Source organism: Myxocyprinus asiaticus, chromosome 2 (genome assembly GCF_019703515.2).
Source record: "Myxocyprinus asiaticus isolate MX2 ecotype Aquarium Trade chromosome 2, UBuf_Myxa_2, whole genome shotgun sequence".
NCBI classification, from domain to species: Eukaryota; Metazoa; Chordata; class Actinopteri; order Cypriniformes; family Catostomidae; genus Myxocyprinus; species Myxocyprinus asiaticus.
Genome location: NC_059345.1, coordinates 52,160,628 through 52,448,985, shown reverse-complemented (window position 1 = coordinate 52,448,985; position 288,358 = coordinate 52,160,628). Strand labels below are relative to the sequence as shown.

At 39.9% G+C, this 288,358-nt stretch overlaps 7 protein-coding genes, 1 long non-coding RNA gene and 1 pseudogene across 23 annotated transcripts in view; 2 read left to right on the top strand and 7 right to left on the bottom strand.

The window, feature by feature from the left end:
- The window catches only part of LOC127451354 (insulin receptor substrate 2-B-like), a 47,070-nt gene extending 30,975 nt beyond the window's left edge, over positions 1 to 16,095 (bottom strand). Inside the window, exons 1-3 of one of the 5 annotated variants that reach the window (XM_051716007.1) lie at positions 12,259 to 16,094; positions 423 to 469; positions 1 to 128 (exon numbers count right to left, since the gene is read on the bottom strand). The exon at positions 1 to 128 is cut by the window's left edge and continues 1,837 nt beyond it. In XM_051716007.1, the coding sequence (XP_051571967.1) occupies positions 126 to 128; positions 423 to 469; positions 12,259 to 15,757 (3,549 nt within the window). In that variant the 5' untranslated portion in view covers positions 15,758 to 16,094 and the 3' untranslated portion in view covers positions 1 to 125. Of the gene's footprint in view, positions 129 to 181; positions 470 to 6,503; positions 6,595 to 12,258 lie in introns of those variants that run through there. The other 4 variants (XR_007899097.1, XM_051716014.1, XM_051715998.1 and 1 more) reach the window with 4 other exon arrangements.
- A 3,666-nt stretch (positions 16,096 to 19,761) lies between these two features.
- LOC127451375 (retinal guanylyl cyclase 2-like) lies at positions 19,762 to 38,951 on the bottom strand. 5 transcript variants are annotated; one of them, XM_051716043.1, is made up of 20 exons: positions 38,714 to 38,951; positions 35,326 to 36,185; positions 34,585 to 34,889; positions 34,073 to 34,427; positions 33,771 to 33,855; positions 32,829 to 32,925; positions 32,622 to 32,747; positions 29,327 to 29,407; positions 29,012 to 29,188; positions 28,382 to 28,538; positions 28,125 to 28,274; positions 27,739 to 27,887; positions 27,339 to 27,502; positions 25,466 to 25,658; positions 25,058 to 25,232; positions 24,873 to 24,971; positions 24,429 to 24,523; positions 22,982 to 23,067; positions 22,804 to 22,892; positions 20,864 to 21,008 (listed from the first exon to the last, which is right to left on the bottom strand). In XM_051716043.1, exons 2-19 carry the CDS (start codon positions 36,083 to 36,085, stop codon positions 22,805 to 22,807), a joined length of 3,342 nt encoding a protein of 1,113 aa, XP_051572003.1. In that variant the 5' UTR covers positions 36,086 to 36,185; positions 38,714 to 38,951; the 3' UTR covers positions 20,864 to 21,008; position 22,804. The 5 variants fall into 5 exon arrangements, with proteins under 5 accessions (XP_051571994.1, XP_051572013.1, XP_051572021.1 ...); XM_051716034.1 differs by lacking the exon at positions 22,804 to 22,892 and having other exon boundaries at positions 19,762 to 21,008; XM_051716053.1 differs by lacking the exon at positions 22,804 to 22,892 and having other exon boundaries at positions 19,762 to 21,008; positions 35,389 to 36,185.
- Positions 38,952 to 55,376: 16,425 nt separating this feature from the next.
- Positions 55,377 to 63,271, top strand: LOC127449872 (zona pellucida sperm-binding protein 4-like; annotated as a pseudogene).
- Positions 63,272 to 72,175: 8,904 nt separating this feature from the next.
- Positions 72,176 to 77,572, bottom strand: LOC127451414 (ras-like protein family member 11A-like). The gene is made up of 4 exons (XM_051716131.1): positions 77,105 to 77,572; positions 76,457 to 76,513; positions 76,289 to 76,371; positions 72,176 to 73,698 (listed from the first exon to the last, which is right to left on the bottom strand). Exons 1-4 carry the CDS (start codon positions 77,253 to 77,255, stop codon positions 73,228 to 73,230), a joined length of 762 nt encoding a protein of 253 aa, XP_051572091.1. The 5' UTR covers positions 77,256 to 77,572; the 3' UTR covers positions 72,176 to 73,227.
- A 601-nt stretch (positions 77,573 to 78,173) lies between these two features.
- On the bottom strand, positions 78,174 to 79,907 carry LOC127451423 (uncharacterized). The gene is made up of 3 exons (XR_007899100.1): positions 79,692 to 79,907; positions 79,422 to 79,554; positions 78,174 to 79,121 (listed from the first exon to the last, which is right to left on the bottom strand). It is a non-coding gene; the product is annotated as an uncharacterized LOC127451423 (long non-coding RNA).
- Positions 79,908 to 84,526: 4,619 nt separating this feature from the next.
- On the top strand, positions 84,527 to 101,925 carry LOC127451410 (ubiquitin carboxyl-terminal hydrolase 12-like). The gene is made up of 9 exons (XM_051716117.1): positions 84,527 to 84,709; positions 86,037 to 86,117; positions 86,431 to 86,644; positions 88,536 to 88,807; positions 89,362 to 89,438; positions 89,525 to 89,608; positions 89,929 to 90,126; positions 91,474 to 91,552; positions 98,443 to 101,925. Exons 1-9 carry the CDS (start codon positions 84,662 to 84,664, stop codon positions 98,542 to 98,544), a joined length of 1,155 nt encoding a protein of 384 aa, XP_051572077.1. The 5' UTR covers positions 84,527 to 84,661; the 3' UTR covers positions 98,545 to 101,925.
- A 1,388-nt stretch (positions 101,926 to 103,313) lies between these two features.
- LOC127451395 (rho GTPase-activating protein 6-like) lies at positions 103,314 to 157,171 on the bottom strand. Of its 3 annotated transcripts, none has more exons than XM_051716084.1 (12): positions 156,893 to 157,171; positions 130,928 to 131,084; positions 124,263 to 124,331; positions 121,074 to 121,354; positions 117,106 to 117,307; positions 115,825 to 115,880; positions 114,771 to 114,921; positions 114,484 to 114,632; positions 111,224 to 111,400; positions 106,091 to 106,179; positions 104,542 to 104,717; positions 103,314 to 104,313 (listed from the first exon to the last, which is right to left on the bottom strand). In XM_051716084.1, exons 1-12 carry the CDS (start codon positions 156,983 to 156,985, stop codon positions 103,976 to 103,978), a joined length of 1,938 nt encoding a protein of 645 aa, XP_051572044.1. In that variant the 5' UTR covers positions 156,986 to 157,171; the 3' UTR covers positions 103,314 to 103,975. The 3 variants fall into 3 exon arrangements, with proteins under 3 accessions (XP_051572044.1, XP_051572054.1, XP_051572063.1); XM_051716094.1 differs by having other exon boundaries at positions 104,542 to 104,714; XM_051716103.1 differs by lacking the exon at positions 156,893 to 157,171 and adding an exon at positions 136,952 to 137,119.
- Positions 157,172 to 158,274: 1,103 nt separating this feature from the next.
- On the bottom strand, positions 158,275 to 285,238 carry LOC127451336 (NHS-like protein 2). 6 transcript variants are annotated; one of them, XM_051715935.1, is made up of 8 exons: positions 284,613 to 285,238; positions 177,000 to 177,152; positions 168,168 to 168,310; positions 167,425 to 167,614; positions 165,058 to 165,195; positions 162,283 to 164,784; positions 161,981 to 162,128; positions 158,275 to 161,736 (listed from the first exon to the last, which is right to left on the bottom strand). In XM_051715935.1, exons 1-8 carry the CDS (start codon positions 284,887 to 284,889, stop codon positions 161,415 to 161,417), a joined length of 3,873 nt encoding a protein of 1,290 aa, XP_051571895.1. In that variant the 5' UTR covers positions 284,890 to 285,238; the 3' UTR covers positions 158,275 to 161,414. The 6 variants fall into 6 exon arrangements, with proteins under 6 accessions (XP_051571895.1, XP_051571914.1, XP_051571924.1 ...); XM_051715954.1 differs by lacking the exon at positions 284,613 to 285,238 and adding an exon at positions 269,157 to 269,387; XM_051715964.1 differs by lacking the exon at positions 284,613 to 285,238 and adding an exon at positions 221,621 to 221,851.
- A 2,954-nt stretch (positions 285,239 to 288,192) lies between these two features.
- LOC127449866 (40S ribosomal protein S4-like) overlaps positions 288,193 to 288,358 on the bottom strand; it is a gene marked incomplete at its 5' end in the record, with an annotated part of 8,843 nt that continues 8,677 nt past the window's right edge. Inside the window, one exon of the mRNA XM_051713475.1 lies at positions 288,193 to 288,347. Within this exon, the coding sequence (XP_051569435.1) occupies positions 288,246 to 288,347 (102 nt within the window). The remainder of the gene's footprint in view (positions 288,348 to 288,358) is intronic.

Here is a 288,358-nt window from a genome sequence, read left to right as displayed (position 1 = left end):
GTAATGAATAAAAAAAAACAATGTGGTATTTTGCTGTTATTATGAAGTTCGAGTCAGAGGTAGTATACTGTGGCATCAGTGCATGCTGCTGTTGTCTGGTAATCTTCAGCACTAGTAGAGTGGTCTCACTTCATGAAAGAAATGGAGAGATGGAGAGTAATTTAGAGAGGTGCACAGGAGGTAAAGTGAGACTAGTGGTGGTACCATTGTACAGAAAAATAGTATCAGATGGTACTACGATGGTGTTACCATGTAGGGCTGCAACTAACTATTATTTTGATAATTGTCTAATCCAGGGGTCAGCAACCTATGGCATGTGTGCCAGCATTGGTAACCTGAGGGATAATCACTGGCACGCCAGCAACGGCGTGAGAGCTAGACTATTTTATTTATATAAATTCCGCATCTGCATTCCAATCTACCTCTTGATGTAATCCTTCCTCAAGATCACGTGGCATGTTTTCCTGAGCTGAATGGGAGGATAAACAAAAAGTTAAAATGTGACAAGACTGCAGTATACCAAACAGACTCGTGCAGCGCATGCAAGCCATTCACGCATCACAAGCCGGCAGCGCTTCACTTTCGGTTAATCGCGCGAGTAAACACACCCACTTTGCTTTGGTCAGGCTGCGCGGATGACAGCCTACATTCCGTATTTAATTTGTTTCTTTTTGCTTTCAGAACAACACGTGATGTAATAAAGAAAACACAACTATTAATCCTTGAGATTTCCAACCCAGAATACAGGTATACCCTCCTTAAACCATAGTCACACTCAAAATTACATTAAACGATTAAAAGAGAAAACATAAACCCACATCGTGGGGTTAAAAAGAGTCTATTCAAAATATAAATTAAACTAAAAAAAGTATTTATAAAGTTTTAGGATGTTGCAGGTGCAATTCACCAAAAAGGGCTAAATAGTTGATCTTGTGATGTGCGAATGGCTTGCACGCGCAGCGCGGGTCTCGTCACACTTTAATAGTGTATAGTCTCCCATTCAGCTTATGAAAACACGCTGCATGATCATGAAGAAGGATTACATCATGATGTAGATTGGAATGCAGGTGCGAAAAACTTAATAGCTTGCTCCTCTCTGATTACCCCTCTGTGTGATTTTGAAAAATGTTTGACAATTGTGATCAGTAATCAAACAAGCAAATTTGTGACTGTGTTAACTCATTTTGTAAAAAGGGCACGTTTTCTTTCATTAAAGCACTTTCACAAGATGCTCTGTGAAAATTCACATGCAGGATCATGATTATATCATAATCATCGGGTTTTGCAAAAAATTCACTCAAACTATATACTGATAATATTTGTAATTAAAAAGAAACTATTAAATTAGAATAAAAATAAACGATTTAATTAGAAAAATGCAAAATAAAAACATTTTCACGAGTGGACTCAAATTTTTCTTTTTTTCTGACACAGCCATTGACCAGGAAAATAAAAAAAATGGCACTCCATGTCAAAAAGGTTGCCAACCCCTGGTCTAATCTAACGTTTAGTAGAACAATTAATCAATTAGTCGGGCAATTATTGCAGTGATTAATCATTAGCTCTTAACCAGCAATTCAGCTTCTGCCTCGAGTTAATAGGTTGTATTAAACATGTCCTTTCTAAAAAATAAAGAAGAGGATAAAAGTATCTTTTAAAAATACCTCTAAATGACCCTCACTGATTACAGGAGAAAATACTTGAGAATTTGTATTCAGTTTAATTCAGTAAAAAAAACAAATCACTGCAAAAAATCCTATGTGTGTTTGTGTCTTGTTTTCCATTAAAAATATCTAAAAATCCTTAAAACAAATACATTTACCTGAGAGACATACAGTATAAGATATTAAGACTTGTTTTTAGAGAATATATCTTGAATACAAGATATTTTGTACATAAGTGTATTTTTTCATAGTAAGACAAAATACACTTATATTTATGGTTATATTCAACATTGATTATAACTCTGAAAATGTACCTTGGTTTAAAGGAGTTTTAGATTTATATTGGAAAAGCCAAAAAAGAAAAACTAATTTTGTTGCAGTGTATAATGGGTGAAGACTACCCTCTCTCACCTTTTTGTTCACTTGATTTCGATCCATCTTTAACTCACGAAAAACAAACTCCGTCTTCTTAATAAAGCTGCGTATCGCAGAATAATTTACGATAAGATACACAATGCACCACATAGATTACGATTCAATACATCACGATTCGCGAGCCATCTTGATATCTTCTGAAGCTGTGGCAAACACGCATCAGAGACGAGGGTCTCTGTATGAGAGAGTGTCATCAGTATCATCAGCCGGGATCATTTAGAAAGTCTCTCGTGCTGTTTGCATCACTTCATAGAAGCGGCTCTGACCACACAGAGAAATGTCAGTATGAGAGTTTGTGCTTAATTACATGACCCGCTTCCTTATTATTTAAACTGTAATAAAGGATGCATTAAATATAAAATGCTTTTTTAGACACCCATGCAAGTTTTGCTCCAGCGGAATGCCAGCTCCGCTTTATTTCACGGCAACATTGATTCTGTATTTACTTATTTTGTATTATTGTATATTTCTCTTATACTTTGCAATCTACATCACCTTGAGCTGTTTGGAACATTTGAGTGTGTCTGGACTGTAAGCTGTGCTTTTTTCCTTTCTGCCTGCAGCTGAATATTATTGCCCCTTCAGTGCTCTCGCACATCATTATTTGAGTTTCATATGATCTCATGTTACGTCCAATGAGATCAAACGACTATTCAACAAAGAAAATATTTTTTGACCAAATAAATAAATACTTAAATATCTGAAATTTTACGACAATCTCATGGGGGGCTACTTTTCTCAATTCATGATTTATTGAGATGGAATGATTTTTAAAGTATCAAGTATTTGGCCTTCAGTCACTTGTTTCCCAGCAAGACATGATGCAACCATGTCTTGACTTATGTTGTTATGTTGTTGTTCTTGGCAGATACTTTTAACAAATACTTTAACAAAAGGGCAGTTCACAAAAAAAGGAAATTTCTGTCATCATTACTCACCCTCAAGCCCATATTAATTTCTCTCTTCCGAGGAACAGGAGATTTTAGGCAGAAGGTCAGTCACCATTCACTAACACTGCATCTTTTTTTTCTATTCAATGAAAGTGAATGGTGACTGAAACTACCATTGTCCCTAACATCTCTTTTTGAGTTCCACGGAAGAAAGAATGTCCAACAGATTTGCAACAACATGAGGGTAATGATGGCAGAATTGTATTTTTAGGTTCACTATTCCTTTAAGAGTTTAAGTCAGTTCCCACCAGTTACATTAAAAATGGTCGTTTAGTGTTGTCAAAATGCACTGAAAATGTAAACAGAGGAAATCCTGAGAGAGAACCTTGCTGCTCAGTTATGATGTATATATGATGTAAACAGATAATATGAATAAAGATATATATATATATATATATATATATATATACACACACACACACACTATATTGCCAAAAGTATTCGCTCACCCATCCAAATAATTGAATTCAGGTGTTCAAATCACTTCCATGGCCACAGGTGTATAAAATGAAGCACCTAGGCATGCAGACTGCTTCTACAAACATTTGTGAAAGAATGGGCCGCTCTCAGGAGCTCAGTGAATTCCAGCGTGGTACTGTGATAGGATGCCACCTGTGCAACAAGTCCAGTCGTGAAATTTCCTCGCTACTAAATATTCCACAGTCAACTGTCAGTGGTATTATAACAAAGTGGAAGCGAATGGGAATGACAGCAACTCAGCCACGAAGTGGTAGGCCACGTAAAATGACAGAGTGGGGTCAGCGGATGCTGAGGCGCATAGTGCGCAGAGGTCGCCAACTTTCTGCAGAGTCAGTCGCTACGGACCTCCAAAGTTCATGTGGCCTTCAGATTAGCTCAAGAACAGTGCGTAGAGAGCTTCATGGAATGGGTTTCCATGGCCGAGCAGCTGCATCCAAGCCATACATCACCAAGTGCAATGCAAAGCGTCGGATGCAGTGGTGTAAAGCACGCCGCCACTGGACTCTAGAGCAGTGGAGACGTGTTCTCTGGAGTGACGAATCACGCTTCTCCATCTGACAATCTGATGGACGAGTCTGGGTTTGGCGGTTGCCAGGAGAACGGTACTTGTCTGACTGCATTGTGCCAACTGTGAAGTTTGGTGGAGGGGGGATTATGGTGTGGGGTTGTTTTTCAGGAGCTAGGCTTGGCCCCTTAGTTCCAGTGAAAGGAAATCTGAATGCTTCAGCATACCAAGAGATTTTGGACAATTCCATGCTCCCAACTTTGTGGGAACAGTTTGGGGATGGCCCCTTCCTGTTCCAACATGACTGCGCACCAGTGCACAAAGCAAGGTCCATAAAGACATGGATGAGCGAGTTTGGTGTGGAAGAACTTGACTGGCCTGCACAGAGTCCTGACCTCAACCCGACAGAGCACCTTTGGGATGAATTAGAGCGAAGACTGCGAGCCAGGCCTTCTCGTCCAACATCAGTGTCTGACCTCACAAATGCGCTTCTGGAAGAATGGTCAAAAACTCCCATAAACACACTCCTAAACCTTGTGGAAAGCATTCCCAGAAGAGTTGAAGCTGTTATAGCTGCAAAGGGTGGGCCGACGTCATATTAAACCCTATAGATTAAGAATGGGATGTCACTTAATTTCATATGCATCTAAAGGCAGATGAGCGAATACTTTTGGCAATATAATGTGTATATATATATATATATATATATATATATATATATATATATATATATATATATATATATATATATATATATATATAGTGTGTGTATATATATATATATATATATATATATATATATATATATATATATATATATATATATATATATACATACATACATACATACACACACATACACACACACCAAAAACATATTTTGATAATAAAATAAATAATAATATTATAACATTAATGCTGTATTATTATTATTGATCTATATTATTACATATTATAAAACAGGAGCAATAGTTATCACATCGCTTGCTTACAGATGCTGTAAAACTCCACTTGCATGTCGAATTAACAGGTTTATGAAGGGTTATACATCTGTAAAATCTTTAATTCAGTAAGAATGTGCTTTCTCACTGCGAACGCTCACACTGAACTCAACAAGCATTCAATGAACTGCTGACAGCTGCACAAGAGATAGAGCGATAGAGAGAATTACTGTAAAATTAGAGGGAGAGAGAAAGAAAGAGTTTAAGAAAAAGGCATCCGGGTCCACTGAGTCATAGTTGCTCCAGGTGGATGAACACAGCAGGCTTAAGACAAAACATTTTCAGCTCTGATGCACTTCCTGCTGCACGTGTCCTGTGCTGCAAAATGCTGTCTATTAGCTCACATCAAAAGAAATCAGTGAATGAGCCAACAAAACATGCACAAGCATGAAACACACGCACAACATGCTCGGTCCCAACAAACAAATAGAGAGAACAGGAGAGAAAGAGAGGAGGAGAAACGATGGCATGAGATTGAGAAGAGAATGTCAGAGTAACCCAGATGCACTTGAAATATCTTTGACAAGGGACAGTTTGTGTCTGCCCCTGTTTTGAACACTTAAACGAATAGTTCACCTAAAAATGAAAATTCTGTCATCATTTACTCACCCTCATGTTGTTCTAAACACATACTGTTTGCCATATATTCTTCCGTGAAAAAAAAAGGAGAAGTTAGGCAGTATGTTAGCCTCAGTCCCCTTTCACATGCATTGCATCTTTTTCCATTCAATAGAAAGTGAATGGTGATTGAAGTTAACATTCTGCCTAACATCTCCTTTTGTGTTCCACAGAAGAAAGTCATATGGGTTAGGAGTAACATGAAGGTGAGGTAATGATGATAGAATTTTCATTTTTGGTTGAACTATCCCTTTTAGTTGTCAAATACAAATACATCTGACAACCACCACATTATAGGGCTGAACGAATAATTAAAATAAAATCGAAATTGCGATATGACGTAGTGCAATTATCAAACAGCAAAGGCTAAAATAGGCTGAGCTTAATGTTTGTGCGCAGCTCTGTTCTCTGTAGTTTTACACATACTCAAAGCATGCGTGAGGCTAATGAGCTGAGTGCGCTATATTTACAGCGCTCTAGATTTAATAACTGCATTTGTGTAATTCCAAATATGATTGGCCGCTAAAAGTTACTATCCAAATCTAAAGTAACCAGGTTTTTGTGAACAGAAGAGTGGTTGAGTGCATTTCTCCATTTCTTCCTTCAGTGTACCACCAAAATAAAAGCTTCAGCCCAAATAAAGGCCCACATAGCTATGCGGCATTCAGGTTAGGAAAATATTACATAATTATGGTACTGTTTAATAATAGCAATAATAGTTGTTGTTGTTGTTAATATTATACAAACATATTTCCATAATAATTTCTTAAAGCTGAAATATGTCATTTCTGCGACACAAGCGCCACTGAACGGAACTGCAAAAATAAACAATGTTTTCAAAACAGCTTACCGAATTCTCTCACTCATCTGTCAGATATTTCCACCCCAAACTCACGCCATTGGTTGAGTAATGTTGTTGGGGCGGGTATAAGCGGGTCACTCTAAAAACAAACAGAGGAATTTTGGTAGCCGCACAGAGTAACAGTGTTTAACATTTTCAAGGAAATTAACCTAGAAATGTCTTATAGCTGTCTCTGCATATTAAGCTGGAATAGAAAAGAAGTATTTTAACACTGAAAAAGTTACAAGTTACATACTTCAGCTTTAACTTAATAATAGCTTATTATTGGATTCCAAAAAACAATGATGAAAAGTGGGCTAAGACCCTATCACAAAGTGGACAAAAATAGGTACAGGTATCCTTTATGTTTCACTATATTTTTTATTTATTTAGTGTGGTTCTTTTTAACACCCTTTCTTTAATAGTATTTCTATTAGCAGTAGAGCATGTTTGCCCATGACCTAATTTTGGTCAAAAGGAAACACTTACTAGTCTTTTCTTTTTCTTTTATTAACGCAATATTTTGCAAAATAATTTGAATGAGATTTTTTTGTCTAAATCTTTCAGCCCTACCATAATAGCAAGTATGTTACTGTTATTATATAAAAGCTCAGTAAAGACAAGGCTAAAAGGTGTCGTGTGCTATGATAGAGTTAATGCTAGTGGTCTTGTGAAAACCTGTGCTAGCAGGCAGGAACAGACACGCAGAAGTGACAATCCATACACAAGACTGAGACTGACTTTTGAAATTATATTCTAACAACTTTTGGAGTGTCACACAAAAAAAGCCAAATTTAATGATGCAGTGTGCATTTTTTTTTTTTTTAATGTTAAAATTATAATGCTTGGCTGACTACCACCCCTGGAGTCGCGAGTTCAAATCCCAGGGTGTGCTGAGTGACTCCAGCCAGGTCTCCTAAGCAACCAAATTGGCCCAGTTGCTAGGGAGGGTGGAGTCACATGGGGTAACCTCCTCGTGGTTGTGATTAGTGGTTCTCGCTCTCAATGGGGCGAGTGGTGAGTTGCGCATTGATGCCTCCACGCACGCTACATCTCCGTGGTAACGCGCTCAACAAGCCACGTGATAAGATGCGCGGATTGACGGTCTCAGACACGAAGGCAACTGAGATTCGTCCTCCGCCACCCGGATTGAGGCGGGTCACTACGGCACCACGAGGACTTAGAGCGCATTGGGAATTGGGCATTCCAAATTGGGAGAAAAAGATATAAAAAATATAAATATATATTATAATGCTTTCTCCAATCCCAGCTTTATTTACTGAGACAACTATAAGTAAGCTATTTGTGGGTTGAATTTCCCCCAAAAAACTGGTGCACACTGAGATGTCAGGCAGAACAACAGCCTAAAGCCCAAAGTAAACTTTGATTTTGACACGAACGCTCAGCGTCTGCGTACAGTCGAACGTGAGCCTGTCAAAGTATACTCAATTTGATGGTGCGCGCATACACAGGCGTTTGGTGCATGCATGCTACGACTGCTATGAGATGGCGGACAATTTCTTGTCAGGAGTTTAGACCCATAAAGATATCTTAATATTCTTTCTGACTCGAGTTACACAAATGCAGCTCCTGACCTCCTCACACACGCTCTTGACGTGCATATCTACTGTTGTTGTTTTTACCTTCGTCTCCTGTTATTTACCGGCGATCATGTCTTCTAGCGTTTCTTCATGACAGTAACGGCTCAATGTAAGAATTGCCACCTTGTGGATCCACTAATTTGTGCAAATAATTCCAGGCGCATGCGCAGTCTGCACATTCAAGCACACGTTCAGTGCTCGAGCACTCTGCTGATGACGAGATTTGCATCACGCGTCCTGTAGTCATTCACTTTCATTGTATGGTGAAAAGATGCAATGAAAGTGAACGGTGACGAAGTCTAACAAACTGCATATATATCCTCTTTTGTGTTTCACAAAAGAACATTATTCGTTCAGGTTTGTAACAATATAAGTGCGAGTAAAGGATCCCAGAATTTTCATTTTTTAACTATCCTTCTAATAAATTAGCAATGATGACTACTGGTATAGTAGCCTACCTGCAGTGACTCAAAAAATTATGCCAGTGTGTGATGAAGCCTTGATCCTAGGGTTGGGCGATACGACGATGTACAGTATATCGTGGCGATGATATAAAATGTCAATCGATATGAATTTTGCTATATAGCAGTGTTGCCCCTATATGCAGTCAGAAGTGGCGCCGCGCCGCTGATTATGAGCATCGCTATTAACTACCGACATTTCACATGGTTCATTAATATTCATGACGCAACGTAACACTTGCCAGCAACAGTCAGTTGCTCTTTCTACTGTTCACTTAAATGGGACACCTGAATGAAACGAAAGGGTCCCCACCATACACACAAACGTGTTCACAGTGACGTCATAGTATAGCAGCCCATCAAAGGCTGTTCGTGAGTGGGTAAAAATACACAACAGAGAAGCAGGAGACCCGGCATGATAGACCTACCTACCTCTTCTACCGTGTCAAATGTTTTGAAACACTTGACTGAAATGTTTCTCATGATCTTAAAAATCTTTTGATCTGAAGGTGTATGCTTAAATGTTTGAAATTAGTTTTGTAGACAAAAATATAATTGTGTCCCCATATTAATTTCATTTTAAAACTACAATTTAATAAAAAAAAAAAAAAGTTTTTGAAATTGATGACTTGGACCAAATAATAAAGAAAAGCAGCCACTAAGTGCCCAAAATAGGTGGGAACATCTTCAATACTGTTTAAAAAGCATCCCAGGGTGATACCTCAAGAAGTTGGTTGAGAAAATGTCAAGAGTACATGTCTGCAAATTCTAGGCAAAGGGTGACTACTTTGAAGATGCTAAAATATAACACAGTTTTGATTTATTTTGGATTTTGTTTAGTAATAACATAATTCTCATAGTTCCATTTATGTTATTCCATAGTTTTGATGACTTTACTATTATTCTAAAATGTGAAAAAAATTATAATAAAGAATGAGTAAGTGTTTCAAAACTTTTGACCGGTAGTGTATATTTTTTTACTGATGCTACCAAATCAGGTGCTAGTGCCACCATCTGTAGAACTTTATGTTAGTCTGGAGCCCAGTGACATGTATGTTCTTTTAAATAGGTTTATATTTTCTATTGGTGTTTGTTTAATAAAAATACTACTGAAAGTAATTTTTTGCGTTGAGGCATTTCATTATTTGACTATACATTCTTAGCTCCCAGTAAATAATAAACACACACTACAAGGCGAACATGAATAACCCATCTATAATGATTCTAAGGTCATTTTAAGCTATTACTCCACAGACATGCGTAAATGGGAATCCGGCATTGCAGGCTCGTGGATACGTGCACAGCAGCACTGCTGATGAAAAAAATCCTAGGGTATGTATATATCCGTGTGCGCAGCATGAGCACATCTATCAGTGGGCAGGGCTTCATGTGAGACTGAGAGAATTGAAGAAAAATGAAAAAAAAAAAAAAAAATTCCACCATTGAAAATTTCAATGAAATTCAGCAAGTTCAATGACATTCATTATGCGTTTGAATACGCTTTTCATCTGACACACACATCTATGCTTCACATAAGTGTCGCGCGCACTATCTCTGGAGCACACAAGTGCATGAGTCCAGCAAGCTTGCCGATATTTGTGCTCCAGAGATAGGAGAGCACAGAGCTGGATCACTTGCGCTACTCAAAATCGTGGCGAAGATCCAGGGCCGCATTAATGCATAGGCTTACCGAGAGCCTGTAAGTGTTTATTTTTGTTGGAATTTTTTTTTTCTTATGTATTATTTTCTTTGTTGCATTGCTTTGAGAAGATGTTGAGTTTCTTAAATGTATAACAGTAATAACATTGGTAAACAAAATTGTGATGTGAAATTTAGCATTAAGGTAATGTTAATGAAAAACCATGTTTAGTGTTTTTCTTTTTTACTTTGACTATGTTTGTCAAGTTCAAAATAAAGGGAAAATTATAAAACTAGTTTTCATTTATAAAGTATCCACTGTATTCACTGACTGGATTTTCCATAAATACAATATGGTTATTTAATATACTAACCAATTTTTATTGCTTTCCTGAAACATTTTACTATAGCATGATATCATCATTGTGACAAAATTATTCATATCGTGATATAAGATATTGGTCAAATGGCCCGCCCCTACTTGAGCCAATGACATATGCAAAATATCTATATCTGTAGCAATGTTGTCTTAAAAAAAATAAATAAAAAAAAAAATAAAAAAAAAAAATCCTGTATATCGTCGCCTGAGTCATGAATCTACAACAGTGCCGTCTGCCAGTGGGGGAAGAAGGGGATTTTTAAAAAGAAAGGAAGAGAGAGAGATGCTAGAAGGTCATCAGATGCTTAAGCCAACTTTTTTCAAACCCACCTCCATCTCTGCTTTAACTATGATAAACAAATGAGCCATCCAAGGCTTGCTGAGAACACTGACTCACGCTTCATTCTCCTACAGCAACACAAACACACCACACACACCCTCAGCCAAGTACATAGCAGCCTCTAAACAAAGTAGTTATAAAGAAGATAAACTTTCAGAGCAAAGGGGTTGTTAGAGAATGCAACAGGAATGTGCAACTGTTTGAATGATGATCCATTTGTACAATCTTAACTACTGAACACGTCTGTAATATTATTCAGAACATAAAAATGCTCTACACTCTGAGGAAAAGTCTTTTTTCACAGTGTAGTGTGAAAAAAAAAATAAAAAAAATACACTGCAAAAAAGTATATTCTTAGTGAGTATATTGGTCTTGTTTTCCAGTAAACACCTTAAAGGGATAGTTCACCCAAAAGTGATACTTTACTTACCCTCATGTTTTGCCAAACCAGTATCAAAGACTTTATTCTCTTGAACAAAAAGGATATGTTAGGTTGAATGTAAGCATCCTTTCATTGTAAGAAAAAAGATGCAATGAAAGCGACTGGCGCTAACACTGTCAAATTTGGGCTTCTACAGATGAAAGAAAGTCATACAGGTTTGGAACAACATAAGGGTGGATACATGATGTCAGAATTGTCATTTTTAGGTGAACTATCCTTTTAAAAGAAGAAAAATAATTTACCTGCAAAAAATTCAAAACTATAAATAAGGCTTGATTTCAGAGAACGTATCTTGAAAATACATGCATTTTGTCTTATTGCACTGGCATTTTCTCGCTTGTTTATAACAAATAGGTGAAAAACAAGTGAAAAAATTTACTTATATTGAAATGCATTATCTGAAAACCATTTTATCATTTGCAATTTAGCTTATTGGGTGAATTTATCTTGTTTTAAAGATGTTTACATATTTTACTTGCAAACAAGACAAAGAAACCAATTGAAAATGACATTTTTGTCTTCATTTCCTCACCCTCTGTGACTTTCATTCTTGCATCCAACACAAAAGAAGATGTTCATCAGAATGACAGCCTCAGTCACCATTCACTGTCATTGCATGGAAAAAAGATACAATGAAAGTGAATGGTGACCAACATCTACTTTTCTGTTCCACGAAGAAAAAAAGCCTGTTTGGTTTGGAATGACAGAATTTAAATTTTCAGGTGAACTATCACTTTAAGAATATGATTAGCCATGTCGGTATGTCGAAGTCTGTTCAGTAAGCAGGGAGCCATGACTTTTATTCTTACAGTAACTTTAAAAGAATAAAATTAGAGACATTGAATGAACTTATATTTAACATGTATGGACTCATACAGTGTGTGCTTCAGAAGGAAAGCTTACCTTTAGATGCTGCTGTAAGCACCTCAGATTTGATTAAATCTATACTGGCATAGGCACCATTCTCTGGAGGTGGAGCACTGGACGATGCCAAGGAAATCGCATCATGAGTGTTTCCAGGCCGGAGGTCATCTCTCAGGTCTAGGGCAATGTAGTTTAGGCCATTCTGGTGTTCTGCAGGTAAAGTCCTTCCAGGCCTCACAGAGGAGGTTCCTGGTGTCACCTCACTGCTAGGTGTCACACTGTCTGTCCAAACGCTGTCATAAGACACAGAGTTCTGACACATATTGCGCCCCACCTGTTGACTGCTGCTAGGCACTGTGCCATTGGCATCCAGCCCGCTTCCACCTGATGCTGCTGCTGATGTCACAAAGGTCTCTGAGCTGTGTCTCCGCCTGCCTTGAGGATCAGCACGGACAACCCTGGGCTCCATTGGGGGAGTGAAAGGGAAAAACTGTCGTTCCAGGATACACAGGCGCTCAAGCATATCTGTAGGGCTCTTAGTCTCCTCCCCAGCTGCAAAGGACATTTCTGTGTAGTCGTCAGGTTTTCCCACAGTCAAACTGCAGTGAGAGGATGAGGTGGGCCGGACATATGAAGGAGGATTCCAGGGGGCCACCAGTGAGGTCCTTGGGGACCGACTCTTTGGTGGAAGACCACCTACCTCGACAGTCATGTAGTCCTGTGGCAGGGGGGACTTACGTTGTTCCCTGCAGATATTGAGGGTTGAGGTGGGGCCTTCACCAGACAATGGACATGCAGGATATGTGGGCCGATCCCCAAATTCAATATTGATGTACTCTCCAGGGCTGGAAGGGCGCACTGGTGTTTCACCTGTTCCCAGAATGCCGTGCAAGCTCCGCCTTACCAGGGGTAGGCGGTTCGGCCGAACTGCTCGGCGGTCTGTGCAGCCATTATGATGCAGAGCTTCAGAAGGTGGGCACATGCTACTACGATCTGGGGTGCAGACCGATTTAGATGGTGAACTCATGGGAACATACTCGTCGTGCTCAGGCTGGTCTCTGGATGGAGCTTTATATGAGCGAGGGAGGGAGAAATATGGACTGTAGGACTTGGGGATCACAGGAGTGGTCAAGGCATAGTAATTCTCATTAGAAACCCTTTGAGCATTAGCTGTGGGGGTGTTCTGAGACATATCCATGTATTCGCCATTCTCAGGACGATTTGAGGCTCTACGTCCATCTTCTCGTCTGCTAGAGTCAAGGCTGGAAGGTGCGGGGGAGTCAGTAGCCCCACTCCTACCGGGGAGCATCATCATATAGCCTTGAGAGTCCATGTGCTGGGGAACAGGTAAAGCAGCACTTTGGACTTGTGGAGAGCCAGAGAGGAGGATTTTTGGTTGCATAAGCATGTAGTCTGCATCACTGGTGGAGGGCAGCACACCTGCCATCATGGGCATGTAGCCATCATCTTTAGGGGCATCTGCAGGCCGTAACATAGGGGGGCGGTCTTGGCTGTGTTCCGAACTAGAGCTGTAGTCAGAGCAGAGGGAGGAGGAGTTAGAGATGGTCTGGGCACTGGCACTCCAAGAGCTATCCTCAACCACAGCCTCGTCCAGCGAGAAGGTGGTCTGGGTCATCTTCTGATAAACAGCCACTCCAGCAGCACTAGCGCCCCCAACCTGCCTGGAGAAGGAGGGTGTCCGCCTCCTTAACGACCCCGGTCGTGAATCTTCGTCGGTACTCTCATCACGGGCCACCTCACCTGTGCCCGTTCCGAACACATCACGGTTAAATCCCATTGCCATGTAGTCACTGAGGCAGTGCTCCTCACGGATGGGTGGCGTGTTTCCCAGAGACTCGGGGGTGTTGCTGCGCACTCTGAAGTAGCGGAGGTCTCCAGGGCTGGAGCCATACTCATCAGAGGAGTTGAAACCTCCATCACTCGGGGATCCACAAATGGATGCGCTGGAGGGGCGAGTAATGGTGTCGGTCACAGAGCCATGCCCACTGCTGCTGGACATGCTGACTGGGCTGGTGGTCGAGGGGAAATGCGAGACTGGCAGCGAGGCCGAACGTGCATGATGGGTGGAGCCTGGCAGAGCACGAATGTAGCGAGCTCCAGCCCCACTGCTACTTTCCTGGCGGCTCAGGTTAGCACGGGCTGTGTTGAGATGAATAAGGCTACCTGTCACAGAGCGAAACGGGCGGTTCATGGTGCTTTCTCCCTCACTGGAGGTGCGGAATCTGTACCCGCTCGCTCCATTGCTCTTCCTGCTGGGTGGAGTGCCCACCACAGACTCGGTCCGAGACCGCCGCTGGAGCCCCGTCTGACTGGGCGGCAGGTTGCCCAGGTGTCGCCGTGTGGTGATAAAACCCATTGGGTTGGAGCCAGACGACTGGCTTTTGCTTCTCGGCCTGAACTCGGCAAATGCCTTGAGGGCCTTCATGGTCTCCAGAATGGTTTCATGCATGTTTTGAGCCACCACAGAATCGTCCACTTGCATCCAAACCTCCCCAGGTCCTATAGAAGAGGAGCGGCCGACCTCTATGAAAAAGAAGCTCTCTGAATGGCCACAGCGCCGTATGTTCATAAGCTGCAAGTTCACACAAGGCGTCTCAGAGTTCAGCTTCATCAGATGTATGCTCTCAGCAGACAGACAGAGCCTATACACACCGGTTAGATTTTTAGTCTGGCCCAAGCCCTTTGGTTTAACATTCACCTGCCACACTTCTTTGAAATCAGTGCCAGGAGTTACAGTACCATAGCCGTCATCAATCTCCTCAGCGTCCAGGTGGCATCTCTTGCCCTCACTCATGAGCTCGCTGAGCGCCTGGTGCCACTCCTCTTGCTCCTGTTCATTCTCGGCGACAATCGCGAAGTATTCATCCTTGGTATACAGAGCAATGAGATGTTTATGCTTAGAATCCGCCCTTTTATTGACAGTAAAGCACTGGTAGAGATATATCACCCTTTTCGGAGGAGAGGCGCTCACCGCAGCCCCGCCAGATGAAGCTGAGGATCCGGCGGCGGTCGAGCAAAGGGTGTTACGAAATTTCTTCTCGCTATCGTAGTATTCCAGTCTGCTCGGCCCTAAATGACTCGACGCCCGCAAGACAAAAAACCTCTTATGGCCGTGTTTCTGCTTTCTTAAGTAGCCGCACTTTCTGATGTCGTCCGCAACAGCGGGACTGGCGTTCACAGCAGAGGTAGCGTGTGTGTTGCTCGAACTACCGGCCGAGTCCTCATGTGCCCGGTTTAAAGAGTACGTGGACCCCTTCCTCGCCGGTGATTCCAGGTTGTTTTCATGGGCAGCGTGTTGCCGGTAGCGACACTGTTGTTGATGTGCTTCACCCGGCTGATGATCGGAGGGCGGTGAGCGTTGTTGATGAAAACCAGCGCCGCTGACATCCAGTACGGAAGGGGGTTCCCCGCCGTTCGCCGTCGCAGCTGCTGCACGGTTAGTTCCCAGAGCCCTCTGTTGCGTTTCCAGCATCAACATAGCGGCTTTGCCTACTTGGGAATTTGCTAAATTTGCCATTAGATAAGAGAGACTTCACCTTAGGCTCACAGACCGAGACCCCATTTTTGTTTGGGGGGGTTTAAGTCTTTTCAGTGTTGCGCTTCTCCCGGCCGCCACATGAAAAGCAGGTATTCCAGCCAATGCTCCACGAACTCAATGCCAGCGACTGCAGCATGACCACATTTACCCGTTCTATTATCGGTAGATCCTCCTAGCGAGCTACCAATCTGCTCTTCGCACCCTGTGTACACTACTGAGCACAGCACAAACAACACATGACTCGTGCGTCATTCGCCTGTGGGTGGGAGGACGCAACGACGAGGCGTCCGATTGGGCGAGACGAGTGATTGAAAGCTTTTGATCTGAAACGGAACCATTCACGGTAGGCCTTTTGGATTCACGTCAATGCGACTGACCAATAGTTTCACTTGGAGTTTCACTGAACTGGCAAGGTAAAAATATCGAAACGTAGGCATATATCATTAATCTTAATTTCACCTACATAGGTGTACATTTACCAACCAGAAGTTGGATGTCAGGCAGTTGTTCTTAAAGAAACTGGAAAGTATATAGGTACTATTATGGTCAGTACTAGTGTGCATTGCTTTGAGAAAAATTTTTTTTTTTGTCATAATAATGCATTATGTTTGTTGTATTTTGTATATTTATTTATTTATTTATTTATTTATTTTTTACCCCTGCCTACTTTTTGTTGTTATGTACTGAGCATAGTAATAAAAAAACTGGAAATGTGACGTAGGATGACTGATAGCGTTTTGTCCAATCAGATCATAGAAAGCAGTTTGCGTCATACAATGTAGCGCGTTCATTGGCTGTAGCGTTTGATCGAAGGGTCATCCGTCCAATCACGAGCTTCTGCACTGTACGCTGTCTGCTTAACAGTGAATTTCTACTTACTGCAGCTACCTTACATTTTTGCCAAGCACCAACAAACAAATCCTTTTATCCGATTTTTTTTATTTATTTATTTATTTTTTTTGTTTGCGGGTGATTGGTATTTTAGAGCATAAGTAGTCTGGCTTTGCAATACATGGGAGAACTGACAAGTGACTGCAAGTTATTTAATTGCAATAAAGTGGATATAATAAAACAGTTCATTTTTGAGCCACTCGTTTTACACACAAAGGCAACTACTGGCAGCTAAATGTGTTTTGAATGTGTGTACAGATGGCATTCTTGTAAATGTGTGTTGCTTATAATGAGCGTGGGAAAGCAGAGTCACATATCTGGAGTGGCAAATCAAAAATCATGCAAAAGCATGATGCTGTAAAGGAAAAAACAGACACAAATTAGAACCTAATTTCCATAAATGAATGAATTCCCAATCATCAAGACTGTGTAGTATAAATGGTGTCACTTGTGTTATAGTTACACTAAATACTATAATTATACAATTTGTTTAAATAATACTGCTGCTATAAACAAAACCATTGACAACATATATTACTTTGTTGTATGTACACATGTATGCATAAAAACCAATTTCCAATGCTATGTTCAGTGCTTAATTAAGTCTCTTCACACTGATGATTTTTAGACATGGACTGTATGTGATATTCATAGTAGTGCATCCGGAAAGTATTCACAGCGCTTCACTTTTTCCACATTTTGTTATGTTACAGCCTTATTCCAAAATGGATTAAATTCATTATTTTCCTCAAAATTCGACAAACAATACCCCATAATGACAACGTGAAAGGAGTTTGTTTGAAATCTTTGCAAATTTATAAAAAAAAAATAAATAAAAAAATAAAAAAAAACATGTACATAAGTATTCACAGCCTTTGCTCAATACTTTGTTGAAGCACCTTTGGCACCAATTACAGCCTCAAGTCTTTGAGTATGATGCTGCAAGCATGGCACACCTATTTTTGGGCAGTTTCTCCCATTCTTCTTTGCAGGACCTCTCAAGCTCCATCAGGTTGGATGGGGAGCGGCGGTGCACAGCCATTTTCAGATCTCTCCAGAGATGTTCAATCGGGTTCAAGTCTGGGCTCTGGCTGGGCCACTCAAGGACATTCACAGAGTTGTCCCGGAGCCACTCCTTTGTTATCTTGGCTGTGTGCTTAGGGTCGTTGTCCTATTGGAAGATGAACCTTCGCCCTAGTCTGAGGTCCAGAACGCTCTGGAGCAGGTTTTCATCTAGGATGTCTCTGTACATTGCTACATTCATCTTTCCCTCGATCCTGACTAGTCTCCCAGTTCCTGCTGCTGAAAAACATCCCCACAGCACCTACTGCCACCACCATTCTTCACTGTAGGGATGGTATTGGCCAGGTGATGAGCGTTGCCTGGTTTCCTCCAGACATGACGCTTGCCATTCAGGCCAAAGAGTTCAATCTTTGTTTATCATGGTCTGACAGTCCTTCAGGTGCCTTTTGGCAAACTCCAGGCAGGCTGTCATGTGCCTTTTACTGAGGAGTGGCTTCCGTCTGGCCACTTTACCATACAGGCCTGATTGGTGGAGTGCTGCAGAGATGGTTGTTCTTCTGGAAGGTTCTCCTCTCTCCACAGAGAAATGCTGGAGCTCTGTCAGAGTGACCATCGGGTTCTTGGTCACCTTCCTGACTAAGGCCCTTCACCCCCGATCGCTCAGTTTGGCCAGGCGGCCAGCTCTAGGAAGAGTCCTGGTGGTTCCAAACTTCTTCCATTTACAGATGATGGAGGCCACTGTGCTCATTGGGACCTTCAATGCTGCAGACATTTTTCTGTACCCTTCCCCAGATCTGTGCCTCGATACAATCCTGTCTCGGAGGTCTACAGACAATTACTTGGACTTCATGGCTTGGTTTATGCTCTGACATGCACTGTTAACAGTGGGACCGTATATAGACAGGTGTGTGCCTTTCCAAATCATGTCCAATCAACTGAATTTACCACAGGTGGACTCCAATCAAGTTGTAGAAACATCTCAAGGATGATGTGGAAACAGGATGCACCTGAGCTCAATTTTGAGTGTCATGGCAAAGGCTGTGAATACTTATGTACATGTGATTTTTTTCGTTTTTTATTTTTAATAAATTTGCAAAGATTTCAAACAAACTTCTTTCATGTTGTCATTATGGGGTATTGTTTGTAGAATTTTGAGGAAAATAATGAATTTAATCCATTTTGGAATAAGGCTGTAACATAACAAAATGTGGAAAAAAGTGAAGTGCTGTGAATACTTTCCGGATGCACTGTAAGCTACTCTGTTGAAGATGGAACATTTCGCTCCAAAGTTCAATATCCTATCTGACCTGCTAAGTAATTATTGTGAAACAATTACTGTGTTCATTCATTCATTCATGTGGAACTAAGGTCAACAACACATTGAAATGTATTTGGTGAAATTGATGCGAGGAACAGTTTTGTGTCTGTTTCCATAACTGATGGTCAGTCTTAGTCAAGGTAGTTAGAGTCTCTAAATAAAATGTGATAGTTTAATTTTCAATACAATAGAAGGTGTTTCACAAGTGTTTTGTTCATGCCATTGATTTCCTCTAAATTACAGAGACATTGATGGATCCCTCATATCGTGACCATTCTGAACTAACAAAATTGATATTATAAATATAATGTATTCCTCATTTTATTGCTGTTCACTATGACACAGTGTGTTGTAAGATCAGCTTGGTTTTGTCTCAATGGTGCCCCAAATTGGATTATTGTATAGCCTACATTGTATTGTGTGTAAACATTGAAGTGTATAATGAACAGTGTTGAGTAAGTTACAAAAAAAATTACTTTACTGTTAAGTTACTTTCTAAAACAGTTGTCACAAAATAATGTCTATTGTCTGCTTGTTCATTGTCACACACCCTTCAGCTGTCACAGAAACACAAATAGACTTACATATGAATTTACGTTTTAATTGAATTACATATTTTTTTTTAAATATTTGTAATGTACTTAAAAGGAATTAATTTCATTGAAAGTCAGTAAATGTAATCTGAATACAAGAATTTAAAATGTAATGCACTATACTACTTTTTGTGCCGAGTAATTTACACACTAATTATATTACAGTAACTAATTACTTTGTAATCCAATTACACCCAACACTGATGGTGAATAATATAATATAAATGAGTTAATATTCTGTATTTCTTAATAAATGCTGAGTAATGACATAAAAAACAATATGACCATAAAACACCAAGGAACATGGAAATTGCAATGAGAAGGTGAAGATATAGAACTCATAACTATTATAATTGACTAACGCATTGGAGAGTAACCTTGCTGTGAGTTTATGAACAGGATTCTAGAGAAGGTAATCTGGTTAGGGGTGACCTCGTGGCTCTGCAGTCTTCTTATGTAGAGTCATTACTGGATAATCTACATAGGGTATGACAATGTAGGTCGCCATCTGCTGCGATTACTGATACAATAACAAGAGGGCACTGTTATACAGCATTTCAAGACGCCACAAAGTATAGTTTGGCACGTTCTGCTCTAATACTAGTTTCATTAGCTCAGTTGCTCTTATTTATTTTATTTATTTATATATATATATTTTTTAATAATATCTGTCTAAACAATTAATATTTTTATTTGAATTATTGTAAGAATTTATTTCAGTAAATTCTTCTTCTTGACATGAGTTTTTGTACACTGATAAAGAGAAATATTCTGAGACCAAAAAAGTTCATTAGATTTATTAGTCTAAATTATTTGATGCACCATCAGTCTACTTTCCTCTCAAGTAGTAAGAAGTATCTCAATCTGCTACCATCACAATAAAATAGGGATTCTTGCATTGTAATACATATTTTGATATTTTTATCCTGTTATGGATTATGATCATTTTTGGTCTTCTATGTGGCAAAACTATAAATAAATGAATACAAATAAATTAAAAAGGCTAAAAGTACTGTATATGCACTGGTGATGACATCCAGGGGAGTTTGTACTAAACATTGAAAGCTTCTTCGTAAGGAATGCCTCATCAAATGATCTGAATTTCTGCCATAAGAAACAAAAGAGATGTCCCTGTGCAGTTACTGTGACAGTTCACTCAAGCTTGACTCATTAAGTGCTGAGAAGCAAGAATGAGGTCTTGGTGCTTTCAAAGTTTGTCCTCCATTTCTCTGCATTCCATTTCATTCTGCCTGAAGGTGTGGGGTCAAAAGAGGTGAAAGGTCATCAGTGATGGTGGATCATGACATTGCCCTCATCAGAAAGGGTGAGATGAGCCACCTGACGCACAGTGGAGATCTTCCTCACGGCCTTCTGAAGCATCACTTTAAAATCTTTAGATTCATGTCTGTAAGACACAAAAACAGAGAAGGAACACCAGCTTTAGTTTACCGAAAACATCATCACCAAATGACATCAAAATTTTTCACTTTATCAACTGTCAAATCCAAAAACAAGAGAAACAAGAAGATGGATTTTAGAATGCATTTATTATTAACTTTAGAAAAAGTTAATAATAAACTTTCTGGTAACTCTTTACAATAAGGTTCTATTTGGTAGCATTAGTTAACAACATTAGTTAACATGAACTAAAAATGTACAATACTTTTACATCATTTGTTAATCTTGGTTAATGTTAATTTCAACCTATAGTAATACATTTGTAAAAATGTGTTATATAAAAAGTTGTATATGTTAACATTAGTTATTGCACTATGAACTAACATGAACTAACAATGAACAACTGTATTTATATGTAATTATATTACCAAGATGAATAAATGCTGTAAAAATATATTGTTCATTGTTAGTTCATGATATCTAATTCATTAACTAATGTTAACGAATGGAACCTCATTGTAAAGTGTTACCACTTTTCTCAATGTATATGTTTAACGTTCTGTATTGGTTTAAAAATATTTACAGTTGGGACAGCAAAACTCTGAATATATATAATTTGTTTAGCTCTAAGTTAAGACATGATACATGAAACACTGAGAACAGACAAGACATTCAGAGCATGACAGAACACACAAACAGAAACATAACAGCACGCCAAACATAGCCGACGATCCATTTTGAAAAGCCAGCTATCCATATCTGAGGAGTGCCATCCAATCTGAAAGGAGAGAACTTTTATAACGACTATCTTTGGCAAGTCACAAATTTACAAGACCAAAAATATCTGAGGGTGAACAAAATTGCCAGAAATGATGACATCACCAAATGACACATAAATTATTTAATTTTGTGTTAAAGGAATAGTTCACCCAACAATGAAAATTCTGTCAGCCTGTGCTCCCCCTCATGTTGTTCCAAACTTGTATGACTTTCTTTTTTCTGTTACAAAGGGAGATACTAGGCAGAATATTAGGGACTGACAGCCTCAGTCACCATTCACTTTCACTGTAAAAAGATGCTGTGACGAGGAGGAGGGCATGGCCGGCCCGTGAGGATGCACGCCCAGCGCTGAGTTGCCCAATCAGTGGGAGAGAGATAAAGGAGGAGCCGGGGATACCAGAGAGAGAGAGAGAAAGAGAGAGAGAGAGAGAGAGACGCATGCGGCCACTCTGTGTATGTGTGTGTGTGTGTGTGTGTTGTTAAGTTTCAGTTCAGCATTTTATGTTGTAATTAAAGTCTTGTTGATTGTTAATCTGGTTCCTGCTTCCTCCTTTCCCTACCGAACAAGAGGCCTGTCTGCCACAGATGCAACTTATGTAAATGGTGACTGAGGCTGTCAGTCCCTAACATTCTGCCTTATATCTCCTTTTAAGTTCACGGAAGAAAGTCATACTGGCTTGGTGAGTAAATGATGACAGAATGATCATTTTTGGGTTAACTTTTCCCTTTCCCTTTAAGGGTTTCTATGGCAAAAAGTCTATAATATTCATTTTAAAAATGTGTTTAAGCGCGTGCTTGAACTGACAGTTGCAGAAATACACAAAATAAAACAGTAGGATAATACAATATTACTTAAGAAACTTTACTTGAAAGTAGAAGAACTGAGTCATTTATCGTTGGAGAATGGACACCCAACCAAAGTGGAAAAAATGACAATAGACCCCCCCATCCTGACACCCCCTCCCCCTTCCGACTCTGTGCCACACTGAGTAATGTTATACATTCTCCATGCATAACATTACCTCAGTTTTTCTTCTTTGCAAGCTGTGCTTCTGCTTTCCGCTTCTTGTATGCGGCTATTTCCTCCATCTGCAAGCCATGAGCCATTTGCCTGAAAAATACATTGGAGAAGATAAACAGAAGACACACACGCACACACACACCCTGAGGGACACAGGCCAGGGCAAGGCCTCCCCTTACCCTGACTTCAGTACAGGTGGCACGGGGAGTGGTTTAGTGAAGTTTTCCCTCCCAGTCAGCCAGTAGGTTTCTTCTATACCTTTGCCCTGTGGAGAAGAGAGGGTGAGAGATGGAGGCAAATACACTATGGTCCCTAAACCCATTTAGTCTAAGCTCATCCGTTGGCCATTCCCAGCCATTTTACTTACTTTACTTCTATAATGTGACTTATTTCAGACTGAAACAGCATATTCAATTAGAATAATATGTATTACAGTGCTTGGTTTTATCCATCGGGAACTGATTATACATTGAAAAGTGGGCGTAAAGGCCCAACATACTTGATATGAAATCGAAGATTTAGAACAAAATCTGGCCAAAAAGGTGTTTATGAGTTCATTTCGGTGGTTCGTAACAGCTCGCCTTTTAGGAAAATGGCTTACCGGCTGATAAGCACCTTCTTAGTGCCATTGGTCCAAGTCATTGGTAGGTGTGACCTAGTGCTCCACCTACCTTGAGACCGACAGCTAATTCAGTCAGTTAAAGTCAGTCAACATGAACACACTGGCATGCAGAGTTATCAGCAAGCTGGTGCAAATTAACCTACATCTGTACGATCGTTCACCTAGAGACATTTTCCAAGAACATGTCATGCATTTTTTGTTTAATTAGGTGCATATTATGGCCGAGTATAGCGTGTTAGCGCATTAGCGTCATGAATTCAGAATGTAAACAAGAATGTAAGCATTTTCTACTGCATATATATTACTTTAAATCATCATCAAGTGGTTAAAAAAGCATCTTTTACTGATCCAGTGTGAATTCTACTCATAAAATGAGGCATAAAGTCATTGATAACATATATTAATGTCACATTTTAAGGTTTTACATGTAGCATCCTCATATTTAAATGCTCCTCTAAATGCCTCCCACAGTTGTGTTGCGGGTGTCTGAATGTTCGCAAACAGTATACTGTTGTTCGGCTGTTTTGAACTTCTTTTTACCCCGAACGAAGAATGCAGAAGAACTTTTTACAGAAGTATGTTGGGGTCTTTACGCACCATTTATGACATCAGCCAAATAGAAAGTTGTTTCAGAGGCAGAGCAAGTTATTAACTTGATAAAATATTAGAAAGACAAACTTTTTTTTTATTTTATTTTTTTACCAGGAATGTGCAGTAAGAGTACATTTTGATTTCATGTTGACTTTAACTTGGAAAACAGGTGGTTCATGTTATGCTAAATACATGCAAAAAGGATTTAAGTGAAGTTATTTGAGAAATTTTTCTGTGTGTGTCTTCACTAACAGTGCAATCTAGACCAGGGCTAAACTTGATCTATACCCAAGAAATCTTGATATGGGGCACATACTTTTCTATGTATTATAAGTGATGTTAGAGAAATTGTGCACAAAAATGTATATATAAAACTTTTTGATTTGTCTTACACAGATGAATACAGAGCTCACCTTGAGTTCTGTCCTAGCTCTCAACTCTACTTTGTAACCCAATTTCATCTCCAACAGGATCTTCACTGTACTGGAATGGACATGGATTCTATATGCTGCAAACACGCGCGCGCACACACACACACACACACACACACACACACACACACACACACACACACACACACACACACACACACACTTTTTAAGGGCCTTATCTTTTTATATTATTACTGTAAAAACTATTTCTTTGCCAGGCAAAAACAACATTACACCTAATGAAAGTCTTTTCAGTCATTGACTCAAAGTATGAATTCTAATTTTAGAACTAACTATTATAGCTAATAATTTTACATTTACTAACAATTTTAGCAATTTCAGTCTTAAGGCTCTGATCAATACATAAAGAACTCTGAAATACAGTTGTTTATGTTTTAGTAGTGAAATTAATTTTCGTAGGCTTACGCATTCCTGTGGACTCCATTCTAGAAGCAGTATTAACAGTGTCCCCGAACAGACAATACCGTGGCATGGTCAAACCCACTACACCAGCTACACAAGGTCCTAATAAGAACACATAGATAGCATCTGAAAAATATTGAACATTTTCTTAATTTAACTGTAAACCAAATTTCTTGGATCAGTCTCACCTGTATGAAGTCCTATTCGGATGCGGACAGGTACATCAGGCATATGTCTCATTTTAAAGGTGCCTACAGCACTTAGGATGTCCAGGGCCATGTTTGCAATCTCTGCTGCATGTCGGTTCCCATTGGGCATGGGCACGCCTGATGCCACCATATAAGCATCACCTATAGTTTCCACCTGCAGACAACAGAGAGACATTCATTAGTATACTGAAAGTAATTAAGATACTAAGGATAACAATTTTACATGATAACAACAAAATAAAGGACATTTCTTTGGAAGCCAAAGCGATTATGTCTGCATGTCTGCAAAGGCTGAGCAACACCCAAACACACATTTGCTCAAACAATGATTACATACAACAAAACAAAGCTATTTAATATATATTAATGTTCTATTTCTGCTGTTACCTTATAGACGTCATGATTGCCGATGATAGCATCAAACAGAGTATAAAGGTCATTGAGAAGGTCAACCACCTCAATGGGCTCGCTATTGGCTGAGATTGTGGTGAAGCCTACAATATCACTGAAGTAGAGACTGACACTGTCAAAATACTCTGGTTCGACTGTAGTGCCAAGCTTCAAAGCCTCTGCCACTGACCTAGAGATGATTGGGCAACAAAAATAAAGTTTTAAAAATGTCATTTAAAAGTTTTCAACTTCTAGTAGCTACTTGAAAACTGAAATTAATCCTCACGTTCTGTTGAGATTGAATTGAATGTTTATATGTTTGGGGTCCCAGAGACTCCAATGATGTGTGTGTAAAAATGGTAATAGTTTAATAGAATTTTTGTTGTTGTTGTTGTTGAAAAATTTGAAACAAACATCTTTTCATCCCCTTAAAAGTCTTTTAATGGGTTCCTCTGACCTGATAAAATCCCTGTTGACAGATTATTGAAGATTTTGTATCAGAAAGTGGTCTTTTCAGAATTTTGATTGATATCCCATAGAATAACACTGCAGTAAAAACGCTTAACAATATAATTGAAAAATACAATAAAATAAATGTTTCTCTGAGACCGCATTATACCTAATGTAACGATTTTCATGGAGGACATCAGATGAACAGTATGAGGCTGAAATTTTGTTTATAATCAGTTCTCATGAGATAAGGAAAAGTTATGAAGTATCAACCCAATACTTCAATGTTAAATATGTTTTTTGGGAGATTAAAGGGCCTTAGGGAAGGCTGAAGCACCCCTTCATTGACACAAACCAAAGATGTGTCCCAAAGACCATACAGTATTATTTAGCATTATCATTAATATTGATTATTAATGAAAATAATCAATTATATTTCAGGTATATTTTAGTCATAATGTCCATTTTGCTTACACATGAAGAAAAAAAAATCTCTAAGCTAATGTTGTTATTATGCAGGGGAACTTGTAACCTGGTACATTACGAAATACTAATTTTACAAATTTAATTTTATCATTCATTTTTCATAATTTTGGTCACATTTTATCTTTTTAAAAAATGTACAAATTCCATGTATTTCATCAATAAATATGATTGTATATATTATATGGCCTACATATTTTGTTTATTAAATGTTTATTGTTTACATGCATAATTTGTACTGTTTACAAGTATTAACATTATTATGTAGAACAAGAGTTAATATAGCACTGTCTCTTTAAGAATAGTGGCAGTTCAGCCAGTGAACACATACAAGAGAAAGCGAGCATGGTTTCTTTAGTGAATCCATGCTATTGTTGATTAGAATTAGTTATTTTTATGTATTTTTAATTTTAATTTTTTTATCAACAAACTGAACAGAAAGGGTATTAAAAGAAACATTATTCAATGACAAATGGAATGTGTGGATCTCATCTTTGGACACACATCACACGGGACGAGTCTAAACAAACTTTTACTGTTAACATGCAGTGAAAAGATCTTGGTGCCAGACTTCGCATAGAGTAAACGATCGATAGCGGGATTGTTCAAATGAAGATTGCGATTAACTGGAAAATTGATATTTTAACCCATACCTAATTTTATTTCATTTTTTAAGCCATACATGTGATTTTGACAGCATAGCAAAATCTAATTCTTTTCATGTAACCCCCTGGAACCTGCCATGTACCCCCTGGAGTATGCGTTCCTCTAGTTGGGAATCACTTCACTAGGGTGTCTCAGACCCCAAACAGAACATGAGGTTTAATTTGTATGTGTGAATGATTTTTAACTGTTAACTTGTCTAAACTTATCATATCTGTGCTTATAGTGTGATGGTATAAGTTCATTGCTGCAAGTGTGTGTTTCTGTCTCTTACGGAGGCAACATCTGTGTGAGGAGTTTCTCAGTCTTTTGTTTCTTTATTTCCAGCTCCTCTGTCCTTTCCCTGATCAGCTCCTCCAGATTGGAGGAGTACTGTTCCAACATTCGCAACATTGAGTCTATGATGTTGGTCTTCTTCCCTTTATTAACGTTTTTGAACTGTAGAGAGAATGATGAGACATGAGGGAGAGAGGCAGAGAATGGGAAAATTATACTGTTCACTTGTGTGATCTTAATAGTTTTCCAATTAATTTAGCTATATTTCTCCAGTATTTGGTTATTCACGTTTTTAAATTTGGCAAGTAAATAGAATTCACTTCTTAGAACGTCTATGACTGTTCATTTACTGTAGAGTGACTGTGTGACTATGGTTTCGCAGTGTTGATGATGTTCACCTGGTTAAAGATTTCATCAAATGTGGGTCTTCTCTCCGGCTGCTCATTCCAGCATTGCTTCATAAGCTGAATACACTCCATTGGAGCATGATCTGGGGACACAATGGGCCGGCACATTGGAGGAGGCTTCCGGACCCTCTGGATAATTTCTAAATGATCCAGAAGTATTCAAGGCTTAGACACTGAACATATATCATAAAGAATAGTAAAAGGCAGATTTTGTGGCCTGGACGATATATAGGTCTGTGACTATTGTTTACAATACTGTACCTTTACATTCAAGTTTTGAAATCTAACAACAGCCATGCTAACATATTAAATATTTAACAAACATTCTAATAAAAACATTTTCAATATTGTATAGCTAGCAGGATCATTTGACTTACCCTCAACAGACTGCTCCAGCATGCAATATGGAGGCCCTCGCATTACCACCTCTTGCATGATGATAGAGAAACTGTACACATCACCAGGTTGACTGCCGTACAAACCAGGGTGGGACCCTCTCAATATCTCAGGGGCAGTCCACAAAAGGTCTGCAGGTTACAAATATACATTAACATTCTATGCATGTAGGAGAAAAATAATGTGGAGCATAACAGTAATGAGACACACATATAGAAACTGTCAAAGAAATTCATACCCTCAGCTGGCGGTTCAATATAAGGGAATTTCTGAGCTTCCAACACCTCGTTGTAGCCATAGTCTGTGATTTTGAGCACAAAACGCCCATCAACCACACAGTTCCTGGATTTAAGCCTTCCATGACTGATGTTCCTATGGTGAAGATATTTCATACCCTGCATGCCACACACACACATACACACAAACACACACACACACACACACATACACACACACACACACACACACACACACAGGCTTAAATGTGATCTTCATGTAACTGCAAATCAATGCCAGATCAAATTACCATGGGATTGTGGGGCAAAAATGTCACAAGGTTGCAATACTGTATCACATAAAAAGTCTTAATTTTGTTATTTGTAGGCAAATGTGTAAGTTTAGTGACCCCTGTGCCCTTGAAAGGCTTAGATTGGACCATCAATTACAAATAAATAAAACATCTTTACTTTTATGGTCAAAAATTAAGATGATAATTCATTGTCCTTTTTATGACAAAACAGCTTTATTCTAAAGACATTATAAATGTTTTCTTAAGTGCTCCATACATTTTCTAAAGCAAATGTATGTTTATAACAAACTTCAACCTGAAATTCAATCAATCACATCCCTGGTCTTCTAGTAACAGCACCTTAATGAGGTCCAGAATGAGAGAGGACTTAAACATCCAGTCCAGTTTGACATCTTCTTTAAACAACAAATCTTCCAAGCTGCCACGAGAGCAGTACTCTGTTACTATGGCAAAGACTCCGCAGTCGTGGAAGAAACCGAGGAAGAGGTTAACATTCTCATGCCTCATATCTTTCATCTGGAGTATGAAGATAAGCAATTGATCAACAATTGTATGATTAACTGCATTACGAAATAAAGATAATAATCAATAACAGTTAAAATGAGCACTAAAACTTTATATTTGCTATAGACAATAATAATATAGACAACCAACCAGCTCAAATACATCACTGGTTTTAGGGGTAATGCTTCGGAAGTTTCCATATGGAAGTCTTTTCAGCCATGCCCAATCACCCTGCCAAATGATCAACAACATGAATTTTCAAAGCAGTACACATTACAGGAGCCTTTAAATGTATTAAACATTTTACTATTCACATAGTAAGTCCACGTACTATGTTAGGTTTCTTGCACCAAAAACAGTCATAATCTAGTTTTAGATGACAATTGTCCACCATCTCTCTGACTTTGAGGAAAACAGACTGTCTTTGTTGCTGTATGAGTAAGATTATTATAAATAATTGACCTACACTGGTGGGGAAAGTTTGGAATAATGTACCGATTTAGCTGTTTCGGAAGGAAATTGGTACTTTAATTCACCAAAGTGGCATTCAACGGATCACGAAGTATAGTCATGTGTAACGGTGGCCAGCTGGTAGACTAACGTTAGAGGCTGTAGCCTTTAGCCTTCTTGTTAGCGCACCCGCCTCCCATGACAGTTCAAGTCCCATATGAAGTGGGTAGAAAAAAAAGTCATCTTTGATCAAATCTAGACAGGCCCCATTTCCAGCAGTCATCACTCCAACACCTTATCCTTGAGTAATCATGCTAAATTGTTAATTTGGTACTAGAAAATCACTTGCCATAATATCAAACACAATTGAAAGCTATTTGGGTCGTTAAATGAAGCTTAACGTTGTCTTTGTGCTTGTTTTTGAGATGCCACAGTATGCAATGTCTCAAGGTCAATATTAGGTCAAAAATGGCTAAAAAGAAAAAGATTTCTCTAGAAACTCGTTAGTCAATCATTGTTTTGGGGAATGAAGGTTATACAATGCTTGAAATTGCCAAAAAACTGAAGATTTCATACAAAGGTATACACTACAGTTTACACAATAAAGCAAGACACCTTGATTTCAAACTTTGAACTTAATTTTTTATTTATTTAAAAAACAAATTTGAATGAAACTGGAAAAAAATTAAGTAGAATTAAAATGTGTGTTGTTCAACATTTTGAAAGATGGCTTTACAACAGTTGTGAAGGGCAACGTCTCTCTGGCAAAGAACCTAATTCATCTGAGCATCCTCTGCCGGTCAGGTATTTCGTTGTCCGGGAAAATATATCATGTGTGTGAATAAATTTGTTTTGTTCCCTCCATCACGTATATATATATATATATATATATATATATATATATATATATATATATATATATATATAGGATATATCACATCACGATATCCAATTACATCGGCAACCCCTGGGCTGAGGGATCGGTGAATATTTTTGCTTTAGTGATTTTGCATTGAAAATTAATTTATTTAAAAAACGAAAAACTGAAATAAAATACATTTCTAAATTCAAATTGCACTCCAAATGAAACAAAAAAGCAAATAAAATAACGAAGTGATCAAAAAAACATATATATACTGTATGTTACACACACACACACACACACACACATATATATATATATATTACCGTCAGGCAAGTATCCGTCTAAACATGCAGGTGGAAAATTTCTTACTCAAATGAAGACATAAATTAAATTATAAATGCAAAAGTAATAATTATAATGATGATAATAATCACTGAAATATAAATCATGGTTCAAGGTGAACATGTTTTTGTATTATTTTATGTTTTAATCACAGATGTATACATTGTGGTCACAACTGCTCTGTGGAAATAAAGCGAACTGAACTCAAAGCACCTCCTGAGCTGAGATGTCTGAGGTCATTTGCAGCACTCATAGATGATACTGTTCTTGCATAAACAAATTCAGAGGACAGAAACAAAGAAAGTGTGAGAATCTTTTACATGCACGTGTTCCACGACACGTTTCCATGACAAGTACCACCGTACAAACAGTATGTCATACATGTGCATAGACGGCTTTCCTATCATCTGTTCCTAATAACATAATAAAGTGTGTTTCTTCAAGCGTGTGTCTGTGTGCCACGAGGCAAATTATTTGTAATATTAATTTGATAATAATAATAGCCTAATGATAATAATAATATAATACATTAATGGGAAAACGAGTCAAATATCATCTTGACATTGTCAAAGGCATCAGCTATTGGCCATCACTTTGACCATCGTCGATCCCCGAGGTCATTGTCTATCGGCACAATCCTACTACAGTCTTCAAAGACAAAGGACAACTGGCTCTAACAAGGACAGAAAGAGATGTGGAAGGCCCAGATGTACAACTAAACAAGAGGATAAGTACATCAGAGACTCTAGTTTGAGAAATAGATGCCTCACATGTCCTCAGCTGACAGCTTCATTGAATTCTACCCGCTCAACACCAGTTTCATGTACAACAGTAAAGAGAAGACTCAGGGGTGCAGGCCTTATGGGAAGAATTGCAAAGAAAAAGCCACTTTTGCAACAGATATCAAAAAGAAAAGATTAGAGTGGGCAAAGAAACACAGACATTGGACAACAGATAATTGGAAAAGAGTGTTATGGATCTTAACCCCATTGAGCTTTTGTGGGATCAGCTAGACTGTAAGGTGCGTGAGAAGTGCCCGACAAGACTACAGGAAGCGTGGGGTGAAATGTCACCTGAGTATTTGGACAATCTGACAGCTAGAATGCCAAGGATCTGCAAAACTGTCATTGCTGCACGTGGAGGATTTTGTTATGAGAAATCTTTGAAGTAGTTTAAGAAGTTCTGATTTGATTTTTTTCTAATTGTAATAGTAATTTTTCACGTTATAAATGACTATATATTGTGATCAATTGAATGTTACTTGGTAAATAAAAGTACCAAATTCTTTCCATAAGAGCAAAATCTGTACATTATTCCAAACTTTTGGCCGCCAGTGTATGTCCTCAAAAACAAGAGTAAAAGCTGTATACAGACACACTGTGACGCTCCATGTTTGTTTATGTTTGAGGTAGCCACGTGAAACTACCACATAGACAGTAACCCTTACATCACCGTTTGGCTCTCAGGTCAGTGGAAAAGTGCAGCTGGTTTATGATAGGCTCCAGATTGCCTTGGCCTTGAACCAGTGGAGCACAGGCTCGGTGTGCACAGTATGGGGGCTACAGGAGCGCAAGCCCATGCCCCTTTCATTCACAAATCTAAAGGTGCCCTTTACAAATGTAAAGGTGCCTTTTAAGCGGAGGTGCTTTTAAGAGCCTTTAAGAACCCCCCCATACCTAATGTTTAATTAATATCTTAATATTTTTTATTTATTTATTTATTTATTTTTTTTTGAGTGTATGTGCACTTTGTGGATTGTGGATAGCCTGTTGAACATTTTTCTTTTACCTCATAAATGGCAACATTTGAATTCTCGTAGGTGGCTGGCGATTGACTGGACAATGGAGACTTGAGGCTTCGCTCTGAAATGCTCAGTCTTGTCTCACTGGCTTTGCTGTCATCCAAGCTCAACTTCTGTTTCTCAGACAAAATCACTTATTAGAGTGTGTTGATGTGATGCCTGTTTGTATGTATGCTTGCATGTGTTTGTGTTACCTTATTGCTTAGAGATGGGTTGATGAATGTGATATCATTTAAAGTCAGTAGAATCTTGTTAGGACCCCGCACCAATCGGATTTGATTAATTCTACGCCTATACAAAACATAAAAAAATATTTAGAGATTTCAGGGATTTTAAACTGAGTTTTTTTTTTTAATACCTTCACCAAAGAGATTTGTTCAGATTCGTTTACTGATGTGTTCAGTGTGTAATGAGTAATTAATTTAATCATTGATCCAACTGATTCTTTAAAAAACAAACAGATTTGTGCACGAATGAAGCACTACTAGTGTTTTTGGTAATACTGAAGTGAAGCAAAAAAGATCAGAAAAACAGTATGGAAGCATGACCAACAGTACATAAAAAGTGGATTGATGTGCATCATACTATATAACGAACCATGTTTTGTACCAAACGCTGAATGTTAAAACCGTGTTAAAACCAAACATCCAAGGTTCAATGATAACCCGGGATACATTTTTCCGAAAGAGTTAGGGTTGACAAATGAAGATAAGTTGTGTTTTCCATGCTTTCATCAAAAAGCAAGTACTCCATTGTCAAGTTTATTGACAATGGAGGATGATTTAGAACTAGTTGTGTCGTGTTTTAAAGGACAGATTGGCATGATGTGCTCTAAGAAAAGGCGACTCAACCATATTACTGAATACGGTAAGAGATGGTCTATAATATTTTATGTATTGGTATGCGTATTTCGTGCTTTACTTCAGTAATATGAATATTTAACATTGTGTCAAATAGTACAGTATGTAAGGGTGTTCTACACGCATTTCTCTCGATGGGTTTGGATTGAGGTGGGGGCAGGAGCTAGACAAATGAAGGGGCCGCATGTCCTGAAATGTTGAAATGAAACCCTTCTCTGTGCACATGCTGATCAAACTTAGTGACAAATTTAAGTGTAATGTGTTGTTGATGAATACCTGATAAAGTAAGAACAGCCAATCAAGAAGAAGATGAACAAAAAACCAGAGAGGAAGATTAAAACCAAGTGGAATAGATTCACACCTGTGAAAAAGAGGGAACTTTTGAATCATTTAAAACTGAATGACATAAAATGTAATTATCACAAATCAAATGTGCAGGTTTTATTGTGCATCTATTTGTATGCTGATGTGCACAAACAAGAACATGGGATGTGACTGAATCCCACAATATGTTGGCTTCTACACTAATTATGAGTGTGTAGGTTTATCATATAGATCTAGTCCTTAGTCCTACTGACCTCCACTGCAGATAATCCCATGTGTAAACCAACAGCTGGAATCAGTTTTTGGCGGTCCTCCTTTAGGGAAATGAATCGGCCGACCCAGAAAGCGCACCATATCTGTCTGCATGTCTATACGGTATGTAGGTTGCAACTCCCAAGAAAAGCCATCAGTGTCCAGCACCACATAGTCCAGAATGCCAAAGCCAGAAGAATTTGCTTGTATGGAATGGCTGAAGCCTTTGAATACCAGGTTTCGGGCATTCTGGGCAATATTGCCCCCAGACATCCACTGACCTGAGGCCCTGACGCTTTGCACAGCATGGGCCATGAACATGATGGAAGAGTAGATGGTGCCAAACAATGGGGACACCTATTGGATGGGGAGGTTTATTAGCTTGATGTTGCTGTTGTTCGAAATACAGTATCTGCAATATGTTATTTTTTGCACGTTCGTTGATAGCCTATTTTAGTTATTTTTATTTTTTTTTTTACTGTATTATTCCCATTTTATGTAACCTTGCTTGTACCTGCTGTGGTTTAAGTTGCATGGGCAGCTCCCCTTGCTCCTGGGCCTTTTCAAAAGCTTGGTAGAATGAATGTTCCTCCTGAGACTCAATAGTGATAGTTAGCATAGCATCATAGGCTCGTAACAGCTTGCTGTTGTGGCGTAGGGCTGGTTGGACCATGTGATGGTAGGGAAGACTGTAAAAGAGGGTATCATATGGTACAAACACCAACGAGCCGTCTGTCATCCGCATATCATGAGCTGTTTCTAATAGCAACTTCTGCGCTCCTCCACCAATCAGCACTGAATGCATGCAGAGAATGACCACTGCAAACAGAGGTAAAAAGTGAGGACAGGTAGAAATAGTAATAAAGGCTTATGGTGACCAAAACAAAGTAGAATCTGTGGACTTTTCTGCATTTTCTGCAATGATATGCATGGGGTGGGAAATCTGAAAAACTTATAAAAAGATATACAGGCAGATTCCATGTAGGCCTTCAGTATCTTTTTTTTTTTTGTTTTGTTTTGTTTTGTTTTTTGTTTTTTTTGCAGTATCTTATTTTAAATATATGCTGAAAAAGTATCAGTATCAAAGGACTTGAAATACAAGTAATGGAATAATATGTAACATAGATGGAGGAAAAACAATAGTATATGTCACAGCTTTACATGAGAGCACACAAATGATAATTACATCATAATGTCATTGTTAAAAGTTACAATGGACTTGAATGAACCAATATTAACATTGTTTAAAACTCACAGCGGAGACCCTCCACCTTCTTGACTTTTGCCAGGGTCTTCCGCACACTGGTGTGGTCATTACCAATGGATGTAACTATGCCAATTGGCATTCCATGACTCTGCAGGGCATTGGCCAGCTTGATACCTGTCTCCATCCAGACATCCTCAGCTGATGAAATGATGCCCACATGTGCCCAGTGAAAGTGTCGCATGAAGCTCAGCAGCACAAGTGTAGGGAGGGGCATGGTGCGGGCAAAAGTAGGGTGACTACGGGAGTCATCCAGCTCATAACCAATACAGGACCAGGAAAACACTGCTTTATTCCAACTCTTTCCAAGCAGAGAGGCAGCTTCACAGTAGCCTGGGTTAATTGGGCCAATAAACCCAGACGCCCTTGTATAGTAACCAAGAAAACGGGCCAAAGAATGTGATGTATCACAGTCTTCCTCAAGGATGACATAATCAAATCTGATGCCCTGTGAGAGGGAGTGATCCTTGTTGATGCGCTCCACAGCTAACCGTGCAGCCATGCTGGGCTCAGCTTTAGTAAAAAGAGGGTCACATGACCAAGGCCCCACGACCCCAACCCTTAAGGTGGCAGCAGTGGAGGCAGGTGGCAGGCAGAGGCACAGAAGGCTTACAGTGGACCACAGTGGCCAGAGACACAAATAGGTATTTTTACGATGAATCGATAAATTAGGTCTTTGGTCGAGGGTCTGGAGCCCTCTGGTGGCCCATGTTAGAAGTAAGTTGTAAAAGGCACTGGATCGAAGTTGCATTGCAAGGTAACAGCTTAGCCACACACTGGCACACACAGGAGCTCCCTCACCGTCACATGAGAGATGCTTTTATGTCAACCATTCAATCAGACAGAGAAAACTGAGAAAAAAGAAAGACCATATATGTTAAAGGTATAGTTGTATGGAAAAAAGATGCAGTGAAAATGAATGGTGACTCACTGAGTCTGTCATTCTGTCTAACATCTCCTTTTGTGTTCCACGACATAGAAGTGATACGGGTTTTGAATAAAATGAGGGTGAGTGAATGATGAGAGAATTTTCATTTTTGGGTGAACTGTACCTTTAACTGGGTAATTATTGTAACAAGGCTGATTAAAGGGATAGTTCATCCAAACTCAGTGTCGATTTCTCAGGGCCAGCAAAGCCTTCTCTGCTGGCGTAACATGCCTAATAAATAAATATTTTTTCATCCTTACATTCTCATTGACCTTTTTGCCTATATATTTTCAATCGCTTTCCACTCCTAATTAATCTACAAACGAATAGCAAAAAACAAAAAAAATTATCAAATCAGAAATTCATCGATGCTTACAAGCAAAGTGTGACAACTGTTTCACAATTCGCATGCCCGAAGCCGAAGCAGCGCGTGAGTCTGAGCTCCACCTCGTCAGGCTTTCAAAATTTCTACAGAATCCCTCAACACTGCAGTGAATAGGCATCTAAAGTCAGATTGTCAGATTCATCAGCCAGTCAGATTGATTTATTTGTTCTTGTGGGTGTGGTCTTTAGGATATGTCCCAGTCCAGGCCTTCTAGCTGGCCTTGAGTGACGCAATCACGCTTTAAGTGATGTACATAATTTGAAAGCGAAGAGCACAAGATCTTGCTGACGAGTCGGCTGTCATCACTGCTGGTATTGCCGTTGAGAAAGAGATCCTTATGGATTTAAAAACTTAAGATGTTCTGCATGATAGTGCAATTGATTAATTAAACAGGAAATTAGGGCTGATTTTCACTTCAAGCAAATTGGTAAGTGCTTTTTGCATTGTTATAGCAACATCAGGAGTTTTCTAAGTGTAAATCAGGCTGCTTGAGCATTCAGTGTCGGATCAGGTTTTGAGAAGTAACCGTTTACCCTGACAAAACCAAATTTATTGCAAGCAAAATTTAAATTGCAAATATTATTAGAGCTTTTTCTTGGTATTAGACCTCCTTGGTTCTGGCTTTCATGCGTGGATGTGTTTTTAAAATGTCAACTGGTATTATTAGTTGACTGCCACGTAATGTATGATGTATACGGCATCTTATTCATTGTGAAACTGAAATTGTGAAACATTGTGACTTAAAATGCACAGGCCACGGCTGCCCAAACTTGAACATTCTCTCATCATTTGCTCACCCTCATGCCATCCCAACCCTCTTCTGCTGAACACAAACATAGATTTTTAGAAGAATATCTCAGCTCTGTATGTCCTTTCAATGCAAGTGAATGGTGACCAGAACTCCAAAAGCTCCAAAAAGCAGATAAAGTCAGTATAAAAGTAATCCATGTGACTCCAGTGTTTTAATCAATGTCTTCTGAAGCGATCCAGTTGGTTTTGGGTGAGAACAAACCAATTAATTGCAGTGTCTCGGCATGATCATGATTTCAAGCTTAAGCAAGGCTCATGCCTAGAGACAGACATGGCAAGGTTTACAGTGAAAAAGGAGTTATATTTTGGTCCGTTCATGCCCAAAATCTATTGAATCACTTCAGAAGACATGGATTCAAACCAGGAGTTGTATGGATCACTTTTATGCTGCCTTCATATGCTTTTTGGTGCTTCAAAGTTCTGGTCACCATTCAATTACATTGAATGGACACACAGAGCTGAAATATTCTTCTAAAAATATTTGTTTGTGTTCAGCAGAAGCAAGAAAGTCAAACACATCTGGGATGGCATGAGGGTAATGAGAGTAAATGATGAGAGAATTTTCATTTTTGGGTAAACTATCCCTTTAATTGACTAACAAACCTGATTGCCTAAAATGTGTTAGCTGATATGTAGAATGGTATCTAGCTCAGGAAAGATTTGTGATGCTGATCATTACTGATGTAGGATTGAGAGTGAGAGGATTCCTTAAATCCTGTTAAGTGTACACCAAAATGAAATAATGCTTGAAATGGCCCCCTCAGCATTATAAAAACAAAACTTCCTGTAGTAATGTTAAACCTAACAACAGACTGCATTTATAATTATGGTAGATCATTTTACAGAATGACCTGTGGACCTCTACCATATTTGGCATAATGAATCACTTGGCTTTGATATTATCAGTATTTGATCATTTTAAACTAGCACTATGGTATTTGCATGAATTACAGTCTCCCGACAAATGCTTTTACTTGTGCATATGGATCAATGAAGTATATCTGTGCTGCTGCTGGAGTTTATTGTAATCCTCACAGCCACAAAATAGTAAACTAATTCCACTTAGTTTGAAAGCGAAACAGCTGACAATACAGTATATTTAATACAATATTTATCCTTTAGAATTACATCATTTTACTTGGTTGATTTCAGTGTTTTCCAAACTGCAGTTTAACATTGGTTTTGTGCATTTTTTAAATACTACACTAGACACCAATTACTTAACTGATGATAACAAACAACTGGATTTGGCTTACCGACTCTAATTGGCAAAGTACTGTCTGGTTGCTTATTGTCATAACTTGTTGTCTTCATCTATGACAGTAAGAACAGTGGCCCATGTGTCCTCTCCATGTAAACACTGTACCGTTGTGCAAAAATCAGTGTCCAAGAGCAATTATTTCTTGTAACGTGCAAAAATATTATGAAATAAATCCAAATATGAGCAGCTAGTACAATCACGGCCAATCCAGAGGCGTTTGTTTCTTATTCACCCTTATAGTGCTCCAGCCAGCACTGAGTTAAATTTATAATCCTCTTCTGCTGTGTATGATGCCACTGCTGACCTCAGTGAATGACCTGAAGATTATATAAATCCAATTTTCAGCCTGTGTGATAGACACTTTACAGTGTTATGCATGCTCTTATTAAAACTGGTCATGAAAATATATAGAAAGTATTATATTGTTGGAATATACAAATATATAATTATGCATGAGTTTATTTATATAATGCATAAGATGAATGTGGGAAAAGGGGTAAACAGATTTGGCTTACTGCGTGTGATGGTGGGACTCAAACTTAAGACATGAGTATACAAAGTATAATGCTCACTGTATCACATCAGACCACTGTGAACTGATCTACTTTGTATTATGTAAGGTGTTTGTGTGGGTTTGGGGAAGAAATAGAGCAATGCATTTATTTTAAATAGCCACCTGAAAAAATAGACAACCATCATAAATATAGATGAAACATGACCTTTATGTATGCCAGTGTGTTTACCTAACAGCTATTAAATTACATATTTTTTATGTAGGCCTAATATTATGAAAAAATGTAAATGTTATATTATTAAATAGTTGCTACATTTTGTTCTTGCCCATCCAAAATTGCAATACCAGCAGGGCAGTAGAATCCAGTAGGTTCAGTATGACTTCCCTGTCAGTTCTCAGCTGCGTATGAAGCTTCGCAAGATGTGCCTGTACTGTGACACAAAAGGGGCTGTCCTCTCCAATGGCATTTTCTCAGGCACCATATTTTTATAAAGTTGGCTAAGTTTTAGGAACAAACATCAGCATTGTGAAAGAGGGATGTAATGCTTGGCTGTCCCCTCCACCCTTTCTCTCTCCTCCTCCTCCCTGCAATCCTGAACAAATACTTTTCTTTGCCTGTTTTGCAAAGACACAATTTAAGTTAAACATTCAAGTCTTACAACTTTCACGTCAAACACACATCAACATATTTTATGAATGCACAAAGAAAAGAATGCATGTTCAAAGTTCTGCATAAACCAGCTTATACATCAGGGTTTGGCCTTGTATTTAAAGACAACATTATTTCTGGGTGATAATTTTCGTGGACGGTTCAGTGTCCTAATTTCCTCCAAAGTAATCATCTGGAATGTTGTCAATGGGCACAAGAGAGCCTTCCACAATCACTCCCGAATCGAGCCCACTGTCAAACACACAAAGACACAAAGGTATATTAATGGTACTTTGCCCTTTTAAATTGGAAATGAAATCTAGAAATCATATCATGTTAACACATTACACTGTTTTTTTTTTAGAAGTTAGTCCTTTTTGAAAACACCAGATGAATTGCCCTAAGGTTATTTTTTCCCTCAAGATGATGTTGCTCCATCTAACATTGATATACATACTGAAATATTTACCTTTGAGAAACCAAAGGAGTCATATAATTTTCCATACCATTCACATAATATTTAAACCATGAGAAAGCACTTTCCCTCTTTTAAGAAAATACACACAAAAGCCTTTCTGGTGTTATTTGAAAGCAATTTGAAGGTAATGAAATGGCAAGACTCTAAATATTATTATACTGTCAACATTTTTGAGTTTTGTTTTATGTTTTTTAAAGCTAATAAATCAAATGGCTAAGCTCTCAATAGTATAATACTTTCAAGCAAAGAAGCAACTTCATAATAAAACAAGAGTTCCTGTTGTTACATATGAGGGCCATATTAAATATTTAAATTAATGATTAAATACATAATACATTTAAAAAAAATATTTAAAAAATATTAAATTAATCATTAAATCACCAAATAAATCAACAAATGTCCCTTGTATTTCATTTTAGCATTATCTGTGAGTGGATCTTTCATTTAAGCACACACTTCGTGTCTTTTCCTTTTAAGGGTTATGGCTATCAGTACGTCACTCAACAACAGTGGGCATCACCTTTTAAAGTAGGACGTCCTCTTCCATAATGCCCTTCTCTTACAGAAACACCTAAAGCCAATGTTACAGTCATTAATAGAATTTATTTAGTCCAATATTTACCTTACATTTTCTATATGGGCTAAAATTAAGTGATTGTCAATGTTTTGGTTGGCAACTTCATCTGTAAATATTGTACCAAGCTCAGCCATAGCTCAGCCATAGTGCAGTGTGAAAAAAGTCCAAAGAAATAGATTTTGAAAAGTGACGCCCACTTACATTGAGTGACATGCCGATAGCCGTAACCCTGCAAATGAAGATCAAAAGACATGAAGCTCTTGCTTAATGAAAAGTCAACCAAAAGATAAAGCTAAAATGAAAATGGATGCAAACTAGTGCTACAATGAAATACAAGGTACATTTAATTTATTTAGCAATTTAATGATCAATTTCATGATTTTAGAGTTTTTATCTATTTCATTGTTTTTAATGATTTAAATTGGGGTAATTTGGACCTCCATATTTTATAGGCATATATTAGTCTCTTAAAGCAATGTTTACAATTTATATCATTGTTAGAGTGTTATAATATATATTATATATAATTATATATAATCTGGTTACAATATTCAAAATTCAATCCATCCATTCCTACTTATATCCATATTTCATTTATATTCTTTAACATATCCTACCTCTTCTTCAATACATTACATCACCTGCACATAAATGTATATCTGTATATAAAATATTCTAACAACATTATTGCACTATTGTATATTTCTCTTTTTTTTATCTGTTATACTGTATATTATTTTTATGTCACTATATGTATATATGTTTAAATGTATATGTTTGTGTGTATGTATATACGTTGCACTCTCTTACACTGGTAGCTTCTGTCACCATGACGAATTCCTTGTGTCGTATACTTGGCAATAAAGCTCATTCTGATTCTGATTCTGATCATTTGGGTATCTTATTCACAAATAACTTTATGCTCTATTTCATTAAAAATGAAAAAATTACATTTCCAAATTCAAACTCAAGAAATGCTTGCAAGAAATGCTAAAACATAAGCTGTGAAGAGTGAACCAGGGACGGTTCTAGGATTGATTTTATTGACCAATTGCCCACAGTCAGTTCTCTAAACATTTGATCTTATAGCACACAAAACTGTGCTATCTCATCAACTCTGCATTGCTAGAATGAGCACTTTTGGGGACTAAATAATCACAGATAATTGCCAGGTTAGTGACATCAAAACTTTTAAAGATGTCCAGTTTAATTTGAGGCACATAGCAGAAAGTAAAGTGGATATCCACAAGCAGAGCTGCATTTTCTGCTTTGTTTACTTAGATATGTCTGTGAAAATCTCTATAATGAGGTTCTATTTCCTTTTGTTCCAGACCGCCAAAGGCAGTACTGAAAACACTAGTGGAAAACTCTTGCACTTGATCTTTGACCGAGAATCGAATTAGAAAGTTGTCACCCCATGACGCATGACGTGTCTTTAGCTATAAAAAACCCTGAACACGTCAGCTTGATCTCTTCTTCATTCTTGCTTGACAGAAACGATTGTGATGATATTTTGTGCAGTTCGTTTTTGAAGAGTGCTTCAGCTGACATCCGTGAACTGTTTCGTCACCATGTTTACGAATTGGATTTTGAGCGGTTTTCTCCGTGAAGCACCGCTAGCGACCGGGAAGTGCGGTTTATGAGCGGTTTTCTCCGGGTTTTGCTGTTCGCAATCGGAAAGTGCTGTTTATGAGTGTTTTCTCCGGGAAGCACTCTGAAGCCCTGGTTGCCTAGGTTTAATGAGTGCAGGATCATCGTTTGTTTCTCGCTGGACGTGAAACTTACATGAGTGTTGTTAACGAGCACTGGATTTCAACTCATTGGATTGCTTTTAGGTGAGTATTGAATTCAGTATGGATACATCTAGATGTTCTACATGCCCTAATGTGATGGGTATCATGGATGGACATAATCAGTGCCCTGCTTGTCTTGGTGTGGACCATCTTAAAGAGGCAATGTCTGAGTGCTCCATAATGCCTCTTGCTGTGCATCGAGTGCAACTGGCGGGTCTGGAATCCTCTGCAGAGGATTTGCTGTTTTCTTCGAGCATCCCTGTCTGATTGTAAACATAAGCAAACACTTCATCATGACAAAAGGAAGAAAAAAACTAAATCCTCTGATTTAGCACACAAAGTGGAACAGCTGTCTTCTGCTGTAAAACTTTTACTGCCACTCCTGGTTAAAGCTCAGACTACAACAGAGACACAGGACAAAGTGGAGCCTGAATCATGCACGCCATCGTCACCAGCTATGCATGCAGAACAGGAGTTAGATGCGATGTCAGTGGCTGCCACTGACTCGCTTTTTGGTGCAAATCTTTTTGCAGCTTCAGTGATAGGTGAAATTCTACCTGTGGCCCAGTCACACCACTCTGACAATGATAATGTGTCTGACAAATTGGGTGGGTCATCTTCAGTCATCTTCAGTCCTTGTAGGGAACGTTGAAAGCGATGTTCGCCCGTATTAATCTGGACCCCCCACAACCAGCAGTGGGCTCTGAGAATGGTTTTCTGCATTGTGCACAAAGACCCTCCTTTATTATGCTTCAGTGCCATGATTTTACACCCGTATTGGTGTCTGCATTACAGAGATCATCAAAGGCCACACGTCCTGATCAACTGGCCCTCACACTGGCAGTGATGCAGGACCCAGAGGCAGTCGGTCTTGGTCCTCACTGAGTGCAACATCATCTGATCCTTTAGTGAGGGATCTAACTGAACTTGTATTGCAGGTGATGTGTGTCATTGCCAACCACTGCGGCACAGCTTTAGGCACTCTAGTGCAAGCATGATGCCAGGTTTGGTTGGCCCAATCCCCTTTGCCAGAGGTCTGTCGGAACAACCTGAGAAGGTCGCCGCTAGTATCTGTTTGAATCTTCGGACCGGCAGCACAGTAAGCTCTGGATCGGTGTGTTTCGGTCTCAGCGACTCGTTCCCATCATGTAGGGACAGCTTCAGGCCCCAGGGCACTTACAGCGACCCCTGTTGCTCGCTATCAGAATGTTGGTGCAAAATCTACATTTAAGCCTCCTCATTAGTTTCGTCGTCTGAGCCTCCACCTCCTGCTACCAGACGTGGCACCTTACTATGGGGGCATCAGTCTCACATGTGACAGCCTATAATGGACTCTGATGTTAAATGGCTGTCTTTGAAATCTGAATTCCTCTTGGCCATTACAACAGCAAAGCATGTGAGTGAGCTCCATGCATTATCAGTGAGAGCTCCCTGTATGCGCTAAGGGTCTGATTTGAATAATGTTTCATTGTGGCCCAATCCAGCATTTTTACCCAAGACATAGTCTCCACAATTTATGAATCAGCCCATTGTGTTGGCAGCTCTGCCACCAGATCAGGCTGACATGTGGGTTGAGAACTTGTCCAGTTAGGTCTTTGAAGGTTTACACTGACAGGACAGCAGCCTGGCACAAGACCGACCAATTGTTTGTTTGCTTTAGTGATACATGCAAAGGGACAGCACACTGGGTGACGCAGGTCATTTATCATGCATACGAGTTTTCAGGGGATCCTGTCCCCTCATCTATTCACTGTCACTCTATGCATACTCTCACAACATCTTGGGCAGCGCTCAGACGTGTATTGATCTCTGAAATTTGTGCAGCAGCAACATGGGCTTCAGCCTGCACTTTTTCTAATTTCTACAGACTGAATGTGACTCCCCTGCCAGCAGTGTGTGCTGCAGTGCTCTCAGCCTGCACTGATGCATTGCAAGGTGATTCCTCGTGACTGCGTAGGTATTCGTCTTCCACTAGTGCTTTCAGTACTGCCTCTGGCGGTCTGGAATGTAAGGAAATAGAACACTGGTTATGTATGTAACTGTCTCTGAGTCTCTGGTCACTCTGAATTTGCAAGAAAGATTTAGAGATCAAGCTGACGTATTCAGGGGTTTTTATAGACACGATTCTCGGGTCAAAGCGCATGCGTTTTCCACTATTGCTTTCAGTACTGCCCCTGGCAGTCTTCAACTCAGTCACAGAATCACAGTTACATACATAACAAGCGTTTTCTGTGCTGTACTTAAGACTCTACACATTTTCCCCTAATTTCCTGAGTGTTTTCTGTGCACACACGCCATTATATAAATTATTTTTCTCCCCATGTCTGTCTTTTGTTATGGTATGATACCTCTCCGATAACCCTGCCCCGAAACACCCCGTAATGACAAAACCGACTGTGATTGGTCACTTTACATGACAGGCAGATGTCTTGTCCTGTCTAAATGGGCAGTTCTTGGCCAACTGAAGCTGCCATAAACCCCAGACCTATGCCATGGTCATAGGCCTGGTTACGCAAGACCAAGCCCTCAATGACACCATATTATTCAAGCTAGCAAGCTGATATTCATTCAAAATAGTCATTTTCTATAATAAACTGATGTTTAAAATGGTGTTATAAAAATAACTAAAACCGCTTGAATATAGACAAAATATATAATCGTAACTGTCTATTGAGGGCAACATGCTTCATCTGTCCTAATTATTCCTTTGTTCTCTATTTAACAAATTATAGAGCATGAATCAACAATTTCAAAACTTTGATAGTTCATGGTTATATAAAATGCCACAAAAAACATATTACTACAATAAATATAATTTTAGTAGAGTTAATTAACAAGTCTCTGTAATTAACTTGTGACTCAAGTCTTTTAAATCAGTTCACCAAAACAATTTGTTCACAGATTCGTTCAGTGACCATTGTAAAAAGTCATGGTTACTGGTGTAACCTCCGTTCCCTGATGGAGGGAACGAGACGTTGGTGTCGATGTAGTGACACTAGGGGTCACTCTTGGGAGCCTGAGACACCTCTGGTCTTTGATAAAAGGCCAATGAAAATTGGCGAGTGGTATTTGCATGCCACTCCCCCGAACATACGGGTATAAAAGGAGCTGGTATGCAACCACTCATTCAGGTTTTACGCTGAGGAGCCGATATAAGGTCCGGCCATTTCAGCGGGTAGTTCAGCGTTGTGGCAGGAGGGACCAAAGTCTCGTTCCCTCCATCAGGGAACGGAGGTTACACCAGTAACCATGACGTTCCCTATCTGTCACTCACTCGACGTTGGTGTCGATGTAGTGACACTAGGGGTCCCTATACAAAACGCCACAAGGCTGAACTGTGTTACATGAACTGGTGGTGTGTGGTGGGCAGACTTGCTGTGTGCCTCATAGCCAGCAAACCAGGTCGACACGTAACCTCCCCCAACACAGTTATGAGTGTCGAACGGCCCTTTTTGGGGACAAGTCGACTACCCAAAGATAGAGACAGGCTTAACCCAGTCGTGGCCTCTTTTCCCCTTCACTTTTTCCACTCCCTAAAAAAGAAGGGGGATTATCCGACTGGGCCGCCAGGTCTAGTCGGGGGGTGTCCCTCCCAAGGGGAGGACACCACAGAGACCACACCTCGCCCCAAGAGAGGGGGGGATATTTAAGTGGAAGAATACGTCACATGGTCTTTCCAACCATGTGGAGAGCCTTCAAGGTAGATCCTGCCCAATGGGGGAGGAGTTACTACAACATGGAGACTGGGGCAGAGGGGCTTTGCCCAAGGAAGACACAGTTTGCCAGCAGGGAAACGAATTAGCGGAAGATATAGATCGCATGGGGTTAGCCTTACAGGGAACCGCCACATGCGGAGCACCTACCCCAGAACCGGGCTATTAGTTAGCGCGTGTACTGGGCCGGCAGTGAGTCTCTCCGAAAACTCGACTGCCACAGGGCTCGGAGGAAGTCAACCAGGGAACAAATTTTGTGAACACTACCTGGGACGAAACTGGTTCCACCCGGAGGTTGTAGAACCTCAAAGGTGTTGGGTGTTGCCCAGCCCGCTGCTCTGCAAATGTCTGTTAGAGAGGCATCCCTGGCCAAGGCCCAAGAAGCCGCTACACCACGGGTAGAATGGGCTCGTAGCCCTACCGGGGCGGCATGTTTTGGGCGAGATATGCCATAGTTATGGCGTCAATGAGCCAGTGGGCGATCCTCTGCTTGGAGACAGCGCTTCCTTTCCGCTGTGCACCAAAAGCAGACAAAGAGCTGCCCAGAGATTCTAAATCTCTGCGTGCGATCCAAATAGATGCGTAAAGCACGCACCGGACACAGCAACGACAGGGCTGGGTCTGCCTCCTCCTGGGGTAGCACTTGCAGGTTCACCAGCTAGTCCCTATTTGAGTGGTGGGAACCTTGGGCACATAGCCTGGTCAGGGTCTCAGGATCACGTGAGAGTAACCTGGACCGAGTCTTCAAGGAGAGTGCCTTAAGCTCGGCTGACTGCAAAGCTCAAAGGGGGCTCTCTGTAGACCCTGAAGAACTACAGACGTCCGATGAGGGAACGAGGCACGGCCTGGAGGGATTCAGCCTCCTGGCACCTCTTAGGAACCTGATGATCAGATCATGCGTCGTGGTGTGCTGCTATGGCAGCAATGTACACCTTCAAGGTGGAAGGGGACAGCCTCCCTTCCAACCTCTCTTCAAGGAAGGAAAGCACTGATCTGACTGTGCATCTCTGGGGGTCTTCCCGACGGGAAGAACACCACTTAGCGAACAGATGCCACTTAAAGGCATACAGGCGCCTCGTAGAGGGAGCCCTATCCTGAGTGAACGTGTCTACCGTCGCAGGTGGGAGACAGCTTAGGTCTTCCACGTCCCGTCCAGGGGTCAGACATGGAGATTCCAGAGGTCTGGGCATGGGTGCCAGATGGTGCCCCTTACCTGAGAAAGAAGGTCCTTACTCAGGGGAATTTGCCCGGGGGGAGCTGTTGCGAGGAGCGTGAGGTCCGAGCACCATGTCTGGGCGGGCCAGTAGGGTGCCTACCAGGACGACCTTCTCCTCGTCCTCCCTGACCTTGCACAGGGTCTGTGCAAGCAGGCTCACTGGGGGAAAACGCATATTTGCGAATGCCGTGGGACCAGCTGTGTGCCAGCGCGTCTATGTCGAGGAAGGCCTTGGTCAGGGCGTACCAGAGTGGGCAGTGGGGAGGATTCTTGGGAGGGGAACAGGTGCACCTGTGCCTGTCGAATCTACTCCAAATCACCTGGACCACCTGAAGGTGGAGTCTCCACTCTCCCTTGAGGGTAACCTGTTGTGACGGCACATCCGCTGTAGTGTTGAGGTTGCCCAGGATGTGAGTGGCTTGCAGCGACTTGAGGTGCTGCTGACTCCAGAGGAGGAGAAGGCTGGTGAGGTGTGACATACAACGAGAGCGCAACCCACCTTGGTGGTTGACATATGCTACCGTTGTCGTGTTGTCTGTCTGAACTAACATGTGCTTGCCCTGGATCAACGGCCAAAACCTCCACAGGGTGAGCAGAATTGCCAGTAACTCGAGGCAGTTGATGTGCCAATGCAGTCGCGGACCCGTCCAGAGGCCGGCGGCTGCGTGCCCGTTGCAAACAGCGCCCCAGCCCGTTTGAGGCGTCTGTCGTGACCACGACGCGCCTGGGGACCAGTTCTAGGGGAACACCTGCTCGTAGAAACGAGAGGTCAGTCCAAGGGCTGAAAAGACGGTGACAGAACGACGTAATGGCCATGCGGTGTGTCCCGTGGCGCCATGCCCATCTTGGGACTCGAGTCTGGAGCCAGTGCTGAAGCGGCCTCATATGCATCAACCCGAGTGGGGTGGCCACCGCCGAGGATGCCATATGCCCCAGGAGCCTCTGAAAAAGTTTCAGTGGAACTGCTGTTTTCTGTTTGAACGCCTTCAAACAGGCCAGCACTGACTGGGCGCGCTCGTTCGTAAGGCGTGCCGTCAAGGAGACTGAGTCCAACTCCAAACTGTGAAAAGAGATGCTCTGAACCAGGAGGAGCTTGCTCTTTTCCCAGTTGACCCGAAGCCATAGTCGGCTGAGGTGTGAGAGCACCAGGTCCCTGTGTGTGCATAACATGTCTCAAGAGTGAGCTAGGATTAGCCAGTCGTCGAGATAGTTGAGAATGCAAATGCCCACCTCCCTTAACAGGGCAAGGGCAGCCTCTGCGATCTTCGTAAAGACGCGAGGAGACAGGGACAGGCCGAAAGGGAGGACTTTGTACTGATACGCCTGACCCTCGAACGCGAACCGCAGGAAGGGTCTGTGTCGAAAAGGATCGAGACGTGAAAAGTACGCATCCTTCAGGTCTACCGCTGTGAACCAATCTTGATGCCGGACGCTCGCTAGAATGCATCTTTGCATCAGCATCTTGAGCAGGAGTCTGTGTAAAGCCCGGTTCAGTACTCGCAGGTCCAAGATTGGCCGCAACCCACCGCCTTTTTTCGGTACGATGAAGTAGGGGCTGTAAAACCCTTTCTTCATCTCGGCTGGAGGGACAGGTTCTATCGCATCCTTCCATAGGAGAGTAGCAATCTCCGCGAAAGGTAGCAGTGTTTTCGTCTTTCACCAAGGTGAAGTGGACACCGCTGAACCTGGGCAGATGCCCGGCGAAGTGAATCACGGAGCCAAGTCGGACGGTCCGGACCAGCCCTCGTGACGGATTGGAAGGCGCAAGCCATGCATCCAAGTTCTGCGCAAGGGGGACCAAAGGAACAACGTCATCGGATGTACCGGCAGGTGAGGCCTCGCGGCGGGGCGGAGCTCGAGGTGCCACACCACGTCGTGGCCATACTGAGTCTAAGGACATCGAAGCATTTACCTGGCTCCTTGTGACCACCCCCGGAACAGCCTGGGACGGGGGAGGAAGAGGCCTGTCCTCGTGACCCGTGGAGACTGTCACATCGGGGGTGGATTTGTGCCACAACTGGGCGCTCAGGGCCGCTGGAGCGCCAACCTGCCAAATGGAGTGGTGGACGGTGGTCGTAATGCCAGCCGTACACACCGGATACGTGACCCAGGGAACAAGGAAACCACTCTTGCTGAGCTCTTGAGTACTGCAGCCACTTGGGCATGCAGCGCAATTAAATGCAAAAGGTAACAAAAAGATGAAGATCTGCTTACCAGCTCCAGAGCAGCGGGTTTCATTGTCCCTGGGTCGCCCGTCTCAAGGGTGCTTTGAAGCCTTTCACGGGTTCTGGGCGGCCGTGAGACGGGTGGCGTCTGCTTCCTGCGGTGGGCTCCATGCCGGGGCCGGGCCGAAGGGGCGGGCTGCGGCGGAGCCAGTGCAGTCACTGCAGGGGGACGCCCTTGGCGATGAGTAGACGGGGTGCGGGATCTTGAGCCATGCCGGGGCAGGATATGCTGGCTAGCATCCATCTACTGCTCTACCATCGAGAACTGCTGGGCAAAGTCCTCGACGGTGTCGCCGAATAGGCCCGCCTGGGAAATGGGGGCAGCAAGGAATTGTGTCTTGTCGGCCTCACCCATCTCGACCAGGTTGAGCCAAAGGTGGCGCTCCTGGACCACTTGGAGAGCGAGGTCGGTCGCCGAGCGCAGTTCCTGCATCAATCCCGGGGCGGAACTAACCTCGTGCAGTTCCTTTAGCGCCTTGTCGGACTTGCAGGAGAGCCATGGCGTGCAGGGCGGAGGCGGTTGTCCAGCGGCACCGTAGGCCTTGGCCGTCAGAGACGACGTAAACCTACAGGCCTTGGACAGGGGATTTGGGCACCCACGCCAGGTGGTGGTGCTCTGCGGGCATAGGTGCACTGCGAGCGCCTTTATCCACCGGGGGATTGCCGAATAACCCTTGGCCGCCCCACCATCGAGGGTAGTGAGGGCGGGGAAGCTGAAAAGATCGGGACCGGGCAGTAAAAAGTGCCTCCTGCGACCTTGTCAGCTCTTCATGCACTTCCGGGAAGAAAGGAACGGGGGCGGGGTGTGGCTTTGAGCGGCGCCGCGAGCCCAGGAACCAATCACCGAGCCGCGAGGGTTCAGGGAAGAGCGGTGAATCCACTCTAACCGACGCTCGCAGCTGCCCGGGAAAGCATGTCGTCATCTCCGCTTCAGCCTGTGACTGGGCGATTGACCCCGAAGGGAGGAGCCCAGCTGAGGCTTCCGACTGGACGAGCCAGCTCTCCGATGCTGCACTCGAGAGCTCATCACTTTCGTGGGCTCCGAATAAGAGGTCGAACTCGCCGTGAGACGAGCCGGCGGACTCACCCGGAAGCCCGATCGGGGCAGACGAGCGTGCTGGGGAATGGGAGGTCCGCGGGGGGATACCCGGCGGAGGCGGTCCCATTGGGGTCCCCAAATCGCCCCCAGTGCTAGCCGCGCTGGCCTCAAACCCGTGGGTAAAAGGACTGAGGCGGGAGCCTCTGGGGTGGCTCGCTTTCTTACGAAGGCGAGCCGCGACCGCAACGTTGCCATGGACATATTCTCGCAATGAGAACATGACCACCCACGAACACTGTCTCCGCGTGAGCAGTGCCCAGACACGAAAGACAGTGATCGTGACCGTTAGAAGGCGAGAGATAAAGAGCACAACCAGGAATAACACACAATCGGAAAAGCATCTTTAAAAAGACGCGTCTTTAAAAAGACATTCCGTGTGTGCGCTCTTTTAGAGAAATATATATTCTTTTAGAGGGGAAAAATGCTCTTTCAGAAAATATACTCTCTAGTTTTTCTGCTAAAGCGCCCAGGGGCGTTCTCTGCAGTGCACCAGTGCAGAGGAGGGAGAAATCTGCTGAAATGCGCCGTCAGATCCAGCAGAGGTGAATGAACAGTAGTATTCAGCTCACTGAGCGTGACCGTTCGGCTCCGAAGAGAAAATTTGAATGAGTGGCTGCATACCAGCTCCTTTTATGCCCGTATGTTCGGGGGAGTGGCATGCAAATACCACTCGCCAATTTTCATTGGCCTTTTATCAAAGACCAGAGGTGTCTCGGGCTCCCAAGAGTGACCCCTAGTGTCACTACATCGACACCAACGTCGAGTGAGTGATAGATAGGGAACCACACCTTTACACCAGGTGACAGCAAACAAACAAATGTGTTTGGAGTGAGCAAGTCATTAAACACTGATAAAGTACGTAGTTTTTCACAACCGAAACAAGTCTAATTTTACTTCATTAATTTGTGTCCTCAAACAGAGATGTCAGCAGCATGTTTAAGTATCATAAAGCATTTCCTTTAATTTTATAAGCTGCTGTGCATGACTAATCAATTAGCCTAAACATGTTTCAATTACATCCTGATTTTATTGTAATTTTAGTCACTTTTATTCATCCAGGCCCTTTTCTCTCCCTGTTTGCTAAACAAGATGGACATTCCTCCTCCACTCACTTAACTGATTTAGTGAAGGGTCTTTAGTATGTCGAACCAATGAGATGCTCCTTCACAGGCCGCACTTGAATGCTATTGGCTCACGTTATAGTCTTCACAGGCAATAAAAGCCTTTTGTATAGCACTTCAGCAATACACATTGTTTCAAAGCAGCCACCAATGCAGTCTCGCACTTCAAACGAGTGCAGTGCTGTTGCCTTGAGCTACAATCAGTATCTAAGGGGGACTTGTGGGCAATCACGGACTTGCGTGCCGATTGCTGAAGCCCCATTAAAGAGGGTCTAGCAATGCCAGTGACCACCACCCACATGCTGATAATCAATGCCAGCATGTTCATCTTAAAAATCAATAGCCTAAATGGCTCTCATTTCACAGTTGTACATCGAGTCACACCAGACTGTAATGTTCATCTTGATCTCATGCAGTTTATTATAAAAGCCATTGTGATATTATTGATAGTTCGGACAAAGGAAAGGAGGAGTCGGGAAGCAATGCAGCAGTTCAGGCAAGTTTTAATTTTCTGGCCTAATGTGCAATTCACACACTTGTCTTTGGAGCTTTCACTCAGTAGCGTCAATTTTCAAAAACATACTCGTACTTACATAAACTCTTACTAACATAAACCCTTAATAAATTCTCCGTAATCATGCCAACACCGCATTCTCATGTCGCTCTCCCCCTTCTCTGGTGTGTTTGGCTGCTTTTTAAGGTCTCCCTCCGCTATCACTGTAACAAAAAACAGCTGTTAGAAATTACGCCAACCAGTTTGACGAGCCACACCACTCCCTCTCTCCCGCAAACAGACACACGACCATGCCCCCATCCCCACATACACCCACTGCCCGACTCAGGCCGGGGCAACATCCGGCCCGCCAACTTTGTTTCCCCGAGAGAGAGTTTTTGACTAATGTACAGCACGGCCACTCTCACTCCCCACCCCAACCTTCTGCAACAGCACTGCCCCAGCCCTCTGTCAGATGCATCTGTCTGTCTGTGAAGGCCTCTCATACCAAGTCTCCTGTATGACATTAAGCAGGTCACGTGGCCTACGCCCATACAGGAGCTCAAAGGGGGAAAACCCTGTGGAGGCTTGCGGGACCTCCCAGACCACAAATAATAGGGGTTCCAACCACTTATCCCAATCCCTCGCACCCTCGTGTACAGACTTACGAATCATGTTTTTCATGGTTTTATTAAACAGTTCGACCAAGCCGTCCGTTTTTAGGTGATACACGCTTGTCCGAATCGATTTAATGCCCAAAAATTCATACATCTCACATAGTGTACGTGACATAAAAGTAGTGCCTTGATTGGTGAGGATTTCTTTCGGAATCCCCACCCGGGAGATGACTTTGAAGAGTGCCTCCGCAACACTATGTGCTGAGATGTTGCGCAGGGGCACCGCTTCTGAATATTGTGTTGCATAATCCACCAGGACTAATATAAAGCGATATCCGCGTGCTGATCACTCTAATGGCCCAACGAGATCCATGCCAATTCTTTCTAAGGGTACCTCAATTAGCGGTAGATGGTGCAATGGCACTTTTGGGGTGGCCGTTGGATTCACCAACTGACATTCACGGCACGCCGCACACCACCTGCGGACATCTCCGTAAATGCCTGGACAAAAAAAATGGTTATTCGGTTCAGTGTTTTTCCTGTCCTAAATGGCCAGCCATTGGATTATTGTGAGCCACTTGGAAGAGAGTTTCCCGATGGCTCTTAGGCACTAATAGCTGGGTTGTATTCTCTTTTGTTTGAGTGTCCCGCATCACTCGATACAACCGATCTTTAATAATTTAAAATATGGGTATGCGAGCACGATGTTAGGCTGGAGCTTTTGACCATCGATCACTCTCACTTGGTCAAATGTGTGTTTGAGGGACTCGTCATGTGACTGCTCTAGAGGGAAATCACCTTCAGGGAACTCTCTCAGGGCGGGGACTCCCTCCCTTGCATCATTTTTACACACAGCAGATGTAGACGGTCCTGGCACCACCTCTCCCACCATAGCATCGCACGTCACACACCGAGTCATTATTTCACAGGACCCATCCACACATATGTCCCTTAATAAATTCTTAAAATCCAGCCAATTTGTCCCCAAAATCAGTGGATGTGGGAATTAACCGCAGCCTCTACTCTATGCTTTCTCCCCCTGAAAAGAATCTCAGTGGTAACCACTGGATATGTGTGAATATCCTCGTGCACACACCGCACTTTCACCTGACTATCTGTGCTCAATGCCCCGTCTTGTACCAAGAGTTGGTGTATAGAGGTTTGGGAATAGCCAGAATCCACCAAAGCTTGACATGTATCCCCCTGGTTACTCACCGGTATGCGATACACCCCAGCTCAATCGGGGGTGGCCTGTGGAACGTCAGGGATCCAGACCAGGGTGCCCACCTCCATCACTGGACACTGGTCCAGGAAATGTCCTGGCTCCCCACAGCTCCAACAGACTGGCCCAGTCTTCGCTACCACACCCGTGGGACAGGGCTCGCCAACATGGGAGGGATAGCGGGGATAGACAGGGTTAATAGGGGACACAGGCACCGGGAAAGAGGTTTGGGCATGGGGCAGGGACGGGACGGAAACAGGACGGGTGGGGGTGGGGTTTGGGGGTAGAAGAGAGAGAGAGACACTCCGGTTCACTGCTTCCTGGGAATGCCATCATGTAATCCTCGTCCAGCTGGACAGCTTCCTCCAGTGACGCCGGATGGTGGCGATGAATCCACTCGGCCATACCACGGGGCAGCTGGGAGATAAATTGTTCCAGTACCACCTGATCTATGATGTCTTGAATGCCGCGGGGTCCCTCAGCCATCAACCACTTCCAGCAGGCGTCACGGAGCTGCTGTGCAAATGCAAAAGGGCAGCTGTAACTTCCCAGCCTCATGGAGCAGAAGTGGTGAGGGCTCTGAATACACTAGACCTGCACCATTGCTCCACCTCCAGTTGGAGGATGTGGAAATGTGCTCTCGCAGACATAATATTTACATCATGGGGATCAAAGAGAAGATAGAAGGTGGTAAGCCCTCAGAATTTGTTAGGAAGCTGCTCTCAGAACTACTAGGGCATGATCGCTTCTAGAAGTCCATCTGAATTGACATTGCCCACAGGAGTGTGAAACCGGCTGTCAGCAACAGACCCAGGCCTATCATTGTCAGATTACATCATCACCCTGTGAAATAACTCGTGTTACGACTGGCAAGGCAAAAGGCTCCACTTCACTTTGATGGAGACGTTGTACAGATATTTCCAGATCTGACATCCAGAACGATGAAGAGGAGGCAGGACTTTAACGGCATCAGAAGTAAATGCGAGGCAAGAAATATAAGGTGCGGCTTCAAGTTTCCTGCGAAATTCATCTTGACAGTTGGGGAAGAGACTATGACATCTGAAAAGTCTACCGAAGTGGATAAGTACCTGGCAGCCAAAATTCCGGGCTGGAAGTCTACGGCAGAAGATCGCAGTAGAGACTTAATTGTGTCTTGGATAATACATTAGATAGACAGCCAAGTCAATCACTATGATAAGACATTATATGCAGTCTTTAAACATTGTAGACATATGGAGAGTTTTTAACCCTTCTGGGAAAGATGTTTCGTTTTTCTCTCCGGTACATAACTCTTATTCACGGATTGAATTTTTCTGTTGGACTCAAAGTTGTTATCATGTGTCAGTGAATCAAAATATCACAATATAATAATATCGGACCATGCACCTCACTCATTAGATCTTAGACAAGACAATTCAAAAAGAGAATTTTGGTGGCGATTAGATAATGCGCTTTTAAAGGACGAGGTTTTCTGTTATGTTATTTATTTATTTATTTCTCTCATGTTTTAAGAAATATTTGACACTATTATTGAATTTGATTCTTCTTCTTTAGTCTAATTCAACTGTACTGTTATGTTCCTTTTTGGACATTATAAGTGTTGAACTGTACGCCTTAACTGAAAATCAAAATAAAGGCTTACATTTGTTTTTGTTTTTGTTTTTGTTTTTAAATGCACTTAACTTGAATGACCAAGCACGTGCTGCAAAATAGTCACTTACTAACTTCCTGCAAAGCTTCTTTTAAAATATTTATCTTTCTATATTTCTCAAGGAACGGACTGCTTTGACATAGCAATTTGTGAGTGCCTTTTCCCTTTAAGTGAATGCAATCCATTGCGAAACGTGTTCATCACGACTGCTACTGGTGGAGAAAAGTGACAATCGTATGCGAGTGTTAGTGAGTGCTTGCACAATTTAATTGAAATGTTATTCATTATGCCAATGAAATCCATATAAAGTATAATGTAATTTGCCCAAACATCCTTTATCTCGATATCATTCTAGCTAGAAAAAAAGTGTTTTAAGCTAAACGGCAAATGGAATTGCAAAATTTCAAAACAGCTTTTTGAAAACCCCCCATCTTCCGCTGATCAAACAAATCAAATCAAATCAAATCACTTTATTGTCACACAGCCATATACACAAGTGCAATGGTGTGTGAAATTCTTGGGTGCAGTTCCGATCAACATAGCAGTCGTGACAGTGATGAGACAGTACCAATTTACAATAACATCAAATTAACACAACACAATTTAAACATCTGATATACACATAATTACACTCAACAATATACAAATAATAACATACACTGTACAGTATACAATACGCACTATATAGATACACATTATTCAATAAAAAAAAAATATATATATATAAAAAAAGTATATATATATATACATAGCTCACCTCCGATGATGTGTCTGGCAGTTCGCACCACCCTTTGCAGTGCTTTGTGGTTGTGGGCGGTGCTATTGCCGTACCAGGCAGAGATGCAGCCAGTCAGGATGCTCTCTACAGTGCAGGTGTAGAACCGTGTGAGGATGTGGTGGTTCATTCCAAACTTCCTCAGCCGTCTCAGGAAGAAGAGGCGCTGATGAACAGACAGATAACTCATGCAATTAGTCGAGTCAGTGTTACTGTCTCTCTTGAGATGGGTCTCTCAGAACAAACAGAGGAATTTTCCTAGTGCCACTGATACACAGGGCTCTATTTTCGTAAGTGCACAAAGCACAGAGCTACATGCTACGACCGTGCGATATGTCTTATCCGCAAATTCCGCAAATTCTAAGGACCAGCGCAAATCGCAAGTGGCAGTGGGTGGGAGTGTTTGCACTAACTGTGGGTGTATGCGTGCAAACTGTGGGTGTATTGTATGGTAATGCAGTGGCGCAAAACGCTTTTCCTGAGAAATAGGTCATTGCTCTAAGACGTTTCAATAACATGTCTGTTTTCAGCGCAAAGTCCAAATTGAGTTTCTGCATTTGCAGTTTGGAGATTCCACCAGCAGGTGGTAATGAAGTTCATGTCCAAACTTTGAAAAGAACATCAACATGATGTTCCTGACAATAGCCTTTTAATGAAACAAATATTTATGAGATTTGTGTTAAACTATCTATAGGTCATGGTTTATTTTTCAATTATTATTATTATTATTATTATGTTTATATTTACAATTGTATTTATGATCTAATTTGTATTGGTATTTTTCCACTTGTTGTCGTAGAGTGATTTTTAAGTCACTGCAAAAGGGGCCGGTGGAAGAAGTTGGACAGAGTAAAATGCTTGGGTTTGGTATTTTTTGATTATATTTTCTTTTTGTTTGAAATGTAATTTGGATTTAGAAATATTTTTGGTTTAATTTTTTTGTGATTCAATAAATTAATAACATTTTTCAAAATCACTGTTGATAACATGGAGCTCAAAAATACCTGGAGAGAGCTATCCGTTATCTTCACCATTCATCTCTATTGCTGTGCTCAGCTAGTGCAGGGTTCCCAGGAACTTGCGAAATGGAGGATGCCATCTTTGGGCGCTCAGTTCTGGGATCGGGTGTCACATGACTGATCACTCATCAATGGGAATAGATAGGGAAAAATATAAATCCATTTCACGCTTTTAAGAGCCCTTTAAAAACAATCTATCTCTGGATGAAGATGTACTATAATGTAACTAAATAATTTGGTCAGTAAATGCAGCTAATTTTAAATGGCTGTAAATGGGGAAACATGATTTTTGCCATCAGGGGACTAGCAAGGACATGCTAACCAGCTAATTCCTGACCCCCTGGTTAATACTAGCCATGATTTGTGTGTCAGTAGATGAAAATTATTAACAATACTTACATTCTCTGTAATTTAACGGAGCCTACATCCATATCCTGAACCACATTTTCCATGTGTATAAAAGGAGGATGTCCTGTTTAACAAAGACGCAGTTAATGCCATATTTCCATATTTCTATTCTTCTAATTCATTGCATACAGTCCATTTACACTACTAACTACTTATGAATGTGCTGTCTTTGGTATAATGCTGGTACTTGAGGGAATGAACTATATAATACAACAAACACTGCAATAATTGAAGAAGAACCTCAGAATTAAATTGCATTTGACCCGTTTAGTACAATTTTGCCAAACCCACTTGAGCTTAGACTTAGCACATGCTTGCACAAAAATACCAAAACTTCATGGCCATGCCCATTGACTTTGTGCTTATGACTTATGGCATAGCGCTAGTGCTTTTAAAATCAGGCCCACAGTGTTAACACTTTTCAAGAAAATGCACCTTTGAATGGCTTACTTATAGTTGCCTCTGCATATTAAGCTGGGATAGGAGAGTGTATTTTAAAACTGAAAAAGTTACACACTTCAGCTTTAAGTGCAATTTAATGTGAAAACTTCGCTTTCACTCAAGTATGTTTTTGGCTAGATACTTGGACTTTAAATTGAGTACAATTTCACGCAGTATACACACTTTCACTTAAGTATAATTTCTGAGTACTGCACAATAGGAGGTGATATCTATATTCAACACACATTTGAAGCCAGTGATGCAACGTTATACCACATTGTGTTGTGGGCAAGAGCACCCATGGTTTGTGGAAGGTGATGCGATGGCTGATTTCCATGCATCTTGGCAAGGCGGTTTTCCCAGCCTTTTCATTTTTCCTTTTCAAATAGGACATCTCCACTTGCTGCTTATGCAGCCTGCTGCTGGACCAGCACCAGGGGCGAATCTAGGATTGAAATTTTAGTTGGGCTAAGCCCCCAATGACACTACATCATTCATGCTAGCCAGATAATATTCATTTCAGAATATTGTCATTTTCTATAATAAACAGTGTTTGAAATGTGAACAGTGTTTACAGTTATAAAAATAACCAAATCCGCTTGAAGAATATAGAGAGTCTATATTCATTAATTGCGTCTTTGTTAAATGGGACACGCTCCTTTTATACGCATGGAAAATGTGGTTCAGGATATTACAGAGAATGTTAGTAAGTGACTATTTTGCAGCGTGTGCTTGGGCATTAATGTTAAGTGCATTTCTGGGAAGCACTTGTGAAAAAAAAAAAGGAAATATCTTCGTAACTTTGTATGCAGAGCAGTGGTTCTCAACCAGGGGGGCGGGACCCACTAGGGAGCCTCAGTACATTTCCGGGGGGCCTCAAGATCTCTTACTACTTTCTAAAATAAGGTAGATTATTATAATTTTTATACCATTATTATAATTCAACTTACTGAAAATTCTAAAAATGTAATATCTCCATTCAACAGCTTGCTTTTTATGAAGAATATACAGTTCTAGACATTTCTGGAATCACAAAGATATTATGATTAATTGTTCAAATCTATTGACGCTAGTAGATTCTTTCATAAAAAAAAATTTAAAACAAGCTTTGTCATCAATACAGTAGAAGTATCAAAGGAAATATCTTATAATAGATATATCCTATAATATAAATATCAAATTGCCTACATGGGGAGCCTTCGAATATTTTCTCAGACAATGGGGGGCCTTGGAGTCGAAAAGGTTGAGAACCACTGATTTAGAGAATGCTCTTACAAGCTAAGATACATTGTTTATGTTGAATTACTGTAGGATCAGAGCGTGCACGTTTTTTTCTTATTTTGTATATCCATTATGACAAATCCAAGACATTTTCCAAATTCACCAATAAAAGACCCAATGATAACCAATACATATCACCTTGTAAGCTCCCACTTGTGCAAGTCTGGAGTACCATGATTGTTAATGAATAGGGAGGGGCCATTGTTAAAAAGCTTCAATCTATTGAGTATAAAAAGCTCAAAGGGATCCACTTGAATAGTGTGATCAGTGGTGGAGCAATGAAAGAAAGTAAGTATGGCTATATTTTATTTTCTGGCACTTTGTGGGTGGTTTTGTGCCTTCTGTCATGCTGATCCACAGTGGTGTACTCTGCGGCAGGTGCCTGAAGCATCAGTCTTCCTGCGAAGTCCACAACAAGGGAGGATTCTAGCCCAAAATCCTAAAGCTCAACAGTTTATACTAGGGATGGGCATGAGTGCACGAGTACTCGAGTACTCGGATGTGGCAGCAATGATCGATCATGAAAACGATGATGGTGATCATGCATGATGTGACTGTTCACTTAATTCGAAATTCAGTAACAACTGACAACTAAACCCAAACGTGCCAAAGAGGGAGCTTATTTTTAATTTTGAGATTGATTATGTTGTGATTTTGAGGGGTACATTGATTGTCAGAGATGTCTCATAGCAACCAAACTGATATACAGTGCTGCAATGCTATCATTACGATAATCAAAAGAGAGTGTAATTAACCGTGTTTTGAACACATGTCTCTGCACAACGTTTGCTAAATGATTTATTTTCATATAATGTAAGAACTTTGACTCATTAATGGATATTATTCAATAAAAGTGAATGTTTGCCACTGACTGTAAACCTCCCTGCCCTGGGTGATGTAACACACACCTGCATCTCGACGAAATGGGAGCTGAAGATTTCCACATGAGTTTCCAAGTTATAAGTCTGACAATGTTTCATTCCATTGCACTTTCCCCTGTTGAAAGGGGTCAGTTCATACTCTCTGAGTTGAATGGAACACTTCATGAATCATCACAGCAACAACAGTACGGAGCATCGCGGCTTTCCCCACAGGAGCAAACACTTGGGGAGACACACACACACCAGGCGTGTGGCAGTGGACTCAACGTGCTGAAGAAGTGCATATACAGCAGGCGCGTGTTTCAAACAGTTAGACAGATCGTAACTAATTGGAACAGAATGAAGCGTCTTCAAAACTGAACTTCAACTTAACACACATATTAAAAACGCGATGGTTATGGCGTCTCCTGTTAAGCCAACCACGATTTGAAAATAGACGGTTCAGACAGTCAATAAAAAAACTGGTGTGCGCTTACTAAGATTACTACGGTAACCTGAAGGAAGGACAGATGCGCGTTGTGCACATTCTTTCATTGAGTTGGGCAGTGAATCTTCACATAATGACAAAATATGATGCTTTGTTTACTAGATGAGTACTCGAGTAGACAAAATGACCAAAATGCCCATCCCTAGTTTATACCTCAACAGGCTGTGCAACAGCAACTTCAAAAACAAGGGGGTATTCCAGCTTGGAATCCTAAAGCTCGTCAAGTGATCAGCAGTTTTTGCCTCCACAGGCTCCGCAAACTCAAACCGCTTTCTCAGGCATTTCTGCCTAAGCAGCCTGTGGTGCAGGCAGAGCCTCTTGACAAGTGTACTGTAGCTGATTATGAGCAGATCCAATGTGGACAACCTGGTATCAGTGCTGTGGAGTGTGAAGCTATAAACTGCTGCTTTAACAGATAGCAGTGTTACTATGGGAATGCGGGTAAGGACGTTGAACCAATGTAAAGCTGTTCGTGTTAAGCTGATTATCTGAGGTAACTTGCTCTGTACCTTGTTACAGTGACTGTCCAGTGTATTAGAGATGGCCAGTTTGTGGTTGTGGTGGCTAGGGATGTTACGCTTCCTCAAATAAACCTGGATACGGTCTGTCTGCTGGGTGGAAATAACTCACCTTGTGCTCCATTTGGGTCCACAACTTCCTTTGCCATTTACCAATTCCCTGTCACAGCTTGTGGCACAAGCATGATGGTGGGTATTGGTGATTTTTAGACTTACTTTGATTAGAAAGCAGTGGATGCTAACCATGTTAGTCTTTGCAGGAGGACAATGGGTATGTGGTGTGAGAACAGAATGATGTCATCCTATGAAGTGGGGATTGGACCACTTGATTCCATCATAAGGGACAGTCATTTTGAGTAGGTGATCTATGCTTTAGCTTAAATGCTAGTATTTTACGTGTAATACAAGCTCACTGTTTTGTTTTTATTTTTGTCCAGGCTTCTCTTCCAATGTAGGAAATTCTGCCACTGCTGTTCAAGCTCTGGTTGTGGAGGTCAACACCGTTCCTCCTCCTTCCCCCTGTAGCTGCTCCTGGACCCCTCAGAGTGGAGCTTAAACTGGCAAATGGACAATGTGTCACTGAAGGATGCGCTGAAGGTAATGTATTGGTTATCTAGATTGATTCCTCAAAAGTGCAGCCAGGGTTAATGTTGTCATCCTGCAGAGGATGCAGCGTACACGTCTAACAACAGTGATTCAGATTACCAGTCACAATAGTCCTGTATGATCCTGTGTACGTTGAGGTGCAATATTTTGGAGAGGACTGACCCCAATATTGTCCTGATGTTGCTAGGAGACATCAACCCCCGATCCCCTCAGCCTACCTCAGTAGGACCTTCTAGTTAATGGGTGAGCATAACCCCAAGCGTTTGTTTAGTTGGTCAGTTTTGAGCTAGCCCTGGCTGTCATTGTGCCTTTCAGATGCCCTTATCAGGATGACCGTTACCTGACCACACTGGTTCCTGTGGATGGCTCCTCTGGCCTTCAGTTCCCAACTCACTTCAAGCACTTCATTGTGAAGATGTTCATATTTATGGATCCATCATCACTAGCTCCTCTACAGGAAACTGTATGACCACTACCTAACCTTTCTAAACATCCTAAATATTGCGTACTCTGTGGTTATTCCTCTTCTTGCTCAGGTCTTCATCCACTGTAGTACAGCAGTGTGCTATCCCTCTTCCACGGGCTCCTGTGAGCAGAGCTGCACTAGGCAAAGTGAGTATTTCTTTTAAATCAATGGCTTAAGGATTCTGAACTGTAACCCCTACCCCTCACACTCATTTATTGTACAGGAAGGGATGTTCATGTCAAGATGACTTCTAGTGGGGAAACTGTTGTTTCTGGTGGAGAACTTACTCTGGTCATGCCTTAAAATGGCTTTTTAAATAAACTGCATGAGACCAAGGTGAACATTACAGTCTGGTGTGACTCAGAAATGAGTCATTTAGGCTATTGATTTTTAAAAAGAACGTGCTGGCATTGATCACCAGCATGTGGGTGGATGTCATAGTCATTGCTAGACCCCCTTTAGGGTGCTTCAGCAATCGGCACGCAAGTCTGTGATTGCCTACAAATTCCCCTTAAACACTGATTGTAGCTCAAGGCGGCAGCACTGCACTTGTTTGAAGCGTGAGACTTTGGTGACTGCTTTGAAACAATGTGTATTGTTGAAGTGCTATACAAAAAAAAGCTTTTATTACCTGTGAAGAATATAGCATGAGCCAATAGCATTCAAGTGCGGCCTGTGAAGAAGCATCTCATTGGTTTGACATACTGAATGAATACGTCCCTTCACTAAACGAGTTGAGTGAGTGGAGGAGTAATGTCCATCTTGTTTAGCAAATAAGGAGGGGAAAGGGCCTGGATTAATCTGAGTAAAAGTGACTGACATTACAAAATCAGGGTTTAATTGAAAATTTGTTAGGCTAATTGATTAGTCATGCACAGCAGTTTTCAAAATGAAAGATATGCTTTGTCATCTGTGGGGGAAAACTATGCTTGTGATGCTTAAACACTCTGCTGACATTGCTTCGGTTTGTAGACACGCAAATTTTAATGAAGTAAATTTAGACATGTTTCGGTCCTATACGGCTCCATACTTTATCAGTGGTTTAATGATTGCTCACTCAAAACACAGATGTTCGTTTGCTACCACCTACTGGCATAAAGGTGTGATTTACAATGGTCAGTGAACTAATCTTTTTGGTGAACCAATTAAAAAAAGACTTGAGTCACAAATTAATAACAGAGAAAACTACAGTTATATTTATTGTAGTAATATATGTTTGTGGTGTTTGATATAACTGTAAACTATAGAAGTTGTGAAATTGTTGAATGTTTAATACTTTGAGAAATAGAGAACAAAAACAGAATGATTAGGACAGATGAAGCATGTTGCCAGTCATAGACAGTTATGATAACATATTTTGTCTATATTCAAGTGGTTTTGGTTATTTGGTGTACACTTGGTGTTAACATTTCAAACACTGTTTATTATAAAATATTCTGAATGAAGACTGGCTGGCTAGCATGAATGATGTAGTGTCATTGGGGGCTTAGCCCCACTAAAAATTAAATCCTAGATTCGCCCCTGGTGCTGGTCCAGCAGCAGGCTGCTTAAGCAGCAAGTGGAGATGTTCTGTTTAAAAAGGGAAAATGAAAAGGCTGTGAAAACCGTAAATGCCTTGCCAAGATGCATGGAAATCAGCCAGCCATCGCATCACCTTCCACAAACCAAGGGTGCTCTTGCCCACAACACAATGTGGTATGATGTTGCATCACTGGCTGACACTTCAAATGTGTGTTGAATATAAATTCCTCCCTATTGTGCAGTACTCACAAAAGAAATTATACTTAAGTGAAAGTGTGTATACTGAGTGAAATTGTACTCAATTTAAAGTCCAAGTATCTAGCCAAAAACATACTTGAGTGAAAGTGAAGTATTCACATTAAATTGCACTTAAAGCTGAAGTGCGTAACTTTTTCAGTTTTAAAATACACTCTCCTATCCCAGCTTAATATGGAGAGGTAAATATAAGTAAGCCATTCAAAGGTACATTTTCTTGAAAACTGTAAACACTGTGGGCCCGATGTTTAAAAGCACTAGTGCTATGTCATTAGTCATAAGTACAAACTCAGTGGGCATGGCCATGAAGTTTTGATATTTTCTTGCAAGCATGTGCTAAGTCTAAGCTCAAGTGGGTTTGGCGAAATTGAGCGCAAGGTGCTAAACGGGTCAAGTACAATTTAATTTGGAGGTTCTTCAGTTATTGCAGTGTCTGCATCCTATTAGTCCATTCCCTTAAGCACCAGCGATTATAAACAAAGACAGCACATTCATAAGAAGTTAGAAGTGTAAATGGACTGTATACAATGAATTAGAAGAATAGAAAAATGGACGTACATTATTTTGTGCAATAACTGCGTCTTTGTTAAATGGGACACACTCCGTTTATACTCATGGAAAATGTGGGTTAGGATATGGATGTAGGCTCTGTTAAATTACAGAGAATGTAAGTATTATCAATAATTTTCATCTACTGACACACAAATCATGGCTATGTAGACAAAATATCATAACTGTCTATTGACTGGCAACATGCTTCATCTGTCCTAATCATTTCTTTTTTGTTCTCCATTTAACAAAAATAAAAAAATATGATTCAACAATTTCACAACTTCTATAGTTTACAGTTATATCAAACACCACAAACATGTATTACTATAATAAATATAATTTTAATAAAATAATTTAAATCCTGATATTATTGTAATGACACTTTTCCTCCTCCACTCACTCAACTGGTTTAGTGAAGGGACTTATTACTTTTTGTATAGGCTACTTAAAAACACACACACACACACACACACACACATACACACGCAAGGTGGCTTCAGTGTGTAATTTATGTTGTAGAACAAAACATCCACATATCGTTAAGTAATGTTTACCACAGACCTTATTTTACTCATAAGTTAAATCTAGTAAAATCCTGAGGGAAATCCCATGGTGTATATAGCCTTCCACGTTCGCCTACAAACTGACATCATGGCTGAACAGCTCTATGAGATGCTTCTTTAAAGGCAGCACTTGAATTTTGTGTGGGAATTAGGTGTAGCTGAGAAACAGATAAATATTTAAAGGTGCACTCAGTAACTTTTGTCTTTGTGTTATGTTGGATTGACACTGACACCTAGCGGCTTGGATGAATCATAATTTAAAATCAATAGTTTTTAGTTACAGATGCCATTGTAGAAATGTAGTATTCACAGTCAGCCATGATTACTTTAATCCACGAGTAAAAGTGCCAAATAACAGGACGGTTACTGAGATTAAGCATGTAGTATTCGGCTGGTCATGTGATTCAAACATGGCCGCCCCATGTGCGTACCCTCTCCATGTAGAATAAAACCGCTTTTATAAGATTACTGATGTGACTTGAGTCTTCATTTTAATGTGAGTGCTCATGAGAACCTACATATATTGCAAAAAAATAAAAATAAAAAAAAAAATTAAATAAAAACAATCATGTCTTTAGGAGTTAAACTTTTTTAATGAGAAAAAATTACTGAGTGCACTTTAAAGTATTTTTTTACTCGAAATCTCCACTTTCACTTCTTAAAGTCACATCTGAAAGTGGGTTGGGCTTATTTGGGAAATCTGGGAAGCTGAAGGCCCCCTATGGAGTGAACTCTAAATTGGGATTGCTTTAATAAATTGCAACAGACATTGGGATGTAGTCCTTTGACAATAATTACAAATTAAGCATAGTAAATTTTGCATACAAGTATATAATGCAAATGTAAAAGTACTTTGGGCAACACATGGCCCCAACACATTCACGTAGGGCAGAGCCCTACTCCCACTTATAGCTAAATTCATGGATATTTCCCTCAGTGTCAGGACAACCTGAATAAGCAATAGAAATGTGTTTCAAATATTTAAACTTTTTGACAAACGTTGATCTCTGATCAACACACACACACTTTTTACACATATACTAAATGACTTACAAATATAAACATATAATATTATAAATGCGTGTTCATTTACATTTATATAAACACACGTATACACACATTAAAGGGTAGATATGCATCACCAGGCACTGTTTTAAAATGCTCTGCTGGTTACTACAACAGAAAATATTAACATCAATTCTTTAAACTCCATTTGCCTGCCTACATAAACCCCAGCATGACTGTTCAACAATCTAACTGACTTAGAGAGTTTTCATTCCTTATTAATTCAGTTGTTATAATAGTTATGGTGGATTTATTTGCTATTCAGGAAGGCATTTGGAATCAGAAATAGAAATAGGCATAATGATAAAAAATAAATTGAGTGTAGCTTCTTGAGTTTTTCAATCTGAATATCACATCCACACCTGCAACGTCTCCAGTCTGTCACAAGAGGTCGCTCTTTCGCCAACACAGATACTGTAATCATGACTTGTACATTAATTTGAGTGTATAAATGTCAAATGGTCACTATTTCCTGATGTACACGATGGCCCTTCCAGTACCTACCTTCCAGTGTGTGTGTGTGTGTGTGTGTGTGTGTGTGTGTGTGTGTGTGTGTGTGTGTGTGGGCAGGTTTAAGTGGTTTACGAGGACTTTTTTTTAGGTTACAAACTAGTAATTACAAGGGTATTATGCTATAAATGTGGTTTATGAGGACATTTCTAGTGTCCCCGTAATTCAAATCACTTAAAAAAACATACTAAACGATGTTTTATTGAAAATGTAAAAATGCAGAAAGTTTTTTGTGAGGGTTAGGTTTAGGGGTAGGGTTAGGGTTGGGGGATAGAATCTATAGTTTGTACAGTATAAAACTCATTATGTCTATGGAGAGTCCTCATAATGATAGCTGCACCAACATGTTTGTGTGTGTGTAAGTGTAAGTGTGTAATTCACTTCACAGGATAGCCGCTAAATAGCTTAATAGTCAAAAAATACCAAATAATAATTATTGAATAATTGAATCGACAACCTCTGTGACCCAGTCTTAACAAAATCTGTATGTCATGAGTTTAATAGGGCAACAGGGCTGCTATTTGGCAACAACTATTATCCACAATGAAGCATAACCTTGAGTAAACCAATCAAAATCCAGACCCCTGAGCAATGGAAAAAAAAAAAGATGCAGCCTATATCCAGATGGTTCAGATTTGAAGAAGGGCAAAATGTTGTGGGTTATCCATAAATGTATGGGCAGCCATCTCATGGGAGTTATTTGGTCAATATGACTGCCCTGTATGGTTGTATATACAGTAAGTGTAGGATTATGAGACCATTATACAGGACCAGGTTTGTCCTGGTTCTAACACTTTTCTCTTAGAGTGCTTCTCTATTCAATTCAGTACATACATACACACAAATACAAGAGTTATTTTGTGAACATTAGAATCAAATAGGTTGTTATTCTGTTCTTTTCATTATTCCCAGTCAGCCATGATTCATTTAATCCATAAGTGAAAGTGTCCAATAATATGGCAGTTACTAAGATTAAAGGAATAATCTGGGTTCAATACAAGTCAAGCTAAATTAACATTTGAGGCATAATGTTGATTACCACAAAAATGTATTTCGACTCGTTCCTACTTTTCTTTAAAAAAATCAAGGTTACAGTGAGGCATTTAGAATAGAAATCAATGGGGCAAATTTTTGGACAGAGGCAGAAATGTGAAGCTTATAATTTTATAAAAGCACTTACATTAAATCTTCTGTTAAAACTTGTTTATAATTTGAGCTGTAATGTTGTTAATATCATTATTTTAATGGAAATACAATGTCAACCTGTTACCTTGTAATGGCAGGTTACAAAATTGTTTTAAAATTGCCAATAACATAACTTAGTAAGCAATTTTATCACACTAAAATCATGTTAATATGCATTTTGTTTACATCTTGTGGTTGTACTTTTGAAACAGTGAGTATTTTAACGTTTACGAATTGGCCCCATTAACTTCCATTCTAAGTGCCTCACTAGCCGCTTTTCCACTATCGGCCAGTGCTATCAACTGGGTAGCTGGGGCCAATAGCCTCGGACCTTTAGCCACAAGACCAAAATCAATCTGTGTTCCCACCATCAGGCCAATAACTTCACAGCGATGCCCAAAAACCCGCCCTTGATTCTCCGCTGCGGTGGCAATGTCACACACCCTGCCCATTTTACATACAAGAGGGAAGCTCAAGCTGAGGTATCATGTTATCTAGACAGTTATCTAGAATATTGAGTTTATGTCAAACCTAAACAGCAAGATAAGTTAGTGTTGACAACTCACCGACTGTAACTGCTATGGTGTCCCAAGTGGTCTCTCCACTAACAGCCTGACGATGTCCAAGCACACCGTCTATGAAAGTTCACAGAATCATGGAAAGTCATCTCTTTGTCCATTGGCCGTTTTACTGGATTTGTATTGTGCCCGCATTTTTATTTTTTCCCAAACCTGTACCGTTGTGCACTGGATACACAACCTGGGAGGTTCGGCGAAACTCCGCCTTTTACATTGAACCCGCTTCAGTCCCCGGTTAGCCTTGTTTGGCCCAAGGCTAATCGGTGGGCCAAAGGCCATTGGCCGTTGGCCCCGAGAAAGCCCCGAGGAGGCATGATGAAGACCCGGAAGTGACAGTGGGAACACGACTGGCCCTGGCACGCTCTATCACGCCCTCATTTGGCCCGATAGTGGAAACGCAGCTACTGTAACCCAGATTTTTGCTTTTTTTTTTAAAGAGAAGGAGGGACGAGTCTAAATGATTTTTGTGGTAATCAACAACATGCCGTCGCTTGAGCTTAACTTGTATTTAACCCAGAATATTCCTTTAAGCGAGTAGTATTCGTCTGGTCATGTAATCCTAACATGGCAGCCCCCCTGAGGGGACCCTCTCCATGTAGAATAAAACCAACACACTCTCACAGCGAAATCGTAAGGATTTGTACAACTATTCTAAATTTGGCTAATTCGTATGATATCGTACAACTTTTACCACAGCCAATGACGTCGCTGGATATCGTTTCCATGTAATACGCGACAATTACTTGCTTCTGTCACAAACAACAGCTTCCTATCATGTTTACACACTCTACTGATCGGTTAGGTTTAGATAAGGGGTTTGGGTAAGGGCATAATATTAATAAGTATGTCCATAACGCCTCATGCGCGGAACTCGCGCTTACTTCCGCATTAGACATCCGAGTATTTGTACGTGACGAAATCGAACGAAATCATACGAAATAGCCAACTTGTAAAATATGTATGAATTTTTATGAGATTGGGTTGAATAAAACAGCTTTTATAAGGTTACTGATATGACTGGAGTCTTCCTCTTATGTGAGTGTTCATGATTTTAAACATATGTTTCAAAATGACCATTTATTTCTTTAAAGGTAAAACTTTTTTTTTACAGTGTATTTAATGTCCTTGTTTTTGCTTGTGTCTTGGTCAGTTGTTGTTTCCTGTTATCCCCATGGATGTGACGTTTGTTCTGTTCCCGAGTTTTAGTTTTGTTTTGTTCCTGTATTTTCAAAGTTTTCTATCTGGACTCATTTTCTTATTAAATCAAAGCTGCATTTAGATCCTGCTATCTTCTTCCTGCATTCGTTACACGTATTGTAAAGTGTTACCGATAATTAATTTATTCTGGTTTTATATCTGGGGTCTATGACAATGGAAGCATGTTATCAGGTCTTAATAATAATTTCTCATGAGATTATCAACCAGATATTTCCATGTTTTTTGAAATTTCTCCTTCTTCCTCCATTCTTCTAAGTCATTGCCTCACTTCCTTCTCTTGCTCTCCCTCTTTCTTCTGTCCTTCTTTCTCCTTGGTTCCACCCCCAGTCCTCCTTTGGGAATTGTCTTGGTCATGCTTCCTGTGGCTCAGAAGGAGAAAAATATATTTCTTATAACTGATTCACATCACAGCTGTTTCTCCTTTAATAAGATATGATGAGATAAGATGAGGGGTGACCGTGCTTTCGCGGTAGCTGCCCCTAAACTGTGGAGCAGTTTATCCATTTATATTAGATCAGCATCAACAATATATGATTTAAAAACTTAGCTGAAAACATATTTTTTCACCTTGGCTTTTAATCAGTCCTAGAAGCTGTGCTTTGTATTTCTGTATTATTTGTGTGTTCTGTGTGTATTATATTGCTACTTTTACCCTTTTGTATTGTACAGCACTTTGGTCAACATCTGTTGTTTTAATTTGTGCTTTATAAATAAATTTGAATAATAACACTCTGCTGAGAATTCAAAGGTCCTTGACCAGCATTCCCAAATAAACCATATTTTTGAAAATAAGGATAAACACCAACTCATACTGTTCATGAGAGGACGACATAAGCCCTGCTGTCTTTGTCATTTTAAAAGGCCATACCAGAGCACAGGAAGCCATTCATAATCATAATGTCATAAGGATGATTAAATCTGTGTTGTAAAAACTAGAAGGGAGAAGCCACTGATTCAGGCTTAGATCTACTCTACAAAAGCATCAGATCTCTCAGAATTTTAGAACTGTACTCAAAGGTTAAGGTCTTGCCAGATAGCATGCACGTACACAATTTCATTTTCTCTAGTTGTTCATTTTTGACAACTGTCTTAAAATGAATAATGCTGATTCAGTGTTATGTTTTTCCCCCATACATGCATGTGCGGCACTAATAATGTGTACTGTACACTTACACTATGCTGTCTAATGCTTAAATGCTTAGCTGATAAGAAAATATTTTCAGAGGATCATACTTCATTTGATATGTTCATGTTTGTATTTGCCCAGTCTCCAGTAACAGTGTACGTCAGCAGTTTTGAGTCTGTGTTGTTCTATCAAATACAGGCCAACTGTGCCCAATTCACTATTTTCCCATAATTATTTTTATTTATTTAGTGATTTTTAAGAGCTATTATTTTTAACCATTCTTGATAAAAAAAATGTAAAAAAATATCCTTTTTTTTTTTTTTTTTTTTTTTTTTTGTGCAAAGGAAGAAGTGCTATTAACGTGGAACAGTTAGACCTCAGAGATACCCACAGCTGGTTTAGATATGAACATTTAAGTGTGAACTGGGGAGTCGAAAAAAACGAATGCTTAACAACAGCTTCAAAATCTGGTAAGGGTTTTAGGAACTTCAAACACTGGCAGTAGGTCAACAAGCTCTGAGAACTGAGCCATTCTCTGGTTTAAAATATTTGAGAATTATTTGAGGAAATTTCAGTTGAAATTAAAGGGGCTCAGTTTTCAGTGGGATGCTGGCATGAGAAAGTCTTTGAATTGGTATTAAAGGTAGTGGGTTTATGTAAAAGAAAGAGAAGGCGAGCAAGAGAGAAAACAGACCAAGCCATGCTTATTGAGAAAGAAGTAAAATCAACACAGCATATTCATCTTACCACAATTCTGCCATTTACTTTGTCAAAGTATAGCAAGTATAACACCTACTCTCACTTTTTGAGAGAGTGGAGAATGTTGGTCACATTCTGATCAAATCTGCTATTCATTATTCCATTAGGTGACGGGAAGAAAAGTCATTTATTAAAGGTGAAAGGTCACTGAGTGCGTGGCCAATAGTTCAGTCCAGGACTCCAATACCTGCTGCAAAGGAATGCAATTTTATCTGTCCTGCAAGATAAACAAAAGTCCAGTAGAATGGCTGAATGGGACATCTGAAAAAGAACAAGTGAAGGAGACACTACAAAACGACACAGCGAACTTAAAGTCCTTGACACAGTGTAAGTAGGTCAAAGGTCATGGGAACCACCAGTTAACAACCTTTTCCTCCAATATTTTTATAAAACAACATAGCTGAATAATGTCTTTCACTGTAAGATGAAATGTTGTGACTATTCTGGAATAACATTTAGGAAACAAGCTACATGAGAACCTTGTAGGAATGACTGCTATTGTCTTGTGTCAAAGATGTTATGTTTGTTTTATTTTGTTTCTTTCAATGTAGTAAGCAGACTTAGTCAAAGACAAATTCTGTTTATTCTTCCTTTACATTAAACTGATATAGTGGGCTTGGACAAAATAGTAGTGCCAATCTCATTTTCAAATTCTCACCCAAACATTAGCAGTCAATATAAAATCATGTTACTAAAGGAATAATAACACTGGAGAAAAAAAATGCATGAATGATAGCAGCTGAAACAAATAAACAAAACCAGGCTTTATGGATTTTAAAACATTAGATTAAAAGGGCAATGCCAGGAGTCCCATGTCAGTTGCAAAAACATCCGGCAAGTTTCACTGTTGTTCCTTTCACAGCAACAGCTGGTTGTTATTCTGTAAACTTTCCGAATTCTCTGCAGTCACACTGGTCGTAATCTTCATCATAGAGCAGTAGCTGATTTCACTTTGGATGACAGAACTTGCCGGAACCTTCTCTTCAACTCTTGCATGTTTGGGCTCTTTGGTCTTGCAAGATGTAGCCCTCCTTTTCTCTTCTCCCCATTTCCTCCTACCAGTGCTCGGCTCACTTCCTGACATAGATGCAGAAAAGCAGCCTGGACACTCTCATGGTTCTCCCTGGCCGATGCCTCAAAGTAGGGACCTCCCAGTTCATCAGCCAGGGCCTTACCCTCATGATCTGGGACCTGCCGGGCACGCAGCAGGTCGTTTTTGTTTCCCACAATGATGACAGGGATGTTGCCACTGGGGTGGATTCGACGCACATGTTGGTAGAGTGGCTGGATGGTATGGTAGCTTTTGAGGTCAGTGATGGAGAAGACAAGAACATACCCGTCTGCCCAGTAAATTGAGCGGTTGATCTGCTCTTGACAATAAAGACCCTCTACATCATCCTGGAAAGATAAAATAGTCAGTATTAAAGATTATTTGGATGAAATTATTAGTAAACAATGTTACATGATATTGGAAAAGACAGCTGATTCTTTTTATGTAAAAAGAAAAGAGAGAACTAGTTAACATTACAAAAAAATTTATTTGAACAATAAAAGGGATAGTTCACCCAAAAAAGAAAATTCTTTCATCATTTACTCACCCTCATGCCATCCCAGATGTGTATGACTTTCTTTCTTCTGCAGAACACAAATTAAGATGTTTAGAAGAATATCTCAGCTCTGTAGGTCCATACAATGCAAGTGAATGGGTACCAAAAATTTGAATGTCCAAAAAAGCATATAAAGGGAGCATAAAAGTAATCCATACAACTAACTCCAGTGGTTAAATCCATATCTTCAGAAGCAATATGACAAGTGTAGGTGAGAAACAGATCAATATTTACGTCATTTTTAACAATCAATCCCCACTTTCCCTTTTACTTTCACATTCTTCCTCATTTGTTTTTGGGAATTTGCATGCTTCATGAATATTGCTACATACTGGGCAGGGATGAGAATTTATAGTAAAAATGGACTTAAATATTGATCTGTTTCTCACCCACACCTATCATATCACTTCTGAAGATATAGATTAAACCACTGGAGTCTTATGGATTACTTTAATGCTGCCTTTATGTGATTTTTGTAGCTTCAAAGTTCTGGCTACCATTCACTTGCATTGTCAAGGACCTACAGAGCTGAAATATCCTTCTAAAAATCTTTATTTGTGTTCTGCAGAAGAAAGAAAGTTATACACATCTGTCATGGCATGAGGGTGTCTAAATGAAATAATTTTGGGTGAACTATCCCTTTAAATTATTTATTTTAACAATTACTATATTTATAATTGTTTTAAGCAATAATGGAACCAAGAGGGCAACTCTAAAATAAAGATTATCTTCTCAATCATCATAGCAGCTATATACGGTATAAAGGGTACAACGGGGCTAAAGCCCACCTGGGATTAAAGGAACTTTTGTTTTTATTTTCTCCTAAAACACTAAATATCAAAAACTACCACAGCACTGTCAAAAACACCTGTTTGTCTTTATGCATTGCAAAATGTTCCTGATCCATGAGATCATTGTGTGCAATGTCTAAATGTTGATTTTGAGGTAATTTGATCTAACATTGAATAACATTTAAAATGTTGCAAATTTATGTATCTTATGAGGATCCTTGAAATGATCACATTTGTTTTGAGAAAAAAAATTGTTATTTGTCATTTTCAGATTTGTTCAATTCCTAGTGGCATCTAGCGCTTAAGGCAGTGGTTCATAACCTTTTTTTGATGAACGCCCCTCTACTTCATTCACTTTTAGCCTATGTTTTCAGGATTTACACATGTCTATTTCATCTAAAAAAAAAAAAATAAAACAAATAGTGTATTTTACATTTGCCCTTATGAAAATTTTTATGTATTAATATATTTATTTTTATAGTTTTAACAGTGGTATTTGTAACAAGATCATAGTAAACACATGGAAGCATGGATCTTCTTCACTACCGTGGTTAGATGTAACATGATTTCTATAAAACAAATTATGGCATTTTTGTAATTACAAACAGTAGTCCTACTCTAAACACATATAAAAACAAAAAATACAAAATATAAACATTTAAAAGTTGTAACAAAAATGTATTATATTCCCTCACTCCCCTAATGTAGCCTATGACAAATTTAATAGAGCTGAAGCAGTGATATGATAATATATATTATGAATCTATTTCTGCCTAATGTACCGTTATTGTTACTATAGTAAATTCAAGGGTGGCCATGTAGAATCCTGTGGCGAATTCAAATGGTTTCTGCGTCTCATGCCGTGCTTCTCACTGGTTCTCACAGCGCTGCAATGAACAGAGGTGTGCGTTTAAGAGCTCAAGATCTGTCTGTGAGTAAAAACGCACCTGCTTTGTGCTCGCACTGCTTTGTCCATTGAGCTGTACCCATCTACAGAGCCATACAGGTGCATTAGCGGAGATTTGTAACTCCACCTGTCTATTTGACGCTGCTAAACCAGATACTTCAGATGTGTTGTTAGACTTCAGAATCAGATGAATTGCGGTACAAATGCATACCAACCCATATAATGGAGTCTAGATAAACATTTGAATGCAAACAGGAACTTGATTTGTAACCTAACGTCCCCATCTCTACTAATTTGCTCTCAGTGCCCCCTGGCATCCTTTGAATGCCCAGTGGGGGGGGGGGACCCCCGTTGAGAACCCCTGCTTTAAGGGGTGCCTTTAGCCCCATTGTGCTTTACTAACCACCATGCATTAGACAGGATCAGATTCATTCAGCTGACAAGAGCTTTTCAACTGTTGAACCTCCTCCTGAGTACGCATGAGTCTAATGAACTGCTGAACACACCCTCTTTATCTCCTGCCCTGCATGTTATGTTTACAGGCCAGATGTTTGAACTAATATTCCCCACTGTTCAGGAATCTCACAGGCACTGACTGAGTGGTCTAAATGACTGATAAAGTACCACTGACATGCTCCTTTTGAAAGATGGAAGTTAGTGTTGGTAATGTTATTTAGAGGTACCTGCAGTGAGACACATGGAGTGTCCTGCACTTGTAAAGAAACTTGCTCCCCATCCAAATTAATCTTCCTTGAATACAAGGCTCCTATAAATGAAGTTTGAATGTTGAATAAAAGTATGCATAGTTTTCAGTAGGATATAGTATAACATTGTTTTATTAAATGGCTTACCTGTGTTGGGTTCATAGTCACCTATGAATCTCTTGGTAAGAAATCTTACAATCAGAGCTGGAAATTTAAGCCAAAGGGAAACTTTGTATCATTATATAGTATACTACAGTGTGTTTGCTATCTATCTATCTATCTATCTATCTATCTATCTATCTATCTATCTATCTGTTTGTCTGTCTGTCTGTCTGTCTTTCTGTCTTATATGGCAATATGTCACATCTCACAAGTAGTGCATCAGTGTGTGTCTATATTCTATCTATATTCTATTAATATCCCAAACACTATAATATATATATAGCTTTTTTTATATTTACTGGACTTTGTATGATGTTAATTGATAAATGAAAACTATTTATGACATTATCTTTGAAGACATCCTCACCATGCAACATTTTTCACAAGTGCCTAAAACTTTTGCACAGTACTGTATATATATATTAGAAACGTGAATGTCATTATTTTGACATTATATTAGATCAAGATCAACATGTCCTGTTACAATCGAATAAAAATGTAATAAGCATAATGGCAGAAAGTTATATATATATATATATATATATATATATATATATATATATATATATATATATATATATATATATATATATAGGCTATATATTAAAAGAAAACAGCATTTTATGCATTTACCTGTTTTTCCGACGTTGCTTGCCCCAAGAACAGCTATTTTAACGTTTTTGTTGGGCACGCAGTCTAGTACAGGGTACTCCGGTATAGGAACTAGCAGAAAGTTGCTAGAACCACTGCTCATTGTTCTTGGCTGCTCGATAAGAAGACGCATTTAGGAAGCTGTAATTCTTATAAGGCTGCCCAGGAATGCATGTCTCCTCCGCTTTCTCGAGCTACTATATGTGCCCGCTCCAAATGTTAAGTGTCCTCATAACGCAAGTCTTCTGTGATCTCCGCTTGAAACAATGCCTTCACAGATTGTTTGAATAAAATACAAGCATCCAGCACATCCAAAACACTGGCTCCACTTCTGCACGTCATGAATGTTAATTCTGCATAACGGCCTCAAATGAAGTAACTTAATTTGTGAACTGTTCATAACCCGCAGTTCCTGGTCGCCAGACAGCTTTCCACAGACCTCAACTGCGTCTTCAGCGAAAAGCAATGGGAAAAGCTCACGAGGGGCGTGAGTAAACCAGGGCACCCACTCTGAACCACATAAATTCATTTCTATGATTGTATGGGATATGCAAAACAATTATAGAATATTTTACACAATTTTATATTTCAATATTTTTCAATATATATTTAATAATATACAAATGTCAAGGTAAAAAAAAAAAAAAAAATATATATATATATATATATATATATATATATATATATATATATATATATATATATATATATATATAAATATATACACACACACACACACATTCTAAAAAAAATAACCCAAATTGGTTTGTTTTTAGCCCAGCCACTGTTTAAATATGGGACAGAACCACTGATTTATATATATAGATCAGTGGACAGAACACACATTGGGCTAAACTAACCCAGCAAGTTGGTTTGTTAATTTTAACCCAGCAAATGGGTTATTTATTCAACCCAAATGCAGGTTCATTTTTACAGAAATGCTGGGTTAATTTGATCTCATAAGTGGGTTAATATTTTCAGATTGTTTTATCCTTAAAACATATTGTAAAATAAACCACACCATAAGCATATGTGTAAACATGGTAGCTCCTTTATTATTGGATGAATATAAATACATTCAATAAGTGCAGTTAAACTATTTGACAAATGTTTTAATAAACAGCATGTAGCACAATAAAGTAACATTTATAATTAATGTTAATTACACTAAGCATTAAAAACATTAAACACCCATTGTATTATTAAAAGGATAGTTCACCCAAAAATGAAAAACCTCTCATTTACTCACATTCATCCCAGATGTGTATGCCTTTCTTCTGCTTCTAAAATTATTTGCTTTTGTTCAGAATATCTCAGCTCTGTTGGTCCATTATACACAAGTGAATAGTGGCCAGAACTTTGAAGCTCTAAAAAGTACATAAGGGCAGCATGAAAGTAATCCATTTGACTCCAGTTATTAAATTCATGTCTTCAAAAGTGATATGAAAGATGTGGGTGAGAAACAGATCAATATTTAAGTCCTTACTCTAAATCTCCAACTTCACATCTGAAAGAAAAACTAAACTGGTGCCACATTTGACTTTTAGATGGGAAAGTGAAGATTTATAGTGAAAAAAGGACTTAAATACTGATGTGTTTCCCACTTTAGTCACAGTCATTTAACCACTGGAGTCATATGGATTACTTTTATACTGCATTTATGTGCTGTTTGGAGCTTCAAATTTTTATCACCATTCACTTGCATTGTATGGACTTACAGAGCTGAGAAATTCTTCTAAAAATCTTAATTTGTGTTCTGCAGAAGAAAGAAAGTCATCCACATCTGGGATGGCATGAGAGGGAGTAAATGATTTTTGAGTGAACTATCCCTTTAAACGTCCACGTACTAGAACACTATTTATGTAAGGAATTAATAAAATCCATAAAATAATTACATTAAAAATTCAAATGTTCTATGTGCAGGCCAAGTGTAGGATTTAGGGGAATAAGGCCTTGACATCTCAGCCAGCTGAAGGTACTCCACTATATTTGTTCCAACCTATAAAAAGATAATAAGAAAGAAAAGCAAAAAGGTTAAAGAAAGATATCAACTCATTATGTTAGCATATAACAGTCATCAGAGTACTGGAAGCATGGTTAATAAATGCAAATGTTTCTGTGCAATAACAGGTTGAAGTTTGCACCAGTTTGTGATTTTTCACACAAGAGTTTGCCTCACTGGTGATGGTTTTAAAGTGCAAAGAAAAACTCAGACTTTGATTCGATATTTATTCATTAATAGTTACATTTTTCCCTGACATTTTACTACACTAAACTGAAATATGTTTTCAATGTTTACCATGCACACCAACGCTTTTCATGTGTTGGCAAAGCTCCACGTGACGCTTGCTTAGAGCGGCGTGTTGAAGCCCTGAAGCACGTGACAAGAGTGTTGTGAAACGGCCTTCGTATCAGTGACGCACCGCTCGCGTCTGGTGTAGACAGAGTGATACAGGGTATGAACTAAATGAATTATGTAGGTGACATATTTTGGTTATAAAACGGCAAATTTCGCCGAAAGGAGACATTTGCATTACTAAAAAAAAAAAATCAGAAAAAGTAAACGAACCTACTTGAGCGTCCAGTGGGCATTACAGACAAGCAAAGCTAAAGCTCACGAAACTACCGTGACATCTAATAAGAGCTGATGTCACATGAGCTGTCCAGTTCTGATTATGGAATGGTATTTTTGCATTTTCTGGTGTACAGTAATGATATTAAAGATAAAAACACTTCACCGAATAAATCCTCCAGTTTGTCCGTGCTGAGAACCGCTAACTCCTGAAGACCATCCAAAAAGCCTGCGTCAGCTGTTCTGACACCACCACCCGGTGGTCTCTGCAGAACAGTAATGGGTGTTTTCAAATCTGTGGGCGTTTCTAAATTATCCAATGAAAGTAGGGAATCTCAGTTTAGAAATCAATGGCCGTTTCCAAACCACGATGGGCGTTTCTAAACTATCCAATGAAAGCAGGGAATCTCAGTTTAGAAATCAATGGGCGTTTCCAATCCAGGATGGGCGTTTCTAAACTATCCAACGAAAGTAGGGAATCTCAGTGTAGAAATCAGTGGATGTTTCCAAACCAGGATGGGCGTTTCTAAACTATCCAACGAAAGTAGGGAATCTCAGTGTAGAAATCAGTGGATGTTTCCAAACCAGGATGGGCGTTTCTAAACAATCCAACGAAAGTAGGGAATCTCAGTGTAGAAATCAGTGGGCGTTTCCAAACCAGGATGGGCGTTTCTAAACTATCCAACGAAAGTAGGGAATCTCAGTGTAGAAATCAATGGGCGTTTCCAAACCAGGATGGGTGTTTCTAAACTATCCAACGAAAGTAGGGAATCTCAGTGTAGAAATCAATGGGCATTTCCAAACCAGGATGGGCGTTTCTAAACTATCCAACGAAAGTAGGGAATCTCAGTGTAGAAATCAATTGGCGTTTCCAAACCAGGATGGGCGTTTCTAAACTATCCAACGAAAGTAGGGAATCTCAGTGTAGAAATCAGTGGATGTTTCCAAACCAGGATGGGCGTTTCTAAACTATCCAACGAAAGTAGGGAATCTCAGTGTAGAAATCAATGGGCGTTTCCAAACCAGGATGGGCGTTTCTAAACTATCCTACGAAAGCAGGGAATCTCAGTGTAGAATTCAATGGGCATTTCCAAACCAGGATGGGCGTTTCTAAACTATCCAACGAAAGCAGGGAATCTCAGTGTAGAAATCAATGGGCGTTTCCAAACCAGGATGGGCGTTTCTAAACTATTCAACGAAAGTAGGGAATCTCAGTGTAGAAATCAATGGGCATTTCCAAACCAGGATGGGCCTTTCTAAACTATCCAATGAAAGTAGGGAATCTCAGTGTAGAAATCAATGGGCGTTTCCAAACCAGGATGGGCCTTTCTAAACTATCCAATGAAAGTAGGGAATCTCAGTGGTTTGAAAACGCCCACTGATCGGGAACAGTCCATTTTTGTTCTGGTCTGCGATCCATTTCAAATTTGTATCTCTTTCCCTCGCAAACTTCACTCCGTCTCATGGACTCGGATGTAGGTCACTGCTTACGTTGCGCGAGTGTCCACTACTGGTGGAAGTCGTGCAATGGGTTTAACTGGAACACCCTTAACCCTTGATCACTTGGAGCATGTTGAAAGCTGATGCCAGTTTGTGAATTATATAGTGATTTTTGCACCCAAGAAAACAATGTTTTCAGAGATTGATTTCAGATTCTTATGTATAAATCTCGTATGTTATTTATTTTATTTTTTTATTATTAGAATGAATTGTTAGAAAGATCAATCAAGATTTACACAAACTAAAATGTTAACATAACAATGGACACAGGCTATAACTGTGTGATAAACAGACGGTTTAAGGTAGCTAGAAGTATTATGCTGTTAAATGTCAATATAACTTTTCTAAACTGCTTAACTGACCTAAAATCACTTTCATCATACATTAGAGTTGTGTGGGGGTGGGGTTGATGAAGTGCAATCTGCTGTCAGGTCACAACTGAGTTGCATTGTGGGATATGGAGCTGCCTGAAGCATACATCAGAGTAGGCTCCCTCAGTCAAAATCGAGGGGTTGAGGGTCTGTCAACAGAAACTTCCCTTGCTCACTGATAGAAGTGGAACGGACTTCCAAAATGGCGGTGGGGATTCCCCCAAGGGGAAGTGCTTAGGGGAGTTAGCCATTGGATGTTAAAAGTCAAGTGGAACGCAGCCCTGGTCTAGTCGCATCGGGATGGGGGGGTGGAGGGGTGTATAGTTCCAACTGTCTGGGTTTTCATCCAAAATGTTTTGCATTCTTTAAGCGCATTTCTAAAAGTTAGACTTAAGAAAATGCGAATTGTTGTGCGTTCCCATCATTTACATGTATGCATTTGGCAGACGCTTTTATCCAAAGTGACTTACAGTGCCCTTATTACAGGGACAATCCCCCTGGAGCAACCTGGAGTTAAGTGCCTTGCTCAAGGACACAATGGTGGTGGCTGTGGGGATCGAACTGCTTACTTTAGTCCACTACGCCACCACCACTCCACATCCACTACGTAATGCGCATTATCATGAGGGAGCAGCTGAATGACCTCTCCCTGCTTTGGGAACAGTTTTATTTGCAAGATTGGAGCAAGTATTTCATTTATCAAATGCATACATGAGACACCGCAGAATAAGTTTAATATCTGATATAATGTGGGCTGAAATAGCTGCGATGCCCACACACTGCCAAACTCTGCATACCTGGGAGCGCCCGCTCTCTAAACTGTTCTGGCTATTCTTTATCAACCAGCTGTGGGTTAAATACTTCCGAATGACAAGCGCTTTGTTCAAAGAACTGTGTACCAAGTCGGACCTTTCGTGGGCTAGTCACATCAAGCTATCGCACAGTCATAACACATGCACGAATGGTCAAAACACGTAATTTTTTTGCGAATAAACCATTTCCATCACCTTAATTTCGCATTTTAACGAATGCAAAACTCTAGAAATTCCACCTCCACCACCTGGCTGGGTTACACAAAAACTATCCAACAGAGAGAAAATAACCCAATAAAATGACCCAACAGGCCCAACCCAGTGTTTGGGTTGAAAAAATAACCCAGCATTCTTTAGAGTGTGTGTATATATATATATATATATATATACTGTAAGCTCTGGAAACAATTAAGAGACCACTGCAAAATTATCAGTTTCTCTGGATTTACTATTTATAGTTATATGTTTGAGTAAAATGAACATTTTTGTTTTATTCTATAAAGTACTGACAACATTTCTCCCCAATAAAAATATTGTCATTTAGAGCATTTATCTGCAGAAAATGACAACTGGTAAAAAACAAACAAAAAAGATGCAGTGTTTTCAGACCTCGAATAATGCAAAGAAAACAAGTTCATATTCATTTTTAAACAACACAATACTAATGTTTTAATTTAGGAAGAGTTCAGAAATCAATATCTTGATCCGGTGGTCCTCCATCCACACCTTGATTGACCTGGCTGTGTGGCATGGAGCATTGTCCTGCTGGCAAAACCAAACCTCAGAGTTGGGAAACATTGTCAGAGCAGAAGGAAGCAAGTTTTTTTCAAGGATAACCTTGTGCGTGGCTTGATTCATGTGTCCTTCACAAAGACGAATCTGCCTGATTCCAACCTTGCTGAAGCACCCCCAGATCATCACCTATCCTCCACCGATCCTACACCTAGTCGTCTAATGGTTAGATGGAGACCTGGAGAGGCCTTTAGGACTTCTCGCACCCACTATGAAATTTGGTGGAGGATCGATACCGTAGCCTTTCTGTCAGCTCGAACCAGGCTAGCCATTCTCTGTTACCTCTCTCATCAACAAGGCATTTCCGTCCACAGAACTGACACTCACTGGATGTTTTTTGTTTTTCGCACCGTTCTGAGTAAACTCTAGAGACTGCTGTGTGAGAAAATCCCAGGAGATCAGCAGTTACAGAAATACTCAAACCAGCCCGTCTGGCACTGAAAATCATGCCACAGTTAAAATCACTGAGATCAAATATTTCCCCATTCTGATGGTTGATGTGAACATTAACTGAAGCTCATGACCAGTATCTGCATGATTTTATGCACTGCATTGCTGCCACACGATTGGCTGATTAGATAATTGCATAAATAAGTAGGCGTACAGGTGTACCTAATAAAGTACTTAGTGAGTGTATATTAACGTGTGTGAGTATACATACAGTATATACTACTGTATGTGTGTGTGTTTGTGTGTTGCAGTCTAGCTATAGTTGCTTTGTTGTGAATTGTCATTTTATTAAAGAAATTGTAAACAAAATGTATGTGTGTGTGTGTGTATATATATATATATATATATATATATATATATATATATATATATATATATATATATAGTCTTATTGTGTATTCTATATATACTTTATTTTCTATTCAATTTTTATTTATTTATTTATTTATTTTTATTCCATTTTTTATCATTTTTTTTTATTATTATCTATGTCTCGTTGCTGTTTTGTATTGTTTGTGCACTGGAAGCTCCTGTCACCAAGACAAATTCCTTGTATGTGTAAGCATACTTGGCAACAAAGCTTCTTCTCCCTTTCCTGTCTCCTTCTGACCTATTAAGCATATACATCGGTCAAAAGAAATATAGGGCGACCGAAGTGTACACACATGTCATGTCTCTCCAGTCGTCAGATGATCGGTACAGAAACCAGCGCGGGGATGAGGAAGGCAGATGAATACGAATTTTACTATGACGAAGGCTCAGTTCATGAATATTAATTAGGCTACGTGACCAGGCGCTTCCTGGACGCTCCAGTAAGATTACGTCAGCACTATCTAATTAATATGCATAAGTACAGCCTTCGCCGTAGTATGATGAGGAAAGTCGAGCCGGACCTGTGTGTACTGCGCAGCTGCTGAACTGAGCGAGGCGACACTCCCTCATTCCGCTACGAGTACGAGCTGGACTGACTCAAGTATTCACCGGAAATTCAGCCTGTGCGGCTGTCACAGTTAGGGGTTCGGTCCAACATGGCGGCAGACGGATGGAAATACTGATGACAGTCCGAAAGATCGCCTCGATTTGTACGATGGTGAGTTTGTATTCGTGTGAGCGAATGTTTTCCTGTCCACTGCGTCTCTCCTGTCTTTGGATTAGCCTGCTAACAGATAAACAACCGTGTCATGATAGGGCATCACATGCACAAAAAGTTTGCACACCTCACTGTCTGTGGTGATAGACGCAGTAGAAGTTCAGAGATGTGGTTAAATGGACTTAAAACAGTTTTTTGACAGATAATGTGTTTTTCTGCTCAAGGGGGAACTCAACTGATAAGCCTAGCATGTTAGCGAACAACACACACTACTGTCCATGTTTGATAAGCCGGGCGGTTCACTGACTGATTTTCCATCAGATAATATCAATCCTCAGGACACTTTTTAACATGCTTATTATTGTTTTATTAAGAGGAATGGATGGACATGGGGCCATACAGGCGAAGTCATACATTAGACTATAGCTCCACTGCTGCTGCTGGTGGTGTCGTTTTTATGTTTTAAACTGGAGATTTGGCATTTATTCGTACATAAAATAAAGTTTAGGGTTTGTAATGCACACTGAGAGCATTCTGTGTTCCTATATGTATTAAAAATACTACAGTACACTATGTTAGTTATTTTTTGGGTGTTTACTTAGCAGAACAGTTTCATATTTATTCATAGCAATCAATAAATGCTACAAATAGCAGATGTTGTTTATGCAGCAACTTCCTTAGTAACCTGGGGGTACTGATAACTGTGTAGCTATCCTATCATTTATATAGATAAGACATAGATTTATGTCTTCTGTCTTGTTCATTGTGCTTCCAGTATGCAGGAATGCAATTCAGACATGCAAGAACATACACAAATATATATATATATATATTTGTGTATCACATATAATCATAAAAATTAAGCGTGTGGCCCTTGAGGGTATAGGGATCCAGCTTTGCGGCCCCTGACCTTTCCGAAGTTGAGTAGCCCTGGTCTAGAGGCTGCAGATTTTAAATGCTTAAATCTTCTGAAAATGAATATATATGAATCAGATCCCTCTGGAGTTCTATCCTCCCAGAAATCACTTACAGACACAGAGCACAGTGTTATGTAGGCCTTTTAGCATTTGTGTAGTCACATACTGTAACCTCAGATGCAGATACTTCTAACATCTCCACCATTCATATTCTCCCCTGGTGAAACTTAATGAGTATGCTTGCCTGGCAAATGTGTCCTGTTAATGCCAAGTCTGGCATCACACTCCACAAACAGGATGTTGCTGTTAGTCTCAGAAAAGGTTTTGGGGGTTCCTGGGCACTCTTGCTGTTGTATTAAGGAGAGCCCATGAGCAAAGATAAATGTTATTGGTATTTCTGTTCTCTGTAGGGCGCCAATGCCTCTGCTTTGGAAAAGGAGATTGGACCGGAACAGTTCCCTGTTAATGAACACTACTTTGGGCTGGTCAATGTAAGTTTACATTATTCTCAACGGCAGTGAATATGCTATAAATAGAAGATGACTTTGGCATATCAAGCAGCTGGAATCTTTTAAATATAATGTGCTTACACCATCACTTAGCAAATAGCAAATTTGGCAAGCATGCATAAAAGGCTGCAAAAACAATAGAACCACTCTACATATTTTGCAAGGTATTGCTAACCGTATCTGAAGCATTAATGGTAGATCTGATACAATCACATGTGCTTGTATGTCATAAAGTGTCCTTCCACATCATCACTATTTGATCTGTTCTTTGTCCAACTGCAATCTGGTCTCTTAGTTTGGCAACACCTGCTACTGTAACTCAGTGCTGCAGGCACTGTACTTCTGCCGGCCCTTCCGGGAGAAAGTACTGGCCTATAAGATACATCCACGACGTAAAGAGAGCCTGCTTACCTGCCTGGCTGACCTGTTCAACAGTATTGCAACCCAGAAGAAGAAAGTGGGAGTCATTCCACCAAAGAAGTTCATCTCTCGGCTGAGGAAGGAAAATGGTGAGAGAGGCTGCTGCAATAAGGGTGCTTTCACGCTAGCACTTTTGGTGCATACCCTGGTTCGAATTACGTCAAAGTTCGGTTCGTTTGAATGATGTGAACGCTGTTTTTCGAACTCGGGTGCACACCCGTGAACCGCACCCGAGTCTGCTTGAAAAGGTGGTCTGGGGTACGGTTCATGTGAACTTTGGTAAGGTTCGCTGCTGATGTGAATGCAGTCGTACCAAATCGCAGAAGTGAACTGCTAGTGATGACGTATAATTTGCGTCTTTGCAGGCTCTCGATCGCAGTTATTATGGTATAACAGATTTCTCATACCTGCATGTGTCTAAATAAATTGCCTTCAGAGAGCAGCTCATATTCTGCACATTTCTTGATTTAATGCATCCACGGTCACTCCAGCCAGGTCTTGGTTGCTAGGGACGGTTAGAGTCACATGGGGTAACCTCCTCATGGTCGCTATAATGTGGTTCTAACTCTTGGTGGGGCGCATGGTGAGTTGTGCGTGGATGCTGTGGAGAATAGCGTGGAGCCTGCACACGCGCTATGTCTCCGCGGTGTCACGCTCAACAAGCCACTTGATAAGATGCGCGGATTGACAGTCTCAGACGCGGAGGCAACTGAGATTCGTCCTCCGCCACCTGGATTGAGACGAGTCACTACGCCACCACGAGAACTTGGAGCGCATTGGGGATTGGGCATTCTAAATTGGGGAGAAAATCCCAAAGAAAACTTTTCAAATTTTTTTTTATTTTTTATTAGACTCTCAGCCTAAGAAACTGCTTAAAAATCACAAATTTACTTTTTTCTTATTTTTCTGATTTGACATTATATGCCTCAGGGTGTAAATAAGGTGGCTCAGAAAAACTGTTTTTGTTTTGTTCCCAATTATGTTACATGTAACTGAGTAAAATTTTGTGTTGATACAACAAAGCAATCAAAAGTTATAGAATTACAAAAATAATTTATCCTAGTGTCCAAAAATGTCCCGCGGGCCCATCCGAGCTTAAAGGGTTAAATAGTCTTAAAAAGTCAGACAGATACCCTGGACAGATTGTTGATGTGGGTTGTTGGAGATGTTATGCAGGTGTTTAGAGATTCATGAACTGATATTTTTTTAAGATGTAGCTAAATACAGAAAGACTGTTTAGCCTTGCTCTATGAATAGTGACACAAATTATATACATGGCCCAGTATGTTTATAAACATTTTGAATGGAGACATAGATGCATAGATGTTGAATAAATCCAGTTTAATATAAGATCAACGCCCTTCAACTTTCAGTGTAAATACAAGAAATGTTACTGTGTTTTCTTGACAAATGAGTGAGTCGCTGTGATTCATTCAGTGAAACATTCGTTCCAATGATTCAAACTGAAAGTTTGTCAGTCTGTGTAAAAGTGTAAAAGATGGTGTAATAAAGAAGTGTTGTCCATATATTGTCTTTGAATTATTTTGCGTTAACAAATAATAATAATAATGAGAGTTATGAAATGCTGTGTATGTGGTTGAATCATCATGCATTGTTTTTCTAGCTTTATCGATATATCGCGATACTTTTTCTCATGATACTGTTTGTGTACAGTCGGCACACTGTTCCTTCCAGTCAATTTAATGAGCTCACCAAGGGACAAAAACCTGATGTTTCAAGCTACACGCTTTTCATCAGACATCAGTATGTAACTGAAAAATACCCAAATTAATTGGAACTGAAATTGGAATTGATTCGTAATCGAGTCAAATTATGATATTGTGATATATCGCAATATTTCGAATGCATATCATATCGTTAGGTGCCAGGCGATACCCAGCCCTAGTTTATACACACTGTTTATGTATAAGATGTACAGGAAAGAATCAACTGCTAATGCTATCAATGTCTTACCTACAGAGTTGTTTGACAACTACATGCAGCAGGATGCACACGAATTCCTCAATTACTTGCTCAACACCATTGCAGACCTGCTACAGGAGGAAAAGAGCCAAGAGAGACAGCAGAATGGAAAGGTGGTGCAGAACGGTGCAGGTGGAGGAGGAGGAGTAGGTGGAAGCAGTAGCAGCACAGGAGAGGGTGAAACAGGGGAAAAGACCCAGCAGACATGGGTGCATGAGATCTTTCAAGGCACACTGACCAATGAGACACGCTGCCTCAACTGTGAAGCGGTGAGTTAGAGGAGGTGGAGTGAGTCAGAGGCACTCTCAAGGGGTTCTTGCTTTTCTTAATGAGATATTGGCATAGGAAGTGAGAGTGTGGGGAAAATGGAGTTATTGTGACCATGTGATTTGCCCTGAGCATTTGACTCATCTGAGTTTGGAAGATTGTGTGGATTTGGATGGAGGACAGTTCTGAACAGTGCGTCACAGCACTTAGACATTTTTTAAATGTTTTGATTGTAGAATGTGTTAGTAACTTTCCCAGCTGATATGAAATCTGAAATCTGTGTTTTAAATTAAATGACCCCATGAAATCGCTTGATGAGAGCAATTTTCTTCCCTGTATTGGCCCATTTCCTATTGAAACGGGAAGTTCAGCCAGGACATATAGAAGGGCTCATCCCTTTTTTTATATTAGGCTTTAGTTATGTAACAGACGTGGAGTTTAACATTTCTTACAAGTTTACATTTCTTGGTGTCTTAAATGTACGTAGCAAAATTACCTGTTAGAACAGATGCATTAAGATTGTATGACTGGTGAGCTCTTCTGTTCATGTCCCTAGGTGAGCAGTAAAGATGAGGACTTCCTGGACCTCTCGGTAGATGTGGAGCAGAATACCTCCATCACACACTGTCTTAGGTAAGGCCACAGACCTCACACATAACTGCAACAACAATGTTCATTAATGTTTGTGGAAGGTTAACATATTCTCTCTGCATTGACAGGGGTTTCAGCAACACAGAGACCTTATGTAGTGAATACAAGTACTACTGTGAGCAATGCAGAAGTAAACAGGAGGCTCAGAAAAGGTAAAGAGTTGCAGTAGACAGGCCTCTTATCCCTGAGGCTTATTTGCTTTGATTTTTCACATCAACTATTGTAAGATTGATGCTATAGACCAAATCCTTACCTTTCCATGTAGTATATCCCTCCTTCTTGAATGCATATAATAGGGATTACTGTTCCTCATTGCATTAGTGTGTGGAATCTATGCACCAGTAGAAGTGTTTTTATCCTGGAGCATTTTACAATACAGTTGCTCAGGAAGTGGGTAAATAAAAAGCAGCCTGAGAATGGAGGTGGAATTTCAATTTAAAATAATCAATCATGTCGCTCTTCTTCCTTACAGGATGCGGGTGAAGAAATTACCAATGATCCTTGCCCTGCACCTAAAGCGCTTTAAGTATATGGACCAGCTTCATCGCTACACCAAGCTCTCCTACCGCGTGGTCTTCCCTCTGGAGCTGAGGCTCTTCAACACCTCTGGGGATGCCACGAACCCCGACCGATTGTACGACCTAGTGGCAGTAGTGGTGCACTGTGGGAGGTAGGGTTCTGCTTTTAAAATGGCAGACAAGGCCATCGGGTAGTTTACATTAATGTAAAAAAAACAAATGCAATCAATGCAGTATTTGTTTTTTACTTCCTGAAACATCACTAATATATTCCCCACTTCCTGTGGCTAAAATTGTCATATATACATTCCCGGGAGGTACATGCTTGACTCGACTGCACATCCTAGCACAGAAACTGATTGTGTGGAGCAGTGCACACCTATTTATTACGTGCAACGCATGTCCTGGGTATAATAAACACAGGAGCGGATTTACTGTACAGAGAATGGAGACTTCACCCGCAAGTGGTTAGCCAGTTGTGGGAGAGATACGGGCAGGCTGCCATATCTCTTCGCATTATCCGAAAACACTCTCTCACTGTCATCTGAACCAGTTTAAACGAAACCAAACCGTGCTATAGAGACTGAACTGCAGCCAGAAAAAATTATAGTTTTGAAATTTTAAACTTCAGCAAATTAAACTTCAGCATTCAATTTGTTTTAAATCTGTATGTGTAGTGTCTAATAATGCATTGGCAATGTACACTTAAAGGTGCTGTATGTGATTTTTTTTCATGGAAAGTATGCAAAAGTGTTCCTATTCCCTTAAAGATATTAATGAAATAAGTGTCCTGAGATACCTCACTGGTCTCTGTAACAGTTGTAGGCTTTGTAAACGGGAAACAAAAATGTGTCCGTGGACATTGATGCTTTTCACCAGTCAATAATTGCTCGTACTCATAGTGTTGTATTTGAAGCGGATCATTGAGGCTATGATTCATAATGTTTGTATGTTGAGGGCGCTATTGTGCCACTTTTGAATTTGACAGCCACAGAAATAAACAGTGCTGCTCTTTTGGTCGGTTTTGGTCTCAAAATTATCTTTGGAAGGCGGGGTTTTGGAATGAGGGGTCGTGGCTAATTAAATGGCTCAGACACGGGAAAGCTTCAGAACACTATAATCACTTACAGCACCTTTAAGATTATCTTGCCAATAAATCTTGATATGAATTTAATCTACTGATTTGATCTTATTATAAAAAAATGGAAAACGGCAGAAGATTTAAATTACAGAATTTCCACTGACTTTATGGCATGTAGACATGTACTTGCATCAAAGATTTACACCTGTAAAAATGTGTGTAATTATCTTCATAAAAAACCCGAACATTTTAACATGTACATATTAAAATAATTAAAATAAATGATGACTAATCAATTCCTTTGAGACAAAGTGTAAAGTAAATATAGTAATGATTATAATTTAATCACAGCCCTAATATTTCTACTGTCCTTTGTTTCAGTCCATCATATGTTGTTGTTGTTTTCTATCTTTTGTAGTGGTCCAAATCGAGGTCATTATATCACTATAGTGAAGAGTCATGGCTTCTGGCTTCTGTTTGATGATGACATTGTAGAGGTGAGTCAGAATATCCCTTGGTACCTTGGTATCCCTTGGTATGCTGAATGGTATATTTGATAAATTATAAATTTAATAACTTATTCTTTAAGGGTATTTTATAATGTTGACTTGTTCCTCAGTTTGTAAAAACAAAATAAAAACATGAACAGTGATGGTCTTACAATGTCAGTCTATGTAGTTAATGCACAGCACTGGAAAAAAAAACAAACAAAAAAAAACCTTTAAAACATGAAACTGTTATATTGTTCTGATAGTATGACCATAACACAACAAATTTATAATCCAAAATCTCAACTTATTCCTGCAAAGCCAGAAAACCTTGTAACTTCAACCTGATATCTGTGCTAGGATATCTCTTTTAAAGCACTTTTTAATCTAACAAAACTATAGGAATTACATTGGTAACGCATAGCCAGAAGTTCATCCACATAGAAGTGCAGTCCCACCTCAAAAGGATGCTCAAATTTGAATAAACATTTATTTTAAAGATAAATTAGGAGTATGAATAATGAGTGCTTTAACAAGCTTCATATTTCTGTTTTTAAACCTACTGGTACCCTATAGACTTCCATTGTAATACATCACTATACCCTGATTTTTTTTTTTTTTTTTTTAATTTTTTAAAAAAATTTTTTAATTTATACAAGCTTAGAGACAAGTCATTTTGTATTTAACTTGGAATTGTCCTTTTAATTTTCTTTGATAATAAGAGAATAAAGAAAGCAGAAGCATCTAAAAAAAAACATCCAAGGCCTTAAAGCATCAGTTTCAGTTCAGCAAAATTGATGGGTTCTTCGAGCTGGGGTTGCAAAAGTAGCATTTTCACTTGCATTTACCATTTTAACGAATATATGATTGCAGCTCGGAGTATGTGTACTCTGGATGACTAGCACTCCATACATCTATTAACCCTGCCTGTCAAGGAATTAGCTGCTAGTGTTTTCTGCCTCACAAAGTGCTTGTCTGGAATCATCCTCACATTGACCTAAATACTTTGAGTTTCTCTGAATGATGTGAACTTTTATAGAAATAGTGAGACAGTGTTAAGACCAAGATCTAAGATTCCTGCATTAATTTGGCAAGTTTTCCTTCCTGAAACATTGGCAAAATTTACTAAACCTGAAATAGAAAGTTGAGTCTCATTTTTATGTTGAGCCATTTTTGTTGAAGCATTCTAGAAAGAATGCTATACATATTGTGACCCGGCACCATCTTTCCATTACCTCCTCTTGAGGTCTAGACCCTTGATTGTTTAGTCTGAGATATGTTTTAACCTACTGGCTTAAAAGCATACCTGTGAATACTTGAGAAAGTGTTTACATTGAGGCAGAGTTTCCACCACCAACACATAGATTTGTAATATAAAGTGGTTTTGTCTTTGTACACAGATGACATGTCCACTCTTCTACATGGTTACCCAGTCAAATATTTACATGCATGTTGTGAACACAAACTTTCAGTTGCTTCTCAGAACATGAAAACTGTGGTTGTGTAAGTCGCTCTGAATAACATGGATGTCAAATGGAGGGCTGATGGAGAAGTGCCTAGCTCAGTTACATGCTAAAGTGATGTGTTTTTATCTTTATCTGATGTCTTCCCGAACTCACATCTGGAAATAGAGACATGAGAGTTCGCAGGAGTGGGAAATTTCCATAGTTAAAGTTCTCTCTGCTTGTCAGTTCGTATTTTGTCAGTTAGCACCCTAAATTGTCCTTTATGTATACTAAGGGAAATAAACCATGTTTGCTCATTAAATATAGTACTATGGACCTATAGCACTCATTCTAGCTTATTATATTTTCCACTTTGTATTGCTGTGATTTACAGCATTTTGAATTTTTTCAGATTGTTACCAGATCCTTCAAAGTCACTAAGGAGAAGTGTAATACATGATTGCAAAATAATTACTGTTTTCAAGCTAGTTTCAAACTCTCCCATTCAACTACCATTGCTCAGACAAGCAGGTTGTCCCTCCTCCAACTCATGCCATTGTTTGAGCCGATGTTATGTCCAGCCTAGTCTCGTATAGCCAGACCTTTGTCTACAGAGGCAAATGTCTGGGAACTATAGCAGCTTACATTGGCCAAGTACTGCCCACTCAGACTGGAAAAGCACTCTAACTGACATGTCAAGTCAAGTCAAATCAAACTTTATTTATAAAGCACATTTAAAAACAACAGAGGTTGATCTAATGTGCTGTACAATTTACAAATAAAACATAAAAACAACCAAACAATATATAGTAAAATTGCAACCTTTACATAAAAAATAAATAAAGTACTGATCAGCAAACAGTACATTAAATAGTATCAAAAGACAATGAATAAAAATAAGATTTAAGGGCAGTTTTGAAAATAGCTAAAGATGGTGCAGACCTTACATGAAAGGGCAGGATATTCCAAATTTTTCCCATCACCCTTTGACTTGCAGCGTGGACGGGGGACAGATAAAATAAGCTGATTACCTGATCTGAGCATACTTGGAGGAGAGTAAGAGTGCAGAAGGTCACTAATATATTTAGGTGCAAGGCCAAAAAGGGCCTTGTACACAAAGACAGCAATTTTAAAATCAATTCTGAACTTAATGCGAAGCCAGTGTAGAGAAGCTAATACAGGGGAAATGTGATCCCTCTTTTTAATCCCAGTTAAAAATCTAGCTGCCCCTTTTCGAATGATCTGCAGACAAGATATAGCAGATTGAGGCAGACCGATATATAGTGAATTGCAGTAATCCAGCCGTGATGTTATAAAAGCATGGATCACAATTTCTTGGTCTTTTTGAGAGAGAAACTGTTAGATGAAAGAGCCCTACCTTAACAACGGCACTGATTTGTTTGTCAAAAATTAAAGATGTCAAAAATAACCCCAAGATTTTTGACATGCTTTTGAATGTTGGAGGAAAGAGAACCTAACTGTGCTTTAAGGGCAGGAAAGGGCCTGGAAGAGCCTAAAATAATAACTTCAGTTTTGCCTTCATTTAACTGCAAAAATTGTTTGCCATCCAACATTTGATGTCCTCAAGACATTTGGAGAGCTCTTCAAAAGGGCAGCTACTGTCTGGCCTGACCGGTAAATAAAACTGGGAATCGTCAGCGTAGCAATGATAAGAGATATTATATTTTTGAAAAACAGAGCCCAGGGGCAGCATATAGAGGGAGAAAAGTAAAGGGCCCAAAATGGACCCCTGGGGCACACCACAAGATAAGCGGGCCGATGTAGAGGAAAAATTTCCTATGTTCACAGACAAGGACCTATCTCTCAAGAGGCCAACCACTGCAGGGCCACACCCTGAATGCCAACCACACTCTCCAAACGATTTAACAGAATATTATGATTAATAGTATCGAATGGAGCGCTAAGATCCAATAAAACCAAAACTGCATATGATCCAGTGAACGTAAAATATCATTAGTGACCTTCAACAGTGTGGATTCAGTATTATGTAAAGTTCTGAAGCCAGACTGGAAAATGTCTAAAATATTAAAAAAATTCAAATGAGAATATAGCTGGGAATACGCAACTCTCTCCAAGAGCTTTGAAATGAAAGGCAATTTGGAAATAGTTATTGAGCACAGTTGGATCGAGATGATTTACTAGTAGGTACTACTCCATTTATTAGAGAGCTATTAATGATAGCTGTCACATTTGAGTTTACAGTTTCAAAGACATCTTTGAAAAGACATGCAGGAATAACATCTGTCTTACAACTTGAACACTTCCACTTTAAAACTAAATCAATTAGCTGGGCTGAAGAGACTGGTTGAAAGCAAGTTAAATAACTGAGCGGAGGATATACCAGAGGTGGATTAAATTTTAAGGGCTTAATGGATGACTTAATATCTTTGATTTTATTATCAAAAAAATTCTCACAGGTCTCAAGATATGGATCAGGACAGGCAACCAAAGAAGGATTTAGCACCGAATCAATAGTTTTAAACAGTACTTTAGGCATGTTTGAATTTTCGGAATTTAATTTAGAGGAACTTTGATTTAGCCTCTTTCACTGATCTTTGATAACTGATAAGACATGCCTTTAATAAATCATATGAAATCTGGAGTTTATCTTTATTCCACTTATGCTCTGCCTTTCTGAACTCTTGTCTGAGAGAGCAGGTGGAGTCATTTAACCAAGGCTGAGTGACACCCTTAACTTTCCCGGGCTTAAGAGCGGAATCAAGAATAAAGGAACATGATTTGTTAAAAACCTCAACCAGCTCCTCTGCACCCATATCATTAGAGAGAGTATCTGTAAAGTGAAACTGATAATAATCTAAAAATAGACTGGCAGTAGAAGAGTGAATAGACAGAGAGTAGCGTAGAGGCTGAGGAATAGTAGGTGAAGAACATGAAAAAACAGATTCAAACACAACTGGAAAATGGTCTGAAATAGCAACAAATCTCCAGATTAGTAGCAGAAAAACCATAAGACATCAGCAGATCAAGTGTATGACCCCAATTATGAGTAGGGCCACAGACTGATTGTGTGAGATTCAGGGTTTCCACAAGGTATAACAAATATTTTACCAAATGTGAAGATGGACAACAAAGGTGGATGTTGAAATCCCTGAGAATCAACAGTCTATCACAGCGAGAAACAATGTCAGAGAGAAACTCAGAACATTTATGAATAAAGTCCTTATTGAATTTTGGAGGCCTGTACACTAATGCACATAGAACAGGACCCATGCTGTTGATCTTTATTAACTGTACCTCAAAACTCGAAAACATATCCTTAGGCAGAATTTTACACTTGAAATGTTTTTCTGAAAGGAGTGGTAATGACACCGCCATGTCCAGAAAGCCTTGGAGAGCTGAAGAAAGCACAGTCCGGGGGGGAAAGTTTGCAGAGAGAGGTGAAGTCACCAGAGTTAAGCCAGGTCCCAGTAACAAATAAAAAGTCTAATGAGTGTGACATAAAAAAGTCTTTGTTTGAAATCGACCTTGCATTCACTAAGGCCATCTTTATTGTGAGAGGCTCCGTAATCTTACCAGAGTTAGTGGTTGAATACTTCAGCACACTGAGATATTCATGATTCACTCTCTGATTCTCAACACCAGGCGAGGATGCGGCGAGATAAAGACCAAATTACCGATATGTTGTAATTGTCCGGGGAAACAACCGACACCCTCTTGCTCAAATTACGCCGAGATCCTCGATGTACATACCGTGGATGATGTGTAATTCCTAGGGCAGCACACTGATTATAAATTCCAGCAGGAAGACGATATGAGGAATTCAAGTGATGTAAATCCATGGATGAGTAAATAAAGACCATATTGTGAAAAATAAGACTGCCTGTGTCCGGTGCAAAGCAGCGCGTTATCAGCTGCGGATGGTGAAGATCACTCATAAAACTCCAACAAGCTAGAGCGAGCGGCAAAAAATAATCCATCATTACCAGCCCATCTGGACAAGATTTAGTGTCCGTGTTAGCCAGCACACCCAGAGCAGACGAGGCAGAGATCAAGCAGCCTGTTTAGGGCTCCAATCTGGCCCACAAAACAACCAGCGACGAGCGAGAAAGTGTCCAATTATTCACGGATAAACCAGAGTTTGCCGGGTAACAAGGTGGCGAAGGCAGGTTAGGCTGGTGGGGTAGCCAAATGGAGATAAATATTCAGACCAACACTGAAGGCGATCCCAAACCGATGAAAAGACAGCAGTCCATAAAGAGACAAAAATTTATTTTTAATAAATGTAGTTAAAAGTCCCATGTATAATTAACACCATTAGCTGAGAGAGAATTCTTTCATATGTAAACAAAATGGAAATTATAACTGAATATAAATTAATCTGACTCATATCGAACTCCACAATCTTCAATCTAGAATTAATTTGGGAAATCTGTGTTAATACTCTGCTTTAGTTGATACTATAGTGCCTCACTTAAAAGTTGTTTCTCACCAAACCCTGACATATGTCTTCAGAAGACTGGTAATATCGCACAGTGGATACATTTTTGGATACTTTTGGGTTCTTTTTTTAAGCTTTGAATCGAGGCACATTTTCAATTTCAGTTGAACTGTTACTTAAGTCAGTTATTAAAGCAACTGATTCTTTAAGTTTTCCTTAAAAACAAAAATTTGCTGATAATTTACTCACCCTCAGGCCATGCAAGATGTATATGACCTTCTTTCTTCATCAGAACAGGATTTAAGATTTTTAGGAAAGTATCCCTGGTTTTTAGCTTCATCCAAATGCAAGTGAATGGACACCAATGACGGTCCAAAAAGCACACTTAGTCAGCATCAAAGTAATCCACACGACTCCCTCTGATCATGTAATATCTTCTGAAGTGAATCGATACATTTGTTTGAAAAACTAATCGCTAATTAAAGCTTTATTCACTTTTAAAAAATTGCTTCCTGTAAACACTGAATGCCTCACGTCGCTGTCGTGTGACGTCATCACGTTGGCACGTTCACGTGAGAATTCAGAAGTTCCGTTCTGTTTACCACAGAGTACTTTGTGTACTTCACACGAGAGTTAGGTCAATTCAAACAGCTACAGAGAGCTGGCAGAAGCGCCGATTTAAAGTTAAAAACATTTTAATTAGCGTTTTGTTTTTCACACAAACATATCGCTTAACTTTAGAAGACATTACTTAATCGACTGGAGTCGTGTGGATTACTTTGATGCTGACTAAGTGTGCTTTTTGGACTCTCAAAAATTGGTGTCCATTCACTTGCATTGGATGGGTTAGGGTTAGGGTTAGGTTAGAAACCAAGGATACTTTCCTAAAAATCTTAAATCCTGTTCTGATGAAGAAAGAAGGTCATATACATCTTGCATGGCCTGAGGGTGAGTAAATTATCAGCAAATTTTCACATTTTTGGGTGAACTATTCCTTCAACATCCAGTAATGTATTCTTTTTTTTTCCCCACAGAAAATAGATGCCCAAGCAATTGAGGAATTCTACGGTCTGACATCGGACATCTCCAAAAACTCTGAGTCAGGGTACATACTCTTTTACCAGTCTAGAGACTGAGCCAGTGGGAGTGACTGACAGAATGGGAGGGTGTGATTTGTGAGGGACAGGATCAGGCAGAATGGGAGGCTTGGGCTTTGTTGATACTGCTCGGCCCCCTACTCCATCCCTCTCAGTCAAGTCCCTTTTCATCCAGGCTTATCAGTGAACCAGAGCATCAGTCAGGCCCCAGATAGGAGCAGTTGATGCCAGAGTGACCTGGACACAGCATTGGCAGGCAGAAGTAATCGCCGTCTGGTTAGCAGTCGTCTCACTCGCCTGCTTTGTGTTGTGCAGCACACACAAACGCACATATACACAGTTGTGAAATGAGCTACATGTACGTCTCGAAGACCTGAGAAAGGACACTGTACAAACTTTTTTTCCCACCACACAGTAACAAGATTAATTTTGATTGAGGTAGCTTGATGATAGGGTTCACTTTTCTGCATCACATTTATCGTGTATGTATCATGATCTATATTTTGCCACAATCTCTTGGTCAATCCAGAAACTCGCACAATGGTTCTTCACCCTACAACAAAAACTCTCCACGTATGTTCAACTGCAATGTCAAAAATTGCACATCACGCTATCCGTGAAACCAGGCAACCAGCTAGTTATAAATGTGTTGTATTTGCGACAGAACAAATAACTCATGTTGTTACTGTTGTAACTGAGCAATGTAGAGCTGCTCTACCTTAATAGATAAACCTGATAGGGTTTTAATAATCTTGAAGAGGATAAGCATTTGTATGTCAAGAAGTTCACAAATAATGTTACGTAGGGCTTTTGAAGACAAGACCGTGGAGTAATGGGTGCTCTGTGGGTATCAGAACAGGGAGTGTGTGTAAAGGATGTATCTTTGCTTATGAATGCTCTTTCAGTATTCATTGAATGTAAAACATTCTGCCAGTGCACTGCAAGTGAGCGTAAAGCTTGGATTTGATTGTGTCATATAGCACACACTTAATGGTGCACTAACTGTAGAGATGGAAATAGAAATTTGGGCTTTATAGTATTCTGAATATGAGTTGGAGCCCATTAATGGCTGTTATATTGAAACCAAAAGCTGCATACATTTCCAGTCATATTTCATTAACACTGTGGCACTGCTGTGAGATTGTTTAAGATTATTGCTGACTCATTCAGTTTTGCCCTTTTAACAATAGAAATGTTGGATAATTCAAACATACTTGTTTCGACTAGGGCTCTATTATACACTCCATTATGGCGACTTGTGAGTCAGTAGGTAGATTGAATTGGCTGCATCTATTCGGTGTAATGTAAATAACTCTTCCCTAGATCTCGATTGTCTTCTCCTCTGCCCTTTTAATCAATAATGTTTAAACTGAACATAGCCCTAGATGACAAGTAAAGCACAACAGTATGCTGAAATGCAGTTTAAGTCTGTTTGTATGTGTCAGGTTTCAGCTGTGACCTTCTCAAATATGCATAACTACTCGGCAGTGGTCAGATAGTTTAAAGTCTTTTAAAGTGTGTTGTTTCTCATTTGTGGGTCCAAAAGTGCTTATGTAGGATGAGACACTTCTCACAATTGGCTCGCAGCTAGTAAATATTTGCAAGCGAAATAAGCCACCCTGTGATTAGTAAAACTTTGAATGAAAAATAAACCAAGCAAGGGAATTTGTAAGACCGGGCAGAAGTTTCAGTTTTCGTAATGTTTTGACATCCACAAAAATTTTTCCAAGCCTAACTTTATTCCCACCTAATAGTTCTGACTGAAATGGATGGTTAGAGGATGAAATATCTATCTTATTTTTATATCAGAGGTTTCCTGTGTGAGCTACACTGGTTTTATTTGATTGATTGTTTGACAAGAATGCGCTTTAATCTGTGAGGGGTCATAACTGACAGTGCTGCTGATTATTATTCCATATGTCTACTTTGAATCAGTACATGCATGGGATAACAACTCTTAAAATTGTTATAAAGCATGTATAAAGGGCTTATAAACAAGGCACCAGTGACTGTAAAGAGGTTGTAAGCATTTTGCTGGTCAGTGGACCTGTCTTAAAGGAATATCCGGGGTTCAGTACAAGTTCAGCTCAATCGACAGCATTTTGTGGCATAATATTGGTTACCACAAAAATACATTTTGACTTGTCTCCCTCCCTTTCTTTAAAAAAATGCAGAAATCTGGGTTACAGTGGGGCACTTACAATGGAAGTGAATGGGGCCAATCTGTAAACGTTGAAATACTCACTGTTTTAAAAGTATAGCCACAATACATAAACAATATGTGTGTTAACATGATTTTAGTGTGATAAAATCACTTACTAGCGATTTCTGTGTAAAGTTATATCCAATTTTACAACTTCGTTGCCATGATTGTGTAATGTCAACAAATCCTAAAATGACTGTTAAAACTGACGATTTAATACCTTACAGCTTAAATAATACACGAGTTTTAACGAAGGAATTAATGTGCTTTTGTAAAATGATAAGCTTCACATTTCTGCCTTTAAACCCTCCAAACATTGGCCCCATTCACTTCCATTGTAAGTGCCTCACTGTAACCTCCATTTTTGCTTTATTTAATTGTTTTTTATATATAAAGAAAAGGAGGGACAAGTCAAAATTGTTTTTTTGTGGTAATCAACATTATGCCACAAATGCTGTCGGTTGAGCTGAACTACACATTTACACATGCTATGTAAGTAGTTGTGTCTTTACATTTGAATAAGGCTTCTCCATGCAGAGTTAACTGGATATTTTATTTTTTTAAATTGGTTTGTGATTAGTTGTTATGGGGGAAGGAACATTTATTTGGGTCTTTTTTTATATCTTTATTTATGTTTAATAATTATAAATGTTATATAAACTTTTCTTTGACATTCTCTTTTTTTTTTATTATTTTGCGAATCAGTCCTTTATTTGGACATAAGCCAGGGATTGTTGAAGCAGAAATAGAAGGGTGATGACGTTTGCTTGGAATGATCCGATTAATGCCCCCAAAAAAAAAGAAAGAAAAAAAAAAGAAACACACATTATGAAGTTGTTTATAGTTATAGAAACATTTATGCATTCATCACAGTAACAATACCCAGGTTGTTAGCTAATTTTGGCATTAGCAGACAGACAGAAAACTACATAAAGGCATGAGATGAAAACAATCAAATGCTATGTCATGCAAACATTCAGGTAGAATTTGGAGTGGCATTAGTTTTGTGTATCATCCCCATCCCTTCCCCGAACATTGTGTAACAATGTTTATTCCAAACTGGTTTTGAGAGAAAAAAAAAAGTGCACTTTTGATAAAGCAATGTACAAATTATAAACCAGGTGAATGTTCTGGTTTTGGAGTGGAGTGGACAGTGTGGATGAAAGATGGGACTGGATCAACCTGTCCCTAATAAAAACAAACATAAACACCAATCACCTCAAGGTGTCTCTGTTTCTTAATGATGAAATAAAACTGTACAGTACATGTGTCTTTAAGCAATCATAGATTGCGATGATGTAATCTCTTTCAGGTAGATAACTAAAATATGCTGGTCCTATTTAGTGATATTAACCATTTCATTGGGCTGTTTAGGCTTTTGCAAGGTAATTGTGATGTCTTTTAAAAATGAGATTCATAATATAGTAGAAGTATTGCAAAACTACACTTCAGGTTGTAGGCAAAGAAGGCCTGGCTTCAAAGTCTAAGAAAGAAATGTTCTGTTGAAGCTGAACATCAGTAAATATCACCCCCTTGTGGTTCAATGATGACATGTTTCTGAGTTCAGAGCATGTTCTCGAAATGGTCAAAAGTTATCAAAAATATCTTATTCTTCAAAAACAAAAAAATCCTCCATTCCACTTATTTTTTCTCAGACTGTGATTGGTTGTTGAAGAAGTATTGCAGTGACGGGCTTCTGACCATCGGTATCTGAAAAGCAACATGTACAACATTTAAGGCTACATATTACTATAATCCACTTCTTTAAAAAAAAAAAAAACTCAGAACTACCAAGTGTTATGCATACTTTTATTTAAAAAGAAAATGTGTTGTATTGGTTGTAAAGGTTTTGTAATGGTAAAGAAAAACTTAAGACCAAGCTTCAAGCAGCTGCCAATATATCAGAGGAAAATGTTTTGAAATGTTGCGAGGGAAAAAAATGCAATTTTTGCTACTTCAGCAACAGTGGTAGTTTGGAAATTTTATTATTTTGAATTTTTCAGGGCCTGGTGAGTGCATGTATGAAGGATGGTCTGTGTATATAAAGGTTGCTCACTATTAAGAAAAGCTTTACAAAATAGCCTATGATATATTAGTGAGAGGTCTGTATCTCAGTAAAAAAAATACAGTTTGGCAGGTTTAGAATGACCCTATTGATGGCTCTTTTAATATAATCTAGTGTGTTCTGAAAAATCATCTTTAAAGGTGCTGCAAGCAATTTTTTTTTTTTAAGTTAAATAAGTTTTGTGAGGTATCTGTCTCTGTGACAGCTCTGGACTCTGTAAACAGCAGACAAATGTGTCCACGGACTGCAGTTTCTGCCTGTCAATAATCTGTCAATAATATTCTCATTGTATTGTAGTTGAAGCAAATTATTAAGGCTTAATGCCAATTTTTGCCATGTTGCTCATAATAGTTGTCAGTTGAGGGCGCTATTTTGCCATCAGGGCCATAGATTCCAGGGAGGATGGGGGCAAGTAACCCCCTAATAATCAAAACAAGCAAGTACAAGCGAAATCTATGCCCCTTGGCTGCTGTTATTTCTGACAACTGTTTCTGCTTGATAACAGTCTCAATAAAGCTCATTTTGTATCTTTGTAGTGTGGGTTTTGAAAAAAAAAAAAAAGGGCCATGGCTAATCCAACGGCTCATCTTGTGGAAATTCTAGAACAGATAAAATCGCTTACAGCACCTTTAAGTGGAATGGGGTTATTTAAAGGGGTCATGACATGAGGAATCAAACTTCCCTTGATCTTCTGACATATAAGAGGTCATTGTATTATAAAAACACTAAGTTTCAGAACTCAAAACGTCCTCCTCACTGCAAAAAGAGCATTTGTTGAAACCAAGCTGCCAAAATGACTCTTTCTCTACTTCCTCTACATTGTGATGTCACACTGTGGTAGACAATTGCATCTGACTGCTTCCAGGACAACACATCAATGCCTACTGTGAGCAGAAAGGCAGTCTTAACAGTGGGTGTGTACTGTCAAGTCTTAAAGGTGAAGCAGCACCAAAACCAAGCATTTCTGTCAGAGGGTCAAACTGAGGGTGGAAAATTATCATGTTTTACAAATATATTGCATAAAAAAAAAAAAAAACTTTACTAATATTATAAGTGAACCTCAGGGAACATATCAAAATAATAATAAAAAGGCATGTCATGACCCCTTTAAGATTGCATTATATAAACATTATACCGTCCACAGTTGTGTGTATGGTTACATTTTACACACAACCCCCACACTACATTCATCCAACTAGGGGTCATACTATAGTCTCTGAGCCTGACACCTTGCCAGTGAAAAAGTCCCAGAAGTTGCTTGGCTGCTTGCTGTCTTCTGACATCGTGGATGAGGCATTGGAGCTCTGTCGTACCCAGATGCCCTTCTCTCTAGGGTTCTGTGGTTGAGAGCAGCTATCCTGCCGTCCCAGACTGAAATGAAGGCGCTCCTCTGACCAGGTCTGCCTTGAACCAGCTTGCCTTTGGAGGTTGGCGTCATCACTTTGGGCATTGAGGGAAGGCTGGGCAAGACTTAGAAGGTTGTGGTGGGAATGAAACTGCCTTATTTGGCCAATGGACTTGGCTGGAGCTTCAGGGGAGCCTGTTACAGACACACACAGGTGGATCATTTGAATCCATAGTCATTAAGTTCTATAAATAATATGTGATATTTTGCCTGCATTTATTCTCATATGGGAAAGTGCATCTAGTTAGGAAAATGTGAAGCAAAACTAGCCACCAGGATGTTGAATGGCTGTGGATAATAATTCTATAATTAAAAGAATAAGATTACATTGAAGGAGGATAGTCTTACTGCAACACTACTCACGCTTCCTGTTGGTGTTGAGGTGAAGAGCACTGAGGAAGACCTCACTGCTCAGGCTTCCAATTGAAGATGTCTCTGGGAAGAGAAAGTCATCGCTGGACTGACTCATAGAGTCTAGAGACTTCTGTGTGTCCCTCCGTCCACCAGGGTCGGTCTCCATCGTCAGACTACTACTACTACTGTCACAGAGCAATGGAGAGATTTGATTGACTGAGTGTTAATTCAAGAGTGAGTGCAGTCTGTTAGTGTTTGAACTGGCAATTATTGCTCTGTAATCAGGCACACACTGAAGTTAAAAATGAAGCCTTTAAAGATATTTGACCCATTTACCATGTACAAATTACAACCTTTTTCAAAGCGCCTGTGTTTAAGGAGTCATTCTGGATGTAGCAACGTTAAGAATTATGTTGTGTCTAAAAATATCCAGGTCTATTATGAATTGTATTATTTTGGTAATCCCAAAATAATTGTATATGATTCTTGCCAGGGGCTTAGGAACCATTATAACTGAGGCGGGCATGTCCCCCTTACCCCTTATAATAATTACATTTTAATGTTTATTTTGCTTAATTGTAGTGCAAGGGGGAAAATAGCAGCCGTTCGCCTAAATACGAAGACTTTAAGACCCAGGGGAAGCCTCTGCCAACTTGTTTGACGGCAGTGGGCGGAACTAACTCAAAAGCGCTAATTCCATTGGCTAGCGCTCCCACGTCACAGTCCACGTTTTGACGCAGACAACGTGATTAATATTAATAAGCCCAACAGCCTGCAAGGCAATCTACTCGAGAGTCAAGACATGAGCAAACAGAGCAGTCATCTTTGACTATTGTAAGTTCATGTTGTTAATCAGATGAAAACATTTTACATTTTGGTAACTTTCAGAGAGTTTTAAATCTCTGGCCTCTTTATTGTTAGTTTTCTTCACTGAAACACTGAATGATCAATAATGTCTCATGTACAACCACCAGCCAAGACATTTGGGATTTCTTTCATAGTGTCACGTGTGTAACAACAATAGTCTAATGTCATATTGTTGTTTGACATTTCCATGTTTTTTGTTTGGCTATTATTTTGCATTTAGATGAATGGTAATGTTGATGATCTATATGAAAAAAAGTCAGCAGTGTAGACAGAGAAGTGACACAAGCTTCTGAAATTGTTAAGGTAAGGTTATATTTGACAAGGACATTAAAGAATATTTCTTTGTTTCTGGACCAATGTTTGAAATGTTTGACACTCATTCAATTATATGCTAGTTCTTTTGTTTAATATGAACATTTTCATTCATACATAGTTTGTACAATTTAGTTCTAATTATTCAAGTTCAATCCAAAAAATGCAGATGTTTCTAAAAAGTTCAGTTGATATACTTTCAAATGATATCAAATATTCTTATAAACAAAACAGATTCTCAAAAAAATCTAAAATTCTTTAAAACTGTCATATTAAAAGGAGGCTGATGAGATTTAGAATGTGTCCCCCCAGTTTTCAGATCGTTCCTACACCCCTGATTCTTGTATTAGTCATGAGAATGATCAGTAAGTAAGCTGACCTGACTTTCCTGCGCATCAGATAGTCAATGACATCAGGGTCTGTCTGAATGAGGCTCATTAGCACCTCCTGCTGGAGCTCAGCTGATACCTGCACAAGTGGACATGAAAAGCAAATATTTATGAGTCTATTTACGGCATTATTTTTGAAGACATCCTCACTATGCAACATTTTTCACAAGTGCCTAAAACTTTTGCACAGTACTGTATACATACAGTATATACAGTGCAGTGTTGGGTGTAATCTGATAAAGTAATTAGTTATTCTAATATTATAGTATATTATATAGTTAATATAGTATTCCAATCACTTTTAAGTCAAAAGTAGTGTAACAAATTACATTTTAAATTCATGTAATCAGATTACACTTACTGACTTTCAATTAATTTATTATTTTTAAGTACATTATTTGGGTTTCACATATTTCTAAAATAATATTAGATATCTATTATACATTTACCATTTGATTTAATGTATGTTAATATGTACATCTGTTTGCGTTTCTGTTACAGCTGAAGGGCATGCGCCTCATAACAAGTCATTTTAATGGATAGACATGTGGTGCTGAGTGTACAACGTGCATGCGACAATGAACAAGGAGGAAATATAGACATTATTAAGAATTTTTTTAACTGAAAAAACAAAAACTTTTGTGAAATGATTTAGAAGTAACTTAAAATGAAATAAATGAGTAATATGTTTTCATTTTGATATAGTAATCAGCAAAGCAATCTGATTACAATTTATTGAGAAGTAATTTGTATCAGATTACTTTTTGAGTAACTTACCCAACACTGATACTGAGTACTCAGTATAGTAATTGTACAAGCTCTGCACACACAAAAGATACTTTAATGACTCAAGGCTAATTTACTAGGCGAATAGGCTTCGTTTAGTTCGCTGGTAACACTTTAGAATAAGGTTACATTCGTTAACATTAGTTAATGCATTAGGTATCAAGAACTAACAATGAACAATATATTTTACAGCATTTATTAATCTTTGTTAATTTTAGTTAATAAAGATACAATTGTTCATTGTTAGTTCATGTTAGATTATAGTGCATTAACTAATTTTAACAAATACAAATTTTTATTTAAAAAATGTATTGCTATATGTTGAAATTAACATTAACCAAGATTAATAAATGCTGTAAAAGTATTGTTCATTGTTAGTTCAGGTTAACTAATGTTGTTAACTAATGTTAACAAATGGAACCTTTATTGTAAAGAGTTATCAGTTTGCCATAAAAATATGACGAAATGTACAGATGCTTTTGTTCAGCAAAGGGGTTTATTAAATGATATTTCTCCTGTTTACGCCAGAGCTACTTGGTTCGCAAACATCCTTGAAAATCTTTACCTAGAAGAACTAGTTAAAGCGCGTTCATGATAGGTTAAAATGTGACATTCTTTCTTTATCTATTTATCATTGTGAACTAATTTTAAAATGATAAAGCATGTAGTACAAATGCAGGCTTTGTTCGCCTAAGGTGCTTTAATTCGTTCTGGAGAAATTTTTTTAAATTGTTTTGGCTTCTGCCATTCTGTATAGAAGACTTGATTGAAACATTATGTCACTATACACTGATGAGTCAAACATTATGACCACCTGCCTAATATGCTGTTGGTCCTCTGCGTGCCGCCAAAACAGCGCCGACCTGCCGAGGCATGGACTCTACAAGACCCCTGAAGGTGTCCTGTGGTATCTGGCTCCAAGACATTAGCAGAAGATCCTTCAAGTCCTGTAAGTTGCAAGGTAGAGCCGCCGTGGATCTGACTTGTTAGTTCAGCACATCCCACAGATGCTCAATCAGATTGAGATCTGGGGAATTTGGAGGCCAGGGCAAGACCTTGAACTCTTCATCATGTTCCTCAAACCATTCCCGAACAATGTGTGCAGTTTGGCAGGGTGCATTATTATGGCGTGCGAAACGGTTAAAAAATAAGACTAATGACTTGCCGAGGGAAACCACTCAGCTATTGAGAGCAGCTATTGAGTCACTCACTGATAGAACGGCGCTGACCACTGAGAAGCCGGCGGTGCATCTGGATAGGCTACTCATTCTCCTTACACAGCCGGCGACCCACACACCTAACGCAGCCGGCGACTCACTCTCCTCAGGCAGCTGTTACATATTTTCTCATATGTAGGCACATGTGCTTTCACACAATCTTTACCTGAAGTTCAACAGCAATATACCATGTAAAGGTAATGTTTGTGTAGGACAAGTCAGCATACAAATAGCACCAATCTGTTACCTTAAGATGCTTTTTTAAAAGTTCTCAAGATATACCTAGTTTGTATTGCTTACTCCTTGGCTAGCAATACTGTCCATACACTAACAGTGCCAGCTAGCTACAAGACCATACTCTGCAAAACACATTATCAAAAAGGCAACCACGTTTTGAGTGAATAGCATAAATGCAACATTTAAACATGGAATAATTAATCAAGTGCATGTGTCAGTGACAGTTAATAAATATGCAAACTTGCTTCGAATTATTTGCCATTCTTCATTCAGTTCCAGGACGGGAGAAAACACTTTTGTGCTTTGGCTATGGGCTTGAACAGAGAATATGCGATATACTTACTTCAGGGAGTTTAATATTATGCATCATCTCATAATAAATCATTCCTAAATGACAGCAAAAACCATGTTTGTGATTTCTAAATACAGTTAGCCTGCTATTACTAAAAATAGTTAGACTATCTCAACAGATTAGCCAACTTTTATTTTTAAAACAAGACGCACGTCAACATACAAAGCAAACAACTGGCAAATTTAATTTAACATAATTCTAAACTCTGACAATAGTTTATGAAATTCCACTTACTACTTTTTTTTTACTCTGAGAATACCAAATACAGAAACTGACGGGGGAAATGTGTGGCATTAGATACTCTAGTGTTTGCGAGTTGACTCCAAAAGAGTTGATTCCTTGACTAAATTGTGTTGGAGTCGACTCTAGTACATAAATTCCATTTCTGTATGTATCCGAAATCACTCACTCATTCATTCATACTTATATAGTGCATGGATGTTGAGTACATTATATCAGCAAGGAGTTAATGAAATAAAGTGCGAAATTCGGATGCTGACGTTCGCTGATGCTGAAACGTAGATTTGCGAAGAAACAAAGGTGTATCGTTTTTTGGTGGTCAATGTAACAAAATTTAAGAAAAGGGGAGGGGATATAATTAGTGGATATTAGGTTTTCTATTAGCCAATTTCTGCTTATGAATATGATATTTCCCATAAATCATAAAGATATTATGATTGTAGTATTATGGTCAGCGTTTGAACCGACAGATGAATAAGAAGTGACGTCACACAACTGGCAACTGCGCTTCCAGACAAGCTATTTTTAATGAGAAAAGATTGAGCAGCATTAATAAACAGCTTAGCATTTCAAAATGTAATATTTAATTGTAATGTAAATAAAATGCATTGTTAGGGTTATACCTTTAGTTTATAGTGCAGAAGTAAAAGTAGGCTTTTTGAAGAACGTAACATTTTTTTCAACTTTATTATAATCTACAGAATGTAATTTTAAACAGCTATTGTCTTGCCTTTAGAACCCGGGAGTGTTGCCGCAAAGCATTTGTTTGTAAAAATGAACAACATTTATTTAAGGGAGATCATAAAACAACCCAATTGCATCAGAGTGAGTCACCGGCTGCGTTAGGTGTGTGGGTCGCAAGCTGCGTTAGGAGAGTGAGTCACCGGCTGCATGAGGTGTGTGGGTTGCCAGCTGTGTGAGGAGAGTGCGTCGCTGGCTGCGTGAAGAGAGTGAGTCGCCGACTGCATTAGGCGTGTAGGTCGCCGGCTGCGTGAGGAGAGTGAGTCGCCGGCTGCATTAGGTGTGTGGGTCACCGGCTGTGTGAGGAGAGTGAGTCGCCGGCTGCGTGAGGAGAATGAGTCACCAGCTGCGTTAGGTGTGTGGGTCGCCAGCTGTGTGAGGAGAGTGAGTAGCCTATCCAGATGCACCGCCGGCTTCTCAATAGTCAGCGCCGTTCTATCAGTGAGTGACTCAATAGCTGCTCTCAATAGCTGAGTGGCTTCCCTCTGCAAGTCATTAGTCTTATTTTTGAACCGTTTCGCACACCATACATTATCCTGTTGAAAGAGGCCACTGCCATCAGGGAATACCATTGCCATGAAGGGGTGTACCTGGCTGCAACTATGTTTCGGTAGGTGGCACCTGCCAAATTGACATACATATGAATGGCCGGACCCAGGGTTTCCCAGCAAAACATTGTCCAGAGCATCACACTCCCTCCACTGGCTTGTCGTCTTCCCACAGAGCATCCTGGTGCCATCACTTCCCCAGGTAAACGGCACACACGTACATGGCCGTCCACGTAATGTAAAAGAAAATGGGACTCATCGGACCAAGCAACCTTCTTCCACTGCTCCAAGGTCCAGTTCCGAGGCTCGCGTACCCATTGTAAGCACTTTCGATGGTGGACAGGGGTCATCATGGGCACTCTGACCGGTCTGCGGCTACGCAGCCCCAAACGCAGCAGGGTTCGATGCACGCTGTGTTGTGACACATTCCTCCCATAACCATCATAAACATTTTCTGTGAATTGTGCCACAGTAGACCTTCTGTCGGTTCGGACCAGACGGGATAGCCTTCGTTGCCCTCAATGAGCCTTGGGCACCCAGCATCCTGTTGCCAATTTGTGGTTTGTCCCTCCTGGGACCACTGTCGGTAGATACTCACCATTGCTGACCAGGAGCACCCCGCAAGCCTTGCCGTTTCAGAGATGCTCTGACCCAGTCATCTGGCCATAACAATTTGGCCCTTGTCAAAGTTGCTCAGGTCTTTACTCCTGCCCATTTCTCCTGCATTCAACATGTTGACTACGAGAACTTATTGTTCGCTTACCATCTAATCTACCCAGACCTTGACATGTGACTTCGTTAGGAGATGATCAATGTTATTCGCGTCACCTGTGAGTGGACATAATATTTTGGCTCATTGGTGTATATCAAATGTGGGCCAAATATTTTATCCATTGCTTTTTCTCTCAGAATGTATATGTATAACTTTCTCTTCAAAACTCCACTTTAATAGTATTCATGCTTTATTCTCTTTCATTCTATTCCCCCCGCCCTCTCTCTCACCGTGAAAAGCTGTCTGTAGTTCTGGATGAGCAGCAAAGTAACAGATATGATGGCTGTACTGTCCTCTATGCCCAGAGCTTGAGGACTGAGCTCTCTCTCTGATCCTCTCTCTTTCTGTAGGAGGTTGGGCCCGAAGATCACTGCCAGATTGGCTGCCGTCATCTTATTACCTGAGATCTAATAACAACAACAGTTTACAACACAGCTCAGAACCATGGGCGTCAATTTGTTCAAACAAAACATTGGCGATGTTGGGATTTGTGACATTAAGTAAATCAATTCAAGCGCTCAAATGACATTTATTTGATAATATAATCATTAAATCTGGTACTGTTGGTTACGTGATTATATCTTGTTGATTTAGAGACAAGCTTCATACTAAGAGTGCGAGTTTATCGAATGCAGATTTTTTGTCACCCTTCATTGACGAATGTGTTCCTTTTAATTCATATTGTACTGTATTTTAACTTATATTATATACAATCTGCAACATTTGTGGCATAATGTTGATTGCCACAAAAAATAAATTTGACCCGTCCCTCATTAATAACAAAATAAATAAAGCAAATCGCGGTTACAGTAACTTTAGGCCAAAGTATAATTCAGTTGTCGTGTTCATGTTGCTGATCGCTCTGCACACAGTATGCGTGGTGCAGATTTCATCATCAGCTTACAAGCTAACCGGTTAGCCTATTAGCTTAGCATACCACTAGCCGATTAGCCTGCTTGCTACAGAGTGGGACAGCTTCTTCACCACTTAATTTGTATCACTTTCTACTCAATGTCGCCACCTAGTGATATGATGGTATGATTGTATTCAATAGAACGTTTAAGTTGCTGTATATTATTAATTTTACAAACTTTTCATTTTCATTAATCTTTATGGTTAGAGGTAGGTTTAGGGGTAGGGATAGGTGTAGTGTTGTTGCAGGACTGCAAATAAACACAACAAACACAGTATATGAATGTGACATTCCTCCACCTGCTGTTGACTGTACTGAAGAGTATCACAAAGCAGTTGTAGTGCACAGGTGTCGAACACGCTCATATTCGCTCACGGTCAAAAGAGTATACTTTGAAAAGCAACTAGGTCGTCTGGGCGTGAACACAGAAAAATGAAGTATACCCAGGCCTTTTTGCTCTAACAATGGAAGAGAATGGAGCCAGTTCATAAATGTTCAAATATGCAATGTTTCAACAGTAAGCAAAGTAAGATGTAAACATTGTATATATTAACACGACTTTAGTGTGATAAAATCAGGGATTTACTGACATAATGGCGTTCACCAGATAACAGGATTTACCGGCGTTACGTCGTCACGACAACGAAGTTGTGTGGAAATAAATTTATACAGATGAGATTAGTAAGCAGTTTTATTATACTAAAATCATGCTAACACATATGATGTTTATGTCTTGTGGCTATACTTTTGAAACACTTTGTATTTAAATGTTTATGGACTGGCCCCATCCCCTTCCATTGTAGTGCCTTATTGTAACCATAATTTTGTCTTTATTTATTAATTTTAATAAATGTTATGCCACAAATGCTGTCGATTGAGTTTAACTTGTATGGAACCTGGAACTTTCCTTTATACAGTAGTTATTTAAAAAAAAAAAAAAAAAGCTATACTATGTAAGATTTTTTGTTAGAAATGAACAAAATTTCATTCATGAGCAAGTACTCCAACAATCCGTCTCCCAAACCATGTTTTGCCTTACTCCGATACACTATGGTAAGCCTATAATAATTATTTATATTTTAGAGCTATCGGGACAGATTTGTTGGGAAATTGCATACTTCCGTCCGTGCGTGTTTACCTCATGTCTGTAAATAAAGAAAATAAGATCCAGCTATTACAGCGCGTGTATATATGTGGTGATAGGTGTCGTAGTATTTTGAAGCTGAAAGCTTGTGGCCACAACAAATGAGCGACATTGACCATGGATCATTCAAAAAGGCAACCCTCTGGGGAATCACCCATTTAAAAAAAAAAAGAAACCTCGAACCGAGAATAGTCTGCAAGTAAAATTTCTTTTTTTTTTCATTTTCGAGGAAGACATTTTTTACTTTTATGCTGGTAACAATGCCAGTCTCTAAACCAGTTACTACCTTTGTCTATTTGCCTGCAAGCTAAGTTATAATAGTTTCCACCATTTGATTTGATCTGATATGACTAGCAATTGTCATGTCTAATGTAATTGTTGCCTAACTTTTGTAACGCTATTTATTTTAAAACAACTGTTATGATACTTACCTGCTCATAAGACATATTTATTTGGATATCTGTCTTTTTCTTCCTTTTGTTATTTATTAATTAATTGGACGTGGCAAGTTTTGTTGTCATTAGTAACATTCTCTGATAAGATGATCACCTGTAACCATGGTTACACCGGTACTTTTCAGACCATCAGATTCATCCGCGCAGAACAGCAGAGCCGAAGCCCAACTCATGTAATTTCCAAAACAATGTTCCTCTGCTGCTCCACAAGTAAATTGCAGTTTTATGCTTCAACTGCAAGAGGGGCCAAAAGTTACATAGTGTAGCTTTAAAAGGAAGTGGCGTAAAAATCAATTAATAATGATTAGTTATTTTAATCAGTTTTTTTTTTCTGTTTTATAGTTTTTACAAAGCAAGCAAAATTGAAATCTTTCCAAAATCCCCCAAATTCTGCCCCCTGTGGCACACATGTTAGGAATCACTGGTTTAAACAGCAATGCTCTATACTCGATTTCTGAGGGAAAACATTTGTTTTTAATTGAGATTTCGAGTACACAAACGGCCTGACACACAAGACAGATGACAGAGGAGAACCAGGATAATAACCAAATTGCGTAATGAGTACGTAATGGAATTTAGACACTGCTTTTTGAGAGTGTTGGTGATTGAGTTGTCATCCTATTTGAATAATAATACAAAACTGAGAATACAGCTGTTTTCCTAAAAACACATGTCCAAGTAAATGTAGCACAAACTGACATTTTTTCATCTTTGGTGTGACATAATTGTAATTTTGTCAGGGAGCCAAATGACTCAAATATACAACATCAAGCTACACAGGATCATTTTAATTAGTGCCTTAAAATTCAATTTCAGTGGCTTAAACAATGATTAAAGCATGCCAAATGCAACAATTAAACACTCATTTACATTTTGTTCCCCCGGGAAAAAGTTGAATGTGCTTACTTGTATAATAATATAGCTTTAACATTAAAATGTTTGAATTGTATGTGAAGAGTGAGTGTCAGGGTGTAGTACCTCCTCTTGGTTGGGGCCAGTAGAGTTGTGTGCTTTCTCCTGTACTGTATGTAGAAGGGTGAGGAGCCTCAGTAGAGTATCACAATTACAGGGCGGTAACAGGTACAACAACTGCTTCAGGTACATCAACTGATCAGCCCCTTTCAACACTGTGAGAAACACAATATATCTCGTAAAGATTCATGTATTTCATAACAGCTGATAAAATAAACAAAAGTAGGACTGTGTATCATGTGTAATATTAGAAGAATTGTTAAATCGTTTGTGATGTGATTGTGTGCTCGTACAGTTAGCGTGCAGGAAAGCGCGGTACAATTCTCGTGGCAATAGGGGGTCAGGCATGTCCCTCAGAAACTCCTTCAGTAATGCAGCCACATCATGAACGCTGTGCTCCTCGTCTAGCACGACATCAATCCCACTATTAAAGTCCTCACGAAGCTGTGAACACACACATGAACACAATCAACAAAATGATAAAACATCATCAAACAAGCTGCATGCTGATGCAGATGAGATGAGCCTACAGATGAGCCTCAAGTATCAATGTTTCCTTGTACAAACACAGTATAATATACACTACCAGTCAAAAGTTTTGAAACACTTACTCATTCTTTATTATAATTTCTTTCACATTTTAGAATAATAGTAAAGTCATCAAAACTATAGAATAACATAAATGGAACTATGGGAATTATGTTGTGACTAAACAAAATCCAAAATAAATCAAAACTGTGTTATATTTGAGCATCTTCAAAGTAGTCACCCTTTGCCTAGAATTTGCAGACATGTACTCTTGACATTTTCTCAACCAACTTCTTGAGGTATCACCCTGGGATGCTTTATAAACAGTATTGAAGGAGTTCTCATCTACGTTGGGCACTTATTTGCTGCTTTTCTTTATTATTTGGTCCAAGCCATCAATTTCAAAAACTTTTTTTTTTTAATTAAATTTTAGTTTTATAATGAAATAAATTAATATGGGGGAACAATTATATTTTTGTCTACAAAACTAATTTCAAACATTTAAGCATACGCCTTCAGATCAAAAGATTTTTAAGATCATGAGAAACATTTCATTCAAGTGTTTCAAAACTTTTGACCGGTAGTGTACATACACAAATCACAGTCATTCTAAGCTCCACTTCCTACAATTACAGCAATGCTGGTCTATGTAAACAAGAGACTGTACACAGTCTGATCATTATCTGAAAATATATACTGTACACGAGACTCTTGCCATTGCATATGCATTGAAAAACTGTCAGTGTTATACTGTCAGCAGTGTGTCTAGTAATCAATATGAAAAAAGCTCTAGAGAGCAGCTGGAACTCACTAACTTACTTGACGGACTCTCTTTTTGGAGCTGCCTACACGGAAAACCCCCAAAGTTTGTAAACCTTGAAAGAGAGAGAGAGAGAGAACCATGATCATAAACAGGTGTTGGGCTCATATTTCATCTAGAGTGACTTGACCCTTGGTTTGTAACATGAACCAGAGTGTGTTATGAGTTATTACATAAATGTTTGAATCTTATGATGAAAGTATTTGGATTTATATGCTGTATTTCTAACATTATATTACTACATCATAAGAATATCACTTTGATGAATTTTATGTCGCCTCAAGTAGTCTTAAAACCATCAACCACACTTTTTGACCAATAAAGTTTAATAAGTTTTCCATGAATTTGCTAGTTGTTTACAATTACTGAATAAGGATTAAAAAAAAAAATTTAACCATTAAAAATGTAAAAATATAAAGCATAAAATGAATAAAAAAATCTAGCTGATGAAACACCTTTAGAGCTGAGCATAGCTAGAAAAATGTACCTTTCTATTTTATTTAAGTTGTGAATCGATTATTTTTTTTTAAAACATATTAATCACAGTTTTCTGTGATTAATCGTGATTAATCACGGTACATTAAAACATTAAAATATTATAAATGTATTTACTTTATACTTTGTCTCAAAGAACTTGCAAGAAATTGGTTATCATTTGTTGTAATTATTTAAATATGTACATGTTGAAATGTTTTTTTTTTTTTTGCAGCTAGAGTTAATTGACACATTTTTACAAATATATGTACATAAATGCTATAAAATCAGTGGACATGCTGTTAATAAGTTAATCTTCTGGCATTTTCCAATGGACTTTTTTAATAATAGAATAAAATGGGCAGATTCAATTTATATCAAGCTTTATTGGCAAGATAAACTTAAGTGTACAACACACTGCCAATACATTTTTAGACTCTATACATACAAATATAAAACAAACTGAATGCTGAAGTTTTGTTATTGACACTGTCAGATGACAGTGAGTGAGCATTTTCGGATGATGCATATAGATACAGCAGCTTGCCTGTGTCTCTCCCACACCTGGCTCACCACTTGCGGCTGAAGTCTCCATTCTCCATACAGTATATCAATCCCGTGTTTATTATGCCCAGGACATGCGTTGCACGCAATTTTTTTTTAAACGCGATAAACGGTCAAGTATTCAGAAATTAATGTGTTACATTTACCAGCCGTAAACTAAATAAATAAATACTTTTAATATTTTATTATTAATAGTGCCTAATATCCAGTTTCCATGACTGTCGGAATCCTCCTTGACTCACCGTAAGTCTGAATGTGGTTACAGCAGCGCTCCACCACTCTGGGGACTTGCCTGTAGATGGGGTTGAGACTCAGCTTGGCCTGTGTATGACTAGCTGAAGCCTTTTTCAACTCCAGCTCATTGGGGTGTGAAAGCTGCAGAGCTTCTAGTAATCTGGACTGACTCTCAACCAGATCAGAGATGGAGTCTACAGATAACCCACCCTAGACAGAGAGAGAAGGCGGTGGGGCGAGAGGAATAAAAGTTCGTTTACGATGGAAGGGTAGGCAATGGTCAAGGGAATGAAGGTTAAGGAATGTGATGTATGTAAGGTTTAAAGGTTAAAGATTAAAATGTCAACATAAATTCGATAGAAGGCTAAAATGACCTGTTCCATTTACAAGGAATTGTTAAAGCACATAAACAGCCACAATGCTTTCCTATTTGTCACACAAAAGAACACAAAGACAGTGGAAAATTGGTTGCAATACTTAAAACTCTATTTATATTTTTTAAATGTATACAAAAGACATGTTAACACATTTTCATAAAAGCTTTTCAAATGTCAGATCTATCAACACCATGATGAACAGCCCTGCAATCTGTTATTTTTCCTTTCTCTCTCCATGTTTGGGGAGGACAGAATGGAGGGTTTGATTTGGCAGAGAAACAGACATAGATCTCATTCCCTCCTGCTGATCTGTTGCCACCCATAGAGATGTTGTCTCTGTTCCTACTGAGTGAAGTATGTGGAAGTAATGATACAGGTGAGAAAGATATGGCAATAATCTGAATAACATACTGCCTGCTGCCATCCGGAGTCTCAGTAATAACAAACATCGTTTTGGATATGATGTGACCAGGAACACTATACTGCCCTACAATCCCAAAATGCAATAATGTGGAATATAAAATAGTCTCACTCTGAGCATAGTTCGGCCAGACCTGTACAGCGTAGTATAGTGTTCAAGGTATTGTCTGTTAAAAATTCAAGCTCTTTTTAAGCCTGTGATCTTGTACCTGAGCCTAATTAAAATTGTATCCGAAAGCAGAAGTGTTTTTGTATTGCTGTATAACATCTCACTCAAATATGCTTTCGTGACAGAGCAAATGAAAGCAAAAATTATCTCTTTTTACATTTTCTGTGAGGAAGTTGCTCAGAAGTGGGTTACAAGTCCCAGTCAGGAATGTAAAGGCTTATCTGTGAGGTGTTCCATATCAGCACTTGATGGTGAGGAACTGTTTGAATGAAATGATGCCAGCTTATGAAAGCAAGCAGTTTTTATTGGCCCTGATTTCTATTTGCGTAGTTAATGTTCTCCTCTCTCGTTTGCTCTTGTATAAGATGTCAGCATCACAGAATCTCAAAGCAGCAGCACAGACTTTTGCTGGATACATACGGTGTCTGTGATGTCATGTCTAAGGGTGTAATGTAGTTATGAGGCCTAAACTAATTGCGCAGAAGTTGATCTTTCAAAGCTCTTAAAAATCTAGATTAGCGTACGCTGTAAAAAAATCCTGTTAAATTTACGGTAAAAAATTGGCAGCTGTGTTTGCCAGAAATTCGCATATGGTAACCACGCTTCAGGCTTTACAGGATGTCATTTTTATGCCTGTATATTTTACGGTGCATTACCATTTATAATATTAAATGATATAAACTCAATACTTTAACCTTCTGAAACTATAAAAATCTGCTTTTCACTTTATAATGTATTGTTACTCACCGTAGTAATTACAGAAGGGCACATGATGACATAAAGTTCATCAATAGTGGCCCTTCCAGGAGCAATGACCAATAAAATGTAGAGACAGTCTCAGTGTCACTCACACAAACACTTAACACCATCAGGGTAATACATGTGAAATTAAAATTATGTAATAAACATTAACTAAACTACATCAAATATAACACAGAACACCCCAATGCACATAACTGATATTAAAAATAAGAATAAATATAACCATTCCCATAAAATAAAATGAAATGTGATGGGTTACGCAGGGAATTGTTTTTTACCGTAATTTTAACAATAAGTTACTGTAAAAAGTACATGTACTCTCTTGTAATTAATTTTTAATGTTAATTATACAGTAAAATATTTTTTACATGTAAAAAAGGAATTACATGTATTGTCTTTTTAAATGTATTATAATTATTTACGGTCTATTTTAAGGTAACTGCCTGTTAACCAGTTAACATTTGTTTTACCTTAGCATTTTTACAGTCTTTTACCGTTAAATTATGGACATTTTTTACAGTGTACAATGGGGCTAAAGGCACACCTTAAAAGAATATTCCATGTCCAAAACAAGTTAAGCTCAATCAACAGCATTTGTGGTATAATGTTGATTACCACAAAAAATTATTTCCGACTTGTCCCTCCTTTTTTTTAAAAAAAAGAAAAATCGAGTTAGAGTGAGGCACTAACAATGGAAGTGAATGGGGCCAATTTTTGGAGGGTTTAAAGGCCTTAAATGTGAAGCTTATAATTTTATAAAAGCACTTTCATGAATTCTTCTGTTAAACTCATGTGTTATTTGAGCTGTAAAGTTGTTTAAATTGTCATTTTTACAGTCGTTTTAGAGTTATAGGGTTTGTTGACATTACATTGTCATGGCAACAAAGTTGTAAAATTGGATATAACTTTACACAGAAGAGGTTAGTAAGTGATTTTATCACACTAAAATTATGTTAACAGTTATATTGTTTAAGTCTTGTAGCTATACTTTTAAAGCAGTGAGTATTTTAATGTTTACAGATTGGCCCCATTCACTTCCATTGTAAGTGCCCCACTGTAACCCAGATTATTGCTTTTTTAAAAGAAAAGGCAGGGCAAGTCAAAATACATTTTTGTGGTGATCAATATTATGCCACAAATGCTGTCGATTGATCTTAACTTCTATTAAACCCAAAATATTCCTTTAAGGAAAATGTGCTTTTTTTTGGCACAAAGTGTATCCAGATTACAAAAATACATGTATTTATATTGAATATTGATGAACAACATAACGTTTATGAAAATTAATAATAACAGAAGGTTGTTTTGATTAAAATTCTTTTTTTTTTTTTAAAGGAGGCGAGAGAGCCTTACACCCCCCCCCCCCCCCCAACACACACACACTTGGGGTAAAAGTCCCCCATGTTTGGGATAAAAGGACCCTAGGGGAGTTAAAGTGATACTGTGTAAATATACGGGCAATTTTTCAACTTAGACAAATACTTCTGAGACAGCAAGATGCTTTTTTGAGTAACAAATGAAGGTTGTTACATTCACAAAATAACCACTTCAGAAAAGGGTTAACCATTTCCTGTTAATTTCAATCACTTTTGGCATTTCATAACAACAATATCTTGTTTTCAACTGTTTTTTTCTAAACAATACTCTATAAAGAAATTAATCTCCATTGTGATTTGATCAGTTAATGTGAGCCCACTTGAACATTCTTCATAACAAATCTATTCACCCCACTTAAGAAAAAACATGTGTTTTAGAGGGGCCTTTAGCCCCTGCAACAGGGGGGCTTTTTACCCCAAATACTATCCTTTCACATATTGGAAATATGTTGAGATATCCTCTGAAACACTAGAGGAGATCCATTTCAGATTACTGTGGCTTTTTTTTTTCCTCAGGAGACCCAAGCAAACAGCTCCATTTGATCTCTATTGAATGTTATTGCTGACTAGGAGAAACAACTGAGATACTGATTGGATCTCATTTGTGATTTTTCTTCCCTATGGGAAGGTTTTATCGGGGTAGAAGTTCAACATGACATGGGTGCTGTTTTTTACTCAGCTCCCTGATTACTAGATCAAAATACAAGAAACGACTCCAAATATGTTTTCAACTAATATATATATATATATATATATATATACGTATTACTTTGAAAGATCTTTCTGCTAAACTCACTAGTACACTTCTCATAAGTGAGGTCTAGTTCATACAAAACCAGTAAAGAACTTAATTCACCCAGGGCTTCTCTTACCCGTCTGTGTGTACGGGAGGTGTTGTCCATGAATGCTGATGATAGTGATTTGCTGTGACCCTCCACTGCTGGTGAGGAGGCAGTGGCAGGTGTTAAGACTGTACTGCACAGCGGCCGGTTTCCACTGTGCTGCCATTTCTCAGCACGGAAGTGTAGTACACTGGCCTCAAGGTCCAGACAGTCCCGCCGGCTCTCTTTCAGCGCATCCTGCCGTTGCTTGTGTGCCCGGTCATTTGCGATTACTTGGGTGAGAGGGATCCCAAACGCCTTGGGTGCAGACTCTGTAGAAGAATCAGAAAAGAAAAATTAAGGCCTTTTCAGTTGGCCTATGGGCTATTTTATTTCTTATATATTTACAAAAGGAGACAGAATTTTGGGTAACATTAGTAGTTATTATTATTATTCAGAATTTTAGATGAGGTGATCATTCAAGATTTTGGAATAGGACAAGTTTCCAAAGTATCCAAATCATTATTTTAAACCAGCTTTATACGTACATGTAAGGACATTTCATTTTAGGAAGGGTGTGTGTGGAACATGCCAGTCAAACCAAGTTATTTCTGTAAACAATGACTCTGCATATACCATGTCATCACAAAAACCTCAAACTCACACCTCACACTACAAGCAGCATCCTGATAGCTTATGATTAAATGGCACTATTTCTTTTGTTCTTGCTTAGATTCTGTATAGTGGGTCATTACAGTAATAAAGCCAAAATATCTGATTATGGAACATCACATCAAGTGCAATTTTATATTTTGTTATGTATGAAGGTATACTTTACTGTTACCATACATGAATACCATACATTTGTTGCATTATATCTTAAAGTTATTATTTTGCTGTCTATTGTGGTTTACTTCACTTTAAAATGTATTGACGGCAATAGGTTATAAAGAAATGTGGTTGAAAAGGGTTTTATTTAATTATAAAATTCATGCAAAACAATCCTAGATACTGTATATGGGATTCTAGTGTAAAGCATAGACAAAATTGGACAAGAACCATACTGAGGGCTTATGCCCTGTGTAAATATAGAAACTTCTTTATGTTTAAGATCCATAGGCGACATTTAAATACAGTCACAAGTCACATTGTTTGGATTTCACATATCTTCAGGCATTATCTGAGTCCACTTTTCCCATGGTGTTCTTTAAGTGATCTAATTTGTAGCTGCTCTATGTCTGCTTTACTCATCATAAGCAGGAAAACATCTTTATCTGCTCACTGGGGTTAATCCCAATCATATGTTTAAACAACACATCCTACTTAAAGCTATTTGAAAATGCATAAACAGACGGATGGACGGACAGACGGACAGATAGATAGATAGATAAGAAAATAGAGCAAGAAGTATGGAAGGATATTATCTTCAGTTATGGTGAAAATTGAAGAGTTATGGAGAAAAAAAATGTATGTACTGTATTTTTTCTTTTCATTAACCTATTGCAATCATTAAAACAACTGTTACAAGTTTGTCCCTGTTGTGCATCTGTAGAGAAGCATCTTAGGGAATTGCTAACACTTTAATGTAATACTTATTAGCACCTTATAATGCTTGATCTCAAATTCTAGATCTTGAAGAAAGCTTTATTTAACCAATTCGTCTAAAGCGGCTTAACTGTAATTGAACTTATGCCCTCCCAGCTATTTTTATACATGGGGGAGGTACTAACATAATGGCACCATAAGGGTCTAAACTGAGGTTTCCACTCAATCTGTTTTGGCTGGCTGGCAAATAATACAAAAGCATGGCTCCACTGCAAAGAAAGACTTGGCTTCTCCTCTTGCCCCCTCCCTTCTTCAAAATCTATTTACTCCTATCTCTACCACTAGGCTTAATGTCTGGTGGCAGGTCATGTTAGTCTAATTCACTGGACACCAGCCCACCTGTATAGGCTGGATGGATAGGGTGATTGAGTTTACTTTAAGTACATTCCTCTTCCTTCATTCAACCCCCACTGCAGTCATTTTGAGCTAGAACAAACACCTGACGCACATGCTCGATATAAGTACCAGACTGTGGTTGCAGGTGGCAGGCGGAATACTAGGAACATGGCCAAGTAAATCAGCTGATTCAGGAATCTGTGCTGCTTTCAGCTCCTGGAGCTGGTCTAAGATCAGTTTGAGCTATTAACAGTTCTTATAGCCAAGTTAAATACTGATCCTTTATCAGTACTAGTGAGTTTTGTTATTATTTTCAGTAGTGATAACTGAACAATTGAAAAATCCAGTGTAAATACACCCTGAAATTAAATCCAATTCACAAGTATGGGGTAAAAAGAAGACTTAAAATAACACTGGTTATTTTTCAACAGAAAAATATTTCTGTTCTGCTTGATTAGCTTAAAGATATTCAGAGGAAAATCCTAGTAGGTTTAGAAATAATTACATTTTGTGCTCAAAATCTGTATTTTTAGCTTTTGCTGATCTCATGTAAGTTAAATGTGACCGACAAAAAGAGTAAATGTAAAGACGAGGCCTGCAGTCTTTGATGGACTAGCAGAGTAACCCCCGACCCCCCCCCCCCCCCCCCCCGCCATATGCATGTACAGGGACGCACAGATTGTTGGGAGAACAGCTACACAGGACAAAGTGTTTTGTGTCTTACAGTCTTAAATCTTTGTGTCTTATAGGCCTATGGGAGATTGGCAAGAACACACTAAACAGCCCTGTCAACCTGGGTCAGAGGATCCAGAGAGTGAACATTAATTTATTAGAGAGATTTAGGAGTTGTAGTGCTTTAATATGGACATTGCGAGGACAGAGTCTGTTTAGCTGGCAAAATGTCTAACAAAATGTTTATTGTGATCAGGCTCAAATTTAAAATGCATGCCAACCATTGTTTGTTTGTGGTTTAAAAGAATCTAAAAGAGAGCACTTGAAGACAACAAGACATGATGAAGTATATATGTCTTGTCGGTTGTTTATCAAGCAAAGATTACAAGAGTGCATGTGCTCAGGAATGCTGCCTGACAAACGGGGGTACTTAAAGTACTTAAGTAGAGTGGCTCAGATGGTTTAATAATTTAAACATAGTTAAGTCTCACAATGCAAAGTTTGAGACTTAACTATGTTGAAACCACTGGTATATTTCAAATGCATGCATTTTATAGAGGTTTACAGATCTGTGAATGCTTTATAAAAATAGCATTGAAATAAAGAAAGGAAATGGTAATCTCTTACCCCGTTCTTTCTTTTCTTTTGAAAAGGAATCAAACTTTCTCCGCAGTGATTTCCTCCTCTTACGAATCTCTGCAGAAACAAAAAGGGATTATAGTTGGTATAAAAAAATAGATGCATTATTTATAATACATATAATAACAGGTAAATATTGATGCTATTAATTTATATAAATGGAAAATATTATGCATAAATCTATATGTATTCAAAGTAACAGAATCGAAATTACATGCAAAAAGATACGTTCATTACACCATTCAATGCATTAAATGGCTTGTGGCAACTAACACATGCACCATGAGATGCATGTAAAATTGTATTTACATTTTTAATCTGTTTAGATGGCTGACAGCAGTGTTTGAAGTGAAACTAAAGTGAAACCTCTAACATCATTGCTGCCCAGCAAGCAAGATATGGCACTATATAAAGCCTTTGTATAAGAGAAGACTGTCCTTAAAAATTACAGAAACATTTCCTGGCATTATCCCCAAATTTTACTTGAGAAAGAATATTCGAAATAAAATTTGAAATAAGTACCTAAAACAAAAACATCACAGTCTGTGTGCTTTTATAAACCTAATGTACACAGTCTACACAGCCCTCAGGAGAACAGTGAAAGAATGATGTGAGATGAGCTGTTGTTCACTTTTGCAGGTTAAAACTTCCTCCACAGTATTGCTACATACAACCCCAAATTAATAGCTGTGTTTATATTGTGAAACTCAGTCCTCCTCACATCATGGTTAACTGTCACATGGGAAAATGCTAAGAGATATTCGCCACACTTAAAGGGATAGTTCACCCAAAAATGAAAATATGCTCATCATTTACTCAGCCTCATGCCATCCCAGATGTGTACAACTTTCTTTCTTTTGAAAAACACAAATGAAGATTTTTAGAAGAATATTTCAGCTCTGTAGGTCCATACAATGCAAGTGAATGGTGACCAGAACTTTGAAGCTCCAAAATGCACATAAAGGTAGCATAGAAGTAATCCATAAGACTACAGTGGTTTAATCCATATCTTCTGAAGCGATCCAATCAGTTTTGGGTGGAACAGACAGAAATATAACTCAATCTTTACATAAATCTTGACAGTCTAATTGCCGATCATAATTTCAAGTTCGATTACACTTCCTAGTGCCACCTAGTGCTCTGTGCATGTGTCAAGCACTAGGCAGTGCCTAGAGACTGCAAAGGAAAGACGTACAGTGAAAAAGGAGTTATATTTTGGTCTATTCTCACCCAAAATGGATTAGATACTGTAGCTTCAGAAGACATAGACTAAACCACTGGAGTATTATGGGTTACTTTTATGCTGCCTTTATGTGCTTTTTGGAGGTTCAAAATTTTGGTCACCATTCACTTGCATTGTGTGGACCTACAGAGCTGAAATATTCTTCTAAAAATCTTTGTTTGTGTTCTGCAGAATCTGGGATGGCATGAGGGTGAGTAAATGTACTTTTATTTTGGAGTGAACTAATCCTTTAATAGACTGTGCATAACTGTTCATTAAATGTATTTTGTTGGGACTGAAGCTCATCTACTCAGAAAAAGTGATTATGTGCAGTGCAGTTTATGTGTCTAACCTGTAAAGGGAAAGTTTACCCAAAAATGAAAATTCTCTCATCATTGACTCACCATTTTTCCTTCCGTAGAACACAAAACAATAATTAGATAGAATGTTGACAGCCTCAGCCACCATTCACTTTCAATGTATGGAAAAAAGAGAAGTGTAAACATTCTTTCAGTTTTCTCCTCTTGTGTTCCACGGAAGAACAAAAGTCATATGGCTTTGGAAAAACATGAAGGTAAGCAAATAATGAAGGAATTTTTGGGTAAGCTTAGCCTTTAAAAATGACTTTTGTTGGTATAACCTAATGAAGTCAGGTTAATTCAGTCAAATTAGATAAAATATGTGACTTTAATAAAACCATAATAATAATATTTATGAAATATTAATAATACTTGGTTTAAAATAATAATAATACTTAAAAAAAAAATGTAAGTTATTTGACAAAACATTTTTATAGTGTGGAATCAGGGATTCTCAAAGAAGTCTTAGCTATGGAGCAAGCAGATATGAAAGAAGCTGTGATGTGATGTCCAGAGAGAAAAATAGAAAAGGGATTGTAACACATGCAGAGGGGCTCTAGGTGGGGTCATATTCCCATGACTGCAGGAAATGAGAGTTTATTTCTATGGCAACTGCCCCCTTCTTTCCCCACATGCCAAGACATCCTGGGCTAAGCCTCCACCAGCTCCCATCAGAGAAAGAGATGATGAGCATGTTGAAACATCTGCGTGATTTAGGACAAATAATCTCTTAGGGTCAACACAGAGATTGAAAACAAAGATAAGGAGCCTCTTTTATAAGGCATGAGACAGAGACATCAAAACAAAGGCTTCAAACTGCGTAAAGAAAGAAATTAAAAATAATAATAGAATTTAAAAATTATATTAAAGCATAAACATAGCAAGTTTCAGGAATGTAATTCAAAATATCCCTGGATTAACCACCAAGAAACCAGAAAATAAAAATCCAAAAACAGAGATCCATCACTCATGACATGCTTTCAGAATTATTCTATGTGTATTTAACAGAGCTTAAATTAAACTCTCCAAAGGACATTCATCTTCACAGAAAATATCTGCCAAACACGTAGATGACAATTCCGAAAGGAGCAGCCAAGTAAACCACCATGAAGAAACTGACAGATTTCTCCTTTGGGAGGAAAATGTTCTGTAAATATTCCCATAAATTATAATGGCTGCTTCCCCATGAGTAAGCTAGAGTGCTGGCTGAGGTCTTCTCACAGATGACCATATGAAAACTCCACTTTAAAGGACAGCGGATGAGCATCTCTGATCTGACCATGTGGAGTTGCTTGTACGTGCTGGGAATACCACTTTCCACATACCAACGTGGTTTTCCATGGTAGGACATAAGGGGACAGGGACAATCACAAGATAACTCACACACATGGCACAAACAATTGGGTTGCAAAACAGTAAAGAAAAAGAATATTTCAAAATAAAAGAAAAATAAATTGATAGATTATAATGTAATTCAAAAGGGATCTTGTATAGATATACTAAAATGATGAGCAGATTTGATTTTTGCTAAGTATGATTTTAATGGATTGTGCTGTTGAAGAAGTGTCTATAATAATTTAAGTCTTCTAAAATAGTAGTTCTCTGGTTTTGCATAAGACATCAATTGGTGATCCAACACAGCACTAACATTGTTTAACATACAAAGGTAAATAAAAATGCCCTTAAATGGATATTTCACCCAAAACTGAAAATTCTGTGAGAAGACATTGTGATCGACACAAACCATGTTTATCCTTGCTGCAAGTGAACCTTTATTTAAAGTAGTCTGGGTTGAATTTTTTTAAACTTGCATAGTTTTGTACATAGCTTTTAAGGTTGAGGGGATGTCGAATAACCCGGCCATGTTGGTAACTGTCTATTTTGACTATTCTATAAAGTGGCAGGTGAATTTGCACCAAAATAGAGTTAATGAACCTATTTATTTTGCAAACCTAACAACGCACAATTATATGTAGGGATATGAACATTTTTGTCCAATGCTGATACCAAAAAACCCATTTACCAATACCGATATTTTGCCAGTTACCTTAATGTTTCACAAGATCATAGTTTTACTTTGGAATTATGCTGTAAAAATGTACAAAGAGGTACAAAAGCTTTTTCACTGTTCTAACAATAAAGAATTTCCTTTGAACATGGATTGGATCTGATTGAACACATGACCAGCCAAAATTTTAACGAGAGCCACAATGAAAGATAAACTGAAGATAAAAAAGATTAAAAAAATAAATAACTTAATATGATAATATGATGATTGATATAAAAAAAGGTATTTTTTACTTTTAAAACATTTTTGCACTTCTGTCAGTTCAAAACAACAGAACTCACATTTTACCTGTATGTTCTTATATGATAGAACATTACAAATTCATTCCATGCATATGTTGGGCAATTCCACGGAAATGCCAACCACACCATGGAAAAATACAAACATTTGAACCAAAGAAACAAAACACCCTTTTAAATTCTGTAAAATAGTAGTACAGGTGCATCTCAATAAATTAGAATGTCGTGGAAAAGTTCATTTATTTCAGTAATTCAACTCAAATTGTGAAACTCGTGTATTAAATAAATTCAATGCACACAGACTGAAGTAGTTTAAGTCTTTGGTTCTTTTAATTGTGATGATTTTGCTCACATTTAACAAAAACCCACCAATTCACTATCTCAAAAAATTAGAATACATCATAAGACCAATAAAAAAAAACATTTTTAGTGAATTGTTGGCCTTCTGGAAAGTATGTTCATTTACTGTATATGTACTCAATACTTGGTAGGGGCTCATTTTGCTTTAATTACTGCCTCAATTCGGCATGGCATGGAGGTGATCAGTTTGTGGCACTGCTGAGGTGGTATGGAAGCCCAGGTTTCTTTGACAGTGGCCTTCAGCTCATCTGAATTTTTTGGTCTCTTGTTTCTCATTTTCCTCTTGACAATACCCCATAGATTCTCTATGGGGTTCAGGTCTGGTGAGTTTGCTGGCCAGTCAAGCACACCAACACCATGGTCATTTAACCAACTTTTGGTGCTTTTGGCAGTGTGGGCAGGTGCCAAATCCTGCTGGAAAATGAAATCAGCATCTTTAAAAAGCTGGTCAGCAGAAGGAAGCATGAAGTGCTCCAAAATTTCTTGGTAAACGGGTGCAGTGACTTTGGTTTTCAAAAGACACAATGGACCAACACCAGCAGATGACATTGCACCCCAAATCATCACAGGCTGTGGAAACTTAACACTGGACTTCAAGCAACTTGGGCTATGAGCTTCTCCACCCTTCCTCCAGACTCTAGGACCTTGGTTTCCAAATGAAATACAAAACTTGCTCTCATCTGAAAAGAGGACTTTGGACCACTGGGCAACAGTCCAGTTCTTCTTCTCCTTAGCCCAGGTAAGATGCCTCTGATGTTGTCTGTGGTTCAGGAGTGGCTTAACAAGAGGAATACGACAACTGTAGCCAAATTCCTTGACATATCTGTGTGTGGTGGCTCTTGATGCCTTGACCCCAGCCTCAGTCCATTCCTTGTGAAGTTCACCCAAATTCTTGAATCGATTTTGCTTGACAATCCTCATAAGGCTGCGGTTCTCTCGGTTGGTTGTGCATCTTTTTCTTCCACACTTTTCCCTTCCACTCAACTTTCTGTTAACATGCTTGGATACAGCACTCTGTGAACAGCCAGCTTCTTTGGCAATGAATGTTTGTGGCTTACCCTCCTTGTGAAGGGTGTCAATGATTGTCTTCTGGACAACTGTCAGATCAGCAGTCTTCCCCATGATTGTGTAGCCTAGTGAACCAAACTGAGAGACCATTTTGAAGGCTCAGGAAACCTTTGTAGGTGTTTTGAGTTGATTAGCTGATTGGCATGTCAAAATATTCTAATTTTTTGAGATAGTGAATTGGTGGGTTTTTGTTAAATGTGAGCCAAAATCATCACAATTAAAAGAACCAAAGACTTAAACTACTTCAGTCTGTGTGCATTGAATTTATTTAATACACGAGTTTCACAATTTGAGTTGAATTACTGAAATAAATGAACTTTTCCACGACATTCTAATTTATTGAGATGCACCTGTATATTAGATAATAGATAATGCTATCCAGACCGCTAGAGGGCGCTACTTGCTCACACAGTGCTGACTGAAGCACAGCATTTTAAGGTAATCGCGCAAGGCCATATTGTGATTTCAATCTTAATTCAATCTATCATGCAGTTTTAATGGATATCATGCCAATGTCTCAAAAGTCAAAGTCTGCTAGTTTCAAAGCATTTTGAATGGTTTTCCTCATCATGTAGCCTATAGATAAGTGCCTATCGCAACTGTCACGTCTGTTTATTGCGGGGGTTTTTTGCATTAACATTTTTTATTCAAAAAAGAATAAAAATTAAATATTAAATGTTCTTAGGAGTGCCAACCCTTCTACATATTGTGGCTATTAGTATTTCTGGATTGTGCATTTAAATTCACAGAGATTTTACAAAGAGTGCTAATAATTAATTATAAATCAACCATCAGTTTTTCATATCGCCGTTTTCATGCTTATAACAAATATGCAGATGGATTTAATTTGGTCAATAATTGGCCGATAAATATTGGCAGCCGATACATCGGTGCATTCCTAATTATATGGTTAGTTCCATTTTATTATTTGCATTTAGCATTGTTTTTCCCTGCTTTTCGTAACCTTATCAGAACAGACCTGCAATCCATTTTTGGGTTGCAAATCACCATATGGCACTGCTGTACTTTAACTTTCCATCTCCATCTTGCAAGCTTTCTTTCATTCTGCCTCTCTGTTTTTCATGCACTGTAGATCTCTCTTTCACACATATCCCACTTATCTCGTACATTTGAAACCAAACATTCCTCAGATGTACCTATGCATGTATTTCATGGGAAATCAAGAATCATCCATCTAAAAAAAAATCATATCTGGACTGGCACTCAAGCAATTTACCACATAGTATTTAAATATATGCATTACATCTGTTATGCATGTTTAAGCAGCATTACAAAACAAGTGTCGAAAACAATCATTAAAATGGTCTTAAATGTACCTCTAGGTATGCTGATCTTAAAATCCAGGTCTCTTTTTTCCAAGTGGTAAAGTGCCACCTCCTGCAGACGGACTCTTTCCAGCTCAGAAAGACTTTGGATGGGAACTGGCTGCAGCCTCAAGCTCTGCCCAAGCATGGTGGCCCAAGTATGGTCACCCTGAGTGACAGACAGAGAAAGAAAGCAAAACTGAAAAAGTTTACGGGAAAAGAGCAAAGGAAACCATTACTTTCAGTCTGAAAATTTGGTTGCAACCCTGCTCTAAAACAAAGCTGTTTCATGTGCGTTTGATCAAAGTTGGAATTCTGTAGCAGGGTATATCTCCAGAAGGACGACTGACCCTTGTGAAAGTGATATACTGTAGGTAGTAAATAGATTGCTTGACCTCTTACAAACCAACCATCAAATGGTGCACAGAGAGTGCTGTAGTAAGGGAGTGTAAAATCACTCCCAACAGTCTTTTGAGAGACTGTTGCTAAAGTTTCTTCTTAATAAAAACAAATGTAGATAAGCGGGTCCTAAAAGGGCCCTATCCATATGAGCCAAAAACACACAAAGCCTGAAGGGTCAAAATATCTAAAAACATCCTATATTAGAAATATATTTGAGTCATCACTCTGTTTCAAGGGCAGCTACTTTTAGACTTGGCAGTGGCATTGTTTTGGATAAACATACAATAGCTTGTGGACATTTTATAAACCAATGCAAATCCTCTGCATATATCCTGTCTGTAATTGTGTGTGTTGGTGCAGTTCATCTGATGTGATGACAACAGCACTAAAATTGAAAACAACTGCTTTATGTAAACTTGCTTTTTTTGTCTTTTAGAATTTTGGGTATTGTAGTATGTTTTAAAGGAACCGTTTGACCAAAACAAAATTGTGCTGTATGTCTTCAAAAGACCTGGAATATGACGCATGAGCAGCATAGACTACTTTAATAACTTTGGGTCATTTGTTAAGCTTTGAAATGAGGCACTATCCAACTATCTAAAGTTGAATTGAAAAGATGTCCGGTGATATTCCTTAAAACATCTCTTTTTGTGTTTACATAAGAAATATGTGGAGATCGTCATGAGGGTGGGTAAATTCTGACAGAATTTTCATGTTTGGGGTAACTATTCCTTTAACCTCGTGCGACCCTGCATACACATGCGTGGACTAAACTACAAAACTACATCTGGTCAGAAACCTAATTACGTTTTTACACTGAAACCTGTTTGAATCAAAAGCGGTTGAGTCTCTAGTTTAATCCGATGTGCCATTTTTTACATTTGAGTGATTTATTGCGAAACGCCACGCTGCTAAACACAATGTACTCTAATGTGTACTTTAGCGCATTTTTTCCTTAGAAATCCTATATTTACTGTGAATTCTCACATTGAGGATCGATGGGTTCATCCAAAAGCAGAAAATGTTTCCTTTGGAGGTTAAGTCATTCACTAAGTAGGAAGCAAGGGAGCAAGCTAAGTGTATTCAATCCAAACTTCCTATCAAAAAACTCAGTTTCAAGCTGCAGATGATGTTTGAACCACTCAACATGTTAAGTAGACATGAGACAATGGTAATCAATAAATAGATTCAGAATTGATATTGTATAATTTGATTGGATGATGCTGACCATTACTTTGAATCAGAATTAATTTAAAATTTAAAATTTTACAACTTAGTCCTGCTGTCCACATAAGTTGCCATACATTTTTTAGGAGAAGTGTTTGCTCTAGATTTTTTTTTTTTTTTTTTTTTGTGCGTGTTTATTAGGTGCTACTAGTTACAAATCAAAAAGGGAAAATGAACACAGCAGTCACGCTCAGGTCTCAGGAGGTTAAAGTATGGCAATTCAACACTTAAAAAGAGTAAGTAAAATCAAAACGTTAAAGTTAAACTATGACTCCAATAACTTTTCTAAAACATGAAAAAAAATCTGCCAACCACAGAATCTCAACCTCAAAAAAGTTGTCAGCCAAAACCTCATGAGCCATTTAGCAGACTCTAGTTATTAAAATCCATATTCATCTTTGGAATCATCACACAGAGGTTTAATCAGAAGTGGGTGTGTCTTTGCTATATTTTCTTAGTGTCCACATAGGGGGGTCACTTTCTCCTAACATCACATCACATGATGTTGAAAAAAAGGCAAACCTCAAAGGTCACAGTTTTGTTAACTATTGTAAATTGCTGACTAAAGGCTTATCTTATTGTAAATTTAAATGAGTTTATATTAATATTCATAAAACGCATGCAAAGAGTATTTTATTATATTCTGCAACTGTACACATTTCTTATACTTACATCTTATAAAGTTCCATTTATTATAGAACTGTAAACATCCCTTATAAGTAAACAATCACTTATAGGTTCATAGAGATATAAGCTGTAAACTAAAGTGTTGTACTTGTAAAAAAAAAAAAAAACATAAAACTGCTGTGTTGAGTAACTGAGATTACAATATAGTAATTAATGTAACACCAATTCAGTGTGGGAAGATAAAAAAAAAGTCTCCATGAGAGAGGCTGCAGGGCAATGCAAGCAACAAAGTCTTTTTTTTTTCTTTCCCTTCTCCTCCCTCCTTCTCTTTCTCACATACACTCTCTCTTCTTTGAACACACCAAAGTGAAGGTCAGGAAATAAGGGAAACGCAAAACACAAACACATGTAGCACGGCACCACATTTCAAAGCCCACTGAAACCTCAGCCACCGTCATTCATCAGGGCTATATTGTGTTCATTTGATAGAAACAAAGGCTTTTGTGTGGTACAATGGCATTCAAGAAACCAAAAAGCCATAACAAATGGAAAACACAACCCACAACATATTCCAGGTTCAATACAAGTTAAGCTCAATCGACAGCATTTTTGGCATTACGTCTCGTCCCTCCTTTTCATTAAAAAAGCAAAAAACAATGTTAAAGAGAGGCACTTACAATGGAAGTAAATGGGCCAATTCGGAAACTCACTGTTTCACAAGTATATCCACAAGACGTAAACAAAATGCATGTTAACATGATTTTAGTGTGATAAAATCGCTTACTAACCTTTTCTGTGTAAAATTATATCCAGTTTTACAACATTTGATGACAATTTAAACAACTTACAGCTCCAATAATACACAAGTTTTACTGTAAGTAAACAAAAGAATTACTGTAAGTGCTTTTATAAAATTATAAGCTTCACATTTCTGCATTTAAACTCCCCAAATTTGGCCCAATGCACTTCCATTGTAAGTGCCTCAATTTAACCTCGATTTTTCCTTTTTTTTCTTCTTTTTTTTCTTTTTTTATAAAAGGAAATTAGTTTTTATGGTAATCAACATTATGCCACAAATGCTGTTGATTGATCTTAAATTGAATTGAATTGAACCTGGAATATTCCTTTAATTTTTCAAGTCCAACGTTCCAAAACAATATTGACGAATCTTGGGTTAACATCTCAAACCACAAGGAAAATGTAATTTTTTATGTATTCACATAACTATTTAGGTTTAATAAAGTGCATGCTTGTAAAGATCATGATTGCAAATTTAAACACACAACAATGTTAGCGTGTATCAGCTAAGAAGAAACATTTCATGCACTGTATCAAGTATTACAATAGCTACAAACAAGTTTAGACGCGGGTATACTTATACATGTTTACTTTTGAACTTGGGAATTTTCTCTATATGGCTTTTAGGCCCTAGGGGTTTAAAACTAGAGTGGTAATTGAATATCGCCTGAGGTCAGGAACAACCTGAGACAACAGCGAGAGGAGACTAGAAAGTCAAGCGAAGAAAAGGTCAATTCTCAAGATTTTGCCAAACGGAGGGTGTCAGCAAAAGAGTAATGGTAAAAGCATAGTTAGACAGTTAGCTCATATATCAAATATCCTGTTAAATTACCAGCTACGGCTCATGTTTCTTCAAACAACATGACAAGCTGTGTGTATTAACTGTAATCAATGGAACACCATGAAGATATATAATCTAAATAGAAGTTTAACATCCTGAAAAAAAGTCTTGGTGTTCTTCAATCATGGCCAACCATTGGTTATTATTGGATGTATATATGGTGGAATCGCAATGTTCCTGAAATGACATTTGTTTGACAGCGAGCAGCAAAGTCACAGGCTTCAACAATCTGATTCCAATTATGTCTAAGACAACAACATACCCGAGCACATGACCTGACCCAGACCAAAAATATCACTGGACAATAAATATGGTTGCAAGACCGTTTTTGAGTAAGTAACCTGTTTCACTTCTCTTTGAAGAGTTTTCCTTCAGAGCAAACATTAGCATATTCCTTAAAAAGACTTCTTCAGTCAATGTTCTTTTTTCTTTTCAGGATTCTTGTCCGATTTCCATTTTATATACTTCTTAAGCTCTGACCATATTTGTCCTTTCTGGCTCTCCTGATCCTTGGAACCTGGCTCATGGTCCTTCATGAGAACTTTGATATAAATACTTCTATTTAGAAACATGTTGATAGTTCCCAGATGCCCTCTTTAAATAATTCCCCAGTGTTTGTATAACAGTTCAGCCAGTAACATTCCTGGTGTTCCAAGCAAAGTAACACCATAAGAACATTATTGTGCATTTAAAGCACAATGAGCATTATGCGCACCTCTGTTGAAGCTGATGTGCTATACTTCTGTTGTTATCCAGTTTCAACAACAACTGGTGTCCATTCAAAACACAGACATACCAGTTTGCATTTGAACATGCGTAAATGTGAGTGCATACATACGTGTGTGAAGATAAACAGCTCTCCAGTTTGAGTGGCTAAGCAACTATGAAATGGAAAGAGCACCACTCCACTTCTGAGACGAATCTGTAAGGGCTTGTGCATTTGTGCATTTAGAGGAATGTAAGTAAAGTGGGAAAAAAGCAACCTAATAATAGCGTATGCAATTAATGCACTATCAAATCCTCTGAATTATCCATTTAAATACTCTATCAAACAACTACAAAAAACAAACAGGCCAAACACAATATATATCCCATGTGGATGGTCTCTTGGCTACACAGTGAAAAACAATAGGACAACCTCAGACAGTCTCAGCATTAAAAGAAGGCAACAGGGTTGAAACAATGGCTCTTTGCACTCCTCAGACTGATTTAGGCTGACAGCATCTCCCCATTGCACCAGTTTGGTTTTAATTATTCTCTACAGGAAGTCAATAATACTCTTGAGAGAAGAAGAAATAATTTTGTGGGTAATGTGGACTTGTGGCTTAATCAGTGGTTGTATTAAAATATATGATGGAAATGAGTCAACTTTTGACCGAAAATTGAATCCCAAGGAAAACAATATCCTCACAGGATATGACGATCAAACTTTAGTTACTCCAGTAAAACTAGATAAAGTACCATAAACAGACACTATGCTTTTGTAGTAGTCAAAGATACGTTTTGCTGTATCTTTGATAAATATAAAGTAACTGAGGTCAGAAAGTCCCAAAGAATCCCTCTGTAAAGGGATAGTTCACCCAAAAATGTAGTCACGTTGGCTTGAAATCAGGTAAATGATGACAGAATTTTCATCTATGGGTGAACTATTCCTTTAAGTAACCATCAAATCGATGCAATATGTTTACATTTTGCTTGAATAGATACACACTATAAATCAATATGTTTTTGCTGTCCTGGCTCTTGCATGCACAAGTCTGCATTCACAGTAGGAGGATCGTATATCTTTCTAAAACAGCATGCAGTAGCCGTTAAGTCACACAATGCCAAGATTAATGAAATAACTCACTCACTCACATAATTAAACACAAAACACTCTGTGTACAGCACAAACACAAACATGGGGTAAATAGTGGCATCACAGACTATACAGTATATAAACACTATGAGTAATGACAATCCCCAAGCAAATACTTCATCAAGTTTACATCCATTTAATATATTATACATATATTCAGTATAGTAAATTATTGCAGCAACAATCAGATATAAACTTTTGTCATTATGAAATATTTACATGATATTTAAGCCAGTTAAATAGATACACTCGCATACAGCCACACTCTCACCATTCCCTCTACCTGCAGATTGGGAGACAGGCAGTGTGTCAGACAGAGACACACACTCTGTAAATATAGGCAATCTCTTCAGACACTTCTCACCGCACAGCCAGGTACAGCCAATCCAAACCAAGAATGAGACAGACAGACAGAAGCAGAGGATCAAGAGAGAGAGAGGTCTGTTCTCTCCATCTGCCATGTACTCATGTAAATCAGAGCACAGAGACAGGGCAGCCAAGAGCATATTTCACGTAAACACTCACAAAGTGACGTCGAGACGAGTGGGAGGAGCTTGACACTGAAGCAGCAGAGCTTTAAACAGTTTTCTCTGCCAGAGTGTCACTCATCAACAGCATAATAAACTCATATTGAGGGACAATGCTAGGACACCCACTGTTCTCCCTTCTCCTGCTTTTTCTTCTACTTGTGTCCAACAGCATAAAGTTCATTTTCACAAAGTTCCTAACCAGGACTTAATTCCTATAGTACATGTCGAACACACATATAGTGGCCCAAAAAAGTATTTGGACACCTAGGTCGGACTTTAAAATGTGTGAGTTCCGTTTCATTAGCTTACAAATCATCAGGTGGCATCTGCAGATAAATAATGCTAGACTTTTCTCAGGACTAACTTCACTTTTCTGCTTATTTTTAATAAACTGGTCCCAAAGTCATTTTATGTGGATATATGAAGTACAGCAGTACCAAGTTAAAGGGATAGTTCACCCAAAAATGAAAATTCTCTCATGATTTACTCACCCTCATGCCATCTCAGATGTGTATGACTTTCTTTCTTCAGCAGAACACAAATAAAGATTTTTAGAGGTATATTTCAGCTCTGTAGGTCCATACAATGCAAGTGAATGGTGGCCAAAACATCAAAAAGCACATAAAGGCAGCATAAAAGTAATCCATATGACTCCAGTGGTTTAATCCGCGATTTTGGGTGAGAACAGATCAAAATGTAACATACCAAAATTTTTACTGTACATCTTGCCATTGCAGTCTGTTGGCACTATCATGATTTCAAGCTCGATTTCACTTCCAGGTGCTTGACGCTTATGCAGAGCTCCAGATGGTGCTATAGGAGGTGTAATCGAGCTTGAAATCATGATCGCCAAGGACACTGCTGATGTCAAGATTTATAATAAAATTGAGTTGCATTTTGGTCTAATTCACGCAAAACTGATGGGATCGCTTTAGGAGACATTGATTAAACCACTGGAGTCTTATGGATTACTTTTATGCTGCCTTTATGTGCTTTTTTGAGCTTCAAAGTTCTGGTCAGCATTCACTTGCATTGTGTGGACCAACATAGCTGAAATATTCTTCTAAAAATGTTTGTGTTCTGCAGAAGAAAGTCATACACATCTGGGATGGCATGAGAATGAGTAAATGATGAGAGAATTTTCATTTTCGGGTGAACTATCCCTTTAACACAGGTGTCCTATAGCAGAGTTAACGCAAGTGTAGTTCATCACATTAAATATGAACATGTTCCACTATGTTTGACAACCAGAAAAAGTCAGTTGAGAACATCAGTTGTTTAATCATTTGAAACCAAACAGACTTTTTTCTGTGAAACATTTTCCTTGAAAAATGTGCTTGTGCTGTCTTTCTTTAAAATAAATGTAAAGAAAAATGTTTTATCATAAGCATTGACATTTTTTGTAAAACATTTTTAGTGTGACTTAAGTGTCCAAATACGTTTTGGGGCCACTGCATATACACAACACACATTGTTGTAAAGGCACCAGACAGAGTCTTCATACGCAGCTGCACAATGTGCAAGTTACTTGAAGGAACTAAACTCTTTATTCAGAAATGCTAGTAATAAAACAGAAAGCAGATACAAAGGAAGGTTAAAGAGTGAAGCGTGAGAATAAAGATGAGAGAGAGCGACAGAGGTGGGAAAGTTATTGAGGAAAAAAGAGAAAGAGTGAGGTAAAGGGCTTTCTGACACACACACACACACACACACACACACACACATTTACAAACTAGCTGCTACCTTGTGATGAGCACAACAAAACAAATCAATGCTTGACCTTTCAACATTGTGCTGACCTCACAGATCTAAGTTTTATCTGTTACACAGATTCCACTTTTTCACAGTAACCTTTTAGCCACAAGGCATCTTTTGTGTGAGCGTGTCTCCTTGTGTTCTGAGTGTTTACAGTGGCGTCACAAAAGTCTGAAAATCTAAATGTTTAAAAAAAATAATAATAATAATAATGGATTTAAACCTGAAAATAAACAAAGCTTGTATTTTTCTAAGTTTAATTTTGAAATGTATAAAAGAAAGTCATGTTATGTCTTGGTCAATACTGAAGCCACTTTTTCAAAATTCTTCATACAGTCTGCATTACCAACATGCATCTTCAACAATGGCAATTTCCTGCGCATCTGATAGCATTCTAACCTTTGGATCCTACTGAAAAATAGAAAAAAATCAATATATTTCAAAATTTCAGTACATGTAAAAATGTGAACATACTGCATAGTTCAATTATCATTGAAGAATGCACATCTCACCTGTTGTTCTGCAGGAAAATTTGTACTATTGATGCAACTATTGAACGCTGCAGATCCGGTTGCACCCTTATAGCGGCCTCTCTCAAAGAGAGACCATGGCTTACAACATGGTCAATAATTGTGGCCCTTATCTCATCAGAGGCCACCGCTCTTGGTCTTCCTCTCCTTTGCCCTCCATGCATTCGCCCTCTCCCTGCCACTCTTCTTTCCCCACCAACCTGTCCTCCTTGATCCATGTTTCCAAACTACAGTAAATCATTTCGAAGCCGTCCTCTTTTGTCTCTTTGGTAATGAGACTAAAAACAGGACACTTGGGTAGGCTTTCAGCTGAAACTGCAATCAGCTGTGTTTGGAAGGATTAAATATTCTGCTAAGATTTTCAATATATTTCAATCTGGTCACTGCAGAAATGCACGACATTTGCCATCATTCTGTTTTGAATGTGCTTTTAACAGTTGTGGAAACAGTGTGTTAGCATTTGAAAACGTGCTGCACATGACCTAGTTTTGCAGGTGGTGGAGTATGAATGAGAAAAGAGTTCATGGATTTTGGAGAATGTTGTCATTGAATGTATTTTGTGTGAAAGCAATGAAAAATGATTCACAGTTTGGTCCACATACACTTCTGTTTCGCTGACTGTGTGAAGAGCTTTGACAATGTGACTTCAGTATTGACCGATGCTTGTTAGCAATTGAAAAAAACTGTAAAATGAAAAAGAAACATTAACTGTATGATCCTGCACTATTTATAGATCACAGATCAAATGTAAGCAAATTTGTGACAATGACCATGTTTCAGATTTCAAAAAGTCAGACTTTCTGTCATCCATTAAAGCACACAAGATGCTGTTTGGAACATTCTCAAATCATGCTGGCATAACATGGATCATCAGGTTTTGCGTAAACTCGTAATGTCAAGTATGCCAACTCAAGTGAATGCTGGTATTAAAGCAAAAGGGGGAAATACGAAATACTACGAAATTCATGCTAATTGTTCAATCCAACTTTTCTCTCAAATTGTTATACTGATAATATAATTGTATAATTTGTTTTTTTAATAGAATGGAGAATAGAAGCATTTTCACTAATGTCTCAATCTTTTTGACCCCATTGTTTATGTATGTGCGAGTTTTGAGTGCAAGTGTGTATTTGTTGAGATCTTTGTTTGGTCAGCGCCTGACGGCTCAGCAAATGATCCCATTAGAGTACCTCTGTGCGGCTTGCTGACAGACTGACAGGTTTAGCACAATTGTGAGGATCTCCTGGACATATGAAATGTCAGTAGCAACCGGACAAGTCTTCATTTAAGCCTGGACATTCAATACCCATACACCTTTCAAGAAGTAATAGATGAAACTGGGGCTAGTTGTCACACTTTTTACTCCTGTGTATATTTCTTAGGGTACATTTATTTTTAAAGGGATTTTCCGGTTTCAATACAAGTTAAGCTCAATCGACAGCTTTCGACTCGTCCCATTTTTTCTTTAAATAATAGCAAAAACCTGGGTTACAGTGAGGCACTTACAATGGAAGTGAATGGGGCCAATCAGTAAAATACGTAAAAATACTAACTTTTATTGTCACTAGATATAAACAATATGCATGTTAACGTGATGGTAGTGTGACAAAATCGCTAACATTTCTTGTGTAAAGTTATAGCCAATTTTACAGCTTTGTTGCCAATGACGATTTAAACGACTTTACAGAAGAATGAATGTAAGTGCTTTTATAAAATTATAAGCTTCACATTTCTGCCTTTAACCCTCCAAAAAATATGCCCATTCACTTCCATTGTAAGTGCCCCACTGTAACTTCGATTTTTGCTTTTTGTTTAAAAAAAAAAAGGAGGAACGAGTTGAAATTATTTTTTGTGGTAATCAACATTATGACACAAATGCTGTCGATTGAGCTTAACTTATATTAAACCCAGAATATTCCTTTAAGTCTTCATTTCTGTTTGGGCACATACTGTACATTAAAGTTGTGACTACAAAAAAGCTATTGAATATTTCCACCATCATTGCCCTAGAAAAAAGTGCAATGACGTTGACCTTATAAGACAAAGCAGGACATTGTGTCACAAAAATTATTCTAATTTAAGGCAGTTCTGAACTAGGTGTTTGAAACCATCATATAAACCCATTGTTTAAGAAAACAAGCATTTCTGGAATTGAACTTTTGAAGTAAAACCCTATATACTGTAGCTGGATTTACATACCAGTTAGGGTTATCTTTATCTTGTTGAGGCGCACACAGGCACAAGGTTCAAACAAAGTCTTTGAAGCAAATGTGAACCTAGAATAATTACAGTGCCACCTATAGGAGACATAGCTTTTCAGGCTGATAAATGTGGAGTGCAGGATAATGTATTTGGCCTGTGAGGCTGTGTGCAGTATGTCATCGATTTGCAATTAATTTACCATCTGCAGGGCTTGGATGGGCTTGAGCTCTCCGGGAATTGTTCCATCTCCATCAGAGATGAGCACACAGTCCAAATGCCTTCATCACTTATACCATCCATCCACAATCATACTGTTTTCACAAAATCAGGGTTGCCAAAAGATCCTTCATCACTTTGAAGGGTGCTAAGAAGCCCTTTTTGGCTGATTTAAGGGAGGACTGTGTGAGATTAATAAAAAATTCATCCTTAGTGACGTGCTTTAGTAAAAAAAAAAAAAATAAAAAATAAAAAATGAACATTTCATTTTGATTTGTGTTTATATATTAGGTCCAATAAATCATTGGCAGAAGCACTTGTTGAACTCCATGAAAAACAGATGGTTCTCGCAAACTTTGGAATCTCATTCTCCACTGAAAAAAAAAATAATTGACCACTGTCCCAGCGGTTGTCCATACACAAGAATGTTCATATCCGGCCATGAAGAGAGAATGCTGATCAGTTTCATGTGTTTGACCTCTGACCCTGACATCAAGGTTGCCCTCTTCCTGTTTTGGTGGTGTTAGGTGAATATACAGGATCATATGACCCTGATGCAGGATGGACAGGAATAGGAACTAGGGACAGACTTGTCCCAATAGAGTGGACATGCAGGAGTAAAATCCAGTGTATGCGAGGTTCGGTGTGGATGGTTCGAAAAGTCAGGAAGAGTGATGCAAACTTATAGACTGCACTGTCACTCTCAAGATGACTATGTAAAATCTGATTCTGATTTATGAGATCAGATTTAAATGTACAAATTTAATCTTATCAGTTTGATATTGTTAATAGAAATAAGTCAATAGATAGTAAGGTTATTGGTTGTGATGTCTGTTATGGTATAAGAGTGCAAGCCTACTATGGACATTAAACTGCACTGCCCCTTACAGGTCAGAGTTGTCAAGTCACAAAATTAATGTCATCCACATTAACTTTTTTTCACTAGCATTTAAATGTAATGATATAAACAATAAATATGCACTTTTAGAACAACCAAACCTTTCAACATGTCTGTTTTAGAGAATAAATACAGTATATATTATCAGACATCTTCAGTACAACAACAAACATTGGCCTGACACTTATATTTATCATGAAATTCACATTTTCTTGTTGTTACACCTGATACAGAGTTCTGTCTAGACATGTTAAAAGGGGAAAAGTAAACTATGACTAGTGCTCACACTGCAGCACATTGATAGAGAGGAAATGATCCATGTTTAGAGAGCTCTGGTCAATGAGGGTACTGTGTTTGTTTTCTCTTGCAATAAGAAGATGCATATCAACAGACACTGGGTGGAGAGTGAATATTTGGAGTAATGCTCAGGTTTCATGCAGCTCAACAATAATATGGGTTGATCTAAAACCCTTCAGTGGTAAAGCCTGATTCATCCTGACCATCATCAACAATGGTGTTACAAATACAAATATAGCAAAGCAAAGGTTGGGCTTTTCTTGCTGTAGTTAACAGATATACAGAAGAAAACAGAACTGGTAACACTTTACAATAAAGGTTCCATTCGTTTACATTAGTTAAAACATTAGGTATCATGAACTAACAATTAAGAATATATTTTTTACATCACTGGTTAATCTGTTAATGTTAGTTGATAAAAATACAATTGTTCATTTGTTGTTAGTTCATAGTGCATTAACTAATGTTAACAAATACTTCTGATTTTAAAAATGTATTACTATATGTTGAAATTAACATTAACTAAGATTAATAAATGCTTAATTAGTATTGTTTATTGTTAGATCATGTTAACTAATGTTGACAAATGGAACCTTATTGTAAAGTGTTACCACGGATCTAAATGAATGATCAATGAAAACTTAAAACAAGGATTTCAAAACACTGCCCATTCATAATAATTACTAATATTTTATCCACATTCCACTGTAGATATTTTATCTCAGTCCACTCAACAAAAAGCAAGAAATTAAAAAAATAATCAGTAACCTGCATTGCTTAGATTTACCTGAGCTCTGTAGTGTCAAGTCATCTGATATGACAACTTGGTGTACATCACACTCTGAAGTCAAAACAACATTACCTCTGTTGAATATCTAACCTGTTAGGATGTCTCAGTAAATTGCAATGAATAACAAACATATTTATGGTTATGGATTAGGAACTAGGCTACCATACACCAATTAATTTCAAATAATCATTGGAGTTTTCATAAAACTGTTTCACAGAACAAACTGTGACCAAGCAAATTCTGGGTAAAAGAGCTAGTTTTAGCTATACCTCAAAGAATTAAACACAGGGCACCAAGTTATGCAAATTCTAAATGCTCAAGAAATGAACTCACAATAAAAAGAGGTGAGCTCATTTGTAAATTTACTTAAACATATTTGCCTCAGTTACACCAGTCAAATTTGGATATGCTTGACTGGATTTATTATCTTAAAAACATTTTGCAGTTTAATTAAAGGCTTATGCATAAATGCTTGGAATTGGTTTTGTAGGTCAACACAAATTTTATTTAGTGATAATAAAAATATGATACTGGAAGGAAAAGAATTAAGTTGACCAGTGTCTGGAGAGCTGTAATCTCAGCAAAGGGAGGCCAGTTAAAGGAATATTCTGGGTTCAATACAAGTTAAGCTCAATTGACAGCATTTGTGGCATTGTAACATTCTGGCAGGCTGAAGACAGGAACAAATGGAGACGAAGTAACTGAAGTGTGAACCCAAGTGCAGTTTATTTACAGTGCTGGTCACATAAATGACTAGGCTTGGCTTGACTAAGAACCTGATAGACTGGACAAGGAAACAAGAGTTACAACCAACAATACTCAATTAGGACTATAGCAAACATGCGGGCTTAAAATACACTGACAAGGGAACATATGACAAAGACAACCAATGACAAGACTTAACTAATAACAAGATAACAAGACTACTAAACAGGAACCAATAACAAAACATAACTGATAACAAGTTAATAAGACAATAAAACAATGAGAACAAGACACATGAACATGAGGGAAACATGATATCACATGACAAGAAAAGGAATACACAGCACTTCAAACAAAGAGTATTAAACTTAACCTAGTGACCTCTAGTGGCTAATGTCCCAAGTGTTACAGGCATAATGTTGATTACCAAAAACAATTATTTCAACTTGTCCCTCCTTTTTTATTTTATTTTTTATTTTATCCCCTTTTCTCCCCATCTTATCACGTGGTGGCTTGCTGTGCATGACACTGCAGAGACTCACAGCATGTGGAGGCTCAAGCTATTCTCCACGATCCATGCACAACTTACCACGAGCTCCATTGAGAGCGAGAACCACTAATTGTGACCATGATGAGGTTATCCCATGTGACTCTACCCTCCCTACCAACCGGGCCAATTTGGTTGCTTAGGAGACCTGACTGGAGTCACTCAGCACACCCTGGATTCGAACTCACTGGTAGTCAGCATCAATACTCGCTGAGCTACCCAGGCCCCTGTCCCTCGTTTTCTTAAAAAAAAAAGAATCAAAAATCGAGGTTGTGTGAGGCACTTACAATGGAAGTCAATGGGGCCCATTTTTAAAGGTTTAAAGGCAAATATGTGAAACTTAAAATTTTACAAAAGCACATGAATTACTTTGTTAAAATATGCATTATTTGAGCTGTAAAGTTTTTAAATCGTCATGGGTTGTGTGTGTGTTCAGCATTGTGGCTGATTTATTGATTTTATGTAACAAAATTGGGGATACTTTTCCTTTTGGTGCAATGGATTTTTTTTTTTTTTTTTTTTTTTTTACAATAAAAGTAGCAAGTCGGCATTCTATGTGCATTCAGCATCTCAACTGTAAGTTTGGAGTTGTAATGATTGATATCGATTGATCAACACATTACATCTGCTGTGTTGCGAGCTGTGCCTGTCAGACTTAACAAGTCATTTGTTATGTCTTTTAGACAACTTTGATTCATGGTTTGGAACAAGCGTCACATCAGGGAATCTGAGCTCCAGTGCAGCATGGAAGAATGGTCCATGCAAAACTATTAGGAAAATACTAACTTGGCATCTAGCAATCACTTCATACTGTTAATTAGAAATTCAATGTGTGTGTGTGTATGTGGAGCAGTGTGCACAGTATGATTTCATTTCTTCTCTCAGGAGGACAGATTACATAACATGAATTAAAGCTAGTCTCATTTTCTTTTCCTTTCATCCTTTCAGTCCTCCCATCTTTTCTCTCTTTTATTATAACTGCAATCTCGTCTTCTAAAGATCCCTAGAGGTCATGCAGAGGAAATACCATTTACAAAAACATGCAACAAGGATGGCATGCTTCTCTAAACAGGACATTCTCCACCCATTGGCACAGCTCTCTACTGTTCCGGTTCATTATGCTGAAGGAACCACCACCAACCACCACTGATTGACATCCACAATGGAATGGGGTGGTGGTAGTGTTGTGGTTCAAAATGTGACCTGGTAACACAAAGGTTCTTGTTTCAAACTGTGGAAGAGGTGATGCATGATTTCACGTTGAAACTTTGTCCTTGGTAATTTGCAAAATAAGTCTACGCTTAAAACGTTAAAGTCCCTGGATACATAAATCAGGCATATGTGGTATCATTTGAAAGCTTAGAATCTGAACTTTTCATAGAATACCAATTTTGTATGTATGTTACATAAAATAAAAAAATAAGGGCTGAAAACATCCATGTTGCAAATAAGCGCCACCTAGAGGTAATGTGGTAGAAATATACATTTGAATATAAAAGTCTTTCAAATATCATTTAAATAGACAAGTCACATATCAAATAAAAGCTCTCATTCTCAGGAAAATTATTTTGTTGCTAATACCACAATACGAAAAATTTTCACAAGAATCACAAAGTGAAATACGATTTCTGTAAGAAATCAAATACAAACATCTTTTTATGCGCCAATCACTGCAGCTGTAAGCCCCAAGTAACCAAAAACTTTATATCGACTTTTACTTTAGGCAGTTTTCTATAAAATGAGCCATTTTTTACTTGTCTGTGAGCTTGCTTGGGTGAATAATCCAATGTTATATCTTAGATGTCCAGAACAAAATATGCAGTCCAGCAGGAAAAGCATGCTAAACAAATCATCAGAAATATATGTTATCGACTATTGGTGATAAAATAATTAATATCAGCACAAAGGGGAGAATATCAGATTTAGATTGATCTTCTAGGCCACTCAGAGGTCGAGGTATTTGATGAAACAATGGAGGTGGTGCATGAACTGAAAATGAGACTGAATGTCTATGGACGAGCACATCTGTGATGACTAAAATACATTAGAGTGCCACAAACATTTCAGATCTGCATTTTGTGATAAATGAAAAAACCAGTGATTCTGGAAGAAAAAAGTAGACACATTTTTTGCTATTACGTCATAGTATGTGTAAATGGTAAGTGAAAAATGGCAGGAGGCATCCCAAAAAAAAAATATTTTCTCAAAGACTTTTAATCATGCCTTCTGAATGCAAACAAACTGTATTTGAATAATGTTATGAGTGATGTAGCTATTATTATATACAGTATAATAAAAAACAAAACATGAACAACAGGGACAGAATATGTTCAAATGTAGAACAACTTCACATTTTTAACCAAATCAGTTGATCTGTTACAGAAAATAGTTTATTTTCTCATCAAGCAAATACAGTTAGAACAGATGCACTGAATTATGTCTTGGTTAACATTAAACAAAATCTGACAGGATATATCTCAGATTCAAAAACACTACAAAGCTGAATTCTGCCATGTATTGCAGTTAGCATGTAGATTAATTGGCACTGACCATTCATTAACTTCTGACTGCAATAAGAAGATCACAGGCTATCTTCCTCCTCCTCATCATCATCATTATTATTATTAATACCTCCAGTGTTTGTCATCTGCTTGCTCATGATCCACAGTCAAACATCACCAGCTAACTTTTATGGGTGTGTCTGTTTATGTTTAAGGAGGATTTTAATGACTAAAAATAAATAAAATATAACAATAAAATATTTAAAAAAAATAAAATCTTGTTTTAAAGAATAGATAAAAATGGATTTAAACCTATTTAAATCCCTAGTGTCTTGATTTACTTATTCCTAGTTTTCAGATGTTACATTTGCCAGTATTTCTCCTTCACCCATACTTATGAACTTCTTAACGATACTTTTTAATAAGTATCAAAATCAGATAAATTATCCATTGCATTAACTTAAATCCATTTTCAATTAATTCGGTATTCATGCGTACAATCTGGATTGTTTTTTAACAAAGAAATAAATAAATGCTGTCTCAGTTACTGTTGTCATTACAACATGAACGCATTTCAGAGTACAATTTTAGAGTTTCAACTGAAGTTAAGATGGAAATGAGAAGTCACACTAAAGTTTCGACAGTATGCGTCCGGTGTCCCGGAATACGGGCCGTTCGCTGGGCCGTCAAAAGGCAGTCTGACGGCGAAATTAGGGAACACTTATGACTCATTTTAGCTATTCTAGCTAACATGATTTCCGTATGGGTCTTACCTTTAAATGCTTCTTTAAATTATATATCGGGTCCTTGGAAAATCACTGCATCTTCACAACTGGTAGGTATAAGTTGCACTGAACTGTAATGTTGTTTCCTTTTTCTCCATTGAAGTGACAAGAATGTTGGAATTTACACAAACATTTTTATATTTCTCCAGTGGCCATTGCAATGAAACAGCCCTTTTAATGGTTTGACCTCCTTTGGAGAGCGCAGTGTTGATGTGAGACAGGTGTTATTTACACATGCGACAGTAAGTCACGAGAAAGAACCAGAAGAAATCTGGAGCGTGCATCTGATCATATCTGTACCACTATAAAGCAAGCAGCGGTCTTTATCATTTTATGTCAGGAGGATTTTTATATATATATATATATATATATATATATATATATATATATATTTATATTGAAAATTGTAATCCTGCTAGTAATCCAAATGTTTACCAAATGTAACTGTAACCTGAATATGTTGAGTTTTTATTTAACTGTAACGGATTACAGTTACACATTTTTTACATCCTGATTACAAGTATGTTACAAGTATTCCGTTACTCCCCAAGCCTGATTATGCAGACTAATATGTATTAAAATATGTTCTACGATAACTAAGTTTAAAAATCTGCAATTAAACAATTCAATGTATTCATTTACATTCAAACAATAATTGTGTTTGCATAATCAGTGATTAGTGTGAATCAGAGGATCTATTTTTTCTCTAAGATTAAATTTTTACTCCAGCTAAAAACAACTTGTTTTACAACTCGATTTTGGTTTCCCCAGAAACTGTAGCTCACACATGCCCATACGTTCAACAACACTTCCTGATTCGGTCACTGGGGGCAGTGCTTCAAATTTCAGTAAGTACACACCGAGAATTTGTTCGGCAAACCAATGGTTTAATGTTTTTGTATTTTTATGCTGTTTTATTCATTATTTTGCACCATAATGTTGCTGAAAAGCCTGTAATATGTTTTTCATGGCATGTTCTCACTGTAATAACTTATCCCATATATACCCCGCCATTGGGTCATTTTGTCACAAAAGGTCAATGTGTGTTGAATGAGTAGTTATTTTCCTGGGCAATTATGGTGGGAATGTTAAATAACTTTTTTGAAGTCAAAAAATTTGACTTCACATTCTTGTGCAAACCTACTGTAAGAGGGACATTCTCCCTAGCGGCCACTAGAGGTCACTAGACAGATTTAGACTTTTAGTTTGAAGTTCTGTGTTTTCCTTGTTGTGTCTCTGTTCTCTGTGTTCTCCTTGATTGATCCCAGCTGTGTCTTGTTAACCTGGTTAGTTCTTGTGTATATATTGCCCTCCTGTTCTCTCTGTCTTTGTCAGTTGTTTTCCTTTCATGGATGTAATGGCTTGTTCCGTGGTTGAGTTTTGAGTTCTTTATTAAAAGCCTGCACATAGATCCTCCTTCTCTCGCCTCGTTCCTGTATACGTTACAGAACAACTGACCGATACTATGGATCTAGCGGCTTTACGACTGCTTGATCTCAAACAAAGAGAGGGGACCATCGAGCAATATACCGAGCAGTTCTGCAGTCTCGCCCCAAGTTCTTAATTGGGGAGATATTGAACTCAAGGACTTCTATCGGTTCGGATTCAACGAGCCAGTGAAATCATGTCTGCCAGGAGGCAGGTGTGATCTTTCCTTGGCTGAGTTCATGGACTATGCTTTGAGGCTCACATTCCCCCCTTACACTGTAGGGTATGGCAGTAATCCCATGCCGCTGCCAGCTCCCACGCCTGCCACGGTCAACGAGCCAGCACCCACACCTGCCACGGTCAACGAGCCAGCGCCTGAAGTACTCCCACAGCAGTGCTTACGGCCATCCGGAAGAGGAGGAGGAGAAGGGCTCCTACTCCCCAGTCACTGCCAGCGTTCACGGCCACGGAGGTCGTTCCCCAGTCGCTGCCAGCACTCACGGCCACGGAGGTCATTCCCCAGTCGCTGCCAGCGCTCACGGCCATGGAGGTCGTTCCCCTGTCACTGCCAGCGTTCACGGCCATGGAGGTCGTTCCCCTGTCACTACCAGCGCTCACGGCCACTGATGTCATTCCCCTGTCACTGCCAGCGCTCACGGCCACGGATGTCGTTCCCCTGTCACTGTCTGTGCTCACGGCCATGGAGGTCGTTCCCCTGTCACTGCCAGTGCTCATGGCCAAGGAGGTCGTTCCCCTGTCACTGCCAGTGCTCATGGCCAAGGAGGTCGTTCCCCTGTCACTGCCAGCGCTCACGGCCACGGATGTCATTCCCCTGTCACTGCCAGCGCTCACGGCCACGGATGTCATTCCCCTGTCACTGCCAGCGCTCACGGCCACGGATGTCGTTCCCCTGTCACTGCGAGCACTCACGGCCACAGATGTCGTTCCCCTGTCACTGTCTGTGCTCATGGCCATGGAGGTCATTCCCCTGTCACTGCCAGTGCTCATGGCCAAGGAGGTCTTTCCCCTGTCACTGCCAGTTCTCACAGCCACGGATGTTGTTCCCCTGTCACTGCGAGCACTCACGGCCACAGATGTTGTTCCCCTGTCACTGCCAGCGCTCATGGCCACAGAGGTCGTTCCCTTTCACTGCCTGTGCTCACGACCAAGTAAGGCATTCCCCTGTCACTGCCAGCGCTCATGGCCAAGGAGGTTGTTCCCCTGTCAATGCCAGTGCTCATGGCCAAGGAGGTCGTTCCCCTGTCACTGCCAGTGCTCACGGCCACGGATGTCGTTCCCCTGTCACTGCGAGCACTCATGGCCACGGATGTTGTTCCCCTGTCACTGTCTGTGCTCACAGCCATGGAGGTCGTTCCCCTGTCACTGTCTGTCCTCACGGCCACGGAGGTCATTCCCTAGTCACTGCCAGCGCTCACAGCCACGGATGTCGTTCCCCTGTCACTGTCTGTGCTCACGGCCATGGAGGTCGTTCCCCTGTCACTGCCAGTGCTCACGGCCAAGGAGGTCGTTCCCCTGTCACTGCCAGTGCTCATGGCCAAGGAGGTCATTCCCCTGTCACTGCCAGCGCTCACGGCCACGGATGTCATTCCCCAGTCACTGCCAGCGCTCACGGCCACGGATGTCGTTCCCCTGTCACTGCCAGCGCTCACGGCCACGGATGTTGTTCCCCTGTCACTGCGAGCACTCACGGCCACAGATGTCGTTCCCCTGTCACTGTCTGTGTTCACGGCCATGAAGGTCATTCCCCTGTCACTGCTAGTGCTCATGGCCAAGGAGGTCTTTCCCCTGTCACTGCCAGTGCTCACAGCCACGGATGTCATTCCCCTGTCACTGCGAGCACTCACGGCCACAGATGTTGTTCCCCTGTCACTGTCTGTGCTCACGGCCACGGAGGTCATTCCCCAGTCACTGCCAGCGCTCACAGCCACAGAGGTCGTTCCCTTTCACTGCCTGTGCTCACGACCAAGTAAGGCATTCCCCTGTCACTGCCAGCGCTCATGGCCAAGGAGGTCGTTCCCCTGTCAATGCCAGTGCTCATGGCCAAGGAGGTCGTTCCCCTGTCACTGCCAGTGCTCACGGCCACGGATGTCGTCCCCTTGTCACTGCGAGCACTCACGTCCACGGATGTTGTTCCCCTGTCACTGTCTGTGCTCACGGCCATGGAGGTTGTTCCCCTGTCACTGTCTGTGCTCATGGCCACGGAGGTCATTCCCCAGTCACTGCCAGCGCTCACGGCCATGGAGGTCGTTCCCTTTCACTGCCTGTGCTCACAGCCAAGTAGGGCATTCCCCTGTCACTGCCAGCACTCACGGCCATGGATGTCGTTCCCCTGTCACTGCGAGCACTCATGGCCATGGAGGTCATTCCCCTGTCACTGTCTGTGCTCACGGCCACAGAGGTCATTCCCCAGTCACTGCTAGCGCTCACGGCCATGGTGGCCATTCCCCTGTCACTGTCTGTGCTCACGGCCACGGAGGTCATTCCCCTGTCACTGTCTGTGCTCATGGCCACGTAGGTCATTCCCCAGTCACTGCCAGCGCTCACGGCCATGGATGTCGTTCCCCTGTCACTGCGAGCACTCACGGCCACGGAGGTCATTCCCCTGTCACTGTCTGTGCTCACGGCCACAGAGGTCATTCCCCAGTCGCTGCCAGCGCTCACGGCCATGGTGGCCATTCCCCTGTTACTGCCTGTGCTCACGGCCATGGAGGCCGTTTCCCAGTCGCTGCCAGTGCTCTTGACCATGGTGGCCATCAACGAGCCCGTCCGGTTCCCCGAGGTTGTTGACGAGCCCGTCTGGTTCCCCGAGGCTGTCGACGAACCTGCCCGGTTCCCTGTACTTGATGAGTCCGTCCAGGCCCTGGTGACTTTCGAGCCTTTTTGGTCCCCTGTGACCATCGACAATCTTGTCCAGTCTCCAGCAGCCGACCAGTCTGTTGCTCAATCTAGTGGTCAGCACCTGTCAGACACCACAGGTAACAGTCTGTACCCTAACTAGCAAATGTCTGGTTATCATGTAAGAACAGATTAATTTATGTCATGTTCATGACCAGTAATTGTAACCAACAAACATAAAGATATAGCATCGACAATCAATTTTGCCATATAAGCAGCATATTTGGGTCACAGACATGACAGACATCATGAGAGTTTTGCTGAAGGCACCAAGCAATACGTACTCTGGAAAAGGACTCTCTGCTTTTTATTGATTAGCCAATCGATTAGCTATGGTGATTTACACATGCCTAGCGTTCTTTATCAGGTACCGGTGATGATTGTTAAATATGTCTTGATTGAATTCTTTCCAATTACACATGAATTTACCTCTTGACCCTTTGCTCACATAACAGTTTAATTTGCTCTCCATTGGTGGCTACCTCTGCTGTCCCAGTAAATAATTCTCTCCATTCAATTTACTTCAAGTTTAATACAACACATAAAATGATTTAACTTGGGCTTGTCACATGGGTTGGTGACACACCGTCTGAAAATGCAGTGCAACTTTAAATCAAGAAGCCTGAATTTGCTTTGAGCTTTAAAATTATGCATTTATGAGTATATGACAGTCTATAAAACACTTTGGTTCACTTGGTTCATCCATCTGAGGATACTCCAAATGGCTGTGAATTCTCCCGAGGATTCAAGGTTTTGAAACATTTCTGGCAACGTTTGATGATGTGTGATGCAACTCAAAGGTCTTAAGCCACACTTCCAAACCACAGAGAGGATTTAAGCTGATTCTCCAATGAAGTCAAGACTTCTTATTACATTCCACAGAATGGCTTGTTCACATAAGAGAAACACACCGATCTCCCCAGATAATGCAGTTATTTCTAATTAAAATCATAGTTAAGGGCAGTATTGTACTTCATCATCCATACATCATTTAGAGTGACTGTAGCATAGCTTTCAATGGGCTTGACTGTGATATCTACCAGGACGAGGGAAGTAAGGGAAGTTCTCAGAATGTCAAACCTTCTTTTGTCTTTCTATGTTCATCCATCTTATATGATTAAAACCTTTCAGATGGAAACATTCTGGGTCATGTGATGAGGGAACTGAGGAAAAGTTTGTGACAAGCTTTCATGTACTGTAGCATGACTCTGAAGACTGGGAGGGAGCTGGCATAACACAAAGAGCCCCATCTTTGAACAATGGATCACTCTAATATCTGTGAGACTAAACCTCTTTCTCTAACCCCTGTAAAAAGACAGGTTGTGTGACTTTTTGTTTTCATTTTAATTTTATTGGTTCAACTATAAATCGGGACACACACAGACAATCTAATCCTCTTCAGCCTGGCTCCAATCATTCCAACAGTTTTCTAGAGTTGTCTCAGTTCCAGCAAATATTTTACTTTTTCCGAGTCTAATGGCAAGATTATCCAGTGTTACCATACCCCAGTTTTTAAGCATTTCTAGCTGTATGTTTTAATTACGTTGGACACATCTATAAAGCATTATGTGGAGAACCCGCATGTTTCAAACCCACATGTGCCACTCATTGATCATGCATTGAAATCCTGCATAGATTTGTTTATCCTGACTAAAGCCGCAGGAATGTCTGGCGCAAAGGAATGACTTCAATTATTATTCAGAAGCTTATATGAAAGTTGTTGGCTCAATTTTGTATCCAATAAGCATATATTCTTGCATGTTCGCCATTGCTAATTACATTATGGATAATGAAAAACCTGTGCTCTTTACAATGATAATGTGCTCTTACAATGTGATAATTTCTTGATTCTTAATTACTTTGACGTACATTACTGGGTTACAAATAATAATAAAAAAATATTTATTTAGAATATATTTAAAACATGAATTATGTTCATATGTATGCATGTTTGAATATGCATGCCTATTTGAATATCTGTGACAGCTGAAGAGTCATTAATAAGTCATTATAAAAGAGAAATGTGTAGTACTGAGTGTATGACTTGTGTGCAACAATGAACAAGTAGGAAATGGACATTATTTTGAATATGTTGAGTGGAAAGTATTTTAGAAAGTAACTTAGAAGTAATTAGTAATGTGATTACTTTTCCATGAAGTTGTTAGGAAAGTAATATGATTACAGTTATAAATAAGTAATTATTAATTTGTAGTGGATTAATTTTTATTTTGTAACCAACACTGAGAGCAAATAAAGTATGTAATGTGACATGCTGTGGGATTCTGCAGCATTAATTAGCGCAAATGTCTACAGTAATGCTGGTTTTGCACCTGTCTTATTTCACATGATGTTTATCTTTTAATGAATGCTGATGAATATCTTTCTGACAGCAGAATTAAATAGGAGGGTACCCCCTCCCTCCACCGCCCCTCACAGCAGCATATGGTCTTTATTACATCGCACTGTCCAAGATGTTGGGTAATATTCACTGCATTTTCTTCGAATCTTTGCACTTTTTCAATAATCACTGTTTTGGAGCATGAAAGAAAATATTGAATTTGTTTTGGAATCATTTTCCAATCAAATTCTACTCACGAAAAGACTCAAGAGCTACAAAATGATTGTGTGTGTAGACTATATTGGGTCAAATTTAAAAGGTGTCATGCTTTTTGGATTGGTTTTGCACAACTGGGGAAAAATCTAATAAATCTTCTAATATTGTCTGTTTTAAACTTCATTACTTCTCATTAAGCAGAAACTTTTCACCCAAAGAGACTAATAGAGCTCACATTGCTGGGACAGTTCTCGAGGAACACCCTGGGTATAAGTGTTTCAGGGACAACAGCTAAAGTCTTTTCTTAGCAGCCAGATTTTCAGTTCATGGGGCATGCATATCCAGGAATGAACCTGTGATTTTTGCATAGCCAGCCAAGATTATCATTCACTGTGCGTAAAAATGAGTAAACATTTCACCATTAGAGGTACAACAGCTTGTCACTTGGGCAGTACCCTCAAAGGTCCACCCACTGTACCTTTTTAACAGCTTAAGGTGCTAATATGTACACTTTAGGTACAGACAAGACATTTAAGGTGCTAATATGTACACTTTAGGTACAGACAAGACACTTAAGGTGCTAATATGTACTTTTGAGGAACAGATAAGGTACAAATACATTCCGATTGACATGTTAAAGGTATAGCCAAGCTGGGGTACACATAATTAGCTATTAAGTAACTAGTGATTAATGACTATGCATTTATGATCATAAAATTATGATCATATAATTCATATAAGAGTTTTGTTTTTGTTGTTAGGGTTGTTCAGTTCAACTTTCTTGCAAGTGTCTTGACTTAGTTGTACAACACACATTGGTTATACATTAGTTTTTTAAATGGTTCTGGAAATCACCTAAGATCAAATGGATCAAAGTGCAGTTATATGGGCAGCTTGCTAATAGCATGCTAACCCCAAAAGGGTGATATTAATACTGATTAATACAGATAATGTTAATAATTAATGCTACTCTAATTTCTCCTTACAAAATACACTAAAAAATAAAAATTAAAAGTAAAATAAAAAAATAAGCCTATTTTTAAGATTTACGAGTTTCAATTTTCTAAAAAAAATTAATCGAATTAAATTGTGTAATCTTTAACAAAATTTTATTATTTGAAATATTAGAAATATTTCGTTTTGTTGATATCTTATTTAGTTAAAGATAACAAAATAAAATACATTTACTGGAAATTTGTTATGAGATTGAAATACGTAACACTTCAATTATTTATTTTTTTAATGTGTAAAAAGAGAATGAATATTTCAGTGGAACAACCCCTATGCAGGTTGCTTACAGTAGGGCGCATTATTAAAAGCATGTGCCACTGTATATGAGCCTTAGAAAGAAAATAGAAACACTGTGCATTGACAGTTTCATAAACCTAAAAGTAAATGTACTTTTACAATTCTTTAAATTACAGAATAATGAACCTGCAATGAAACTTGTACATCTTTTCTCATCTGTATTTCCAGTTTGTAAAGCACAAGTGCTGCAGAACACTGAGTTTCAAGGTTTTAAGAGCAAAAATGTTCAGTCAACCAAAAATGTGCGAATAAAACTACTTACCACATAGTAAAACTGCATGTCCTGGCGAACAGGGTCCTCAGGCTGCATGACTGTAGATGTGTGTTTATCCGATCCCATGTAGAACAAAACCATTACACTCCCGGGGTAGACTCTCAGATCAGGTGCAAACACAACAAATAACTGCTCACTATTTTCATCAGTCAAGCTCTTGATATATGGAGTCAATCCATTAGTGGAGCAACTCTTGCTTATGGGGCAATGGTGCGAGGTTCAGTGTCAGTGCTTCCTCTGTGTGTGTATCTGAGTAGTGATAGCGGCTCTTCCTGTGAAAGGGTGCTCTTTGAATGAGTGTCTGTAATTCAGCTGATAAAATGTGAGTCCCTACACGCAGCACAGCACTGTCAACAACAGGAAATGTGCCAGTGGCAGCTCATAGTTTGATGAACCTTCTTTTGAGGCAGCAATAGGAAACACTGGGAATGCTTTAGTATGGGCTGTCCCGGCGGCTGGGATCAACTCAGAATTATCCTTCCATTCTAATTTATCATGCCATAAAACAGTCTGAAGGTTACAGAGGAACTGTCAGTTCAAGTCTGTCTCGCTTTTATCTTAGCAGTAATTGCAGTGAGAAAACTGAACTTTACTCCTAAAGTTTTTGATCTGACAGAAATACAGGAATTAGCAGTCATGTGATGCAGATGATCACATTTTCATTTCTCTGTAGTGAGTGTATAATCTTAAAAAAAGAAGCAATGATTAGTCTGGAGGGTTTTCAGACATTTCCAATAGTTTGCATTTTTAACACATTTCAGGAACGACTCCCTATTATTTAGATGACATTTACAAAAAGGCATGTTATACAGTATGCAGAAGGTTGCAAGATGCATGTTTAAGATGGATGAACATAGAAAGACAAAAGAAGGTTTGACATTCTGAGAACTTTCCTTACTTCCCTCGTCCTGGTAGATATCACAGTCAAGCCCGTTGAAAGCTATGCTACAGTCACTCTAAATGATGTATGGATGATGAAGTACAATACTGCCCTTAACTTCTTCTTCTTCTTCTTCTTCTTCTTCTTCTTTGTTTGCTTTTAATCATGTCATTTTACACAAACTTGTAGAATAATTATTAGCCAGTTTTGATTGCTTACATGTAGGTAAGAGCTTAACAAGCAATTAACAGCAGACGAATGAAAATAACCCACTAGGGGGCAGTATTACTCAAGTTTCTCCTTGTAACGGAAGTGATAAAGTTTGTTGTGGAATAAGTGGGATACTGATTATCTTAAATCTTCTATCTTGCAAAGAGACTATAAATTGACATTCAGACTTCTAACAAAATAATATATAATGTACAAACATATATGAATATTCTGAGAGCTGTGTATTGTGTTAAGTAGAGAAAAACAAAGTCTGCAGAGGGCTGTTATGCAAGAAAAATAATTTATTTTAATGATATACCTTTTACCACATAGGCAAGACATACTACAGCTGATTAGAGATCTCACATCAACCTCATCATTTCTGCTGGAGGGTGAGGTCAATAATATGCAGATTTTAAAATATGTCTTTCCAAGGATAAAATAACAAAAATATAATTCTCAGTTTTATCTTGCCTTTCCACCCTGTCTTTCTTCTATTCCAAATGAATAAGGGAAATCTGATTATTTTTTTATTATTATTATTATTATTTTTTTTTAAGCTTTTCCCATTCTGGCAGTCTGTCACTACTGAGATAGCCTTTGTGCTGATCCAACACTGGAATATTTTACTCAGTCTTATTTATAACTGTATGTAAAACTATGACATTAAAAGTCGCTGGTTTCGCTTCGCAGCAACCAGATGGTTGGTAACAAATTTGTTTGGGGCTGAGAGACAGCTAAGCCTCGGACAACACTTGCTGTAGTCCATTTTTTTCTCTCTTATTTGGCACATTTTAATTTTTGTGCAGCAGATTTGTTTCTCCTCCGTGTACCGAAAATTGGAGGGGGGGGGGGAAATTCCATGAGTGAGGTGCGAGAACTGCAACCAAACACTCTAGAGAGGAATTCTCTAAAAGATCTGTCTACACTTGGTGAATACCTTTATCGGTCATGTCACTGGGTCAAATGCTACTAAAGTGATTATAATAAAGTATATCTCTCTCTAATGGATGCTGCATTACAAGTAGCATAGCGGCTGTGTCGAAGCTGGACACGGCGCTCTGGGATGTATATTATTGACGCACAAGGCTTCTAACAGTCCACTAAGGTACATTTCTTGTGTTCTCTATTTTGTTTTGCCCAAGTTATACCCATCTCCTTCCTCTGTCCCTCCCTCTCTCTTCTGCTTGTACCTGTGAGAGTAATGTTGACACTGATAGGGTAAGCACAGAGTACACAAGAGTAGTGATAAATATTATAGTATTAATTCAAAAAATAGTAAAAGAAACATTGAATACTTCTACGGAAGTGCAATACCAAGGCATTTAAAAACACAGAGGCTTCACGCCAGAGTACAAGGCAAATAAACACTGGTTGTCATATTTTTTTTCATTCACTAAATATTTAAAACAAGTGTCACACACTATTTGAATGTGGTGGTATTCTGTCTCTATCTTTTCTTTTTTCTTTTTTTTCACGTTATGCTTTTCATATTGTCGGAATACCTGAACGACAAGTCTGAGAAGATGAATATCAAGACTCCATCTAAATTCTCCATGTGTTCAAGAGTTAGAACAGATTTTTGCCAAGCGCTTCCACTCCTGGACTGCTGAGGGCACTCTGGCTCAATAGCACCAGGTTTCGGTCCATTGTCTGATTGAGAGCCAGAAGAACACAGTCACATGAAGAAGGGGAGCTTCATATGGAATGGTATGAGAAATCAGTCTTTGAATGCAGCTGCAGCTGCCTGTAGTAGATCCTCTGTCTGTAGTACTCTCCAAAAATCCCATAATGACAGGTGATGACTGATCAATTTACCACAGATGACCTACTTGCATCCTTGAGCAAATTACCACATTTGATTAAAGTCTGAAAGTCTTTGTTTATTCAAATGTTGATCTGCAATCCCATTTTGCAGTGACATGGAAGTCAACCATTAATAAAAAAGTCCTATGTTCTTTTTTGGTCAAAAAATGTAATCTAAACACAACAGTTTTGCCTCACCTAACATTTACAGACATTCACTGCCAGTGCCGACAGAAAAGCAGGTCTGATGCATAGTCTGAAATGGACGTAAAGTGAGAAGCTTTGCACTTAGGCATGGATTAGAATGTAACCATGTTGCAACTTCATGAGATGATTTGGGATTGTGGTCATTATACCTAGACATTTCTGGGAAAAAATGTGGAGTCACAAAAGAGAGATATCTGTATCATGTCTCCTTTTACCATCCATAGGTCCAAAGGAGCAAATCTTCTACCTGATACTTTGTGTGTTGTAGAGTGAAATCTCTATGAAGAGATTCTACACTGGGACCAGCAGCCATGATGGGTTTCCTGAGTTGCGAAGAAACCCCTGAGAGATTTTACACAACGGACAGCCAAGGCCAAACCAATGGCTCAGTGGTAACATTTACTGTCCATTTCCTTGCTATTCTCTCATTTCATATTGTCCAAAAATTTTCTTTTCAAAGGTATATTTTGTGAAATTATTTTGGTTTGTTGTTGTGCACAAGCATAGCTATATCCTGTTTGTTTACACTTCTGGCAGTGTGGGAAGATCTATAGATATTCTTCATTTTTATTGCATGATGATGGTTCATTTGACCACTCTAATCCCTTGTGTGCTGTGAGCTTATAGAATAATAGGCTGTTTCCAAAGAATAGTTACAGATATGGACAGCTTTGTGTCCGTGCTTTGATCAAGCAGGTCTGAAGTTACATTTTCGTATATATCGTGTGTGTGTATATATATATATATATATATATATATATATATATATATAGCTTTGAACAAAAGACATTTATATAGCCTTTTATATCTTTTTAAAAAAAAAAGATCATAAAAAGAAACAAAGGAAAATAACAAATATAGCTTTTTGTCTTGTAAACTAGTTCCTGTACTGTTGAAAGTGCTTCATTTTAAGGGGTACCAGACCTTGCTTACAATCTCTGTGGTATGTTCTGACTCATGTCATACTCTCCTGTTTCTGTGAGTTTGTGCAGTCTTTTAAAACACAACCTACTAGGACACTTTCTAGTTAACTACTGCAAAATGGGCAGCGCTGGTTTTGGTCACATATATAGACTGGACTGCTAAATGTTGTGAACAGTCTCAAAATATTTCTTGATGTCAGCTTCCATTCAAGTGTTTCATCATCGCATTCAAATTTCCAGAATAGCACATCTGTCCACCTATGTCGGAATTTTATATCAGTGGTGGGCTCAGTTTCCTTTCATAGAGATTACGCTCCACATCTTACATCATCAATATGATCCCCTTGTTTGAAAGCAACAACTCAAACTCATTTCATTACCAACAGCATGAGGTCTTTGTAAATTAAACCATCGAGATGGGCAGTGGAGCATAACAGAAAACCAGCCATATTGATATCCAGCATTTGGTTCTCTGCAAGTGGAATCACTGGTCCTGTGGAGCTGGTTTGGATATGTTTGTTGCAGTCACATCTGATGGTGACTGGGAGAACTCAGTGACTCGTCTTGCCAGGGGGTTTGTGCTCTTCAGCAACTCCATGGCAGAGACTCGGGTCCCACTGCTGGCCTTGCTGCTCCTCTTCTGAAGAAGAGCCATGAAATTCTCATTCCGTGAGCTTGACCTAGGTGTGCTCCCGTGGCCCAGAGTTCGGAAGTCTGTGCTACTGCTTTTCACAGGTGAAACCAGACACTGCCTGCTTCCAAAAGAATCAGCTGGTTCCTTGCGACCAAGAACTTTCCTTTTTGACCTAGGAAAGGTAGAACAATACAAACGTTGTTGTTTCAAGTCATAGCTGTTACTATGTTGTGTATTTTGTCATGGCTGGAACACTTTACTGACCAATCAGCATCCAGGACTGGAACAATCTGTTTAATAATATCTGCATATGTATTCATTATACCAATATCCTTTGCGAACAAGTTGTGAGTAACTTTGGACAGACAGAATCAGCTAAATGTATCAATCTAAATTTTAAACTGCAAATTCTGTACCTGTGTATGATGGTGAAGAGGTCCTCAGTGGTGTGAGTTGTGGGAGTGTGAACAAATACATCATCGTCTGTTTCCTCAGTAATGTGAAGTTCAGTCTTGTCAACTGCAGAGCTGTTCTCTTCCAATACTTTGGTTTCTGTGGGAGTTTCTGTGGGACAACATTTTAAAAAGAACACAAATTAAAGCATGTATTGACTATACTACACTTATCTACTGTGGATAAATGCATGAAGTTTTTAACTGATCTTATAAATAGAGTTTATACAAATATACAAATATAGTGAATAAGAGTTGTTTTTAACCTGTTACTGAATCTGCTGGAGGTGTCTTCACTTCCATAATTTGATGAGAAGCTACATCTTTAGAAGTATCCTCTTCAATTACCACATTGTTCTCCTGATTTCCAGGGATCTCATAACTTTCAAGATTTTCATAGTTTCCATCAAATGTTTGCTTTGCGGGATAGTCTTGTTCATCATTATAAAAATCTCCCTCAGTCTCAGATGGTGGTGGACCTATAGGTGACTGGGAGACACTGTCGGAAAGTAGAGTTTGCCTCTCTGCGCTGCCATTAGTCTGGATGCTTGGAGAGGGCAGAAGAAGGACATTGGGTTTTTTGGGCACTGGCGGGGGTACCTTGGGCTTCTTTTTATCTAATTCTACTAAACAGGATATTGTCATTCTACTTGAAAGGGTCTTACTTTTGTCCTCTATCTCTGGGCTACTTGGGGATGGAAGATCTTCTTCAATGGGAATCCCATGCTCCAGGTCAAACTCAGGAAAAGAAGGCACATGGCTGTGGAGTTGCTCTTGTGGGGTTATTGCAGAGGTGTTGAGTAGTGACTGAGCTGATCTCTTAGGTTTGGGCTTTCTTACAACCATATAAATGTTACACACAGGCATGGGCCGGTGCACAGGGGAAGATGGAGGAGATTCAGGTGCCAGAGGGGATGATGAAGGAGATTTAAGCATCAAGTTCATGGGTCGCTTAGGTAGAGGTGGCTTCACTGCAACTGGTGGCCTAGACAGCGTTGTGTTAGAGGGGGTGATAGGTGGGCTGAGATCTCGACTCTGCTCTTCCTCTATGACATCAGAAGAACCATCAGGACTGTCTTCAAGTTCTGAGCGGCTGACTGACCGAAGGCGAATATTTCGCAAGTCTGTTGTGGTAACCATAGGCAAAGAACACTGACTGGAGCTCAACTTGCCTGGTTTGTTGGCTGTAGATGTGTCTGAGTGGCGTCGGCTGGCTTTAGGCTTGGGTTTTATTGAGGACAGGTCCAGTTGAGAGTTTGCAGGTAGTTCAAAAGAAAGACGTGAGCGAGAGGATTTATTCTTCGCAGAGGTTGCTGGAAGGGAAGATTTCCTCTCTGGAATCTTTGGGCGCATCTTGCAGCCAACCAGAGAAGGTCCAGTGAGGAGGGTGTTTGATAAAGTTGGGGTTGGAGTTTCAGACTGGCTTGAGTAGCCACTGGATGGGGACATGAGGCATGGGGGCTTGAAGGGGGATACCTTGGTTTCGGCCTCAATAGAGAGCTGGGAAGGAGAGGTGGCACGTGAGGGTGAAGGTGAATTCAGGGACTCTGAGCTCCCCTGCACCTTGATGCACTCCATCACTGTAGTACCTGTAGCTGTGCTTGAACCTGACAGTGAGCGGTAGGGATCATTGTTGGACTTCCACTCATTGAGCGGCCAGTGAGGAGGAAAACCAAGCTCTGTTTCTCTGTCAGGATGTTGAGAAATATCAGAAGCTGTCTCCAAGCTACTATTGGCCTGGTCTGTGTCCTCCTCAGGCTTTGCAATTAAGAAGTCTGGCTGGAATGAATCCTGAATATGGTGATCTCGAGGGATAAAGAGACTCTTGGGTCTCCCATCTCTAAAGTGCCCTTCTCTGTGGTAGGAGCCTATCCCTCCAGCCTCTGACAGGTTTTTCATCAGGGATACACTACGTACTGGAGGTGGTGGCTTTTTCTTTGGCTTCTTCAGTGAAATGCTGCGCGAACGTGTCCTCAGTCGACCATCCGGAATAAAGTCTGAACCTGTGGTCACAGAAACATTATCTGCACTGATACTATCCTCCGAGCTGTTGCTTGGATATAGCAGGGCATAACTCTCACCCTCTGGAACGACAGGTATGGTCTCGCCTGGAGAACATACATTATCTGCTGAGCAGAAAGATCCAGAGTCTGTTGGTGTTGAAAGTGAACGTTCACGAAACCTAAAGACATTAGATCGGGCTGATCTTTTCTCCTGCTCACTTTTGCTGTGGCTATTTCCTGTGTTTGAAATCGAAGTTGCTCCCTCTGTGTCATTCTGTCTCCCGATTGCAACCTCACTCCCATGCATCACTGTGTATAACCGGTGTCCACATGGTTCCGAGATGGAGGTGAAAGAACTAGAGTGTGACCCTGAGCTCATGGAGAGGCCTGAACTGGTCTGGGATGGACACATTAGACCACCTCCTTCACCTCCAGGTGTTAACATTCCAGTTTTAGAAATAGACTGCTTAGAAGCAGGGCTTGTAACCAAGGCATAGTTGTAGGAGTCATTCCAGGAAGGGGAGAAAGTGGAACCTTTTGGACCATTCCAGGAGGGGCTGGGGCACATCAAAGTGGCATGATCCATCATGCCTGATGGGGTTTTCGGGGATGGGGGGACATTGTGCTCCAGGTCACTTTGGGTCTTCCGAAGAGGAATATGTTGTTGGCCTGTGTTCTCGGTGGTGGGCTCCAAAGATCTGGGTTGAGAAGTTCCAGGGGAACAGGCACCTTGTATTAGATCTACAGCAAGAATTTTGTCTTCACCTAAAGACAAAACAGTTTAAACAATAGTTTAAAAAGAAAAGTCAGTCCTTCATACTTGGATAAGACAGAATTTTTGTAAAGATTCTGAAAGGCCAAATTCAGAACATTGTTAACTAGAAAAGGATTTGCAATCTGTGCAACCGGTGTTTGCCAAAGTTAGATTTACAAAGTACTCAAGGTAGAAGTCATTGATCAGTGCCCATTGTCCTTTTCCTCATTACCTTTCGCACTCTGAAACCCTGTCAGTAACTTGCCTAACTTCCTGTTAGTCACCTTGGCAGTGCAGCGTGACATCAGGGCCTGCAACCACACTCCTCGGGCGGCGAACGTTTTTTGGGTTGACTGCTGAATCAGTTCTAAAGGCGACCCGGAGTTCGCTGTGATGTGCGGAGTGCTTATCAAAGCTCTGGCCTGAGGCAAGATATGAGATACCAGCTGTCAGTCTAACTGGCTGTCCTGAGTCAAATAAATTACATTTATTTTTTTATGTGCAAGCTTAAATATTCATAATGTTGTTATTAATGAAAACCTTACAATGGTCAAGAAGTAAAAAATATTAAAAAAACTACAGTATATATTATTCTATACATGTGACTGGGCTGAAAACATTTGCTATGACTGCCAAATCTAACTTGAGTAAAGGCATTGACAAGCATTTTGGTATATTTATAAATAAAAGTATATTATGGATAAAAGCAATAGCTAACATGAGATAGATGGTTAGCTGGAGACTTGAGCATGGTACCTGATTGTTCTGAAGCAATGAAATCAGACAATGGACACTGGATAATACATTAAAACAAGAGCTGGATATTGAATAAGCACTACCCAATGGCAGATTTATGTACCTTTCTTCAATGACTATGGGACAATGAACTTGTAAAATTCTGCAGTGTTTTCAAGAAATAAAATAAATCACATTGGACTGAGTATTTAATCATTTTAAACACCCAGTGCAGTGGAAGGTGGAAGTGATGTGAGATATGGTACACCTTTCCACAATAATGAAAGGAACCAAATATAATTGTGGCAATTAAAGGTGCTATAACCGATTTTTATTTTTATGGAATGGTATGCAGGAAATGTTCCTTCTCCCTGAAAGATATCACTGAAATAAGTGTTGTGAGATATCTCACCAGTCGTTGTGATAGCACTAGACTGTGTAAACAGCAAACAAAAATGTGACCACAGGCCGTGATCAGCCAGTCAGAAGACTTTGATGAGCTTTCTGCCTGTCAAACATTTTGCACGTTCTCATAGTGTAGTAGTTGAAGCGGAACATTCAGGTTTAATGTCATATTCAGATTTATAACAGTTGTCAGCTGAGGGTGCTATTTTGCTACTGTTTTTTTTTTTTTTTTTTTTTTTTTTTGACAACCATGAGAAGATGCACTGCTCTACTGCTAAGTGGCAGTCTAAACACTTTCTTTGGAGGGCAGTGTTTTGGAAACAGGGGGTGTGTCTTAGTCAATGGCTCAGTCTCTTGGAAGTTCCAGAATGGATCAAATTGCTTACAGCACCTTTAAGCCAGATTCTTGACATGGATTCCCCTTTTTCTCAGAAAACGGCCAAAGAAACCTCATTACCTCCCAACGTGTGAGCTGGCTTCATTCATGAAAATACCAAGAAAAAGGAAGTGAAAAAAGTCTTTCCCCTGTCCCTGTTACTCCCACCCATCCTCATCAGTTTTCTCTCTCTCACTCACTCTATATCTGTCTCTCACTCTATGCAGCTTTTTCTGCACCTCCTAGCTACGCGAAAGAGGGAGAGCTGCATGTTGCCATGGCAACAGCTACCTGTTCATTATCTTTAGTGGGTGAAGAGCAGAACACTACTTTAGGAATCAGACCCCAGGCTGCCTAAGCAGCATCAACTGTGTTTACAGATCCAGCAACCTCTCAACTGTGTCTGGTCCAGAGATAGGATGAGGAAGGTAGTCAAGAGGGAGATGAGAGAAATTAGAGAAATAGATGTGGGACAGCTGAGACTCACTTCAAAATAGAGTGGAAGCTTGAGAGAGGAGTTACATTTACAAAATGCGACAAGGATTGAAACTCTTCTGTGACAGACACTTTCAAGACATCCTTGTAGATTCAGATGGGAAAGAGAGCACACGAACTGGAGAGCAGGGTTGTCGTGATGAAAATGAAGATAATATGATTTATCAAAACTGATTCTTTTGCAAGATCAAAAACATTAGCATCAAACATCTTGAGATCTAAGACCATTCACATTCTTTGCTGGGGAGATATTCAGTGTACTCAAGCATTCCAGTGAGGTTGATAAATGATGACTATTGCTCAGATGCCCATGTCATGCCTGATTTTTTTTAAAATGTATTTATTTAAAAAAAAAAAATAAATGTATCCCCAATTTTACAGAGAGTTGAAGGAGAATTTTTTTATTATGAGCTGTACAAAATAAATATTCTCATTCTGGGATATGCACTTATTCCATAAAATATTTTACATTTAACACAGCTACTAAATTAGGAGAACTCTGTAAAACATTTAGCAACAAATGCGTTTTAACGCATTCATTCATTAAAACACACAGGCCAAGTGTGCTAGACTTTAAAAAGATAGAGACAAAATTCACAGATATCATAAGCATGAGACAGAGAGTATGAGTCAACGTTACCTGTAATGTCAATTGGGACAAGGTGAGCAGGAGTGTATCGGCCAAGGTGCCAGCGAGGTTTCTCTGACACAGGGGGATTTTGTGAGGCATTCCAGCCTAGAAGGGACCTCTCTGAACCACATGCGGTCGGGTTCTGCGCCCGGACCCCTAATGTTGTGGTCTCATCCTCACACACCTGCTTACTTGCAGGCTAAAGAGAGAGAAATGGAGAGTGTGTATAGAAACTAATATGAGTGCAATTAATTTGTTTTTTAACCCGAATAATGTATCGATTTAAATGCCTGACCATTTCTAAACATGGATTTTGAGATTCATTTTCATTCCAATATACATCTGCATGTATTGCAGGGCTGGTCAATGTATAAATGGTATTTAGTACAAGTTAAAGATTATTTAATTAATTTTCTTTACAAATAAACGTTTTGAAGTGGGTTTTAGCAGAGAATGATCAATTGGAAGGATGTTTAAACTACTTATGATTCAAGTCTGAAAGTTTATGGTTACAAGCTCAGAACCTCTGACACAGAGAAGTCTGAAACTGTTTTCACTCAGGGGACAAACCACATCTAATTACATTTTCAAACTTTATACAAAGCAATAATGCTTTACAGTAACAAGATGAGTTTGTTGGTGGCACACAAGTCAAATTCCATTACATTAAAAGTGCTCAATAAAGCTCAAAGTTAGTCCCAAGCTCTAGCTATTAGTTTGAGAGCTACCAAGGCAACAGATAAGTTAATTACCACAAAGACGAACTCCGTCTTCTTGTTATTGAGTGAGGAAGGAGATCGGCTGAGAGTGGTTGACGTGTCCTCAGAGCTCTGAGAAGAAGGGTGTCTGAATGTCTGTCCTGTTACTCTGCTATCATACAGTTGCTCCTCAAAATCTGAGAAGACACACATATTATGGTAGTTTTAAAGTTAGGAACAGCACATGTTGTTAAAAGAAAGAGTATTAATGAACTCTCTCTCCTTCTCTAAGTCAGAAATGTTCCCTATAGCTCTTGTAAACAGGACAAGTACCATTTCATTTCAATAACCCCCCCCCCCCAAAACATTCCTTTTTAACCTCTCTCACTATACTCACTCACACACACACACACACACACACACACACTCACTCACTCACAGTCCACCACTTATAGACCTCCACCCCTTACTATTCAGTTAGTTTGAGTGTGGTGTTTTGGGGGATTTGCTCCCTCTGTTTCCAAACTTGGATACCACCCTCTTAGAGTTGGGGTTGCCTAGCAATGGCGGGCTGTCTAAGACAATGGTATACCTCCGGAGTCAACAATAGCCCCAAGCCCCAAGTTTAGCCTCGTTGAGTCCTCTTCACATGCTGGGCAGGGCATAACAAGGCACTGAAAGACATAACTGAAATCCTAAACCTCCACTAAATACGAGTGAGATTGCAGCACATAGTTCAACTTTATCCTACAGCTGTGCATTGACACATGCACAACTTCTGAATATGTTTTTCCATTTTATTTATTACGAAAAAGGCATGGAGGCACTTCTATTCCAAGAATGTTGCTTGACCAGATGGATTTCAAGTTACCACACTAATGAGTTACACAGAAAAAAACAATCCTTAAGATCTCAAGTTAGTCTAAGAAGTGCTGAATACACTGTAAAGAAAATATGTAATCTAAAGTGTAAAATCCCATCGAAAGGAAATTAGGCAAAATATAAAATGCTGTTTGTGTTTTGGAAAGCGTTTTGAGTATTACTTCACTGCAGATGTAACAAGACCAAACTCCAGAAAACACAAGTCAGCATGCAAAGCATTCTAAACACCAACCACAAATCAAATCCCTCTTTAATATTCATAACTATCCTTACTTCTCAAAACCATTAAAAGATAAACCTTCCAACTTAATCCACACCATCTTAAATAGTTCAGCAATGATGCTCATGTTAAGATGAGACATTTGCAATGGATGCAGCCAAGAATATACGCATTCATGGAAACTCATACTAACAAAGAAGAAACTGAACTAGACAGACTCAGAACTCACCAGAACAGCACTTGGTTCACTTAAGCCTCTATGGAAGGGGAGAGCAATGTCAAAACTTCAAAGATGTACAAGAGAGTACCAGAAGCAACACCAATGTGAGAGAGTGTGTTTATATATGTGTCAAGGTATTTCAGACACTCCCATGTTTCCCTGAATAGATCTTGGGCCAGTTAGCAAAACAAGTGGGACTCAAAAACCTCCATGCCTATCAGCCAATCAAATGGCTTGTCTAGACAAGATGCCAAGCACTCAAGCAAGGAAGCTTCCAAAGTGGTAATGAATGACCCCAAAGCATCCCCCAACAAGATGCACTCTGAAAACCACCCATTTATTAAATATGGGTCAATCCTTTCCTTGTGTATGCAGGAAAGGAATGGAAGAGGTCAAGAGCAACAATGCTCCTTTTCTCGTTGATTTGAGAAGTTTGTTTCTGGTCTATTTTCTGTGTTCATTTGTTCTTTGTTTCTTGTTCATAATTGAAAAAAAGTATTTATGAGCATTTGGGGAGGGGTTTATATAAGTGCATGTCATTGATTAGCTTAGAGTATAAGCATGTTTGATAACATTTGATAACCAGGAGTGGTGTGTCAGAAGTTTCTTGGCGGGGAGGTCATGGAACCATATGGCTTTCATGCCTTTTCACAACATGCTAAAATACTCTGTTTCCTGCTGTGCTATTCAGCGGTAGCTCTGCCTCTCTTCTAAATCTAAAGTGTGAAACACACAGCACAACCAGTGGAGTCCAATTCCTGAACGAATGACTTCCATCATGCCCAGCTTGAAATGAACCAAGAACTGTTACTATGTTATGTAATGTTGTACTTAAGTCTCTGGACACTTAAATCAGTGCAGTTAAGACTGGCTGTTTATATAACAATGTTTAGCTTAAGAAAGGCCTACATATTATGTGTTTGTTGTAATCAATCAATTCTATAAAAAAAAATAAATAAAAAATGAATTAATGAATGCTAAATGTTAGAACATTTTTGGTTTGTTTAGAATTTGTATTTAATACATAGTTAAGAGTAGGAGCAGTTATTGGATTGCATTTATGCCTCTAAAAAGTCATTACAATTTTTTTTTGGTTAGAATTGCATTTAATTTACTTCAGATTTGTCATATCTGCTCTTTTGAAATCTGAGATGACCTCATAATTTATCTACAAACTGCTGAGGGCAGTAAATGCAATGAAAAATGTCCAAATCTTTATTCCTCAAAAGTAAGAACCATTAATGGAACTGTTAAGGAACTGGAATCATTAAGAAGAATCAGAATAGAAACCATAATCATTCAGTTTCTTACTATTTCCATTCCTATGGGGTATATCTACTGATAAGGGTAGGATACATTGATGTTTTCTGCTCAAATAATGACTGCAAAATATTTTCATGAAAAATCACGACATTTTTAGCAAATAATAAACAGATGAATATACAAAACAGACAGATGCAGCTAACCGCATCTATGCATACATGTCTCACTGGCACATATTCATAGGCTCTCTAGCCAAATGCCCTCCAGCAGTTGATTGGACCACTAAGGACACACCAAGATAGCAGCCAATTAGGCTCTAGGTAAAATTATACTTTCATTTTTAACTACTTAAGCTTTCCAAAAAAAAAAAAAAAAAAAAGGTCCTCTGTTTACTACACATTTCGTAAGAAAGCCTTAAGCTTTTAAATATATTTAACTTTAAATTACTTCATCAAACAAAACAGTAACACTTTCAAATTTAAAGTGACCATACAAAACACAAAACTGCTCTCCAAATTTCAATGTTCCTAAAGGTGCAATGAATAAATATGCATGACAGGTATTTGGTCTGCGACAACAGAATCATAACCACCATAGACAATCCATACGTTTACAGGCACTTTGAAAGTTCGATTTAAGTCAGACTAAAATAATAATTAGAATAATAAGAAATCGAACCAACAGATCTAGATAATGCAATTGTAGCTTGGCTCCATCCAGCATGTATACAGGTCAACTGGTCCACAAATGGCCTTGGCATTGTGTGCAAGCTATAAAAAAAATATATTAAAAAAAGTGTATTTAACTTCCTCAGCTGACATCCTTCCTTCAAATATTCGATTACACATTGTGTCAATATACCTGGACAGACAGATGAAGATTGTAGCTCGACTACACAAAAACCCGCTGTAGCTCAATTATAATTGCACATGTAAACGTACTGATTGAGAAGGACACATCTCTCACAATATTCATATTAGTGTTCAATCAAAATGGGTTTTTCAACAACAGATCCTTAAACTTTTACTTTTAATACCCCACATACTGTATGTAAGTACATTTAAGCTCACCCCAGCAAGCTAAATAACTTCAGTATTTAGAATTCCATGCCAGTAAAAGGAAGACATGGCAACATCAAAATATTTAAAATATTCAAGTCGCCTGGCCACGGGGAAAACTCCACCACCCGAACTCGAGGATGAGGCCTGAGACAGCTCCCACAACCCTACAGACATGACTGTTAGTCTCGAGAAACTGTTAACAGAAATGACAAAAATGAGCTCCACACTGTCAAACGTTGCGACTGATGTTTGAACTATTTAATAAACAATGGTAGAGTTGAAAACAACAGTGACGGCTAAGCAGGAGAGGCGCGCATTACCCACTTGGAAGAGTCATCAGAGCGGCTACTAAAGGACAGCGGTGCCAGAGCAAACAAATGGATGCTTTATGGAACCGATTACAAGTCCTTGAAAACCACAGTAGATCAACTAATGTGAGGCTGGTGGGTTTGAAAGAGACTTATGGCACTAACGGAACACTGTTAGCCTGCATTCAGTAGATCCTGAGTGAGGGGCTCAATGTTGAAACAGGTGGGGAATTCGAGATTGAGAGGGTGCACTGGGAAATCGCACCAGTGCCAAACGCACATCAGCCCCCCATACCAGTTTTGATCCGCTTTATGAGACAGTCGGCGAGAGACAAGGTGATTTATGCAGCTAAAGAAAAGCAAGGAATTGTTTGGGAAGGATGCCATCTTTCCCTGTTTCCATGTATGTCTAAAGATCTTGCTGCATGGAGGAAGACATTCACACCTGTGAAACGGAAACTGCGGGACCTCAATATGCGTTTCTCATTTGCCTTTCCTGTGACATTACTCTTCAAATGGAACAGGAACAACAAGAACTTTCCAACTGCTGCAGCAGCCGAGAAATTAATTAATGAGCACTGTCCCGGAAAAGGGGATGCTTGAGGACATTAAATCAAGGTGAGCCAGTGTTGTAATAAGCATTTTGGATCTGACTATGGGTATGTATGAAGTAAACTTAATGTAACTCCGGGTAGCATACGCAGAAATGACCAAGAAGACTGACCAAGATAGTAGCTGTGACAATCCTGTGGACCAAAGGGATTTCGTACTCTTTTTTTTTTTCTGTGAACTTGTCACTTCGGGATGAATAAAGGGGAGCAGTTGGACACATTTATTTTTCTTATTTTTGTTTATGTTCATATGTTCCAAAGTTTGTTTTGTTTGGAATGTTGATGTTCTGTTTTCAATGTTCAAAAAACAGGAGGGTATTTGGTAATGACAAATATTCATTCGAAGGGGCTCAAGTGTTTGAAGGTAGTATATGATAACAAACGGTTAATGGAAGGCACAGATTCAGAAAATAACAGAAATAACAGATACATTAGATATGTCCAGGAGGCTAGATACAGTTGTGCTGAAAAGTTTGCATACCCTGGCAGAAATTGTAAAATTTTGGTATTGATTTTGAAAATATGACTGATCATGCAAAAAAAACTGTCTTTTATTTAAGGATAGTGATCATATGAAGCCATTTATCATCACATAGTTGTTTGGCTCCTTTTTAAATCATAATGATAACAGAAATCACCCAAATGGCCCTGATCAAAAGTTTACATACCCTTGAATGTTTGGCCTTGTTGCAGACACACAAGGTGACACACACAGGTTTAAATGGCAATTAAAGGTTAATTTCCTACACCTGTGGCTTTTTAAATTGCAGTTAGTGTCTGTGTATAAATAGTCAATGATTTTGTTAGCTCTCACGTGGATGCACTGAGCAGGCTAGATACTGAGCCATGGGGAGCAGAAAAGAACTGTCAAAAGACCTGCGTAACAAGGTAATGGAACTTTATAAAGATGGAAAAGGATATAAAAAGATATCCAAAGCCTTGAAAATGCCAGTCAGTACTGTTCAATCACTTATTAAGAAGTGGAAAATTCATGGATCTCTTGATACCAAGCCACGGTCAGGTAGACCAAGAAAGATTTCAGCCACAACTGCCAGAAGAATTGTTCGGAATACAAAGAAAAACCCACAGGTAACCTCAGGAGAAATACAGGCTGCTCTGGAAAAAGACGGTGTGGTTGTTTCAAGGAGCACAATACTTGTTGACCCCTCTCCAAACATAGCGCTTATGGTTGTGACCATAAAGCTCTATTTTGGTCTCGTCACTCCAAATTACAGTGTGCCAGAAGCTGTGAGGCGTGTCAAGGTGTTGTCGGGCATATTGTAACCGGGATTTTTTGTGGCATTGGCTTCTTTCTGGCAACTCGACCGTGCAGCTAATTTTTGTTCAAGTATCGTCATATTGTGCTCCTTGAAACAACCACACCGTCTTTTTCCAGAGCAGCCTGTATTTCTCCTGAGGTTACCTGTGGGTTTTTCTTTGTATCCCAAACAATTCTTCTGGCAGTTGTGGCTGAAATCTTTCTTGGTCTACCTGACCTTGGCTTGGTATCAAGAGATCCCCGGTATCAACTCTTGGTATCAAGAGTTTTTTTGCATGATCGGTCATATTTTCAAAATTAATGCCAAAATTTCACAATTTCTGACAGGGTATGCAAACTTTTGAGCACAACTGTAAATTAAACTCATGGAATATCAATGGATATGGTAGTCCAGTTAAAAGAAGGAAAGTGTTGTCATATTTGAAAAATAATCAGGCAGATATTGTCTTTATGCAGGAATCTCACATGCGGGGCAACGAAGCAGAGAAATTTAAAATGGGGTGGGTAGGCCACATTTTTCACAGTTCATATTCAAGTAAACGTAATGGTGTGATAATTCTGATACATAAGAATATAAGTTTTGTTTTTCTGAAACAAAGGACAGATGCAGAGGGAAGAATTGTGTGTATTGTGACCATAGTAGAAGATACGCGAATGGTGTTGTGTAATATTTATGCGCCCAACAAGAGCGACTCATCTTTTTTTCACAAAGTCAAAAATATTTTGTGTGAAACAGAGGGTTAGATAATCCTAGCTGGTGACTTCAACAAAGTGATGGATCCTGTCTTAGATAAAAGTTCATGACGGGCACGTTTATTGACCAAGGAAAGAGAAGCATTACACATGCTGAGTAGTGACAATGGTCTTACAGATATATGGAGGTTGACCAGCCCAAGCAGGAGAGACCCCCACTCAAAAATTTTAGCTGTGGTAACTGAGCCCTTAACATACCTGATGGATACCATACACTCATTCTCAAAATTGTCAGGCTATACAATTAATTGGAATAAATCTGAAGCCATGCCCCTTTCCAATCTATGTTTACCATTTATGGTAGAAAAGTTCACATTTACATGGGTCCCTAAAGGAATGAAATATAAGAATAAGATTGTCTCAGGACTTAGAGAAGATAACAGCACTACATTTTCATCCGTTGCTACAGACGTTTAAAAAAAATCTGGAGAAGTGGGAGAATATTAAACTTACATTATGGGCAAAAATCAGTATTATCAAGATAGGTAGTGGCCCTCCAGTTCAACTACATATTAATGATGCTCCCGATTATAATACCAACAACAATTTTTAAACGATTTTGTGGGATGGGAAAAGGCCAAGGATTAAATTAAGTAAATGATGTGCCCCAAAAGAGAAAGGAGGTTTGGGTTTTCCTGACTGTAGACTATAGAATTTATCTTTTGCAATGCAACAATAGCAAAATACTGGAATCAGGTAGAGGATAAAACTGACTGGATGGATGTTGAATATAAATTGTGTTCACCTTTTACTCCCACTGAAGTATTATCACAGACTGCTGTTAATATTACAAATCCTGTTCTCTTACATCCAAAGGATGTCTGGACCAAAATTCCTAAAATGTATAAACTTTCACACAGTTCACATAAATATTCTTCACTATGGTACAACCCTGTAATCTGTATTGGGAAAAAATGGTTTATTGGAAGCAATGGCATCACCAGGGTATGAGTTGACCATTTGTACGAGGATGGGGTTTTCAGGTCATATGAGAATTTAACAGAGCGCTATAATCTAGTGGGGAAAGATACTTTCTGGAAGTGCTTACAAATACGGAACTGTATAATGGCCAAATTTTGTAATGTGGCTGATAATTTCATCATAGAATATCTCAAACAACCACAGGAAGCTTGCAAATCCTCACAATTTTATAAAATGGTGACACTTTTAGGAACAGCGATTTTGGAAATGTAAAAATTATATGGCAAAGGGACCTTGGTGAAGAAATTGATTCTGAAAAGTGGTCTAGCATTCTGGCTTGGTGTGGGAAATATGTAAAAGAAGCAAAGGAAGTTCACACAATACAAGATACTTAATAGATATTACCAGACTTTATAGGATGAAACTGATGAATGATCATTTATGTTGGAAATGCTGGGTGGAAACAGGAACTTTCCTACACTGTATATGGGAATATAGTTTTGTTAAACACATTTGGGTACAGGTTATAGATGTTTTAAGTTGCTGGTTTGGAGCTACCACACACCAAAGTTGCCTACTGGGTGATCAGTCCCAAATACCAAATGTATCAAAATGTGCATTTTCTGTTATTATGGTGGGCATCACAACAGCCATTTTAAGGCATTGGAAGACAACTAAAGCCCCAGAACTGAAAGACTGCAATGGTGGAAGTTGCATCGTATGAATCTTTGCTTAGTAGCGGTGCAAGAGAGAAGGGGATATGCCTATGGGATGAGTTCTGAATGTACATAAAAATGAAAGATTCATTTTTTTCTGTATATTCTTTTCTCCGTGTGTAAGAAACGTGCCTTATAAATATGGGACCCTAAATATGTATATGGTTGTATTGTTGTATGCATGTACCAGACCTTCCAAAAATCTATCAAAACTTTAATAAAAATAAATAATATTTTAAAAAATGAAGAAAAGAATGATATGAACAGAGAAAGGGAGACAGCATATTCTCTCCAAATCAAAATTAATTTAATGGATCATAAAGAGGGACAAAGTATGAGTCAGAGATAAAGAGAAACAACAGAGGCGGAATGAGGGGAGACAAGAGGAGGGAAAACATGAGGATGCACAGAGGAATAGAAAGACAAATAGTGCCTCGCTTATACGCGCTGGGAAACAGACCTGGAATAAGAGTGGAGAACATTTGCAGACAACACAAAACACACACGCACACCCACGTCCACAGAAAAATGAAAACACACATGGTAGATTGATCCAGGCAGACGATCGGGCTGTGGGATTCAGCAAAGCAGCTACCCGATCTCTTCTGGCAACAAAACACACAGACAAACAGCCTGCAGCAGACTCTCTTACCTTGCAGCAGACTCTGTAGGTTCAGCTGAGCCTCCTGGTGCAGCTCCTGCACACAATCCGGCCTACTCCACGAGCCGAACACATTTACATGCTGTTGCCATGACGATTGGAAGTGGGCCGTTCGTTTGCTCTCTGAGTCCAAGTTGGTGGTGGCTGGCAGAGGGAGAGAGAGAGAATGAGGGGAGGAAAAGAGATGCAGATAGGAGGAGGAAGTTAGAGCAAGAGAAAGGGAGAGAGAGAGGGAGATGCGGAAAGGAGGGAGGAGAGAGAAAGAGATACATAAATAAAAACTCATAGAATTTGCATATCTTTTTCTATATTTGCATACTATGGCAGTAGAGAGGTGGAGACATCCAAATCCAATGGAGGGACCGTGTGAAAGCTTTGTAATCAAAGGGCGGTGATCTCGTAATCATAACAATTAATTCACTACAATCCTAACATGTTTTTCTGTCACATATAGGCAAATACAAATCAAGGTAGATATACCCAATAAAAATGGAATGCCAATCAAAGTCATTTGTTTTAAGATTTTATAGAACAGAAAGTCGAATCAGAGTTAGTTTTGACAACAATGTTAAGTGCGCAAATAGAACTGACTTTTTTGTGAGGTTTGCCCAGTAAGTCCAAAATACAGAAAATTCACAGCAGTGCCATCTTAAAGTTTTGACGGGAATGACAACGAGGCTGTGAGGGATAGACTTATGGTGTCTTTTATAGGTTGTACTGTAGTTAAAGTGTTGTGGATCGTTCTGCTGACAAAACCTTGAAAAAAACATCTTTCCAAGAAATTTAAGTTGTAAGTGTATCCTTCACAGACTCGTTTCATTTACGATAAAAATCAAATATGGCGCTGTTGTGAATAAGGTCTTTGTAGCCCGCATTGTGGTCTTACAGTTGAAGTGTGTAATCTTTTGGATGTTAAAGTCTTTTCTTCTATCCCAGTTTAACATGTAAAGACAACCATGTCCACACATATTTTTCTATAGGTTTTAGCCTTCCGTCCACACTGAGACAGCGTTTTTGACAGCAAATATGGAGCTTTCGAAATTGCTCTCACTAGTGGATATATTTGAAAACGCAGTCTTCGCATTGTTGTGTGGACAGAGAAAATGGTGATATCTGAAAACAAGTATTTGTTGTCATATGACACAGTCATGTGATCATTTGACCCAAAACAATCAAGATGGCGGCCCATGTTGTGAGTCGTTGTGCCTACTATTCACTTTGATAGCATTGTTAAAATAAATTTTACTTCAGACAACCTTCACATTGCATTCCTTAAAAGGCAATGGGAAGTTTACTCAGAAATTCTGTCCGGTGACGGAATACGAGGACAATTGCATTTCAGACAGTATATGGAACGGCGATTTTTCGCATGCGCAGTAAGGGGATTCGGGAATTTTCATGCAGTTTAGTGTGGATGAGCAACTTTGAAAATGGCATCGTGGACGGAGAGTGTTTAAAAAACGAAAACGCAGTTTTAAATGTATTCGGATAAATATGGACGTAGTCTTTGTAAGCCACTTGTAGGTTGATTTCCCCAAAAAGTGTAAACACTGTGGCTCTGTGGCACTATCAAAACATTTCTGTCTGTTTGAACTTCCCAACAGAAACAGCAACACTGGCTTAACTAAGGCATGACTTTAGGTGGGATTATTTGTTTGTCTAACCTATGGAGATGGGAGGGAATGTTTAGAAAACCATTTTTCCCTACAGTGAAATGAATGGTGACTAAGGCTATAGGGTTTAGAACAACATTACAGTAAGGGTGAGTAAATTACAGAATTTTCATTTTTGGGTAAAAATTTTCTTAAATGCAATGGTGTGTACTGTACAATCATTCATTTTTTTATTATATTTATACATTTGCACACCAACAAAAAGTCTTTATATAAAGCTTACTGCCAAAGAGAAGAGAGACAAAAAAAGACCACTCACTTATCTCCCGAGAGGGTAACTAAGCACACTTAATTACAAGTTCAGCACTAGTTCTCCAAGAGTAAATTAATATGCTATTTCTTCTTCTTACGTAACTCTGACTTATTATAAAGTATAGAGATGAAATGCAAAGAAAAGACATTCTGAGGGCTGACAGAAGGGGCTCTATAAAGGGTTGTCTGTGTAAGAATGAGAAAATGAAGATAAGAAAGTTTAAGTGAAATCTGTGTGAGAATCAGGGGCGTAGATTCCTAGTCACTATATAATTTGCACCAAGGGTATAGATTTAAATAATTAAAACAAGCAAGTCCAAGCCCCCCATTATTTATACCATGATCAATGGAAACATGGGTAAATGCTTCACACTGCTACATCCCCCCCCCCAAATCTATGCCCTTGGTGCAAATTATATAGTGACTTTCAGGGGAGTTCGCTAGTTCGAATCCCAGGGCGTGCTGAGTGACTCCAGCCAGGTCTCCTAAGCAACCAAATTGGCCCGGTTGCTGGGGAGGGTAGAGTCACATGGGGTAACCTCCTCGTGGTCGCTATAATTTGGTTCGTTCTTGGTGGGGCGCGTGGTGAGTTGAGCGTGGTTGCCGCGGTGGATGGTGTGAAGCCTCCACGCGCTATGATTCCGTGGCAACGCACTCAACAGGCCACGTGATAAGATGCGCGGGTTGACGGTCTCAGACGCAGAGGCAACTGGGATTCGTCCTCTGCCACCCGGACTGAGGCGAATCACTACGCGACCACGAGGACTTAAAAAAAAGCACATTGTGAATTAGGCATTCCATATTGGGAGAAAAAAAAAAAAAAAACATTTTTGTGATATTTGTGAAATGGAAAATAGAGTGATAATGATGGTACTTGTTTTGTCGATTTAGTGAATGTTCGATAGTGATAATAACAAAAAGTTCACAAGCGCTCTACAGTTGCTATAGTTACCGACTAATGTGAATGTGGCTAATGTTTGTGAGTGTCTATTTAGGGCCAAGTACTCAGACTAAATTTTGAGGTTACTGAAATGTTGAAACGTTTGAAAACGCCATTGAAATATACAGTATATGTTACAAAAATGTGTACTTATTAGATCCCCCTTCCTTTAGCTTTGACGTAGTTTTGGTGGTTCGAGACTTAACTGTTGTTTATAGGGGCAAGCCCCCTGTAATTTACACCCTGAGTGAAAGACAGAGGCTAGATATACTCCATTATTTCATACAACTTTTCACTTATGTTTGGCGCCAGACTTAAATAGCACACTTAGCTATTTAAATAACATAAATAGCTATTGATTAACATTATCCAATAGCTTGCGCAGACTAAGTGATGTCAGCTGAAAAGGAAAGTCATTTCAGAGGAAGAGCAAGTCATCACATTTGATTAAAGATCACAAAGACAGTTTTTCTTATTTGGGATAACATGCACCAATTAATTTACAGTACGATAAGTCCAGGAACATGCATTAAGAAAGTAAATAGGGTCAATTTCGATGTCAAGTTGGCTTTAAAGACATAAATGACTTGGTATGTAGGCCATAATCATGGCAGTAGATTTCATTGAAGATGAAAACACTGACACTGTGTTGAATGGTGGGTGTGTTTTGGTGATACTAGACTTGCTATAAGAAAACCTAAATAATATACTGTATTTGTTTCTCATGTTTTTCTGCTCTTTAAAGTCTAAGTAAACACGGCAGCTAACTGAAAAAGAGAAATGACCAGGCTAATGCTGTTACCTACTTTAACATTTAGGCATTGTGTCTGGACTCGTCTCATTGTTATGGTGCAAAATGTGTCTGGAAAATTAGTTGGACCTGTCTGCTAGCCCAACAATAATACATAAACAGCACAAAGTGCAGAAAATGAAAAGTAAGAATTGAAAACTGCCTAACCACAGCACAAAGTCAGAATCTATGACATATGTAAACACCTCTACTGTTCTTTAGAATAGACAGTCAAACATTTTAATGAAAGTAAAGCCAATATATTTACAAAGAACATGTTTATGAATTGATAAATAGTGCATAAAAATTATGTCTATTAAATATTCTCTGCACAGCCAACACTGGGAGCTTTGATGAGGGATTCCCTTTTTCTTCAGATATTCTATAGATATTTTATCACCAGAGCTTTACTGTGCTCTTTACTTTACACATGGGGATTTAAATTTAAATACCATGTTTAGAAACATGATTATAGTAGCTTGCGCAAATCCAATACGAGTAAAGAATATACTTGTAAAATGGTGTCAGTGTCCCTCACCAACTCATATCGCCAACTTTTCCCGCATACACGCAGGGATCAAATTGTGTTTTTGCTCTGTGATCATACAGAGCGTGCTGCCAAAGGCAATTACTCTCACAGGATAATTGTAGTGACATGAATCCCAATTTCAAATTCTCTTTCTGCCCTTCATCCAATCTCTCCCTCTCTCCTTTCACCGACGTGTAACATTGAAGCCTTTCCACCCAGTCAAGCAGGACTAGAGTCCTTGATGGGTTTTTGACTGGGTGCACAAGCAAACATACATAGTAGCAATGAACGGGAGGTGATGGCAATCTGCTACCAAAAGATGTCCAACAGAGTTAAGAGATGGTTCATGCCAACCTTTCCACCACACCTCAGCATGTACCTATATAAAACTTCAAAACACTGATGTGAATGAACGTGATTTATACCAGCAGATGTTGCATACAAGGCTAAACCAATCCCAGTCCTTTGATCACATAAAACATCCGTTAAATTAATTAAATCAATCGCTAATGATGAAAACACCCACATCTACATGAAACGATTCAGCTAAGGTTTGGAAACTACGATATAAGTGCGAACCCAACACATGGCGTGTAAGCCATACATGGACACAGCTTATATTTATGAAAATATTGTGTAATTTTTTGCGAAATTAGCACCTGCCACACACCAAATGCGGGGACTTTTTGTGCAGTGGTGGGTAATTTTGGTAATCTGCCTACCACTGAGACCTGTAAGATGTCTCGGAGTGACATATGATAAGAAATGCCTTTAGACACACAGACCTGCACTAGAAAAAACACCTGATTGCATTTTGAAGAAGAGACAAAAGAAAAGCTGTCAATGTGCAACTGATTTGCTGTTTGTTCAGAGTTTCAGTGGCACTCAGTCACTCTGAGCACTTCTCTGGGAACAATCACGTGTGAAGAGTTTTCACTCTTCTCTGTCAGTCGTCTGGAAACAGTTCGCAAGAATAGTGTTGTATATGTGAATTTGAATGCTGCAAATGATCTCCGACCATCTCTGGAGCTAGAGTTTAGTTTGCTTTATTTCCAGCCAAGAGTTTGTGTTTTACATGCATAATGAACGCAACTCTTAGATTCACCGTATTTTTACATTATAATTCCAATAATTATGTGTATTTGCAACCTAGTCTTATACGATGAATGTTACTATACTGTAACTAAATTTTTGCAAACTGAGTTTTACGTGCCACTTTCTACGTTTTGCTGCAGTTTCCTGGTGAAATTAACACTAGAGGCGCTACAACAACTGTGTGTTTTATTCACTTCCTCACAAATCACGACTGCAACGGCTGTTTATGACTTTATAAACACAAATTTTTACCACTATTACTCACACCCTGCTATGTTATGATATTGAAAAATTTTTACTCTTATGCATCATTTGAAAAACGATAAGTTCAATGCCTGTATTACAGACCCACCTACATTTACACACGTATTCCAACAAGATTAGCTTTGGCAGTAGCTCACCTCATAAAGTGTTGGACTTTGGACTCCGAGACCGAGCCTCAAGCCCAGCCAAGAATTCTCGGAGTAAAAGTGAAGCCATATGCCAAATGTGCCATAGAAGCGACACAAAATGACATGGTTGCTTCAGAAAATGTGCTTTTCATGTCGAATTTGCTTTTAAAACAGGTTACATTTAGGTGTTTAGGTTTAGGTTAAGGATGTCTGTTTTGTTCACCTCTTGTTTATCTTTTAGGACACTATTGGTTAGGTTTAGGCCAAAGTTTTAGGTTAGAGAGATACATTTCACTCAATAAAATCTCCATCTAAAATTCATCTTAAAAACCTTGTCTGATTACGACATTATTTTATACGATTTTGGTGCCCCCCTCTGGGCATTTCACTGTGAAACTGCAACCAAAATGGTAATGAAGCATGTAAATTTGGTTTGCAAAAATGATTCCATTGTCACATAAATTTCAAGAGATCAAGCTGGGTATTTGTGGTTTTGTACATTATCGTGCAAAGCAAAGGGCACGCAGCGATTTTGGGACTTCAGGTGATTTGCCATGTGTAGTCATAATTATTCAGTACAGCCTCAGAAATGGTGCTTAAACAAGAAGTTTCTCTTCTGTGCTTGTCTACTCTTTAGTCTCTATGTGTGTGCAAATTTTCCATTATGATAATAATAGTATAATGGTATTGTTATGTGTTATATATATATATATATATATATATATATATATATATATATATATATATATATGCTAATTTATACATGTTCTATATACAGTATGTTAATTTCTACTATATATAGTTTATACATTTAGTTAAAAAAAAACTATATAGTATGAAAAATAAAGGTGGCATTCACCAGCCACTGTGTCAGACTGTACATTTTAAATGTGTATATACTGTATGATAAAAGTTATTTGTGAACTTTTCAGATTATACTAGCATCAAAGATAACAGTCATGGACTAAAAACTACAAAACTTGAATTTTGGACTTTATGTTTTTTTTTTTGTTTTTTTTGTTTTTTTACGTTTTCACATTTCCAGAAGTGATTTTTAGTGCATTTAAGCTAAACATTTCATCAATAGGTATATTCCCTGGTAATCAAACCCATGATCTTACTGTCGCTAGGCCATGCTTTACCATTTGTACCTATAGAAACAGTGGATGTTAGATTAGATTTTGTTTTGCTATACACAAACCTTGCAGGAAAGTAACATTCCAAGCATATTTGGACATATGTTTTAATGGTGTACGTGGCACACATGATGCAGACTATAGTCAGTGCTACTTACACAAACACACATCTTAAGAGGTATCAATTCTTTCATAACCATAAACATCTCTGTCTCATTGTCACTGCCACACAAGATAGTACACACAGATTCCATTACACCTCCTCCATTACAGCTGTGTTTTCCACTGAAACATGCCACTGAGAGTTCCTGAGGCTGTGATGTGTTTGCATATGCTGCAGTGTTGGGTCCCACCAGTGCTGACTGCTGCTTCCTTTCAGCCTCATCCCATCCCCGTCTGTTTCCTCTGCTGCCAGTGTATGTGTGTGTGAACGACAAGTGCTGATAACCAGACTATTAGTGAAAGTGTGTCAGTATGTCTGATAAACACATACACGCACTTGCACACTTTCTCTCTCACAGAGGAAGTGTGTGGAGGAGAGGAAATATGACCGCTGGCCTTTTGGAGTTCATCATCTTTTAACACTCCTTTCCTCACATCCTCTTGGCCCTGTCAATTCGCTTATTTTCCCCGTGTTCCTCCGCCAAGTGTCTGTCTTCCTAAAGCTCAACCACAGACGGCATGGAGCACATCAGGTCTCCTTATTTCTCCACACTCCCTCGATACACAAAATATTTCCAAAGTACAAACCAACTTCACAGTTCCCACATCTTTTGACCAATTAATTTTCACTATTTTTCAAAATAACTTTTTTCTTTTTTTTTTCTTCTTTTTTTGAATCCCCTTTTCTCCCAATTTGGAATGCTAAATTCCCACTACTTAGTAGGTCCTCACCTCAATCTGGGCGGCGGAGGACAAGTCCCAGTTGCCTCCGCTTCTGAGACAGTCAATCTGCGCATCTTATCACGTGGCTCGCTGTGCATGACACCGTGGAGACTCACAGCATGTGGAGGCTCATGCTACTCTCCGCGATCCATGCACAACTTACCACACGCCCCATTGAGAGCGAGAGCGAGAACCACTAATCGCGACCACAAGGAGTTTACCCCATGTGACTCTACCCTCCCTAGCAACCGGGCCAATTTGGTTGCTTAGGAGACCTGGCTGGAGTCACTCAGCACACTCTGGATTTGAACTCGCGACTCCAGGGGTGGTAGTCAGCGTCAATATTCACTGAGCTACCCAGGCTCCCAATGAAAACACTTTTCTAATTATTCATGATTTATTGGATTTTGAATTTTGAATTTACAATATGGATGTATTTGTTAACATTAGTAAATGCATTATGTATCACAAACTAACAATGAACAATCTATTTTTTACAGCACTTATTAATCTTTCTTAATGTTAATTCATGAAAATGCATTTGTTCATTGTTAATTCATGTTAGTATATAATGCATTAATTTATGTTAACATATACAACTTCTAAAATTTTTCATTTTAAAAATGTATGTTGAAATTAACATTAACCAAGATTAATAAGTACTGAGAATGTATTTTTCATTGTTAGATTATGTTAACTAATCTAATTTTGCTAAATGACCAAAGTTCATCCATGCCACACTTTCTGGTGCACGCTGATAGGTTATCTGACTTGTTATCTGTCAGCCAATCGGCTCACTCACATGTGACATGTTAAGCCAATCGGCTCGCTAATGGCATATCCAGTCGCAATCTCATTGTGTCTCTCTCCTTGTCTTTTATTTAAATGGTTCAGTTTTGCAGTTAATCTTGTTTCTCTGCAGCATGCTATGAGAGTTTTTCTCTGAAAATGCTATTTGCTCAGGTGGTTTGCTGGGGTTTTATTTTGATCGGCTTGCACGGTAAGGTCTGCTTTGGCTATGACACATAGAAGCGCATCTTAATAAGGTAAGCCTTAGCCAAATCTGGCTGGCACACATCGCTATCTTATGTCGTTCGATTAAATAAATCCCCACATTGCTAGTTTAAGTCACTAGTTAAGTAATCTACTGGTTTTCATAGCTCAGGTACACATTATGAGTTAGGTCACTAGTGTTTAAGCTATTCGGTTTAGCAGGCCAAGGCACATAAAGAAATTTCGTTCATTGGCGTTACACCATTTTGGCCTGTGGCCTAGGCACACCTAACTAACATACACTCAGTGCATATGGCTCTTTGGAGTAGCAGCAGTACATAAGTCTGGAGACAGATCTGCTTGGTTGGGGGGTTGTGTTTTGTGTTTATGTGTTATGCATTTGCACAGCTTCCCTGCTTTGTTAGAGGATTGAGTTTCTGTACCTTAGCATAGCAGATCTAGTCTGGCAAGACCAATATCCTATCAATATGTCATACCCACATTCACATGCAAAATCTTTTCGAGAGTTGGTATGACTAAACTGATGTTAATGAATACAACCTTATTGTAAAGCCCTACCAAATCATTTTATAGAGATGACACAGAACAATTTTGTTTAGCTAAGCATACGTACAATAACCTCCAAAAACTATATACTATAGAAATTCCCATTACTTTTCTGGGGCTTTTAAAGTTTGTATTTACTTCCATGACTTTTAAAGGCCCAGAAAAAAGTCCTAAATTTCTAATTAATTCCCTGATATTTCCAGGTTTTCCATGACCCTGCAACTTGCAGACCAATCCTAAATGGTTACATTATCCATAGGAGTGAAGATTAGCTGTAAAGAAACAATTTGACAAAAGTCTAACGTACTGATTTGAGAAGTTTATGTTTCCACATTTATTGACTGTGTAATATGCTGTAATTCATTCCTATCAGGGTTGTCATTTATTAAAAACCACACATTTAATCAGATTTGGAGGCAACAGAAGCTTTAACATGTTAGCACTAGAGGGAAACACAAATCTACTGTATTTCAATAAACACTAAAATCATGACACACAAATAAACTGTCCCATATGATTTTCATGCAGTGTTTGGTGTTAAATACAGTACTTAACCTTGTAAAGAGCCTAATGAAACTGCAGCGGGTCCAGATCACACATGCACAGTGGGATAATGTGTCTCTTTTCTCTGGGGAAACATATGCTAAACGGAGATGACACATTTATTTTAAGGCAAGAGCTGTGTCACTGAGTAATGCATTAAAAAAAGTTTTGGAGAACAGATAGCACAAGCTAAAGTAAAGGGAAGGGGGTATTCTAAGAAAGCAGATAGCAGGACACACCAAAAACAATTCTTGAACAATATTTTACAAAATTCAAATGTCCCTAAAGAAATACACCCATCTGAATCAAAGAGCTGGAGTTAGTCTCCCAGTGTGAGTAGGCAACAACTCAATCATTAGGCCAAAGTTATGTTTTTTCCCTCAAAAAACAGTGAGTGATCACATGCAACAAATGCAGTGAACTAATGTGTGATTTGCCCTTTTATACGTGTTTGGTGCTGATATGGATTAGTGCAGCAGAGTCATACAGGGCCGTCAGAGCCAAAACTAATTCTACTGCTTATAGCAGGTGCTTTCTAGACACCACAGCTCACATTAGATAAGTCCAAATAAGGAACGAGTCACTTTGACTGCCAACTAATCTTATGGGAAGATGCTTCAATGAAAACTATTGTTCATTCTAGCACGACCTTTGGTTATCATGATTAACAGCATAATTTAAAGGGATAATTCACCCACAAATGTTGTCATTTTAGAACAAAATGAGGTTGAGTTAATAATGACAGAATTTTCATTTTGAGTGAACTTTTCTTTTAATGTCTTTAAAACAAATGCAGTCTCATGAGGAAAATATGAAATATGAAATCTATAATCTGTACTGTGTGAAAGCCATGGATAATTTTATTGTGGCTTTATCAGGGAGTCGGTCAGGCTTGTAGACTAGGAGTCTAATCAACATTTAGACTGCTGTGATTGGCTGTGGTGCACTATATTTTCCGACCCTTGCTGTGTTGAAACAAAACTCTAGAACAATCCCACGGGAAGGCATTACATGATGTCATTTGTTGCCCTGGTTTATTTTGGCTCCGGGTCCTGCAGTATCCTTTCAATCTGACTTCATACTGGGCAACAAATCCCAGCCTTCTTTAATCTTTCACAAGACACCTCATTTAAATACACACTTGTTGAAAGTAGGATTTGGCATGCTGCGTGAAAAAGTATTCAGAGCATTGTGTGTGTTTTTGTGTGTGTGTGTGTGTGTGTGTGTGTGTGTGTGTGTTACATGCCAGATCTATGCAGAACTATGCTAAACACAGAAAATATTCAAAGAGAAAAACATTTAATGAGTGGTGCATATATTGCAGACAGCTTAACCAATAGAAACATCCAAAACAAGCCTTTAGTATCTTATTCATGCAAACACACAAGAGTATTAAAGAAAATAGCAGGACAGAGACAAACAGAAATTACTTCAGGGTGTGCTTAATTATGGCAATACAAAGTACAGAAATATTCTTCTTCTGTGACGGAGTAATAGTAAAACTAAACAAGTGAAGACTAAAGGACAAACCTAGAGCCTAAAATGATACTGACTGAGAAATGTAAGGTAAATTACTATTTAGTTTGAACATGGAAAAGTGGTTAAAATGTGTCATTTTGTATGTTTTTGATCATTTTATTTCCCTAGGTTTTTGTGCCAAAAACTGTCCTAATTTAGTTTTTCATGACAAATTTCTACACGCTCTCTGACCCTTTTGAATTAAATTAATAGTTCACCCAAAAATTCTGTCATTATTCACTCTACATAATTCACAAACAAAGCGCTTAAATCAAATGTGGCAGCTATATCGATAACATCATTGATTCCCATCATGTCTCGTGACCAAACATCATGACATCATGTAGTACATTTGGCCACAAGACTAGATGAATAATTAATAATCAACCATGGGAAAATGTCTATGGTGGTGTCTATGGTGGTTACGGCTCTGGGTAGATGCTATCTTCACTCTGGTGCAAATAGTGTTAGATGCAATTTACACCCCAGTGCAAATAATGGCACATGCCATGTCCACCCCTAATTAAATACTAACAGTATAGGGGCATCATTGCAGTGTGTTTATTGTGTTTATTTAGAATCCCACAGACACAATACACCCACTCCTACCCCTAAACCTAACCCTGACTTTGGTTTACCAAAATTAACCAGGGTTTTACTACAGTAACCATAGTATCACCATGGTATTTTGTAGTAAAATCATAGTAACCACAAAATTAAAAATGATTACTATATAAACACCATATTACTGTAGTAACACCATTGTTAATTGAATCAAATCTATGGTTTCCACCAAAAAGTATGGTTTCTACAATATTACTATAGTAAAACTACCTTTATGTTGATTTTTATGTATTATTATAAGTAGTATTAAAGAAAATATTAAGAGAGGAGACTAAATAGGAATAGGAAAATGCAGAATCGAACCCAGGTCGAAAAGGCACAGCCTCACCGGCGTTACCCACCTAGGGCTGCAACTAACGATATTTTGATAATCGATTATTCTAACGATTATTAGAACGATTATTCGACTATTCACCGATTATTGCAACTATTAAACATTAGCTCTTAACTGATTATTGAGCTTGTGCCCCGACTTAAAAGGTTGTATTAAATATGCTTACTAACAATAAAGAGGACAAAATCATCTTTTAAAAATACCTCTAAATGACATTCACTGAATTAAAGGGGGAAAAAAAATATTTAAATTTTAATTCAGTGAAGAAACTCACTGCAAAAAATCCTATTGTAATCAAGTGTATTTGTCTTGTTTTCCATGTAAAATTTTCTAAAAATCCTTAAAACAAGATACATTTACTTGAGAAGTAACATATTTATTTAGACTTGCTTTAAGAGAATGTATCTTAAATATAAGTGTATTTTGTATACAAGTCTATTTTTTCACTTGGTTATTCTTCTGTGAGTGCAGTAAAGACAAAATATACTTATATTCAAGATTGTGACGAGGAGAAGGGCAGGGGGCGGGCCCGTGACTATGCACACCCAGCCCCCCAATCGGGCTAATCAGCCGAGGAGAGGGATAAATGCAGCAGGACACGGAGAGCCACGTGCAGCTGCAGTGTGTGCGTTTATGTTTTGTCTTTTTGTTTTCATTAAACATTATTTTGATGATTCGTCTGGTTCCCGCCTCCTCATTTCCATTTTAACCTTGTTACATTGGTGCCGAAGCCCGGGAAGGAGGAGGGATGCGCTGTCGTGGAGTCCTCGCCACTACCAGCCAACCCAGGAGCAGCCGCGGCCGTCCTCCCGGGTTTCGTCACCAATGTAACATGTAGTCATGGCCCGGCCCTGCCCTCCTGCTCATCACAAAGATCTATTCTCTAAAATAAGTCTAAATATCTTATATGCTACTTCTCAGGTGAATGCATCTTTTTTTTTTTTTTTTTAAAGATTTTTAGATATTTTTTAATATTTGTATTTTTAATATTATATTCAACATTCTCAGATAACAATTTTTTCTTCTGCAGTATAGCTGCTAAAGAACATGTATGTTGTTTTGAAGGAGTTTTAGATATTTATATTGGAAAACAAGCCAAAACAAAAACAAACCAAAAACATATTTTGTTGCAGTGTATAATGAGGTGAAGACTACCCTCTCTCACCTTTCTGTTCACTTCAATCCATCTTTAACTCTCAAAAAACAAACTCTCTCTTATTAATAAAGCTGCATATTGCCAATTTTCTTCATGATAAGAAATGCACAGTGACATATATTATGATTCAATAAGTCGCGGGCAATCACGTTATAATCTAGCGGCAGCAAGTGCGTGCTCGAGTGACGAGCGTCACCGTGACAGAGTGTGCATCAGCCGGGTGCAGTTTCAATCTCCCCCTTAGATCGGGACACTTTGCGCAACTCATAGAAGAGGCGCTGACCACACAGAGAAATGTCATTTTCGGAGTTGGTAGTTATTTAAATGACCTGCCTCCTTATTATTTAAACTTTAATAAAGCTCTAACGCACTAACTGCATTTAAGATGTTTCCATTAAAGACGTTCGACATGCAAATTTTGCTTCAGCGGAGCGGCAGCTCCGGCTCCGCTTATTCCACAACGAGAGTGCTTCTGTATTTACTTATTTTGTATTTTTGTATGATTCCCTCATACTTTGTGATCTACATCACCTAAAGCTATTTGGAAAGTTTAGAGTGCATCTGGACTGTGAGCTGTTTTCTTCCTCTCCTCAGTCAGGCGCGAGCTGCAATGCTGCTCTCATGCGTCATCATTAGAGTTTAATGTGATCTCATGTTGGGTTAAATGAGATCAAACGACTATTCGACAATGAAACCTTTTGTCAATTTTTTTTTATTGTCGATGTTGTCGATAACATCGAATAATCGTTTCAGCCCTATACCCTCCTCAACACTAAAATGACACTTACAGTGCAGTGTGTCATACATTTTCATGTTTCCAATAGACTACTGGGGTGCATATAGCTGCGCTGTGTGGCAGGTGTTATTTACAGCTGGGTGCAAACAGTCACTCTGTTGGTATTATCTACATAGCTGCCATATTTTATTTCAGCACTTCATTAGTGATCTAATTTGAGAGTTAATATCGACTTAAATTTTGTTCTGTTCATTGCTCAAAGTTATCATATCGCTACAAAAGACTTGGAATATAATTTGCTGTGGTTTTAGGTTGTTTTTAATGTTTTGTTTGTCCTTTTTTGAGCTTGACAGAGTCTTTATTCACTTACATTACAGCAAATAAACCCTGTGAAGACAGTAAAAATTCACCCATTGTGTTCCACAAAAGAAAGAAATTTATACAGGTTTGGAGTGTCATTAGGATGAGTAAATAATTACAGAATTTTAATTTCTGGGTGAACGCTTCCTTTAATACTTGCCTTATTTGTGTGTGTAATGCTGCGCTTGCAAACAAGCTACACACACACACACACACAGAAATAAAAGAGGAATAGAGACCAATTCCCTTTAGATAACTTCCAGTGCCTATTGTCCCAACGACAGTACTGACAGGAAACTGCACTTCATCTACTTCCTTTCACACCACACAGACTCTGTGATGAAAATAAACTTTTAAAGGTGTGGATGAATAAATATGATAGTAGAAGTAGACACAGAGTGAGTGAGCTGTCAGCTAGTTTTTCAGGGAAGGACTTGAGCATGTGTGTGCAACACAAGCAGAGCATTACCCTTTAGCTCCACAATGAGAGGTCATACATTGTCAAAATCTGTGAGGACACAGCTCTAATGCTCTGAGGTCAGGCTATCTTTTAAAGTATAGGCATCTAAAGTTTGTCCACTATAAAAAGACAAGTTTGACCCATACACTAACCATTGGGGGGTAGATAAATTACCCCACATAAAGGTCACTGAGAGAAAGGACTTCTTCAAAGATCCTTCCTACCCAGGAAGAAACACAAATGGGTGGATAAGGTGGATCTGAAATCCTTTGGAGATAGACGGGCAGAGAAGGTTACGGGAAAAGCCTGTGAAATGCCCTTTTTTCCACACCTTCTAATGGCTGATCAATCAAGAAAATCTACATAAATATTTCTTACCAGCTATGAAACTGTATTTTGCATTTTTTTCCTAAAACAAAAAACAATGTTGTCTATACTGTATTGGAATTATTTAGCTTTGTTTGTTTTTCCTTGCACATTTGCATGTTTTATATTCTTCAGTAACAGCACAGGTCATTTAAACTGATCCTGGCGCAAAAATGTTAAGGAACACCATTATTTTGTTCATCATATTTTTGTTTTGGTGGCTTATGTGAGGAATATTCCACATGTGTCGCCACATGGAGTTCTGGAGGAAAAGAAAGGCACCCAATATTTTTCCGGAGAACTTCTTCTTCATTCAGGGGTAAAAAAAAAAAAGTTCTAAACAGCTGAGCAACGGTATACTGTTTGCGACCATTCAGACACCCGCCACACCACTGTGGGAGGCATTTAGAAGTACATTTAAATATGAGGACGCTACATGTAAAACCTTAAAATCTGTCATCAATCATTTTATGCCTCATTCTATGAGTAGAATTCACATGAAGTCAGTAAAAATGCTATTTTAACCAATCGATGATGATTTAAAGTAACATATATGCAATGTTTAATATATATGCAATGTAAAATGTTTAATTTGTCATGTTTACATTCTGAATTCATGACGCTAATGACAAAAGAATGGTGATATCTTACTTTGGGCAGATGTGTGAATGGCTTTCTCTGCAGATGGCACATGAGTGAATGGGCACTTGAGAGTATGAGTAGATTTAAAAAAAAATTTTTTTTTTAAAATCACATAATAATAATAATAATAATACTAATAATAATTCCTTACAATTATATAGTGCTTTTCTAGGCACTCAAAGCGCTTTAAATAGTATAGGGGGAATCTCCTCAACCACCACCAGAGTGCAGCATCCACCTGGATGATGCGACAGCAGCCATAGTGCGCCAGTACACTCACAACACACCTGCTATTGATGGAGAGGAGAGTAGAGTGATGTAGCCAATTTAGGGATGGGCATGACATGTTCTTGGAGAATGTCTCTATGCGAACGATCGTACTGATGTAGGTACATTTGCACCAGCTCACTAATAACTCTGCACGCCAGTGTGTTCATGTTGAATACTGACTGAACAACTTAAAACAAAGTAGTAGGTGGAGCTTCAGGTCACAGTAATAAGCATTACTACACAGCATTGCCACCAGAAAAGAATACTAAAATAAAGTGAAATGTCTAGAAATTACACTGCGTAACTTCTGTCTGCTTAAGTAAGTATCTCCTCCAGTTTCTACCAGGGTCTACAGGCTAAAGATAGAGAAAACAATGAAACAGAGAGATGGATAGTGCAATATAAGGAATGTGGACAGAATCATAGTGTGAAAAGCCACTAAATACTTTGGGGAACTCAAGAGATGAAAAGAGGATTGTATCTGTGTGAAAGTGGAAGGATGGACAGAGAGAGAGAGAATGAGAGAGTTTGTGTGTTTGTGAGCAGCTGGCTTTGCTGGAACGTATCTGTCAGTGGCAGGATCAATAGATGACTGATAAAGACAGTGGTTTGGCAGTCTCAAACACCATGTGTGAACATAAACTGGAAAACAAAAGCACACACTTTCAGTCTCACTGGCACGGTGGTTTAACCCTCGCTGCAGATCTTTCCTATCAGGCATTTAGACTGTCACTCAGGCTGCGTGGCCGCCTGGACTCAAAGGCTTCATTTAGAAACTCATTTGCATAAAAATTATATGAGACTTAATTTTCTCTCTCATTTTACATACATAATAAGCCAGTGAGCTCCGGAAGTCTAACTTAAGAGTGTGTGTATAATACATGCACAGAGGAAAGTGGTTGAATGCCACAGTGCCAAAAATGCCACCAAAACTTATAATGCCCCAAAGTGAATTTCTGATTTGTTTTTTTATCCATTACCTATCATTTGTTATATTGCAAAATATTGTATACTAGGCTATATTGTATATTGTATCTAGTCATGATCAATGAACGTATAGGAAACACTCCCATCAACTGACAGTAGACAAGAGGGTTATAGAGCCATTAAATTTATAATCTAACATAGTGACTAGCCAATTATTTAAACACATTTTTTATGAAATGTATTTTAGCAGAGCGATTATTTTGTTATAATATCATGTGCATTATTTACAGCCAGCTGCTTGTGTATTTCATGGTGATTTGATTTCATGGGTAACAGCCATAATTGTTTGGATTGAGAGTATAATTTAATTGACACGATTTAAATATTTAACATAAATGGATTGCACACTGTTTTTTTTTTTTTTATGTTTAGAAAACAAATACACCCCTTAAAGGAATATTACACCCAAAAATTAAAATTGTGTCATAATTTACTCGTATGACTTTCCTCATATTAGAAAAGCCCGTTCACAGTGGCACACATGTTTATGTGAGAACTTGCATTGTTTTTAGTGTAAAACAACACAAGTTTTGTAAACTCAGCCTCATAGTCTCATAGCGCTCATAAATGCTAAAGTTTGCGCTAAAATTTTTACTAAAAATGTTTCACTTGAATGAAAAAAAAAGAATTAATTAAGGAATTAACTAAAATCATGTGCCTTCAGAAGACTTGGAATATGACTCATGAGCTGCATGGACTAGAGTTGGGGTACTCAAGTCCGGTCTCAAGTCCAATTTTTTTATGGACTTGGACTTGACACAGACTTGAGATAATCTTTCAGAATCCATGGCATTTGTGAATAATAATATAAAATAATTAAACAAAAATAAAATAACAAAAACGAGGGGAAAAAACGAATGCATCTCTGTCTGCATGCAGCTGTAGCACTCCCTGATGTCATAGCCAGAATTTGTTCCACCGTGTGGAGCACACACACATACGCACACGCACAGGCACGCTCATTAGTCAACCAATATGCTTGAATGGTACTAGGGAGAATAATGTATAACACCGATTACATGACTGCCAATGTCTACCACCATGTGGACAGAAAATATAAAGACAGGTAGGTAGCCAACGTATTATAAACAAAAAGACAGTTTAGCACGGGACTCGACAGGTGGTGAAATTGCACACGGCTGCTGCTTTCCTCTTTAGTGTAAGCATTTGCGCAGTCAAGACAGTGCTTGCCTTGCGGTAACAATCAAGAACTGAACTGAGCCAAGTCACCCACATGTCCCTTAATATTTACAATAAACAACATTTCACAAAATGAAAATTGCGAAAAATAGTATTAATATTAGGCTATGAAGTCTTTTTTTTTTATTATAGACTATAAAATATATTATTCAGTGGCAGAGTTTGTGTATGATTTTCTTTATAATAAAGCAATTGAAACTCAAATTATCGATAAAAGTGTCTAACTTTAGCGCATCAATCCTATGTTGACACATCAAATGTTGTAAAAAACTAGTTTGGAAACTAGCAAAAATGGCATTAATGCAAAATTGTAGTGTCACATGACAGAATTTACATCATGTGTCCTCACAGCAAACAGCATAGTGGAGAGGAACACTTTGGAGTGATGAGGAGACACGACTTTTCCTCAATTTCATTAAAGACAACGACATTACCATTATTCTTGATGGTGGACAGAGTTGTAATGTTAATTCCAACATCTCTTTGAAAAAACGAATGCAGTTAACGCTGGTTGTTGCGTATGGACTAATGCATGTTTGCCTCAAGCATTTCATGCAACGAGTGTTTATTTATCCATGTAAAATAATTATAATTATAATTATCTTTATTTATCACACATTATACATTTGCACATATACAGTGAAATTCTTTTTTTTCACCTATCCCAGCTAAGCTGGGGTCAGAGTGCAGGGTCAGCCATGATACAGCACCCCTAGAGTAGATAGGGTCAAGGGCCTTGCTCAAGGGCCCAACAGTGGCATCTTGGCAGTGAACCTTGAGCCTTGAACCCTTGAAGGCTTGAACCCCTGACCTTCTGATCAGTAACCCAGATCCTTCTGACCTTCTGATCAGTAACACAGAGCCTTTACCGCTGAGCCACCAAGCAAGCATGATTTCTTTTGGTTATACAAATTAGAAAAGTAGCCTACACACAAAATTGTGTGATTTGAACAGAGTGGAGATAAGTGTTTAAAGTTTTTATGTGTTGTTCGGAAACTGCGGCCCCTTATTTCGCAACATATTTTCCGGAGGGACAAATAAAATTACATAATGTGAACAGACTGTCCGTATTTTTCAATTCAAGAGTGTAATATAGCATTATAGGATCACTATAATGCCACCTGATCTGTTGTATTTTGCCAGGTATTCCAATCAGTTTCTTCTAATAATCCCAGATCCAGAGAAGAATACTTCTCCATTTCAACATTTGCAATTATGTGAAATTAATATGACAGTAAGCTGGCCAATTACAATAAATTACCTTAATACTCTCTCCATTTTACACAAATGTGGGGACATCTGGGACAGAAATGTACACAATTTGCGATATACACAAAATTCTGGATGGAAACACCTCAAGAGCAGATTTCTTTTACGCTAAACCAAAACTTATGCTACAAAGTGTTTTTTTTAAGAATGATGACATCACGCACAACATTTTATCGGTAAAGAATGAAAACGAGCAGGAGACAGCAGTTTTCGCAAAAAAAATGTTATACAATTCCACTTTGTCAATAACAGAACAGTGCAAAAAGTGTATGGAAATTGAGTCATCTTAAATTACAATAACAGAGTGCAACCGGCACATATTACGGACAGGTATAGCATGTTAGCACACAGTGCCATGAAAGAGCGGCACACACGGAACGTCTTTTTAAAGATGCCTTTCCGTTTGTGTGTTATTCCTGGATGTGGTCGTTATCTCTCCGCTTCTGACGGCCACGATCGCTGTCTTACATGTCTGGGCGCTGCCCACGCGGAGACATAATTCGTGGATGGGTCTTGTCCTCATCGCGAGAACATGACCATGGCAACTTTGCGGTCACGGCTTGCATTCGTAAGAAAGCAAGCCACCCCAGCAGCTCCCCGCCTCGGTCCTTCTACCTACGGGTATGAGGGCATGCCGGTTAGCACTGGAGGCGATTTGGGGACATCAATGGGACCACCTCCGCCGGGTATCCCCCCATGGACCTCCCATTCCCCAGCACGCTTGCTTGCCCCAGTCGGGCACTCGGACAAGATCGCCGGCTCGTCTCAGGGCGAGTTCGACCTCTTGTTCGGAGCCCGGGAAGAAGACGAGTTATCGAGCACAGCATCGGAGATTGGGCTTGTCCAGTCGGACACAGAGGCTTCGACTGGGCTTCCTCCTTCGGGAATGGTCACCCAGTCCCAGGCCAACGCGGAAGTGACAGACATTCTTTCCCGGTGGCCGCATGCGTCAGGCTAGAGTGGAACTCTACACTCTCCCCTGAAAACCCTCGTGGCTCGACGATTGGTTCCTGGGCTCGGGGAGCCGCCCACGGCCACGCCTCACCCCATTCCTTTCTTCCTGGAAGTGCATGAGGAGCTGACAAGATCGTGGGAGGCACCTTTTACTGCCTGGTCCCGGTCTTTCAGCTCCCCCACTCTCACTACCCTCAATGGTGGAGCGGCCAGGGGGTATTCAGTGATCCCCCAAGTGGATAAGACGCTCGCGGTGCACTTGTCGCCACCTGGCATGGGCGCCGGAAGCTCCCGTCCAGGGCCTGTAGGTTTCCCTGGCGGCTAAGGCCTACGGTGCCGCTGGACAAGCCGCCTCCGCCCTGCATGCCATGGCTCTCCTGCAAGTACACCAAGCCAAGGCGCTAAAAGAACTGCACGAGGGTAGTTCTGACCCGGGATTGATGCAGGAACTGCGCTCGGCGACCGACCTTGCTCTCCGGGCGACGAAGGTCACGGCGCAGTCTCTCGGGCAGGCGGTCCTGGTGGTCCAGGAGCGCCACATTTGGCTCAACTTGGTTGATATGCGAGAGGCTGACAAGGCACGGTTCCTTGACGCCCCCATCTCCCAGGTTGGCCTGTTCGGCGACACTGTCGAGGACTTTGCCCAGCAGTTCTCGATGATGAAGCAGCAGACGGAGGCCATATAACACATCCTGCCCCGGCGCGGCTCAAGACCCTGCACCCTGTCTGCTCGTCGCCAAGTGCATCCTCCTGCAGCAACAACACCGGCTCCGCCGCAGCCCAAGGAAGGCTTTGAAGCACCCCTGAGACGGGCAACCCAGGGGCGGGGAGACCCGCTTCTCTGGAGCTGGTGAGCAGACCACTCCATCCCCCGGTGGAGGGCCGTGAGGAGAATCTTTTGTTTCATTTTCATTTAATTTCGCCACATGTCCAAGAGGCTGTGGTACCCAAAAATTCAAAAAAAGAGTGGTTTTCCTGTTCCCTGGGTCACATGTCCGGTGCGCACGGCCGTCATCACGACCACCGCCCACCGTCCCGTCTTTGCAGATATGGCACTCCAGCCGGAGCCCCCCCCCGCCCCTGTATCCCCAACTGTGGCACAAACACGCCCACACGGGATTGGTTCCAGTGGACTATGGGGACGAGACTCCTTCTCCCCCCTGTAGCGGATGTAACCCGATCCTTCCGATGGGTGAATATCCGCAAAGCCACGAGTCCAGACGGCATTCCGGGCAGCGTCATCAGAGCGTGCGCGAACCAACTGGCTGGTGTTTTTATGGACATTTTCAATCTTTCCCTCTCTTTGTCTGTAGTCCCCACATGCTTCAAAACATCCACCATTTTGCCTGTTCCAAAGCAATCCAAAATCACTTGCTTAAATGACTGGTGTTCTGTTGCTCTGACCCCCATCATCAGCAAATGCTTTGAGAGACTAATCAGAGATTACATCTGGTCTGTGCTGCCTCTCTCACTTGACCCATTGCAGTTTGCTTACCACAATAACTGCTCCACTGATGATACCATTGCATCTACAATACACACTGCTCTCTCCCATCTGGAAAAAAAGAACACTTATGTGACAATACTGTTTGTAGACTACAGCTCAGCATTCAACACCAAGTGCCCTCCAAGCTTGATGAGAATCTCTGGGCTCTGGGCTTAAACAACTCACTATGCAGCTGGATCCTGGACTTCCTGTCAAGCAGACGACAGGTGGTTAGAACAGGCAGCAACATCTCCTCATCACTGACCCTCAACACTGGAGCCCCGCAGGGCTGTGTTCTCAGCCCACTCTTGTATTCTCTGTACACACATGACTGTGTGGCAACACATAGCTCCAATGCCATCATTATGTTTGCTGATGACACTACAGTGGTAGGTCTGATCACTGTGAGTGATGAAACAGCCTACAGAGAGGAGGAACACACTCTGACACACTGGTGTCAGGAGCACAACCTCTCCCTCAACGTCAGTAAGACAAAGGAGCTTGTGGTGGACTTCAGAAGAAAAGACAGAGAACACAGTCCCATCACCATCAATGGAGCACCAGTGGAGAGAGTCAGCAGCTTCAAGTTCCTAGGTGTCCACATCACTGAGGAACTCACATGGTCCATCCACACTGAAGTCATTGTGAAGAAGGCTCATCAGCGCCTCTTCTTCCTGAGACGGCTGAGGAAGTTTGGAATGAACCGCCACATCCTCACATGGTTCTACACCTGCACTGTAGAGAGCATCCTGACTGGCTGCATCTCTGCCTGGTACGGCAATAGCACCACCCACAACCGCAAAGCACTGCAAAGGGTGGTGCGAACTGCCAGACACATCATCGGAGGTGAGCTTCCTTCCCTCCAGGACATATATACCAGGCAGTGTGGGAAAAAAAGCTCGGAGGATCATCAGAGAGTCCAGCCACCTGAGCCATGGGCTGTTCTCACTACTACCATCAGGCAGGCGGTATCGCAGCATCAGGACCCGCACCAGTCGACTTCATGATAGCTTCTTCCCCCAAGCAATCAGGCTTTTGAACTCTTGATCTCCCACGATCAAAATACATCAGCACTGCACTTTATTACTCTTACTCTTATATCTCACACCGGACTGTCATAAATTATATATTATTATATTAGATTCTCTCTTAACAACTTACTATCAACCGACAGCCTGAATGTCAATACAGTACAATACAACCTACTGTACATTCTATATATACTATATATACTTTTTTATTGTATTGTGTGTATTGTATACTGTACAGTGTATGTTATTATTTGTATATTGTGTTGTGTTAATCTGATGTTTATTGTAAATTGGTATATGTCTCATCACTTTCATGACTGCTATGTTGCTCGGAACTGCACCCAAGAATTCTGTCATAATTGCATCTATTGCACTTGTGTATGTGGTTGTGTGACAAGAAAAGTGATTTGATTTGATTTGAGATGGGCATGGCGCCAATGACACATCGCATGGCCATCGCGCCAATATGATGCCGCCTCTTCGGCCCTTGGAACGACCTTGCATTTCTACGGGCAGGGGTTCCCCTAGAGCAGGTCTCCAGGCATGTCGTGGTTACAACAGATGCCTCCAAGATGGGCTGGGGTGCAGTACGTAATGGGCACACAGCCACCGGCTCCTGGACTGCTCCGTGGCTGCATTGGCACATCAACTGCCTAGAGCTGTTGGCAGAACTGCTTGCTCTGTGGGGGTTCCGGCCGTTGATCCAGGGCAAGCACGTGTTGGTCCGGACGGACAACACAGTAACGGTAGCGTACATCAACCGTCACGGTGGTCTACGCTCCCATTGCATGTCACAACTCACCTGCCGTCTCCTCCTCTGGAGTCAGCAGCGCCTCAAGTCGCTATGAGTCACTCACATCCCGGGCGACCTCAACACCACAGTGGACATCAGGTTACCCTCAGGGGAGAGTGGAGACTCCACCCTCAGGTGGTCCAGCTGATTTGGAGTCAATTCGGTCGAGCACAGGTAGACCTGTTTGCTTCCCGGGAATCCTCCCACTGCCCGATTTGGTACGCCCTGACCGAGGCACCTCTCAGCACAGATGCGCTGGCACACAGCTGGTCCCCTGGACTACGCAAATATGCATTTCCCCCAGTAAGCCTACTTGCACAGACCCTGTGCAAGGTCAGGGAGGATGAGGAGCAGATCATCCTAGTAGCACCCTACTGGCCCACCCAGAGGTGGTTCTCGGATCTCACGCTCCTCGCAACTGCCCCCACCTGGCGAATTCCCCTGAAGAAGGACCTTCTTTCTCAGGGACGGGGCACCATCTGGCACCCGTGACCAGACCTCTGGAATCTCCACGTCTGGCCCCTGGACAGGACGCAGAAGACCTAAGTGGCCTACCACCCGCGGTGGTAGACACGATCACTCAGGCTAGGGCTCCCTCTACGAGGCGCCTGTATGCCTTGAAGTGGCGTCTGTTCGCTAAGAGGTGTTCTTCCCGACGCGAAGACACCCAGAGATGCGCAGTCAGATCGGTGCTTTCCTTCCTGCAGGAGAAGCTGGAGGGGTGGCTTTCCCCCTCCACCCTGAATGTGTATGTAGCCACTATTTCGGCTCATCACAATGCAGTAAATGGTAAGTACTTGGGGAAGCACGACTTGATCATCAGGTTCCTGAGAGGCGCTAAGAGGTTGAATCCCTCCAGACCGTGCCTCGTCCCCTCGTGGGACCTCTCTGTAGTCCTTCGGGGTCTACAGGGAGCTCCCTTTGAGCCCTTGGAGTCAGCTGAGCTTAAGGCACTCTCTTTGAAGACTGCCCTCCTGACTGCGCTCACTTCCATCAAAAAGGTAGGGGACCTGCAGGCGTTCTCTGTCAGCGAATCGTGCCTAGAGTTCGGTCTGGGTTACTCTCACGTGATCCTGATACCCCATAGACCTATGTGACCAAGGTTCCCATGACCCCTTTTAGGGATCAGGTGGTGAACCTGCAAGCACTGCCCCAGGAGGAGGCAGACCCAGCCTTGGCATTGCTGTGTCCGGTGCGAGCTTTACGCTTCTATTTGGATTGCACGCAGAGCCTTAGATGCTCCGAGCAGCTCTTTGTCTGCTTTGGTGGACAGCAGAAAGGAAGCACTGTCTCCAAACAGAGGATCGCCCACTGGGTTATTGACGCCATCTCGATGGCATATCAGGCTCAGGACATGCTACCTCCTGCAGGGTTATGAGCCCACTTTACCAGGAGTGTGGCGGCCTCCTGGGTCCTGGCCAGTGGCGCCTCTTTGGCAGACATCTGCAGAGCAGCGGGCTGGGCAACACCCAACACCTTTGCGAGGTTCTACAATCTCCAGGTTGTGCCGGTCTCGTCCCGTGTATTGGCAGGCACGAGCAGGTAAGTTCCGGGACAGCTGGCCGGGTGTACCACTTGCGCATAGCATCTTTCCCCTCCCTTGAGGTGAAGACGTGCACTCTTAACTCCCAGTCGTGTTCACAGACTGTGATCCCTGGATGACTTTCCTGCTTAGCCCTCTGGCAGTTGAGTTTGTGGAGAAACTCGCTGCCGGCCCAGTACGTGCGCTAATGAGACCCTGTACTGAGGTAGGTGCTCCACATGTGCTGGTTCCCCCAAGGTGACCCCATGTGATATCTTCCACAAAATCGTTTCCCTGTCGGTAAACTGCATCTTCCTTGGTCTTGGGTGTGGTCTCCGTGGTGTCTTCCCCTTGGGAGGGACACCCCCCGACGTAGACACTTATGGCTCCCAGTCGGTTAACAAATTCCACTCTTTTTGGGGAGAAAAGAGAGGAAAAGAGGCCTCGGCTGGGCTAGACTGTCCCTATTGTTGGGCAGTCGACTTGTTCCTGTAGGACCGTTCGACGCTCATAAGAGCATTGGGGGTGGTTACGTGATGGCCTGGTGCACCGGCTACGAGGCACACAGCGGTCTGCCCATCACATGCCGCCAGTTCACGTAACACAGTTCAGATAGTTGTGACATTTTGTATAGGGACCCCTAGTGTCACTACATCGACACAACGTCGAGTGAGTGACAGATAGGGAACGTCCTGGTTACTTTTGTATCCTCCATTCCCTGATGGAGGGAATGAGATGTTGTGTCCCTCTTGCCACAACGCTGAACTACCCGCTGAAATGGCTGGGACCTGGTCTCGGCTCCTCAGCACAAAACCCGAATGAGTGGTTGCATACCAGCTCCTTTTATACCCGTATGTCCAGGGGAGTGGCATGCAAATTCCACTTGCCAATTCTCATTGGCCTTTTTTTTTAAAAAGCAGAGGTGTTTGGGGCTCCCAAGAGTGACTCCTAGTGTCACTACATCGACACAACGTCTCGTTCCCTCCATCAGGGAACGGAGGTTACGAAAGTAACCAGGACATTCCTTTAAGCCATTTAGAGGGACTTTTTTAGCTCCTACTCCAGGGCAGGCACTTTTTTGGAGAAGAGGGACTGTGGGAGGTGCCGCACACTGTGATTGGTAAAACACGTATGATGCACAAAGCAATGAGAAATGCAAGGAGCCGGCAGACAACTTGTAGCCGCTAGCCTGCTACTCAAAGTATTGCGCTAAATTTCCTGTTCCCTTAACAGAAATAAAATAAAACAAACAAAGTATCCATAGAGTATTTTCTGTTTCACATATTATGTGTGAGAGTGTCACGGCTCCAGTGAGTTTGTCAGTTTGTTTTGTATGTTTTGTAATTTTCTCTTCCTTGTGTCTCGCAGGCGCGGCTGGCATGCATGATCGGCTTTCCATGGGAACACTAGGGGAACGCTGATCAAGCCACTGATTAGTGTGCCGAGCAACAACTGTTCTCCCCTAATTCATTCCCTTCTTTAGCCAGTCGTGTTCTCAGTATCTTTGCTAGATTGTTGTTTGATGTTGAGTACTAACCTCACTCTCTCTGCCTAGTTGGTCCTGTCTCGTGTATCTGTTGGTTGCCTGCATATCGGGTGTGTGGTTGCCTTCCAGTTTTGCTGCATGTCAGCTGGTCTTCCATGGAGGATACCTCGTCTCTGCCCGCATGTCGGGAGTAAGATCGCCCATCTCAGCTGGGCATTGTTCTGCACCTTACTAAGCTTCAACGGAGGATTCTACGAGCCTGTTCCTGACTTCCACAATGCACACACTCATTCTTCAAACACACTCTTCAGGGATTGCCCCTAGCCCACGCAAGGAACAGACTTGTAGAATCCTCCATGGCACGCACGCTATCGGAGATCACTTCCCGCTACTGCAGCCGGTGCCGGGATCTTCAACATTCCACAGCCCAATGACTACTCTTATTTGTTGTTAATAAATCCTTTGAACATTGCCTCTGCTCTTGGGTCTGTTTGTTCTCGCTATTGCTTATATCAGAGAGGGGTGAGCAGAGCTGTTGCGTGACTTCAACAGCAGACTCGGTTTATGTGTTCATCGCATCTATACTGTATACTGTACAGAAAATAAAGTGATTTTCTGGATTCTACATTTTATTTTTTCCTGGGAACGTGGAAATATATAATAAGATGTTTATCAAGAGTGGGTAATTGAAATCTATTATAAACAAAACCGCCACGGAATCTAATTTAAATGAAGTAACTGCCTGTTACTTTTTGTTACATTAATATAGACACATTGTTTTTCTTAGTTTTGAAGGTTAAAATAAGCTAGAAATATATAATGAAATGACTCAGTGTTAAGTTTAAAGTTACAATTTTAATTCAGATTCTTGAGTCCAACTCGGCCCCATTTGGACTTGACTCAGACTCGAATAGTTAAAGACTCGGACTTGACTCAGTCTCAACTAAGGTGGACTCAACCCAACACTAGCATGGAGTATATTTATGGTAATTTTGGCTTCTTTTTTAAGCTTTATTGTGAGGCACTATCAGCTGCCACTGTATTGAAATGATGACCCACGATATTAATTACAAATTCTCAGTTTGTGTTCTGCACAAGACAGAAAATCATACGGGTTTGAAATGACATGAGGGGTGGTAAATTATGACAGAATGTTGTTTTTTGGGTGAACTACTCCTTTAATCAAAAGTTCTAACAATGCTATGTGAATGTGTTTCATGACAGCACAGCTTTAGCCCATTTGCATTCACACCATACAGTATGTGTGAGGGGATTCATTGGTGAGCATGCATAAGTGTAGTAAGTAACAGTGAGTGTGTGTGAGATATCTGGCTCGCCATTATTATTATTATTCTGTGTTCGTGGTGGGGTAGGTCTACGCTGGAATTCAGTGCTGAAATATGAACCAACGGTAGAGTGAAAACTGGAATGGCAAATGGGCACTGGCCCAATGCCTTGTGCTTAAATATGTTTTGTGTGTGTCTGTGAGAAAGAGAGACTGTTATGAATCTCAGTGACCCAGGATCACTCTCACAGAGGTGTGTTATGATTCAAATATATAGACAAATATTTTTTCTTGTTTTAAGCATAAACAATTTAGATAGATGTATGCTTAAAAAAAACTATGTATCTGTGGAGTAAGAAAAATAAACTAAATTCAAGATATATGCTCTGAAAATAAGTCTTTTTATACAAAACAAGTTTACTTCTCAAGTAAATGTACCCCATTTTTAGGATGTTGAGGTATTTTAGTGAAAAATACTGATTAAGAATCAGATTTCTTGCAGTAAAAGCATTTAATCCAAGCCAACACATTCATTAGTGCAAACTGGATGCATGCTGTCTAGTACAAACCTCTCAAAACTTAAACCTGTATTCAGATATGACAGACGACAGCCTCTACAACACAAATCCTGACAGCGTAAGCTTGAAAATCACGCTTCAGGAGAGAAGATGATCTTCTATCTCAAATAAACTTGACAGCCATCCTCCCGCACTACTGTCTGACCTCAATGTCTCTCTACAGAGTATCTTTATACTTCCAGCAGTCACAGTGGGTCTCTGTATTTAAAATATTCAATATATGATCCTATTAGACTCTCTGTGTAACACATGACACTTATGGTCTACATAGAACATAAAGAAAACACAGGATCACTATCCCTACCTGTTTTTCCTCTGAAGACATCAAGCCTCTCCATAATAACATCCATAGGTGGAAAGAGAGATAGGTAGATAGAGAGAAATAGAGAGACAGAGCTACTATAGTGTAGGAGCACAGACCACAAGAGTTACCAAACCTGACCAACAGAAGGAGGGAAGGAGAGACAATGTTTTAGGTATTCCCCCTCCCCACTCTATTGTCAACACAGCACTGCTTTTTCCTTCCCATGCTCACTAGTGCCTTCCTGTCCTGCTGGAGGTGACAGCCAAACAGCCAATGAGATGCCTGGAAACACTTAAAGGCAATCACAGCAGACCACAAAGTCCACCAGGACACACAGACACAGTGCTTCAACAGCTACTGAACATTAACCAACCACTCAAGCGAAACACCGAGACCCATAAAAGCAGCAAGTTTGTAGACAAAACACTTAAAGGTGACTTAAAGATTTTAAAAAAAATATATATATTATTTTTTAGGGATAGTTCAGCCAGAAATGAAAATTCTGTCATTTACTCTCATGTCGTTCCAAACCCGTATATGACTTTCTGGAGATTTTAGGCCGAATTTGAGGGACTGACAGCCTCAGTCACCAATCACTTATATTATTTGGAAAAAAGATGCAATAAAAGTGAATGATGACTGAAACTAGCATACTGCCAAAAGGTGCGGTCACATTTAACTTTATAAGGGGAAATTCCACGGGTGAAATACAGTCATCTCAATGAGAATCCGCGTGATCGTGAATGGACTTCTGGTGGTGAAGAATTTCCCCTTGCGGATTTTGCGTGGAGTTCAAGTTTTGTGAAATTTGACAGGCGAATTTGCCATGATGACCAATAGGAAGTTGTTTGGTTTGGCAGTGACCTTAGTGTGGGCGGTGCTTCGTCCACAGCTACACTGAATATTCACAATGGAAAAGGATATCATTTTAGCAGCGAGTTTAAAGTGGAGCATTAATCAAAAAGATGTTTCTTGGCAATTAGTTTTTTTGATGGTTTCACACGCGCTTTATATCTGCCCACGCCTTCTTCGCCCATGGAATTTTGCAGTGCCTTGGTAAATGTGACTGCGCCTTAACATTTTCTAATGTGTTCTACGGAAGATAGAAAGTCCTTTAGAATGACAAGAGGGTGGGTAAATGATGACAGAATATTCATTTCTGGGTGAACTATCCCTTTAAGTTCAGAAAAATAAGAGGGCTATTTAAAAAAAAATTCTAATATTTAAAAAAATTGTGATATTTTAAAGCATAAAGCACACAGGGAATCATATTAGAATATATGGAGATATTTTTCTGCAATCTAGTGGTTGCATATCAATGCATTTAGAACACACAACATGATATAGTTAATGGGATTATCTGATTGCTCTCTGACCAACAGCTGTTTAAACACTTTGGTCCTAATAAAGTGCCGTTGTGGTCTTCTGCTGTTGTAGCCCATTCACCTCAAGGTCAGACTTGTGCATTCTTAGATGTTATTCTACTCACTTTAATTGTACAGAGTGGTTATCTGAGTTACCGTAGCCTTTCTGTCTTCTTGAACCAGTCTGTCCATTCTCCATTGACCTCTCTCAACAACAAGGCATTTCCGTCCGCAGAACTGCCGCTCACTGGATGTTTTTTGTTTTTGGCACCATTCTGAGTAAACTCTACAGACTGTTGTGCATGAAAATCCCAGGAAATCAGCAGTTACAGAAATACTCAAACCAGCCCATCTGGCACCAACAATCATGCCATGGTCGAAATAACTGAGATCACATTTTTTCCCCCATTCTGATGGTTGATGTGAACATTAACTGAAGCTCCTGACCCATATCTGCATGATTTTATGCATTGCACTGCTGCCACACTATTGGCAGATTAGATAATCGCATGAATAAGTAGGTGTATTGGTGTTCCTAATAATGTGCTCAGTGAGTGTGTGTGTCCAAGCTGCTTGAGACATCCAAGGTCAAAGACACACAGATTAGAAGCACTATCTCAGAAGCACAACACCAAAAACACAAATATTCACACCAGATATATCTGTGTTTTTGTACAAAACAATCAGAGCTGATAAATCAGTGAGCAGAAACATTTTACACAACTGGAACAAATTAAACAGACCAAATACAGGTTTCAGTGTGTGGATGTGACATGACTAATGCACAGTGAGAGTTTTCACACACTTCTGTAAAAATACCAGACATCTTTCTTTCTGAACATCTGCTTGAATAATGAGAACTTCTGTTGAATTTCTGTAAGATAATTTATATGCAGTTACATGAGGTAAAGTCAACTAAGTCAATCTCAGAGTTTGACATACGAACAATGACGCAGTATGAGAACGCACACACTCAGACAAACACTTACACATACAGGCAGCATTGGACAGGCTTTCAATTGACTGGCTTTACCACCTGTCCGTTGCCATGACAACAACTGCCCGGTCCCACTCAGCAAAACACAGCTCTCTCTTTCTCTCTCTCACACTGTTCACGTCGGGTTACAGTGCTTCTCTGGAAAGATGATGTCAGAGTGAAAAAGTATGAATGAAAACAAATTGTGTTTAGAAAGGAATGTGTGTACAGAGTGGTGTGTGCACAAGACAGCATACAAACACACACATGCATCACCGATTGTTTGAAATATGCTAAGCGGTTTGCAGTGAAATGCACACTATGGTAAAGATTCAAATAATTCAAATATAACTTTTATTGATATGCTTTTGGATATTTCAGTGCCAATGCTGTGCCCCTTGATCCATCAATAACATCTCTGAGAAAGACAACAGACTGCACATATAAAGCTGATGGCATGAATTAGAATCAGATTCAGAAACAGAATCAAAATCAATATTAAGTATCAGAATCAGTAGAATCAGTAAAATCAGAATAAAGGTGTGTCCCAAACCACACACTTCTGCACTATTCTACGCCATTTTGTAGTGTATAGTGTGAGCAGAGGTGGGTAGAGTAGCCAAAAACTGTACTCAAGTAAACACAATTATTAAAAAAAAAAAAATGTACTCAAGTAAAAGTACTAACAATGCAAGTGAATATGTGCCAACATTTCGATGCTCCAAAAAGCACATAAAGGCAGCATTAAAGTAATCCATAAGACTTCAGTAGTTAAATCCATAACTTCAGAATTGATATGATATGTGTGGGTGAGAAATAGATCAATATTTGTCATTTTTTGCTAGACATTCTTCTCCCTGCCCAGCAGGGGTCAATATGCAGAGAAGAATGTGAATCACCAAAAACACAAGAAGAAGAATGTGAAAGTGATCTGTTTTTCATCCACACCTATCACATCACTTCTGAAGAAGTCTTATGGATTACTTTTATGCTGACTTATGTAAAAAAAAAAAAATTATCTTTAAAATGTTGGCACCCGTTAACTTGCATTTTATGGACCAAAAGAGCTGAGAAATTCTTCTAAAAATCTTAATTTGTGTTCAGCAGATGAAAGAAAGTCATACACATCTGTGATGGCATGAGGGTGAGTAAACGATGAGAGAATTTTAATTTTGGGGTGAACTGTCCCTATAAGGGCTTTTGTCAGATCTGGATGAATTTGTCAATGAGAAGAGAGAGGTTTGGAAAAGTTTCTAGTAATTATTACAGTGAAAACGTGAAAATGTCCCACAGGGACATTATATATAATGCTGAAATATAAACCAAAGCAAGATCATGTTTTATTAATGCCTACTTTCGCTATTTCATAGCTTTTAAAGTCCTGCGTGGATTCTTATTTCAGTGTAGTTACAGTTTTCAGTGTCGAAAGAATTTAGATCATTAGTTCTGTACAGCAGTACCGCCGCTCCCTAAACACAGAGTACGCAGCCTGCTTAGGGCACAAACCCCTGTTGCGGAACACTCGCTGTGTCTGAAACCGCCCCCTATCCACTATATAGTGCACTATTTCGGGTGTCCGCTATTTTGTAGGAGTGTCTGAATTCTGAGTGAGCCACTCGTTCCCTACTTTTGTTCACTCATTCTAGCCCACAATGCACTCTAATTTCGAGTGTACATTTGATGTACAATCGACAACGGTTAATTGCCCATAATCCACCGTGGGGAAGATGTATGAGCTGAGAGTTTACTGCTTCCTTCACTCCTGCAATGTTTTATTTCATGCTGAATGTTGTCACGCCTCCAACTCTCTCTCTCCCCCCATTCACCGTTCACTGTCCCCAGACTTCTAATCTTCTCCACCTGTAATCAATCAAGGTCCTCATCAAGGATTGCATATATACTCACATCAGCCCAGTATTCATTGTCTAGTCTAACCTAGGACTTTACAGACCGCACTACTCAGTGTTGTGTTGTTTACTTACCCACATAGCATTTATCTTTATCATCCTCACTCGCCTCTGTCTTCGTTCGTCTGTGTTCATATAGTCTGCTGCAAGTTACATCCTTGTCTACTGTCATCAAGTCTTCCTCCAGTTAAGTTTTCTACCTGTTGTGCTTCTCAGTGTTAATAAAGTTTCCACGTTTGGGTTCATCCTCAGTTCTGGTGTGTCTGCATCATTACAGAAGACTAGACCGTACACATGGATCCTCTCTCCCCCGACACAATCGAAAGATTAGTAAATGAGTTTTGTCAAATGCTCACCACCTTTCGTTGAGACAAACTCCCAGTCGGCAAGAGCCGACCGATCCTCAATCATCACTCACTGCATCGTCATCTTCTTCCATGTCTGCCACTTCTTCTCCGGTGATCGCGGCAGGTCCAGTCACCACACCGGTGCCCTACTCTGGATCAGCGGAGGACTGCAGCGGTTTCCTGTTACAATGCTCCCTCACGATAGAGATGCATCCTCATCAATTCACTACAGAACATGCAAAAGTGGTGTTTATCATCGCTCAGCTCTCCAGGAAGGCATTGCAGTGGGCCACTACCTTATGGGAACATAATGGACCTGTTATGCAATTGTATGAGCAGTTCACCAATCATTTCAGAGAGGTTTTCAGCCACTCTGCCGAAGACTCTTATGCCCATGAACAACTTCTCCGCCTAAGGCAGGGTAAGCCTCCAAGGTGTTCTGCCAGCAGCTCCAGCGCAGCACAGTCCTTCGATCCCTGTCAATCCCAATCCACTCCGTAGTTGGCCAACACTTGGGTAAAGGCTACATCACCTACCAAACTCCTCCAATAATGCTCCAGGTGGGTGTATGCCATATTGAAACACTTCCCTTCCTTGTGCTGGACAGCTCCACCATTGATGTGGTTCACTGGTTAATTCATCATGCTCCCACTGTGTCCTGGACTACTGGAGAAATTCTCTCTTGGAGTGACTCCTGTTTTTATGAATGCCTGGCTCTTCCTCTGTGTCGCCAGAACAGCAGTATTGCTATTGCAGCTCCAAAACCAGCTCAGTTGTACGTCACCTCCATTGAAAGCCCCACAAGTGAAGACAAGGTCCAGATCCCGGCCACATACCAAGCCTATCAAGTAGTATTCAGCCCTCAGAAAGCCACCCAACTACCTCCCCATCGATCTTGGGACTGTGTCATCGAGTTACTACCTGGAGCACCACTTCCCTGGGGTTGCATCTACCCTCTTTCTCTGCCAAAACAGAAGGCCATGGAGGAGTATATTGAGGAAGCTCTCCAACAAGGATACATTCGACCATCCACGTCTCCTGCCACTTCAAGTTTCTTCTTTGTGGCCAAGAAAGATGGTAGCTTGCACCCTTGCATTGATTACCGTGCCCTAAATTAAGTCACCATCAAGTACCGCTATCCCCTTCCCCTGGTCCCTGCCACCCAAGAACCCTTACAAGGAGCCACTGGGTTCACCAAACTCAACCTGCGGAGCACTTATAACCTCAGGTGGAAGACTGCATTTGTCACCCCAACAGGCCACTACAAATATCTAGTGATGCCATATGGCCTGGCCAATGCTCCATCTGTGTTTCAGGGCTTCATGAATGAGATTCTCCGGGAATATCTCCATCTCTTTGTCCTTGTCTATATCAATGACATCCTCATCTTCTCGAAATCCCTTTCTGAGCACACTCGGCATGTTACCCAGCTCATTCAGCACCTCCATGAACACCAGTTGTTTCTCAAAGCAGAGAAGTGCTCCTTCCATCAGTCTTTCATCCAGTTCCTTGGGTATAACATCAGCCAGAGGGGGTGCAGATGGATCCGGGAAAGGTCCAGGTAGTTCAAGATTGGCCGCAACCCTCCACTGTGAAACAACTCCAACATTTCCTAGGATTTGCCAACTTTTACTGCAGATTCATCAAGAAATTTAGTTCCATTGCCACTCCTCTTACCTTCCTCCTCAAGGCAAAGCCCAAGTCCCTGTCTTGGTCCTCCGCTGCCAACCTGGCCTTCCAAACTCTCAAAGAGGCCTTTACCACCACACCAATCCTCAAATATCCTGACCCAGAGCGATCATTTGTGGTAGAAGTCGACGCCTCAACCACCGGCATCGGGGCCATCCTATCTCAGCGGCAGGGGAATCCTCCTAAACTCCCTCCATGCACTTTTTCTCCAAAAAACTATCCCCCGTGGAGCAAAACTATGATATTGGGAACAGAGAGCTACTTGCCATTAAACTAGCGCTAGAGGAGTGGCACCATTGGCTCGAAGGAGCACATCACACCTTCCAAGTCAGAACTGATCACCGCAACCTTGAATATCTCCGGAAAGCTCGGCAGTTCAATCCTCGCCAGGCCAGGTGGGCTTTATTCTTCACCCGTTTCCAGTTTACCGTCACCTATCGTCCAGGGTCAAGATGCTCTCTCCCACCTCTATTCTCCAGAAACTCCCAACTCCAGCCGTGAAACCATCCTTCATCTGTCCATCATTATCAGCCCCATCCAATCAGCCCTGGACGAACAAATTGTTGAAGTCTCCTAAGCCGTCCCAGCTTTGCCGGATGTCCCACATGGCGATTGTATGTCCCAGTGAATCTTCGTCAGCCTCTCCTGGAATCCTTCCTCTCCTCCTTGGGCACTGGCCATCCAGGCATAAGCCAGACACTCTCGCTCCTTCACAATCATTATTGGTGGCCCCGAATGTCTCAGGAGGTCCACCGTTTCATCCTGGCCTGCCCTGATAGCGCTATCGCCATGTCGCCATGGCATCTCCTTGCAAGCAAACTCCTACCACTGCCCGTTCCTCATCGTCCCAGGTCCCATCTCGGAGTGGATTTCATCACTGACCTTCCACCATCCCATGGCAATACCTGTGTGTTGGTCGTGGTCGACTTCTTCTCCAAGGCCTGTCATCTGGTCCCCCTCAAGGGTCTACCGGAACTTCGGTCTCCCGGAGGACATTGTGTTGGACCGTGGCCCCCAATTCATCTCTAGGGTATGGAAGGCATTCTTTTCCCTCCTAGGGGTATCGGTCATTCTCTCTTCGGGATACCACCCTCAAACTAACAGGCAGACAGAACATAAGATCCAGGAGATAGGCCACTTCCTGAGAACTTACTGCCACAGCCATCAGACCAGTTGGAGCCGTTTTCTTCCATGGGCCGAGTACACCCAGAACTCTCTTCGCCAACCTACCATGGAACTCACCTCCTTTCAGGGCATACTTGGCTTCCAACCTCCCCTATTCCCTTGGTCTGGGGAACCATCCAATGTCCCCAAAATCAACCACTCATTCCAGGAGAGCAAGAGGGTCTGGGATTCCACCCATGTCCATCTTCAAAGAGCCATTCGCCGCCAGAAGAACCAGGCTGACACTCGACGTTCAGATCCTCCACAGTACCAACCCGGGCAGATTGTCTGGCTCTCGAACAGAGAAATCCATTTACGACTCCCCTCCAAAAAGCTAAGTCCCTGTTATATAGGTCCCTTCACTATAGTCAAGCAAATAAATCCAGTCACTTACCGTCTTTAATTACCTGCACATTATCGCATCACACCAACCTTCCATGTCTCTCTGCTGAAATCTCACCACCCCTCTTCCTCTCTTTCCTCCACAGAGTCAGGTGTGGTTAATGAACCCCCTCCACCACTGATACTCGAGGAGGGCCCGATGTATTCAGTGCGAGACATTCTGGACTCTCGGTGTCGGAGGGGCCGTCTCAAGTACCTTGTCTACTGAAAGGGGTTGGTCCAGGTGAGAGGTCCTGGGTACCTTGGGATGACATCCTGGACCCCGTTCTACTTACCTACTTCCACGCCAATCACCCGGACCGTTTCCAATTGAGCAATCGACTACAGATGAAATGAGGGACTTAGATATATACAGTATATAAAAAAATCTATTCTAGAATAGATTTTATGAACTGATGAAAAATTTATAGTCTCTACCAGATGGGTTCAAAAGTCACCAGATATCTGCAAGGCCAAGATTTTTACACATCCTGTGAAGTGTCACTGTTGCTCTAGGGGGCTTACACACTTTCGCTTCACTATGATCAAGAACCATCAAAAGATTAAAGTCTCCTCCCAGTATTATATCATAAGGGGTGCCAACAGTTTGCAGCATCCCTTCAAGATCTATAAAAAAGCCCTGGTCATCAGCATTAGGTGCATAAATATTAGCCCAAATCAGCCTTTGTCCCTGAATTTCAACTAAAACAATAATGACTCTTCCTAATTTATCCTTAATCTGTTTGAGATATTTGAATTGTAGATGTTTATTTATCAATATAATAACTCCCTTGCTCTTACTTGAGCCAGCACTAAAAAAAACATGTCCACTCCATATCTTCCCAAATCTTTCAGCTTCCTTCTATCTCAAGATGGCGCCGAGTATGGCTGCTGCTTTGCAAGCTCCGACACAACATAGTAATGTTTTGTTTGTTTTGTTCACAATTCTTATGTTTTTTGTCTTGGATGTTGCCTGCCTTATTGTCTACGACAGACAAACACTTTTGGACATTGGTTCAGCAATCTCACACCATAAACCGGACTTCACATTCCTCAATGCCGACCCGCTGTTTACAAACACGCAAGCGGAGCCCTTTGTCTGGGCAGCACGGCTGCGGAAACGCAGGAGGAAAAGGGGAAACAGAGCCGGCGTTCTCATCAGAGTAAGACGCCACGCAAATCGACCCCCGCTACCCACTATTCTACTGGCAAATGTTCAGTCTCTGGATAACAAGCTCTGCGAGCTGAAAGCGTGGATCTCTTTCCAACGAGATACAAGGGACTGCTGCATTATCTGCCTAACAGAAACTTGGATGTCTGCAGAGATTCCAGACTCAGCCATTGAACCCGCGGGGTTCTCCGTGCACCGAGCGGACAGAGCGAAAGACCTCTCAGGTAAAAGCAGATGTGGTGGTGTATGTTTTATGATCAACAAATCCTGGTGTGATCAGAGGAACGTACATTCTATTAAGTCTTTCTGCTCTCCTGATCTGGAATTTCTTATGCTTCTGTGTCGACCATTCTGGCTACCGAGGGAATTCACAGCAGTTATTATCACTGCTGTGTACATCCCCCCACAAGCCGACACAGACCGGGCACTCAAGGAACTGGATGGGAGTATAAGTGAGCAGGAAACCGCGCACCCTGAGGCCGTGTTCATTGTGACCGGGGACTTTAATAAAGCCAGTTTAAAATCAGTCGCACCAAAATATCACCAGCACATTAGTTTCAACACACGTGGGGACCGGGTTTTGGACCATTGCTACTCTCCGTTCCGGGTTGGCTACAAATCCCTCCCCCGCCCACCATTTGGCAAATCAGACCACTCTTCCATTTTGCTTCTGCCCGCTTACAGGCAGAAATTGAAACAGGAAGCACCCACCCTCAGAACGATCCAGTGCTGGTCGGACCAATCAGATTCTACGCTACAATACTGTTTTGATCACACGGACTGGGAGATGTTCCGGTCTGCCTCTGATGACGACATCAAGCTTTACGCTGATAGCGTAATGTGTTTCATCAGAACGTGCGTAGAGGACGTCATTCCGACCAGAACTGTATGAATCTATCCAAATCAGAAACCTTGGATCAATAGCGATGTTCGCGCGGCACTTAATGTGCGGATCTCCGCTTTTAATTCCGGGAATGTGGAGGAGCATAAACAAGCCAGTTATGCCCTCCGAAAAACTATCAGAACCGCAAAACGCCAGTACAGGAGTAAGATTGAAGGACAGTTTAACACCACCAACTCTAGAAGCATGTGGCAGGGAATTAACATCATCACGGACTTTAAAGGGAATAAAAACTCCGCTGCCTCTCTACCGGATGAGCTAAATACTTTTTATGCTCGTTTCGAGGGAAATAACACCACCCTCGCAGAGAGAGCTCTCGCAGCTGAAGCTACAGAGGTTAGTTCACTCTCCGTCTCTGTAGCGGATGTAACACGATCCTTCTGACGGGTGAATATCCGCAAAGCCGCTGGCCCAGACAGCATTCCGGGCCGCGTCATCAGAGCGTGCGCGAACCAGCTGGCTGGTGTTTTTATGGACATTTTCAACCTTTCCCTCTCTTTGTCTGTAGTCCCCACATGCTTTAAAACATCCACCATTGTGCCTGTTCCAAAACAATAAAAAATAACTTGTTTAAATGACTGGCGTCCTGTTGCTCTGACCCCCATCATCAGCAAATGTTTTGAGAGACTAATCAGAGATTACATCTGCTCTGTATTGCCACTCTCTCTTGACCCGCTGCAGTTTGCTTACCGCAACAACCGCTCCACTGATGATGCAATTGCATCTACAATACACACTGCTCTCTCCCACCTGGAAAAAAAGAACACTTATGTGACAATGCTGTTTGTAGACTACAGCTCAGCATTCAACACCATAGTGCCCTCCAAGCTAGATGAGAAACTCTGGGCTCTGGGCTTAAACAGCTCGCTGTGCAGCTGGATCCTGGACGTCCTGTCAAGCAGACGCCAGGTGGTTAGAATAGGCAGCAACATTTCCTCATCACTGACCCTCAACACTGGAGCCCCACAGGGCTGTGTTCTCAGCCCACTACTGTATTCCTTGTACACACATGACTGTGTGGCAACACATAGCTCCAATGCCATCATTAAGTTTGCTGATGACACGACGGTGGTAGGTCTGATCACTGACAATGATGAAACAGCCTACAGAGAGGAGGTACACACTCTGACACACTGGTGTCAGGAGCACAACCTCTCCCTCAACATCAGTAAGACAAAGGAGCTTGTGGTGGACTTCAGAAGAAAAGAGAGAGAACACAGTCCCATCACCATCAATGGAGCACCAGTGGAGAGAGTCAGCAGCTTCAAGTTCCTAGGTGTCCACATCACTGAGGAACTCACATGGTCCATCCACACTGAAGTCATTGTGAAGAAGGCTCATCAGCGCCTCTTCTTCCTGAGACGGCTGAGGAAGTTTGGAATGAACCACCACATCCTCACACGGTTCTACACCTGCACTGTGGAGAGCATCCTGACTGGCTGTATCTCCGCCTGGTACGGCAATAGCACCGCCCACAACCACAAAGCACTGCAAAGGGTGGTGCGAACTGCCAGACACATCATTGGAGGTGAGCTTCCCTCCCTCCAGGAAATATATACAAGGCGGTGTGTGAAAAAAGCTCGGAGGATCATCAGAGACTCCAGCCACCCGAGCCATGGGCTGTTCTCACTGCTACCATCAGGTAGGCGGTATCGCAGCATCAGGACCCGCACCAGCCGACTCCATGATAGCTTCTTCCCCCAAGCAATCAGACTTTTGAACTCTTGATCTCCCATGATCAAAATACATCAGCACTGCACTTTATTACCCTTACTCTTATATCTCACACCGGACTGTCATAAATTATATTATTATTATTATATTATGCCTGAATGTCAATACAGTACAATACTGTACATTCTATATATATATATATATATATATATATATATATATATATATATATATATATATATATATATATACTTTTTTATATATTTTTATTTTTTATTTTTATTGAATAATGTGTATCTATATAGTGCGTATTGTATACTGTACAGTGTATGTTATTATTTGTATACTGTTGAGTGTAATTATGTGTATAACAGATGTTTAAATTGTGTTGTGTTAATTTGATGTTATTGTAAATTGGTATATGTCTCATCACTGTCACGACTGCTATGTTGATCGGAACTGCACCCAAGAATTTCACACACCATTGCATTTGTGTATATGGCTGTGTGACAATAAAGTGATTTGATTTGATTTGATTTGAAAGATGTGTTTCTTGAAGAAACACTATATCATATTTCTTACGCTTAAGAAAGTAACAACCTTTCTTCTTTTTATGGGGTGCCCCAACTCATTCACATTCCATGTGGAGAGGGATAATCCATTCATATTAACGATGTGACAACTTTGTAATCGGATTGCTCAATTTTGCCTCACAAATTTGTAAGGCAAAATTACATAACAGAAAATACTTTGTAAAACAAACCTCTGCCAATAGGCATCATAAACACACGTAACATATAGATTCATTCACAGAACTGACTCAAAGATGTGTTCTTCCACAGAACATAATTCTAGCCGCTATAAACCGTTCAGTGTCCTCGAACAGTCAAACAGATAAACGGTGAACCGGTTGCTTATGAATGCAGCAGATGACGTAATCATTCCAATGTACCGCAGAAAAACTCTGCAAATCAAACCCCAGCCAACAGGAGGCATAAGAACAAAGAACATGCAGGTTCATCCACAAAACTGTCCCAAAGCAGTGTTACTCCACAAAGCAAACTCTAGCCGCTAGGCGGAACCATCATAAACAGCAGCAAAACAGGAATCCCGGTTTCTTCGGGTGATCAAGATTCAAGTTCACTCAGAGGGCACATGAAAAGAATACACCATGACTTACTCAGACAGCCAACTGTAAAAAAGACATCCTTTGTGTGGGCATGTAAATATTTTGCGGTCATCCATAGTGTCTAATCTCAATGTGGCCGGGAACTTCAGTGCAGAAGCGATCTTCCGTCAATGCAAAAGATTCTTTAAGGAAAAGTGTTATTCCACCAAACAAACTCCAGCCGCTAGGCAGAGTCAGTGCAAAAAGAAACAAAAATGACGCCCAACTTCCTCCAACAGTAGAGTCAATGAACTGAGAGTCGATCCACTTACATGAGAAAAACCCCAATGGTTTACTCACTCATAGATTGTATAAAAGACAGTGCTTGTTTCGGACACTTGAATACTTTGCGACCGTCCTTCGTCTCTATTCTCAGTCTGGCCGGAAATATCAGTGCAAAAACGATATTTCTTTGATGCAAGAGTTTCTTACACTCCTTGAATCACTCGCGTTTCTCTCTTGTCGAATTCGCAAAGTCTGGGAACAAGAAAATACTGTGATTCTTCCAAGAAAGCCCTCCCCTGTTCTTCGCCTGGCACAACACAAGATCTTTATCGGCTGATCTCATAAATTTGACCAAAATCGATCGGGGCCTGTTTCCCTCAGTAGATCTACTCGCCGGAACTCTTTGAGCTCGCTCGATTTCCAGCTTGTGGCCTGTTATGTCGAGCAGACTCGGGAAGAGTTCATCCAAGAATTTCACCATATCTCTGCCCTCCTCATGCTCAGGAATTCCAACAATTCGGACATTATTCCTGCGATTTCTATTCTCAAGATCTTCAATTTTTCCAAGAATACATTCCAAATCAACTTTGGTCACGGGTGGATTAGTGGGTAATTCCCTCTCCGATGACTCAAGACAATCGATTAGTCTCTCAACATCCGTCACTCTTGTGACTAACTCAGATAATTTTGTTTCCATCGCAGTAATCGATCAACGTATTACAGCGAGATCCTCCAAGTCAGCAAGAATCCTCGTCAGCATCATCAACATGTTGGACAGTTGACGCTGGATCTCTTCTCTCGTCGCACCAACCAAATTGAGTCCCCGGTCTACAGGCCTGACGGGGCTTTCATTCTGAGCACGTAAGTGTCTTTTAATGTCTCCAGAGCCCGAAGATTTTGACTTCTTTGCCATATTTTACCTCAAAGAGCAAATGTGTAACTGACTGTATCGAATTTCACCAGGTTATCACGTAAAAATAATTAAACATTTAGCAAAGTGCGCAGAGCTTGTTGCTCACATGTCTGCTCCCTGCATGGCGTCACGTGACCTCAATGACGGCTTTGTTAAATGAATGGAACTCTTAAAGAAACTGGTCTCAAAACAATTTGACAAGCACCTTATTTTCATCCTACTTCCATATATAGCATCTGAAGGCAGCATTTTCCAGTTTTTGGACGCAGCCAGAATCAGCGGTATCAGACATAGAATCATTAATAAGAATCACAATCAGTAGAATTAGAATCAGAAATAGATCAGTATCTTTATTCTGAATCACTGTTTCTGAACCATACAGTAAAAAAATTCAACGCACAGTGGATACTGGATAAGAAACCAGTCAACCAACATTTATAAATCCAATCCTGAAAGACAAAAAGATGTATTCTTTATACTGCTATGTCAAAATATCAATAAGCTCACTAGTTTTAAGCACCATACATAAAAAGCTGGTCATCTCTGTTCCCTGGAGTAGGTCTATGTGTGTGTTTTTGTGTGTTCTGTTTAACATTTGTGTATGATTTTGTGTGTAAAGTATCAAGATTTATCTGCGTTCATATGTCCAAGATGTTGCCGAGAGAGCGTGATTGTGTAAGAAGATATACATTTGCTCTCACCTGTTTAGTGCGCATGTGTGTCCTATTCTCTAATTCACAGATAAGAGACAGTGAAACCATCCTGATTGCCTTCTCTAACTGCCTTCACTCATCGCTTGTCTTAAACCTCTCTCCTCCCAATCCATTTCCTGCCACCCCTTTCCCCTATCATCTCATCTTTTATTTTATTCCTCGTTCTCTGATCCCTCTCATTCTCATCATCCTCTGTTCTCAGGACTGGTCACTCCTTTGGTCCTTTTCGCTGTCTTTTTTGTATAAAGAGAAGAAAGCACAAGAGGATTCAAAGAGCTCACAGCGATTCAAGAGAGAGAAAGCAGTGATTTTAAAACCTTACAATGACCCTGACTACTAAAACAGCATATTTCATGTTTTGAATACACGGGATACAGGTGTTCCAACAAGGTCTTTGACTAACTTAACCCTCATTATCAGAAAAAAACGAACTAGTTGACCAGCGTCACCCGCTGATTTATGCAGGCGTACAACATGGCTATGCTGATCCACCAGCTAGACAAGCACCAAACCAGCATAAACCAGGAATTGCATGCTGATTAACCTGGTCTTTTCAACATGGACAGCAATGTACAGCTCAACACTGACTAGCCAATAGAAACCAAGCACTGACACTAACTGATATTCTCACACGTGCACATGCACACACACTAACACTCAAACATACTGACATGCACATGAATGCACATAGACAACCTAAAGACATCATAAATTACAGCAAAATAAAACTGTGACATTGTAAAAACAATTTCACCTGTATGTGTTTGTGTTAGGTATACATGTAATGTAGTGTGCATCTATGACCGTTTGCAAGTCTGCTGCAGGGTGTCCACATGTCAAGGTGTGACGTGTGTGTGTTTTACCTGTTGCCCCTTTGGTTTTATGCCTCCCTTTGGCCCGCCGTTGGGAATTGCCCATAGCTCCGTGTTTCCTGTCCCAAAACATCACCTCATCCCAAGGTTGAAGCCACACAAATTGACAATGACTGAGAGTGTGTTTGTTCGTCTATGTGTGTGAGCACAGCAGTGCGTGCATGTGTGTGTGCCCGCTTGACACGGAGAAGTCAGCGAGACTGAGTCTGTTTATTTGTGTGAACGTGAGTGTATGAGGGTGCATGTGTGTGTGAGAGTGTGAGAAAGAGAGAGAGAGCATGCGCTCTATCCTGTTTGATTCCAGCAGTCAGAGTGGAGGCACTGTGTTCATTTCATTGAGAGCCAGGGAACGCTGAACGTATGGAAAAACGAAACGCTGAAAGTGGAAGAGAGAGAGAGGGAGGGAGGGTGTAGATAGAGGAGGGAGGTGGATGCTTTATCGCCGTTGAGTGAATCGAAGGAGAGGTGGAGCTGTTGCAGTTGGAGGGGAAGAGAAAGAGAGAGAGGAGAGAAGATAGAGAGGAGGACAGAATGAGGAGCAAAGATGCGGCAAACAAGGAAAGAGTGAGGTAATGATAAGAGAAGGTGAGATAGTGAAAGAGGTAGAGGGAATGTGAAATGAGAATCACAGGAGGGAGAGCGCTGGAGAGGAATACTGAGAGGAGGGGAGGTAAGAAAATGCAGACAATATAAGGTGAACAAGCAGAGAGAGAGAGAGAGAGAGAGAGAGAGAGAGAGAGAGAGAGAGAGAGAGAGAGAGAGAGAGAGAGAGACTCAGTGAGAAAGGTGACGTAAGACGATGGCAGTAATAGTTTACTGTCACAGCCAATCACACAAACACAAAGATTTGCCACATGGAATCTAGTGTGCATTCAAAAAAAACGATGTGCGTTTGGTGGCAGAAGGATGTTTCCCAAGGACAGTTGAGTGTCAACTCTCTTATTCACAAAAAGATATGGGAACTAAGGTAGAGAGTAATAAATAGCGGAGGATAATAAATGAGTGTAAAATCCTGTTATGAGCCCAGGCTGCTTGTGAGAGGAGTTTGCTGTTCAAGCTGCTGACTGGCTGCAGACACACACTCATGAATACACACACACTGCAGTGGAGAGGGCAGGTCTCTCCCTCTACTGCAGACTGAAGCTTTAGCATTCTAAGCCACAACACTGTTCTCCATTATCAATTCATCACAGACATCTGTCTGGTAAACATCACATGCCCCGCCCCTTCACACAGACACACACACACACACTCAATCACTCAATCACACACACACTCACATACACTCACCTGCTCATGCTGACTAAAAGATTCAAATGGTGCGAAATCAATATGGTCTCATGCACACACTAGACTCACTAGAGGTCCAGAGGCAGCAAAGTGATTAATCAGCAGAGCACACACTCCGCTGACCACAACCCAGTGTTATTATAGTTAACGAAAACTGAAACTAAAACTAAATAAAAACATTTTCGTTTACTAAAATAAAAATAAAAACTGAAATTATTGGAAAAAACTGAAACTAAACTAAAATACTTTTTCATAACTCAAAAAATAACAAATAAAAATAGTCTCAAATTCATTTTAGTTTTGGTTTTTGATATGCTAGGGTGAATATGGGCAAAGTGGGACACTTTTAATTATGATCCAAACACACATAACCTAACATTATACCTTTGAAGAAAGCTTAGGATGTCTTCAACTGTAGTCAAAAGCAAAAATGAAGAAATGCTTAATAATGGGAAGTGGAACCTTTGAAGACCCTCTTTTGACCAAATTCCAGATTTATTTACAAGCATTACACCTCAAAATTGTTTGTCAATTTCTTTGTCGTTGCTTTTCCCACCGGTGGTCATGAAATAAGCTCTGTCACACATCCCAAAGTAAAATCATCTATTTAAAACCTCAAAACGTTTAAGAGTTTACTCAAACAATTAACATTCTCTCATCATTTACTGACCCTCATGCCATTCCAAATGTGTATGGCATGTGTATTTCTTTCTTCTGGTGAACACAAACAAAGATATTAGAAGAATATCTCAGATCTGTAGGTCCATACAACACAAGTCAACAGGGTCCAAAGCTTTGAAGCTCCAAAAAGCACATAAAGGCAGCATAAAGTAGTCCATAAGTTGTTTAATTCATGTCTTCTAAAGCAATCTAATCAGTTTTGGGTGAGAACAGACCAAAATTTAACTCCTACTTCACTGTACATCTTGCAGTTGCAGTCTACAGGAACGATCATGATTTCAAGCTCGATTACACTTCCTAGTAGAGTTGGCAGAGTGCAAGCTTGAAATCATGATCGCCAAGGAGACTGCTGATGTCAATATTTACAGTAAAAATGGACTTAAATATTTATCTGTTTCTCACCCACACCTATCATATCACTTCAGAACATATGGATTTAACCACTGGAGTCTAATGCATTACTTTTATGCTGCCTTTATGTGCTTTTTGGAGCTTCAAAGTTCTGGCCACCATTCACTTGCATTGTATGGGCCAACAGAGCTGAATTATTCTTCTAAATATTATTAGTTTGTCTTCTGCAGACAAAAGAAAGTTAAACACATCTGGGATGGTATGGGGGTGAGTAATTGATGAGAGAATTTTAATTTTTGGGTGAACTATCCCTTTAATTGTTTACTTCCCAAAGATTAGTGTAGTAATTATTTACAATGATTAAAGGAAATTCATTTGGATACAGTGGGAATCAAGTTTAATAGTCCTTTGTGACTTTACCCATATTGACCCTGTATTATAAAATTTGCAACATTTACATTCCAAATTAAACATGATAATACAACTAGATAGAGGTAACACAAGACTGCCCTGAGAAATGTAATGATGTTAGACGTTTTAAATGATACCAGTAAACGTTCAGCCATAAAAAATACTAAAACTAAAATAAAAACGAACTAAACTGAAACTGAGAAAACTAAAACTAACAGAAAAACTGTGAAAACTAATGAAAATGAAAACTAATTTGGAATGACAAATTTAATATAAAATAGAAATAAAAACTCAATTATAACTATAATAACACTGCCACAACCTTCCTTGTGCACATTGAAAACACACACACACACACACACACACACACACACACACACATGTTGGTACTCCTATCATTATGAGGACTCTCCATAGACATAATGATTTTTATACTGTACAGACTATATATTTTATCCCCTAACCCTAACCCTACCCCTAAACCTAACCCTCACAAAAAACTTTCTGCATTTTTACATTTTCAAAAAAACATCATTTAGTATGTTTTTTAAAGCCTTTTGAATTGCAGGGACACTAGGGGTGTCCTCATAAACCACATTTATAGCATAATACCCTCGTAATTACTAGTGTGTAACCACAAAAACCAACTCACATACACACACACACAAACACGCACATACACACCACATTCCTTTACTGCATCCCTTTGCTATTACACACAAATACAGACCCAGAATGTCTTTACTGTATGTTTTTCTCACATTAAAACACAACTTCTAGCTGTCTTTTTGCTTTCACAAAAATTCCTGAACCACCTCATCATACCTGTAGACACTCTCCCCCTCAAACCCAAACACAGACAGCGTTTACTCTTTGACCTCAAATACCATGTCAAAGTTTCCAGGACCCTCTGTGGTGATCAAACAGTCTTCTTTTAAAAACAGGAGGGAGAGGAAGGAAGGGGCAGAGGAAGTGTACCAGCAAAGATTGGCTCAGTTGTTGAGCATTCTGCACAGGGTCTGTCACAATCCTGTCACTCTGTCATTCTGGGTTTTGTTTAACAGGTTCGTGACATCTTTGTTCTATGTCTGTCTTGTGTTTTGTTTTCTGTCTTTTGTTTGAGCGCATGGTTTCTGGTGTGGTCTCCCTTCCATGCACTCTTCAGTCGGTCTTGTGTTTCATGTCCGGAGCATGGTGTCTTGATCCTGACTTCCCTGTCTGGTTCGGTTTCGGTTGGTGTCGTGATCCGGACACTCATGCTCCATGTTCTGTCTTTTATTGGCGTGAGTGCATTGCGATTGTCATCTTGGCAGCATGCACTCACATCAATCGTTTTTGTCTGTCTCTCGCAACCACGGATGCGCTTCGCATTGCGCTCACTTTGCACTGCGCACCCAGGTCTGTCTTCTCGTTGTGGTGAGGTTTGGTCACTTCGGTCTGAGCTGTCTGGCTTATTTGTGGCCGAACTCTAACACAGGTGTCTTGTCTTGCGTTGTTGCCTGTTGCGTGTATCCCATGGTGTTTGCCTCGTGATGTACGCTCAGGCATCGTTTCGTGTGAGAATGCATGACATTGCTTTATTGGCGTTGCCGTGCATTCTCTCGACTTATCTGTCGGTTGGCATGAGCGTATATTGCCTTATTGTCTTGGCGATGTGAGCTCAAGCCATTTGGGTGTCTGTGTTTTGTGAGGGCACATGGTTTTGTTTTGTTTTGTTTTGTTTCTGTTTTCCTCGTGTCTCTCAGTCTACGTCATACCCCACCTCCTTGTTTGCCCATTATTATTTCATTAGTCACACCTACCCTGCTTGTTAACCTGTTTGATTTATCTCCCTATTTTAGTCTCCTCGTGTGTGCTGTCCACTGTCTTGTTTGTTGGTCTTGTTCGAGTTGGTCCTGTTCCCCGTCCAGTCGGTCCTGCGTGTTTTTTCCCTTTTTCCTCTAACCCATCCTTTACCTCGTTTTTTTCCCCTTTGGGTAGTTTGAGTTTTTGTCTTTGTTTATTTTTGTATTAATTAAGCTTTCTGTTTTTTACTCTGTGTTTGGGTCCTGCCTCTACTGATTCTCTGCCATTTGTGACAAGGGGCAACCTGAGGTCAAATGCACCCACTGACAATAACATTACCTGTGTAAACACACACTGCACCATTACAGACAAAAGACTGCTCATGTAATATATATGCACATTCACAAGCACTCATCAATATTGTCCTACAGTGGCAAAGCGCAGTAACTTTTAGTTACTTTTGGTTTAGTGTGGATTTTACAGTTACTACAATTTTCATATGTTTTCTTTTTAATTTCAGCATGGTTGACTTAAACCCATCTGCCACAGGACAGATCATAGTCTAAAAGACCTGATTCTGGTCATGAGTCCATTTGGACTAAATATGTAGTAACTGTGTTTTGCCTTTGTTCGGCAGAATACTTATTTACTTTTATATACATGTACAATTCACTAAAAGCAATAAAAGAAACTAGAAAAGTAAAGTTTGTTTATTTGACAAATCGGATGACAAAATGTTTTTAAGCAATTTTTTTTTAATGTCCAGTTAGCCGTTATATAAGAACAGAGAAAAGAAGCTGGGATAGTTCATGAGAAACACAATGATGATCAGTTAGACACTTTACAGGAACAGCTGTCTGTGACTTATCACTGTACCACTACAGGGGGGTTGTCCTCTCTTGCTCTAGCTGAAAGTGACAGCTGGCTTCACAGCTGCAGTGATCCTATTGTTTTTCATCTGGCGGGCACCACACTAGCCGACTCGATTTGGGTGGGGGGTGTCACATCTATCGACGGTTTTTGCTGAACTTGCCCTCCTTAGTCGCTGGGTCTGTCACATTTACCGATTAAGAACAGAGGATAGATATCACACTGAAAGACTGCCTTAGGCTTTTCTCAATGCTTCACTGTCATGCCCCATTTCTGCAGCCAATCAGCCTGAAGCTTGCCGAGAGCAAGAGCACCGAGAAATATAACCATGAACAACAATTAGTGTTTGAAGGCAACGGTTGGAGTTTGTGCCTTATCTGAAAGTTGTTGCACATGGAAAGAAGCAGAAGAAGCACTGAAAGGTTTGACGAGACCACATTTACGATATTGGCAACTCTTCAGCGGTATATGTACGTAAGAACGCGCTCATAACAGTTGCTTATTACACGTGTGAAATTTTATAAATCTATATGAATAGGGGGTTTAGTAAGGCATAATGTACAGTCACCTTGGACTGGTTTATTTTGCAATAATGACCGGCTAACTAAACTTATTACACAACTACCTATGAAATAAATAGACATTAAATATTTTTGTAAGTACTGATTACAGATCAGATCATAGAATATATGACCGTAGAATGCCGCAATTGACCAATCATAATCAATTATTAATTTTAAGTACATATTAAGTACAATTATTATTATCAAGTACATTATCAAAATAAAATGCTATATCTATAAAATAAATTATGATATAATCATAAATAATATATAAATATACTGTATAAAATAATTATAATATATCATTTAATTTGTCATTCAAATAGGCATGTTGGCTCCAAAGTGCACGCACACTGTTTTTCTGCAGAAAAATATTTCGCTTCTGAAAAACGTATCTTCAGCCTGAAGCTCATTGGTCACTGCCTTGGTCACATGTATTCATCCCACCGACTGCAAGTGAAACTTCCAAACAAGCCTACCACAGCATTTGTTTGTCACAATGCACTGAATTTTTTTTTTTTGCATGCAATGTCTAAAGTTTGATTTTGAGGTAATTTGATATAACTTTTAATATTTTTTTAATTGTTGCAAATTTATGTAGTTAATGAAAATCCCTGAAATTATTAGATTTATTTTGAGACAAAATACTTATTTGTCATTTTCAGTTTTTTTTTAATTATTTGTGGTACATAGCTCCCTTGTTGCAGGGGCTAAAGCCCCCATAAAACACATTGTATTTCTTAAAAGAGGGGAATAGATTTGTAATGAAAAATGTTCAAAATGGGCTCACATTGACGAAGTACACTTGAGATAATATGAAATGCCAGATGAGATAGAAATTTAAGTGGTTATTTAGAATAAGCATTATTCTAATTTGTTAAAATTAGCATTTTGCTGCCTCAGAAGTATTTGCACAAGTTGACAAATTTTAGCCTGTAACCATTGCCCCTATATCTACACTATTTCACTATAAAACCCCCGGGGGGCCTTTTACCCCAAGTGTGGGATCTAGATGCAGTGCAACCCATATAACAGAATGCAGGTTTCGAGAGACATGTTTTTAACAGTTGAAGTTATTTTTAACCAGCTCGAATTGCAGTGCAACTGTCAAATTCTCCCATCTAGCACATGTTTGCATAGATAAACAATTAAAACAGCACAGAAGGATGCAAAACACGTTCAGTGTGAAAGGCCCCATTTCCAACAAATGTGAAGAGCAACTCCATCCTCAGCTCCTTCCTTTGTTCCCTATTTATACTGTATATGACCCTGTCGTTCAGTCTTTCAAATTTTTTGAGATCCTTCACTACTTTTAATTGATATTTTGGCTAAAGTTGAAAGTCGTTCTTCACCTTTCACGCTAACCACAAGCATGGCTGATGATGCACTAAGATCATAAGCGCTAATTGGCTAAATTTCATTTAGCCTTCATTAAGCCTTTTTCATTAAGCCTCAGTGGAAAGATAACTGTTCAGTAGTATGTTATCTGGAGGTGTTATTTATTCATTATATTTGTAATAATTTTATTTATGAATATATATATTATTTTTTTTACTTATTACATGGCTCTATGGAATACTCTGTTCTGATTAGTCAACAGCACCATCTAGCGGTCTGATCTCTCCGAGTAACAACCGCACATCCACGTAGACCACTCATCCGGGTATTGCAAGCCATCTTTCCGGATCACTGTGCGATATCTACAAGTAAGCTAATAAAATAATTTAAGCTCAAATCAATGTTTCATGTGTATTTATTTATTTATTTGGCAAGTAGTCTTTTAATGAGCTGGATAATGAGCAGTCAGTCATTAATTACAAAATAAACACCAACAGAACTCAGACGTAAACCGGAGGTGGATTTCAACTGTTCCACAATTGATTTCTTCTCACATAATAATATAATTTCAATGCAAATCAATGTTTCATGTCCATTTATTTGTTTATTTGGTTAGTAGCCATGTAATAAGCGGGATAATGTACAGTCAGCTGGTTGTAATAAATCCCTTCAGGGTAAAACAAGATCTGATTCTGATCACCCTGTAGGGTTTTTTTTTTTTTTGATAACAACCAGCTGAGTGTACATTATATCTTACTTATTCATTCACGTGTTTATTTTATGTTGTATTAGGATGTCTCTTGTCAGTACTATTTCTAAATTAAAAATAAAAGCATTTTAAAAAGCCATTTTCGGCGCATGTTTAAAGTTGCATCATTTGAATATTCATTTTGATTGGTCAGTTTAGTAATGAGAGGAGAATTTTTATGCTATTAGCCTCCAAGGATGCCTCTGACATTCATGCTTTGATTAAAAGTGAATAAAACTCACCCGGGCTACTGTGTATGAAAGAAATGCATTATATTCATCTGTGTTATGTACATTAAACAAGAGGGCTGCCCCCTAATAGTGGACCAAACGTTAGTCAGTGAGAAAAGTCTTGGTCGACCAAGTTTTGATTGGTCGGTTGGTCGCAGAAAAAAAACTCCACAGGAAACCGACGAACGGTATCCGGTATTACCACTGGTTGGATGCTAGGAGGTACTATGGGGTAATATTCGTTAAGCAGGGTTAGGGTTAACCCAACACAATAAAGCAAGACACTTTGAACTTTATTTTTTATTTATTTTAACAAAAAATTCAAATGAAACTGGAAAAAAATTAAGTGCAATTAAAATGTGTGTTGTTCAACTTTTTGAAAGATGGTTTTACAACAGTTGTGAAGGGCAACGTCTCTCTGGCAAAGAACCTACTTCATCTGAGCATTCTCTACCGGTCGGGTATTTCGTTGTCCGGGAAAATACATCATGTGTGTGAATAAATTCGTTTTGTTCCCTCCTTCACAATATATATATATTCGCAATATCCAATTACATCGGCAATCCCTGGGCTGAGGGATCAGTCCAGGGGTTGCATTGAAAATTAAATACATTTATTTAAAAAACTAAAAACTTAAATCAAATACATTTCTAAATTCAAATTGCACTCCAAACAAAATGAAAAAGCAATTAAAATAATGAAGTGATCAAAAAAATAATATATAAGTAACCACCTTTCCATTTACCGTTAGGCAAGTATCCGTCCAAACATGCAGCGGAAAATTACTTACACAAATGAAGACATAAAAACAATTATAAATGCAAAAGTTATAATTATAATGATGATAATAATTACTGAAATATAAATCATGGATCAAGGTGAATGTGTTTTTGTATTATTTTATGTTTTAATCACAGATGTATAGGCTGCAGAGTTGGTCACAATGAACTGCTCTGTGGAAATAAAGCGAACTGAACTCAAAGCACATCCTGAGCTGAGATGTCTGAGGTCATTTGCAGCACTCATAGATGATACTGTTCTTGCATAAACAAATTCAGAGGACAGAAACAAAGAAAGAGTGAGAACCTTTTACATGCGCATGTTCCACGAGACTGCACCCCTCCGAACAAACAGCGTGTCATACATGCGCATAGACGGCTTTTCTGTCATCTGTTCTTAATAATAAAATAAAGTGTTGTGGCAGGGAGGAGGGCGGGGCCGGGTCGTGATGCTGCACACCCGGCCCCTAATCAGGCTAATCAAGCCCTCGAGAGGGATAAAGGCGACCGGAGGCAGCAGTTCGAGAGAGAGAGAGTTACGGGCAGCTGCCCTGTATGTGTTTATGTTTGTGTCTTTTTGTTTTATTAAAAGATTATTTATATTGTCAAACCGGTTCTTGCCTCCTCCTTTCTATTGAACTTTGTTACACTGGTGTCGAATCCCGGGAAGGATGAGGGATGCGCCGTAGTAGAGTCCTCGCCACTACCATCCACCCCAACTGAGCAGCCACGGCCATCTGCTGGGGGACAGAGGAGCCCAGCCGCCTGAGAGCGGAGGAACGGCCACAAACAGCGAGGGGAGGAGGGGCTCCTGGCCGACCGCCTGGAGCAGGAGAACCATCCACCGAAAACGCGGTGGGGCGTTCCGTCTGCCAGGGGCTGGAGGACTGCCTCCGATCCGCCCGGGGAGGCGTGGCTGTCGTCCACTAGAGGGTGGAGGAGTGGCCGAGGACCAGGCTACGACGTATCGGAGAACCAGCAAGTATTTTTTTTTTCTCTCTCTCTCTCTCTCCTCTCTCTCTCCCGCTGTCGCTCCGTGTTGGCCTTTCCCTCTCGTTTTTTTGTTGTTGTTGTTGTTTTTCCCTCCCCTTGTCACCCTCCCAGGTTCGAAGAGGCAGGGATGACCTGCCGGTAGGCGGGGCCAGATGGAGGTTTCTCTCTATAAATTAACAAAATGTTCAGACAGTCTCCTTGCTGGTTTTTCCGACACATTCAGAATCATTACCGCTTTTGCCGGTGTCGCTGTGGCTCGCTTCGTGCTTGTTTATAAATATATAATTTATATTTTAAAGGCTCATTATTATGGTTTAGTATTTCTCTGTAATGTAGAACAGTAGAACAGTGTTAGCAATGTTACTGGAACTCAAACCATTTTCTGATGCTTCCAATATATATCTATATTTAAGTAATTAAATTAATATCATAAACGTGCAATGACTAATCGACTAATGGCTTAAACTAATGCCTGCTAGTCGACTAGGAAAATCTTTGGTCGGGGGCAGCCCTATTAAACAACTATTAATTTGATCACTTTAGTTATTAGTTTATTTTGAATATATATTTTTAGGATGTTTAGCCTCCCTCTCCTCCTCTGATGGACCGCCACTACCCTCTAGATCAGTGATTTCCAACCAGTAAATGTAAGTACCAGGGGGTACTAACTATAAGAAGCATTTGATTTTGCTTTGTTTAATCTATACAACTGAGATTACGACTTAACAAAAATAACATTTGAGAGCTGTCAATATATTCAAATAATGAATCTCAAATAATCTCTCAGACTTCAGATCCAATTTCCACCAGAACTGTAAAAACTTGAAAACTTGTGAAAGACAAACAAGATTTGGTGCCTCATAAAAGGAGGAAGCAACTTGGTGAGTTTGTTTTGCACCCATAATATCAATTGGTTTTATTTTAAACTTAGTTCACAAAAAAAAAAACAACAACAAAAAAATATTTTGTTGTCATTTTCTCAACCTCATGTTGTTCCATACCCTTGATATTCTTTCCTCTGTAGAACACAAAAGGAGATGTTAGGCTGAATTAGCCTCAGTCACCATTCACTTTCATTGTATGGAGAAAAAAAAAGATACAATGAAACTGAATGGTGACTGAGGTCAACATTCTGATGAGGCTTCTGACATACTGCCTGTTGTGCTGCATGAAAAAAAGGTATTCAAAGGGGTTTGGAACAACATGAAACTGAGTACATGATGATAATTTGGGGAAAACTATCCCTTTAAAAGTAATTAATTGTATAAAAAAAATAAAAAATAAAAAATAAAAAATAAAAAAAGGGGGGGGGGGGGGGGATTTTTTCCCCTTTTCCTCCCAATTTGGAATGGCCAATTCCCAAAGCGCTTTTCGGTCCTCGTGGTTGCGTAGTGATTCGCCTCAGTCCAGGTGGCAGAGGATGAATCCCAGTTGCCTCAGCGTCTGAGACCGTCATCCCACGCATCTTATCATGTGGCTTGTTGAGCGCATTGCCACGAAGACATAGCGCATGTGAAGGCTTAACGCCATCCACCGCGGCAACCATGTTCAACTCACCATGCACCCCACCGAGAACGAACCACATTATAGCGACCACGAGGAGTTTACCCCATGTGACTTTACCCTCCCTAGCAACTGGGCCAATTTGGTTGCTTAGGAGACCTGGCTGGAGTCACTCAGCACGCCCTGGGATTCGAACTAGCGAGCTAGCAAACTCCAGGGGTGGTAGCCAGTGTATTTTAGCACTGAGCTACCCAGGCCCCCAAAAAAGGCCATTTTAATAATATTAATAAGTACAATATCCAGTTAAAAGAATCATATTTCCAAAAAATTTACTTTTCTTTTTTACAACACAGCAAATCAAACCAGGTCTATTTACACCAAAATAGGTTTACAATCTAGACTTGTGGCTTTCTCAACACACACTGAGTGCTGCAAGCAAAGAGTTAAAAACGGATTGATGGATCCAGGGAAAGGAACAGAAGGGATAAACTGGGTTTTACAGTACCTTAGTGTAAATCCAGACTGTGTTCAGATCAATGGTGCCAATCCACACAATCATTCAACCCCAAACTGAAATGTGATTCCTGTTTTACAGCACAAAATAAGATGTTCTTCTGTCACTGAGAGCTGTGTGTGTATGTATAAGTGCGTGAAGGTCCATGATTTATCATCAGGAAGCTCAATCTAGAGCAGCGGACATCTGGCTGCAGATTGAGATTTGGGATAATTGGCTGCGGATTAATAATCCCACTCGATGCTGGGCAGCCCAGAGAAGCAAAAACATGGCAGATTACAATCCAAAACTGTCCATCCACCCGCTGGATTACACACACACACACACACAAATATTCCTATACTCCTCTCTGCTCGACAGTGGTCTATAAAACTATTCTTTCATGTCTTAATCCCGTTTTCAGTCTTTCTTTCATCTATTTACTTATTTCACTCTCATTTCATTCTACTCATTCCATTTGATTGTTCTGTTCATTCGTGTCTTTTAAACTCATCTGTGCAGCGGTAGATTAGGGGATTGTAATTCCAGCTAAACTGCTCAGTTTATCTGAATGAGAAAGAGGACAGCATTCTGCGCGCAGAGCAGGGGAGGTTTAATGGGATATTTGTTTGTCGTTCAGCTCATGCTATGATAGGATGTAGGAAGTGAGGCGGAGCAGCTCAAATCCTACATCAAATGTCTCTATGCAAACGAGGACAGCTGACCTGCTGCCAGAAACGGAAGCACAGGAAGATTTGGAAATGGTCTTGCACTGACATGACAGACACATTAATTCCCAGCACAGCCATGTAGGGAACTCGAAGTTAGCTGTTAATTGTGTTCTAACTTAAATTGATCCTTTAAATAATTTATTGATAATTATTTGAGGCCAAGACAGACAGTCAAACTGATCTTCAAGAAGTGGAAATATCTGGATCGGGCTCTGACTCATATCCGTCTGGTGCTTTGAATACTAATCTTATAAAGCAGATTCCATGGGCAAGAATGGATGGAATTAATACAGAGGATTCTTGAAAAGAGGGTTTTTTCCAAGAAAATCAATGATCCTGATCTTTTGTTGAGATTTTTATCAAGGAGGATTGGTTCTCGAGGCAACAGGGCGCATGTGGAAATTTGATTTAATAAAAAAACATCTCAATAAAAGATCTGGATCATTGATTTTCTTGGAAAAAAAAAAAAAACATTTTCATCTAGATGGAGATTAGACACGATGAAGGTCTGTCCCTGTTGTTTAATTATATAAGAGGAACCCTGGATCTGTCCCCTACACTTGCATTTATATACAACATTACGTAAGCCTGGTGATGACAAGAGTGCTGATATCTGTCTGTGTTGCATACACACTTTCTCGTCTATGTCTGTATGTGTCTGTGATCTGTATACACAGAGAATGACATGCACCCTCACAAAACACTCTGCGCTTTGTGTATCTGAACCAGAGAAGAATACACTCATACATTTTTAAACACAAGAGATCATAAGAAGGTTCTAACTGTTAACAAAAGACACAAGAAAATAAGAGAAACTAAATGCTGGATGCTCACACATATAAACAAAGTTCCACACAACAGTGAGACAGTTGCAGACTTGCAGGCTTGTGTTTTATTGATTTGAGTAGGTGTGTGTGTGTGTGTGTGTGTACATGTTTATGTGACATTGTGGGGACCAAATGTCCCCACAAGGATAGTAAAACCTGAGATCACCTACACTGTGGGGCCCAGCCAACGGTCCCCACAAGGGAAATGGCTTAGTAAACATACTAAACAATGTTTTTTTGAAAATGTAAAAATGCCACTGGAGTCACGAGTTCAAATCCAGGGTGTGCTAAGTGACTCCGGCCAGGTCTCCTAAGTAACCAAATTGGCCCAGTTGCTAGGGAGGATAGAGTCACATGGGGTAACCTCCTCGTGGTCACGATTAGTGGTTCTTGCTCTCAATGGGGCGCATGGTAAGTTGTGCGTGGATCGCGGAGAATAGTATGAGCCTCCACATGCTGGGAGTCTCTGCAGTGTCATGCACAATGAGCCACGTGATAAGATGCGCGGACTGATGGTCTCATAAGCGGAGGCAACTTGGATATGTCCTCTGCCACCTGGATTGAGGCAAGTAACTGCGCCACCACGAGGACCTACTAAGTAGTGGGAATTGGGCATTCCAAATTGGGAGAAAAGGGGATAAAAAAAAAAAAAATACATACATATATATATATATATATATATATATATATATATATATATATATATATATATATATATAAATGCAAAAAGGTTTCTGTGAGGGTTAGGTTTAGGGGTGGGGTAGAGTTAGGAGATAGAAATTATCGTTAGATCTGTATAAAATCCATAAAATGCATGGTGTGTGTGTGTGTGTGTGTGTGTGTGTGTGTGTGTGTGTGTGTTTCAGTAAGTGCTGGTTGATTCTGTAGGAATACTGTCATCTTATTTTTTGCAAATCATAGCTCCACTGTGTTTAAAATTGACTCTGCTAAAGCAAAGCTCATTTACAATTTATAAATATATAAATATTTACTTTAATTATGTAGACTGTGTCCTGAGGCTTGAGTTTTCTTAACTGTAAAATGACTTTGTAAAACTTAAGCCAAAAAGCTTTCTAAACTTTCATTATTTCAACAATAGCTACTTGTTCACAAATACCAAAACAAAGGTGAAGTGTGTCATTCCTGTGCCACTAGCAGTTCCAAATAGAATTGCAAATATCTTTTTTCCCAAACTACTACCACTCCTTTCTCCCCATGCACCTTCATCTTCCATCGTCTGGACAAACAGTTGGTCTTGCACAAAACTAGTGCCATTGGTTGAGTCAGAAGTTGGACCGCTCAAACCAACAGAGCAATGTTTTAAAAAAAAAGCGATACAGAGCCACAAAATGTCAATCTGTGTTCAATGAACTATCTACTTTCCTGGCAAAAATGGTTGAAATGTGGGTTTACACAACATGGGGTAAGTTGTCACAATGGGAATGTTCCACTGAATGGCCAATTTAAATGGCTTTTGTATGGCTTTCAGCTAAAATTAAACAGTAAAACAATTATAAAACACAAAACAATTAATGAAAAAGCAAAAATGTAAAAGGTAACATACAAATATGTCAAACTATTGTTTTGCCAAACTGATATTGTAATTATTCATATTGTATAAAATGCAAATATAAATCACATGTGACAATTTGCCCCTATTTAAACTTTAATTGGTTAAACTTAACCAACAGCATTTGTGGGATTATGTTGATTACCATAAATAATATTTTTTTCTTTTAAAGAAATGTTACTTTTCTAAAAAATAAAAAAAATGCAAATATCAAGGTTACAGTGAGGCACTTACAATGGAAGTGAATGGGGCCAATTTTTGGAGGGTTTAAAGGCAGAAATGTGAAGCTTAATATTTAATAAAAGCACTTACATTAATTCTTCTGTTAAAACTTGTGAATTATTTGTTTGTTTAAATCGTTGTTTTTATGGTCATTTTAGGGTTTTTAGGGTTTACGGCGTCAAGTAAACCCAAGTTGTAAAATTGGACATACTGTAACTTTACACAGAAAAGGTTAGTAAGCAATTTTAGCACACTAAAATCATGCTATAGAATATTGTTTTTGTCTTATGGCTATATTTTTGAAACAGTGAGTATTTTTCACAGTCTTCTTTTGACCATAACATATTCTGGCCACTCAGTCATCTTAAAAGCTCTGACAACAGTATCTTTTGCTTCAGCGCCTACTGCCAAACCTGCTTTAAAATCTTTAGTTCATTCCTACATGGGAAAACACAGAGAAGGGGGTGGAGAAACATTGATTGTAGCAGCAGGTTTCATTATTCCAGCAGTTCAGGAGATCTCTCAAGACATCTCTCTTACATCTGTCTCTTACAATAAGCTGCCTGTCAATCAAACAATCTATGTTTCTTCTATACTCGAATACTCTTGCCAATCACTGAAGTAACAGCTCTAAAGCCCACAACCCCAACACCAGCTTTACCAAACCTTTGTAGATAGATTTTCCTACCTGTGAAAGTAATGGCCACAGCACACGAGAAAGCAAGTTGCCTCTGAGACAAATTTTAATGAAAAAGACTGAGAGCAAAACTTTCAAACTGTTTCATCTCATTCTGACAAGCTTAAAGCTGAAGTGTGTAATTTGCAGCCTGGTCTCATACAATCACGTTACTATACCAAAAATTTTTAAAACTAATTTTTATATGGATTGTTGTACATATCGCGGCAGTTTCCTGGTGAAATCAACACTAGAGGCACTACAACAACAATGACTTTCATTCCCTTTCATACAAATCACTGGTAAAACGGCAGATTATCAGTTTATAGCACTAACTTTTCGCCCTGTTACTCACACAATGTTATCTTATGACATCAAAACACTTTTACTATAGGCAAATACTTTGGGAACGTCAACGCCTACGTCACAGTCAGAAGTGGTGGCAAAAAGACCAGGTGCTGCACCGCACCGATCCATCTGTAAAACAAACGTGTTAGCTGACCAACAGTCCTCAAAACGTTAGTTGTTACCTTTAAATTGTCTGGTTAAGCTAAATGAAATGCCGTGCTGTGCTGTTGGCTGTAAACAATCACAATGGCAAAAACAGAGGGCTTCACTTTTTTTCGGATTCCGTCAACAGAGCTGACTGGACTGAGGAGATCATTTCTAACTCATGGGTTTGCAGCGAACATTTTATTAAAGGTATGTTATTAATTCATATCATTATAAAAATGGTAAACTAAGAATACTTCCATATTAATGATGGCTTTGTGTCGTAATTTCATTTAATCAATGATTATAACTATCTGTGTTACTAGCAATAGTGTACTCAAACCTAGCTAGCTTTGAACCTGAAGGCTAATTTTATTCAATATTATCTTTTAGCAATATTTAGGGGAGCTAGCTAAGCGCTAGCTGTCAAGTCAATGGTCTATAGTGCATGACTTGTAAGGCGATACATTTTAACATTTGCATTACATAACCAACTACATTTACTAGCTTGTTTGAACGCGATCAAATTGCGCGCTAGCTCAACTGATAGAACTGGTGAAATGCAAAGGACCGGTGTACGAGTCCCACTGAACCGAAAGTGTTATAAGCAACACAAAATGATGTGGTTGCTTCATCAATTGCATTCATAACACAATCAGTTAGGTGTAGGTTTAAGGTTTAGATTAAGGAGGTTGCTTTTCTTTATTTATAACTTAATAAGCGCAAACCTCATCTGTTTTTCATCTGATGTTTGCTTTTTATGACAGTACCAGTTATGATTAGGTTTAAGGTTTAGAGGTCTGTTTTGTTTATTTAAAACTCTATAGAGCATCTCATCTGTTTAGGAGAACATATAACTTGCTTTTTGCTCCACACAATGAACATTTCACCTCGAAACTGCCACAATACGTGTCATGAACCACATGATGTCATTTTTCAAAAATGTAGCCACAGTCACGTAATTTTCATGAGATCAGGCTAGTAATTTCTGCACATTTGGCATCACCAAATGGAATTGCAAAAATAATAATCATTTCAAACAGGTTTCCTTAACACTTAACAAGAGTTAGTTCACCTAAAAATGAAAATTATCTCATCATTTACTCACCCTCATGCTATACCAGATGTGTATGACTTTCTTTCTTCTGCTGAACACATATTAAGATTTTTAGAAGAATATTTCAGCTCTGTAGGTCCATACAATGCAAGTGAATGGTGACCAGACATTTCAAGCTCCACAGATCACATAAAGGCAGAATAAAAGTAATCCATAAGACTTCTGTGGTTAAATCTATGTCTTTTGAAGTGATATGATAGGTGTGGGTGAGAAACAGATCAACATTTAAGTCCTTTTTCTCATTCTGAAAGTGAAAGTGGAGATTTATAGTAAAAAAAACAACTGAAATATTAATCTGACTCTCACCCAAATTGATTGCATCGCTTCAGAAGACAAATATTAACCCACTGGAGTCTTATGGATTACTTTTATGTTTCCTTTATTTGATTTTTGGAGCTTCAAATTTCTGGTCAACATTCACTTGCATTGTATGGACCAACAGAGCTGAAATATTCTTCTAAAAATCTTTGTTTGTGTACTGCAGAAGAAAGAAAGTCATACAAATCTGGGATTGCATGAGGGTAAGTAAATGATGAGAGAATTTCAGAGTGAGCTAAATGAGCTTTATTGCCAAGTGTTCTCACGTACACAAAGAATTTTTTTGGTGATAGGAGAAACAAGTGCACACAGAACATTACAGTGAGACACAGAATATAAAACAGAGTATAAATAGACATACAAATAATATGACATTTAACAGAATGGCATATGTACATGTGTAAGTGGTAATGTATGTGCAAGGTAGGGGTATGTACTTTTATTGAATTAAATATGTGAATTTACATATGTAAATCACATATTTGAATGAACTATCAATTTAACATCCAAAAAAAAATTAAAAACTTAAGCTTTAAGTTTTTAGTCACAATGTCTGAGAAGCTGATTTAAACAAACATTTACCTGTTCCAACACTCACCTAGATTACAGACCAGGACCATTTGGAAATGGAAAAAGGAAAGGACTCTGGTGTCTGCTCTGCTGTTCTGCTGAAACAGATGGTGTGGGGAGCAGGAGCAGGCGATCATATTTAGGGGGCTTAGAGAGAGGAGGGAAAAGAGGGAGTGGTGGGAAGGAAAGAGTGAAGAGGAGAAGGGAGAGGAGAGAGCCCTCCTTCTCTTCTCTGTTTTTTAACTCATTTAAAGGTGCCATGAATTGGATTTTTATTTTATTTGATAATGTTCCTTGAGGTCCACTTGAGGAAAAAACTCTGTTTTTTGGGGCATGTGTTCTTGAAGACTTCTGTGTAAACACACACTGCTGTGATTGGGTAACATCTTTGCATGTGGATAAGTGTAAACGCCCCCGCCATTACGCGTGTGTGGGGTTGTTTTGAAAACTTAGGATGGTTAAAAAAATGACAACCAGAGGAATTCATCCATACATGTTTGAGCCAGAGTCTGATCCCAAATTTGAATGAAATTAACCCCCTCCATAAACAGCGTGGTAAGTAATCACTGTAATTTACTTGTCTATTTGTGTAATAGGTATTACTTTTATTGTTGTTTAAACCAAGATGCGACACAACAGTGTGTATCTTGTTACGTAGTTGGGGCATTTTCTGTGTTTTACAAATGCTGAGTAACACATGACATTACCAAATAAAGTGCAAATACATGGTGCTATCAGATTTATAATTGTGAAAGGATACACTTACCGTGCAACATGTAAACGTATACAGGATACATTCACTGGTGTTTGTCGCACTGTCGTTCGTCATATAATCATCTTTCATCATATATTCAGTGTAGTGACAAAAGCATACGTTGTTCATTACAATGAGTCATGTTTTCATTAAAAAGGAAAGAGATGTCTACATATATTGATATCAGTACTCTTTAGGTGCATCTGTGGCAATTGTGCCATCATGCCGACAGAACAAGAAAATGTATGCTGCTTAGAGATCCCTGTGCATTAAAACTAATACACGAGCGTCTAAAATCACTAGGATCAAATCAAATACTCAGTACACATCTAACAGTGTGTAACATACGAAGCAAAACAATTAACATGGATACTCACACTTGTTTGTTGCGACATCACTGTCGGGTCCAATATAGTTGGCATTGCATCAACTTTTAATTTAAGTCTCTCTGCAAAGCCTGCTTCGAACTGTGTCTTGTTTGTGAAAGAATCATCGGTAAAATGAAGTGAGCAAACAAACACGTTCTTACCGACGCGATCCGGGACTTTGTTAAAAATAAACGTCAGCCACTCTTTCTTAATGTTGGGATCCTTGCGAAGCAAATGCAAGAAATCTATTTTCCCACAACCTGGCACTGCACAACATCTTGACATCTTCGTGGCCATCGTGACACCTCCTGTTGCTCCAAAAATAATCTCAATGCTCTACTCTAACCGCAAGACCGGTGGGCGGGCCTAAGCAGTGTCGACGATAAAGTAGACGTTGATCTGTTTATGCAGGGGCTGGCCTGTGCTGATGTAATACCTCACTATGACATATTAGTGAGGAGGAAGTAGAGAACAAGCCATTTTGGCACCTTGGTTTCAATAAAGCCTTTTTTTGGACTAACAAAGAAGTTTTCAGTTCTGAAATTTACAGTATGTTTTTATAGTGCTATGAACTCTTATATGTTAAGATATCATGATAAGTTTGATTTTCCAGTTCTTGACACCTTTAAGACTTTGTAAAATCTCAGTGGAACATTATTTGAAGGAGAGAATCATCTTCTCTATCCCTCAACTCTATCTCTGCTTGGCTTCCTCCTTTTTCACTCCATCTTCTGGAGCTATTTCCCAACAATATTGTGGAAAGATTAGTAGGCAGGGGGTTGAGGCCTCCAAAATCTCCTCAACAGAGGTCACTGACTGAAAAGAAAGAAAGAATATGGAGGACCAGACCAAAACTAATTATAAAGAAACCCCTGAAACTATGTGTAACTGCTGGAAGATTTGTGTGAAGTTAAAGTAAATGAATAATTCACGTTTGCCTTTCTTATTAGAGTCATTTGCATTCCCAGCACAAAGGAGGTTGCAGTTCTGTAGCTTTAAGACTTAAAACAATATTATTTAAACTGAGGGTGCCATCCGAGGAGACACAAACCATCTAAATCCAAACAGAACACAAAAAAATGATGTATTTAAGCAGAAACAGATGAGTGTGGCAGAGATGGAGGGATGATAGATTAGAAGTGGGGTTTAGAGACAGGCAGAGATACAACGCTCATAGTGAGTGCAGTCAGAAAAATCTGTCTCTGTAAGATGAGGACAGCCAAGACACAGACCTCAAATTCATATACACACATACATTCCATAGCCTCATGCCTACACAGACTTACAAAAGACATACAAAACCACAAACAGACCTCCAGTACAGAGGTCCATCTGGAGGCAAAACACATACAAATGCATCATAAAAACGACCTCTGAGGGAATTTTAATTTCTTAGGAAGGTGTGTGTAAAAGAGGGTGGGAAGGGGAGGAAAGAAAGAGAAAACACAGGGAAAAGCAGTTGCAAAGAGAAAGAAAGGATGGGGAATTCACTCTTAAAAATCAAGGTTACAAAAAGGGTTTTATAGCCTGATGTCTTTATATAATCATATACTGTATGCACTAATGCTTCAAAGAACCCAGCGAGCAATACACTGATCTGGCGAACCTGTAATGTAAAATCAAGAACTTTTTTAATCTATGGCCTATACAGCTGAAAATAATTCTTTATAAGAAGGTGTTCTTTGCTGAAACTAAAGTGTTGCAGAGAACCATTAAAAGAAGCTTTATTTTTAAAGGGGACCTGTTATGTAAAATTCACTTTTACATGGTGTTTGAACATAAATGTAGTGTGTACACAACCACCCTACAATGTTAAAAGTCCACCCACTCCTCTTTCTTATATTTCTATTAATCAAAAACAGTGTCTCAAAATGACTGGTTTTCATATCCGCTCTAAAGTGAAGTCACTTTAGAGAAGCCACGCCCACATCTGGTGACGGACTCCACCCTATTATCATAGATCCACCCCTGAGTGATCGACACACAGTCTGCCATTTTTTTCCGTGCTGGAGCAGCTATAGTGAGAAGAATAATGTCTCAACTTCGTAAGCGTCATATTCATGTACTCCCGGCATCAGAGCCACTGAAGACGCAGTGGACAAGTTTTGTTTTTGAAGAAAGTGTGCCCCAAAACATACCAAAATTTGTGTATGTTTGTGCAAATCATTTTACACTGGACTGCTTTGTGAATGAGGGTCAATATAAAGCAGGATTTTCAAAAAATGTGACTCTCAAGCATGGATCAGTACCAACTGTTCGTGTTCCAGCTTTATATCCTGAAGATGTAAGTATCTCACTTTATATTTTGTGAATGTTTGCAAATCGCCTTTCTGAATGTGCTTGTTAGCTGATTCCACAGCTAATGCAGCTAAAGTTACCATTGTCTCTGATTGTATTCACGGAGGCCAGAGCTATGTCGTTATAGCTTGTTTGCACATGATGTCACGTCACTGCATTGCTGTGGCGTGAAATACAGATGGAGGGCAGGAAGTGATTTTCTACATAAGAAGCACTATCACAAACTCAAAATGCCTATGTTCTGCGTCGTTACGGTTGCTCATACATGTATGGCTGAACTCCGGTATTTACGGTGTCAGTCATATTGGTTCTGATTTGTTGTTGCTATAGTATCCGAAGCACGTGCTGTATAGGCACAGCCTTTACAGGGGCGGGGAGCAGCAGCTCATTTGCATTTAAAGAGACACACACGAAAACAGCGTGTTTTTGATTCCACCCAAAAAGAGGCATTTACAAAATGGTATAATAAATGATCCGTGGGGTATTTTGAGCTGAAACTTCACAGACACATTCTGGGGACACCTGAGACTTATATTAAATCTTGTAAAAAGGGGCATAATAGGTCTCTTTTAAGAGTACAATATACTAAATAGATTTGTGAGTAAAACAGAGAAAGAGAGAACAGAGAGAGGAAATCAGATAAAGCAAAAAAAAAAATGAAGAAAGAAAGAAAGAAAGAAAGAAAAAAGAAAGAAAGAAAGAAAGCATATTTGATATGGAGCTCTGTGAGTGCTAACACCAGCATACTGGGTGGGCACATGGAACTGAGCACAGTGGGTAGTGAGGCAATCAGGACGACTTTGTTCTGTGCAACATCCCAACTGCAACAGCACCTGGCCCTTCAATCAGCCTCTCAGTTTCTCAACAGGCAGGAAGAAACAGAGAAACATGAGAGGAGAGAAGAGAGGGATGAATAAACCCAGTGAAAGAATGCCCTCTACTTTGCCATCTGAGAGGATTAGAGCTGCTCTAGAGGTTAAAGCTAAAACTGCTCGTTCTCATAAAATCTCTGTGCCCCTTTTTTAAACTCACTTTCTACCTTTAAACTCCTTAGACCAGGGCGAAATTGCTGTGTGCATTTTCCATTTTCCTTTATGGTTTATAACTAGTAGCACCTAATAGCCATGCAAACAAAGCAAATAATTTCCTAAAAATGGAAGTCCTCATATGGGGAGAGCAGGTCTATGCTTTGGCATTTTTAAATAATGCTAAGATATAGAAAGTCAGCTTTGTGCATGACATTTTTTATTAAAATTTTCTCTACTCTGACAACAAAATCTCAATGTTCTCTCTCTGCATTGTCAAAGAAGCAAGTGGTAGCCAGTGCTGTAGCATTTGAAAAATAAGAAATTACCTTAATCAATTCTGAATCAAAGTAATGGTCAACATAGTCCAATGGCTGCCAACAATGTTAAAATTAACTCAATTAATTCTGAATCTATGTAATGTTTAATATATTGAACTTAACTTCTAACCTGAATTCAGAAGTGCACTTGGCTGCATAGGAAAGCTATAGAGAGCTGTATTGCTTCTTAACCAGTCAATGGCTTAACCTACAGCGCTTTGTACGAATGCACTGATTTCAGAACAGTTTAAATGGCACCCGACTCTAAAGGCATTTTCCTGCTTTTGTGTACGCAGCCATTGATTCCCAATGGTGACTATGCCCACTGAGTCTTGGGTTTTTCATAAATAAATTCCTAATGTCCTTGCATGAGGACAATGTAAATAACGTCCTGGTTACTTTCATAACCTCCGTTCCCTGATGGAGGGAATGAGACGTTGTGTCGAAGTAGGGACACTAGGGGTCACTCTTGGGAGCCACAAACACCTCTGCTTTTTTGAAAAAAGGCCAATGAGAATTGGCGAGTGGAATTTGCATGCCACTCCCTCGGACATACAGGTATAAAAGGAGCTAGTATGCAACCACTCATTCAGGTTTTGTGCTGAGGAGCCGAGACCAGGTCCTGGCCATTTCAGCGGGTAGTTCAGCGTTGTGGCAAGAGGGACACAACGTCTCATTCCCTCCATCAGGGAATGGAGGTTACGAATGTAACCAGGACATTCCCTATCTGTCACTCACTCGATGTTGTGTCAATGTAATGACACTAGGGGTTCCTATACAAAATGCCACAACTAGCTGAACTGTGTTACGTGAACTGGCGGTGTGTGATGGGCAGACTGCTGTGTGCCTTGTAGCCAGTGCACCAGGCTGTCACGTAACCTCCCCTAACGCTCTTATGAGCGTCGAACGGTCCATCAGGAACAAGTCGACTGCCCAACAATAGGGACAGGCTAGCCCAGCCGAGGCCTCTTTTTCCTCTCTTTTCTCCCCAAAAAGAGTGGAATTTGTTAACTGACTGGGAGCCATAAGTGTCTGCGTCAGGGGGTGTCCCTCCCAAGGGGAAGACACCGCGGAGACCACACCCTGCCCAAAAAGGGGGGAGGGGATTTTGAGTGGAATACGTCACATGGTCTTACCAAGTCTTGTCGGAAATATGTCATGTGGAGAGGTCCTTTGGTAGGTCCTACCCAAAGGGGGAGGAGTTTCTACAGAGCGACCGGGGGCCTCTGCCCAAGGAAGACACAGTTTGCCGTCAGGGAAACGATTTTCACCAGCACATGTGGAGCACCTACCTCAGTACAGGGGCTCATTAGCGCACGTACTGGGCCGATCAGCGAGTTTCTCCGCAAACTCAACTGCCAGAGGGCTAAGAAGGAAAGTCATCCAGCGATCACAGTCTGTGAACACGACTGGGAGTCAAGAGCGCACGTCTTCACCTCAAGGGAGGGGAAAGGCGCTATGTGCAAGCGGTACACCTGGCCAGTTTGTCCCGGAACTTACCTGCTCGTGCCTGCCAATACACGGGACAAGACCGGCTCAACCCAGAGATTGTAGAACCTCGCAAAGGTGTTGGGTGTTGCCCAGCCCGCTGCTCTGCAGATGTCTGCCAAAGGGGTGCCACTGGCCAGGTCCCAGGAGGCCGTCACACTCCTGATGAGGGTGGCACGTCCTGAGCCTGATATGCCATTGCGATGGCTTCAGTGACCCAGTGGGCGATCCTCTGTTTGGAGATAGCGCTTCCTTTCCGCTGTCCACCAAAGCAAACAAAGAGCTGCTCAGAGCTTCTAAGGCTCTGCGTGCGATCCAAATAGATACGTAAAGCTTGCACCGGACACAGCAACGCCAAGGCTGGGTCCGCCTCCTCCTGGGGCAGTGCTTGCAGGTTCACCACCTGATCCCTAAAAGGGGTTGTGGGAACCTTGGGCACACAGCCTGGTCTGGGTCTCGGGATCACCTGAGAGTAACCTGGACCGAACTCCAGGCACGATTCGCTGACAGAGAACGCCTGCAGGTCCCCTACCCTTCTGATGGAAGTGAGCGCAGTCAGGAGAGCAGTCTTCAAAGAGAGTGCCTTAAGCTCAGCTGACTCCAAGGGCTCAAAGGGAGCTCCCTGTAGACCCCGAAGGACTACAGAGAGGTCCCACGAGGGGATGAGGTGCGGTCTGGAGGGATTCAACCTCCTAGCGCCTCTCAGGAACCTGATGATCAAGTCATGCTTCCCCAAATACATACCATCTACTGCATCGTGATAAGCCAAATAGCGGCTACATACACCTTCAGGGTGGAGGGGGACAGCCACCCCTCCAGCCTCTCCTGCAGGAAGGAAAGCACTGATCAGACTGCGCATCTCTGGGGGGTCTTCGTGTTGGGAAGTACACCACTTAGCGAACAGACGCCACCTCAAGGCATACAGGCACCTCGTAGAGGGGCCCCAAGCCTGAGTGATCGTGTCTACCACCGCGGGTGGTAGGCCACTTAGGTCTTCCGTGTCCCATCCAGGGGCCAGACGTTGAGATTCCAGAGGTCTGGTCGCGGGTGCCAGATGGTGCCCTATCCCTGAGAAAGAATGTCCTTCCTCAGGGGAATTCGCCGGGGGGGACTGTCGCAAGGAGCGTGAGATCCAAGAACCACGTCTGGGTGGGCCAGTAGGGTACTAGGGATCTGCTCCTCATCCTCCCTGACCTTGCACAGGGTCTGTGCAAGTAGGCTCACTGGGGGAAATGCGTATTTGTGTAGTCCAGGGGGCCAGCTGTGTGCCAGCGCATCTATACCGAGGGGTGCCTCAGTCAGGGCGTACCAAAGTGGGCAGTGGGAGGATTCCTGGGAAGCAAACAGGTCTACCTGTGCTCGACCAGATTGACTCCAAATCAGCTGGACCACCTGAGGGTGGAGTCTCCACTCTCCCCTGAGGGTAACCTGATGTGACAGCACATCCGCTACAGTGTTGAGGTCGCCCGGGATGTGAGTGGCTCGTAGCAACTTGAGGCGCTGCTGACTCCAGAGGAGACGGCGGGTGAGTTGTGACATGCACTGGGAGCGTAGACCGCCTTGGCGGTTGATGTACGCTACTGTCGCTGTGTTGTTCATCCGGACCAACATGTGCTTGTCCTGGATCAACGGCCGAAACCTCTGCAGGGCGAGCAGAACTGCCAACAACTCTAGGCAGTTGATATGCCAACTCAGCCGCGGGCCAGTCCAGGAGCCGGCGGCTGTGTGCCCATTGCATACGGTGCCCCAGCCCGTCCTGGAGGCATCTCTTGTAACCACGACGTGCCTGGAGACCTGTTCTAGGGGAACCCCTGCCTGTAGAAATGCAAGGTCGATACAAGGGCTGAAGAGGCGGCGACAGATCGGCGTGATGGCCACGTGATGCGTCCCGTGGTGCCATGCCCATCTCGGGACTTGAGTCTGAAGCCAGTGCTGAAGCGGTTTCATATGCATCAACCCGAGCAGTGTGGCTGCCGCTGAGGATGCCATATGCCCCAGGAGCCTCTGAAAAAGTTTCAGTGGAACCACTGTTCTCCATCTGAACGCCTTCAGACAGTTCAGCACCGACTGTGCGCTCTCGTTCGTGAGGCACGCAGTCATCGAGACTGAGTCCAACTCCAAACCGAGATGCTCTGAACCGGGGAGAGCTTGCTCTTTTACCAGTTGACCCGAAGCCCCAGTCAGTTGAGGTGCCGGAGCACGAGGTCCCTGTGTGCGCACAGCAACTCTTGAGAATGAGCTAGGATTAGCCAGTCGTCGAGATAGTTGAGGATGCAGACGCCCACTTCCCTTCATGAAGACGCGAGGGGACAAGGACATGCCGAAGGGGAGGACCTTGTACTGGTACGCCTGGCTTTCGAAGGCAAACCGCAGGTAGGGTCTGTGTCGAGGTAAGACCGATATGTGGAAATACACGTCCTTCAGGTCTACCGCCGCGAACCAATCTTGATGCCGGACGCTAGCTAGAATGCGTTTTTGCGTCAGCATCTTGAACGGGAGCCTGTGCAAAGCCCGGTTCAGTACTCGCAGGTCCAGGATTGGTCGCAACACACTGCCTTTCTTCGGTACGATGAAGTAAGGGCTGTAGAACCCTTTCTTCATTTCGGCTGGAGGGACAGCCTCTATCGCACTTTTGCGCAGAAGGGTAGCGATCTCCGCACGCAATGTAGCAGCGTTCTCGCCCTTCACCGAGGTGAAGCGGACGCCACTGAACCTGGGCAGGCGCCTGGCGAACTGAATCGCGTAGCCGAGTTGGACGGTCCGGGTCAGCCATCGTGACGGGTTGGAAAGCGCAAGCCAAGCGCCCAAACTCTGGGCGAGGGGGACCAAGGGAATGATCACGTTCGAGCCCCATGGCCGTGTTGAGTCCAGGGACATCGAAGCACTTATCTGGCTTCTGCCGCCCACCATAAGATTGGCCGAGGAGGGGGGAAGAGGAGTCTTGTCCCCGTAGTCCACCGGACCCAATCCCGTGTGGGCGTGTTTGTGCCACAGCTGGGCACACAGGGGTGGGGGGACTGCTTCTGGAGCGCCATACCTGCAAAGATGGGACGGTAGACGGTGGTCATGACGACGGCCGTGCGCACCGGACATGTGACCCAGGGAACAAAAAAAATGCTTTTTTGTTGAATTTTTGGGTACCGCAGGCTCTTGGACATGCGGCGAAATTAAATGAAAATGAAATTTTGAAAGATTCTCCTCCCGGCCCTCCACCGGGGGATGGAGTGGTCTGCTCACCAGCTCCAGAGAAGCGAGTCTCCTTGCCCTTGGGTTGCCCATCTCAGGGGCTGGGTCATGGGGGCAGGCTGCAGTGGAGCCGGTGTTGTAGTTGCAGAACAATGCCCTTGGTGACGAGCAGACGGGGTGCGGGGTCTTGAGCCATGCCGGGGCAGGATGTGCTGTATGGCCTCCGTCTGCTGCTTCACCGCCGAGAACTGCTGGGCAAAGTCCTCGATGGTGTCGCCGAATAGGCCAACCTGGGAGATGGGGGCGTTAAGGAACCGTGCCTTGTCAGCCTCTCCCATCTCAACCAAGCTGAGCCAAAGGTGGCGCTCCTGGATCACATCGGCTGCCCGAGAGACCGCACCGTGACCTTCATCGCCCGGAGAGCAAGGTCGGTTGCCGAACGCAGTTCCTGCATCAATCCCAGGTCAGAACTACCCTTGTTCTTTTAGCGCCTTGGCTTGGTGTACTTGAAGGACAGCCATGGCATGCAGGGCGGAGGCAGCTTGTCCAGCGGCAACTTAGGCCTCAGCCATCAGGGACGACGTAAACCTACAGGCCCTGGACGGGAGTTTCGGGCGCCCGCGCCAGGTGGCGGCGCTCTGCGGACACAAGTGCACCGTGAGCACCTTATCCACCTGGGGGATCACCAAATACCCCCTGGCTGCTCCACCATCGAGGGTAGTGAGAGCGGGGAGCTGAAAGACTGGGACCAGGCAGTAAAAGGTGCCTCCCATGATCTTGTAAGCTCCTCATGCACTTCCGGGAAGAAAGGAACGGGGGCGGGGTGTGGCCGTGGGCGGCGCCCCGAGCCCAGGAACGAATCGTCGAGCCACGAGGGTTCAGGGGAGAGTGGAAGGTTCCACTCTAGCCCGACACTCGTGGCCGCACGGGAAAGCATGTCCATCATTTCCGCGTCGGCCTGGGACTGGGCGACCATTCCCGAAGGAGGAAGCCCAGTCGAAGCCTCTGCGTCTGACTGGACGATCCTGCTCTCCGATGCTGCGCTCAATAACTCATCTTCTTCCCGGGCTCCGAACAAGAGGTCGAACTCGCCATGAGACGAGCCGACGATCTCGTCCAAGTGCCCGACTGGGGCAAGCTGTAAGATATACATTATCATAGATATACACTCCACACTCTGGTTTGTTCTGGGCAGCTTGTTTGTTTGGGGTGGGACTATCTATTTGTTCGACCAATAGCAAACAGAGGTTGTATTTGTAAAAAATTTTGGAAAAAAAAATAGTTAAGAAATTCCGTTTGGTGACGCTAGTGGCGTAGAAATTACACACTCCAGCTTTAGAAATATCAGACAACATCATCACTTAAGGTTCAAACTTTCTCAGGAAACAGACTATGAGGTTATATAAGATATGTCAGATCAGGCATCAGTGGAGCTACTTCCCCCCTGTGCGGACACGTAACAACTAGAAGCTGCAAGCTGACTGACGGACCTGCATTGAGAGCTAGAAGTACACAGGTATAGGGTGTCCGTGGACATTATTTCAGATCAGCATCAAGACTTTAGGTTCAAATTTATATGAATGTATAGGGGATAATGTATATCTTACAGTAGGTCCTGTAACGGTTCACCATTTCTTATATATACTGCCTGCATTACCTATGATTAATAGTAGACTAGCTAGGACAACCTTTGCACCATTTAGCATTGCCACATGAAGCATCGTGTTGCCAGTGCAACAAAGACACTTTCAAAATGGTTAGACGTGGCTACAGATCAGTCAAATCTCATAGCTCAATCAATAAACCTGCATCTGTCTTATACATACCCAAATCAAAAGTATTTATCAACTTATTCAACTGCACTGAGATGCCTCGCTCAGAAACTAGCCTTGTCTTGTTAGGTGGTATATATCATCAAACAACCGATATCTGCAGCCATACATAAAAACCCTTCTGAATCACACAGTTCTAGTTGTCCACTGGAGTTTGCGTAGTCCTCTGAAAGACAGCCCAACAGTTATGATGGAGAGCTGAAGGAAGGGCTGCATCTTGGACAGCATTTGATGTAGAACTGCATCTTATTTTTTCAGCTCCCAAGAGACATAATAGAAGAGCGAGTAGAAGAAACGAAGCAAGCATAATCTCTCTGGTTCTCTGTAATGTTATTGGTCGCAACATGTGTGTTTGTGTGTGTGCATACTCACAGACACATGCTTTTTATGTGTATACAAATACATAAACATGCAAGGCCAGCCTTTTGCATCCCTCATGGCAAGACTATAAAACAGTATTAAAGTACAATTCCTATTACAATTTCCTGCACACAGTCGTACACTGGCACATAATCCCTTAAAAGGAAGGAAAAACACAAACCCACTCTACTTCAATCTATATCCTACTGAGGCAAATGCTCTCGCTCCCTCTTTCTCTCTCTCTCCCTGTCTTCCTCTCCCTCCTCTAAACAGCACTGCAGACACCATAAGCTCTCTCGGTAAAAGAAGGGCTTCTCTCCAAGGCCTGAGGCCATCAAGTGTAGTCTGCAGCTCCCTCAGTCTCTATGTGCTGTTTTTAAACTGTTGTCATAGACAGAAGGGCATGCGAGGTCTTACAAATGTAGGAGAATTAACCATCCATCAGTTACGCTAGGGATTTCATTATGCCCAGGTTTAAAATGAAGAGTGCAAGAGATACTGTAGGCAGACGCAGGCAGATCACACAGAGTTCAAAACGGTGACAAATAGTGTTCTTCTTCCCCCTAGTGGACATGAATGAAACTCCAAAAACTACTGCAGAACTAATATACAGTATTTATATAAATGGATCTTAGGCACAGATTTCCAAGTACAATTTATGCTCATTACAATTCATTTCTAGAAACCTACTCATAATGAGGTCTTTTTTTAGTCTTTATTTCAATTGCACCAATTTGGTAGCATTTTCTCGAAAATCTTGTTAAGCATTTCTTATAAAAGTGAGGTTTGAGCTTATTCAGGTTAAAAATTATGCGTGCTATAAAATGCTAGTTGTTATTATATGGAGGACACTTGTAATACATTTATTAAGATCTGAATGAACCACAGCCAGCAATTTTGAAATATATATATATATATATATATATATATATATATATATATATATATATATATATAGATAGATAGATAGATAGATATAGATATATAGATATATCTATATATATCTATATATATCTATATATATATATATATATATATATATAAACAATATTTTTTGCTTAAACTGATTGGCTTAGACAAGGGGTTTTCAAACTTTTTTAAAAAGGACCCCCCAAATATGAAAATTCTCTTGCAAGAGAATCCATGGCTGCTATGTATATTTAGGTATAAAGATCAATTTATTGTGTGTGAGAACATTTGTTAGTGTAATATTATAAGACAACATGTTTTGTTCAAAATCAAATCATTAATAAAGCTTTTATATTGTTATTATACTTAAGTCAAAAGAAATTATCAAAATATTACCTGGAAAATATTTAATTTGTATTATTAAGATGACAGCGCATCTTTTTTCTAATCAATATTAGACTCATATTAGATAGTCTTTTAAGTATTTAGAAAGCAGAGTAAAACAGTAATAATGTCAAATTCAATACATGTTAAAGTATTTTTAACACTTTTTTTCTCTAGAATTTTCTACAGACCCCCTAGCACCCCCCTTCCAGCCCCCTGGGGGTCCCTGGTTCACAGTTTGAAAACCCCTGGCTTAGACTACAGTGAGGCTTAAGTCTATCTCTTAAGGGGGAAAAAAAAGCAGAACATACCGATAGAGGGAGGGCAATACAACAATTTTACTGTGCATTAATCAATACATTCATCCATTTATTTAATGAATACTGTCATTCATACAGCAAGGTCAGCTGCTGTTCTGGACTCAAACAACTCTATCACTTAGCTCTAAAGACTGGGCTTTACAAGGGCAATATATGCGCTTACGTACAGTATGTCATGATGCTGCTTTCTGCAAAACCAGTGAGAAAAGTGCATTTAGCAAAGTGTTCAGCAAACTGCTAGACAAACAGCCATTGACTGCAGCCATGCAGTGGTCACACTGAAAGGATGACTAGAAAAGGAAGAACAACAGTGTACTGATTGACAGCTTAATGTGTTGAGCCCTTAAGTGTATACAAAAACACACTCACACCTGCAGTTTACAAGCCCATTTAGGTGTGTGTGTTAACCCCGCCCACATCACAGTTGACAGACAGATATAATGGAGTGTGCTGAAGAAACAACAAACTTAAAGCATTTAAAGTCTAATTCATCCATCACTCATGCAAGACTAGTACAAAACAAAATGATCTCTGACCATCAAAAAAAAATCAACAAATCAGAGTCAGCCTCACAATCATTCAGTGATGCAATTAACTGATGGTGAATTAGCAATACAACACATAATACTTTAAAATGCAATATATCACAACATCTTTTAAATATACACACTTACAAATGTATGCATAACATATATTAATATATGTATGTGCATTTGTATCCATATACTATATTCGTTATTAGCAGAAGTAATTTTAGCAAGCAAGAGCTGCAACACAGCATGTGTTCAAAACACTACAAAGGCAGAAAATTAATGTTTACACACAAATATACACATATACACATTCTATACACATATACATACTCAAATCTACAATCAAAGGCACTAACCTGTTCACAAGAATCAAAAGATTTAGTTAAAAAAGACCTTGAGATTGTTAGTCCAACTGTATTCCAAGCAAACATACAGAAACTGCAAGGCCTACACACAGACATATAGAGAAAGGACATGCAAGGTTGGAGGAGAGAAAGAGGGAGGAGTTAGGCACTAGATGTGTTGCCTCCTCTACATTCACATACACACACACACACACACACACACACACACACACACTTACAGAGAGAGAGGTGGGGTGACTCTTTGACTGAGCTGTACATAGGCTCCCAGCTGGCCTGTCTTTCAGTTAAGCACTGGGCTGATCTGTTCTCCAGCATATAAAGATGCCACTATTTTCACTCTCAACTGTCTATAAACTCAATTAAGTCTGTCAGCCACTCTCGCTCTCCTCCTATATCCGTCTCCTAACCTCTAATCTTAGTTTCTCTTTACTCTCTCTCCTCTTCAATCTCCCACTCTACCACGACCAGATGAGCTTAATCACTGTCATAAGTGATCTCTCAGCCCTTAATAATCAGAATTATTATTTTCTTTTGCTTAAAAGTGATGCGTGTAATTTTTAAATTAAAACATTTTCTTTTTTCTCAGCTTAATGTGTATTGACAACTAAAAGTTTAAACACTTTGTGGTGAAACAGTTGCATTTGGTGATTCTAGTGGTGCACAAATTGCTAGCATATATACTTATACTTTATTTCCCCCATAAGGAAATTTGATTTGGACTCCACGTTGCTAGACACTGAACAGACTGATCTCACAGTGAAATCAGAAAGAGTAGGTTGACTTTTCTTTATCTAAAATCGGTCTGTGCTAACCGAAATGCAAAACACTGCCCCCAGTGGCCTTAGCGGTAAAGGGGCAGTCACACTAGGCTTTGAGCAAGTGAATGTTTTCCGCAGCGGACCAGGATATGATGTCACGTGGCAGGGCTTCTGATGTAAGTGAATAATACATCACAAATAACAAATAATATTATATTAAACATTTTAAAATATATTGTCTACTCACTTTCCTGCAACAATAAAACACGCAGTTTTAAAATATGTATTCTTTGTATTGAGCCAAGAGGTCAGGGTGTGACGTTTCAATCTACTGTTGGTCACGTGACCTCTCCTCTTACAGATTCACGGTTCAGAGTTCACCAAGTTTGAGCTTTGTTATGCAGCATCGTACGGAATTTCTTCACGTGAGGTTGCGTTTCCGGGTCTCCTGGGTTCAGATATGTTTGAATGGGAGTGAATGACTACACCTTAACTGTTGTTAGGCAAATGGGCATGTGTGAGCTCCATTTTCCGGCAGAAATGTCCACAGAGGGGCGCCAAAAGCGAGTTGTAAGGCGAGTTGTTTTCAGCTGTACAGGCTGTAATATAGTGAGGAGGAATGCATATTATAAACTGTACCCCCCAACACAAACAACAAACCTAAATCTTACCATCACTGGAGTAAAAATATAATGTTAGAGGGAAAAAAGCTACCTCCGAATAGCGCTCATCACTGATTGTGCAAACGCGATTACTTCCTGGTTTCAACGCTGGATCCGAACTCAGGTCTTCCACGCTGCTGATGGAATGTGCTTCCGGTCGCGCCACAGGGAAGGGTAAACACGTTGGAGCCGATACAAAAATGTCTGGTAGGAAATGCCGCTTGTCGGTGAGTCAGCATAATGTGGCCAATCTTAGGGTACTGGAACTCTCGGAAACAACATGCCGAAGAGAGTGATCATGTTGCACGTAACGTTAATGTTTACAATCATATATAACAAAAAAAGGAATACATTACAATACATGATACACAATACACACAGTCTAAACTGGTAACTCTCACTTGCATCCCATACAATTGACTTGGTCTCACTGTAAACTGCTAACAGATTTTTGACTTATGTACAAATGAGTTCTAAAATCTATTTAGTTTATATTGTGGAACTCTGTAATATCTGTAAATTACACACTTGACCTTTTATTTACTATCTGTAATATTTGTTTTTTTCCTAACCCACCTCTTTACATAATGCACAGACATACCGATTTTAGAGATTACGACTTGCTAAAGTACGGATAAGCTAGGAAGGTTAATTTAGCTGTTTATAAAATGAAAAAGATCGATAAAGAAATTGGCCCATTTGCCACTGATGGACAAATGACATTTGAGCCCCATTTGTAGCACATAGGCATGTGAGTGTAATTATACTGTATTTGTTTATCTTGGGCATATCCTGAATAGGGCTGGGTTAAACTTCCAATCTTAAAATAGAGGGAAGTAGAGCCGATACAGAGAACAGGAGAGTGAAGACACCTCATTAGAGATTATACTAGTGCTCGACCATTGTGTTTTTTTATGACCAATGCCAGCAGCAAAAGAAATATCAAAAGAGCAGGGTGGCTGATGGCCAATATAATATAATTTGATAGCAAATATTTATTCAAAGGAACACTTCTTTTTTTACAGTATTCACCCAAAATGCATTAAAAAAAAAAAAATTTGAAAACAGAAAATGTGCACTTTCAATTGACAAAGCTTGGTTGGTTTTAGAAGTGACACTAGGCCCCACTTCTGTTACTTGGCCAAACACTTATTATCAAAATGACCAAATACTGATCAAGACAAAGAGAAAGAACATATCTTTGTGCAGATCAAGTCTGTGTTGCACCCAGGTTAAAAAGTATTCTGGGGAATTTAAGATGATAGGTTACATTCCAAGATGGTTCTCCAGTATTTAATTAAACCAGTTAGTCTAGTGCATGTTGTGGTGTGACACACTCACTGTGCAACAGTCAAATTGCTGATCAACACAGTATCACAGGTGTAATATGTAGAATTATTTATAGGCCCATTCACACATGCTCCACACTCTTGTGATGTGCTACTAAATCACTTCACTCTGACATAAAGCTAATGGAGTGCATGCTGAGTGATGCTGAAAAGACCTTATTGTGTGTGTCTCCGTCTAACTGGCCAGAGGGCATGCCGACAGTGGCCATCCCTTCCTATACACCCACTCACATAAACCTCTGTCACCGCCGTTAAATCTGACACGTAGCTGTGTGTTTGTGTGTGTGTGGGCGGGTTTGGGTGGTTTACAAGGAAATTTTTTTAGGTTGCAAACTGGTAATTACAAGGGTATTATGCTATAAATGTGGTTTATGAGGATATTTCTAGTGTCCCCATAATTCAAATCACTTAAAAAACATACTAAACATTTTGAAAATGTAAAAATGCAGAAAGTTTTTTGTGAGGGTTAGGTTTAGGTTTAGGGTTAGGGGATATAATCTATATTTCGTACAGTATAAAAAATCATTATGTCTATGGAGAGTCCTCATAAGGATAGCCGCACCAACACGCATGTGTGTGTGTGTGTGTGTTTGTGTGTGGAGTCAGAGATTCCACAATAAGGATATAATTAAGACAGCGACATTGCACACATGCATGCAAGAGTGACATAAAAGCTTTTAAATGTTAAAAGTTTTCTGACCTCTTAGATTCAAAAGGAGAAAACTACAGGGATAATAGAAAAAAGGGGAAAGAATGTTTTCCATTTCTGAGGCTGAAAAACTCCTATTTGTGCTCTCCACATTCTTGTCTAAAGAATCTGATCTTATCTTCAGGATTACTTTAAGAAATCGTCAATTAAGTCCACAAAGTGATTCAAGGTTTAATTCATGTCCTTTACTAGCTGTACTTAAAATTCTATCTACTACAAGACCTAGTTCACACTAGGGCTGGGCAATAAACAATCTCGATATTTAACGTGATAAAAAAAATCCATGATATCGATGATAAGTTTTTGACTAATTTTCAATATTTAGCCTATGTTCTAGACGATCAGGTGCATGTCGCAAAAAACGCAAGCAGTTCAGCTTTCTCAGGCTACGTTTCCCCTGGCATGGAAGGAATCCGCTCAAAGCCGCGCGCATCGCTGTCAATCCTACAATCCAATAATTTTTCAGTTAATTTTACGCTTTTATTGTAGTTCTTGTTTTTTTATTATTATTTTTTTTTATTTTTGTTTTCATTTTACATTTTCTTTGCTCTGTCTGGAGACTCTGACTTGAGAAACACTTTTAGCTGAAAGGTTTTTGTTTATTTAAATGTATTATTTATTACTTTTATAAGTGATAATAGATCACAAAGTGCATTAACAATATGAGATAAAAGTTTGCTTGCACTGAAGGATGCCCCAGAAGTTGAAATGTGTTAACCAGCACAAATAAATGGGCCTGTGGCTTCAATGCACCATTGGGAGGTGTGTGTGGTCAGGGAAAGGCTCCCAACACACACACACACACACACACACACACACACACACACACACACACATGGATGCTGGGCCTGCAGCATCTATGTGTGTGTGTGTGTGTGTGTGTGTGTGTATGCCAGAATAAGCAGCCAGCACAAAGATTCTGACTCAAAAGAAAACTGTAATGAAAGGCATGAAAAACATAGGTTACGAATTCCTTCTCTTACAAACACAAAAACATTTCAAAGAATGAACTGTGTCAAGAGAATGACACGTGTCAAGACACCAGCAAACATCTGGAGCACAACAGAGTGCATTCAGTCCATTGCCAGTAGTATGGAGAAAACCTTTCCTAACACTGGTCTGGGTGGTCAGCTCTCTCCTCTTAACCCTGCAAATTTCCCAAAGTAAACAAAGCTGATCTTGAACCAGAGCTTTAATAAAAGGGTTTAATGGAAAAAAGAAAGATCGTGCCCCTTATGCCCTCTGCCTCAAGCCTCATAGAGAATGTAAACAAAGCAAACTGTGAAGAAACCTGATTAACTTGTGAAGAGGAGGAAATATCTATAATTCATTGCTGACCAGACCAATAAGAAAATTCTGTCATTTACTCAGATTCATGTTGTTCCAAACCCATATGACTTTCGTTCTTTCGTGGAACACAAAAGGAGAAGTTAGGCAGAATGTTAGCCTTAAATGTTAGTGACATCACCATTGACTTTTATTGCATCTTTTATCATACAATAAAAGCTCATAGTGACTGAGGCTCACATTCAGCCTAACATCTCATAAGTCATATAGGTTTGGAACTACATGAGGGTGAGTAAAGGATGACAGAATTTTCATCTTTGGGTGAACTATCCCTTTAAGAACTTAAGTTGGAGGGGCTTTAGTGTATATTTGAAAAAAATAATACAATGTTTTTCATTGGAGTTCAAGCAGGGAGGGGAAAAAAGGGGTGTGAGAGAAATATGGGAGAACACTATTGCTCTGGAATGGCCATCTTGCTGAGATAACTATCAGTTCTGTGAGAATGGAACATTGGGTTGTTTTGTGCTGGAACGAGAGATGGAGAGAGCAAGAGAGTTGTGACAGAAAAGGTTGCTTCTTTGTTGTTCACATGACTATGTATGGATTAATAAAAACACAGAAAGTGGAAAACATCTGCTGAGCATTATGAGCCGTCGGGGGACGCCCATGCACCTCTCGTGCCTTGGAGTCTCACACACACATATAAATGCAAAAAGACACATATGCACCCTCGCACTTACACAATCCACAGAGCACTCATTTCCTGTCTGGAAAGTGAAGCCAGGTCGTCAGCACCATTTCTTGATTCTCGTTCTATTCCTCTCATCCCACCCCACCCCCAAATTTCAAAAACACAAGTAAAATTTAAAGAGTTACAGAGAGAGCATGGCTAGGCCTTTTTGCATCCACTCTATAATATAGTAAAACAGCAAAATAAGCAAGCGGTCTGCACACTTATTCAACCACACACCCGAAATTCATTCCTAACTCACTCTGAGGAATGTAAAGCCAGCTTAACAAAATGGAGAGGATGACATCATAGTGAATGGAGGAAAAAGGAAAAGTGGTGAAGCTTAGAGTGCGTTAAAGTGTGATTATGTAATTACAAGCATCAGTGTTGAGCATCAGTCACAACTTGCCTCTTGAGCATTCGTTTATGTAATTAGACAACATGGAGAAATTACGCATGCATGCAGTTAAAGACATTTTGTGCTGTCACGTCAAACTTTTTCACACCAGGTGAGTTCTCATCAGGCTACCTTCCTACCTACTTTCTGAAAGTCATTCTGTCTGTTTCCATGGATATGATTGGCTAAGAGTGAACTATAATTCCAACCAAGAGCAGATGATTCCATTCTCAGTAGACATGTTTTGCAGATCCGTGTTCCTATTTTGCAGATCTAGGACCTGTATTTTTCTTTTCTTTTTTATCTAATAAAGCAATATCACACTCACAATCATGCTGTATGTCCAGCTATCAGCACGGCTGTGATTCGGCTGTAGGCACAAGGCCACAGGACAAGTACCGCAGTTAATCACAGCCATGCTGATAGATGGACAATACAGCATGATTGTGAGTGTGATATTCCTTTTATACAACAGTTCAACGAACAAGTAAATAAAGAAGTATGGAAAAACTGAACTGTTCGATAGAAAAACGCTCTTGTATGTGGAACTACTTTCTTACGCCACAGGATCTGCCGCTGCTAGTTCAAAAGATGTGCCTAAGCCTCCATTACTAATTAAAAAACTACAATGGCACTGACACAGAAACCAGACATTCCCCCACACTCGGCGGGTATCAGCTAGGGGCCCTGAGTGTGTTTGATTATTCCCTTTGTCTTGACGCTCAGTTGTAATCGCAGTAATGCTGAAGCTCTTGGTTTAACTCTGTTTCTCAGTTGTAGTGTAGTAGCAATCCAAGTGATGTTGGAGAGACAAACACAAGACAGCAGTGGTGGCTCAGTGGTTAAGGCTCTAGGTTACTGACTGAAAGGTCAGGGGTTCAAGCCCCAGCACTGCCAAGATGCCACTGTTGGGCCCTTGAGCAAGGCCCTTGACCCTATCTGCTCCAGGGGTGCCTTAGCATGGCTGACCCTGCACTCTGTTGGGATATGCAATAAAAAGAATTTCACTGTGTATAATGTGTGACAAAATAAAGGATTCTTCTTCTTTTGTAGCCACCTGCTGGATCAAATCTTTAATGTTACAGGGATAAATAAAAACAAATTCACACATCTAGCTGCTCTTACACATTAGTTTAAAATGGCACGAACAAAAGTGGAGTGATACAAACAGTAAATCGTCCCAGTGCTGATGGTGTGAGCTATCAGCACTCTTTGATTGCCTCTTGTCCAATCAGATTAGTGAACCGGAACTATCTGTTGTATAAATCTAAATATCAATTATGATGACAGAATGCACAGATTGGCTCAAAGACCCACACTGGGCACATACTATTGGGTCTTGTCAGCAGGCATGGAGATTCAGCCATCCCAGCATGCTCATTCTGGACTTCACAGCATGGCACTTGGGTGGCACTACACTCTCTGCAGTTTCTTCTAAAAATAAACAACACAACAACGAAAACAACAACAACACACACTGGGGTTAGTGCCGAGTTGTGTCTGCCCACTATGAGCTAATGGCATTAGTTCGGATACAAATCCAACCTACCTATTACCTCAGCATAACCTCAGGAATTCAAGAATCTGACCAGCCTAATTGCTCGATGCTGCCGAACAATCCCTAGTTACCTCACTTTTTAAATACCGCCAGAAACATTTACAGATTGAAAACACTGCTATCCTCTGTAAAACCCCTTCAAAGCATTGGCACAGATCAGGCCAGACCTCAATGTTTATAAAGACTTAAACTGAGTAAAGAAATGGTCCCAGACTACATAGCCTACTTTTCCTACAAAGAAGTGCTGCCAAAATCTGTCAGTTATTTGGAGGTAGTTTGGCTGCTTGAGTAAAACAGAAATACAGTACATAGGGATGTTTAATCAGACATATAATCAAATGCATTTTCAAAGTCTTAACATACTTCAGCGTACTCTGCATTTGTGGTCCATCTCAGGTTGCAATGGATGGTTAATTAACCCTTTAATGTATTGATGTTTCACCCGGGGAGTAAAAATGAAAATGTTTTTCATTTCAGTTCGTTCTGAGCAAAAACTATTTTTTCGTTCCGGTTCAAAAGTTCCACAGCCTCCTTTCCAAAATGTTACTGGTTAGAACAAAATAAAAGAACGGTTAATAATGTTCTTCTTAAAATGACAGTACTCTACGCTAAGGGGTGAGTGAAATACCAATTGCAGTGTTGCCAGATCTCCCAAGAGAAACAAGCAACCTGGTCTGGAAAAACACGTCCAAAGTAAGCCACTTGCCTCACCAAAATAAGCAAAAATAAGCTATTAATTTTTCTTCCTGTGTGGTGGATTTATCAGCATAGAAATCATAAGCATACAGTTAATTAGCAGTTAAGTATAATTTTTGTTACAGATCTGCTTCTCAGTCAAAACCTGGCAGCATCAAATCTGTATTAATGCATCATATCAGGAGTGGTGTATGTAAAAAAGAATTACTTTGATAAACCCTTTGGCCTTTAGTTACATTATAAAATTATCAGAACAAAATTAACCAGTTATAACCGGTTACCAGCATTTTAAAATAAAGTTTTCACTCCGAAACAATTGAAAACCACTTTGTTCCGGTTTTCGGTTATGCTTTGCTAAAAATTTCCTTCGTTTTCGGTTTTCGTTTTCGTTCCTTGAACCGTTCCCTGGTTTCACCAAATATTATTACATTCCTCGGGTCTTTAGCAACCTGGCACAAATTGATCTACAAAATGGCCAGAAATATAGTATAGTTTACTTCCACGTGCTTCTTCGTCAAATAGCAATGTCAAATGTAAAGCAATGTTTTTGCAAGTTTGGCTTTTTTTTATTATTGTTACACTATTCAAAAGAGAAAAGTTGAGGAATACTAAAGAGGTGTGGATATAACTCCAAAACATTGATGAAGTAGAGGGGATAGAATGAGGTCCTGGTTCACTAAAGACCCGATATATGCATTCAGTGGTCATAAAATTGTCTTTTTTTTTTTAAAGATGGAACTGAATTACAGCAGGTGTTCTGAGATCACATTCACTATTATGGTCAAATGGAGCCGTCCAGGCAGGTAATGCATTATAACATACTTTAAATGCATCAGATACATTTTGAGAAATTCAAGTACAAGTAAAATGTTTAACAAAAACAGTCTCAACTGTAACAACAAATCACAAACTCGTCTGTTTTGAGTTAATAATAAAACAATACAGCAATAACCAGTCCCTAAAATATCTCTTTTAATCTCCTCCAAAAACACATAATGAGAGAGAATCAAAGAGAATCTCGGCTCTTCAACATTCTGGAGCCGTTGCCTGGATCTCAATCAAAGGATTTTGAGAAACCGGTTTTCATGAAATATGGATCAAATGAAATGCAAGCGTCTCACCCAGAGAGCCACAAACATCCAGCTCTTAAAACTCTTCTCTGAGTACCTAAAAAGTAAACACTGATTAAAACACTGATTAAAACACTTTTCTGAAGTGTCCTATTAAGTCTTACAAACCACACACAAAAACATTTACTCACTTTCAAAAGGTTCTGTGAAGGTTATGCTGTGAGGTATAGGGCACCAAAGGCAAAAAAAAAAAAAAAAAAAAAAAAAAAGAATGCCAGTGAAAGCTGTTCTCTCCATTACTGAGCGCTCACATGAAAAACTAGAACTTTAGTTTGGCTGCACTGAGGTAAGAGTCTCTCCCATCTGATAGTGTCATATGATGATTGGAGCTGAAGGTCTCCATGCCCCATGCCTAAAGGGTACGGCTCAATGCTTTGCATTATTCTGCTGCTTTCTATCTTTTTCAGTAGCAAGTATGAAAAGAATTGTAGATGTTGAGTCAGTGTGCAGAAATCTGAGGCCTGACTGGTTGATAGACAAGTTGACTGATACAGCAGTCATGAGGCAAACTAGTGAAGCACCGAAATTAAAATTATTGGCCGAAACTGAAAATTCTGGACACACTGGGTTAAAACCAAAAACTAAAACTGATTATTTTAAATTAGACATTACTTTGAATAATTGAACATATTCTAAATATTATTAGGGATGCACGGAAACCACTTTTTCTATAACTACACATTTCATTATAAAATAGAGTGGACAGAAAATAATTACTTAAATAAAATTTGTAGCCCAGAAAGAAAACCTTTATTTGGTAACAATTAAAATCTCCTTGTATGTGGACCTGGAATGTGGAATAGATTCTTTAGTGGATCTCTTTTGTGTTGTCTTTAGTTGTGAAAGGATACAAAATTACTTTATCAATTTAAATATTATTGTTATTTTAAATATATTATTATTATTATTATTAATTTTGATAATAATAATTATATTAATAAAATAGTAATAATAATATAGTTATTTAATAAAATTTCAGTTGTAGTTTCTCAGCTTTAAAACCCTTTGGCTTTTATTTTGGTGGAACACTCCAAGAAGAACTTAAGAGTTTCTTCTGCTAGTTCACAGTAGTTTTTAATATGCTTCACATTTAATGTTTTAAGCGAACCAAGCTGTCAAGCATCTATATCTAAAATAGAGCTAGTGTGGAGTGCTTACATATTGAAAGCCACAGCTCATCACGAGTCCGCTCGGGCTATGTGTGTGTGTCAACAACAGAGCAAGGCTCACTCATTGAAGTGCATTGCACATGCAGACTATATACAGTATATTTACTTATTAAATGCATCCTTTATGATTTACAAAACTATTATGTGTCTTCAAGAGACATTGAATATAATGCACGAGTCATATGGACCAGAGGCGTGGTGCCCCGTTAGATTTTTGATCCAAGAGGATTTTGAATAGATTATTTGAACTTCCAAAAATGTATTTTGTACCTTCGATAATTAAATTAAATGTTTATTGCATGTAAAAAAGAATGTCTGTGGCAGAAATCTTTATGTCTAAATTTTGTCAGTCCAAATCCAATCGAGTCACATATGTTCCCCTATACGCAGTGTCCAGTAGCTGCTTCGGACATCACGCTCAAAGGGAGGGTCGAGCACCAAGAGAGAGCGTTGTGTTATGGTAATAAAAACTAATTAATTGCATCAACTTCAGTGCAGTTAATGTTTGCCAACTATGTATCTGTGGAACAGTCAATTCAGTTTTTGTTTTTTTGTATAATCTAATAAAGATTAATCTAATCTGTGATCTTTTTTTATTGCTGATATGTGCCGTCTTTACACTCACTTTTCTTCATGTTTAAAGAATGCAGCAGCATATTATCTCATTTCAGTGTGAATCCTCTCCTTTACAGTCATCATAAAAACTCACAAAAGGCGGTTTTACATGCTTCTTTCAAGTCATATTAGAGCTTGACTGTAACAACCATGACACACAATAGCACAGAATACCAGAGGACTGGAAAATGCTCTATCTTAATGTGCTAATAACCAAGACAGTGATCACTTAACTTCTGGGGATGTGGACTTTAATATGCAACATAAACAATGCTTTTTCGCCATGTGTGTTTCCTGTTTTTGGCCTTTTTTCTCTTTCAGCTGAAAACCGAAAATGGCCTCAAATGCCATTATCCATCATCTATTTACTCTTGACGAAACGCGGTTCTCCTAGCCAGCAATGGCAATGAAACGGAGTAGAACAGACATGTTTTAGTTAATCTTGTACTGCTCTTCAAAGACATGCGTGTTTACATAGCATGCATGTTTACAGAAACCAACTAAAAATAGCACAGATGGGTGAAGAAAAGCAAGACGCAGAATGGGGGTCTCCTTTTAGGAGTTATATCTTGATATTGTGTCTTTTAAAAGCAGCCCGAGATGCATGATAACGGTTGAAGCAGTTCATCTATTGCATGTTTATTTAGAAAAAAATAGTGCAGATGGGCACAAGAAGGTGTCTTTCGTAAGTCCCCTTTGGTGTGCAGGAATATTAGGCCCATCTGTCTTGTTCTCTCTTCTACACCTTTCTGACTGAGTGCCAGTGGGCGGGCCAAGTGTGCAATGATGTAAAAGTAGGCGTTGATGTCTTGCTGTAGAGGCAACCATGTGCTGATCTATTCATCTGTGTGACATCACAAAGTAGGAAAAAATTCAAACAAGCCGTTTTTGCCGCTTGGTTTAAATAAATGCTTTTTTGAGTTTTGAGGAAGTTTTGAGTTCTGAAACATACAATATATGGTTATAGCACAATGAACTATTACATGTCAAAAGATCAATGAAAATTGTATTCCTCATGTCATGGCCCCTTTCAGACAAACATATCAGGCATGATTCAAAGCTAATATAGGTATAGGAAAGAGGCTTCAAATATGTCTGCTCACATGTAAATAAGTTTGAACATTTCAGTAAGATTATGTTACGAAATAAGTTTGCAATTCTACAACTCACAATGCATACACAGATGAGTCAAACATTGTGACCCCTCACAGGTGAAGTTAATAGTCAATGTGTTAAATGCAGGAGAAATTGGCAGGAGTAAAGACTTGAGCGACTTTGACAAGGGTCAAATTATTATGGCCAGATGACTGGGTCAGAGCATCTCAGAAACTGCAAGGCTTGTGGGGTGCTCCCAGTCAGCAGTGGTGAGTACCTACTGACAGTGGTCCGGGAAGGGACAAACCACAAACCGGCGACAGGGTGTTGGGTGCCCAAGTTTCATTGATTCATGAGGGCAACAAAGGCTGACCCGTCTGGTCCAAACCGACCGAAGGTCTACTGTGGCACAAGTCACAGAAAATTTTTATGATGGTTATGGGAGGAATGTGTCACAACACACAGTGCATCGCATCTTGCTGCGTATGGGGCTGCGTAGCCACAGACCGGTCAGAGTGCCCATGATGACCCCTGTCCATGTCGAAAGCACCTACAATGTGCACGTGAGCATCAGAACTGGACCTCGGAGCAGTCGTGTACGTGTGCACCGTTTACCTGGGGAAGTGATGGCACCAGGATGCACTGTGGGAAGATGACAAGCCGGTGGAGGGAGTGTGATACTCTGGGCAATGTTCTGCTGGGAAACCCTGGGTCCGGCCATTCATGTGAACGTTAATTAGACACGTGTCACCTACCTAAACATCGTTGTAGACCAGGTACACCCCTTCATGGCACTGGTATTCTCTGATGGCAATGATCTCTTTCAGCAGGATAATGCACCCTGCCACACTGCACACATTGTTTGAGAAACATGATGAAGAGTTCAAGGTGTTGCCCTGGCCTCCAAATTCCCCAGATCTCAATCCGACTGAGCATCTGTGGGATGTGATGGACCAACAAGTCTGATCCACAGTGGCTCTACCTCACAACTTACAGGACTTGAGGGATCTGCTGCTAATGTCTTGGTGCCAGATACCACAGGACACCTTCAGGGGTCTTGTAGAGTCCATGCCTCGGCTGGTCGGCGTTGTTTTGGCGGCACACGGAGGACCAACAGCATATTAGGCAGGTGATCATAATGTTTTGGCTCATCAGTGTATGTATATTCAAGATACATTCTCTGAAAGCAAGTCTAAATATCTTATATGTTGCTTCTCAAGTAAATGTGTCTTGTTTTAAGGATCTTTAGATCATTTTAAATGGAAAACAAGACATAAACTCATGATAACAATAGGATTTTCTTTACTGAATTAAACTTAAAAATCCAAGTTTTTTTTTTCCTGTAATTCAGTGAATGCCATTTAGAGGTATTTTTAAAAGATTATTTTGTCTTCTTTATAGTTAGTAAGCAGATGATTAATGCAACCTTTTAAGTCGGGGCACAAGCTGAATAATCGGTTAAGAGCTAATGATTAATCATAGCAATAATCGCCTGAATAGTCGAATAATCGTTCTAATAATCGTTAGTCGATTATCAAAATAATCTTAAATTGCAGCCCTATACCAGATGCACTTTTGTTTGGTCTGCTCACATACAAGCATTTCACTGATACCGGTGTCATCTTGTTTTGTCATGTGACTCCAGGCTTCGAAAATGTAACCCTTAAATGAAAGCTTAGAGTCTCCTGATATGAGGACAGTTGGTTTAAATTAATTTAAACTATGTGTAGGGTACAGGGAAGCCAAAATTCAATGTGCTTATTTGAGGATGCAGGATCACACGAGGTTAAAACAAAACCAAAAAATTACTTGAGAAGCAGAATGGCATAAGATATTAAGTCTTGTTTTCAGAGAAATATAACAAAATGTTGTGGCCTTTATGCTTAAAACATTACCAGTGTTTTCTCTCTGAAATGATTTTTCTTACCCCGTTGGCAAATAGTTTTTTCTTGTTCCAAGTATAAGTTACAAAATGTTGTTATATTTCTCTGAACACAAGACTTAATATCTTATGTCATTTTGAAAAAGAAAAATACATTAATATAACATAATTTGAAGACAAAATGTCTTATGCTTAGATATTTTTACTGGAAAACAAGACAAATGTAAGAAAATATGTTTTTTGCAGTACACTTTCTTTCTTCCATGGAACACAAAAGGAGGTGTTAGTTACGCAGAATGGTAACTTCAGTCACCATTCACTTTCATTGTATGGAAAAAAGATGCAATGAAAGTGAATGGGGACTAAAGCTGTCACTTCCTAACATTTTGCTTAACATCTTTTGTGTTCCATGAAGGAAAAAAAGTCAAATGGGTTTGGAACAAAATGCGGGTGAGTAAATTATTTTTGGGTGAAGCTTTTTTACAGTTGAAATGCATGCATGAGGTTGCTGAGGAGTACACTGTGTGTTTGTGAGAGGATGTTGAGAGAGCAGATCAATGATTTTGTGTCATTTCAGTATGTTGCAAGTCCATTGTCATGAATGTGTGTCCAGTGCATACCTGAGACTGTCGAACATCAGTACACAGCCCTACTATCCATATACACACAGGTCCTGCACAGTCACTACATTGTGAGTCACATAAATTTGCACACACCTGCACCCCAACACACACCTAACAGTGTTAAAACCTGATGCAATACAAAGATAAACGCTGTACAGGTCTGTTACCTCTAAAGAAGGGCATAGCCAACGCTGCCTCCGATTCTCTGGTATCCTCCAGCCTGCCCTGTCCTGGAGACCTCCGCCTCTTCCAACGCATCACTGTACCGGTCCGATTACACAAACTCACACTGTCTGCTGATCCTCTGTAAAATTGTCTGTGCTGGGTAAATGACAAGCCTGGAATGTGCTTTTACCCTCGTGTCGCATTCTGAAGATGCCACACACACACAAACACACACCTAACAGTGTTAAGACAGAATCAGGAGGAGAGAATGTAGCTGCATGCATTTCCCTTTCATACTTTCTCTCTTTCTCTCTCTCTATTTGCCTCACCAGTTCTGTGTCTTTCCATCCTTTACTGCAGCAATTCTACAGCGTCAGCCTTAAATCACACTCTCACACACACACACACACACAAACAAACACTCTTAAACATGCACAGACTACACACTCAAACTAACACCAGTACTACACACCTACTGTTACCTCATCATGTAATGAATAAAATAAATCATTTACATCATCTATTGTTAAAGAAACACATAAAGAAACATGAAGCTCCTAATACAGCCCAAATCATCCATTACTAAAGTTTAAAACTTGGAAAAAAGCCAATGCAGCCCACCCATAAAATGTCAGCAAGGTGTCAACAGGCATTTCAGGCCACTCTTAACAAAAGCTGTCCTACAATATTCAGTCAGTTCAGGACAGTAACTATCAAAACAGCTATACTAATCATATGCATTTTCAATGTCTTTACATACTTCTATGCACTCTCTATTTGGTGGACCAGCACAGGTTGCCATGCAGTTGATTAAACTATAAAATGCAGATGGAACTGAATCAAGTGGAGCTATATTATACACAGTATTGGGTAGTAATGGACTACTGTAATCTGTATTAAATGTGCGTAATCAGATTACAGCTACTTTTTAATGAAAGGAGTGTAAATTGGTACTTAGTCTAATACACTTAAAATTAGACTTTCATCAAAACCTGCAATACGTCATCCAAAAGTATTCATATCATATTAGCCAAAAAGTTATATCTAAAGAGTTCATTACTGATCATTTATCAGTACCAGATTATATTTCAGAAGTAATCTACCCAACACTGATTATATATATTGTATATTTTCAAATGAATTCATCTTACACTGCCAGTAAAGCCAACCCTCACCCTAAGTGATGTGATAGCATCTGCCAGTGCTCCCTGTGTTTGTGTTGTGGTCAGAAGCACTCCAAAGACTGGAAATTAGTGGCCAGTGGAACCTATTTACAAGCAACACACTGTGGGTTTTGCGTTTTCATGGCTGGAGATGTGGAGTAAAAAAAACACTAAGCAACAAATTTATGGGACATACCATGCGCCGTGTCGCTGATGCATTTATCTGAGGGCTCGGCTGCTATTTTGAAGTTAAGTCGAGTTATTTTATTTGTCATTTCCACAGCTATCATAAGGTTTACTGGGCACTGAAATGCTTAAGATGAGGCTCTGACTGCAGGACATTGACAGTACAGCCAACTGTGCAAAACAGGAGACAGAATATGTAAACACAAAGGTAATGACAGAAAGCATACAAGTAATACAAAACTTCTACAAGTACATAGGCAAGTAATTAGAAGGTAAAAAGTTTAAAATAAATAAAAACTAATATATGTTAACCAAGAACAGTAATGCAACAAGGAGTGCTGAAGTCGACTGATTTTAGTAATAGAACTACCTATCTGATCTCTGTGTAAAAGTAAATGCTGACACCATTCTAAGGTTTTTTTAACTTGTAGTTTTGTTCCAAAATCATAGGTGAAGATTGTCATTTTGACCCCCCTCTACAAAATAATGGATAAATTACTAAGTTCAGGCATGAAACTCTGAATGATGCAAGATGATAGGTTATTTAAACTTGTTTTCTATAAGCCAGTCAACTCGCTCACATGTGATATGCCAAGCCAACAGTTAGCCAATCAGCTAGCTCACATGTGACATGTCAAGCCAATCGGCTCACATGGTGTAAGCTGATAGGTCCTTCGATGTGTAATCGGATAGCCAATCAACAAGAGAGAGTACCTGTCTTTGCCTAACATTTAAATTGCTCAGTTTGCAAGTAAGCCAGTTTCACTGCACGAGCTGCAAGAGGTTTCTCTGAAACCCTCCACCTCCCCAGCTCCACGGGTCTATATGTGCTACACAGGGACTGTATTTATGTCAAATTGTTTGTGTCATACATGCTGACGTAGCATGCCTTGTATTTATATCTAATTGTGCAGTAGCAGCAGCATGTTCAGATGCTTAACTCAGTATGTCTGTGTATGTTCTAGCAGTAGCAAGCCTCTGTACTTGTTCTGCAGCATCAGCATAGCAGTTCCACTAAGACAAATATCTTATCAATATGTCATAACCACATTAACATGCAATTTTTATTTTGATTTTTTTTTTTTGTGATGAACTGAACTCAGTAAATATTGATCCATGGTACTAATATTATGGCTTTTATCATCATTTATGTTTATCTTTTTTCAGAAAAAGTATTCACAAAATCTAAGATTTCAGCTGGGAAGATTCTGAAATTTGGTTGATTTGAAAAGGAATGGCCCTAATGGAACAGGAACACTCAGGAACTCTTGATGTAGATGGCAATGTAATGCAAGCCATGCAGAGTTTAGTGTATCATTATAAGTCATTTTTGAGTGCATCCATGTACAGCAGGCAGGTGCGTGTGTGTTTCAGTGAGTGCAGACTGGGTGGGGCTTGAGGCCTGTGGTGCTGTACAGCACAGGGGTGTGTTCACACATACGGTTCTCATTATGGCACCAGAATTAAAACTCAGTGTGAGACTCAAAGCTGGTACTGTCTGTTCTCTTATTGCATTCTGACACCTCTCTCCTCCAGAACACGCACAGAGTGATGAACCTGCCAGTTCGATGTTGAGCTATTTGGAACAAATCCCAAAAATTCAACACAATTAAGAAGCAACAAACATGACACTACACAAAGTGCATTATTCTGAGTAAAACAAATCTGCCTCTCTGATTAAGATAAGAACTATTCTAATCATACACTGATGACCCAAAACATTATGACCAAATAGCATGTATAATATGTTTGTGTACACACATATGGAAAACTGATTATTAACTGTTATTGCACAGAAAATCAACGTGATATAGTAGTCATTTTTAAGAATACAGTACTCATTTGTCTTGTGATAAACAATTAAATAGATATCTTGTGATAGTGACTTACACTGATGAACCAAAACATTATGACCACCTGCATAATATGCCGTTGGTCCTCTGCATGCCGCCAAAACAGTGCCAACCCGCTGAGGCTTGGACTCTACAAGACACCTGAAGGATATTAGCAGCAGATCCTTTAAGTTGCGAGGTGGAGCTGCCATGGATCGGACTTGTTGGTCCAGCACATTCCACAGATGCTCAATCGGATTGAGATCTGGGGAATTTGGAGGCCAAGTCAACACCTTGAACTCTTCATCATGTTCCTCAAACCATTAGCGAACAATGTGTGCAGTTTGGCAGGGTGCATTATCCTGCTGAAAGAGGTCACTGCCATCAGGGAATACCATTGCCATGAAGGTGTGTACCTGGTCTGCAACGATGTTTAGGTAGTTGGCACATGTCTAATTGATGTCCACATGAATGGCCGGACCTGGGGTTTCCCAGCAGAACATTGTCCAGAGTATCACATTCCCTCCACCGGCTTGCTGTCTTCCCACTGTGCATCCTGGTGCCATCACTTCCCCAGGTAAATGGCACACACGTACGTGGCCGTACACATGATGTAAAAGAAAACGGGACTCATTGGACAAGCGACCTTCTTCCACTGCTCCAAGGTCACACATTGTAGGTGCTTTCGACAGTAGACAGAGGTCATCATAGGCACTCTAACCGGTCTGCGGCTGTGCAGCCAAATACGCAGCAAGGTGCGATGCACTGTGTGTTGTGACACCTTTCTCCCGTAACCATCATTACAATTTTCTGTGACTCCCACAGTAGACTTTCTGTCGGTTCGGATCAGACGGGATAGCCTTTGTTGCCCTCGCGCATTTCTCCTGCATTCAACACATTGACTACAAGAACTGATTGTTCGCTTACCATATAATCTACCCAGACCTTGACATGTGGCCTTGTTAGGAGATGATCAGCGTTATTCACTTCACCTGTGAGTTGTCATAATGTTTTGGCTTATCGGTGTAGATAACTTTTCTTACCTTCTCTGCTGTTTGCGTCCCTCTTCTATAAGCCACTTCACTTGCTCCCCAACATCTTGAATTCATTTCTCACCTATTACATCCTTGCCAGACTCAGACCATTTTTGACCTTCATAAGGAGCCAATCTCTAACATAATATCAATTCTTTAATTGCTAATAGAGTACTGATAAAACAGAATGAACTACACCAGTACCAGGTGTAGATACAGACAAAACTAGAGTTATTTAACATAGAGACTGTAACATTTCGAGCATTGCTCTGTTTATTCATTCTCATTATGTTACGGTTGTGAGTGGTGATTCAGCTAAAGTCCATACAATACAAACAGAGGGATTTTGTTTTCTTTGGCCGCCCAGTGCTCAGAGTGTGAGCAGAGACTACAGTAAGTGCACAACATGTAAACTAGCAATGCTTGGAAGGGTCCTGGCATTTTCCACCAATCAGGGTCCAAAGTTAAATGTCTCCATAGTAATGGCAGCTGCAATATGGATCTATCATGACTCAGAGTTATTCCCCTTTTGATGTAACTTGAGGTCATTTCAGTCAAAGCTAATGCTCTGCACCCATAAAAGAAGACCTGTTGTCTGGTTGCCATGGTAACAAGCATATAATAGTTACTCTCTGTTTGTGGATGGTTTTTGAGAAGATATGGCTGTTTCTTGTTACCTTACGCCAACATGCATCTCTCTTGCTACCTCAACATAAACAGCCGTTTTTGCACAAGTATTTGATTACATACTCACAGAAAGAGGCATGTATTATTGATTACTTTTTAAGGCTACATTGAGTGTAATTCTAATTAGTTTAGTTTACTATTGCTAAAACATGAAGAGAGAGAATGAAAAAATGCATTACAGTATGATGCAACTGCACAGCTGCAAAACTTCTGACAGATACTTTTTAAACACTAGTGACTGGTCTAATCCAGAGTTTGTGGGATATGCTTCTATGTGTGTGTGTGTGTGTGTGTGTGTGTGTGTGTGTTTGTCAAGGCCGAGAGGAAATGTAGCTCCTCTTTCTCTTCCGATAGGAATCTAAAGGGAGAAGACAGAGTAAACACATAATGGGATTCACACAGTGTATGAAGCGCCTGACATTTTCCAGCCTCATTTTTAAAACATACCCAAGTCAGGACTAAAGAAATGGCACACACACAAAAAATTATATGGGGAAATGGACTTTTGTATGCATTTTGTAATGTGTACTAATACTCTCACAACTACACATTCATTTAAGCAAAAGTGTGTCTGTTTATGTAATGCTTCAATGTGCCTGGGGGGCAATTGCATGTCAACCTCTGCTGCATTACAACACTATTGTGTCATAGTATGTGCTGGAAGGACTGCAGTGTATTACTAACACACACTCTCTGGTATAGTCTTAGAGCCAAAGACATTCTTGCCAAGAGTTTCACAACTGCCTAGAGATGGGACGCCAGGACAGGAAAGGCGAGCACTGCGTTACTTATGTTCAACATAAAAACACATGCACAGTGTTTCTACAGCACAACCTTGGCTCATGTGACTTCGTCAGTTTGTGCTTATGCTGAGTTTCTTTCACATTATATTTCTGTAAGCATCTGGAACACAGACAAACATTGTTATGGAGCTGGTCCCAGCGGCATGACGTCTCCAGTGTAATTAGACTGCCAATACCTGCATCTCCCATTTCTTAGCCGAAAGTCCCAGACACAGTTTAGCACATCCTGACCTGCAGCTCAACTGGAAGAGGTCATGGGTTAGACTCCAAAGGAACACACAAACTGATCAAATATACTGTATAATGTATGTCATTTTAAGAAATGTACCAATGTATCGGTCAAACATCAATATCGGCCAATAAAAGCAATTATCCAACTATTAGACATCAGCTGATTGATTAAAAATAGCTGGAGATCAGGGCCAATTATTTCCTGTCAAAAGGGGGTGGGAAAAATGAGTCAGACAATTAGCCTACAACATGTTGTTTGTGAAAGAAAATGTCTTCTGTCTGGAATATGCTTTTTATTTCAGTGTTTTAGGGTTTACGCCGTTATGGCGTTATGACAACAAAGTTGTAAAATTGAATATAACTTTACACAGAAAAGGTTAGTAAGTGATTTTATCACACTAAAATCAGGTTAACACACATGTTGTTTATGTCTTGTGGCTATAATTTTAAAACAGTGAGTATTTTAAAATTTTCAGACTGGACCCATTTACTTCCATTGTAAGTACATAACTTTTGCTTTTTTTAAAGAAAAGGAGGGATGAGTCTAAATTCATTTTTGTAGTAATCAACATTATGCCACAAATGTTGTCGATTGAGCTCAAACTTTTTTAAATTTTTTCAGAAGTTGTGTAAATTAATTATCAGTGATTTGAGACAAGGTAGCACAAAAAAAGCAGAACACCAAACTATCGGTATCAGCAGATGTTGCTCTAAATAATCGAATATTTTTATATTAGCCCATCCCTAGTTACTTTGGATAAAAACGTCTGCAAAAAGCATAAATGTAATTCTAGCACATGGGAAGTAGAAAGAGAGTTCCTGGAGGTGGCAGTACTTGGACTTGTTGCGCAACTGTTGCATTTCATTGCAGAAAATCTGTGCAAAATTCCTTTTGTGCTTGTTGGTTCATATTTGGGAAAAAAGGTCAGAACTAGAAGGTCAAAGAATCTAAGGTCAAATGTCATATTGCTTTTTGCTGTATGATAATACAGAGGCTGTGAGATGTGACACCTACTTGTATGGTCAGGTCAATGAAATCAAAATGTGTCCGTTCTTTTTTTTTTAATCTTTTAAGGCAATTGGATAATTTCTATGGCAACCAAGTAGCCAAGGCCAAGTGACCAAAAGAGACCAAAATGTGGACGATTCAAATTACTGAAAAAAGTGTTGTATAGTAAGGGGACTCTGGCAAAAAGCCAAGACAGGAAGTTGTTAATGGTTTCCTCTGCATTTCACCTGAATTTATCCTTGCCACAGGAGTGACATCTTCAATTCTGTCCTTAAACACTCCAGCCCACTCTCTTTTTGCTTCCATCTCTCTATTTCTCTGATCCTCCCTCCCTCTCACTCACACTCCATCCATCCTCCTTGCTCTATCACACACTTTTATTAAAATTTCAGTTAATCTTAAGACTATAAAAAGATTCTTTTCAGTTCTAAAAGTCAGGAATGTTCTCGCTATGTAAATCTTCAAACATTAGCACGAAAGTCACTTTAAGACTTACATCCGTAATCTGTGCAACAGATTCACAACTAGCATGACACATTGCACATAACCATTCACAGCTACATGAAACTCTCAGCATGGGTGACAAATTCTTAAAGCTTGGGATAAAAAGTGGAGAAATTTTTAACTGCATATTGGTCACCCAACATTTTTTAATTCTGTCATAATTCAGTCCCTTATGTCATTTCAAACCTGTAGGACTTTTTATGCAGAACACAAAAGGCAAATATTAATGAATATACCAGTCTGAATTTTCAGTACAGTGGCAGTTGATATTGATTTAAAGGTTAAAAATCTTTATGCTTGTTTCACGTTCACGAGCACTATGATAGAAGTTCACACAAGAACTTGCGTTGTTTAGCACTAAGACTTTCATCAAGGCATTAACTGGGTTGTTTCTCAGACAACTTGGAATATGATGCACAAGCTGCATAGAATACTTTTATTATACTTTTGGGTCCTTTTTAAGCTTTAAAGGAATATTAAAGAAAAGGAGGGACAAGTTGAAATAAATTTTTGTGGTAATCAACATTATGCCACAAATGCTGTTGATTGAGCTTAACTTGTATTAAACCTGGAAAATTCCTTTAAAGTGAGTAACTATCAACTTGAAAAGTCAGACTTTTGTGCTCCATAGAAGAAATAAAGCCATGACGGTGAGTAAATTATGACAGAATTTTCATTGTTGGGTGAGCTATTCCTTTAAGAAAGAAATCAGAAGTGATTGTTTTAGATTATGATTATGTTTTTCACAATGTATTCCTAGAGGGGAGGAAAAAAGGTTGAAGGGTCAGAACTCTTAACCTAATCCATCTGATCCCTCTATCTTCTGCACAAACACACACATATAAAGCTACACATGGTCCTGTGTCTGACTCTGACTTTCACACGAATGCCTGAGGAATGAGGCAGTTATCACTGAAGTAGCCGGTGACATGGCTGACACTCCGGAAGGCCTGAATCAACTGTCACAGTTTTAATGCAACAGCTAAATTGGCCCTAGATCAGGCACAGAAAAAGAAAGCCTTCAGTCTGCTCCTTCATCTCATGTCCCTATCAAACAGTCTAAAGAGGGACCTGACCTCAGTCCCTGCACCGCACTGGAGAAGAGTTCCCAGCCAAAGAATCCACTGCATAAAGAGATCTAGATCATTTGTCTTCAGCATGTCAAAGCATGGTGGAAGTTCAAGCTGCAAATGCTTAACATTTACAGTATTGGTAGTCACGTGACACCATGTGAGGTTCGGATGTGTGAATGACGAGCTCTGCACACTTTGCTAGTTTTAACACTACTATTGACATAAACCAGTGAGATTCGATACACCCTGTTCCATAACTGTTCTAGGAGGACAATATGTCAAAGAATTCAAAATCCTCAGGCTCTGGAGACATTAAAAGACACTTACGTGCTCAAGCTGACACCCCTGACAAGGCCGTGGACCAGGGAGACAATTTGGCCGGAGAAGTGAAGGAAATTCGGCATAAATCGTGTCGGCAATGCTGACGAAGGTCATTGCTGACTTGGAGGATCTTGCTGTAATACGTCGATTGACGAAATTCACTGAGGTGGTTACAAGAGTGGGGGATGTCGAGAAACTGATTGATTATCTGGAGTCATCGGAGAGGGAATTAGCTGCTAACCCGCTAGCAACCAAAGTGGATTTGGAGCGTGTCTGGGAGAAGCTGGAGGATATGGAGAATCATAGTCGGTGGAATAACATCCGTATTGTTGGAATTCCTGAGCGAGCAGAGGGTCAGAATATGGTGGAATTCCTGGACGGGCTCTTTCCGAGTCTGCTCGACATAACAGGCCATAAGCTGGAAATCGAGCGAGCTCACAGGGATCCGGCTCGGCGATCCGCTGAGGGAGACAGGCCCCGATCAATTCTGGCCAAATTTCTGAGATCATCCGATAAAGATCTCGTGTTACGTGAGAAGAGGAGTAAAGGAAGGCTTTCTTGGAAAAACCACAGCATCTTCTTGTTCCCAGACTTTGCGAATTCGACAAGAGAGAAACGCAATCGATTCAAGGAATACAAGAAACTCTTTCATCAATGGAAGGTCGCTTTTGCACTGATGTTCCTGGCCAAATTGAGAATAGATGCTAAGGATGGCCGTAAATCATTTGCATGCCCACAGCAAGCATTGTCCTTCATAAAGTCAATGGAGTAAGTTATTTTGTGGTACTCACACTGCAGCCGAGTGGGCCTGACTGACTGAACATTCACTGTTCAAGGAAATGAGCGCCTTTTTTGTTTATTTTTGTGCTGGTTCCACCTATCGGTTGGAGTTTGTTTTGTGGAATAACACTCCTTCAGGACAGTGTTGTGGATGAATCTGCACGTTCTTTGTGCTTATGCCTCCTATTGGCTGGAGTTTGTTTTGTGGAGTATTTCTTGCAAGCATTGGAGTGATTAGGTCATTTGTTGCACTCATGTAGCAATCGAATGGGCCGGCTCACTGAACATTAATTTAACTGTCTGAGGAAAATGCCTTGGAGTTGGTTTTATAGATTATTTTTTGTTGTATAATTCTGTCTCACAAAATTTGTGTAAAAACACTGGACTTGAGCATTCCAGCGGCAAAAGTGTCGCGGGGGCTTTCGTAGGCATACATGGACTGTTTGAGTTTAGAGGAATGGACGCCAGTTGGTGCTGTCGTGCGTGGGGTTAATGCGCACGTTTTTCTTTTTTCTATTTGTTTTGTTCGGGGGGAAGTTCGGGGTTTGATTGCTGCTCTAATGTTGAAATGTGGTCTTTATAATTTTGTTTTTGACACACAATCTATTTTTTCTAATATGTCAAAATGTCAAATTTTAATATGAGTGGATTGTCTCTCTCCACATGGAATGTGAATGGGTTGGGGCACCCCATAAAAAGAAGGAAGGTCATTTCTCTTCTTAAGCGTAAGAAATATGATATAGTGTTTCTTCAAGAAATTCATCTTTCCTCGCAGGAAGCTGAAAAATTTGGGAAGATATGGGGTGGACATATTTTCTTTAGTGCTGACTCAAGTAAGCGCAGGGGAGTCATTATACTGATAAGTGAATATCTACAATTCAAATGTCTCAAACAGATTAAAGATAAATTAGGAAGTGTCATAATTGTTTTAGCAGAAATTCAGGGGCAAAGTCTTATTTTGGCTAATATTTATGCACCTAACATTGATGATCAGGGCTTTTTATAGATCTTGAAGGGATGATGCAAGCTGCTTGCACCCCTCATGATATAATATTGGAAGGAAACTTTAATCTTTTGATGGACTCAGTCCTTGATCACAGTGAAGCAAAAGTGTGTAAGCCCCCTAGAGCAACACTGATGCTTCACAGAATGTGTAAAAATTATAGTCTTACAGATATTTGGAGACTTTTGAACCCATTTGGGAGGGACTATACATTTTTTTCATCAGTCCATAAGATTTATTCTAGAATAGATTTTTTATATATTTATATATATATGTCCCTCATTTCATCTGTTGTGGATTACTCAATTGGAAACATTTTAGTCTCAGATCACATGCTGGTGTGTTTAGAGGTGTTGCCACATATGGAGAAAAATAAATCATATAGTTGGTGCTTTAATGTATCCCTTTTGCAAAATCCTGAAATCCAACAAATGCTAAAGGCTGAAATCAGTGTTTATATGGGGAGTATCCTCTGTGGGCGTGGCTTGGGAGGCACTTAAGGCAGTTCTTAGGGGCCGGATTATACAGTATGCCTCATGCACCAAAACATCCAAAGCACGAGAACTCGTGGAGGTGGAAGGGAATATTAAAAGTGCAGAGGCAGAGCTAAAGCATCAAATGTTGTCTGATGGCCTCAGAGAATTTACCTGATAGAAATACCGATATAATACTATTTTGTCACGGAAGGTGGAGTTTTGGCTATTCGGGGTAAGACAGTCATACTTTGAGTAGGGGATAGGGCAGGAAAACATCTGGCTAGATATATGGCTAGATATATGAAACAGAGAGAGTCTTTTTCTACCAATTTTGGCTAACCGATTAAGTAAGGTTATAACATCTCTTATACATATAGATCGGGTGGGGTTTATTAGGGGCCGTAGCTCTTCTGATAACATTAGGCGTTTCATCAATATCATGTGGTCAGTGGCGAATGTTCAGACTCCGGTCGCTGCCATCTCACTTGACGCCGAAAAGGCATTTGATATGGTACAATGGGATTATCTTTTTAAGATTTTGGAAATGTACAGGTTTGGGAATACTTTTATTGGTTGGATTAAGTTACTTTATAGACACCCGGTAGCGGCGGTACAAACAAATGGATTAATTTCAGATTATTTTACTCTGGATAGGGGCACCCGGCAGGGTTGCCCTCTTTCCTCATTATCGTTTTGTCTTGCCCTGCAACCATTAGCAGCCGCGATAAGAAAGGAGGATTATTTTCAAGGGGCAGTGGTGGTAGGTGTGATGCATAAGCTATTTTATTATTCATCTCCGACACCACTAGATCTATGCCTTGCCTCCACAGAATTATTAATTCCTTTTCTAAATTCTCAGGATACAGAATTAATTGGTCTAAATCCGAAGCTTTGGCTCTAACAGCGTACTGCCTGTACTGCACCTTCCAGTGCCCCAAACAGGGCATTAAGTATTTGGGGATTTTATTCCCAGCAAATTTGTGTGATTTAGTTAGAATTAATTTGGACCCTTTAATTAAAAGTTTTTCGAGCGATGTCGGCAGGTGGGCTTCATTACATTTATCTATGATTGGGAAGGTTAATGTTATTAAAATGAATTGTATTCCAAAATTCAACTACCTGCTACAATCTCTCCCTATAGATGTCCCCCTCTCTTATTTCAAGCAATTTGATAACATAGCGAAGTCCTTTATTTGGAATGGTATGTGTACCAGATTACATTTCAATAAGTTACATAGGCCGATTGACAAAGGTGGGCTAGGCCTACCCAAGAATTTGTTTTATTATTATGCATTTGGCCTCAGACATTAGTCTCATTGGTCACTTCCACCTGAGAGAGCCCCTCCCTGGTTTTGTATTGATCAGGAAGTTCTTGCCCCTATTTCACCATTGCAAAGCCTTTCTATTAAACTAACTGGAGAAGTTAAGTTACACCCCGTTATCTCACATTTGCACTCGGTATGGACAAAAGTGTCCAGAGTGTTTAATTCGGACATTTATTTAAATGTTGCCTCGAGCATATGGCTGAACCCAAAATTATGTATTAATAAGTCCCTTTTCTGTTGGTCAGAGTGGATTGTGAGGGGGGTTACTACACTTGGTGACCTATGTGAGAGTGGAGTATTGAGATCTTTTGAAAATTTGGTTCAACATTTTGGGATTCCCAGGTCTCAATTCCTCAGGTATTTACAGCTGCGCCACCTGCTCTGTACTATTTGTGGGAGTAGCATACACCTCCCTAAAGTGGCAGAGACTCTGGGAGTGGTGATTACTGCTTTTGGAAAAGGTCTTGAGGCATCAGTGTATTACTCCCTGCTAATTCAGAGTCTGTGGGACGGAGTTTCAACTTCTCTCAAGAGATTATGGGATAAAGATTTAAACTTGGTATTGGAGGAGGGAGTGTGGGCTAGGATTCTAAAAAAAACATCAAGTCTGCATCTAGAGATGCAAGCGTTCGCCTTATGCAATTTAAGATTTTACATCGATTCTATTGGACCCCCTCTAGATTGTATAGGCTTGGTCTTAAAGAAACACCCACCTGCTGGCAATGCCAGTCAGAAGATGGAGACACAACTCATGTTTTTTGGTGGTGTGTTAAGATCCAAGAATTTTTGTTGAAGGTTCAGAGTTTTATGTGTGACGTATTGGGCAATCAGATTTCGTTTTGTCACAGACTCTGTGTTTTGGGCGATGGGGCGGTCATCGATGTGGGAAATAAACACATAAAAAATTGGGTTCTGACCAGTGTAATGATCACCAGGAAAAATCTCTCCACTGCTCTAGGGGAGGGGCAGTGGAGAGAGAGGTATAGGTATAAATGTGTGCGATTATATATATATATATATATATATATATATATATATATATATATATATATATATATATACACTCATGTGTGACCACAGGAATGTTTGTTGAGGGTCAGGGTGGGGTTGGTGATTGGGAGGGGTAATTGTGGGGTTTAAATGTTGATTCTATGTATCTATCTTTTGCTTTTCTTTATTTACTGTATTAATCAATACAAATAAAATAAAAATTACAAAAAACAATTACAGTATTAAACAAATACAGTATCAGTGATCTTTGCATGAACTTGGAGGATAATCTCCATGCTTTGTTTCACTGTAAAATGATAAGGACTGCGGAAAAGAATGACTCCAGCACACTGCCAAATGTCCCAAACACAGGGTTAAGCTAAACAATACAACGAGAGGCTCTCACTCTCTGATAAGACAAAGGAAATGGAGGGAAATACTCTGCACATCTTCAGATGGTGAAAATTGGCAGGGTTTTTATCCTGCTTTAGTGCACTGATCAGTGTAGGAGGTGTGAGAGGGAGTAAATGCCAAATGTATCTCTAATGCAAATTGGAAAGACTGAAAAACAACAGATAAGGATGTGAAAGTAAAACACAAAGCCAAATGTGAATGTGTTGGTGATAAACAGGCTATGTGCCATGGCCAAAGCATTTGTTTACAGTTCATTAAGAACTGAAAGTGTTGTTCGGTATCCTAAAACTCAACTGTACACTGACTTTGAGTGACACAGATTTCTCTTATTTAGACAAGACTATCTCTTGTTTGTGTGTTTCTAGGACTACTTTTGTGGGAGTTACATACAATTGCAGTTTTATGGCATCTGTCTCTCTGTCTCCAATGTAGCCTAGGTACACCAACAGTAAGAATAGTAAAAACAGACACCACACGCAGGCCCAGATCTAGAACGGTTACATTAGGGGGACAGTAATGGTCATAAAATATAAATTAATTAAATTTGAGAAATCTCTGAAAACTCTGAAAGCTTAAAGGGATAGTTCACACAAAAATTCTCTCATCATTTAGTCCAGATGTGTATGACTTTCTTTCTTCTGCTGAACACAAACAAAGATTTTTAGAAGAATATTTCAGCTCTGTAGGTTCATTCAATGCAAGTGAATGGTGACCAGAATTTTGAAGCTCCAAAAATCATATAAAGGAAACATAAAAGTAATCCATACGACTCCAGTGGTTTAATCCATATCTTCAGAAGGGATATGATCGGTGTGGGTGAGAAACAGATCAATATTTATGTCCTTTTTTACTACAAATCTCCACTTTCACTTTCACATTCTTCTTTGTTTTTGGCTATTCACATTAGTTGTGCACTTTGCCACCTACTACTGGGCAGGGAGGAGAACTATAGTAAAAAAAAATGGAACTTAAATATTGATCTGTTTTTCACCCACACCTATCATATCGCTTCTAAAGTTATCGATTAAACCACTGGAGTGCAGTGGATTTCTTTTTATGCTGCCTTTATGTGCTTTTTGGTGCTTCAAAGTTCTGGCCACCATTCACTTTCATTGAATGAACCTACAGAGCTGAAATATTCTTCTAAAAATCTTCGTTAGTGTTCTGCAGAAGAAAGAAAGTCATACACATCTGGGACTGCATGAAGGTGAGTAAATGATGAGAATTTTCATTTTGTGGTGAACTACACCTTTAAAGCTTCTACACTGTTTAAAGGAGATATCATATTCATTTATTTTTATTTTAAACAATAACAGTAATAACTATGGTATTTTGGTGAAAACCCCTTTTTCTGCATTTATAACAAAAGACATAAAGTCTGATTTAATAACGACGTTATTGTCTTCAAAAATTTTCAGCTCTCCAAGAATGAGAGTCAAATGATGTTTTGTTTACATAGTAAACAAACAAGCTATAATTGTATACCACAATAATGTGATGTTTCGGGAATTTAATCATCATCCAAGCAGACGTTCTGACCTTTGAACTTAACTATAAGTAAGCAAACAACTGATCAAATATCTACAGTAAGTCAGAAAGAGTGGAAAGTTAACGCTGGAGACCTTACGTTTGACCGGTGGCTTGCTGGCCAGTGCTGAGATGTGTTTTTGCAGACTGGTAAGTTTATTCTCCAGCGCTCCGGAGCGGTAACAGATGGAGGCGAGCTCTCCTTCCAGCTCCTCCAGGATGCTCACCGACTCACGGGATAAATCCGACAGCTGCCGGAGCAGCGCGCAAAGAGTCAAGCCGCACACATCCACCAGATCCGTGAACACCGCGCCGCGACTCTTCGCGCTACTCTTGCACACATCTTTAGGGACGATGGTCCTCTTGCAAAAGGGCATCTTCTCTCCTGGATTGAGCTCCAGTTATGGTAAACTCCCTTTAAAAGTGCGTGTTTTCTTCCAAGCGTTGAAGTCTGTCGGTGGAGACTGTTCCTAGGGATTGCGCGTACAGTGGAGGCATTTTATGCATTGTAATTGATTGTCCACTGTGAGGAGCTCTGCAGCGCTACACTTCAGACTAGATCACTCCAAATCACAGCTTCAGACTCTCATGAACTGCGCCTACATCACCCACTCTTGCAACAACTATGACCTAAGAACGAGCTGTATCTTTCATGACAACTGAACTATGTAGAAAGCTCGTGCCTTCATAATCCATCCAGCTCCATCTCCTGCTCTGCTCATGAACATACACATTTAAAGTTTTTCCAGCAAGACTGAGAACAATTAGTTAACAGCTGCACTTGGACAGCAAAAGAAGAAGAAAAAAAAAAAAAAAAAAAAACTCAATTTTGCAAAAGCACTGAAATTCAACAAAGAAAAAAAAAAGCCTTTCCTTTAATGGTCACATACTGTATTCTAACATCTGCATTTGCCTCTCCCAAAACACACATCTGGTTGGTGTGTGTGCGTGTGTGTGTGTGCGCGCGCGCACCCCCCGCCCTGAACAAGAACTTGGCTCACCTAGGTGTTTTGTTCATCCAGTCTTTCCACACTGGACTGCAAGAAAGAGGGCGTACAGTGAACTCGGAATGATGAGGAGAGGACTGGATTGAGAATCATCCATGATCCGTAGTCTTATCGAGAATGTTTCTCCATGGCTTCATATGAAACCTTATCTTATACAGGGGTATTGATTGGAAACATCTGGGGCTTGTTTTGTCTCACTGTATGACTGTCTTCATTGTTCCTGGTTCCCCACCCCACTCCACATGGCCCAAGTAGTCTACATGGAACCACTCCTGGTGGCCCTTTTCTTCACTGCAACACTCCTCCTCCACGTTTCATTGAAAGAACTGTATTCTGCTCTTCTTTTCACATCTCTCGACTCTTACTGAGAGAGCATATCTGCCAGGGTTGATTCTGAGGTAGCAAGGAGGTCTGGCAAGCCTCAAATTTCATTTTCAAAGGTTGACATTTTTACAAACAAGTCCACGTCATAGGCAAGATCACCATGCATCTCTTTTATGAGGCATTATTAATTTATGACAGAGGACCAGACACAAGGCAATGGGAGTCAAATGAGGAAATGGCTGAAAAATTGATTTAAAATCAGATGAGCTTATGTGGTTGCTTTCGTCATTTAATCGAATACTCAGAGAGAAACACAAAGCTGGATGAGGATGACTATCGTTTCAAATATTGCAGAATGTTTAAGCTCAAGGACACCAGTCTGTTTTAGTTTGTATTGCATTCTGGCAGACAGCCCCTGCAATGTGTGTTGAGGTGAGCCGTGCTGAGCCACTGTAGACCAGCAGGACAAAGGCTGCAGGACAAATAGGCTGAAGCTCAGCAGGACCCATATGGCCTTCTGGAGACAAGCCTCAGCTATGTGGCACAAAAAAGAACATAGACACAGGTGTGTTCCTTCCTCCAACTTCTACATCTCACAAATCCAAATTTAGAAACTCTCTTGTTGCTATACAAATATTTGCTCTAGTTTACATTAAAGGGATAGTGCACCTAAAAATTAAAATTCTCTCATTTACTCACCCTCATGCCACTTTTTTTTCTTGCATAACACATTATTAGAAGCATATCTGAGCTCTGTTGGTCCTTACAATGCAACTGAATGGTGGCCGGAACTTTGAAGCTCCAAAAAGCACATAAAGGCAGCATAAAAGTAATCCATAAAACACCAGTTGTTTAATCCACGTCTTCTGAAGCAATCTTATTGATTTTGGGTGAGAACAGAACACATTTTTCTCTGTGCACCTTGACATTGTGGTCTGTAGGCACAATCATAACTTCAAGCTCAAATACACTTCTTAGTGCCTGATGCATGCCCAGAGTGCTAGATAGCACTATACAGAGCACTGCAAAAAAAATTGTCAAGTTACATTGACAATCACCTTAAGAAGTTGAAAGAAAACTAAATAATCCACTGAAAAAACTGTTTATAATTAGTTATCTGGATTTAACAGTTTCTGTTCTAATAACTTTAAAATTGTGACACACTAGGCTACCCAGGATGCATTGCAACAGCTATGTTTTAAGTTCTGATTAAAAAACCTTAAGAACACCGGCATAGGTTGGACATCCAATTGTTTGAACGGGAGACAGACTTTTCAACACAAAGCTCAGCAATGGTGACAATCAACATACACCATTAAATATACTAATAAACTATTAACTAACAGTAATGACAAAAACACCACAAATAACGTCTAAATATCGAAGAAAAAAAAAGCCTACAACACTATCCTCACAATGCAATGCATGCTGGGAGCTGGCAAATCTTTGCTTTTTCAATCAACTTTGAGTTGAAATGGCAAATACGTTTGTTAATCCAATTTAAGTTTTGATTCTAATTAACTTGTACGCAAGTTAATTTGGCATGAAATTTTAGCTGTCAACTCAAAAAAGCTAGTTGATAGTGTGTAATCGAGCTTGAAATCATGACCCCAATGAGACTGCAGATGTTGAGATTTATAGTGAAAAAAAGTTAGTTTGGTCTGTTCTCACCTAAAATCGAGTGGACTGCTTCAAAAAAATGTGGATAAAACAGGAGTCTTATGGATTAATTTTATGCTGCCTTTATGTACTTTTTGGAGCTTTGAAATGTTGGTCTCCATTGACTTGCATTGCATGGACCTACAGAGCTGAAATACTCATCTAAAAATCTTTGTGTGACCTGCAGAAGAAATAGTCATACACATCTGGGATGGCATGAGGGTGAGTTAATGATGAGAGAATTTTCATTTTTGGGGGAACTACTATTTTAAAACATCCACTCCTGCAAACTATAGTCTCAAGCATTGCAAAGCCAAGATGTTAGTTCAACTGAAGAGCTGAAAAATTATTGCGGTCATTTGCTTAATGGCAATCTACAGATACACATTGGTCTGAAATACTGCAAAATTCTTCTTGGACACAGTTAGTGACTCCCCATTTAAAAATGCATTTCCAATAAAGTAACAACTTGATCAACATGTTATCCACTCTATTCCCTCAGTACAAACAGAGGTACTCTAATGAGAGTCAGTAGGTCTTACTGTTACATCTGTATTCAGCATTCCTTAAAACATTTTTACACAAGTTGCTTCTGAATTTTGACCATTTAAAAGTTTGTCAACCCTGAAGTCCCCAACATGTAGCAAATCGTGCATTAAAAACCCTTTCCCACAAACACACAACTCGCTGTTGTTGTAAGTAACTTTTTTATTTGAAACAAGGTGTGTGCTAGTCCTGTTGACTTAGCTGCTGCTTTGTTTGGCAGCCAGTCTCTTGTCTCTCTCCTCGGCAATGGTCAGGCGGATACCCTTTCCACGGGGCAGGGACACCCATGGCTTGTTGCCCTGATGACAGA

Bases quoted from the DNA above. Each gene is read 5' to 3' on its own strand.
- LOC127451336 (XM_051715935.1), bottom strand. From the start codon at position 284,889: ATGCCCTTTTGCAAGAGGACCATCGTCCCTAAAGATGTGTGCAAGAGT. The intron at 168,311-176,999 runs GTAAGAGAGTCT...GTGTCTTCTCAG, and splicing joins CCTACAGAGTCTGCTGCAAG to ATTTTGAGGAGCAACTGTAT. The intron at 164,785-165,057 runs GTGACTAACAGG...TTTTGTCTTTAG, and splicing joins TGTCACGCTGCACTGCCAAG to GTGAAGACAAAATTCTTGCT.
- LOC127451395 (XM_051716084.1), bottom strand. From the start codon at position 156,985: ATGGTTTTGTTCTACATGGGATCGGATAAACACACATCTACAGTCATG. The intron at 121,355-124,262 runs GTAAGAGATTAC...ATTCTTCTACAG, and splicing joins AAAAGAAAAGAAAGAACGGG to AGTCTGCACCCAAGGCGTTT. The intron at 106,180-111,223 runs GTGAGAGAGAGG...CCACTTGTGCAG, and splicing joins ACTACAGACAGCTTTTCACG to GTATCAGCTGAGCTCCAGCA.
- LOC127451414 (XM_051716131.1), bottom strand. From the start codon at position 77,255: ATGCGTCTTCTTATCGAGCAGCCAAGAACAATGAGCAGTGGTTCTAGC. The intron at 76,514-77,104 runs GTAAATGCATAA...TTAAATTTCCAG, and splicing joins AAGCAACGTCGGAAAAACAG to CTCTGATTGTAAGATTTCTT. The intron at 73,699-76,288 runs GTACCTCTAAAT...TTATCTTTCCAG, and splicing joins CTCCATGTGTCTCACTGCAG to GATGATGTAGAGGGTCTTTA.
- LOC127451410 (XM_051716117.1), top strand. From the start codon at position 84,662: ATGGAAATACTGATGACAGTCCGAAAGATCGCCTCGATTTGTACGATG. The intron at 88,808-89,361 runs GTGAGTTAGAGG...TCATGTCCCTAG, and splicing joins GCTGCCTCAACTGTGAAGCG to GTGAGCAGTAAAGATGAGGA. The intron at 89,609-89,928 runs GTAAAGAGTTGC...TCTTCCTTACAG, and splicing joins AAACAGGAGGCTCAGAAAAG to GATGCGGGTGAAGAAATTAC.
- LOC127451375 (XM_051716034.1), bottom strand. From the start codon at position 36,085: ATGCAACTTCGATCCAGTGCCTTTTACAACTTACTTCTAACATGGGCC. The intron at 28,539-29,011 runs GTGCTGTTACTA...TGTGGCATGCAG, and splicing joins TCATTCTGGACCTCATTAAG to GGTATGAAATATCTTCACCA. The intron at 24,524-24,872 runs GTAAGCCTACGA...GCGTGTTTGCAG, and splicing joins AATGGAGTCCACAGGAATGC to CATATAGAATCCATGTCCAT.